Source organism: Xenopus laevis, chromosome 4S (genome assembly GCF_017654675.1).
Source record: "Xenopus laevis strain J_2021 chromosome 4S, Xenopus_laevis_v10.1, whole genome shotgun sequence".
Classification (NCBI taxonomy): Eukaryota; Metazoa; Chordata; class Amphibia; order Anura; family Pipidae; genus Xenopus; species Xenopus laevis.
In genome coordinates, this window is record NC_054378.1 from 13970146 (window position 1) to 14192393 (window position 222248).

Sequence of the window (222248 nt, forward strand, 5' to 3'; positions counted from 1 at the left end):
TCCTGCGCGGGTCCATATTTTGGAACCCGTACCCAACCCGTACCCGCAACCTGCAATCCGCAACCCAGACCCGCAACCTGCATTCTTACCAGCTTGTAAAAAAAACGCTATTGAGAAGACCCGCAGCCCGACCTGCGACCTGTAAACCCCAAGAACTGCCGACCCACGTCAATAACCCCGCACCCGGGTAACCTGCGGGTAATCGACCCGCTGCAGGACTCTATGCTGTTTCACAATCTTTCGGTTCTCCTCCGGGTTCCTACTGTTTTACCTACAATTTTTCAGAAGTCAGAACCAAGAGAGGATGTATAGAACCGGACGGATTCTGCTTTGCCTTGCCCAGGTTTGTCTTGGTCAGTACTAGCAGTAAATGCTCCGGATCAGTCACGGCCCAAGGGAAACTCCATACAGACAGTAGCAGGCAAGTTAAGAGCGCGGTCGCTGGGAACCATCTGTACCCATTAGTCTAAGATTAATGTGACTGTGTGATCCTGTAAGTAGAACATCCCAGGCAGGGAGCAGTTACACTGCGGCACACACTGCTCTACCTGCTCCCATTTATACTGAGGGATGGGACATTGAACATGCGCCCAATATTTATTTTGATCTCTCTCTCTAAGGGACAAACAGGAGGGAATGCATGAATAATATATCAATGCACCGGCAGCTTTATTAACCACTATACCGCTTGCCATACAGCGACCCCTGGTCAGTACAGGTATGGGATCCACTATCCAGAAACCCGCTATCCAGAAAGCTCCGAATTCCCGAAAGGCCGTCTGCCATAGTCTCCATTGTACTCAAATAATCCAATTTTTAAAATGATTTTTTTCTCTGTAATAATAAAACAGTAGCTTGTACTTGATCCCAACTAAGATATAATTAATCCTTATTGGAAGCAGAACCAGCCTATTGGGTTTATCATGATGTTCTGGAAGACTTAAAGGGATACTGTCATGGGAAAACCTGTTTTTTTTTCACAATCCATCAGTTAATAGTGCTGCTCCAGCAGAATTCTGCACTGAAATCCGTTTCACTGAAGAGCAAAAATATTTTTTTATATTTCATTTTGAAATCTGACATGGGGCTAGACATATTGTCAGTTTCCCAGCTTCCCCCAGTCATGTGACTTGTGCTCTGATAAACTTCAGTCACTTTTTACTGCTGTACTGAAAATTGGAGTGATATCCCCCCCCCCAGCAGCCTAACAACAGAACAATGTGAAGGTAACCAGATAGCAGCTCCCTGGTGGATCTAAGAACAGCACTTAATAGTAAAATCCAGGTCCCACTGCGACGCATTCAGTTACATTGAGTAGGAGAAACAACAGCCTGCCAGAAAGCAGTTCATTAGTGCAGTACTGGCTCTTTCTGAAAGCACATGACTAGGCAAAATAACCTGAGATGCACCTACACACCATTATAAATAAAAAAAAATACACTTGCTGCTTCAGGAATTACATTTTATATGGTAGAGTCAATTATTTGCAGTGTAAACAGTGTAATTTAGAAATAAAAACTACATCATAAAAATCATGACAGAATCCCTTTAAGGTATAAAGATCCAAATTATGGAAAGATCCATTATCCAGAAAACCCCAGGTCATGAGCATTCTGGATAACAAGTCCCATACCTGTATAAGGGAAGTATGATTGATAAAAAGCAGCCAGAATCCATTTGTAGCCGTACAGGGCATTTTTTTTGTTTTTTTAAGATGGGGTCAGTGACCACACCTCCGTTTTAAAGCTGGAAATTTCCAGCAGGATCAGCCTGACATCTTTATACACAGAGACTTGGCTACTTCTATATTAAGGGCACTTAGTACAATGAAGAGATACCTTGTTCTCCTGAAATTCCATATTCCCCTCGGCCGCTGCATGTTTTGTATAGGAATATCTTAACCTTTTCCACCATCACTAAAAATGTCTTTTTTTTTTTCCTGCCGGCTGTTTGGGCCAAGTACTGACCTTTACGTGGCAAGAGACACGTTGCCCTTTTGTGTAGAGTCTTAGAGATAATGGAGACAATAGGGGTTTAAATACAAGCTGAAGTCTGCACCGGGGAATAGGGCAGTTTACTAACACGCTGTCTCTTCTGATAACATTTCTAGTGAGTCATTTGGCAGCTGCTGCTCTGTGGCATTACAGGAGAAAACTGAATTCGATGTCACAATTGACCAACTATTGTGACATTAACCATAAGCTAGTGGGGCCCAGTGCAGTGACAAAATTAGATGGTGCCCCGCAGCAACATATTTTTGGAACTCCAAAACAATTGAGCTGTTTAAATACAAATATTGTATTTTTCAATTGGTGATAGTTCCACTGGACCCCTAAGGTGAGGCAAAGAGAAGGGAACACCCTGCAGGGACACCCTATACTATACATGGGATATTAATCAGGCGTAAAGTGTCAGCTCATATATGACCTCAACAGAATGGCAGTCTGCTGCCACAAGTCTGTTATCCAGAAACCCATTATCCGCAAAGTTCTGAATTACAGGAAGTTTGTCTCCCATTGGCTCTATTATAAGCAAATAATTAAAATAATAATAAAACAGTCCCTTGTACTTGATCCCAACTAAGATATAATGAATCCTTATTGGAAGCAAAACCAGCCTATTGGGTTTATTCAATGTTTACATGATTTTTTTAGTAGGCAAAAGGAGATCCAAATTACATAAAGATCCCTTATCAGGAAAATGCCAGGTCTTGAGCATTCTGGATAATAGGTCCAATACCTTTATAAAGATATACTGAACTACCTAGCAGTCAATGCCGCACCTGGACCACACCTGCATCAGGTCTGGTATCTGTGGAATAAACGCGAAAGGGTAGGATTTCTAGAAAAAGTTTCTGATTCCCTGGCTAAGTACAGGACCAGTCCTGCCATGAAGTGAGAACCTTGCCTCAGGTGACAGCGAGCGGCAGTTACAGAGGGTGGCAAACAGCTGCCTCTTGTAACTTTAAAGGAGAAGCAAACCCAAACGTTAAAAAAACCCTACATCCATACCCTACATAGACCCCCTCCCTCCTCCTCCCCAAGTGTTACCCCGGACAAATGCCCCTAAAGTTTTACTTACCCCTCAGTGCAGATTTAGGCATCGGAGTTCACGGGCGTCATCTTCAGCCGCTTTGGTAATCTTCGGAATGAGACTGGTGTAGCAATTTTCTGTTTCGCAACAACTGTGCAAGTGCCGAAATTGGCGGAAATTGCATTCTCTGCAGAGACGAAACTCACGAAAATTGCTGAAACGCCAGTCTCATTCCGAAGATTACAAAGAAGCGGCTGAAGAAGGCGCCGGTGAACTCTAGAGCCTGTATCTGCACCGAGGGGTAAGTAAAAAGTTAGGGGCATTTGCCCGGGGTAACACTTAGGCTGGGGGAAGGAGGGAGGGGGGTCTATGTAGGGTAGGGTTTTTTTAACGTTAGGGTTTGCTTCTCCTTTAAGAGAGAAGCAACTAGCAATGCAGCCCCCCTTTGACCCGCTCCAAAGCTGATGTTTTAAGCACGGAGCTGGAGAGGGGGGGCAGCAGAGGGGCCAGAGCACAATCTCCATCCTACCGCTCACTTCCCGTCCCGCCTCTGCCGCACCCACATCCATCTACTGCCATCTTGCCTCCACCCACTCCCGCCCCGAATTGCATCCCCCTTCCTCGGCGCAGTTAATGTTGGCCATAGACGCAAAGATCCGATCGTACATCATTTTTTGACCGTTCAGGTTAAAAGATTTCTGTCCACTGCCGATAGGGTTGCCACCTTTGTAAAAAATTTTCACCGGCCAGCGGCGGTGGGAACTAAAGGGGTGGGTGTCGTGATGCAAAAAGGGGCAGAGCCATGCCACAAAAGGGGCGGGCCACATTGCGCAAGGGCAAGATGAGGATAAAAAGGTACATTTCCACAGGAGGGCAAGGGCTTTTGTTAAGTGTATTACAAATTACCGGCACCTACATTGTCGGTAAATTTTTAATACCAGCCCTGGCAGGTGTTTTGCTAGCTAGGTTGGGGGGGCAACCCTACCTGCTGATAATATTTTTGCATGTATTGCCGATAGTACGATTTTCAGTGGGAGACTGTTCCACGGGCCCCCCTTTGACTGCGGGGTCTGCTTCCTCTGTAGTTACACCACTGATTGCAGCAGCCCCAGGGTCACCCCTGAGTGTGCGCACAGAAACCTGTCTGAGTACCTGGCATTGGTCCCACCCTCCCCTGGAGATATGGCTAATTTTCCCTTTTACCCAGTTGATCCAAGCTCCGGAGTGCTGTCACTTCCGCTGAACTTCTAGTTTCGCGTGTCCCAGGTTGGAAGGTAAGTTGATCTATTGTGGGCTGGATCAGGTAGCAGATCAATGGAGGCAAATTGCAGGTCTGGGTCTCAGAAAATGGACCAGTGCATGACTCTTCCACATGGCTTTATTTTGGTTTGGCACTGGCCAAGGATCAGAAAGTTTGCGTGCCCATTCAGTGCATAAACAGTGATCCCCAACCCCAGATTTTATGGTAGCAGTGGAAGAGGCTTTAAAGTAGGACTCAGATACCTATAAGGTAAATACATTTAAAAAAATGTGTTTACCTTATTGGTATCTGAGTTTCACACCCATAAAGCTGCTGCCCTAAGCATGGGCCCTCAAGTGCCTATATGATAAATATGCCATGGCAGTCACAGGGTCTGCTCTGTCTATAGGTAAGCCCCTGCCTATTATCATCATCATCATTTATTTATACAGCGCCGACAAGATACACAGTGCTTTGAAGGGTCCGCCTGGGCTGCTGGACTCTGGGGAAAAAACACAGTAGTCCCTAACTGACCCAAAGCCACTCCCTTCCTGACTCCCTGCCACTTTCCCAATCGCTGTTGCAATGATAAAGAACAAGGTACAAATTGAGGGGGGAACGGGTTTGCAGTGCCGGCATGTGGAAGACCCCACGACTGAGGTCTGGGAGCCCCAGGGGGTAAGTGAGGAGCCCCTGAGGTGGCAGTAGGGTTGCCACCTTTTCTGGAAAAAAATACCGGCCTTCCTATATATTTAGCTTTTTTCCCTATTAATAACAATTGGGATCAACCATCATTTTCACCGCCCAGGTCAGTAAAATACCGGCCAGGTGGCAACCCTAGGTGGCAGCTGTGGTGTTCATGCAAATGGCCTGTAGATGTCACTGTGCTCATTCTTATACTGTGCATACTTCCTGGTAGCTTAAAAGTGAAAGCTTACTGTTGTGTAATGGCTGCATGAGCCTGCTAATAAAGCACTGTTATACTCTCCTCGTCCCCGGCTACCCAAAACATAACAGCAGCCCTGGTGGGCCCCATGCTCCCCGCACTGGAGTGGCCTTCCAGAATAGCAGAGGATCCCCCCCCCCAGTAGATTCAGCTCTAATGGGCTCCACCCCAGGGCAATTTATGTATTGATATAGATTAGGCCCTGGCCATCAGGTTTTCTCTTAGATCCAGTGCTACTCTGCTGCCAATTATCCTATAAAACTTATGGAAGAAATCCCATTAGCTCCAAATATTCAACTACCATTCCCCTGTGCTGCTTGAGCAAAGGGGGGGATCTTTATAATGGGAACTGACAAGGTACACCTGAGGATAACAAGCTATTTCGGATAATTTGCAGATACTCGTCTCGCTAGAACTAGTTCAAAAATCGGAACTGATGGACCCTTTGTGTTTGGATCTTGCTTCAACGGGGGGAGTGAAAGCTGAACATTTTGGAAGATACCTGTCGCCGGGGAGAACATGAATGCTTCTGGTACGGTTAAAGGGAACTTAGATGAGAGCCAGCAGTGTCTTTTAAGCAGCTTAATGAATAGGAATTGCTTACACCTCTGTCAGAGACAGTACGGGGGCCCGTGTAGCTCTGTTGTCTCAGGAACAGAATTGGGTCCCATCTTTCAGATGTCTCATATTGATATGTTCCGAGAGGAACGGAAACGTCAGTGTGATTGTCACCAGCAGTCCCTGGCACAGTGTGCCGACGAGAAACTTGTACAGATATCCGCTGGGCTCAGCAAGTGTCAGCTCATTAATGATTGGGAGTCGGTGGCAGCTTATTAGTCACAGCTCGTGCATGATCACCCGAGTGTCAGCTCCCATCAGCCACCGTGATGCCTCAGCCTTGGTTTGAGCTAAAAAAATATAGAAGGACACGTTTATAGACAAACATCTGTCTTATTAGTCCAGGGACCTGCTGAGATCCCATGTACCGTTGCAACGCCAACAAATAAAAATAAGAGGCACAGGATGAAGGAGGACACTGCTGAAGAGCTTACAATCTAAGTGTACAAACATCTGCTAGGGTACAAAACCATTTAATAACACAGGTATGGTACATGTTATCAAGAATGCTCGAGCATGGGGCTTTTTGGGGCAATGGATCTTTCCATAATTTTGATCTTCATAGTTTAAGTCTACTAAAAACTAATTTAAATATTAAATAAACCCAATAGAATTGGGGTTGGCAGATAGATGCCTATAAGGATGGGGTACCTTGCAGCTACACATATGGAAGTGACATGCACCGAAATTGGCACACAACGGTCTGGTGCATAGGGCAGTGCCAGACCAAGATAAAGCCCTGGGGTCCAGGTAGGTAAGTAGTTTAATATATCTATATACAGGTATCGGACCTGTTATCCGGAATGCTTGGGACCTGGGCAGTGTCGGACTGGGATGCCAAGGGTCCACAAGGAAACCTTAGACTATGGGTCCATTCTCCAAGCTAATTTTCTTCCACTTCTCACTCAACCTTTTTATTTTCTTAGTACTTTTTCTTTACATTATATATTCTATTTTCCATTTATTTGGTGCATTTGTTCCATAAAGAAATAAAGAATGAACATGAAATTGTTACAAATGCTTAGACATCTGGGCCTGCCGGGAGTTTTCCTGGTATCCTGGAGGGATATTAGACCGGATAGAGGGTCTTTGCATTATCTGGATCTCCATACCTTACGTCTGCTAAAATAACATTCAAACATTAAATACACCCAATTGGATTGCTTTGCCTCTAATAAAGATTAATTGCTGTATATCTTATATGGGATCAAGTACAAGGTACCGTCTTCTTATTATATGGAAATCTGTTTAAAATGTGCATTATTTGATTAAAGTGGTTAAAGGGAGTCGGCCTTCTGGATAACGGGTTTCCGGATAACGGATCCCATACCTGTAATGTGTACGCTGGACATGCCTGAATTTCCATTTTCCCATGAAAAAAGCTAATGGATTTAAAGCTGAAGTGATATTTCTGGCGCTGTATAAATAAATGATGATGGTGGTGACACATACAAGGTAGAAATGTCAGCATTTAGCCTGAATGGGGCTGACATGTTTGTGACTGCGTATTGATTCTATATTTAATCCGTTTATTATTTTTGCTTGTGTTTGTTGCATTTTCATGCACTGTATGCAAGTGTGTCATCACCGATTAGGTTATACATTGGTCTCCATAGCTACCGTTTTAGGTGACATTTACATCAGAATGGCTTATAATAATACGAATCGCAATGAGGCAGTTTCTGAAAGAAGTTTATAGGCGAGGAGCTAAAATACAGTTTTATATGTTGGTTCTTTAGGGATGGGTTACCTTTAAATTAACTATTAATATGATGTAGAGTGAGACAATTTGCAATTGGTTTTCATTTTTTTATTATTGGTTATTTTGCTTTTTATTCAGCAGTTTCCAGTTTGCAATTTCAGCCATCTGGTTGCTAGGGTCCAAATTCCCCTAGCAACCATGCATTGATTGGAAAATGACACTGGAATAGGAATAGGAGAGGCTTGAATAGAAAGCAGAGTAATAAAAAGTAGCAATAGCAATCCATTTGTAGCCTTAAGGCAGCCATATACAATAAGATCTTTCCCCAATATGCCCACCGAACAGTGCGGCCGTGATCCAACGGGATTTTTTTACCCTGCCCGACTTTTGGCAAGATATTGATGGGGAAAGCCCGACGGAGGGCCTTACACAAGGGCTGATAAGCTGCCGACTCGGTCTGACAGCAGCTTTTATCGGCCTGTGTATGGAGGCCTTTAATCCGAATGTTCGGCCCTAGGACCAAATAATCGGATTATACGAAGGAAATTGGCGCAAGTAAATCGTAGGACAGCATCAACTATACAAGGCGTTCCTCGATCTCAGGAAAAATCAAACCTGCCCGTTCAATCTCAGGCTGATTTTTGGCCAGATATCGATTGGGGAGACCCGTCAGACGCCCCCACACAAGGGCAGATAAACTGTCGAATTGGTCTAAAGAACCGATATCAGCAACTTTAATCTGCCTGTCTATGGCCACCTTTACAGAGCGTTTGTTTTTTTAGATGGGGTCACTGAAAGAACTGAAAAGAATCAGAAGAATAACAGTGTCGGACTAGCCCACCGGGATACCAGGAAAAGTCCTGGTGGGCCCAGATGTCAGTGGGCCCTCCTGCTGCTAAACATTTGGCCTATTTCATGGTCATTCCCTATTTCTATGAGAACAAAGAGGCCAAATAGATTTAATAATAGATTATAGTATGTAAAGAAAAGAGACTAGGAGAATAGAGGTTGAGTGAGGAGAGGAAGAATAATAGTACTGAGAGTGGGCCCTGGGCTAAGGTTTTTGGGTGGGCCCCTGGTTTCCAGTCCGACACTTAGGGTTGCCACCTGGCCGGTATTTTACCGGCCTGGCTGGTTAAAATGATGGCAACTCTACCGACACAGGACCCAGGTAATTCTACCTTCTAAACTCTGCCCTTGATCTAAGCGGAGGTTTTTGGGTGGGCTCCTGGTATCCCAGTCCAACACTGGAAGAATAAGGCGAATCATTCAAAAAACTATAATAAAGAAAAAATGAAGGCCGATTGAAGAGTTGCTAAGAATTAGCCATTCTCTAACATACTAAAAGTTAACGTAATGGTGAACCGCCTCTTTAAAGAACAAAAGCGCAGAATGTGTCGGGTAAACTTTAAGTCATTCCGAGCTGCTCGGGGTCTCTCCTGGCTTCTGGTGTTTATTAAACTTCCCGCACTCACTTCCCTTCAGCCTTCAGCAGGTGAGCTTGTGTAATAGGCATCTATCATGGCGCCTGTCAGCTCACGGCTCCGAGGAACCCGCTCTCATCAGTCATCGTGACAAGACAGGTTTTCTCTGCAGGCCGCTTAATGAGGATACTGCCGGATGGCGTGCTACCCCTGCCAGCTCCCTCGGGCGCAGAGCAAGAGCTTTTCATATCAGCACTAACAGTGACACAAGGCCAGCTTCCATACTTACAGTGACTACTAAGGAGTGCAAGCTCTTGTCCACCCTATCCTGATTGTCTGTAAAACTCACAATCTTCACAATGTTGTACATTATGATTACTAATGGTTGTTTCCCTCCCCAGTTCTTAGCAAGTTGGTCCAGCCCATTTTGGGGGGGTGCCGCTGAAGTGGCAACCTCAGTGGATGGAATAAAGGAGTAGAACAATGGTATTTAGGGTGGATCGCAGAGATGTATTCTAAACAGAAAAGAGAGCTTAAAAGTGGCTGAACAAGAGGATGGTACGAATTAAGTATTTAAAGGAGAACTAAACCCTAAAAATGTTTATGGCTAGAAATGCCATATTTTATATATTAAACATACCACACCAGCCTAAAGATCCAGCAACTCTATAACAATAATGATCCAGGGCTTCACTATCGTCACTGGGGCTCCCCATATTGGATCTTGTTAGGAGTGTCTGCGACACACACTCACATGCTCAGTGGGCTCCGAGCAGCTTTTAAGAAGCTAAGTTTAGGGGTAGTTGCGAATTATCAAGCAAAAATAAAGCTGGTCTAGCCTATATGCTGATTCTACATGGTCGGTTATTCAATTTTTCATGCTAATTGCACTGGTTTCTGTGCTGCCATAGTAATTATCTGTATTAATTACTAATCAGCCTTATATTGTGACATTTCTATTCTATGTGTACTGTATATTGTGAGTGGGTCCCTAAGCTCAGTAAGTGACAGCAGCACAGAGCATGTGCAGTGAATCAGCAGAAAAGAAGATGGGGAGCTACTGGGGCATCTTTGGAGACACAGATCTTTACTGCTAAAGGGCTGTGGTTGCCTTGGTCTGGGACAGAAACCCAAAATATAATGTACAACATTTCTAGCTTCTTTAGTTAAGCTTTAGTTCTCCTTTAATGAATTAATCCAGTAAAATTCCAGGCAGGTGCAACCCTAGAGTCGAGTACAGCAAATCAATTAGCCTGATATGTCAACAACCAACCTCACTGTGCAACTTCACCTTTTTAGTACAAATGTGAGAACCAGGACTGTTCTGGGGGTGGGGGGTGGGGGGTGCATGGTACCATGGGGAAGGGGACATGTGCAGAAGCCCAATATTGGGTTTACTTCTCCTTTCCTCCTCCTATCATGTCTGAAAATAGCCAGTGTTATAATATTGGTGCCAACCTGTGGAAGCTGAGAGTTACAGTTAAGCTGCTGCAGAGACACGTCTCTGTTCCTGAGCAACCTCCGCCAGTTGCTGGTGCCTGTAAATCCCTCTCATTGGCAGTTCAGCAGCCAATTAGAGGATGTGCGCATTTCCATGGACTCAGTCTGCTGCTGTTTACTCACGTGTGAGTCCTGAGCGTGCACTCTCTGCGTGTCCTGCATGCATGACGGTGCGCTCGCATCTGTTTATCTGCTTTTTGCTTTTCCTTTCTCTGGGGACTCTGCTCACAGATATGCCTTGTATTCTCCCTTCTCTCATTTGTAAATTCTCCCCCACCCCCATTGATTGCTCTTCCCCAGACTGACCCAGACAGGCCCTCTTTAGATTTTACTCAACCCCTAGGGGCCAGTCAGGAATCCTCAGGAGCCACTGCCTGGAATGGGGAGAGTTGCATATATACTGTATGTGTTTGGGGGGGGGGGGCATAGGAAAAAGAGATGTTTCTATGGTAACCAGTGGAGTGGAAAAAGCAAAAGTGAAGCCTTAGTATGAGGAGTATTTAACTGTTTTAGTGCCTGGGACTCATGGTGGGAAGAAAAATCAACAGCATCGGGGGTAATACCAGTACTATAAGGCGGGCTATAAGGACCCATGATCTGTGGCACACAAATTGAGGGAACAGGCCAGAGTTCTATCAAGGGCCCAGTCAAATTCGTGAGTCTGGAGTAAACCAAAAAAAGGTGGAGTCAGCTTCGGATATTAGGGGCTTGCACCCCCCAGACCCCCCTTTGTTGCTTTCTCCTGCCAGTGCGTACCATCTTATAGTGGCGCACATTCTCAGGTGGCGGGCATGGGCTGGCGGGTCTCTCGAGGGCCTCCCTGACCCAGGCAGTGTTGGACTGGCCCACTGGGATACCAGGAAAAGTCCCTGTGGGCCCAGGTGTCAGTGACCCTCATGCTGCTAAATATTTGGCCTATTTCATGGCCATTCCCTATTTCTATCAGAACAAAGAGGCTAAATAGATGGAATAATAGATTATAGTATGTAAAGAAAAGAGACTAGCAGAATAGAGATTGAGTGAGAAGAGGAAGAATAACAGTACTGAGAGTGGGCCCCTGGTCTAACGTTTTTGGGTGGGCCCCTGGTGTCCCAGTCCGACACTTAGGGGCAGATTCACTAAGGGTCGAATTTCGAAGTTAAAAATACTCGAATTTAAATCCTTCGACTTCGAATATCGAAGTCGAAGGATTTAGCGCTAAACGTTCGATCGAACGATCGAAGGATTATTCCTTCGATCGAACGATTAAATCCTTCGAATCGAACGATTCGAAGGATTTTAATCCAACGATCGAAGGAAAATCCTTCGATCAAAAAAAGGTTAGCAAGCCTATGGGGACCTTCCCCATAGGCTAACATTGACTTCGGTAGCTTTTAGCTGCCGAAGTAGGGGGTCGAAGTTTTTTTTAAAGGGAAAGTACTTCGACTATAGAATGGTCGAATAGTCGAACGATTTTTACTTCGAATCGTTCGACTTCGTTCGAATTCGAACGAATTTAACCAATTCGATGGTCGAAGTACCCAAAAACTACTTCGAAATTCGAATTTTTTTCATTCGAATCCTTCACTCGAAGTTAGTGGATCTGCCCCTTAGGGTTGCCACCTGGCCGGTGTTTTACCTGGCCTGGCTGGTAAAAATGATGGTTGATCCCAATGTTATTAATAGGGAAAAAAGATAAATATATAGGAAGGCTGGTATTTTTTTCTGGAAAAGGTGGCAACCCTACCGACACTGGACCCAGGTAATTCTACCTTCTAAACTTTGATCTAAGCGGAGGTCTAAACTCCTTGGCGGAATTTAGAAGTTTCGACCTCCCCAGACCCAGGGTGCGGAATTTAGAAGGTAGAATTACATGGGTCCGGGTGTGGCCAGATGAGTACATGGGTTCCTATCATTCCAGGGAGCCGTTGTATGCAGAGGAAAATGAAGGCACTCTGATGTGGACGTAGTGAAGGAAAGTAATCTGTAAGTGTGGGAAGGTGTGTATAGTAAGGTAGGGTGGTTTGGGGATAAAAGCTGCCTTTTTACCCCCTTCTTGTTATGTGTGGGCCTTTCCAATCACAACATGCCTTTTATTAACACAGTGAGTTCCCCTTTAAATTGTATAGCCAAGGTACCAGCACCCACACCAGATTAGCATAACCAATGACTAAGCATCCCAGTGACACAAAACGCGTTACGCAAGAGGTCTTTACATAAATAAAAGTTTTAAATTTTTTGGAAAAATTGAAAACTTTCTGATCTATGCATGATCCACAAGACAGCATTTGTGAGTCTGCATCCCGATTAGCATAACAACTGGCAACAGTCATCTGGAAATATTCCATGCAGCCACGTGAAGTTTACCCAGTACTGCTGTGATTACCCCTAATCAGTCACTGAAGCTTTATCCCACTCTATTCATATCAGCCCTTTATTAGGCCATTGTGAATTAACCCCCCTCGGCTGGCTTGGGCCCTGCCCATAAACTTTGATGGATGGCGTCTCTCCCCGGCACTGGCAATGCTGGAAGTGGAGCTTCTGGTTCTGGAGTGACAGAAGAGGCTGCTGAGTGCTCTGCGTGGCTCTTCCAGCATATACATCATCCTGACATTCTATTCAGAGTCTGCACTGCCAGGCATTTATTATCCCCATAATGGTACTGATAGGATGGTTCTCACATCCATTGCCCCGTGCAGGGAAGCGACCATGAACTCAGGAGCTTCTCCCAGACAACCCTCTAACATGGAGAGAAATCTCACATTCCATTCGTTTTTGATTCTTTTCATTGGCACATAAACTGTGTTGCTTCTCTTAAAGTAGAAGGAAAGGTAGAATTAAGGCACCCCGGTGATTTTAGTTGCTTACCGACAAACCTGGGGTGGCCCCCGTCTTCTTCATAAAATGCACAGGCCTGGGGCACTTTACCTATGAACACCGCACCACCTTTTCTTCCATGTCCCAGGCAATCAGCAAAAAAGTTATTTAAATAGCAGGTGTGCCAGCCCAGGTTATGAGGTAGGCAACTAAAATCACTACAACTTGGCACCCAAAAAATCTTACACATGAGAGCTGTGGAATTACCCTGTTGCCAGCTTTATTTTCATTGTTTTATTTGCTCTACAATGGAGGCAAAACTTACCCTAAAATGCTCCCCTTTGCACCTCTTTGCTCGCCAGAGTAGGAAGCCTTAAGAAAGCAAGAGGACTGTCCATTGAAGAAGTTGACTGCCGAACCGGGGAATTTGTACAGCTGTCACCATTGCTGCTTTTATTGTTGGGGGGGGGCTTGAGTTGACCTTTAATGTTTAATTTTACATTATTCTCTGGTCTATTTTCCCATGACTGTAGATCATTGAACATCAACATCAAGCAGCAGTCTTCCATTCAACATTCACATCTCTTACTCAGTAATCAATGAGACGACCCTGGAGACTACTGATGGTTTGGTGGCAATAGGTTATAACACTGGTTTACTTTACTACTTCTTTTTTTGTGAATGAGGCCCCTAGAATTGTGAGACGTTCCATATTGTGCTTGAGATACAGTATATTATTAAGTATCTTGACCTCTCCCTAGAACTGACACATTTGAGTGCTCCTGTATTGTGGAAGCAAGTGGCACCTCCATACCCAAGTACCAGGCACACCGTTGAGCAGAAAGTGTCAGAAGTTTAGAAATCCTTCTACATTTTTGTCACCAGCAAAAAAAAAAAGGCAAATTGGTTAAATAAGTCTGCAGGCAGGTTGCCTAAATGACTCTCTAAGGGCATTGGAACAATGAAGGGCACTGGATGGTGACCTGTATATTATTACTTGACATACCATCAAATCCACAAGCTCTACAGGTGACCTTCTGCACCTCTCCTTCTGTCACAGCTGTCATATTCCCGATAACTGGACTTGTGTTCTACTGCCGTGGGAGGAATATGGCAGTTTAATAAGACACAATGGGAAAAGGGTTCTGTAAACATGTCAGGGGGAGAAAGTACAATGTCGATATGGAGTCTGAGACATCAGAGTATCTCCATTGCCCTTGCTGTATTGCAGTTCCAAACCAAGAGTGCATGGATATTATGCTTAGAGATTATTGTACAATTTAACACTAACCCACATGCTTTGTTATATGTTTTTTAAAGGGGTAATAGAGCCTGAAGTCAACATCCCTGGCCTATGTTTTAGTTGTAGAAACTTTAGCACCTGCCACCCTCCCCACTATTGGCCTTGCTACCCAGTCGCCTCCTACCTATAAATGATCTGGAGGGTCAAACTGGTGAGGGAACAGGAATATGAGGGGGAGAGTTCCTGTTGCAGATGCACGCTGGGCCCATCCAAAAATTTTTTGCTAAGGGTAGGTACACCACCTGAATAAACCTACTGACACTGGGCGACCCTAGAGTTTTCACCTCCCTGGACATGGTGGCAGCTCCAGTAGGATCCAACTAATTATGGATGGAAAATTATGGGTAAGAGCCATGACGATTTGCTCCTGAAATTGCGCTTTGCACTTGCATTTGTAAATGAACGGTGTTGTTATAGGGAATTATTATTATTATTATGGAATGAAGACTGTTGAGTGTTTCCCATTTAAAGGGGAAATATACCCTGATACACAACTGTGACCCAATTAATGGGTTTTAATTAAACTTTTAATGAACATAAAAATGTGTACTTCAGCAGAGCAACTGATTTTTGTTTACATTTCCTATTTTTCAGTGTCGGGATGACGGGGGGAATATTTAGGTAGCCTTCTAGTTAATTAAACTGTTTAATGAACTCCTTACTCATTATACCCGTGGAGGCAAGCAGGACAAAGTCATTATATAAAGAGATTTTTTCTGTCCATGGAAACATGCATTCCAGGGGGAGAGAGTATAAAAATAAACCATGACATATTTGCACTGTTTTATGGGGACAATATTGTCTAAATGACAGGAATAGCGAGCACAGTGTAATTTATTATTATGTTGGGCATGTATGTAACAATCAGATTGAAGACAATACTGGCATAATCTGCTCTATCATTTGGCTAATCCTACCACAATAGCCACCTGTATGTGCAATGCATTTATGGTGGATATTACTGCAAAATGGTGAAAATATGCAAAATGTATTGAAATCAATGGACAACACTTTACATCCTTTGAGATATCTTTATCTAAGCATGGTAGAAAAACCATTGAGCCACTGAACCTTAAAGAGGTTGTTCGGTTTTAAATTCAAATTTAGTATGATGTTGTAGAGGAGTTATTCCCAACCAACATTTTGCTAACAAACCCTTGGATATTGCTCCCAGTGGCCTCAAAGCAGGTGATTATTTTTGAATTCCAGGCTTGGTTGTATAAAAACCAGGTGTCCTGCCAAACAGAGCATCCTGTAGGCTGCTAGTCTTTATAGGGGCTACCAATAGCCAATCACAGCCCTTATTTGGCATCCCCAAAAACATTTTTCATGCTTATGTTGCTCCCCAACTCCTTTTACATCTGAATGTGGCTCAAAAAGGTAGGGGACGCTGATGTAGAAAGTGATCTTCTGAGACAATTTGTAATTGGGTTCATTTTTTATTATTTGTGGTTGTTCAGTTATTTAGCTTTTTATTCAGCAGCTCTCCAGTTTGCAATTTCAACAATCTAACCCACATTACCATAGCAACCATACATTGATTTACACGAGAGACTGGAATATGAATAGGTTGGGCCTGAAGAGAAAGATGACTAACAAAAAGTAGCAATAACAAAAATATTGTAGCCTTACAGAGCATTTGTTTTCAGATGGGGTCAGTGGAAAGATTGAGAAGAAAATGTCAAATAATTAAAAAAAACTATATAAAAAAAAAAAGAAAATTATGAAGGCCAATTGAAAAATTGCTTAGAATAAGTAATTCCATAGCATTCTAAACGTTAACTTATAGGTGACTACCCCTTTAAAGGCACTGATAGATGGCGTATTGTGTCAATCACCCTGAGGGCCAATGGTGAAAATAGTGTCATTTGGCATGGCATCAGCAAATCAAATCTATTTTTAAGGACACAACTGTGATCCAAGGATGGCCTGCAGGACTGTTAAAAGCTGGTATTCATGGGGCACAAGCAGGTCTCCCCACTCTTTTTGGAGACCCTTTTAGATTTCTTTGGAACCTTAGATTTCTAATGTCCCTTTTGACATAACAGTTCAGCTGCTCTAAGCTAAGACAGCTGGTCTAGTCTATATTTGTAGACTCTTGTGAGAAGGACCTCTCTATCATTTGCACCAGTTTGTATGTCATTATCTGTATTTGTTGTACTGATTACGGGAGAAGGCTTGCTGCTTTATAAATAAAGGCAAAGTATATGAGAAGAGTCAGCACTGTTTCATCTCCTCCTCCACCTCCTTTTCCACAGCTATTGATTTTCAATGGATTCCCTTCCTGGAACATCTCCAAGAACCAGTTTCTGCAATTAACATTCTACATGGATCCAATAATGACTAATAAAAAATGATCCTCTTCCATGTTCAGCTTTAACTGCTTGGACTCCTCTCTGAGTGGGAACACAGCGGCTGGCATTTAGGAACCGGACTCAGAAATTGGCTCTAAATGATCTAGGAGGCAATTATCAGGCTCCCTACCGGAAAGTAAATCAGGTCACTTTGTGTAGGGAATGCATTTGCTTTTTAGGTTTCACCACATTCTTAAACATTTCATAAAGGACAAACTTCTGTATCTCCTTTAGATACAGCCTAATATTTAAAGGGCACATCACATTTGAATGTACTTCTATTGAATAGAGTGTTCAGTATTCTAGAACTGACTTTGGCACTGCAAATTCACTCTTGTTTATGATGATTTGAGAAATTTCTACCACCTATTAGGGTGATTGCTCATTGAATGTTTTGTCACCCATGCTATATCACCTCCAGCACAGACTACAAAATATTTGAAAGTATGTTTCTATTGGTGCCCTTAGTTGTGTTGCCACCAGTTTTTCAATGTATGATAACATGCAGTGGTTTTACATGCATGGATGATCTAGTTTAGTGTTCCCCAACCAAAGAGCAACATGTTACTCAACAACCCCTTGGACGTTGCTCTTAATGGCCTCAAAGCAGGCTTATTGTTGGATTCCAGCCTTGGAGTCAAGTTTTATTTGCATGAAAACAAGTTGTAATGTCAAGTAGAGCCTCCTGTAGGCTCCAAGTTCACATAGGGTCTATCAAAAAAGAAGGCTTCAAAAAGAAGGGTAGAGGGTCCTTTGTCTGAGTATTAACGGGAAACGTGATACAGCAACAAATGACCCACATTTTGTCACGGTTGTAAGATGTTTTTAGAAAACCAACCAGTTCCTCCAACTGTTTTATTTCTCCGACCTGGAATTTAATGTGGTTCCCTGATTGTGTGGTTCCCTGAGGTCCTAGTAATCAGGAGGTGGGTTAGAAGGCAAGTTAATCTGTTTTCTATTTGTGTGTATGTTTGCATTGCTTTAAATTTGAGTTTTCATGGAGCTACCACCAGGTCCAGGATGGTGGCATCTCCAGGGTTCCCCAATGTCACCAGGTGCAAATGCATCAGAAAAGGCAGGATGGAAGCATTAAAAACCATGTGGAAATACAGGAGCATGTTTAGACACAATAACCTTAATGAAAAGTGTCAATAAAGGCTCTCTATTGTGCCCATTTAGAACACCTGCTATTGCAGGTGCATTTGTAAATTATGCATTTCAATAAGTTTGCCTGTATCTGGAAAGGGGGACGTAAACCCAGGAATAATGATAAGAGAAAATGTCAATTTAATCAACTTTCCAATGTACATTCATTAAAAACATTTCAAAGATGTTTTAAAGTTCTCTGTATAAGTAATTGCAATAGAAAGCCACATTTGCCAATCTCTTTCTGCACTGCTGGTTCTGACTCTTGAAACAGGAGTGCAGCAGAAGCCAAGACTCTTTTCCCCACAACATGCACAGCACAGGTCTGGGAATTAGCTGGCTTCTGCTACATTGATTAAATGGAATGATATATATGCAATATATAATGTTTGGGTTTACCACCCCTTCACCTATTATATCCCACTCCAGCCCCCGAAGAAAGGAAGAAAGGCAATGACACAATAAGCAGCCCATGTTACTCTTCAATGCATCCCTGTTTATAAACATTTATAAATAATACAACATGATCTGAAAAAACTTGTGCAAATTCCCACACCTGGTGTCCAACTGGGAGAGTAGACAGCTAATAACGTTATTATCCCAAAGAACAACATTTTTCTTTGTCTTGTGTTTTGGTTTCTGTAAACATTTAACACCCTCTGCAGCCCCACAGGGTCTCCGACTGACATTGTGCCAGAGAAACTAGCAACAGTGGGGACTTGGCAACCTGCTCGATAATGTGTCGGCGTTCCCACCCCTTGTTAGAGAACATCGTCTTCCCATTAAAATTGTCCTTCTGTTTAACCTGCTGTCGCTGTGAAGACATATACAATGCACTACCGCTAATGGTCCTTTCAACGTCTGTTATCTGGAGAGCTGTAGAAGAGTTTGTGGTTCCTCTAGCATCATGCGGGGCATTCATTCAGTGCTAGAGGTACTGGCAACGGCTTCAAGTTTCAAGATCAGAGGCGCAGTCTCCTCTTCTCTTTCCTATTAAATGTGCTTGATTACGTAACCCTCTGTTTAGTGCAACTTGTTCCCCAGAGAGGAAAAAGTGTAAGTGTAGGTGACACCTATCAAAAAAAATATATTGATTGTTCTCATCCAAGCTTCTTTCTGTTTTCCAACACCATTAACGAGTTCGGAGAAAGGAGATAAAACACATAAAGACATTACAAAAAAGGCGTAAAAGCTCTGTCTTCGATTAGGCTGAAGGTCATGTTTCTCAGTTCCTGAGATGAGCCAACAGTCTTGTACCCTAGTTGCGTTAGGACATCTCCACAGGCATTCTGGGTGAATTCGACAATGTCATAAGACAATGTTAGTCTCCAGCTTTCTGCTGTAGCTGCAGAATTTCGAACAGTTCCATACTTGTGTCTGGCCGACGACAGGTCGCCACGCGTATTATTCAGGATCCATCTCTCCACATTTCCATCTGACGGGATGCCTACAAAATCATAGATCTCTTCCATCTTTTTCATAGGATTACGGGCCACATCCTCATACCTTAGAAGCATATATCGTCCCTTCAGCCATGGGGGTCGGCTAAATCCAGTGGAGATAGAATTTATAAAGTCCTCACAAACCATGGTCAGTTGGCTAACATCTAAATTGTATGGTTTACGTCCAGTGGCCCTCCAGATCCTCCACAGTCTGTATGTGTCCCGGAAGGTCTCACTACGAGAAGCTAATATGCCTCGGGGGTCCCTTACTAGCTGGATTACCTTCAAATTTAGCCGGGGATCTTCTATCAAAGCTCGTAAGTCATTGACTTCAGGCACCCGAACTGTTTTGATAGCCATGTGTCCATGATCCTTGCAAGCTTCCGTAGCCAGTGTCAAATTCAAGCTGTTGCATTTCTTAGCACAATCACCTTCCTCTAAATAGATATCTGTAGGCCCTAATGCATCACAGACAGGATAGGAACAAAGAGCCTTGCTTGCTCCCCTCCTGAAAAGTTTATCAGTTGTGTGATTTACAGGCTGAGGTTTAATATAGTTTTCCAAAAAGAAGAGGTCACAATCATAAAGGCTCCTCAAAAGATCCCTACTGGCCCCCAACATAACTCGTCGATCAGAAGGGCTCTTATTCTGTGGCATTTTTGGGATCAGTGTATACTGAACGTGGTAGAGAGGCTCGAACAAATAGAAGACATCAGAATGCTGATTGAAGAGTTGACCTAAAAAGGAAGATCCACTGCGGGTGGTCGCCAAGATAAGAATATGTATCTTCCTGGAAAAATTGGAGGTCAGCAGTTGATTGTCCTCACACAATTTGTCTGGGGAGTCTGTGGGGTCTAAGCCAAGGCTACAGTTGGCCGGATTAGGAACTGGACACATGGGGAAGGATTTGCTAGTGAAAGTACGAATTGCTGTGTACTGGATAGCAATGGAGGCCAGGGCTAGTAAGATGATAGCCTTCCAAGAACATTGCATGGCTGGAAAAAAGTCATTGAGCCTTTTATTTTCTGTTGTTGGCTCTGTACCTGTAAATCAATCAAAGCAAAAAAACATTAAGTCTTAAATATGTTATATGTATTCTTCATTTAGAAGATTACACTGGAATAGTGGAGTGGTGAAATTGTTATGGTATGGCTTGTTGTTGTTAAGATGGAAGTGTTGGGCATAACAGGGCTAGAAAGCCAATATGACAATGGTAACACCCTTTACAAGTCTAGGGTGTTGTGTTGCCATTTAAAAACTGAAAGGCCATAGGACACAACACCTTTTGTCTAGACCCCACCACCACTAAAGTTAGATCTACAGTTATACTGCTGTGGCTGGGTCCTATTGCCCTGGTGGACCTTCCCTAGAACTATAAGACTAATAATATGCGTTTGTTATACCTTTAAAATGACCACATAAGGATACTCGTATCACTGATTTATTTTATGAAATGGTATGAAATGGTGTGACCTGCAGTAACACGCACAGCCCTCTCTTGATATGGCGACTAGACAAATGCAAAGGGAAAATACGTACTAAAAGTATATACACCTGTCCTAATCATGTGTTATAGTGATCTCAGTTGAATGACATTGGTGTAGAGCTTGAAAGGCCTGAAGGCAAAGGACACACACAGCCAAACATAAATCTACGGCAACGTGCCCAAAATACTACAATGTGCAATTCATGACAGTCATACATGTAGAAACAAATCATGCTTACCATAAGATGCAGTAATGTCACACCGCTTTCCAAGTTCTAACAGCAGGTCAGGTTTTCACTTTGGGCCCATTGTCCTAATCCTTGAGTGGGCATCTTCTACTTGTCACTGCAAGTAAAACAAACACTAGGTTAGTCTCATGGAAGTAGACCAGGTCTGCGGTGGTATTGGTGGATTGAAGAACACTATGAATGATACATTGTTTCTAGCGCTGGTAAGTTAGGAACGAAGGAGAAAAATAAGCAGAATTCAACCGGCCCTAATTTAGACAAATGGTTGCAGAAAGTGATGGATGGACAATGGTAGAGAAGGTCACTGAAGAAAGTATTTGAGGCAGAGGAGGCATCAACAGTTACAGAAGTCCCAGCCACACATGGTGTAGGAAACATTCCCTTGTATTTGCTGTTTAAACTCAAGAAAATCAAAGACCAATGCTGGGACCAGTGCGAGGGGCACTTATATAAAACTCATTTTTCACACCATGAAGGGACCTTCAGTTCAACACTTTCTTGATGACCTTTCAGCATAACCAACAGAGAGTTTATAGAAGAGTGACAGGGGTAAAAGCACATATTGCTCATATGTCAGAAACCACTAAAACAAAATTAATGTAAAAGTGCTGAGAGTACTACTCCAAGTACATGTATAGCAATTATTTTGGGGGGTGTAGATCCCCTTGCCTTTCTAAACTGTCTCCTAATGTGCTATTTGTTTAGTCACTGATCTTGGCCTACATCTCTACTATCAGGCCTCAATCATTTTTTGGTTAGTAAGGTTCTCTACACTGCTGGACCCCCAAAGCAGCCTTTTAGTCTCCTGCCGTTATTATTACTCCCTAGACCAAAGACCAAGTCATTAAAGATCCAACATGTATTAGGATAAACCCACTAGTATTATTTCTGGAAAGCATTTTCTCAGGCCCACAATGCATTTTTGTGTCCAATCGTCTATTTATTGGTTTATTAGCCATCGCATTCAATGTGACCCATTCTGCTTATTATTTCAGCGATACTTTCAGCGTGGCAGCTAAACATTCATGTACTGTGCAGACAAAGTGCCACATTGATTATATCATTCACACCATTAGGTCCCCGTTGCCATTCCATTCTGTATGCATTAATGATTTTTTTTTTTTTTTTTTTAAGCAGAAACAGCAGTTATACAACATGGTTGAAGCGAATTACAGCAAGTTCAATCTCATCTGGTACCTGAAGGGTCGCCGCCCGTCTTGCAACATCTCGGCTTGACCGGTCAAAAAGGACATGTGGTGCCAATAGAAAGAATAGGCAAGAAAAATAAAATATCAAAAGGCATGATCTTTATTTCTAGTAAAGGAAATTCCCTGGGTTCAAGGAACACAGTGACCAATCAGATTATGGTGCGTTCTTCTAAATACCCAAGTTTCAGAGGAACAAGTCAAGGCGGGCAATTAGCAGAAACAGGGTTTGATTAAGGAAAGGAAAATGGATGAGAAGAGACTTTCTGTTACACATGGGAAAGACATTCCCTTAAGGGCCACAGCTGTTCCAATAGAAAGGGGTCAACTTAAACGCAGGCCTTGGTGCTAAGTCGGCAAAATGCATGACTGTAGAGCTATTCAGGGATTGATGAAACATCACGGTGACTTGAAGGTCCCTAAGGGGACGTCTAATATCCTGATAACGATCGCAACAAAAAGAGGAATAAAGAATAAAAGGATAGGAGCGATGTGTTTATGTTTCGTGTTATAAGGCAGAATAACTGCTGGCATCTCCAGCCGCAATAAACCATTGCTGAGCGCATGGAACCCCCGGCTGAATATGTATGTTCTCCCTTATAAATGTCTCCAATTCATGAGTAGTTTTCCACATGGTTTGAAGCAGTTTAAATCTTTATTCCGGTATCCTGGCAACAGGAATAGCAATTACGGGCTACAATTGACTGCTTTTGGAGTAGGGGAATGTTTGTTTGCATTTTTTTTTTTTAGTTTCACAACTCCCTTCCTCCTTCCAATGCAGGGGTTTTAAGACTCAAGGCGCCCTTTATTGTCCAACATTTGTAACAGTCATTCTTATATAGGTTCAGGGGTACATAGGGTACAAATAAACAATCCCCCCCCAAATCTCCTCCTAATCACCTTCAAGCTTGGCCCCCTTAACTCATAACACAGTTGCAGATATATAGAAACATTGGGGTAACAGTCACCCTGCTATAGTTCCAGGGGTACCCAGGGCACAAATAAACACTCATCCCAAATCTCCCCCTAACTGGCCTTCAGGCTGGGCTCCCTTAGCTCATAACAAGGTTACAGATATATAGAAACATTGGGGTAACAGTCACCCTGCTATAGTTCCAGGGGTACTCAGGACACAAATAAAAACTTGCCCCAAATCAACCCCTAACTGGCCTTCAGGCTGGGCCCCCTTAGCTCATAACAAGGTTACAGATATATAGAAACATTGGGGTAACAGTCACCCTGATATAGTTCCAGGGGTACCCAGGGCACAAATAAGCACTCACCCCAAATCTCCCCCTAACTGGCCTTCAGGTTGGGCCCCTTAGCTCATAACAAGGTTACAGATATATAGAAACATTGGGGTAACAGTCACCCTGCTATAGTTCCAGGGGTACTCAGGGAACAAATAAGCACTCACCCCAAATCTCCCCCTAACTGACCTTCAGGCTGGGCCCCGTTAGCTCATAACAAGGTTACAGATATATAGAAACATTGGGGTAACAGTCACCCTGCTATAGTTCCAGGGGTACTCAGGGCACAAATAAACACTCACCCCAAATCTCCCCCTAACTGGTTACTCCCTTCCTCCTTCTAATGCAGGGGTTTTAAGACTCAAGGCGCTGTTTATTGTCCAACATTTGTAACAATCATTCTTATATAGGTTCAGGGGTAGCCAGGGTACAAATAAACAATCCCCCCAAATCTCCCCTTAACTCACCTTCAAGTTTGGCCCCCTTAACTCATAACACAGTTACAGGTATAGAGAAACATTGGGGTAACAGTCACCCTGCTATAGTTCCAGGGGTACTCAGGACACAAATAAGCACTCACCCCAAATCTCCCCCTAACTGGCCTTCAGACTGGGTCCCCTTAGCTCATAACAAGGTTACAGATATATAGAAACATTGGGGTAACAGTCACCCTGCTATAGTTCCAGGGGTACTCAGGGCACAAATAAGCACTCACCCCAAATCTCCCCCTAACTGGCCTTCAGGCTGGGCCCCCTTAGCTCATAACAAGGTTACAGATATATAGAAACATTGGGGTAACAGTCACCCTGCTATAGTTCCAGGGGTACCCAGGGCACAAATAAGCACTCACCCCAAATCTCCCCCTAACTGGCCTTCAGGCTGGGTCCCCTTAGCTCATGACAAGGTTACAGATATATAGAAACATTGGGGTAACAGTCACCCTGATATAGTGTATAGAGTGCAGTATTACATCCAGCACCAGTCGGTAACTATAACTCCTTGAGGAAAAACCGCATTTGGATTCCCAATCACATTCAGAATCAGACCCTGGCAATATCCAAAAATAGATCTATTTCTAGGACCAGAAAACAATAATTTATCCTTCTCACATAACAAGTGGGCGTTTGTGAGTATTCCCAAAGGTTGGCATGAGCCTTGGTCCTGGAAGGGGAGTGGCTTATAAAATGGGGAGGAGCATAGATAGACATGGCCTGAGCACACCCACCTTATAATCTAAAATGAAACTGGAAATGTCAGGGAGGGATAATAAAGCTCGGTGATCATCATATTTCATATTGGTTGGTGTGACATGATGCAAAACAGGTGCAGGGAACTGGCAGCGCAGCAGATGTTGTTGAACTGTATCTCCCAGCATCCCACTGACAGCTGAGCTCCATCTTTGCTCATCAGTGGCACGGAAGCCATTCTCCCCAGAGACAGAAGAATACATCGCCCCATAGCAGATGTGGATAATCCAAGCCGGTAGCTGAAAGAGGGCATCAATCCTTGTTGACAAGCCCATGAGTTATAGATGCAAAATTGCAGAATACGACGGGAAAAAATCTACATTGGTGGCAAAAAAAGCCAGGTTTGGCCATGAAACAAGAATCCTATTCATAATAAACACACCTGTGATGTCACCAGCTGGGGAGCATATTAGAAAACGATGGGTGTTCAGGATAGTGAGTTTTCCCACTGGAGAATAAATTGGGACTAATTACAGTATGTTTGAAGCACTAGGGGGCGCTAACAGGGGAGATTAAAGGGGTGGTTCACCTTTAAGTTAACTTTTGGTATGTTATAGAATGGCTTATTCTAAATAGATTTCCAGTTGGTCCTCATTATTTCTTTTTCATAGTTTTTGAATTATTTGCCTGCTTCTCCTCCTTCCAGCTTTCCAATTGGGGTCATTGAAACCGGCTAAAAAAACAAATGCTCTGTAAGGCTAAAAATGTGTTGTTATGGCTACTTTTTATTACTTATCTTTCTATTCAGACCTCTCCTACTCATAAGGGCAAATTCCCTTACCGGGAAAATTTGCCTGCGACGGCTTCGCAGCCATTGCAACATTTCGACAGGCGTAAAATTCGCTAGGACAACGCTAATTCACTAAAGTGCAAAGTTATGTCCAGGACGCCAAACGCTGGCCAATTTACGCTATCGGTGTTTCGGCAATCAAAGCGAAGATGCACTAGCGTTGTTCAATTTTCATACGGTGGGAAATGATAAAGTTACATGGACGTTTATGTTGCAGCAAATACATTACATTACACAAGTCCAGGGAACCTTAATAAATAAAATAGAGTTATTATAATGCCCTACACATGAGCCCAGTGTATTGTTAATGTCCCTTATGTTAGAAAATGGAGGGGGGAACCCGGTTACCCAAAAAAAATTTTACGGACCTTTGCAGGCTATCACTCAGAAAAAAGAAAAAGACACCAGCATTTTTTGGGACTAAAAATTGAGGAAGTCCTATGCACTCCATTGCACTTCACCTGGTCTGAGCTGGCAAAGGCAAGTCTAGCGAATGAGGTAATGTTCAGTAAAATCCACATTTTAGTGAATTCGCTAGAGTGATAATTCGCCTGGCGTTAGAGTGCGAAGCAACACTAGCGTCTATCTCCTTCGCTAGCGAAGTGACACCTGCACCCATTAGGAAATCGTCGAAGTCTCTGCGGGCGGTAACACTAGCGAATTAACGCTAGTGTTAGCTACTTCGCCCTTTAGGGAATCTGCCCCATAGTCCAGTCAAATCAGTGCATGGTTGCTAGGGTAATTTGGACCCTAGCAACCAGACTGCTGAAATTTGCAGCCTGGAGAGCTGCTGAATAAAAAACGAAATAACTCAAAAACCACAAATAATAAAAAATTAAAAACTAAATGCAAATTGTCTCAGAATATCCCTCTCTACATCATACTAAAAGTTCATTTTAAGGTGAACAACCCCTTTAAGGCAAGGTTTATGCATTATTTTAGATCTGCCCGTAAAATACAGGTATCCTGTTATCCAGAATGCTTGTGACCTGGGGGGTTTTCAGATAAGGAATCTTTCCTTAATTTGGATCTTCATACTTAAGATCATTTAATCATTAAATAAACCCAATAGGATGGCATTACCTTAGTTGGGATGAAATACAAGCCAAGGTACTTTTTTTTTATTATTACAGAGAAAAAGCAGAATCTTTTTTAAAAATTAGAATTATTTGATCAAAATGGAGTCTATGGGAGACGGCCTTCCCGGAGTTTGGAGTTTCTGGATAACTGATCCCATATCGCTACCAGTGCTATGATTTGCTTACACATTTACAGTGGATGTAAACAGCAAAGTGTGAGGTTCAAGTGTTTTTTTTTGTATATGGTAACAGTTCCCCTTTGAGTTGATAATGAATGCCTCCCCATAGGCCTTATTAGACTGTAAGCTCTTTAGCAGAGGGAGTTCCTCCATATGTCTCAGGCCAGTAATTAGTCCCTAGTTCTGCCAGCAGATTTACTTTGCGTACCTGTTAGCCATGCAATCTGCTGCGTCCCCCCGTGGCACAGTTAAAATAAACATACGCCTGCATTATATTCAGTGCCCCTCTTTATGGAGGGGGGGATAGAAATAAACTACTCTCTGTCTCTACTGTGTAATCAGCTCTGTAATGGTCTGTGGGTCTCTGACTCCAGGAGTCAATAAAGAATCTTGTTTAGTTCAGGTGGAGCTGGGCAAAAATTTTGTATTTAGTCTGCAAAGTCCTAACAGATCTGCTTGGTACATATTTCCAACAGGAACAGCCAGAAGGGACTGGGAAATTTCCACCTCCAGTGTTAGAATGACTGGAAGGGCCCCCCGCACTCCCCAACCCCAGCCAATCACAGCATGCAACACTAACTACACTTACACCCTGTATAGTGTACAGTGCTCACAATCACTCTTTGTAGGGGGGATTATTCAGGCAGACCCTGTGTGCCGTCTCATACTGAGCACCTACTACCTGGGTTTATGCTACTGGAAAACATCAATTACTTTCTCAGTCTCACTTATGGTCAGTGGTGTAAATACAGCAATCTGTGCCACAGTGCCCCAATGCTAAATTTACACCTGGGCCCCTAATGGCCTAGAACCCTCCTTCCTCTGAACATGCAAATATGTGACTGGCATGTTCCATTGTTGCACCACGGTGTCTACAGTGGCCCCAAGGGTGCAGTTAACACTCTTGCCCCCCAGTAGTCACACCACTGTTTAGAGTTGCATGTGCAAAGCACAAATGGATGGAAACTGAGCGCACATTGATACTTGCACCCAGAGTAGGATTGGGTCGGTGGGACACCAGGAAAAAATCCAGTGGGCCCAGGCCCTCGTGGACCCAGGGGCGATCCGGGGGCTTCTGCCGCCTGAGGCAGCAACCTCGATGCTGCCCCCCTTTCCCGCTCCGCGCTTAAAAGTTTAGCGTCTGAGCGGGTCAAAAGGGGCGGTATCGCTAGTGCAATGAGCGAGTACTACGCTTTCTGCACTAGCAGAGCCGAATTTCGGAAATTCGTCTCTTAAAGTTACAGGAGGCGGCTTTTTGCCGCCCCTTCTAACTGGCCGTTCACTGCCACCTGAGGCAAGGTGCTCACCTTGCCTCATGGCAGGAACGGCCCTGCGTGGGCCTCTTTGTCCCAGACCCACTCCCTGTGTGAAGCTTTTTCCACGGCTTCGGACCTCTCTCCCTGGCCCTCGGCACACCCACAAGAGGAAGAAGGTAGGTGGGGAGGGCAGAGAGTAGGGTCAGGGGCGATCCAATGAGGCGAGTTGAGAAACTCGCTTCAAGCAGCAGCGCCCCCCCCCCCCGGTTGCCAGAGGCGGCAAAAACGCCACTCCTGGTAACTACAAGAGCCTAATTTCCGTTTCTCAACTCGGAAATTTAACTCTTCTAGCGCGCTGGCACTGAAAAGGTCAATGAACCAATTGGGCAGAATTGCCCGGAGTAGGGTTGTCACCTGTCCGGATTTCACCCGGACAGTCGGGTTTTTGGAAGGGTTGTCGGGTGAAAACTGCCTATCCGGATTTCCAAATTAGAAAATCCGGACAGGACATTGATGTTATTGCCAATCGTTGATTGCCACATCATCAGTCTCACCACTGACATCATTTACACTTCTCCCAACATCATGAGACCCATCCCCCGACATCAACTCTCTGACATCATTCGCCCCACCCCCTGCCCAATTTACCGGAAATGAAAAGGTGGCAACCCTATCGGAGGGGGGTTGCATCTCAGGCTGGGGGGCTGCAGGGGGCTTTGTGTCTGGGGGAGTGGTGGCCCTCAGGCAGCAGCCCCGGTGGACCCAGGTCCCCCAGTCTGATGCTGAAAGTACCAATGTTGGACTGGGGTACACATAGGGTTGCTACCTTTCCCTGCTGGGAGATCCAGGCAGGGGCGGGCCAATAACGTATTCGGGCGGGGCAATCGCGTTGTGGATGTGGCAGTGATGTTGCATGGCTGGGTAGATGGGCGGAGCTATGACTTGGGGATTGGCCAATCGATGTGTCAATCTTAGGGAATCCTGCCCCGTTTTCTAAATTAGGAAGGCAGTTTTGACCCAGATTTTTGGGAGGTAAAATCTGGACAGGTGGCAGCCCTTGGTACACAGGGCACACCAGGTACCCGAGTCTAGGGGCCACTGCCCAACCTCCACCCTGAAATCTAGAGTTGCCATCTGTCCGGTTTTGAATCGGACAGCCTGGTATTTTGAAGGGCTGCCCGGGTCAAAACTTCCTGCCTGGTTTTCAAAATAAGGAAAACCGGGCAGGATTCCCCATGAATGACACGGTGATCGGCCAGTTGCCGATCACCGCGCCATAGCCCCACCCCTTAGCATCACAGCCCACCCTTATCCAAAATCTCCCTCTTTGCATGTGTTGTGGTGCAAGCAGAGGCTCTCTCATCCCATAATAATAATAAGAGTATCCTGCTCGCACTAATAGTTCGGGGAGTCGTTTAGCATTTCCCATACCCTCATAGGTGAGATTAGATTTTAAATGGCATTATTGGCATTTGAATTTATCTGGGGCTGCTTCGAATAACATACAGGCCTCTGTTTTTATTGATGGTAAGATCTATTTGATTAAAGTATGCAGTCAACGTACTCCAGAGAACACACATTCAATATAATAGGCCGGCAGTTTATTCAAGCGTTGTCGGCCTGGGTCTCCCAGAGCCCATCAGAAAACTAGGCCCCTAGTATCCACTCTATGCACCATTAGGCTGCTTAAAATTGTGACAGATTCTCAGACTGCATTTATCAGCTACGGGTGTAGGCACACAGAGCACCAAAAATAAATATTTGCGTTCTGTCCAAATCACCTATGTTAACGCGTTTTACATTAAAGGGGTAGTTCACCTTTAGTTAACTTTTAGCATGTTATATAATGTCTTATTCCTAACAATTCTGCCATTGGTCTCAGTTATTTAATATTTTATAGTTTTTCTAATTATTTGCCTTGCTCTTCTACATCTTTCCAGCTTTCAAATGGGGAGGTCGCTGACCACCTAGGCACGTGTTTCTTCTGCCTACCCCTAGTTTTGGCACTGACCCTAGCAACCAGACAACTGCTTAAATCATATCTCCCAACGTTTTTGGAAATAAAAAGAGGGACAAAAAAATATGGCGCATGTAGCTTGCGAATTTTTTTACCATGCCAATTTTTGAGGCCACACCCCCTAATTACCATGTTCATTTTACAAAATTTGGCAGGTTATAAAAGTTTGAACATATTTCTGTGTTTTTTTTCCAGTTATTACAGTCTTGCTAATGAGAGTCTAAACTGAGAGTCTAACTTTCCCCAAGGGACCTACTTATCTAAATTGTTACAATTACTTTGCTTATCACAAAATTGTTACAAAGTATCCTAGTTGCACCTGGTAGCTGTTCAGCTCTCTGCCAAAAGTCAATTAAGTTAGAAACGTTGTTTCTTTTTCTGGCTGTTCAGTGCAGAGTAAGTCGGGACTTTCCAGTAAAAACGCGGGACTGCGGGTTGAGCTGTCAAAAGCTGATGGGATTCACTGGGGCCCACCAGGACGTTCCCCAGTCTCCTATCAGGCCAGTCCGACTCCATATTCAAGGGGGGTTTACGTTTATTTTGGCTCCACACTGGCATTTCCGAAAAAAAATTGCAAATGAATTAATGAGGATCACAGCGTCCAAACCTTTCTCTCTTTAGTCATTCTCCTCATTATCCTCTTTAGTAAACGAACATGAGATCTATCACTTCTTCCCAGCTTAGCTTATATCAAGGTGCGGGGAAATCGCAGCCCATTAGGGCAAACGTTTTATCGGTTTTAATCACATTTTTCTGTTCTTGTGGCTTATCCGTGTTCCTGTAATGGATTGCGTAGTGTGTCGCTACAAAATGATTTTCCTTTTTTAACCGTGACAGGTTTTCCCACAAAACTACTTAACATTGTAAATGACTTATTCTAACCTGTCCCGGTGCTTTCTGCTTTATTAATATCATTATTGTTTCTTCCACTATTTATGAGCTTAAAGTGCATTTGGTGATTTCTCTTACTCTCAGTCCTACAAATCTTGTCATTTTTAACCAGATTGGATCACGGAATTTGTAGTTCATTTATTATTATATATCTTTCTACTTTTAAGATTTTTCTCTTTTTCTGCCTTTCACACCTTTTTCTTTGGCCAGATTATCTGAATTTTACCTTTAATTCTGTAAAAGAATTTTTATATACAGAGTCCTGCATGGTAATCCAGTGCCAGTTCCATATACAATGCCCCCTGAACACTTGGCATGATATATACAATGTCAGATTCATATGTATTTTGCCACCTGAATACACGGAAGTATAAATACAGTGCAAATTCCATATATAATACCCCCAGAACTCATGGCAGGATCAATACAGTGCAAATTCCATATATAATGCCTACAAAACACACGGCAGGCTTAATACTGTGCAAATTCCATATGTAATGCCCCCAGAACTCATGGAAAGATAAATAATGTGCCAATTCTATATATAGTGCCCCCAGAACACATGGTGGGTTAAACAGAGTGCCAGATCCATGGGTACTTTGCCTCTGAATACATGGTAGTATAAATGCATTGCTATTTCTATATATAATGCCCCCCAGAACTCATGGCAGGGTAAATACAGTGCCAGTTACATATATAATACCCCCAGACCACATGGCAGTATAAATACATTGCCATTTCTATATTTAATGCCCCCCAGAACTCATGGCAGCATAAATACAGTGCCAGTTCCAGATATAATGACCCCCATAATACATGGCAGGATAAATAAAGTGGCAGTTGCATATGTAATGTCTCTAGAACTCATGGAAGGGTGAAGACTGTTTCAATTCCATACATAATGCCCCCAGACCACATGGAAGGATAAATACAGTGCCAGATCCAACACACATCTATATATATATATATATATATAATACCCTCTGAACAAAAACAGTATAAATAAAGTGCCAGTATATATATATATATATATATATATATATATATATATATATATATATATATATAGATAGATAGATAGATAGATAGATAGATAGATAGATATAGATATATATATATAAATATATATATATATATATAGATATATATATATATATATATAGATATATAAAAACTCAAGGCATGTTAAAAGCAATAAAAGTTCCTATATTATGCCCCCAGAACACTCGGCAGGGTGAATATAGTGCCACTTTTATATACTGTAAATGGACCATATGTCAATTTTCCACCACACTTGTCCTTGTGGTTGTAAATAAGGCTTAATGCTGGCAACACGTTGCTGTAGAGCCTATTCGGTTAATGTTCTCTAGTGGCTCTTATTTCTAATGGATATTCATATACTTTCTCCAAAACACATTTAACAGATAATATCCTAAAAGATAATGTGGCTACAATAGAGTTCTCTGGGGATGGTGTTTCCCAAACCACTGCATATTATTATGCTTTATTTTACCAACATCTTCTTCATCAATTTACAGAGATTAAACATCATTCCCATCAATCCTTGCTCCAGTGGAGCTTACACTCTAAGGCCCCGAACACAGTAACACCCACAGGGACAGTTATATCAGGAGCCAACAAACCTGCCTGTATTTATTTGGAGTGTGGGAAGAAATCCATTCATATTGTTTCCCTGATTATGCTTTTCTGAAGGCTGATACAGGTATGGGACCTATTATCCAGAATGCTCGGGACCCAGGGCTTTCCAGATAACTGATCTTTCCATAATTTGGATCTTCATACCTTAAGTCTACTAGAAAATCATGTAAACACTAAATAAACCCAATAGGCTGGTCTGTTATAAACAAGGATTAATTATATTTTACCGGTAGTTGGGATCAAGTACAAGCTAATGTTTTATTATTACAGAGAAAAAGGAAATCATTTTTAAAAATTTGGATTATTTGGATAAAATGGAGTCTATGGGAGATGGCCTTTCCATAATTTGGAACTTTCACACTATTGTATTCAGTTTCTAAATCCCATGTGTGTCCATTCCCTTATACTGTAAGACTCCACATTGTTCTGAAAACAGGTGGGTAATTGAAGGGGTTTTGATACCAGGGTTTGATTGGGCTGGTGGGACATTGGGAAAAAAACTTCCCCTGGCCCCAATGGGGGCAGCAACAAGATAAGCAAAGGTACACATGGGGGGGGGGTTGTTGCGGCCCAGGGGTGCAGAGGTGGAGGGGGTTTTGCGGCTGGGGCAGGATGCCTGGGGGAGTGTGTGAGCCCCAATGAGCCCAGTCTGAGACTGTTGGAAACCCAAAAATTCAAATTTTGGAAAATATCATTATAAGCAACCTTCCCATATGTATGAATGACATTTTACGTTTTCTTTCACCAGGCATATTATGTTTAGGTTTACATCCCCTTTAAACAATCACAAACATATTTCAAAGTTGACAATGAATGATGGAAGGACTAAATATCAGAAACAAGGTGAATCCTGCTCATTTCTGCACAATTTCTGTAACACATGACAATTCTGCTCCAAGGGGTCTGTCTGCAGCCAAGTCAGTGACCCCCCACGAGGCAAATATCCACAACAATCCCATTAGTGTAGCAGCACCGTGGGTTGGCGTCAGTTCTTGTGACTCAGCGGGTGTCACTGGAGCATATTGCAAGTGTGGGTGGAAATCTGTCACCAAGGGAAATTACGGCTTTGTGGGGATGGAAGCTTTAACAAGCTTGTTGCAGCACTAGTAACGATGGTTCATCTTTTAGTTCTCCTCCTACAACAAGACATTCATATAATGTGCACTGACAATTCAATCGCTGGATATATCATTATACAAGTCGGAGCTGCCACAGTGTTTGCCTTGACAGGGGCTAAGCTTCAGTGCAAACAAACAATTGCTCATCTTACATTGTGCTTACATTACCAATATCTGTTATACAGAAACCCATTATCCAGAAAGCTCTGAATTACAGGAAGGCCATCTCCCATACACTCCCATTTTTATCAATTTAAATTTTTAATATTGTTTTCCTTTTCCTCTCTAATAATAAAACCGTAGCTTGTATTTGATCCCAACTTCTTCCAATCCTTATTGGAAGCAAAGCCAGCCTATTAGGTTTCATTAACTTTTTTTTTAAAATAGACTTAAAGGAGAACTAAACCCCCAAACCAATGAAAACCCCTCCCCTCCCCTCCATAGTCCCCCCTCCCTCTTCCCCCCGCACAGGTGTTAATACCTGTAAATGCCCCTAAGCCTTTAATTACCCCTTGATGCATATTCAGCACAGCGGAGCTCACGGACGCCATCTTCACCACTTCGGGAATCTTCGGGTCCCTTCAGCAATTTCTGTGGCTGTCGGCGCATGCACAGTTGTTCGGAACTGGAAAATTGCTACAACTGCGCATACGCCTATAAGTCGCTTACTTACTGAAGACTCCGGAAGCGGTAAAGATGGCGCCTGTGAGCTCCGTTGCGCTGACTCTGCATCGAGGGGTAATTAAAGACTTTGTTACCTTTACCGGTATGAACACCTGTGTGCGGGGAACAGGGAGGGGGGACACTGGAGTGTAGTGGGTAGGGGTTTTCATTTGTTTGGGGGTTTAGTTCTCCTTTGAGGTATGGAGATCTAAATTAGGTAAAGATCCCTTATCTGGAAAACCCCAGGACCCGAGCATTCTGGATAATAGGTCTCATACCTGTAGTAGATGCAGTACGCTGTTTGGCAGCTGAAGGCTGGCCATATGTGGCCAACAGTGGCTCCAGGTCGAGTCAGCAGCTTACTGGCTGGTTTATGGGGTCAAAATGATGGCCTGAAATATCTTGTTCAGGGCTGATAATTTAATTTAAATGTAATTTCTGGGTCATTATAAAACCTCCCTGCACCCATGCCCCCTGCCAGAGCCAGCCAAGCAGCATTGCCGCCCTAGGCAAAATTATTTGGCTTGGCCACCCCCAATGGACCACGCCCAGCCCAATTGCACCCACCACCTCCCACCCCAGTGTCGCTACCCTCCTCCCATCCCTGCTGTCACTCACTTCCCCTGGTCTATCTTTCCTCCACCTAATTTGCTCAGGACCCCCCTCAACTACTGCACTTGCCTACCCTTACCACCAGCCTGACCCCCTGCAGCTTCATATCTTCTCCTTCAGTTAGTACCAACTAGTCCAATTGTTGGCTTGGGGGCTACAAGTGATCTTATAAGCCTGAGTTGTCATGCCACTAGGGTGGATTCATGCTTGCATGCTGCTTTGCGCTTTAGAAATGAGTAATGTAAAGATATGTCAATTAACCCCATGTCGTTGGGGTGCTAATGATATATAAGATCTTATTTCATGTTTCCCTACATGGCAAAGAGATCCCAGACTAAATCATTATCACCCTAATGACTCGGGCGTAGTTGGAGTCCCTGTGTGTATGTGGCTTATTTAGTGATTATCGCACCTCCCTTCATATCAGGCTTAGTGAAATCTTCAGTAATTAACACCTTGGCCTTCACTGACGTTTTAGTGATTTCCTCTACTTCCCAATGGCACATTTTGCCCTGAAAGTCAATTATTCATGATGGATAAACAAATCTCTTGATCGTTCCTAGGAGGTGAGCTGGCCTGGAGGTAAGTGCTTTGAGCCTGAACCTTAAAGGACAATTATAGTATATTAACTAGGGATGCACCGAATCCAGGATTCGGTTCGGTATTCGGCCAGGATTTGGTCATTTTCAGCAGGATTCGGATTCAGACGAATCCTTGTGCCTGTCCGAAACCTGAATTCACAAAACAAGGAAGTAAAACATTTTTTGCCGCGCACTTAGTGTGCAGCTCTATTACTCCCCCGAATCTTCATTAATTCATTGGCATTTCCTGCAATAGGCAATAGTTTTGCATAATTGATCCTAAACCAACTGATGGGTCACAAAGCCCTGGGCACTCCTGATAGCTCTAGACCACATTTATAAACTGCCAAACAATACATCACCCCTGATCTGCCCTAACCACTCCAACCCAACTCCGTTCTTTTGCCAAGAGACTTCCGTGCAGAGAAACCTCGTCTCAGTCCAGTTGTCCATCAAAACTATCACGTGAAATGACTGAAACATGTTTTAGAAGAAACTTGTTTATAATCAATAAACATGCATAATCTCCCCTTAAATGGCCAAGAGTACTATACAATTTCCATCATTTTGAACAGTTCCCTCCATCTGGTTACACGGACCATGAGATTATTCACAACTCACTAGGAATCCTGTGTGTCTAAAACAGTGGCTGTCTGACTTTTTTGGTTCAATCTCCATCAAGGTTAGAGTGCTAGAAAAACATTGGTTCAACATAGTTCCAGGAACATCAAGGGCCACAAATTAGTTTTCAGTTGAAATCTGAATTTAATAGGCCTTCATGCTTGGCTTTGAAGGAGTATCTAGGAGAGCTCATAGTCCTTCTATACTAACAGTCTCGTAGGCAAAAAAAGCAAGATGAGGGTGTAGGTAAGACTGATCAACAGGGTGAGATGGCAGATGTAACACATAATATCAGGATGCCAAACCTCATTAAAGTTCTAACCTCAACACAAAAGAACAGGCAAAACCTTCAAGATCAGCAGAAGAGTTTGGTCCATAAATAACGGAGCCCACCAATAAATAAAGTCTTACAGCATCTATCAACAACTGCCAAGATGTCTAACAAGTAGGGAAACATTTAAGGTAGGACATGGTCTACACCACTTATCTCTCTGCACCAGTAGCAAGATTATTAGTACCAACATGTACAATAACCTCTACCTCTCTTTTCCTCGCTCTCTGCCTCATTGATTCCACAGTCTAAACAAAGGACCTCTTGTCTTTCTTAATCATAACTCAAGGAAGGCACCTGGGTTCTCTGTTTTCTCATGAGTGACTCCCGAATCAACAGCTCTTACAATAAAATCCACACTCTGTTCATTATTTTTCTGTAACAGCATTCTGCTTTCTAGAAACTTAACTAAATACTCACTTTAGCCAATACATCATCATTACTTTAGGACTTTAGGTCTCCGTCAGGGTCATTAGAGTAAATTATGCCTGTTAGCATAGAAATAATACCTTCATGGAGGGGACTGTGGCAGGTATAGCAGGTATAGTAGGGAGAGATGGTGTCTATAGTAACAGTGGGATAAAAGTCTCTGGGAAGGGAGTGTGACTGTGGGATAGCAGGTATAGTAGGGAGAGATGGTGCCTATAGTAACAGTGGGATAATAGTCTCTGGGAAGGGAGTGTGACTGTGGGATAGCAGGTATAGTAGGGAGAGATGGTGCCTATAGTAACAGTGGATAATAGTCTCTGGGAAGGGAGTGTGACTGTGGGATAGCAGGTATAGTAGGGAGAGATGGTGCCTATAGTAACAGTGGATAATAGTCTCTGGGAAGGGAGTGTGACTGTGGGATAGCAGGTATAGTAGGGAGAGATGGTGCCTATAGTAACAGTGGGATAATAGTCTCTGGTAAGGTAGTGTGACTGTGGGATAGCAGGTATAGTAGGGAGAGATGGTGCCTATAGTAACAGTGGGATAATAGTCTCTGGGAAGGGAGTGTGACTGTGGGATAGCAGGTATAGTAGGGAGAGATGGTGCCTATAGTAACAGTGGGATAATAGTCTCTGGGAAGGGAGTGTGACTGTGGGATAGCAGGTATAGTAGGGAGAGATGGTGTCTATAGTAACAGTGGGATAATAGTCTCTGGGAAGGGAGTGTGACTGTGGGATAGCAGGTATAGTAGGGAGAGATGGTGCCTATAGTAGTAGTGGGATAATGGTCTCTGGGAGGGGAGTGTGACTGTGGGATGCTAGGTATAGTAGGGAGAGAGGGTGCCTAGTAGCAGCGGGGATAAAATAACCCCCCATAGATCCAATAAATAGTCTGTGGCATCTTACAGCAGCCCCTTTGGCATTTGCCAGAATCCACAGATTCCCAGTCTGACCCTAATGATGAAGCCAAATGCATTAATGTCCCCTGATTGCTGATGCCTAATTGTAACATTCCTGCTGTGTATTCTATCTGCACTGGAGCTCACCCTACCAGATAGGGTGACACCATGCCACAGCAACCCATGTATCCTGAGTTTAAATCGTAACAAATTTGCTACTGTTAGAAACCCATACCGACCAACCAATAAGGCCTGTGTCCTCAAAATAGTGAGTGATTACATTCGTGCCCAGCTTAAGGCCTCAGCGATAGGCTGGAAAGGGAATAGCGGCCCCAGTAATGAAGGCTTAGTGATAAGGAAATACAGATGAAATGGGAATCCGTGAAGACAGATTTAATTAAGCATCCTGCAATGAATAAATGAAGATTCAAACTCCCAACCAATTACAAAAGGCATCACATTGAATCAGAGGTGATAAATGTTACCAAATTGGAATGGGGAGGGGGGGTTTTGCAGGCAAAAAGTGAAGCTCCTTGTGCCAATTCGTCCTGAAAATTGAGACGGCAACCTGGGGCTTGACTTTTCCTAAACATGGGGTTGGATGGGTAGAAAACTCAATGACAAGCCCTAGCATATTGGATATATATTTGTTTTACGTAAGCTATAATACACTGTACTCCAAATAACTGCAGCCAGCGAACACAAGGGCTTGAAGTCCTATTAGTACTTTGACCTCCTTTTGGGCTAGATAAGCTAAAGGCAATAAAATCCTGCCAAATAGAATATTGTCTGAGAGCAAAGAAGGGAAACTCTCGCTCTTTATTTTTCTATTTCCCAATTACAGTCGTTATAAAAGAGAGCATTTGGGGTTGCATTCGGCTGAAATAAGCTGACAAAAATCCTGAAGCATCATTGTTATTTTTTATGGCTGCGTTTATAAACATGGGTTGCTTGTTTTACACCAAAAAAAGCACAAGATTTTGTTCAAAATAGGACCAAGGTATACATTCTGTACAGGTATGGGATCCTTTTAGTGATGGGTGAATATATTCGCCAGGCGCAAATTCACATGAAATTCGTGAAATTCTCGCCGAAGCGAAACGGGACAAATTCGCCCATCACTAGATCCTTTATTCATAAACACGTAATCTGAATATCCATCTCCCATAGACTCCATCATTATTATATATAATTAGACTCCATTATAACCAAATAATCCAATTTTTTTAACGATTTCCTTTTTCTCTGTAATAATAAAACAGTTGCTTGTACTTGATCCCAACTAAGATTTTGGAAGCAAAACCAGCCTGTTGGATTTATTTCATGTTTACACGATGTTCTAGTAGACGTGAGGTATGAAGATCCATATTAAGGAAAGATCTGTTATCCGGAAATAAACCCCTAAGCATGCTAGATAACTGGTCTTATACCTGATTTCTTTTATATAAAAGTCAGAGATAGATAGATGATAGATAGATAGATAGATAGATAGATAGATAGATAGATAGATAGATAGATAGATAGATAGGTAGGTAGGTAGATAGATAGATAGATAGATAGATAGATAGATAGATAGATAGATAGATAGATAGATAGATAGATAGATAGATAGATAGATAGATAGATGGATGGAAAGAGAGACAGATAGATAGATAGATAGATAGATAGATAGATAGATAGATAGATAGATAGATAGATAGATAGATAGATAGATAGATAGATAGATAGATAGATAGATAGATAGATAGATAGGTAGGTAGGTAGGTAGATAGATAGATAGATAGATAGATAGATGATAGATAGATAGATAGATAGATAGATAGATAGATAGATAGATAGATAGATGATAGATAGATAGATGATAGATAGATAGATAGATGATAGATAGATAGATAGATAGATAGATAGATAGATAGATAGATAGATAGATAGATAGATAGATGATAGATAGATAGATAGATGGAAAGAGAGACAGATAGATAGATAGATAGATAGATAGATAGATAGATAGATAGATAGATAGATAGATAGTAGAAAGAAAGAAAGACACATAGATAGATGATAGATAGATAGATAGATAGATAGATAGATAGATAGATAGATAGATAGATAGATAGATAGATAGATAGACAGATGGATGGAAAGAGAGACAGATAGATAGATAGATAGATAGATAGATAGATAGATAGATAGATAGATAGATAGATAGATAGATAGATAGTACATAGAAAGAAAGAAAGACACATAGATAGATGATAGATAGATAGATAGATAGATAGATAGATAGATAGATAGATAGATAGATAATAGATAGATAGATAGATAGATAGATAGATAGATAGATAGATAGATAGATAGATAGATAGATAAATAGATAGATAGATAGATAGATAGATAGATAGATAGATAGATAGATAGATAGATAGATAGATAGATAGATAGATAGAGAGATAGATAGATAGATAGATAGATAGATAGATAGATAGATGATACATCGGTAGAGAAAGATGGAGAGACAGAAGATAGAAAACAGGTGACAGACAGATACAAACAGAACAGACAGCTAGATATTTGCAGGTCAGTCCCTAGTGGTTATGGGTCCTGGACCAAGCTAGCCAGTCTGGGGCCCCAATATTAAGGAGCCCACTCCCTTTTCCCAGTGTAGAGCAATAAGCAGGTTATTAGGAACACACTGATGCAGCAGTGATATATATATTTATGGGGCAAGAACTGGGCTCTGCACCTGTGAAAATGTGGTGTAAATCACTAAGGGAAACACATGGGCACTGTGCCTCGCTGCAATAAAAACAAATAATGTTGCCATCAGTGCAGGGGCCCCTCATTACTTCTCAAGTACGGGGCCCAGGGCAGCTGCCCCTACCTGCCACATACTGATGAATGAGGGGATTTCCGGCACTAGACCCCTCCCACTGGCAGAAACAACTCAAAGACCCTTTCATTATAACAAACAGTTCATCTGAAACTGTCCCGTCCTCCAGCAGGTGGTGCAGTTAACTTTGGCACTGCTACACTCAATAGACTGGTTCTAAGTTCTAAGCTATTCTAGACTCTGCGTAGCACTGGGGTGTCCAATCTGCAAGTTTTGTAGTTTAACAGTAACTAGAAGGGCCACAGGTTGGACATTCCAGGGAATGTAAATGCTTTTCAGGTAACTGTGAAATGGTCAGTAGGTGCCCATTTAGTCTTTCCTTTTAGCCTGTGCCTCCCCCATTGGATTTGGAGGGGCCAAAATTCTTTGGCAGAAAGTGGATCCCCCCTCCATGAAACTCCACTGTTTATCCATAAGAAGCCACATATAGATGCCAGGCACATATAGACGCCAGGCACATATACACACCAGGCACATATATACACACCAGGCACATATAAACACTAGGCACATATAGACGCCAGGCACATATACACGCCAGGCACATATACACACCAGGCACATATACATGCCAGGCACATATACATGCCAGGCACATATACACACCAGGCACATATATACACGCCAGGCACATATAAACACTAGGCACATATAGACGCCAGGCACATATACACACCAGGCACATATACACGCCAGGCACATATACACACCAGGCAATATAGACGCCAGGCACATATACACACCAGGCAATATAGACGCCAGGCACATTTACACACCAGGCAATATAGACGCCAGGCACATATACACACCAGGCAATATAGACGCCAGGCACATATACACACCAGGCAATATAGACGCCAGGCACATTTACACACCAGGCAATATAGACGCCAGGCACATATACACACCAGGCAATATAGACGCCAGGCACATATACACACCAGGCAATATAGATGCCAGGCACATATACACACCAGGCAATATAGATGCCAGGCACATATACACACCAGGCAAATAGACCAGGACAGATGGATATGGGGTACAGAGAGAGAGAGAGAGACGGACAAAGAATAGGAGAGAAAAGGGGAGAAGTGACAAGAGAGCAGCAGATATATAGAGGGGGAGAATGGACACAGAGGAGTCTCAAATAGAGAGACGTATAGAGAAGCATAGGACTACATAAAGGGGCAGAGAGAGGTGTGTAAGGGGGAGAGAAAGGACTGTATATAGGAGGGGAAAGACCTATGTATAGAGGGGGGCTGATGCAAAAAAGGGAGGCAGAGAGGGATGTATAGAGATGTGAGAGACGTATAGAGGGAGAGAATAATAAAGAGAAATAGAGTCATATAGAACAAGAGAGAGAAGATGTGAAAGGGGAAGTAACATATTAATAGAGAGAGAAAGATAAAGGGAAATAAGAGTTGTATAAAGGACAATATAGAGTGAGATGTGAGATGTGTGTAGAGAGAGAAAGTTGTAGATAAGGTGAAAGAAGTCATGTTTCAAGGGAGACTGGGAGAAATGTATAGAGAGGTAGAGATGAATGTATAGAGGGGGAGAGGGGAAAAAGAAATAGAGAGAGACACCAATGCATAGAAAAGGAGAATGTAGAAAGACGAGGAGATTTATATACAGGTATATATATATATATATATATATATATATATATATATATATATATATATATATATACACACACACATACAGAGAGAGAGAGATGTATACAGAGATACATATAACTATTATTTAGGGAAGAGGGAGAGTCAAATGTGTTTACAGGGAGAGAAGAGAAGGGGACGGGGAAGACAGACGCATGTAGAGAGAGAGAGAGAGAGACGGGTATAAAGGAAGGAAGAGACATATAGATATAAAAGATGTATAGAGAGAGAGAGAGAGAGAGAGAGAGAGAGAGAGAGAGAGAGGGAGAGAGGGAGAGAAGATGCAGAGAGTGAGAGACAGTTGTCGTGCCCACAACTTATTGACACAAGTGGCCGCTCAGAATGTGCCACCCCCTCCCTAAGGAAATAGCCATGTGCAGCCGACAGCGGCATCCAAACCCCTTATCTGGGCACATCATGCAAATACATGGGCATCTTGTGGCACCCACATCTCTGCTAAACCCACAAGAAGCCCACCACAACCAGATCCCTGGCCAGCCCTGTGCTGCCTCCAAGCCTGCCAAGCACCGCAGTCCACTTACCTCTCCGGTTTCTTGTTGGCGCAGAGGGACGGGGAGCAATGGATCCCTGGAGTGGGTGCAGCAGTCGCTTCTTCTGAACATCTTTACATAGACACCCCCTCCAGATCTGGCATCTCCCCCATCTAATCCTTAAATCGTTTGCTGGGGTTTCCCTGTCTCAGCCAAGTCTTGCAGTGTGCTTCTCTCTTCTGCTGGGGGAGAAAGCCTTGAAAGGAGGGGTAGGGGGTTCAAGCAAATGGGAAGCACCACACTGCAGTCTTCTTGCAAACGTCTGTGTGTCCTTCCAGGGCACTGAGATATTCTGCCTCCAGAGCTGGGAAGCTGGAGAAATAAAGCAGCAGAGGCAGGAGGGAGGAGAGCAGGGAGGGGGTACAGGGAGGGAGCAGAGGAGGCAGCAGGGAGGGGGAAAAAGAGGGAATAAGAGAGAGAAGGGGGGATGTGTGAAAGTGCGGCTCAGAAGGAGGGATGGGGAGCAGGGAAGAGGTGTGAGAGGCAGGGAACAGGATGAGCCCCCCCCCCATGAGAAACCTCAAAATCATGTTAAGCAGAGACTGACTCAGTGACACAATTGGTTTTACATACAGTCATATTTAAAACATGGGATCTGCCCCACCCCTCCCCCCTGCTGCTTTGGAACTGCAACTCCCAGTTCAAAGCTCTTTGCACTTACATGTGCCCACCCTGTCTTCTGCAGTTTTTTTACTTAAATGTTCCCATTTTGAAAGCTCAAAAAAATTAACTTTAATCCTGGAAAAAAAAAAACATGAATATTGATAAACCTGCCCAAAAGTGTCGCTGTCACCATATTACCCCACTTAAACTTGTTGTCTAACAATTACACTCCCTTCCCAGAGACTATTATCCCATTGTTACTATAGGCACCATCTCTCCCTACTATACCTGCTATCCCACAGTCACACTCCCTTGCCAGAGACTATTATCCACTGTTACTATAGGCACCATCTCTCCCTACTATACCTGCTATCCCACAGTCACACTCCCTTCCCAGAGACTATTATCCACTGTTACTATAGGCACCATCTCTCCCTACTATACCTGCTATCCTACAGTCACACTCCCTTCCCAGAAACTATTATCCCCACTGCTACTATAGGCACCATCTCTCCCTACTATACCTGCTATCCCACAGTCACACTCCCTTCCCAGAAACTATTATCCCCACTGCTACTATAGGCACAATCTTTCCCTACTACACCTGTTCTCCCACAGTCACACTCCCTTCCCAGACACTATTATCTCACTGTTACTATAGGCACCATCTCTCCCTACTATACCTGCTATCCCACAGTCACAGTCCCTTCCCAGAGACTATTATCTCACTGTTACTATAGGCACCATCTCTCCCTACTATACCTGCTGTATAATAAAATATGGAATTATTATTTTCCAGTCTTTGCCCATTGCCAAAACATTTATTTTTTTACACATATTTTTATTTGTACTGTTTTTACCTTTGCATAGACATACTGGATTTCCCCACTCAGCAGGAGGACCCAGTGCCGTTAGCAGTCTTCCTATAAAGCAGATGACAGTACTTGCTCTAATATTTGGTTCAGTAACTCTGTGGTCTCTGTTCTCTGGGCATATACTTGTACAATGTTCTATTTCTCTAAAATGGGAAACGGCTTCTTGCTCTCCCTTGTGCTTTAAGTTGCAGCAATGTCTGTTCATTTTGTCCATCTGTCAGTCTTATTGATGCTCCCACTGGCTAATGTCACCTCGTCTGCCTTGTACACTGTGCATTTGAGCAGCGAGGACATTGCAAAGGTAATTCTTCTTTACTGGGAACCTGCAACACAGAACTGTACTCACAACAAGTCCTTATGTAACAATGGCCCTAAGAGTCATTAGTAAGTAACTGCTTGGCAGCACCTGTACTTACACTTAAGATACACACGCTCCCTCATCCTTGCCCTAAGCACCCGATTCGTGCTGTTGAGGTGAGGAGTCAGGAGTTAGGACCTTAACCCCTTACGGTCAGATACAAAAGAAGATATCACAAGCAATCTGCCTGTAACCTGCATGTGAAAAATGGCACATTGTATAAATCTGACTTTGAAAAATGGAGGCCATAGCCCGGCTCTCTATATATAGCAGCATCATTTGCAGCTTTCACATCATCCTGACAGTTTTTCCTTTATTTTTTTCTGGGACTTATATACATCATGGCGGCAAAGCATCGAAACCAGTGCGATGTGAGGACAGGTCCCTTTGTGCCAGTTTGGGTCATACAGACCTGATAGACATACCTTCTGACATTGGAATCTGTTATTCGGAAACCCATTATACAGAAAGCTTCAAATTAAGGAATGGCCACATGCCACGTATCATAGACTCCAATTTAATCAAATAATCCCCATTTTTAAAAATGTTTCAATTCATCTCTGTAATAATAAAACAGTTCCTTGTACTTGATCCAAACTAAGATATCATCAGGGCCAGGCCAACCGGGCACCCTAGGCAACCCGGCCGGCCAGACCCCCCCTGGTGCGCATGAGCCTGACCCAGGAGGACCGAGGGGAGATCGACGGAGGAGAGGGGGGAGAGCAACAGAGGGGAGGGAGAGCAATGGAGGGGAGGGAGGGGAGAGAGACAGAGGGGAGGGTGACAGAGGGTGGGGAGAGAGACGGTGGGAGAGTGACCGGGGGGACATCGATGGAGGGTTGAGAAATGGATGGGAGGGAGGGGAGAGTGACAGAGGGGTGAGCAACGGATGGGATAGAGAGCAACCGAGGGGAGGTGTGAGTGGGGGAGGTGAGGGAGGGGTGAGTGGGGGAGGTGAAGGAGGGGTGAGTGGGGGAGAGGAGGGAGGGGTGAGCAACAGAGTGCCATCCCGCCGGCAATTTAAATTCTAGCGGTGGGAGGCAGTTCAGGGAGATTAGTCGCCACAAAGAAGAGGAGATTGGTCGCCAGAGCGTGTGCCCTGACCCTTAGGGGCAAATTTATCAAAGGTCGAAGTGAAAATTCTACTGAAAAAAATTCTAATTTCGAGTAAATTTTTGTGTACTTTGACTAGGGAATAGTCCAAATTCGATTTGAATTTGAAAAAAATTGTAATATCGAAATTTATCATCTACTGTCTCTTCTACTGCTGAATTGTTGTTTTAGCCTATGGAGGACCTCCTAGAACCTATTTGGAGTCAATTAGTGGACTTTGAAGAATGTATTTTTTTTTTTTAGGAAAAACTTTAAATCAAATTCGATTGAATGCGTTGTTATTTCGATTCACATGATTTGAATGCATAATATAGGAAAATAAGGCAAAGTTTGTTCTTTTGACGCCAAAACCAGGAGAACTGACAACCTGTATATCTCAGAAACCTGTTTTTAACAAGAAAATGATAATACATTTATTTTACTCTTATTCATACAGAGGCCACCCTGGCCTGTCATCATCAGCTTACCATACTTTTGAACCTTTCTTAACTCTTATGAAACCCACAGCAGCCAATCAGATGTTTAGTTTCATTATTCTAAATGCTCTAAACCAGGGATCCCCAACCTTTTTTACCCACGAGCCACATTCAAATGTAAAAAGAGTTGGGGAGCAACACAAGCATAAAAAAGTCCCTTGGGGTGCCAAATAAGGGCTGTGATTGGCTATTTGGTAGCTCCTATGTGGACTGGCAGCCTACAGGAGGCTCTACTTGGCAATGTACTTAGTTTTTATGCAATTAAAACTTCCAAGCCAGGAATTCAAAAATAATCGCCTACTTTGAGGACACTGGGAGCAACATGCAAGGGGTTGGAGAGCAACATGTTGCTCACGAGCTACTGGTTGGGGATCACTGCTCTAAACCAATAATCCTAACTGCTGATTGGCTGTTGTGGGTTACTGACTCTGAGCAAAATCAACAAGAACACACAACAACAAATAGTAACACAAACAGTGATAGTAATTGCGGCTTGTCTCTGGAGATGCAAATGCTGAGGGAATCAACCACTGAGGTCACATATCAGAGAACTATGTATATTCGCTGCCTTTATTGTGTTGCTGAAGGTTAAAAAAAGAGTCCTTTCTTCTTATCAAAAGGAACATACATTTCTATGAATTAAGAGTTCCTCTGTTTGTAATGGGATTTCACCTTCCGTTTCAGCATTCAAGCTTTTTAGCTTTTAACATTTCCTCCTTATCTTCTTTATTAATTTAGTTCTTTCTGTACTTTTCCAGCTCGTTAAAATGTATGTGGAGATGCCCTTGCCCTGCACACCCAAGGAGTCATTTATAAATATAAAGAGGCAAATTAGACTTATATCATTTTAGTCATTGCCACTTTTGGTATAAGGAAATGCTTTCATAGCTTTTGCAGATACCTACTGACTGGTGCAAACTCTGTTATCAGACCTGGGTTTGTGGAAAGGCCTAGGGCGGCAGAATTTTAGGGGCGACATGCCAATGATATAAGTCTTGTGCATGCACAAGGGGGGAGGCTGAAGAGGGAAATGGGGGCAACAAGAGGTCCCGGCTTAGGGGCGCCCTATGTATAAATCCGGACATGTCTGTTATCCTCACTATACCAAAATCTGTCTCTGCTATGTCCCTCGTACTTACATCTTATTGATATTTAAAATAATTTCCCATATGCTCCCCAGGCTACTAGACTATCCAAATCACCCCAGAACTTTAGTTCTTTTTAATCAGTTTATTTTTGTATCATTATTATTATTATTATTATTATGATTAAAGTGGACCTGTCACCCACACATAAAAAGCTGTATAATGAAAGCCCTTTGCAAATTAAACATGGAAACTAAATGATTTTCTGCATTAAAGCATCCATACCTGTTAAAAAGGTGTTTAAATATCTGAGCTGTCAATCAAATATTACCTGCCCCGCCTCTATGCCTGTGACATAGAGGCGGGGCAGTCAATTACTTTCACTTTCCATTCAGCACTTCCTAGATGTCACTGCCCTCCTCACATTCCCCCTTCCCTCCTCACACTCTATAACTGTATAGGGCACTGTGTATGGGCATTAGGTTCCCCATTCTGGTGCAAACAAAGTTGTCTTAATAACAGTGTCCACAAAATGGCTCCTGCCTGCTTGCTGTGATTGTGTAATTCCAAGACTGAAGGAAACAACATGTAAATAATAAATATAGTGTAAGTAAAGTTTATTTTGCCCAACTAACTTGATAGAAAATCATATGCAATTATTTCTTAGGGTAACAGGTCCCCTTTAATATCAACACAGATGCCAACATAAGTTTCAGTGACACCTAGAAGGTCATTCATGAATAATTTAAAAAGAAACAGCCCACGGACAGACCCCTGGGGTCCTCCAGCAACAGAGCAATGAATTATTCTAGGGGTAATTACGAGAGACGTCCACAGAGACATTTTAAAAAGAACAGATTCACCATACCAACTACTGATACCTTGAGACTACAAAGGATTCAACCTCTCTTTACTAAAGGTAAAAATGAGCTTTGGTGTCCAAACTACAAGTATTTTGCAGTAGAACAAGACAGTGACAGGATGGTGTCAGTGGTAATTTGGTGGTTATAACTTCTGTAATTGTATTAAAAATGCCTTCCCACCGTGATTAATGAAAAGGCAAAGCCCATTCTCTTATCCCACTGAGTGTTCTCTGAGGGGCATATGTTGTTCAGTGCAGAGGAAATCCCAAGTGATTCATTTGCAATCTCTTTATAGCTGTAAGCTTCAGAAGGAAGTAGCCTGGAGCACACCCTGGGTTATTGAACAAGGGGGGGGGGACAGTAGAGATGTAGAAATTTAATTTTGTCCCATATGTTCATGGAATATACAATAATTAGGTCTGTATTTAGGGTTTAGTCACAGGAGGCCTCTACTGTATTATGTGGTGTAGGCCAATTCACACCCAACTTGGGTTAGATCTTTGAGGAACATTTATTTGCTGCCCTAGATACACTGGATGGGTCTAAATGTCTGCTAAACAATTGTTTTCTTATATCTATAATAGGGATGCACCGAATCCACTATTTGGGATTTAGCCGAATCCCCGAATCCTTTGTGAAAGATTTGGCCGAATACCAATCCGAATCCTAATTTGCATATGCAAATTAGAGGCAGGAAAAGAAAAAGTGGAAAAGATTCCTTTTTTTGAGACGAAAAATATATGCAAATTTGGTTCGTCCACACACAGGGATTCAGCTGAATCTGAATCCTAGTGGAAAAGGCTGAATCCCGAACCGAATACTGGATTTGGTGCATCCCAAATCTGTAGGCTCATTAGGAACTCAGGGTTGACCAAAGGTTGGACCAAGAGAGTTATGGCAAGTTGTGACTCAACACAACCAACTGAAACTGAAGCAGCACAAGAACGTAAGTGGTCAACGTGCCTCAAAATGAAAGATGTTGGTGCTTCCATCTTGCTCACTCCTGGCAAAATCTTCCCTACAGTTAGGGAACCTCAGTTCCATTTTTATCCCCAGCACTTTTCTGAACAAGCTCCGACTAACTATAGCTAAAGTTTTATTCTCCCTTCCAACTTCCTTACATGCTTCTCCGTGTTCCTGTCAAGTGCTGAGCCTACATCCACATTACTGAGAGTACAGCTTGGCCTTGTGAATTAATTCTCCCTCGTCTCTCTGGATGAAAAGCGTCAGATAACATCACAAACCCCCGCTCAACTGCTAAGAGCTGTGAGACAGTGTCTGATGAGGGAATTGTAGTCTTGAGACCCAATTAGAGACATGAACGGAGCGGCAAGAAGACTAAAGGGCAACAAGGTTAGAGAAACCAAACTGTTCCTGGTTCCTGATGCACCGGAGAGCTGTCTGGATTTGATGTTGGACGATGAAACAGTTCTGATAAAAAATAAAATAAAACGTTATTTGTCTAACAAGTTCTTCTATTACCCAGGTGTCCTGTTTTCTACTGACGGTATGATTGCAAAGCTGAGCAAGAAACCAATGAACCAGACAACATAGACCCAGGGCATTCCAGCAGGTCATGAGGTGAGGTCTCTGAAGACAAATTTCAAAGCATGGCAACAGCCAATATCACTAACTTCTAGAAATTAAAATTTTAAAGGGCCACTGTGTATTAAACTTCTCCAGTTGATTTTTGCCTAGTAGCTAGTCCAGGATCTTTGAAGATATTTTTGTACAGACTATGTTATATGTATACTTATGGGACTATTGCTGAAGAAATGGCCTCCATTTCTATCATACCATTGTTTTATCTGATATCTCTATGGACAAGTTATATGTAGACTTGTTATGGAGGTGTCGGTTCCTACTCTGGCTGTTCTACACCCTCAATTGCTTTTTGTAAAGTGATCATAACATATGAGATGAGATATGGGATGTGCTCCTCAAGGTTTAAGGTTCTACAATAGTTTTATCTGATATCTCTATGGACAAGTTATATGTAGACTTGCTTATGGGGGGGATTGATTCCTGCTCTTGCTATTCCACACCCCCACTGGGATGTGCTCCTCAAGGTTCAATCTTCTACCATAGTTTTATAAGATATCTCTATGGACAAGATACATGTAGACTTTTTTATTGGGTTGGTTTCTGCTCCGGCTATTCCACACCTCCACTGGCTTCTTGTAAATTGACCATAACATTAGAGTTAATCTATGGGATGTGCTCCTCAAGGTACAATCCTCTACCATAGTTTTATAAGATATCTCATAGGTAAAGTTACATGTGGACTTTCTTATTGAGATGGTTTCTGCTCCGGCTATTCCACACCCCTACTGGCTTCTTGTAAATTGACCATAACATTAGAGTCGATCTATGGGATGTGCTCCTCAAGGTACAATCCTCTACCATAGTTTTATAAGATATCTCATAGGTAAAGTTACATGTGGACTTTCTTATTGAGATGGTTTCTGCTCCGGCTATTCCACACCCCTACTGGCTTATTGTAAATTGACCATAACAGTAGAGTTGATCTATGGGATGTGCTCCTCAAGGTTCAATCTTCTACCATAGTTTTATAAGATATCCCTATGGACAAGTTACATATAGACTTTCTTATTGGGTTGGTTTCTGCTCTGGCTATTCCACACCCCCACTGGCTTCTTGTAAAATGGCCATAACATTAGAGGTAAGCTATGGGGTTTGCTCCTCAAGGTTCTGGCTAGAGTGGCTAACACATTAATAACAATGTCATTAAAGGACATGTCAAACCAAAAAAATATTTTTTGCCTAATAAAAGAAGACACAATTAGAAGCAATTTTTCAATATAAATTTATGAAAAAACTGTTAGTGCTTTAAAAGTTATTTGTAAATGTAATTTCTATTGAAAGCAGCATTTGCTTAACTTCTGGTTGTTACTTTGTAAACAATGTTGCAAAAGCCATTCTCCTCCAGTAAGACAGGTCTGTCAATTCCTTGGCTTGTGTTTTACATTGTTTGAAAAGCCATAGAATATTTGAAGATGTTTTAACCTTCACAAAATATTGAGTTTTCGCGGTTTTTCCCGCAAAAACTCTTTTTTGCACGCCAATCCGAAAAAGGCGCAGTCTTTCCCGATCCGATTACTTTTTTATTGATACATAACACCAAATCTGGGATTCTAGTTTGGTCAGACATTTTTATTTAAAAAAATCAGAAAAATTTGGATTTTGATAAATAACCCCTAGAAACACAGTTAAAAAACACACATCATTTACTTTGTTTCCACTGGATATCTATCTCAAGAATGTTTGGGCATGATGTTCTATCTCAGAAAACAAAATTGCATCAAAATTCTTGCTGTGCTTTTCAACAGTTTTCTTCATCATCGTTAGAGCACAAGCATTGGGGAAGTTAATCCTATGTATCCCTTCTCTACCATATAAATAACAACCTTTTAACAGGAATTCAATGACATTTATAGAAGAGACAAACTCCATGCCACGTTTGTCTTGTCACTGAATAAATGCAGGAATATATATATATATATATATATATATAAGGTCAGTGTACATTACAAAAGAACAAAAAAATCTCCTTTGTGCAAGTAACCCAAAGGCAATTGCTCTGAAAGGTCTTGTTAGTAAGCAAATTACAATTTGATGATCAGTAGATCCACCCTCTGATAGAGCTCTTACTGTTCCCAGAAACAATGATCAATAAAGTGTAATGTGCTATACAGTATTTCATGGGACAAATATAGCCTAATAAAGGAAATTAGTATCCACTGAGAGGTTCTGTGAATAAAGACACAAGGCTGCAGGCTGAGTTATACAGGGAATTCTGAGTATCACTCATGTATTATAAGGGATAATGTACCCCCTACTGTAAATGATAAGGATATTAGAAGTCACTGAGGGGTTCTGTGACCATATAAAGGCACAAGGCTGCAGGCTGAGTTATACAGGGAATTCTGAGTATCACTCATGTATTATAAGGGATAATGTACCCCCTACTGTAAATGATAAGGATATTAGAAGTCACTAAGGGGTTATGTGACCATATAAAGGCACAAGGCTGCAGGCTGAGTTATACAGGGAATTCTGGGTATCACTCATGTATTATAAGGGTTAATGCACCTCCTACTGTAAATGATAAGGATATTAGAAGTCACTGAGGGGTTCTGGCATTCTGTGACCATATAAAGACACAAGGCTGCAGGCTGAGTTATACAGGGAACTCTGAGTATCACTCATGTATTATAAGGGATAATGTATTATACGGGATAATGTACCTCCTACTGTAAATGATAAGGATATTAGAAGTCACTGAGGGGTTATGTGACCATATAAAGGCACAAGGCTGCAGGCTGAGTTATACAGGGAACTCTGAGTATCACTCATGTATTATAAGGGATAATGTACCCCCTACTGTAAATTATAAGGATATTAGAAGTCACTGAGGGGTTATGTGACCATATAAAGGCACAAGGCTACAGGCTGAGTTATACAGGGAACTCTGAGTATCACTCATGTATTATAAGGGATATTGTACCCCTGCTGTAAATTATAAGGCTGAGTTATACAGGGAACTCTGAGTATCACTCATGTATTATAAGGGATAATGTACCCCCTACTGTAAATGATAAGGATATTAGAAGTCACTGAGGGGTTCTGTGACCATATAAAGGCACAAGGCTGCAGGCTGAGTTATACAGGGAACTCTGAGTATCACTCCTGTATTATAAGGGATAATGTACCCCCTATTGTAAATGATAAGGATATTAGAAGTCACTGAGGGGTTCTGTGACCATATAAAGGCACAAGGCTACAGGCTGAGTTATACAGAGAACTCTGAGTATCACTCATGAATGGGCTTCAGGGATTTGTCTAGCGTGAAAGGGTCTATAGCTATCAGATAATAAATATAATAAAGGCAGCACTAAAGTAAATCCAGATAATTTGGTTCTACTACAGGACTGAAAGTGTCCCCCCAAGTTACTGTTTAGAGCAGCTTTTATTTCGGCGCATTGTTTGGTATAATGGCTGCATTATTTTCCCTTATACTGAAACTACCCCACAGGTGGTCTTTCAGCCATGATTGGGTCATTTTTCTAAGTGACAGGCAGACGTCTCAGTGATTCCTTTATACTGTCACATGTTGGCCCCAACAGAGCACGGCTGGAAACAATGAACTCAGATTGTTCAGAAACTGCTCTTGCTCATAGACTATAATAAAAGAGGAAATAACCCATCCAGCCCACAGCCCTAACTACACAAGAGTCACATATAGGTGCTACAGGTATGGGATCCATTATCCAGAAACCCTTTCTGATTTACGGAAAGGTCATCTCCCATAGGGGCAAATTCCCTAACCTGCGAAAATTCGCCAGCAACACTTTGCCAGGTGAAAATTCGCTAAGACAATGCTAATTTACTAAAATGCGAAGTTGCGTCCAGGGCGCCGAACACTGGTGAATTTTCACTAGCGTTACGTCAGCAATCAAAGCGAAGATGCGCTAGCATTCAATTAATCCTTATTGGAAGCAAAACCAGTCTATTGGGTTTATTTAATGTTTTCATGATTTTCTAGTAGACTTAAGGTATGAAGATCCAAATTACAGAAACACCCCCTTATCCAGAAAACCCCAGGTCCAAAGAGTTCTTCACTGCATTGAAGATGCATCAAGTCTATCTTTTTGAGATTCACCCAAACAAAAATTCAACACCAAAGATTTGCCTGAATCAAAAGCTTTAAGCAGGGCTTAAAGGGGTTGTTCTCTTTTATTAACTTTTAGTATGATGTAGGGAGGGATATTCTGAGACAATTTGCAATTGGTTTTCATGTTTTATTATTTGTGGTTTTTGCGTTATTTAGCTTTTTATTCAGAAGCTCCATCTGCAATCTTGGCAGTCTGGTTGCTAGGGTCCAAATTACCCTAGCAACCATGCATGTGACCTTTTATCCAAAATGCATGGGACCTGGGGTTTTCCGGACAATGGATCTTTCGATAATTTTGATCTTAATACAGTAAAAAAAACTCTAATTTCGAGGTATTTTTGTGTACTTTGACTAAGGAATAGTCTAAATTCGATTTGAATTTGAAAAAAATTCGAAATTTATCATGTACTGTCTCTTTCAAACTTTGACTTAAACCATTCGCCATCTAAAACCTGCAGAATTGCTGTTTTAGCCTATGGGGACCTCCTAGAACCTACATGGAGTCAATTGGTGGACTTTGAAAAATCAAAGGTTTTTTTTGAAAATACTTTGAATCGAATTTGATCGAATTCGATCTTATTTTCATTTCAACGATCGAATACAGCCTATTCACCCTCAAAAAAAAAAAAAAAACGTATATTTTTTTAATAAATTTCAGTTTGTCTTTTTTCATTCTAATTTCGAAGTTATGGGAGTTAAAAAAAACTCCCAGTACTTCAAAATTCAACCCTTGATAAATCTGGCCCTAAGTCTACTAGAAAATCATGTAAACATTAAATAAACCCAACAGGCTGGTTGTGCTTCCAATAAGGATTAATTATACAGATATGGGAATTGTTTTTCAGAATGCTCGGAACCTGGGGCTTTCTGGATAACAGATCTTCCTGTAATTTGGATCTTCATACTTTTAAATCAACTAGAAAATCATGTAAACATTAAAGGAACCCAATTGCCTGGTTTTGCTTCCAATAAGGATTAATTATATCTTAGTTGGGATCAAGTACCAGCTACTTTTTTATTATTACAGAGAAAAAGGAAATCATTTTTTAAAATTTGGATTATTTGATTAAAATGGAATCTATGGGAGACAGCCTTCACTTAGGGTCAGCTTTATCAAGGGTCGAATTTCAAAGTACAAAAAACTTCAAAATTCGACCATCGAATTAAAAAACTTCGAATTTGAATATCGAATTCCATTTTTTTTCAATAAAATTGGCAATCCTGCGGTCGAATAAAAATCATTCGAACGATTTGAACGATTTTAGCGATCGATTGAAGGATTTTCCTTCGACCTCTAAAGACTTGGAAAATGGTTGTAGAAGGTCCCCATAGGCTAACATAGCACTTCGGCAGGTTGAAGTTGAAGTCGAAGTTTTTTTAAAGAGACAGTACTTCGATTATCTAATGATTTTTTTACTTCGAAAATTCCCTCGAATTCAGTTCGACCCTTGATAAATCTGCCCCTTAATTTAGCTTTCTGGATAACTGGTTTCTGGATAACGGATCCCATACCAGTATATAGTCATTAAAACAATATCCTAGGCATTTGTCAATGTTATTGCTGTTGAAAGTAATGTTTGTTTGTTCCTTTCTGTTTACTGGTTGTCGTTATCACATCTCATCAGTCAGAACCGGTAGATATAAACAACCGGAGAGATGCAGCAATTACATTTACAAATATTTTAAAATTTTCTTTAATTGCTCATTGTTTTGCATGATGGCAGCACCCTTACTTGCGCCACGAGAAAAAAAATCTATTTAATCAATTATTTCCCAGTTTCAGGATATTTATATTAAAATAAATGTTGGAAAGTACCCTGCCAAGTAAATACTTTCTTTTAGGTAATTTCAGTTCAAATCCAGACACTGCTCTGTCTGCAAGGAGTTGGCATGGGTTTCCTCCCACTCTCCAAAAAAAACATACAGGCAGGTTAATTCTATTAAAACTGCCCCCGGTGTGTTTGACTGTGGTAGGGTCCTTAGATTGTGAGCTCCACTGGTGCAGGGACTGATGGGAATGCTATATAAGTCTCTATTGTATTATGATAGACCCCCAAGCTATATCACTATGGCAGTGTTATTCCCACTGGGCTGTCCCACGTTTACCAAGGGGTATGGTGGGTGGGTGTTGCACTGCAGCGTTTGGTGCAGAGTGAGGGATAGAAGTAAAGTCTCAGCAATCACTGATCTTCAGCCCAGGCACTGCAGTCACATAAAATAAAGAATAGATGGCAGAAATCAATATGGGTGACTCATGACTGATGCAGGTTGCTGTTCCTTTCCGCCATCACTTATTCTATAAGGGAGAGTCACCTGGGCATCATGCAGAGCCAATGAACTGCTAGTAGAGATGGTCAGAAAATTTTGGGCCTAGCTTGGATGAATGGCCAGGAGATGTGGCCCAATATACAACCCTGCAAAGCCAAACATTTCATATTCATCCAAGTCTTTGTACCCCTTGGCCTGCTCTCTTCCCCTTTGCCAGGCGGGAGGGAAACAATCATTCTAGGGTTACCTTTTAGTATTTTACAGAATGGATCATTCTAACTAGCTTTTCAACTGGTCTTCATTTTCTTTTTTTTTTATAGTTTTTGTAATTATTTGCCTTCTTCTTCTGACTCCTTCCAGCTTTTCAATGGGGGTCGCTGACCCCATCTAAAAAATGCTCTGTAAGACTACAAATGTATTGCCACTGCTACTTTCTTATTACTCCTCTTTCTATTCATATCCCAGTCTCTTATTCAAATCAGTGTATGTTGCTAGGGTTATTTGGACCCTGGCAACCAGATTGCGGTAATTTTTCCAGATTTGCTAAAAAAACAAATACTCTGGAAGGTTACAAATTTATTGTTGCTGCTATTTTTTATTACTCGTCTTTCTATTCAGGCCTCTCCTATTCATATTCCAGTCTCTTATTCAAATCAATGCATGGTTGCTAGAGTTATTTGGACCCTAGCAATCAGACTGCTGAAACTGCAAACTGGGGAGCTGCTGAGTAAAAAGCTAAATAACTCAAAAACCACAAATAATAAGAAAAATTAAAACCAATTGCAAATTGTCTCAGAATATCCTTCTCTACATCATACTAAAAGTTAATTTATAGGTGAACAAACACTAATCCTTGGGGCACATTAACAGGACTACAAGGGGGATGGGCAGAGGTGATTCTGAACCCCTTTTCCAAAAGGGGAACTTTATCAGGTCAGGTACTGTTAGAATATTGAAAGCGATTGGTATCCGTTTAGATTGCAAGCTTTAATGAGCAGCGCTCATCCCTCTGCCAACCAGTTAACCCACATTTACCCCCTTACTGTATTTAATGTAAGGGGGCAAAAAGTCCATCTGCAGAGACACAAGGCACCACTGTCTGCTCCGAGTTCAGCCCCGCCAGGAAAGAGATCTGCTGCAGTGTCTTTGATTGGCCCTCCCGGAGTATGAATCAGCACAAACAGAAAGGTAATCTGTCTCCCCTTAGCAGACACAGCAACAGCCACAGTATACAGGGCATCTATTCATGTGCAATTGGCTTTGGAAAGCCCATAGACCGGGACTCGCTGGGAATGATGGGGGGTCACCGTCTGAGCACCTCTGCCCTATGCAGCTGTAAAGGGGAAGTGTACCCGCTCTAAGCAATGTGAAAATTTCATTTATATTCTCCTAACGGAGCAGTAACATGATGTATTGGTATTGACATTACAGTTATTCTTATCCTCTACTTGTTAAGTGATTCTTTTCAAGCTCGAGCCCAGATTTCTAATACAATGCCCCTGTTTTTCTCATGTGGTCCATTTTGTTTGGCCTGGAACTTTGGTCCTACCCTTGGCCGCCACTACCTTCTCAAAATTGGCCAAAGGATACATTTATATACTTACACCTGGGGGCATATTTATCAAGGGTCGAATTTCGAAATTCGAATTCAAAAAGACCAACCGAAATTAAGTCGAAGGTCAGTTTTCGATCAATAGTACGAATCGAATTAATAGCGAATTCGATCGAATTCGGATTGAAGTTTTTCCCCAAAAAAACGTTGATTTTTCCAAGTCCGCCAATGGACTCCAAATAGGTTCTAGGAGGTCCCACATAGGCTAAAACAGCAATTCGGCAGGTTTTAGATGACGAATGGTCGCAATACATGATAAATGGATAAATAAATGTATAGATAACATTTTTTAATTAGAAATTCACCTTGACATTTGATAAATCTGCCCCCTGATGTTAGGGATGATATAGAATGATGTGCCATCTTAGCACATCCAGATAGGGGCAGAGGGATAGGCAATGCAAAAAATTTTACCAGGGCTGGAAGTAGGCAGAAGAGGGGGTAGACAGAAGAGGCATGTGCCTAGGGGGGAAAGTTTGGGGGCACCAGGCTGCCTACTCCTAGTCTGGCTGAATGAGTCCTGCTTCACAATTTCAAAGCGCACCAAAATACATACCTCCCAACATTGTGGAAATAAAAAGAAAGACAAAACAGTTGCCGTGCGCAGTGCACACCCCCTAATTACCATGTTCATTTTACAAAATTTGGCAGGTTATGAAAGTTTGAACATATTTCTGTGTTTTTTTTTAGTTATTACAGTGTTGCTTATGAAGGTGAATTGTCCTTTAAGCTGTGAGTCTAATTTCTCCCAAGGGACCTGTTATCTTATATTGTTACAATTACTTATTTTCTTATCTCAAAGTTGTTACAAAAGTATCTTATCTGGAGCTGTGGCTGTTCTGGGTTCTCTGCCAAAAGCCAATTAAGTTGGAAACATTGTTTCTTTTTCTGGCTATTCAGTGCAGAGAAAATCTGGACTTTCCAGTACAAAAGAGGGTTGAGCTGTCAAAAGAGGGACTGTCCCTCTGAAAATGGGACAGTTGGGAGGTATGGTAAATAGTCTGATCACGCCCATTTTATGATTACACCCCTAATAACCATGTCCATTTTACAAAATTTGGCAGGTTATGGAAAGTCTGAACACATTTCTGGGAGAATGTTATGAGTTTTGCCAATGAAGGTGAAATTGCCCTTTAAGCCTCGAGTCTCAGTGCTCCCAAGAGACCTGCTAACTTATCTTAAATGGTTACAATTGCATCTTTTCTTTTCTAAAATTGTTACAAATGTATCTAAGTGCAGGAGTTTAGTGTTCTGGGCTGTCTGCCAAGAAGCCTCTTATTTGTATTCTTATTTTAATTAAGTTTCAGAAACGTTTTTTTAAGGATATATATATTATATATATATATATATATATATATATATATATATATATAGGATTTTATAAGGATATTGTAATTTACCGATGAGTTTCATGACCATATAAAAACACGAGGTCATGGAACTCTGAGGTGACTTCTAATATCCTCATATTTTGAAACTGGGGGTACTTTATTTATTATAATACACAAATTTTAGTGAGTCATGTCACAGAAATTACATCAGAACTCACCGTTTATAACTGATGACATCAGAACTCAATGTTTATAAGGATATCATTTACAAGATATTCATAGCTTTTGTGTATTTTAATGGTATAAAGCTGCCCATACATTGAGAGACCTGCTTTTTGCCCTGGGGTAGGGTTGCCACCTTTTCAGATCGAGGAAAGGGGCAGGCGGATAACGTCGGGGGGGGCGGACCAGTGACGTTAAGGGACAGGGCAGATGACATCAGGGGAGGGACTGATGACATGGCGATCAGTAATTGGCTGATCGCCATGTCATTAACATCAATGGCATTTCTGGATTTCCTAATTCGGAAATCCGGACAGGCACTTTTCACCCGGACAGCCCTTCCAAAAAACGGGCTGTCCTTGAGAAATCCAGACAGGTGGGAACCCTATCCTAGGGTCAATGATTTAATCATCTGGTCTACAGGGGGCTTGAAGATGTGATCCTCTTCTGAGAAAATGTTCAGACCTTCCCTGATGGATTGTCCTTGGTCTGGGGCCAGAGCTCACTAGGAGATCCTCCTGTAATATAGCTGACCCTGCCAGAAGTGACATGGGACAAGATCCGTCTTTATATTAAAAAATTCTGTATTTTGACCTTTATATCAAGTTCCCAATGATGCATTTGGGACAGGACTAGGTGTAATGGGGTGAAATATCAGCTTTGATGTAAATGTGTGACTAGAGTAGCCCTTTAAGGCAGCGCTGCCGGGCTGAGAGTGATTTGTTCCTACAGAAAGGTCAGGGGAGTCCTGAGGAACGATCTATTTAGGGTTTGTATTTTCTCAGGGTATAAATGAGTTCCGTCTCAGCAGGGGTCCTTCCATTAACATTATAGCTTCATGCATAGCCTCGGCAGGTCCAGGTTGGGCTGTGGACACACTTTTTATACAATGGACTCACACCGCTGCGATCTCCACGCTCCAATTCCCGCAATAGCCCAGCCAGGTATCCATGCTGAAATGTAGGCCCACGTCGCACAGCGCGGAGAAGAGAGATTGTTTTACCGAAATAGAAAAGGCCTGCTGTTATGCAGTGAAGCTTCCATACTTCATATATTTAGGGCTGCTTTTAGAGCAGGCCTGGGGCCCCAGCAGCGGAGGCGCCACAATATGGGGAAAATATCATTGTCAAATGTACAAAAAACATATGCATCAGGGATGTTCAAGCTGCAGCCCTCAAGTTATTGCTGAACTACTATTCCCAGCACCCTCTAGCACCCCCAAACCTAAGATAAGAGATAAGGGCACTAATGAGGTGTTGGGGTCTAATGTATCAACATCACATGTGCTGCATGCATCCCAAGCCCTCTATGGGTACCTCACATCCAAGAAGCAATAAAACAACTACTATTGGGGACGGCCATGGGGTCAAAATGAGGCAGCCAGTATAAAATAGCATTTGAATGCCCATATCCACATAACATACAGGTTACCAAGTTATCATTGTTAACATAAGGTCAGTCAAGACGAACCAATGGTCTTGAAGGCTTACTAATTTGTGTACCACCATTGCTGTGCCTGAAGGCTAGCGCTGCCCTGGAAGCTGTGCAGGGCCTACCAGGGCTACAACCTCAAGGGCCCCCTTGCTACATCAATGGCTCACCGTGCTTAGGATAGAACTACCATTATATTATGCTCTTATTAAACATATTAAACCTGCCCATGTAGAGCCAGCTTAATATCATGTTGCTCCTACCTGTTGGGCACCTCCCTGACCCATATATGCTCACCCAGATACTGAAGAGTGAGGCGAAAAAATCCCATTAAGGCCAAGCTTCTGTATATTTAAGGTCAAGAATGTCACAAAACAATCTCAATCCTTTGCCACCAGCTGGGAGGGCAATGCAGAATGTAGCGTTACCATGGCAACCCCGAAGTTGGCACTCGTTCAGAAAGGCACAATGCAACCGAAATTAGAATACGCAGCACAAAGCAGTGCGGGGACTTGTGTGCCTGTGTAGCAGCCCCTCTGGGATGTGGGTTTGAGGGGTAAGGAACAGAGAAAGGGCTGAATTGCAGCAGATGCAGTGGCTGCCCATGATTGGCCACTTGTCAGCAGAAAGTGCTGCGATTGTGCCAGAAGGCGTGTGATGCCCTGCAATTACTCAAAGCCCCCCCCTTCCAGCAACAAAATGAGTAGAAACACACATGTCAGCATCAACTGGATTTAGAGAATTAACAGAGAACCCCTGAAAATAACAGGGATTTGTATCATGGGCACGGGAATGATTGAGTACCACTATCATGGAAAGAAGGCGCCACCACAATGATAATAGAGTCAAAGGCACAGGTGCTTAAATAGTAGGAATCCCCGATTGTATAAACAATTATATACGTTAAAATGTTGCAGTAACTTTCCTAAAAATTGCCCAAGTCAAATGTGACCAAAAGGCTGCAGTAGTTCCGCTATCGATGGCGGCCCTGTAAGGGTCAGCGGCACCAATACCAACGGAGACAAAAAGCCAAATAAAGAAAGTGCTGGAAAATACTTGAAATAGGGATAAATAAACATGTTAGAAACAAGGCAGTTCCCCTTTAACCCAGGGCCAAACACAAGGTGCCACTGGGAGGCTTTAGGGAAACTGATCTATATAACGACCCCTGGGAAACGATGCTCCATTAAAACTGAAAAAATAAACTCTCAGAAACAAAAGTAGAGGCTCCTTATAATTGAAGAGCTCTGGAAATAGGTGACCTTCTTTCAGCCATTGTGTGGGAAAGTGAAGATCGATACCCAACAGCTTCGACCAAAGGGAAATTTTAAGCCTGGGACTGCGATGGGCACGACCTTGCTGAAGCTTCACCCTCATTGGAAGCCACTGACCCCGGAAAAGTTCTCTCTTTTTTTGCTGTTAATTTGATGCACTTAGTACAAGGTTTCACAATCAAGGAGAACACAGACCGTCTATGAGTGGAAAGTCTATCCTGTATTGATGGGGAAGAATAGGAGAAAAGTGCAGTCTCCTGGTAGGTATTGTCTCTGCCCTTGCACAGGCCATGCTTTTTGTGTTGGTGGCGGCTTATAGGGTTACCGACTGCTGAAAGCGTCTCCTGGTTGATAATGGGGCCGCAATTGTATTGGCTTTGTAGCTTCTCCATTAGTTCCTGTGCACTATGTCAGGGCAGCTGGAGGTTTTTGAGTTTTATCTGCTAGGTAAGAAAATATAGAATGTGAAAACTTTGTCGCCCCTCCTGTACTTGTGCCTTTAACCCCCAACCCTGTGTCCAAATCGAGTGGTGGTTATTTAAGGGGTTGTTCACCTTTAAATTAACTTTTAGTATAATGCAGAGAGCGATATTCTGAGACAATTTGCAATTGGTTTCGATTTTTTATTATTTGTAACCAAACTACCCTAGCGACCATGCACTGATTTGAATAAAAGACTGGAATATGAATAGGAGAGAGACTGAATAGAAAGATGAGTAATAAAAAGTAGCAATAATAATACGTGTGTAGCCTTACAGAGCATTTGATTTTTAGATGGGGTCAGTGACCCCCCATTTGAAAGCTGGAAAGAGTCAGAAGAAGAAGGCAAATAATTCAAAAACTATGAAAAATAAATATTGAAGGCCAATGGAAAAGTTGTTTAGAATTAGCCATTAGCATGTAGACAGCTGCTGCTTTGCAGGGCTATGAAGTTAAGGGTTTATGGACATGTAACAGAACTGAAGTCTACTAGATTCTGACCCCCATCTTGCCCGCAAGGTGGGCACCAGGCCCTGCAATCCTCTTAGCTGTGGGCAGCTCAGGTGTCAGCATTTATGAGCACTTCCCCCTTAATCTGTGATTAGCCGCATCAGATTGCTGCCTTAATGAAAGTGTGATGACAGCGACACTCGCATGCACTTCTTATTCCATGCCTGCCCATGCGAGTCATGCACGTAAATAATATATATCTATATAATATGACTATCCTTTAAATTATATCCTTATAAACTGTGCTTTGGTGATTTCATTTATTATAATTGGTGCTTAAGGATGATTCACTGAAACTTGTGTATAATAATAATAATAATAATAATAACAAGAATAATCATTAAAACTTAAGTACCCCTTGTTGTATTATATAAGGATATTAGAAGTCACCTCAAAGTTCCATATCCTGTATGAAAGCACTTGGCCTTGTGCCTGTATATGTACATGGAACACCTCTGTGACTTATAATATCCTCAGTGTCGGACTGGGCTGGCGGGATACCGGGAAAAAACCCGGTGGGCCCCAGGCTCTTGTGGGCCCCGCCGGCCCTGACCCTTTTCTTAGTGGCGCAACGCGACCCCACTTTGTTGGGAATCGTGGTAAAATTAATTTTGCGCATGCGCATTAGCACATCGCTATGCGCACAAGCAGATACGCAATGCAGCACGATGGAGCGGCAGGGGGGGCCGGACCGGAGGGGGGCCCTGGGTCAGTAGCCCCGATGGGCCCCAAGCCCACCAGTCCGACCCTGAATATCCTTACAGTATATTTTACAATAGGGGGACCATTATTCACGATATAAAGCTCTCTGCATCAATGCATACAAAAGGCAAGCTATGGGAGGGTGGCATAGTGGTCAGTGCTGCTTTCTTGTACCTTTGGAGACCTGGGATCAATTCCAACAGGGCTCTATGGCATCTCCTTTTCAGTGTTTGTGTGGTTTCCACCTTTTCTCGATAGATGTAGTGCCAATTACATGAATAATACCCCAGAACACATGGCAGGAGATATACAGTGCCAATTCCATATATATTGCCACAGAACACATGCCAGTATATATAAATTGCCTATTCCATACATAATACCCCAAAACACATGCCAGTATAAATACAGTGAAAATTCAATATATAATACCCCAGAACACACGCTAGTATAAATAAAGCGCTGTTTCTATATATAATGCCCTAGAACACACACCCGTATAAATACAGTGCAAATTCAATATATAATGCACCAGAACACACGCTAGTATAAATACAGAGCTGGTTCTATATATATTGCCCTAGAACACACACCCGTATAAATACAGTGCAAATTCCATATATAATGCCCCAGAACACACGCTAGTATAAATACAGAGCTGGTTCTATATATAATGCCCTAGAACACACACCAGTATAAATACAGTGCCAATTCCATATTTAATAACCCAGAACACATGCTAGTATAAATACAGCACCGTTTCCATATATAATGGCCCAGAACACACATCAGTATAAATAAAGTGCAAATTCTATATATAATACCCCAGAACACACGCTAGGATAAATACATCGCCATTTCCAGAACACACGGCAGTTTAAATACAGTAACAATTCCACACACGCTAGTATAAATACCGCACAGTTTCCATATTTAATGCCCCAGAACACATGACAGTATAAATACAGTGCCAATTCCATATATAATGCGCCAGAACACACACCAGTATAAATATAGTGCAGATTCCATTTATAATGCCCAAGAGCACATGCCAGTATATTTAGAGTGCCAATTCCATACATAATACTCCAGAACACATGCCAGTATATATACAATGCCGATTCCATTCATAGTTTAAATGCAGTGCAAATTCCATATATAATACCCCAGAACACACGCGAGTATAAATATAGCGCAGTTTCCATATATAATGCCCCTGAACATGCCAGTATATATAGAGTGCCAATTCAATACATAATACTCCAGAACACATGCCAGTATATACACAGTGCCAATTCCATATATAATGCCCCAGAACACACACCATTATAAATACAGTGCAGATTCCATTTATAATGCCCCAGAACACATGCCAGTATATATATATATATATATATATATATATATATATATATATATATATATATATATATATATATATACACAGTGGCGTTTTCGTATATAATACCCAAGAGCAAATGCCAGTATAAATACAGTATCAATTCCATATATAATGCCCCAGCACACATGCTAGTATAAATACAGTGCCAATTCCATATATAATACCCCAGAACATATGCCAATATAAATGCAGTGCTAATTCCATATATAATACCCCAAAACATATGTCAATATAAATGCAGTGCCAATTCCATATATAATACCCCAAAACACATGCCAGTATAAATAAAATGCCAATTTCATATATAATACTCGCTAGTATAAATACAGTGCCAATTCCATATATAATACCCCAGAACATATGCCAATATAAATGCAGTGCTAATTCCATATATAATATCCCAAAACACATGCCAGTATAAATACAATGCCAATTTCATATATAATACTCCAGAACACACAACAGATTAAATACGGTGCCAGTTCCATATATAATGCCCCCAGTGCAAGTAGGGAAGAATCTAATTGGGTGAAGCTTCCTGCTCAAGGAATGAATTCCTTGGTCACATGGCACTGTCGTCATCCTTCGTTGCAGGGTTGGACTGGCCCTCATGGGCCCTGAAAACCCAACCCTGCACCCGCCTGATACCCAGCGCTGCCCCAACTGGTGTGGGGGGCCTTGAGAGGGCTTGTAGCTGGGGCGGCGGTTTGGGGTGGAGGTGGGGGCCCCTGTGTAGGAAGCACCAGGCCAATGAAGCTGCAGGAGCAAAAGTGTGCAGGAGAGGAAAACTGGTGGGTAAAGTGATGGCAACAAAACACTGGGCATTCTGTGGAATGTTATAGTGGAGTCTTATTTCTAATGGCACGTGCCTCAATGGATTACAGGGGGGGATTTGTGAAAATAATCTGCAATTTTATGTCAATGGCCCCTTGTCTCAGCAAAAGTTCTTTTGAAAAACCCAAATATGTTCCACCAGCTTTAAAGTCAGTGCAAGGTAAATACTCACTGGGAAATGCTGACCCCTAGTGGCCAATACAAAGGTTTCACTCAAGGACAGAAATGTTGGGGCAAATTCACTAAGATGCGAAGTTGCGCCAGGCGCAACTTCGCCGCACTTCGCCGCACTTCGCCAGCGCTCCGCAAATTCACTAAAATCCGAAATTGCGCACAGGGGTAGCGTAAGGTTGCGAAGTTGCGCTAGCGTTGATTCGCTATATAAAGCGAAGTTACGCTAGCGAAGGCTAATTTGCATACGGCGCGAAATTCAAATTTCAATGGAGGAATACGTATCTGCACTACAAATGCCAAGAAAACCTTCAAATCTGCAAATAAAACTTTTATTTTGCCCTACACATGTGCCCACTGTCTAGGTAAGTTGCCATGAGTCAGGAAATGTAGGGGGGAAGGAGGGGAGCCCCAAAAAAATTTTCGATCTTTTTCAGCCTATCACCCATCATGTAGAAAACACGCCAGCGTTTTTTGGGACTTAGAAAAAAATTTTACTTTTTTGGAAACAATCCCTATCTACTCTATTGCGCTTCGCCAGGTCTGAGGTGGCGAAGGAAGTCTAGCGTAAAAGGTAGCGTTCAGTACACTGCGCAAGTTAGTGAATTTGCGTAGTTTCGTCGCTAGTGAAAATTCGCCTGGCGTAAGGGTGCGAAGTAACACTAGCGAAACAACGCCAGCGTTCGTTAGTAAATTTGCGCAGTAGCGAAAATGCCAAACGCTAGCGAATTAACGCTAGCGTTCGGCGCTTCGGCGCTTAGTGAATTTGCCCCGATTAGTTTTTACCTCTCTACATGGTTGGGTGACCCCTCTGCTTATTGGTCGAGACTCCTGGTACAACTGTATCTTCTACCAGCCCAATACTTTGCTTAGCCATAAGGGAGACCCAAATCCAGTGCTTCCCATTAACATCTTGATGTTTTTGTGGAAAGGAAAGGTGGAAAAGGGGTATAAAAAATGATAAAAACAGTAGGGGAAAAGAGAGGGAGCGGATAGAAGGAGGAAAGAGGGAGAGGGAGCTGATAGAAGGAGGAAAGAGTGATGAGGGGGTAAAGGAAAGGAGAAGAGGCTTGAAGTCATAGAGACAAACAAAGGATATGTGGAGTAAGCATGGATCTGTTCTACAAAGGGCTCACACCTTCAACCCCTTGAGTTAATCTATCCGGACAAAAACAATTAGTTACATCTTGACCCACTACCCGAGGGTGGAGCTGCCCCATAGGAACAGACCTGGTAGGCAGCTCAGCTTGCCAGTGCCCATCATTATCCTGCGCTGATGTGAATAGTGCCAGCTATGCCCAGCGTTTTGCATAGAGCCATGTGCCTGCTGCAGAACATCTGTTACGCAGCTCAATTGCTGAATGCTAATGATAGAACCCTATCTGCTGTTCCACGCAAAGTATAAGATCAGATCTGGGCTGTGAAGCGAAAGCACACTGTCTGTTTTTAATTATACTTTAACTATATTTGAGGGGTGAAGTTTTCTTTCTATTTGCTTGTTCTCAGGACCCTTCAGGGAACCTACTCAATCAGCAAAGCTTGGGTTTTTGTGAACTACCGAGCCAGGAATATTAAAACTGTTGCACCCTGCTGAGCTTGGTAGGCCCAAACATCTTGCTTCTTTTCCTGGTGAATCCAAATAGCTTAGCATGGTATGGTGCTTGGCCCGGTATTCCCACACCACTTACCCACCACTTGGGCTGATGGATCTCTAGGTTCAGTAACCTACTGAGTCAGGTGTACTCAAACTACTGAGCCAGGGGCATTCAAATTGAGCACCCAGCTTAGCTTGCTACACCCAAACTGCAAAACAATGAACCCTCCGATCGAGATGATATCGATCGGGAAAGCCCGTCTGATGGCCCCAATAAGCTGCCAGTAAGCTGCCAACTAGGGTTGCCACCTTTTCTGAAAAAAAAATGCCAGCCTTCGTATATATATGTATCTTCTTTCCCTATTAATAACATTGGGATCAACCATCATTTTCACCGGCCAGGTGGCAACCCTACTGCCGACTCGGTCTGTTGGCAGCTTTTATCGGCCTGTGTATGGGGGCCTTTAAATCTACCAGGCAGCTGTTATCTTGTGTTAGGGAGCTGCTATCTGGTTACCTTCCCATTGTTCTGTTGGCTTCTGGGGGCTTTTTTTTTTTATAGTTCTTGAATTATTTGACTTGTTCATCTGAGGGGTCACAGACCCTTTCTAAAAAAATGCTCTGAAAGGCTACACATTTATTGTTATTGCTACTTTTTATTACTTATCTTTCTATTCATGCCCTTTCCTATTCATATTCCAGTCTCAGTGCATGGCTGCTAGGGTAATTTGGACCATAGCAACCAGATTGCTGAACAAATTGAAGAGCTGCTGAATAAAAGGCAGAATAACTCGAAAACCACAAATAATAAAAAATTAAAACCAATTGCAAATTGTCTCAGAATCCCTCTCTACATCATACTAAAGGTTAATATAAAAGTGAATAAATTGAACCTGCTTTGTCTGCTGTGCCCAAACCATTTAGCCTGGTGCTTAGTCTGCGGCTTTCTTATCTAGAAAGAAATATGAAACCTCAGCCACTGTACAAGCAAAGTGCAGGAAATATAAAGACTAAAGCTCATTCCATTCAGCTTTGTTTATTACTTTTTATTTCAGAAAGGTATTTAAATATGAGCGTCTCTTATTGTGCCCTTAGTTCTGTGCATGTATTTTAAAGGGATACTGTCATGGGAAAACATGTTTTTTTCAAAACGCATCAGTTAATAGTGCTACTCCAGCAGAATTCTGCACTGAAATCCATTTCTCAAAAGAGCAAACAGATTTTTTTATATTCAATTTTGAAATCTGACAAGGGGCTAGACATTTTGTCAATTTCCCAGCTGCCCCTGGTCATGTGACTTGTGCCTGCACTTTAGGAGAGAAATGCTTTCTGGCAGGCTGCTGTTTTTCCTTCTCAATGTAACTGAATGTGTCTCAGTGAGACATGGGATTTTACTATTGAGTGTTGTTCTTAGATCTACCAGGCAGCTGTTATCTTGCATTAGGGAGCTGCTATCTGGTTACCTTCCCATTGTTCTTTTGTTTGGCTGCTGGGGGGAAAAGGGAGGGGGTGATATACAGTAACTCCAACTTGCAGTACAGCAGTAAAGAGTGATTGAAGTTTATGAGAGCACAAGTCACATGAGTTGGGGCAGCTGGGAAATTTACAATATGTCTAGCCCCATGGCAGATTTCAAAACTGAATATAAAAAAATCTGTTTGCTCTTTTGAGAAATGGATTTCAGTGCAGAATTCTGGTGGACCAGCACTATTAACTGATTCATTTTGAAAAAAATTTTTCCCGTGACAGTATCCCTTTAAAGCAATTGCTGGAGCTGGAGCCGTAGAATTCTAGGAGCGATTATGTGACATGAAAAGCAACATGGCGATATTTTATCAAGCTGATTGATAAACGCTGAACTTGTGAGCCGGAAGAATCCATTTTTTTCCATTTTGTCAGCTACAAAGGGAACACTGTGCCGTGCTCCCCTGGAAGGTTTAATAAAATTCAGGTGACTTATTCCAGCATCTTCCACATGATTTCATTTCACTCCATGTACCCAAGTCAGTGGGTAAAGCAAATTATAACAGATCTGAATTGGCTGAATTAGAGGCACTCAAGGAGGAGACGTACCGGCGGTTCGTTATTTGTAAGCTAAGATTTCTAGAAAATGTTCTCAGGAGATCACCCCTGATTGGTTGGTTAGCATAATTAACAATCATTAAGCAAACAATGGCACTATACCCTTTATAATTGTCAGTTTTCCTTGATTACGTAGAGAGAGCTGAATATACAGAGCCTCAGATAAGTTTCTTGGGTTTGGAAGGATGTAAAATAAATAAATGAGTGAGACCCGACAGTGAGTAGTCCAGTACCTACTGCAATTTTAGGATTAAGCATTTTGCACTTTGTGCAACTGAAACCACTAGCGTTGGCTGGGGGGTCTGGGATTCACTGGGTCCTGAGCCCCAGGCCCAACCACTACCCCTTTCGGGCCCCAGCACATACCTTTCTCTCCTCTGGCGGGAGGTCAGCTCCACATAGGGTTGCCACCTGCCCAGATTTCGCCCGGACAGCCCCCCGATATCACCGATCCTGCACTCGCCCTGCCTTAGATGTCATTCGGCCTGCCCCCCTGCCTGTTTTCTGGCAATCCTAGCTCCATGCAAAAATACGAAACAATGGGGAAAGTTATTGGTACTGGCCTCTTCCATTGCGAAAAAATAAAAAGCCAATACCTTATTGAAAAATGGGGTGCTCCCAAATTTATTGTTTGGTGCTCCAGACACGTGAGTCTCTAGTTCAGGGATCCCCAACCTTTAGAACCTGTGAGCAACATTCAGAAGTAAAAGGAGTTGGGGAGCAACACTAACCTGAATAATGTTATTGGGGCGCCAAATAAGTGCTGTGATTGGCCATTTTGCAGCCCCTATGTGGATTGTTAACCTACATTGAAGCTGTGTTTGGTTGTACACATGGATTTTATACAACCAGTACTTGCCTCCAAGCCAAGAATTCAAAAATAAGCACCTGCTTTGAGGCCACTGGGAGCAACATCCAAGGGGTTGGAGAGCAACATGATGCTCACGAGCTACTGGTTGGGTATCACTGCTCTAGTTCAACCCTAGCTCCACACATGGGGAGTGGGTCTGGGTCATCAGGGTGGGATAGGGCCCCCCCGGGTTTTTTACCGCTGGCCCGCTAGCCCAGTCCAACCCTGGAAACCACTGAGCACAGTGCACACTCAATTATTATGTCCTCCGGCTAGGGTTGCCACCTTTTCTGGAAAAAAATACCGGCCTTCCTATATATTTATCTTTTTTACCTATTAATAACATTGGGCTCACTTTTAAAAAAATTTTTTTTAAAAAATACCGGCCAGGTGGCAACCCAACCTCCGACAGAAGTGCAAGAGCACTAAGGGGCACAAAAGTTCACCCCTTAGCACTGCCAAAGACAGACAGCACTGTATTCACAAGGCACACGGGTTTTCTGAAACAGAGTTTAAAGACTGGCAGCAAATCTTCTATCCGCAGGTTTGGATTGCGCCCGTTATTTGCACTTTGCACCCAGCCCTGCATATAGTAAAAAAAAATATGATAAAACTATGGAATGTTATGCCCACAAATTACTGGACATGGTGCCCAAAAATACATTGCCTAGTGCAATATAACCCCTGATAATGGTGCACACAAACTGCTGCTGGGGTGCATCAACTACTGGGGTGCACAAACGACTAAGCTTGCATTCAGACCACTATGTGTGATGCACTGCATAAGGTGCACAAAAACTACAGAAAGTGGTGCATTAAAGTGGTGCCTTGCAATCCAAAGTACTGAATCTGATGTACATATATGACAAAGTCAAGAAAATGCACAGTACTGTATACTCCCACCAGTAACCTTGAACCCTAAAACTTTAACCCCCTGGTGAGTGGGGCAGACACAAACTGTTGTAGATTGCAACTACTGAGCAAATACTGCACCTTCAGACTATTGACTGTATGTACCCAAACGGCTGATTATGTGCTGACTATGGAGCAGTTATGGGACCTGTTATCCAGAATATTTGGGACCTGGGGCTTTCCAGATAACAGATCTTTCTTTAATTTGGTTCTTCATACATGGAATCTACTAGAAAATCATGTAAACATCAAATAGGCTGGTTTTGCCTCCAATAAGGATTAATTATATCTATGTTAGAATTAAGTACAATATACTGTTTTATTATTACAGAGAAAAGGGAACATTTCATTATTTGGATAAAATGGAGTCTATGGGAGATGGCTATTCAGTAATTCGGATCTTTCTGTATAAAGAGTTTCCAGATAATGGATCCCATACCTGTATAGACCTGCTACTGAATTTAGCCAATCTGTTTATACAGGCAGGGGAGCTTTAATCCAGAATGCTTGAGACCTGGGGTTTTCAGACAAGGGGGTCTTTCTGTAATTTGGATCTACTGAGTATTATTTAAACATTAAATATACCTATTAGTATTGGATAGTTTTGCCTCCAATAAGGATTCATCATATCTTAGAGAAAAAAAATGTGAATTATTGCATTAACATGGAGTCTGTGGGAGATTTGCCTTTCTGTAATTCCGAGCTTTCTGGATAACAGGTTTCCAAATAACAGATCATATACTGTACTTTTACTATTCTTTCTTATGCACTCAATCTACAGAGCCTGTTGGGCTCAAACTGCTGAACATGGTGGACATCATTTATTTATGGAAGTTATATATATCCATACATATAAATAAGAACCACTTATATAAGATCATACTGTTCCTTAAAAGCAGCAGGCCATTTTCAGGTTCATATATTTTATGTTAAACTTACTGCAGTTGCTATTAATGGAATCCCTGAACTCTCCCCTGCTGAGTTTCCACTTACAGTTATTACTCAGCCAGGCAACCACACAGTAAGTCATTGTAATTACTTTTTGTAGGCAATGGGGGTGACCCCCTAATTAGCAAAATAAACCAGCCCTGGTATTTCCAGCTCCCTCCCAGCAAGCTGGCCTGTATAATGAGCTTTATGCTCAACTCCTGATTCCCCCATCAGCACCCCTAATTATTCCATGCCAGGCACACATCTGCGATTGTACCTCAGTCCGTCCCAGCACTCCCCCCTGCTGTTCCTGATGCTCCCCTCCCATCTCAAAACCTTGGCAGGTTCATGATTAATGCCGTGCGACTCTAGAAATAATTGTAATTTATGGGGAATATCAAACAAGGATATCATGCATTATTCTAGAAATTAGCTTTTATTTGCATGTTCTATTTCGTTACATCTGGCTTCTCCAGCAAGGACAACACAGGGGACAAGATGTGATGGGGCGCATTAAAAAAAAAAAGAATAATAATGCACTTAAAGGAATAGCCAAGTTACCTTAGCAGCTGTTATGACTCAAAGCAGTAATATATTTCTAAAACATGGTGGCGCCATAAAAAAAAGGAAATTGCTGTTTAAATAGAATATGAAAGAAAGCACATGGTTGTATGTAAATGTAGGTTTAAATAACTGGAGGTGTTTAACATATATTAAGCCCCCAGGGCTGTTTTTCAGCAAACTGCAGTGAAGTGTTATGTACAGTTATGGGATCCATTATCCAAAATGCACGAGAGCTGAGGTTTTCCGGACATACTTCAAGTCTGCTAAAAAAAAAAACATTTAAACATTAAATAAATCCAATAAGACTGTTTTGAATCCTATAAGCAGGGTCGGACAGGCGCAGTCAGGGCCCACCGGGTCCTAAACCTCGTGGGCCCCCCGCGCGCATGCGCAATAAAACGGTGCGCCGTGTGCATGTACGCACCACACGCATGCATGAACTACAGGCTTACAGCGCGCATGCGTGAACGAAAGGCCAACCACGCACCTGCACTAATGGCAAGCACACTGCGCCGCACACATTTTTTTGTTTGGGGGCCAATCTAGGACCCGGTCTGGGCCAGGGCCCACCGGGTTTTTTCCCGGTTTCCCGCTGCCCCAGTCCGACACTGCCTATAATGATTAATAATATCTTAGTTAGGATCAAGTATAAGGTGCTGTTTTATTACATTATTATTACAGATCATTATTACAGAGAAAAGGGGACTCATTTTAAAATTGCAAGTTTGAGAAAGAGTCTATGGGAGTCTATGGGAGATGGCATTCCTGTAATTTGGAGCTTTCTGGATAATGGGTTTTCAGATAATGTATCCATATTAGCAGTTTGAAATGCCTGGTGATGAGGGGGTCTCTGATTAGAACATGTAAGAGCTTGTGTTCACCAATGTCCCCAGACAATTTAGGTAGGATGGCCTCACCTCATGGTTATTACCAGAAGCGTAACTAGAGGGGGGCGGGCCCTGGCCCAGGACGCGCAGCCGGGCCCCCGCCCCCCTCCGTACAGCCCGGAAAATGGCCGGGAATATGAGAAGCCCGCACCCCCTCAGGGCCCCCAGTGCGGGGGCCCTGAGGGGGTGCGGGTCCTGGCCTGCTCGCACCCCCTGCTCCCCCGGTAGTTCCGCCACTGGTTATTACGGTAATACTAACTATGTGTATTGTATATATATATATATATATATATATATATATATATATACACACACACACACACACACATAGAGGCGTAACTATAGAGAAAGAAGACCACGCGGTCACTGGGGTGCCTGGACCGCCTCCTCTATAGTATTAATAGCCCGACCCTCTTCTCCTTTAAATTTAAGAGCGTACACCTTTGCAAGCATGTGGCGGGAGAAACCAGAAGATTGGGGCCCTTTCAAATTTTCGGCGGGGGGCCCGGTGTGGTCTTGTTTTGCAATTGTATATACAGTATATATATATATATATATATATAGCAATTCCTGTTTCAGTAGAGGAAATGAATACAATATAGTGTAAAACCCTTCTAACATATTTCTCTTGTCTCTGTCTTTACATAAAAGGCACCTACTGTATCTAATGCTACCAATCCCTATTTCCGTATGGTGAATGAGAGCAGAGCAGGCAGTAACCGTTCCTAAGCTGTCCCCTTGTCTCTGTCCCTATATATTATATATACACCTATTTAGTACTACCAGTACCTATTTCTGTAGGGAAAAGACAATGCAGGAAATAATCCTCCAAAGCTTTCCCCTTGTCTTTTTATAAATTAGATACCGATCAAGTGGTACCAGTTCATGTGCAGGTGGGGGTCAAATTCATTCCATTCTGCCACAAACAGATGTTCTTTCAGAAATCAAAGGCAAGGAACCTGTCCTGAATTTGCCATCATCGAGTATGCTCTAAGTCACACTTTATAACATGAAATAATGAGCAGACGTATCTGTGGGTTCTCTCTGCAAGCGGTCTTCTTTTATATTGCTGACAGTCATTTTATGGCACGACTTCAGAGAATCCCTGCTAAAATATGCAAACTTTCTTAAAAACCCAGTAAGTCTTTTTAGAATCTGCTGACTGCGGCAACTAAAGGTTTTTCTTCCAGTTGAAGTGGAGATGACCCCTATGTTCTTCTCTTCCAGTCTTGCATTATTGTGGAACTATACAGAACACTGTATTTGTTGCCCCCAATTATTCATTTCCCCAAGTGTGTTTAGTGCAAACTTTTGGAACTTAGTATGTTTCACAGTGATGTCTCCCTGTTGTTTTGCCAAAACAAACTTTATCATGTATGCCTTTAGAGGTGGCAGGGGATATGGCACCTCATTGCACCCAAACCACAACCCAAGCACACCTGTTATATCCAACCATTTACCCCGGATATAATTACGGCAGCTTTAGAGTTGACAAAAAAACAGTTTCTAGTAACTTTAGGAGCTCTCTCAGTGATGCAGCACCCCATACACCCGCCATGGCGCTCCAAATGATATGCACCGGGTGCAAGGGGCGGTGGCACCAGAAAGGCCACCTAAGGGCAGCAAGGAGCCACGAAACGCCTCTGCTTGGCACGAGTAAATGCATCAGTGTAATTATCACCAAGAGTGGGCTGGTCGGTTGTTGCAAAAGATGACTAATAAGCTTGATCAGTAGCACTAGCTGGAAATAGTTTAGCCGACACCAACCATAAACCATCCCAAAAACACTTTTGGAACCCTCCCCCATTTGTACAGCTCTTATGACAGAACACAATTGTGTAATTATGCCAGGGAAGGGGTCCTGCCTAAGTTCTAGCTCTCCACCTACCTGCACATAACTATTGAGTGCCCCCTTTTTAATAAGAATATACTGTCCTATATTTAAAAAATTTTCCCGCATATTGACATCAGTGATCATTTTAACCAGAAACATAACATACAGTCATCAACTCAATTAGCAGCCAGTTATTGGTGGCTTTCCACTAGGGTTGCCACCTTTGCTGATGGCTATGGAAACCTGAACATGGGGGGCAGGGCAGGTAACATCGGGGTGAGGCAGTGATGTAGGAACAGGCATGATGACATCAGAGGTGGTTACAATGACATTGGTGGAGTTATGACACGTAATAATAATATTGCACTTAAATGCAACTGGCTCGATTTCTAATATTTTAAAGTGTTGATGCTCAGTTCAAAACCACACAGGTGGCAACCCTATATTCTGCTTGATGATTAAGCCCAATCCTTTAATTACAGGTATGAGATCTATTATACAGAAATCAATTATCCAGAAAGCTCTGAAATACAGCAATGCTAATTTAGAAAAAAACATTCTTATTTTTGATTGATTTGCTTTTTTTTTTTATCTGTAGTAATAAGAAAGATGAGTATCTTAGTATTTAAATACTTTTCGTGTACAGTATTGGGCAGATTATTGCTTGGTCCGGGGTTTTATAAGGCTGAAAACCGAACAGAAAGTTCAGACCCGAACAGGCCTTACAAAAACCGAACTGTTCGGGTCAAAACCGAACAGGTGGCAACCCTACTTTCCACAAACCATACCAGGGGCCCTCCAGTTACCTAATGTGGCAAAAAGCTGCTTCTGCTAACTCCGAGGGATGAAGTTCTGTTTTTTTCCAATCAGAATTATTGGCTCTTCTAGTGTACTGTGGCCCCCCTCGACCCTCTCCAATGCAAGAAAAATGGACAGGATTGGCGGCACTTGGTGCTGAATCTTCCCTGAGCCAAACTTGGGGAAACAAGTAATAGAGAGCACTCACCCCGAACTCGCTGAATGTCGACCTTGCCGTCTGTGCTGACACATGCACGCGTCTCCGGAAAAACACGCTGGGAACTGTATCCAATGAGTAACCAAATCATGGAGCACCAGGCAGCATTTAGGGTCATATAAAAAAAGTCCAAATTTATTAATAATGTATCATAAAACCATGTTAAGCAACAAAGTGAAACATCCCCACGCTTAACGCGTTTCGTGGCCTCACGCCACTTCCTCAGAAGTGCTTCTGAGGAAGTGGCGTGAGGCCACGAAACGCGTTAAGCGTGAGGCTGTTTCACTTTGTTGCTTAACATGGTTTTATGATACATTATTAATAAATTTGGACTTTTTTTATATGACCCTAAATGCTGCCTGGTGCTCCATGATTTGGTTACTCACTGAACCAAACTTGGGCATTGATTAGGCTGGGCTTGCAAGAAGGACCCTTTCCATCGACAAAGGTTGAACTGAGGTACTGGGGTAAAGCCTGAGGGGCCCCAGCCCTTGTTGGGCTTGACTGCCCCATCATGATATGTAGGCGGGAGACAGGCCTAGACTGGGACTTAAAATAGGCCATGGCATTTCATGTGCACAGACCCCACCAGCCCACAAAATAGTGACTGTCTAGTCTAGTGGCATCTTACAGCAGCCCCTCTGGCATTTGCCAGTATCCACAGATTGCCAGTCCGAGCCTATTGGGTGGTCGATGTTAGGGCTGGCGGGCAGAAATTGGTGACTGTAGGGGAGTAGTGTCTCTCAACTGAGGTCTTTCACTACTAAAGTTTCCCCCATTAGCCTGATAAAGACAAAGCTGTAGATTTTTCTCTTACTAAAATGGCTCCATAAAACAAGATGAGAAGCAAAACAAACAATTTTGTTGTGGATTTACGTCTCCCCCCCCTCCCAACAGGCCCCTCTCACACCTCCCTAAGTTCTGCCTCTCACAAACAAATCTCTTACTTTACACAGAATTGTTGTTGCCCAGAAAGTTATTTTTGAACCCCCCTACGCTAGTTGGCTTTATTAATCGTCATGGAAACAGCTTGCCTCACAGAAACTTGATCAGGACCGGCTTCCTGTTTATGAGCAGGCCGACACCCCCTTTCTACCTTTTCCTCAGACACGATCGCTCACTCTCTCCGTCCCTCATGACTGCCCTTCTTTATTCTTTTCTCTATTTACTCATTCTTCCCTCTCGCTGGGAGACAAGGGCGGATCTGCCAAATCAGCCCAAAAATATGAGACTGATCCGTAACTGGGTTTTTGTTTAGTCTTTTCTTGATCCACGTAAACCGTTTCCCCACCAGGTGTTTTTATTCAAGGGGAACCTTTCAGGGTAGCGTCGCTCAGGCCTGAATTTGTGGAGAGGCCACCAAGGCCCGGGCCTAGGGTGGCAGAATTTTAGGGGCGGCATGCTGCCCAACCACACCCATATTGGTTCAGAAACACTGGGGACGTGTAGGAGATACCATCGTTTTTTACGTTTCCCCTGTGCCAATCTCCATTGCTCCGGTCCAGATGACATTTAAACGAATAAAAGGGAGGGGATGGGGGGCGATGAACGACAGCGGGCCTAGGGGCTCGGCCTTGTCTTCGCTCCAAACAAATGAGCCCCCCAATATTCAAAACATGGCATGTTGGAAGCTGTCATCCAGTAACATCAGCACATTAATATTAATGAGGATTTTCTCTTTCCTGCATGGAGCCGGCTCCTTGTTTTTCGCTCAAGTGATTCTCGCAGGGGACGTCTGACGTATTTCTTTTGCTTTTCAGCACCTCAACAACACTATATCGCCCATTACGTTTAATTGCAGAGTAATCTCGCTATGATAACAGCTAAATGGCTGGCACTCAGGAATCGCAGGAAATTATGTAATTATGTTTGACTTTGGGAAGCTGTGGGGTGCAACTTTAACAAGGAAATATGTTCCATTTAACTGTCTGCCTGCAGTAGATTGTTCAGTCTATGGAACTAATATTTAGGGGCGTATTTCCTAAAATTTGCATTTCTATTTTTTTCCCCAAATCAAATTTGTGGATTTTTTTTTACTGCTCTAAAACTCTAAAAATTCAAGCTTTATTAAGGCTCAGATTTATCAAGGGTCGACGTGAAGTCGAAGTATTTCAATTCGATGGTCGAATTTCAAAGTATTTTTTACTTTGAAATTCGACCCTTGATATATCTGCCCCCTAAGTGTAAAAACCAGGAAAAAATTGAATACAGCTGTGGCGGTCCAATAGAAGTCAATGTTGGCGACACGGATCCTATCAGGCCATTTTTCAGCAATTCGGACTTTTGAAGGTTTTTTTGGGGGGTTTCTTCGCTAGTAGTCTTTAGGAAAATTTTTATTTTTAGAGCATCGTTAAACTGTTTATTTGCTTTTGTGTGTTTTTATATATTCTTTCAATACATTTCACGGCATTCATGGTTTTGGGAAAAAAAATAGTTTATTCAATTTATGGTTTTAAAAAAGCTCTAATGCAACTAAAATGAGACTGTTAATAAGTCTCTTCAGGGCAGATTTATAAAATGTCGAATTTCAAAGTTATGCAGATTTTTTTCAACTCTAATAAATTCGAATGTACTCACAATTCAAATGGGAGGTTATTTATGAAAAAAACTTGAACGTCTACTATTCAATCGAATACAAACGAACCGAAAATTCAAAGAGAATTCGAATTTGCCATTTGAACCTTTGTTAATATGCCCCTTAATGTCTCCAGTGCTAATTGCATGAACAAGTAAAGGCAGCCAGATTGGGCAAATTTGGCCACCCACCGCCGGGACAAGTTACATCGGCACACTCAGGCAACTGGCGTGCATCCCTGCCGCTTCTGTGTGTGAGAGTGTGGCAAAGAGGCAGTAGAGAGAACTGATAAAACTGGCAGCATTCGAGATCCTTCAGGGCATGAACTAGGGGAGCACAGGCAGAAGAGGTACGTGCCTAGTACCCCCACACCATTGCACCCTAGGCACATGTCTCTTCAGCTTACCCCTAGTTCCAGCCCCATGGTCACCCATATGCATTAGGACCTACAGAATCATCAACGTGTCAATGTAATACTCGTCAAAAGGAATTTTAAGCCTGCCAGAGTGATGTGCCAGATTTTATCCAAGGCATAGCGTGATAGGGGGTCTATGTTCTGACTGATGTCTACACTGTATGGTGGCAAAACAGTTCCGCTTCCTGAAATATTGGGTGATATAAAATGACATCACCGTCCAGTCCAGACACCCCCAGTTCTAACACCAATTACCAAGCAGCAGAGTGAAAAGCGACAACCCTTTATAATGGCTTGAACACTTGGATGAAAACATGACAACAAAGCCACCACAAAGAGGTTAATTTTTAAGAGTAATCCATAAGATTCAATTAAGTTCACCAGGCAATTAGACACACAGCGGCACAGTTTTAGTAATTACATCTTGCTGGTTATCGAGGGGGGAAAGTCCCTTCGCAATTCCCCCTGAACTTCTCTGTAACCAGGAAGTAGAAAGTAGAAAAATCAGCAGGTCTGGCTGAATTCAGTGCATGGGCACGACTTGACGCCAGAATGAGACACCCATTGGGTGCAGAGGTGCCTGGGGGAATACAGAGTGTTATCTAGAAAGAGCAAGGGGATAATTAAACAAATGGCAATAGGTGGTGAATACAAATAACTGAAAATAAAGGGAAAAGGACAGCCAATGATGTGTTACAAGATGGTGGTTGGATTTATTGCCCACTTTCTGTCTAGGTGCCCTGGGTGATGGGTCATGCCAACTAATTAAAATGGGACAAGACTATGGGGCAAATTTACTAAAGGGCGAAGTGACTTTGCCGATTTCATAACGGGCGCTGGCATAATTTCGCTAGCAAAGGAGATAGACTCTAGCGCTAATTCGCACTCTAACTCCAGGTGAATTTTCGCTCTGGCGAATGCACGTAACTACGCAAATTCACTAAGATGTGGATTTTAATGAACGTTACCTCTTGCACCAGACTTGTCTTCGCCACCTCAGACCAGGCGAAGTGAAATAGAGTTGATAGGAGTTCGTCAAAAAAAGTCCCAAAAAACGCTAGCGTCTTTTACTTTTTACAAGGTGATAGGCTGAAATAGATCGTAAATTTTCTTTTGGGTTCCCTCCTTCCCCCCTACATTTCCTAACATATGGCACCTAAACTATACAGTGGGCACATGTGTAGGGCAATATAACAACTCTATTTTATTTTATTAAGGTTCCCTGGCCTTGTGTAGTGTAATGTATACAACATATACGCCCATTTTACTTTTAACTTATAATGCCCCAGGCTTGTGAGTGCAAATAATGAGTGTTGAACAAGCAACTGCGGTGGTGGGTCACTTCACCAGCAGGGAAATAACGAGAAACGACATATTTTGCACATTTATAAACAAAACCTGAAGTGTGTTATGAGGTTATTCTCTATTTTTTATAAACCGAGAGAAAGACAGGGGGAGATGGAGTCGTCCTACAGCTCTGACAGATGATTAAAATGAGGCGCGAAAAGATATTTAATTTCCTACATCAATAATGCCTTGTCTACGGCACAAAGGGAAAGCACCGGTGCTGTTTTATTGCTGCCAGTCTTAAAAGAAATTTCTGGTTGGACGGCGGCACTGCAGTTCGCGGCGAGTGACAGGCAATCAAACCCATTTACAGCCGCAATAACTTTGAAATGGAGCAACTACCGGAAACAAAAGGCCCCTAATTTTTATCACCCTGGAAATCCTGATAAATATTTGTTTATTGGGGGGGGCTGGTATGAAAGATCAGGGCCGGATTTACATAGTGGGCACCCCTAGGCCCACTGTCGTTTGTCGCCCACGTCCCCTCCGTTTTATTTGCTCAAATTTTCATCATCCGGACCGGAGCAATGGGGATTGGAAAATGGGAAATTAAAAACTATTGTATCTCCTGCACATCCCCAGTGTTTCTGAATGTGGGTGTGGTTGGGCATCATGCCGCCCCCTAAAATCCTGCCGCCTTAGGCCCCGGCCTTGGTGACCTCTCCACAAATCCAGGCCTGTGAAAGATCATACCTACCAGTAATGTATCAGCCATCTGGCTGCTATGTAACATACGGAGATCAATGTGCAGCTTTGGCTTGCCAATATTACACCATAACTAAACATCAGGAGGGTCAGAGCAAGTGTACATGGAGCAGCATACCTCCCAACATTTTGGAAATAAAAAGAGGGGAAAAAAAGTTGGTGTGTGTCTAACTTCTCCCGAGAGACCTGTTATCTTATATTGTTACAATTACTTATTTGCTTATCTCGAATTTGTTACAAAAGTATCTTATCTGAAACTTGTGGCTGTTCTGGACTCTCTGCCAAAAGTTAGAAACATTGTTTCTTTTTCTAGCTGTTTAGTGCAGAGAAAAACGGGACTTTCCAGTACAACAAGGGACTGCGGGTAGAGCTGTCAAAAGAGGGACTGTTGGGAGGTATGGAGCAGGCATGGAGGATCCTTTAGCATTAAAGGGGTGGTTCACCTTTACATTACCTTTTAGTATGTTATAGAATGGGCAATTCTATAACTTTTCAAATACCCATCATTAATTATTTTGTATAGTTTTGTAATTATTCCACCTTTCCAATGGGGGGGTCACTGACCCCATCTAAAAAAAACAAATGCTCTATAAGGCTACACATTTAGGGGCCGATTCACTAACTTCGAGTGAAGGATTCGAAGTAAAAAAACTTCGAATTTCGAAGTGTTTTTTGGGCTACTTCGACCTTCGAATGGGCTTATACGACCTTCGACTACAACTTTGAATCGAACTATTCGAACTAAAAATCGTTCGACTATTCGACCATTCGATAGTCGAAGTACTGTCTCTTTAAGAAAAGATTCGACCCCCTAGTTCGCCATCTAAAAGCTACCGACTCAATGTTAGCCTATGGGGAAGGTCCCCATAGGCTTTCCTAAGTTTTTTTGATCGAAGGATATTCCTTTGATCGTTGGATTAAAATCCTTCGAATTGTTCGATTCAAAGGATTTTATCGTTCGATCAAAGGAATAATCGTTCGATCACACTATTTGCGCTAAAATCCTTCGACTTCGATATTCGAAGTCGAAGGATTTTATTTCCCAGTCGAATATCGAGGGTTAATTAGCCCTCGATATTTGACCCTTTGTGAATCGGCCCCTTATTGTTATTGCTACTTTTTATTGCTTATCTTTCTATCCAGGCCTCTTCTATTCAAATCAGCACGTGGTTGCTAGGGTAATTTGGATCAGAGAGCTGCTGAATAAAAAGCTAAATAACTCTAAAACCATAAAAAATTAAAACCAATTGCAAATTCTCTCAGAATTTCCCTCTCTGTATACAGAAAAAAACAAAACAAATGTAAAGGTGAACAACCCCTTTAAGGGTAATTAACCCATTACCCATGCCTAAGTGGGCATATTAAACATGACCAAAAGCACCATGGTTTTTTTACAGTGACACAGACACGGACTGGCAAGCAGGATACTTCTGTAAGAGAGCTAATTAAGATTATTCAAGTAATGATTAACAAACGAATGAAGCAATTCTGTGCCCTGGGACAACTCAGCTGTCTTTTAACTCTTGAGGCTGAGGTGCATGGCTTTGTGTATAAACTCAACAGACTTTGGGTGACTTCCCCTTTAATCAAGGGAATATTCTAAAGCTAAGGCACTGACAAAAGCTAATAAAGCAAAGTTGAGGTGATTTTGTCAACATTATGACCCTCAACCAAATATATAATAAACTAAGTTAAAGAAAGGACTAGCATTCAGGTAGGAGACATTGACATTTATTCTTGTGCTGTACCATTATAGAGGCCGAGAGCCAATCTTTGCAGAGGCCTGTGAATCTGACGCCGTGATAAAAATGGAAACTGAATAATACATTTTTTAATATCCTGTTCCTTTAGAAGTCGTCTTTAAGCATTCGTTCTTAGATGGCATCTCTAAAATATTATCCTAAAATTGCTTTCCTCTTATCAGCGCATATAACCCTTGTATTGTGCCAGGGTATCTATTGATAGGATTAGAGTGCCCCCTAGAGGCAACAACTCAATCTGATGGGACTAAGAAGTGATAGCTGTCTGGGCAAGGTATTCCAGGGCCTGGGGGCCCAATAAATATAAGAATTTCCTCCAATGAGAATTGTGCACAATCCGTTTTTATTTGTGATGAAGGAAAGGTTTACAATTCTTTTAATATCCTTTAAAGAGGTTGATCACCTTTAGTTAACTTTGGTATGATGTAGAGCAGTGATCCCCAACCAGTAGCTTGTGAGCAACATGTTGCTCTCCAACCCCTTGGATGGGGTGGCCTCAAAGCAGGTGTTTATTTTTGAATTCCAGGCTAGGAAGCAAGTTTTAATTGCATAAAAACTAAGTATAGTGAGAAGAAAAAGAGTCAGAAGAAAAAAATCAAATAGCTCAAAAATTATCAAAAAAAAATAATAACGAGGGCCAATTGAAATTAAAAAAGTTGCTTAGCATTAGCTATCCGACAACATACACAACTTAAAGGTCAACCACCCTTTAATAACTTCACATCCTATTTATATTTCGGTATTCCTGTACATGGCGATGTTTATTCACATATAAGGTATGCTTCTTGCGTATCTTGCCTTTCTTCGAAATTTGGCAAAAAATAAAATGCTCCCTTTTTCTTGTGCCAAAATGTGTTCCATTGCCCTTAAAAGAGCAGTGCACCCCGATTGTTCAAAATGAGTCCAATGAATCATACACGTTTTTGATAAACAGAGAAACTGAAACGGCATTCATTTTCCAACTTCCTGGTTCTTGTGAGCCATGGTGGGAGGATAAAGTTGCCAATCAGATTGCCAGCGGACAGATAAACACCCTGCATAATGGACGCCTCCTATCTGTAAGACAGACACAACAAAGCGAGGGGGAGGTGGTTGTTTATTGAGAGCTTGCTATCTCTGTTTTTATATATATATATTGAAACAGAGGGCCCTCCCCCTAGTCATGGACCCCATACTGTTGGACTTCCATCTGTATAACAAATAGTGCCACTTGCAGCCTCCTTTTCAGTTGGCCAAGCTCCCAGTAACAAGCAGTGGCATAACTAGATGTTACTGGGCCCCACAGCAAAATAATTTGAGGGGCTCTCCAGAGGTTGTCCTGTTTTGCCAATATACATTAAAATGAATCATTAATTAGGGTCTCGTTCCCCTATAGCTCCTGGGGCCCCCTGCAGTTGCAGGGTCGCCTTCCTTTGTAGTTATGCCCCTGGTAACAAGCCACACCCCTGGGCTCCTAAGCCCCCTTTTGCTTTCTCGTAATAGGATTATAAGAAAAATAGGAGCCCAGTGGGATATGATGGAGAAGGTAACCAGCCTGCCAAAAATATATTCGATTTCAAGCTGTTACTAAACTTATACTGAACTAAAATTGAGTTGTATAAGCAATGTTTCTGGGCTGCACATCTGTGTTGCATGGACTCCACCAACTTCCAACAACCTGTTCCAAAATTCTTCTGCATTTCTTGCTTTTACCAAACCAGAATTTTTTTAAGTGGAATACTATACTGTCAATCTCGTTGGTGTGGAACCAAGATGTTGCTGGTTTACTGGTGTGTTTGGGGTCATTGTCTTGTTGGAACCCTCATTTCAAGGTCATTTCCTCTTCGGCATAAGGCAACACGACCTCTTCAAGTATTTTGATCTATTGAAATTGATCCATGATCCCTGGTATGTGATAAATAGGCCCAACACCATAGTATAAGAAACATCCCCATATCATGATGCTTGTGCCACCGGCTTCACTCTGTACTGGGACTTGAATTCAGTGTTAGACAAACTGTGTTTGTCCCTAGAGCCAAAAAGAACAATCTTGTTTTCATCAGTCAACAAATTGTTGCCCCATTTCTGTTTAGGCCATATATATATATATATATATATATACGGTATATATATATATATACAGTCTGTTGAGTGAGCGCACTCTTACCGGATTTCAAACGAGGTGGGTGCGTTGGTCAAAGTATTCTTGTACACAGTAGTAAAAGGACCCGCACTCCAAGTTTTATGTGAAAAAAGTGTTGAATTTTATTCACACATGCATATCCAACGTTTCGGTCCACACTGGGAAAGGTCCTTGAGAAAGGTCCCAGTGTGGACCGAAACGTTGGATATGCATGTGTGAATAAAATTCAGCACTTTTTTCACATAAAACTTGGAGTGCGGGTCCTTTTACTACTGTATATATATATATATATATATATATATAAAAGTTGATAAAACAGTCTTATTGATCTCTCAATTGTTCTGTCAAGCATTAAGATGAGATAAAACAAGTTATTTGTTGGTTTTGTTATATTTACTGTTAACATAAAATGTGTATTTGCCTTTCTTTTTGTGGACTTTGTGGTCTAAGGGTCAAGGCACACAATCAGATTCGGAGAGATTAGTCAACCGACGACAAATCTCCTCTTCTTTAGGGCGACTAATCTTCCCAAACTGCCTCCCGCCGGCTAGAATGAAAATCGGCGCTGGGATGGCACTCGGAGCGTTCTGTTTTCTGAAGTCGCCCGAAGTTGCCTCACGAGGAAACATCCCGCCGCCGATTTACATTCTAGCCTCACGAGATTTACATTTCGTGAGGCAACTTTGCAAAACGAAGCGCTCCGAGTGCCATCCCGCCGCCGATTTACATTCTAGCTGGCGGGAGGCAGTTCGGGGAGATTGGTCGCCCGAAGAAGAAGAGATTTGTCGCGGGGCAACTAATCTTCTCGAATCCAACCGTGTGTTTCTGCCCTTAAGGTGATGGCATATGGGAGATAAGTCGCCAAGCAACAAATCGCCGGCCGGATGGCATACGTATCGCTTCCGTTTTCCGAACTTCGGGAGACTTCAATAAACCGAAGTGATACGTATGCCATCCTGCCAACGATTCACATTCTTGCCTGCGGGAAGGCATCGTCCGCGGCAGCGAAGATTTGTTGCTTGGTGACTAATCTCCCCGTGTGCCACCACCCTTAAGTTGTTTTCCGCAGCCAGGCGACTAATCTCTCCGAATCTGAGCGTGTGCCCTGACCCTTAAAGGGGAAGGAAACCTAGTCGGCGCAAAAACCCTCCCCCCCTCCCGTGTGTTGCCCACCCTCCCTCCTCCCCCCTGGCCTACCTGTCCCGCTGGGCAAATGCCCCTAACTTGTTACTTACCCTTCTGCTCGGGTCCAGTCCAGGGAGTTCACAGACGACATCTTCTTCCACGCGATCTTCTTCCTGCTTTGAACGGCGCATGCGCAGTAGGAGCATTTCGCCGGTACAATCTACTGCGCATGCGCCAAAAGTCACGGAAAACTTTGTGACTTTTGGCGCATGCGCAGTAGATCAGTACCAGCGAAATGCTCCTACTGCGCATGCGCCAAAACGCCGGTCAAAGCAGGAAGAAGTTCGTGTGGAAGAAGATGTCGTCTGTGAACTCCCTGGACTGGACCTGCGCAGAAGGGTAAGTAACAAGTTAGGGGCATTTGCCCAGCGGGACGGGTAGGCCAGGAGGGAGGCGGGAGGGTGGGCAACACACGGGAGGGGGGAGGGTTTTTGCGCCAACTAGGTTTCCTTTCCCTTTAAACTTCTGTCAAAAAGTCTGCAGGATTAATTATTCATTTCAATAAAGAGAATTTAAAAAGAAAAGAGCTGCAATCAGTTGCATGCAGTCGTAAGGAGACAATGGGGAGGGTGCAGTGGGAGACTCAGGGTGACTAGAAAGACCAGTTCCCCAGCCTGTGAGTAACAACATGACACATACAAGGAGTAGGTACGTAACTCCTCCCTGACGCCTGCTTCCTGGTGCTGACGGGGAAGTGCGCAGAGCAGGAAGAATATTGACTTGCAGTGGTTCCTGCAGCCCCAACTTTCAGATCACAGGTATGTGTGAAGGGAGTATTTGGGGTTACAGAACAGAAAGGTTACCATTGTGTTGGGGGGGGGGCTTAATGGAAGGAATATTTAGCAGCTGAGGTGGCACAGGTAGGGGAGCACCCATGCACATGAAGTCAGTGATTTGGCCGCCCATCTGATCAAGGCAAAAACATATATATATGGCTGATGTCCAACCTACCCTTCAGTTGTTGCACAACTGCAACTAACAGCAGCTAGAGGGCCGTATATTCTGCAAAGCTCTAACAGCTGCATCTTTGATGATTTTTAGAGAGGCTCACCTTATGCTGTTGATATTTGCAGCCCCTGTACTAGGGTAGAGAAATAGGGATGTACCTAAGCATTTGGGGGCTGTAACGTGAGGTTCTCTATAACTCCCTAATAAGAAACAGCAATATGGCAGCTCACACCCAGAAAGGACCATATCTGTCCTTTTTAAAACGGCCAATACAAGAGTCCTCTGCACTCAACCCATTATCAATATATTTAAGACAGAGACATTTTGTGCATACTGCTACTGAAAAATGCCTTACCCTTTAAACAAAACAGGGATAATGGGTTGAGTGCAGAGGACTCTTGTATTTGTCTATATGTATTTTGTGGTCACAGCCTCATTGCACCCCCGCCTAATGATTTTAAAAACTAGTGGTGAGCACAACTTTCCCTTGTTTGTTATAGTTCTACAAGAGCAGTGACCAGCTCCATGTTGTAGCTCCCACCCCCTCCAACTATAGTCAGGTGATCCCACTGGTGTCTAATAAAAGGGCAGCCAAGTTTGGGAGTTTTACTTTCGAAAGCAGCTAGTAAGTTGCAGGTAAAACGTATTCGTCCCTTTTGATAAAATGTATAATGAAACCATAGAATTCTTAATGAATCAGATGAAAATTGAGCATAGGACTGGCCAGATATGGGATGACTTTGACGTAGTTGGCCAGCTTAAATATATTGCAATATATGGACAAACAATCCCTGATTTGTTTAAAGGGTAAGGCATTTTTCAGTAGCAGTATGCACAAAATGTCGCTGTCTTAAATATATTGATAATGGGTTGAGTGCAGAGGACTCTTGTATTTGTCTATATGTATTTTGTGGTCACAGCCTCATTGCACCCCCGCCTAATGATTTTAAAAACTAGTGGTGAGCACAACTTTCCCTTGCTTTTTAAAACGGCACCATCTCAATTAGCAAAAGCAGCCACAAAGGGCGCTATAGGGGATACTGTTGCTGAATTTCAACTCTCTGCAACCCCTATCAGAGAGAGGAGGGACGAGTGACAGTCCCGTATGTAGTAATATCTCTGTGAGTTTAATAACCACTCACCCCTTAAGCCCTAAAATGACCCTGAGTTTTGACATTGTGCACGAGCCACATCACATGCCGAAATGGCAGTCACGGGCTACAGCATAAGAATGAATGGATTCTGTTAAAGGGGAAGTCCACCCAAAAGCTGTTTTTGCTCACTGCTATTGCCGCACACATAGCATTTGATCTGGTCTAGCCGCAGAGCTACTGCTCTTTGTACAGTTTGTATTCATTAAATGCTTTATGTGCAAGGGAATCTAGTTCTAAAAGGAGAACTAAGCCTTAAAAATGCCATATTTTATGTACTGAACGCCATTAGAAATCACGGAGCCCCGTACAACAACAACAAAAAATTTGGGGGCCCCGCCCACCCAGGCCCCACCCCAGATCCCACCCACTCCACACCACAGTTAAAAGACCATACAGACATCAGCGCTAAAAAATGTAACCCCCCCACACACAAGTTATAAAAGGCTATTGGTGGTCAGGGCCCCCCTACAAGTTTTAAAAAAAAAAAAAAACATTTGCGCCAGGTCCCCCATAAAAGTTTTTTTTACAAAAACTTTGGTGCCAGGGCCCCCCTTACAAGTTAATAAACATTGGGGCCCCAAGAATATTTTTTTAAAAAACCTTGGCGCCAGGGCGCACGTTACAAGTTAAAAAAAAGTTGGGGCCGCATAAAATATATTTTTTTAAAAATTGGTGGCAGGGGCCTCTAGAGTATTAAAATAAAACAATGGTGGCCAGGGGATTGAAAAAAACCCACATTGGTATCAGTAGAATTGAACTCGTGGCTTCAGGACTTCAATTATAGCTGTTTTTGTGACATCTGGACTTTTCGCCGCTTCAGGACTTCAGTGTCGGTTCCTTTCGTGACTTCGGGTCTTTCCACCACTTCAGGACTTCGTCTGTTCGGCACTTCCGCATTTGGCTGTTTGGGACTTCGATCGGGCGGCACGTCTTCGGAGCTACAAGGGGGGCCCAGCTCTTCGAAAAGTGCAGCACTGCCGGGCCCACTTTCAGGCCCGGGACACTTGTCCCCCCCCCGGCGGCCCTGACTGAACTTATTGCCCCAGCCTAAAGTTTGAGCTTGTCAATAGCAGCAATGATCCAGGACTTCAAACTTGTCACAGGGGGTCACCATCTTGGAAAGTGTCTGTGACACTCACATGCTCAGTGGGCTCTGATTGGCTGTTGAGAAGCTAAGCTTAGGGCTCGTCACTAATTATCCAGCAGAAAATGAGCTTCCCCTGTAATATAAGCTGATGCTACAGGTTTGCTGATTATTAAATTCTGATGCTAATTGCACTGGTTTCTGTGCTGCCATGTAGTAATTATCTGTATTAATTACTAATCAGCCTTATATTGTGACATTTCTATTCTATGTGTACTGTATATTGTGAGTGGGTCCCTAAGCTCAGTAAGTGACAGCAGCACAGAGCATGTGCAGTGAATCAGCAGAAAAGAAGATGGGGAGCTACTGGGGCATCTTTGGAGACACCGATCTTTACTGCTAAAGGGCTGTGGTTGCCTTGGGCTGGTACAGAAGCACAAAACATCATGTACAACATTTCTACCTACTTCTTTAGTTAGGCTTTAGTTCTCCTTTAAAGGGGTGGTTCATCTTTACATTAACTTTTAGTATATTCTAGAATGGCTGATTATAAGCAACTTTCCAATTGGTCTTTATTTTTTTATATAGTTTTTTATTTATTTGCCTTCTTGTCTGACTCTTTCCAGCTTTCAAATGGGGGCCACTGACCGGTGTAAAAAACAAATGCTCTGTAAGGCCACAAATGTGTTGTTAGTTACTGCTGCTCTTTATTACCTCTTTCTATTCAGACCCATTTCTGTTCATATTCCAGAACCTTATTCCAATCAAAGCATGGTTGCTAGGGTAACTGAAAGATCTTGCACCCCCTTGAAGCATTTTCATGCTTTTGCTGCTCCCCAACTTTTTTGTACATTTAAAAGTTTCTCATAGGTAAGAAAAAAAGTGGCCCAAAAATGTCATTGGCATCCTGCAGTAACCTCCCATACTCTGCCTCAATCGCCCTACAACTATTCAAATACATGTGGGCCCCAATATGACCGACCCAGAGGGACACAGACTATAACCCTGGACCCCTCACAACGCGAGTCTATCACCGTCCGTCACGCCAAACACTGAGCGCTGACCTATCCAGGGTAGGGACAGAAAACACGTGACTGTGACGCCACCGCGCTGCCTCCCGCGCTCTAGGAACTACCATAGAGGAATCAGCGTCACTGCGCAGTCCTGTCTAGGAATTAGCAGCTACCATAGAGACATGCTAAGGATGCTGGATTGTTATGAGTAGCAGTGAGGACGGATTTCCTATACTTGTTCAGCACCTCAGCTTCTCCTTGGCCTGACTGAGAATGTAGGGTGGCCTCGTCCGTGTCATTGGGTGTCTATAGGCTGCTTATTCCTCAGCAGGGCTTGCTTTGCTGTGGTGGAGATAACTGCACACTTCTGTCTCTCACCTGACAGCGAGTGTAGGATCTTCCAAGGACTGTGCGAGCTGCCCTTTTCCTTGCAGGAGGCTGCGGAGCTGCTCATTTCTCCTATTAGGTGCTGCCCCCTCAACTACCTGCCAGGAGCTGCCCCTCACCTGCCCCTCCCCCTCATCACCTGCCTGCCAGGAGCTGCCCCTCACCTGCCTGCCAGGAACTCCCCCTCACCTGCCTGCCAGGAGCTGCCTTCACCTACCTGCCAGGAGCCCTCCCCCTCACCTGCCTGTCTGCCTGCCAGGTGCTTCCCCCCTTACCTGCCTGCCAGGAGCCCTCCCCATCACCTACCTGCCAGGAGCTGCCCTTTTATTTGATTGGAGCTGTAATTTTAGCTCTAGCCTTAACCTGTGTTCAGCTGTAGTTACATTTTGATCCCACTGAAGTTGTAGCAAGTGACCTTTAACCCTTTAGAATGTCAAATTGCCCTTCTGTTCTAGGCCCTTTAGGCTTCCCTCACAGTCTTGTGTGTTAGATGGATTGTAGGCTCCCAGAGGATACAGCAAGCCTTCTGAGCTGGTTAACTTGCCAGCACAATTAAATATGATTGTAATGGAGAGATAGGAAAGGGTTAGGTGTTCTGAACTGCTGCCATTCTGCTTGTTGGGCCTGTGTGAGAAACACCCTCTTGCTTCTCTGCCTGCATATTTCTTAACTCTTCCAACTTTGTTCATGCAGTGCTGCCCTGACCTCCATTTTGTTTCCACTACTAACTATGAACAGGAACTTCAAGCACTCCAGCATCCTCAGGATGGCTCTCATGGGGGTCGGAGAAGGGGACCCAGAGAAGGTTTCCCGGGAGTCGTTCATGGTAAGAGCTGTGAAGATAGCGCTGGTGGTGATGCTCTACTGGTTCATCTCTATCACCATGGTGTTTCTCAACAAGTACTTACTGGACAGCCCTTCTCTAAAGCTGGATGCCCCACTCTTTGTCACCTTCTACCAGTGTGTGGTCACTGTTGTTCTCTGCAAATCTCTCAGTCTACTCACCCATGTCATTCCATCGCACACGGAGTTCCCCTCTCTGCGTTTTGATCTCAAAGTCCTCAGGACGGTCCTGCCGCTTTCTGTGGTTTTCATCGGCATGATCACCTTTAACAACCTGTGCCTCAAGTATCTCGGAGTGGCCTTTTATACGGTGGGCAGGTGCCTTAGTACTGTGTTTAATGTGCTGCTTTCCTACATCATGTTGAAGCAAACCACCTCCATGTATGCGCTCATGTCCTGCGGAATCATTTTAGGTAAGACTGGTGTCCAAATAAGAATTGCTCAAAATATGGAAGAAAAACTTTCGTTATAGGGAAACCATAACGAATATTCTTGTACCAAATTTTATTTTTCCTAACTTTGTTTTCCTTTTTCCATCACATCCCTGCAATCAATAATTCTGACGAAATAGGGATCATAGGGACTTTACTGTTGTTGCTGTAGAGCTTGTTCACAATGCACACGTCATTACATCTCGGCTGATTGGTCTGTAGTGAATATCTAGGTCCTTGGATTAGTACAGGTTCCCTCACATTCTTTGGCATTTGCTAAAGCATGAAGTGAGACGGTTAATATCATGTCAGGGTTTGATCTGAACCATTAGACACCAGTGTCACGGCCACTGTATTGATGAAAGCACTCTGATATATGATACAGGTGGTTAAAGGAAAAGTAAACCTTTAAAATAAGTGAATGTAAAGTGGATGAGGGTGCTATTCTAAGCACTTTTGTAATTTACATTCATTATTTATTTGTTATTCCAAGATATTAAGGAATACATGTACTGTTAATATAAATGAATTTGTTCCAACATCGCCGCCTGCTGGTCAGTTTCTGACCAGTCTGACCATCAAGTAGTCAAGGAAGTTGTCAGGAGAAAGAGGCTGCTCTGATGTTCTGGAAAGATTTTTAATTTTGTACATGTGCAAAAACACTTAGGGGCAGATTATTAAAGGGATACTGTCATGGGAAAACATGTTTTTTTCAAAACGCATCAGTTAATAGTGCTACTTCTGCACTGAAATCCAATTCTCAAAAGAGCAAACAGATTTTTTTTATATTCAATTTTGAAATCTGACATGGGGCTAGACATAATTGTCAGTTTCCCAGCTGCCCCAGTCATGTGACTTGTGCCTGCACTTTAGGATGGAACCACTTTCTGGCAGGCTGTTATTTCTCCTACTTTATGTAACTGAATCAGTCTCAGAGGGACTTGGCTTTTACTATTGAGTGTTGTTTTTAGATCTACCAGGGAGCTGTTATCTTGTGTTCGGGAGCTGTTACCTTCCCATTGTTCTTTTGTTAGGCTGCTGGGGGGGGGGAAGTGAAGGGAGGGGGTGATATCACTCCAATTTGCAGTACAGCAGTAAAGAGTGATTAAAGTTTATCAGAGTACAAGTCACATGACTGGGGGCAGCTGGGAAACTGACAATATGTGTAGCCACATGTCGATTTCAAAATTGAATGTAAAAAAATCTTTTTGCTCTTTTGAAAAATGGATTTCAGTGCAGAATTCTACTGGAGCAGCACTATTATCTGATGTGTTTTGAAAAAAACATGTTTTCCCATGACAGTATCCCTTTAAGGGTCAAATTGAAAATTCAAAGTCGAATTTTCTAAATTTTTTTTTTTTCTGGTCAAAACTTCCAAGTTTGAATTTTGAATAATCCAAACTCAATTAGAATTTTGAAATTTATCAAACCTTGCCCCTTTAAAAATTTGACTATTCGCCACCTAAAACCTGCAGAGTTCATGTATAAGTCAATGGGAGAGTTCCATCGACCAATTGGAAGATGTTACTAGCCTTTATGAAATTCAAAAAAATTGATTCAAGTTTAGTCGAGTTTGATTTGAGTTTTCGGGTCGGTAATATTAATTCGAGTTTTTGATATTACATTTTTTTATTAAATAACCCCCACAAAATGTGAATAAACAGGAAATGATTGTTCTGTACTTACAGGTGTATTTTGTTTTGCAGGAGGCTTCTGGCTGGGAATAGACCAAGAGGGAGCAGAGGGCACACTCTCCTGGGCTGGAATATTCTTTGGAGTGCTGGCCAGCCTGTGTGTGTCCCTAAATGCCATTTACACTAAAAAAGTCCTGCCGTCAGTAGACGGAAGCATCTGGCGCCTGACTTTCTACAATAATGTGAACGCTTGCTTCCTCTTCATCCCTCTGCTCTTAATTTGTGGAGAAGTCGGAACCCTGCTCACCTTTGATAAATTGTCTGCCTTTTCCTTTTGGGGCATGATGACACTGGGGGGAATCTTTGGCTTTGCTATCGGGTATGTGACAGGGCTGCAGATTCAGTTCACCAGCCCCCTGACCCACAACATCTCTGGGACAGCCAAAGCTTGTGCTCAGACGGTACTGGCTGTCATGTACTACCATCAGATCAAAAGCTTTTTGTGGTGGACCAGCAATATAATGGTACTGGGCGGTTCCTTCTCCTACACATGGGTGAAGGGACTAGAGATGAAGAAAATCCAGGGACAGACCAATCAGAGCCAGAGTAGTGGGGAGAAAAACTCTGTTGGGGTGTGAGACTGTCCAGCCACACAATGTTGGGCTTTAATGAACAAGAGGACGAGATGAAAATTAATCTGGTTATGGTCGGTTGAGGGTGGAAATCTCGAGAACTTTATTTGCAAAGTAAAGAATCCTAACTGCCATAACCCCGCTTGGATATACCTGCTGGAGAAACATTAGTGTCCTTACTCTTCTATTAATTACTGTGGGATTCCCAGGAAAACCATTAAGCCTTTAACAGTTCCACCAATATGGATACTGTTTAGTTTTGTATTATTAACTTAATGAGAGGAACCGCTGTGTCTCGTCCGTTATGTATGTGGATGAGATTTGATTCAACTACTAGTGTGGCAGCTCTTACCCTTATAAACAAAAACAAATGTGTTCATATAAAGTCCACAATGCAGGAAACATACAAATATATATATATATATATATATATATATATATATATATATATATATATATATATATATATATAACAAGGGAAAGTTGTGCTCACCACTATTTTTTAAAACAATTAGGCGGGGGTGCAATGAGGCTGTGACCACAAAATACATATAGTCAAATACAAGATTCCTCTGCACTCAACCCATTATCAATATATTTAGGACAGCGACATTTTGTACATACTGCTACTAAAAAATGCCTTACCCTTTAAACAACACAGGGATTGTTTGTCCATATATTGCAATATATTTAAGCTGGCCAACTACGTCATATCTGGCCAGTCCTACGCTTAATTTTCATCTGATTCATTAAGAATTCAATTGCTTAATTATACATTTTACAAAGGGACTAAGTTTTACCGGCAGCTTACTAGCTGCTTTCAAAGTAAACCTCCATACTTGGCTGCCCTTTTATTAGACACCAGTGGGATCATCTCTCTCTCTCTCTCTCTCTCTCTCTCTCTCTCTCTCTCTCTCTCTCTCTCTCTCTCTCTCTCTCTCTCTCTCTCTCTCTCTCTCTCTCTCTCTCTCTCTCTCTCTCTCTACATACATACATACATACATACATACATACATACATACATACATACATACATATATACATACACATACATACATACACATACATACATACATACACATACATACATACATACACATACATACATACATACACATACATACATACATACACATACATACATACATACACATACATACATACATACACATACATACATACATACATATACATACATACATATATACATACATACATACATATATACATACATATATATATATACATATACACATACATATAATATATTGGATCAAACATTTGCACAACCAGTCTTCTGATGATGAGGGTGCAGGGTCAAAACATTACGTATAGTTCAATAGAACCCACACTCCAAGATTAATGAACCATTGATTTTTATTTTTCAAACTTCTACATTCAATATTTCAGGCCCACATTTGGGCCGAAATAGAACACCACTTCCTCCTTTGCAGCTCTCTTGGTTTCCACTGATTGGTTACCAGGCAATAACCAGTAACTTAGTCACTGACTAACTCAGAGTTAGATCTGAAAAGCAGGAAGTAGTGTTCTGGCTATTATGTTAGACATCCAGTCACTCCAGCCGTTATACATTACATTTTTGGCTAACTAAATATTACAAAAATTTTTTGCACAGTGTTTATTTTTACACCGTGTCATGTCAGACATGTGTCATAATTGTATTTACAAGTGAAGAGTGTTCCTTTTGTCGTGTTTTCCAAGAATCAATCTATGGGAAGCAGAGATTATATTATTTATTTTGAAACTATACTAAATGTAAATGGAAAGACTTGATTGTTACATATTTTTATAATCCTCTTCGGCTTCAAGCACAAAGAGCACTGTTCTGTATCTGAACTGTGCCATTTTACATAAAATTCTTGCTTCTGATTGTTTTATTGGATGTTGTTCAGGGGTAGCACATGGGCTGTAGCTTCTGTTGGACCCAGTGGATTTGTAAATAAGGATCCAAGCCCTGTTCACAAGTGCTTACAATTTAAAGTCCAGAGATGACATTGACTGAGGCTGCACCGTTACCCAAAAGCCAGAACCATCGACTGACTCCAGTTAAATGTACTGGTGTTGGGAAACATTTCACCTTTACTACTAAGGCTGATGGTATAATAAACGTATTATTTCTCTATTTTATCTGCTGCATCAATATGTATAATAATGTATACAACCTGACGCATGCAATCAGTAGCCTATCAATATCCACACGGAAAGGATGAGATTTTCACAAAAAAAGTTTCATATTTTATACCCAAATTCAATTTATAAGCTGTATATTCTATCGCCTGCTTAGAGATGTCCGTTGTTTTACGTGTTAAACGGAATTTGGGTATTACATGAAATCAGGATTTCGTTATTTTAAAATATATGGGAAGCTAATGTCACCTAAGTTTCATGGCCTTAATAAAATACTATTATATGCCTTTATATGGTCACAGAACTCTTTGGTGACTTCTTATACACTTATCATTTACAGTAGGGGGTACATTATCCCTTATAATACATGAGTGATACTCAGAGTTCCCTGTATAACTCAGCCTGTAGCCTTGTGCCTTTATATGGTCACATAACCCCTCAGTGACTTCTAATATCCTTATCATTTACAGTAGGGGGTACATTATCCCTAATAATACATGAGTGATACTCAGAGTTCCCTGTATAACTCAGCCTGCAGCCTTGTGCCTCTATATGGTCACAGAACCCCTCAGTGACTTCTAATATCCTTATAATTTACAGTAGGGGTACATGATCCCTTATAATACATGAGTGATACTCAGAGTTCCCTGTATAACTCAGCCTGCAGTCTTGTGCCTTTATATGGTCACAGAACCCCTCAGTGACTTCAAATATCCTTATCATTTACAGTAGGGGTACATTATACCTTATAATACATGAGTGATACTCACCGTTCCCTGTATAACTCAGCCTGCAGCCTTGTGCCTTTATATGGTCACAGAACCCCTCCGTGACTTCTAATATCCTTATAATTTACAGTAGGGGTACATGATCCCTTATAATACATGAGTGATACTCAGAGTTCCCTGTATAACTCAGCCTGCAGCCTTGTGCCTTTATATGGTCACAGAACCCCTCAATGACTTCAAATATCCTTATCATTTACAGTAGGGGGTACATAATACCTTATAATACATGAGTGATACTCACCGTTCCCTGTATAACTCAGCCTGCAGCCTTGTGCCTTTATATGGTCAAAGAACCCCTCGGTGACTTCTAATATCCTTATCATTTACTGTAGTGGGTACATTATACCTTATAATACACGAGTGATACTCAGAGTTCCCTGTATAACTCAGCCTGCAGCCTTGTGCCTTTATATGGTCACAGAACCCCTCAATGACTTCAAATATCCTTATCATTTACAGTAGGGGGTACATTATCCCTTATAATACACGAGTGATACTCAGAGTTGCCTGTATAACTCAGCCTGGAGCCTTACTTGGCTAGATCTGTACTCAGTGCTGGCTCACTGTACAACCCGTGCTCACACTACGGGGCAGATTTATCAAAGTCAAAGTGAAAATTTGAATTTCAAGTTCTAAAAATTCAAATTTTCGAGTTTATTTTAGTGTAATTCGACTAGGGAATAGTTAAAATTCTATTCGAGTTTTTAAAAAATCAAAATTTTGAAATTTATCGTGTACTGGCCTTTTAAGAATTCAATTTCGACTGCCGAATTGCTGTTTTAGCCTATGGGGGATGTCCTTGAATCAATTTGAAGTTGCATTTTGACGGCATCCTAAAAAATCTAGGTTTTTTTTGGAGAAAAAACTTGAATCAAATTCGATTCGAGTTTGCGGGTCGATCCCATTCATCCGAATTTAAAACATTTTTTTTTTCTTTAATTTTAACTCGGAAATAGAATTTATGGGAGTTTTTATAAACTCTAAATTCGACCCTTGATAAATCTGTCAGCTTGTTGAGGGAAGGAAATTTATCTATCTGATTATACTATATCATTATTCCATTAGCCCTTTACATGCTGAGCCAGTAACCAGCAAGCGGATCACAAGGTGCCAGGTGACTGGCTATCGTGACTGTCATGGGTGCTGGGAGTTGTAATTTAAAGGGTTTGTTCATCTTAAAAATAACTTTTAGTATGACGTAGAGAGCCATATTCTGAGACAATTTGCATTCGGTTTTCATTTTTTATTACCTGTAGTTTTTAGTTATTTAATTGCAACTCTCCAGTTTGCAATTTCAGCCATCTGGTTGCTAGGGTGCAAATGATCCTAACAACCATGCACTGATTGGAATAAAAGACTGAAATATAAATAGGAGAGGGACCTAAATAGAAAAATGAGTAATAAAAAGTAGCAATAACAATAAATGTGTAGCCTTACAGGGCATTTGTTTTTTTTTGGATGGGGTCAGTGACCCCCATTTGAAAGCTGGAAAGATGAAGACAAATAATTGAAAAAAAAAGAAAGAAAAAAAAGTAAAAATGAAGGGCAATTGAACAGTTGCTTAGTATTAGCAATTCTATAACAAAGGTGAACGACCCCTTTAACATCTATTTCCTCCAGCATTTGGCAGAAACAGCATTTTTAACAGGATCCAGCAGAGGGCGCCAACATTCACACTATGCCCTGCAGCTGGGAATCCATTACAGCCTGCACACAGAGCACCCGCACCTTTGTGTTGTGCATTGGGGTCCTATAATTCTATATCTATGGACCCACCAGCAACTCCTAGTTACTCTTCAGTACCTCTCCCTGAAATAAGTATTTGCTGCCTCTCAGAGTTTGCCTGAATTGCTCAGGGCATGAGCCTCTCAGCAACTCCTAATTATATCAAATATTAAGGGAGTTTGGCTTCTGACTTTAAAAGGGGTTGTTCACCTTCAAATTAACTTGGGGGCCCTATTTATCAAAGTCCGAATTTATCTGATTTTTTTTATTTAAAAAAAAAAGTCTGACCAAACTAGAATTCAAAAATGGACCTTATTTATTATTTTTTAAAAAAAGCACAATTTAATTGGATCGGGGAGAAACACAACAAAATCGATTGAAAATCTAAATCTTGCGTTTTTCCCGAATCGCCTGATTTTTTGTTAAGCTTTTTTTTCTGAAAAGGCAGAATTTTTCAGATTTCTGCTTGAGAAATACGAAATAGTCGAATTTTTGGGCTAATTCTAACGCAGACCAAAGAAAATTTCAAATAGGATAGGGACTTCTCCCATTGACTTATATACAACCTTGGCAGGTCTGAGATGCCGGATATTCAGATTTGGACTTTTTCCATCATTGGGGTATAATAAATATTGACAAATTAGAGGTTTTTTTCCACCTGTTTGCCTGAATTGCTCAGTACATGATCCTCTGAGTAACTCCTAATTATATCAAATATTAAGTGAGTTTGGCTTCTGACTTTAAAGGGGTTGTTCACCTTCAAATTAACTTGGGGGCCTTATTTATCAAAGTCCGAATTTATCTGCGTTTTTTATTAAAAGTCAGACCAAACTAGAATCCACAATTGGACCTTATTTATCATTAAAAAAAAGCATGATTTAATTAGATTGGGTACAAACACAACAAAATCGATCGAAAATTCAAATCGTACGTTTTTTCCCAAATCGCTTGATTTTTTCAGGCTTTTTTATGAAAAGCTAGAATTTTTCTGATTTATGCTCGAGAAGTACAAAATAGTCGGATTTTTGGGTTAATTCTAGCGCAGACCACAGAAAATTCCAAATAGGATAAGGACTTCTCCCATTGACTTATATACAACCTTGGCAGGGCCGAGATGCTGGATTTCTATCCTCTGGGTTATTATAATAAATCTTGACAAATTAGAGTTTTTTTCCCACTAAAAATTCGGATTTTATAGTAAAAAAGTTTTTGGAATTCTACTTTAATAAATAACCCCCTTAGTATGGTGTAGAGAGGGATATTTTCAGATAATTTTCAATTGCTTTCCAATTGGTTTTCATTTTTTATTATTTGTGGTTTTCGAGTTATTTAGCTTTTTATTCAGCAGCGATTTCAGCAGTCTGGTTACTGGGGTCCAAATTCCCCTAGCAACCATGCATTACTTTGAATAAGAGACTGGAATATGAACAGGAGAGGCCTGAATAGAAAGACGAGGAATAAAAAGTAACAATAACAATACATTTGTAGCCTTAAAGAGCATTTGTTTTTTTAGATGGAGTCGGTGACCCCATTTGAAAGTGGGAAAGATTTGAAAGGAGGTGGCAAATAGCTAAAAAGCTATAGAAAAGAAAAAATGAAGGCCAATTGAAAAGTTGCTTAGAATTAGCCATTCTATAACATACTAAAAGTTAACGTAAAACTCACTGGGAGCAAGATGTTGGCAGTGATAATCTGGGATGATTTGCAATTGGTTTTAATATTTTTGGCATTTTTAGCTGGAGGGCCACCATGCTATTGGATAATAACAAGCAGAGTTCCTACAGGTGGCAGCTAGTTACAGCAGCACGTGATCATTATGGCAGAGGGCAGGAGATTGAGTCACTTTGGACTCCTCCCAAATCCTAGCGCTGGTTCCTATCCACAATGTAGGGATGGGCGGGGCTAATTCTGTATACTCCTCAAGCAGACACGCATGGTTTACGTGTGACAATTCCTAGTCCCCGCCTCCCCTTGAGCCTCCCACCAATAAGGAAGTCGCGTTTGGTGTGGGCGGGGTTAGAGAAGGTTCAGTCTCGTGTATGAGCTACAGGGGACAGCTGTCTGACCAGCGCGCCTCAGTGACAGTCAGTGTTGTGATATAAGGTGCGGCGGTACGTAGGTCGGAGAGTCGTGCCAGACTTGGGGGCACAGAACTAAAGAAACACAAACGGTACCAGGGTGGAGAGGAGCGGCCTGACATGGAGGGTAAACCCTCGGTGAGCTCGGTGCATTGGTTCCGGAAGGGACTGAGACTACACGATAACCCAGCCTTGTTAGCTGCCCTGCGCGGTGCTAACTCCGTGCGATGTGTCTACATCCTGGATCCTTGGTTTGCGGCCTCCTCCTCAGGGGGAGTCAATCGCTGGAGGTAAGAAGATACCCCCCTCTGCCTTCTACCACGGTGGTAGATTCCCATATGGGTGATGGGAGATGGGTCACTAAGTGTAGAAAGAAAGGGGGATCAGCCTGAATCAATTGACCCATAGCCACCCATTTACCCAGCTGGAGACTGGTCTGACTTCCCTGAATTAAACGTTTTCTCCTTTAGTTTGGGGTCTGATCCTTCTTATAGTCTTGGGTCCCCCGTAGCTCCATCTGCGCAGGTAAAAGCTGATGTTGAATATAAGACAAATAAGTGGGAGGCGGAGTAAAGACAAGTATAGGGAAATGGGTGCACACCTGGGTGCCATAACTGTACCTTACCTTTACCTTACCTTTACTTGTGTATGAGGCTTACAGATAAGGAGGAGTTTATTATACAGGGGGTTTATTGGTGGCATAGCTGTACCTGACATGGAAGTGGTGGTAAAATGGGAGTAGTTTCTGAGTGTTGATTGGCTTTACAGTGACTGCCCCTACTGTGACATCAGCTGCTGCTGAACTATAATTTTGCTTTTCACCATGGGATTTATTGGCTAATAATATACCCACCGGTGCCATCTTAAGTGGATAATAAATGTGTGACACCAGCCTGACTCACAGTCCTCCGACGGCTTCTGCCTGGTTCCTTGTGCCTGAGATGTGCCCGGCTCCCCTTATATAATCATTAAAGGGGTGGTTCACCTTCAGGTTAACTTCAGGTCTTCCTTTTTTTTTATTTACAGTGGTGTGAAAAACTATTTGCCCCCTTCCTGATTTCTTATTCTTTTGCATGTTTGTCACACAAAATGTTTCTGATCATCAAACACATGTAACTATTAGTCAAAGATAACACAAGTAAACACAAAATGCAGTTTTTAAATGAGGGTTTTTATTATTTAGGGAGAAAAGAAATCCAAACCTGTGTGAAAAAGTAATTGCCCCCTGAACCTAATAACTGGTTGGGCCACCCTTAGCAGCAATAACTGCAATCAAGCGTTTGCGATAACTTGCAACGAGTCTTTTACAGCGCTCTGGAGGAATTTTGGCCCACTCATCTTTGCAGAATTGTTGTAATTCAGCTTTATTTGAGGGTTTTCTAGCATGAACCGCCTTTTTATGGTCATGCCACAACATCTCAATAGGATTCAGGTCAGGACTTTGACTAGGCCACTCCAAAGTCTTCATTTTGTTTTTCTTCAGCCATTCAGAGGTGGATTTGCTGGTGTGATTTGGGTCATTGTCCTGCTGCAGCACCCAAGATCGCTTCAGCTTGAGTTGACGAACAGATGGCCGGACATTCTCCTTCAGGATTTTTTGGTAGACAGTAGAATTCATGGTTCCATCTATCACAGCAAGTCTTCCAGGTCCTGAAGCAGCAAAACAACCCCAGACCATCACACTACCACCACCATATTTTACTGTTGGTATGATGTTCTTTTCTGAAATGCTGTGTTACTTTTACGCCAGATGTAACGGGACACGCACCTTCCAAAAACTTCAACTTTTGTCTCGTCGGTCCACAAGGTATTTTCCCAAAAGTCTTGGCAATCATTGAGATGTTTTTTAGCAAAATTGAGACGAGCCTTAATGTTCTTTTTGCTTAAAAGTGGTTTGCGCCTTGGAAATCTGCCATGCAGGCCGTTTTTGCCCAGTCTCTTTCTTATGGTGGAGTCGTGAACACTGACCTTAATTGAGGCAAGTGAGGCCTGCAGTTCTTTAGATGTTGTCCTGGGGTCTTTTGTGGCCTCTCGGATGAGTTGTCTCTGTGCTCTTGGGGTAATTTTGGTCGGCCGGCCACTCCTGGGAAGGTTCACCACTGTTCCATGTTTTTGCCATTTGTGGATAATGGCTCTCACTGTGGTTCGCTGGAGTCCCAAAGCTTTAGAAATGGCTTTATAACCTTTGAAATTGAACTCAGGTGTGATAAACCACAGTTAAGTTATTTTTTAACAAGGGGGGCAATCACTTTTTCACACAGGCCCATGTAGATTTGGAGTTTTTTTTCTCCCTTAATAACGTAAACCTTCATTTAAAAACTGCATTTTGTGTTCAATTATGTTATCTTTGACTTATAGTTAACGGTTTTTGATGAGCAGAAACATTTAAGTGTGATAAACATGCAAAAGAATAAGAAATCAGGAAGGGGGCAAATAGTTTTTCACACCACTGTATATAGTTTATGAATTATTTGCCATCTTCTCCTGACTCTTTCCATCTTTCCAGTGGGGGTCGCTGACCCCATCTAAAAACAAATGCTCTGTCAAGCTACACATTTATGGTTACTGATGCTTTTTATTATTCCTCTTTCTGTTTCCGACCCTCCCCTGTTAATGTTCCATATTCTCGTTCAAATCCGTGCATGGTTGCTAGGGTAATTTGGAGCCTAGCAACCAGATTGCAGACCTTGTAAATTGGAGAGCTGCTGAATAAAAAGCGAAATAACTCAAAACCCCACAACTTATAAAAAAATGAAAACCAATTGCAAATTGTCTCAGAATATCGCTCCCTACATCATACTAAAACTTAACTCAAAGGTGAACAACCCCTTTAATCGGCTGCTCATTGCTTGCCATGCATGGGGCTTGTCCAGTGTGTGTGACCGGTGCCATCGCTCATACGGGAATATTCTGCCTGGGATTTAGGCCAATTCCTTTGCTGGAGCTCAGGGTTATGTCATGTGACTGGGGCGTCCGTTTATGGGGTAACAAACCAGTTTTTTCACTCCCCCCCCCACCGCAGTTAATCAGGAGAGTTTCTTTAACTAGAGATAGCGTATAATAATTAAAGGGATACTGTGATTGGAAAATTTTATTTATCAAAATGAATCAGTTAATAGTGCTGCTCCAGCAGAATTCTGCACTGAAATCCATTTCTCAAAAGAGCAAACAGTTTTTTTTTATATTCAATTTTGAAATCTAACATGGGGCTAGACATAGTGTCAATTTCCCAGCTGCCCCAAGTCATGTGACTTGTGCTCTGATAAACTTCAATCACTCTTTACTGCTGTACTGCAAGTTGTGAGTGATATCACCCCCTCCCTTCCTCCCCCAGCAGCCAAACAAAAGAACAATGGGAAGGTAACCAGATAACAGCTCCCTAACACAAGATAACAGCTGCCTGGTAGATCTAAGAACAACACTCAATAGTAAAAACCCATGTCCCACTGAGACTCCTTCAGTTACTTTGAGAAGGAAAAACAGCAGCCTGCCAGAAAGCATTTCTCTCCTAAAGTGCAGGCACAAGTCACATGACCAGGGGCACCCGGGAAATTGACAAAATGTCTAGCCCCGTGTCAGATTTCAAAATTGAATATAAAAAAAATCTGTTTGCTCTTTTGAGAAATGGATTCCAGTGCAGAATTCTGCTGGAGTAGCACTATTAACTGATGCGTTTTGAAAAAAACATGTTTTCCGATGACAGGATCCCTTTAAGCTTTATATATAACACTGACACACAAAGTACACAATAAGTTCTGTGTAAACAAGCCCCTCCTTTCCCTTACTGCAGCCTGCTTCAGCTAAAGGGCTCTTACACATGAGCGTTTTTACCTGCGCTCCCCTGCGTTCCGTTTTTTGGCGTTCAGCCGCAGGGGAGCGCAGGAATAGACGCATTTAATTATTTCAAATGGGGCTGTACTCACACAGGCGCATGTAGGCGCCGAACGCAGGTTGAGACGCAACATGCTGCATTTTTCCTGCGTTCAGCGCCTACATGCGCCTGTGTGAGTACAGCCCCATTTGAAATAATTAAATGCGTCTATTCCTGCGCTCCCTTCAATCACTCTTTACTGCTGTACTGCAAGTTGTGTGTGATATCACCCCCTCCCTTCCTCCCCCCAGCAGCCAAACAAAAGAACAATGGGAAGGTAACCAGATAACAGCTCCCTAACACAAGATAACAGCTGCCTGGTAGATCTAAGAACAACACTCAATAGTAAAAACCCATGTCCCACTGAGACTCCTTCAGTTACTTTGAGAAGGAAAAACAGCAGCCTGCCAGAAAGCATTTCTCTCCTAAAGTGCAGGCACAAGTCACATGACCAGGGGCACCCGGGAAATTGACAAAATGTCTAGCCCCATGTCAGATTTCAAAATTGAATATAAAAAAATCTGTTTGCTCTTTTGAGAAATGGATTTAAGTGCAGAATTCTGCTGGAGTAGCATTATTAACTGACGTGTTTTGAAAAAAAACTGAAAATCATATCATACTTACCGAGATTTTCGTTTCCTGGACTGAAACATGGCAGTGGGCACATAGGGTTAATCCCCCTGCCGGAAGGAAGGTACAGGAAGTGATGCAATAAAAGGGACTCCCCTTCGCCTTGGCGCCCATTCTTTCTGACTGAGTGAAAATACCCTTGGGACGGAAGCCCCTGCCCACTGCCATGTTTCAGTCCAGGAAACGAAAATCTCGGTAAGTATGATATGATTTTCAGTTTTCCTGTTCCTTCAACATGGCAGTGGGCACATAGGGATTTAACAAGCTTAACATAGGGAGGGAATAAGGAATAGAAACACCCCCATAAGTTAACAGAGCTTATTTATTTGTTAGAAGTTGCTGCTGCTAGGACCGAATGTCCAAATCCGGCTAGGCTTTTGGAATAAGTGTCAAACCTATAGTGTTTGGAAAAGGTACAAAGAGAAGACCATGTGGCTGCTTTGCAGATGTCTTCTGCGGATACCTGGGCTCGGAGTGCCCATGAAGCTGCTATCCCTCTAGTAGAGTGTGCTTTAGTTACTGGTTCAGGTGCTGCCTGTAATGAGTAGGCCATCTGGATACATTGTTTTATCCACCCCGCAATCGTGCTTTTCGAGGCTCTGTTTCCAGCTCCTTTGCCATTGGTTGTGACCAGTAGGTATTCTGTTTTCCTGAAGTCTGCCACCCTGTTGAGGTAAGTCTTGAGACATCTGACTATGTCTAAGGTGTGTAGCTTTTCTTCATGTTCATTCCTAGGTTCAGGGTGAAATGATGGCAATACCAAGTCCTGGCATTGGTGGAATTTGGATGTAATTTTAGGCAAGAACCCATCTGCTGTCTTCAATACCACTTTGTCTGCAAAGAAAGTCATTTTTGAAGTTTTGATGGATAGTGCATGTAACTCACTTACACGCCTTGCTGATGTTATGGCCAGTAAAAATACTGTTTTTAGACATAGAACCTTTAGGGGAACATTTTCTAGAGGCTCAAAAGGTTTATCCATTCGTGCATTCAGGACCAAGGATAAGTCCCAGGGAGGAACTTCTGATCTGATAATGGGCTTAAGCTTCTTTATGCCTAAAAGAAACTTTTTGACCAATTGATTGGATGCCCATTGCATGTTTGTGTAAGAGGAAATTGCCGTTATTTGCCCTTTTAGTGTGGAAAGGCATAATCCTCTATCAACTCCTGATTGTAAAAACTCTAGTAAGGTGATTTCTGAAGTCGTCACCGGATCAAGTTTTTTCTCATTACACCATTGTGTGAATGTATCCCAGGTTTTAGCGTACTTGATGTGTGTTTAGTTCTTTTTGGATGCTAACACCGTGGTGATTGTGGAGTCGGATAGTCCTAGCTGGCTTAGCCTGTTCCTTTCAATCTCCAGGCTGTTAGTGCCCAGCTGTCTGGTCTGGGTGTAGTACTGTCCCCTGGTGTAGGATTGATGGTAGAGTCGGGAGGTGAAATGGCTCCTCTTGTTTCAGTTGCATTAACATCGGGAACCAGGCTCTCCTGGGGCCACCAAGGGGTCACGATCACTACGTTCGCTTTGTCCGATCTGATTTTCTGTATAACCTTCGAGATGACTGCCAGCGGTGGAAAGATGTAGGCTGTTCGGAATTTCCATGGAAATGAGAACGCATCCCAGTATGTTGTTCGACTGTCTTTCTTCCAAGAACAGTATGTCTGGATTTTCTTGTTCTGAGCAGTTGCCATGAGGTCTATTGAAAATGGCCCCCACTTGTGGGATATCATTTTGAAGATCTCCTGGTTGAGTTCCCATTCCCCTATCGCTGGGAATTTTCTGCTTAGATGATCTGCTAGCGAGTTTTGGGCTCCTGGGATATATGTTGCTGATATGTCTTTCAGGTTCTTTTCTGCCCAAGCAAATATAGTTATGGTCGTGTTCAATAAAGCTTGACATTTTGTTCCTCCTTGTTTGTTGCTGTAATTGACTGTCGTGAGGTTGTCGGATCTTATTTGGACCTCTTTCCCTTGAATGAGTTTCTGAAATTTTGGCAGACTCCGTAGTACTGCATTCAGCTCCCTCCAGTTGGAGCTTCTTTTGCTTTCTTCCCAGGACCAAGTGTTCTGACATGTCAAGTTCTGACAATGCGCTCCCCATCCCAACCTGCTGGCATCCGTGGTGATGGTTACCCAAGCTCTGGGTTTTAAAGATATCGGGTTCTTTAAGTTCTGTTCCTTCAGCCACCAGGCTAGGGATTGTATCGTGCTCCTCGATAGAGTGATTTGTTGTGACTCTGAGTCCTGTATGTCTGGTATTTTTTCCTGAGGTAGGCTTAGATGTCCCTCTTTTGTGTTGATCATGGTTCCTAGAAAAAGGATTTCTTGAGTTGGTATCAGAATAGATTTTTTCTCGTTGATTAACCACCCCCAGTTTGACAGTGTGGATTCCACTGTTTTCAGATGGTTGATCAGTGTTTGGGGTGTGGTAGCCTTGACTAATAAGTCGTCCAGATAACCGAAGATCTGGATTCCTTTAATCCGGAGATGCTCTAAAAGAGGGGCAAGGACTTTGGTGAACACTCTGGGCCCCGTTGCAAGTCCAAAGGGTATGGCTCGATATTGGTAGTGTTTTCCCAGTATCATGAACCTTAGGAATTTCTTGTGTGGTTCCCATATGGGGATGTGGAAGTATGCATCTAGCAGATCGATCTTTGCCATCCAGTCTCCAGGGCAGATGTGCATTGCGATGGTTCTCATGGATTCCATCTTGAAAGTTTGAACTTCTAGGTGTTGGTTTAGGGTCTTTAGATTGAGAATAGCCCGAAATGTTCCCTTTTTCTTTTGTTTCAAGAATAGGTGGGAATATGTGCCTGAGAATTGTTCCAGTTTTGGAACCTCCTCTATGACATTCTTGTCCAGGAGGTCCGACAAGGTGGTTTTGATGTTTTCCGTTTCTTGATTTGGTCTTTTCTTGTCTGATGTCATGAAACTTCTTTTGGGGGTACTTTTTAATTGGAGAGTGTACCCTTTTGCAATAGTATTTAGGGCCCAGGCATCTGTTATGTGTTGAGCCCACACTGTCCCAAAGGCTTGTAGTCTGCCTACCTGGGTCAGGGGGGCTCACGCACCTTCATGCTGATTTCTTATCTGTTTTTTGTTCTCTTTTTTCCTGATTTTGAAATCTGGATCTCCAGGGTTGTCGAAAGGAGGGTTTCCCTGGTCTGTACTGTTTTGTGTCACGAAATGCAGGTTTCTGATCTCTGGCCCAGGTCCTGTATGGTTTTTTATCTTTTCTGTTTTGAGGCAGAAATGCTGACTTCCCAGCCGAAGCCTTGGAGATAATTTGGTCTAGTTTTTCTCCAAACAGAAGTTTCCCTTTGAATGGTAGGGAACATAGATTATGTTTGGATTGTGAATCCGCTTGCCAGTGACGCAGCCATAAAGCTCTTCTGGCCGCTACTGCCATCCCCATGGATTTTGCTGCCATTCGTGTTCCGTCAAGTGAAGCCTCTGCTGTGTAGTTGTTGGCTATTTTGATATCTTGTATGATGTCTAATATTTTCTCTTTGTCTTCTCCTGATTTTATGGCATTTTCAACTTCAGAGATCCATAAGTTGTTCGCTCTGGCCAGTGAGGTGGTGGCTACTGCAGTCTTGCACGACATTCCACCAATCAGGAACATTTTTTTCAATATGGCATCTTGCCTTCTCTCCATTGCGTCTTTTAAGGATACCCCTTCGTCTATGGGCAGAGTTGTTCTTCGAGCTATTCTGGTTATAGCGGCATCTACTTTGGGTGTGGACACCCAGTTTTTCACCTCTTGTTCCGAAAATGGATACATTCTTGTGAAGCGCTTGGATTCCCCTATCTTTTTGTCTGGGGCTTCCCATTCTGATTGAATGATTTTAGAGATGACCTCATGTACCGGGAATACTTGGTTCTTTTTAGAGCTGGATTTAAACATTTTATCTTGTTTTGGTAATGGGCCCTCTTCTTCTAGGTCCAAAGTAGCTCTCATGTGTTTTATCAGAGGTTCCATAAACTCAATGTTAAAAGTTGTGTCCTCTGTATCTTCAGTTTCTGTGTCAGAGAGGTGTATTTCTCCTTCTGAGTTACTTGAGTTGTCTGAATCCTCAGCCCTGACTGAAGATTGGCCTATGGATGGTGTAAGGCCTTGTTTGTTCAGGTTGTTCATAACTTTGCCTGTCACCTCATCCACCATTGTGGCCATGGACTGTTTGAAAGTGGATTGCATCCAGTCCATCATGTTTGCCATTTGATCTTGGCCTGGTTCACCTGCATCTATAAGGCATTTTTTGCATAGCCTTTTGTCTGGCAAGGCCGGATTGTCACAGGCCATGCATTGTTTCCTGGAGCTTTTGCTTCTGCTGGGCTCATCTCTGCGTGACGAGCTCCTGTAAAGTAAAAAAGGTGGATTTTACTTACTGTCTTGTAGCTTGTTTGTTAGTCCCATAATCACTCTCCTCCAATGCTTACCCTCTGGAGCTTGAATGTGATCGTCTGTTGCTCATTACAGACAGCCTGTAAAGATACACGCAAAACAGGTTACTTTGTTTAATCACCTGTGCTCCTAGCGTTAAGTTACTCCCATAGGCAACTACTTACACCTGGGAACAGTCATACAGTGTTTTCGCACACTTGGTCTTGTGCAAATAGTCACCAGCTATCTACTGATTTAATGTAGTAGCTGAGGGGATTTAAATAAAGTTTTTTTTTTTTTTTTTTTTTTTTTTTTTTGGCGCCATCCTGCCCCTTAAGCTTACCCGGAAGTTGCGCCTGCGCATTCGCGCCTCAGGATGGAGTAATGGGCGCTTCAGCGTCTTATTGCGTATGCGCCGCTACGCGAGCGGCATTGCGCTGACGGCAACGGTTGGCCGTGAGCCCGCTGGCTCGTCCTGTGCTCACATAAGATGAGGATATCTCGGCTCAGGATCATCAACAGAGGGAGAGGAGCTCTGTTAACTGAGAGGGTATTTTTCCTGACAGGAAGAAAAAGAATGGGCGCCAAGGCGAAGGGGAGTCCCTTTTATTGCATCACTTCCTGTACCTTCCTTCCGGCAGGGGGATTAACCCTATGTGCCCACTGCCATGTTGAAGGAACAGGAAACATGTTTTCCGATGACAGGATCCCTTTAAGCTTTATATATAACACTGACACACAAAGTACACAATAAGTTCTGTGTAAACAAGCCCCTCCTTTCCCTTACTGCAGCCTGCTTCAGCTTTACAGATAAGGAGGGGTTTATTGTTCAGCAGGTTTACTAGGGGACTGCTATTTCCCCTCCCACAATCACTTTGAGAAAAACAGGAAGCTGGAAAATTACAGAACTTTCGTTTTCACTGTTTGCCCTGCTTCTGAGTAGAAATAACCAAATGCCATAGAGAGGGGTGACAGCCCTGCAAGTTTAGGGTGAATATGTTTTGCACCCTCTTTATAAAGTGTAAGATATTATAATTATTTTATGGAGGGGGAGACATTGCCCTGGAACTGTCTTTGCTTGCCGGGAAATAGAAATATGTTTATCCCCTGACTCTATAAACAATGTAGCAAAGGTCAGTTCTTCTGCTCTTTTATTCAACCGGGTTCAGCTACATTGTTTCAGGAGTTCAGACTGACCGTGAAACCCCTCATTTTATCCCAATATATAGTTTACCTGATTTTTACACCATTTTTTTTTTTAGCCGTAAAACGTAAAGCCGTATACATAAAAGCATAAATGTATATTGCAACATTGTTTGGATTTATATTTTCACTCATTAGGCAACCACAGTTTTTGGGTTCAGTTCCCCTTTAAAGGGGTTGGTCACCTTTGATTTAACTTTTAGTATGCAACAAATTCACTATTTTGGATTCGGCCGAACCCCTGAATCCTTCTTGAAAGATTCCGCCGAGAACCAAATCCTAATTTACATATGCAAATTAGGGGTGGGAAGGGAAAATCATTTTTTACTTTCTTGTTTTGTGACAAAAAGGCATGCGATTGGGCCAAATCTGAATCCTGCTGAAAAAGGCCGAATCCTGGATTCAGTGCATCCCTAGTAGAGAGTGATATTCTGAGACAATTTGCAATTGGTTTTTATTTTTTGTTATTTGTGTTTTTTAGGTTATTTAGCTTTTTATTCAGCAGCTCTCCAGTTTGTAGTTTCAGCCATCTGGTTGCTAGGGTCCAACCATGCATTCCTATGCACTGATAGGCAAATTGGATTATTGCAAGAAGATGATGCCTTTGCAGTGCCAGTTAGTGTATAGGAATGTGCGATGTTGTGAGGTTGACAGTGAATGTGTGGGTTCTACGCAGCTTTCTCGTTACAGGCAGCAGCATCCACACTAAGCAAAGGCTGCCCGATGCATGAGTCAGATCTATGTTATTTATGGTTCGCAGAACTCTGAGATCATACAATATATTATAATATTAATTGCAGGGCTGCAACGAGTTTATTGGGTGATGTTCAGGCTACACCCATGAACCACATGAATACTGGCTGCTTCTCTATATAAGGGTCTGTGGGTGACATGGGAACCCCAGACCTTCTTGTGAAGGGGGTGGTCAAGACTATAGCAGCCCTGTCATGCTTAAATATGAGAGTGTGGGAACCCCAAAAGCACCCAGTAACTTTTAGTTAAATGACTGGGTGCATAATTTGGTGGAGCATTCGGTTGGCTTTCCCTTATTTTCTGTACTGGATACTCCTATAACTAGAGATGCGCCGAATCCAGGATTCGGTTTGGGATTCAGCCTTTTTCAGCAGAGTTCGGGTCTGGCCGAATCCTTGTGATTGTCTGAACCAAATCTGAATTTGCATATGTAAATTAGGGGCGGGTAGGGAAATCATGTGACTTTTTGTCACAAAAGATTTTTTTTACCTACTTTTACCTTCCCTGCCCCTAATTTGTATATGCAAAAAAAAAAAAAAACACAAAAAAAGGACATACAAAAAGCCTAACACGTTTGGGCATTTACTCATAGGCTATAGGTCTCCCCTTGGTACAATCCTTATAAAGGGGTATCAACCAATTAAAATGCAATACGTCACAGTTATATCACACGTCTTTACCAATGAGTGAGATGCTCAATGCAAAAATGACAGACCAATAGGAAAATAGTTTCTGACCAAAGAGTATTGGTCATATAGTTTTACGCTGTAGGATAGAAAATACCCCCCAAAAAATCCAAGAAATACCAAAAAATATGCATATGCAAATTAGGATTCGGTTCTTTCATCGGGGATTCGGCCGAATCCCAATAGTGGATTCGGTGTATTTGTGATATACGAATACAGGTAACCTGCGTATAGGGGGCAAGGTGTAAGTGCCAGTGAAAGGGCCTTTATATCTCCCATAAAACAGGAGAATACCTATGGCTTCCCAAACACTGTCCATGTACTGCCCAGTGGGGTCAGACCATGATTCCTTTGCTGCAAGGCCATGCATTTTGTTGTGCCATTGTAACACAATGGGAGGGCTATGTACAATCAGAAACACAATGGCAGCTTGGTCCAAACATAAAGTGAAAGGTGGCCCAGTAACCCCCTGGCAGAAAAAATTTGGAGGCATGAGTGCTTAGTCAGTGTGCTGTTAGTAGGCCATTGTTTTCATGCTGATTTCCCCTCTTCTTTATAGGTTTCTCTTGCAGTCCTTGGAGGATCTGGACAGCAGTTTAAGGAAGCTCAACTCTCGCCTGTTTGTAGTTCGAGGGCAACCGGCAGACGTCTTCCCCAAGCTGTTTAAGGTGAGTAACTGCCTATCTGGCTGGCTTGCAGGTATTGTCCTGTCTATATGTATTAAAGGACCAGTAACATCCATTTTTTTCTAAAAAAAAATTTTTTGTATATAACGGAAAAAAAAACACCAAGACAAATTTAACTTTATACAAAGTCTGTATTAAGAAATAACTTACCGTTTTTTTTTTTTTTTTTTTTTTAAATTGATGTTACGGGTCCTTTAAGTGCACCCAATTAACCCTTTCCCACAATAAATTCTGAAAGCTTGGCCACTGTTGCAAACCTGGCTGTTTTCCTTGGGCTGCACCGAGCAGCTTTTTTCCATTGGTTAGGCCCACGGCATACAAGGCATATTCTTGGCTGGCGTTACCCCCATTGGACACCAAAAAAATGTGGGGTGGGAATAAAAACCTATTGAAGAAAATAAACTATATAGAAGAAAATTAAAACTTTACAAAGAATCCGGCTAGGAACTGCTGCACACTATGTTTTGGTTTTCTGTTCCAGCCAAAGGTCTCCATATGCCTCTAGCAGTAAAGATCTTTACCCCTGAAGATGCCCCAGTAGCTCCCCATCTTCTTTTCTGTTGATTCCCAGCACATGCTCTGGGCTGCTGTCACTTAGGTAGACATGCATGTGTGTGCCTTTGTACTTAAAAAAATATATATATATCATTTAGAAATCAAAAGGAAAAAGAAACGGTAAAGTCAAAATGAATGGTTCCTCACCGAGACAGCCCCCAGTCCAAGGGTTGTCAAGCGATTGACTCAAAGTGGGGTGAGGTCCATTTGGTAATAAGTCAGTAGCTCAGGTTTAAGTAAAAGTAAAAAAGACTTTATTAGGACATACAAAAAACCTAATGCGTTTTGTGCCTTAATGGGCATGTACCCATAGGCTATAGGTCTCCCCTTGGTACAATCCTTATAAAGGGGTATCGACCAATTAAAGGCGTGGTTCACCTTGGAGATAACTTTTAGTATGATGTAGAGAGTGATACTTTGAGTCAGTTTACAATTGGTTTTAATTTTTTATTATTGAAGGTTTTTGATTTATTTAGCTTTTTATTCAGCAGCTCTCCAGTTTGCTTCTTAAGCAATCTGGTAACTAGGGTCCAGATTACCCTAGCAACCATGCATTGATTCGAATAAGAGACTGGATTATGAATAGGAGAGAGTATGAATAGAAGGATCAGTAATAAAAAGTAACAATAGGGGCGGAGAGGGAAATCGAGTGACCTTTTGTCTCAAAACAAGGAAGCAAATATTTTTTCCCCTTCCCACCCCTAATTTGCATATGCAAATTCGGATTTGGTTCGGTATTCAGCCGAATCTTTTGCAAAGGATTCGGGGGTTCGGCCGAATCCAAAATAGTATATAAATAATGAAAACCAATTGAAAAGTTGCTTAGATTTGGCCGTTCTACAACATAATAAAAGTTACCTTAAAGGTGAACTACCCCTTTAAAGTGCAATACATCACAGTTACATCACACTTATAGTCTTAACCAATGAGTGAAAGGCTCAATACAGACCAATAGGAAAATGGTTTCTGACCAATGAGCATAGGTCATATAGTGTTTTACCCTGTAGTATAGAAAATACCTAAAAAATCCCAAGAAAAAACAAAAAAGACCTGAAAAATGTACATCAAAAATTGTTGCTGCTGTCACTTACTGAGCTTAGGGACCCACAATATACAATATATAGGTCACAATACAAGGCTGATTAGCAATTAATTCTGAGTCACATGTCATGGCAGCTCAGAAATCAGTGCAGTCTGATGCTACAGTCTATGACAAATAAGCTGCTTGATGATTTCCCACGCTCCCTAAGCTCAGCTTCCCAACAGCAGCCCAGAGCCCACTGAGCATGTGCAGTGCCACTGACACACACAAGATGCCTAACAAGAGCCAAGCTGGGGAGCTGCTGGGGGCAGTTTGTGAGGGCTGGGTCATTACTGTTCTAGTGTTACTGAACCTCTGGGCTGGTGCAGTATATAAAATACAGCATTTAAATTTTTTTCTTTTTAGGCTTTCGTTTTGTTTTTTTAATGGGGAGAAATAAATCAATATCTGTGCAGCTGGATGCAACCGTATATCAATTCTAAAAAGAATTCTGATAAAGGCAGTTTATATTTATGTTCTTGTTAGACTCATGGAAAGTTACATGGCAGCCTATATGACTCGGCCGTATACTTGTAGACAATCGACCCACTTTCAGCCGGAGCTCTTGCTATGCTTTTTATCGGTGTGAATGGGTTTTCAACATCCCATCCCCTTATTCCCCTCGGACTGAAGGATTCCTATTTCTGTTGGGAGCTGATTAGCTCTGTAGCAGTACACTGCTGCTCATAAGTACCCCTATTGTAAAATATAACAATATTATAAATCACCGATCTTTTATACAGGTCATGGAACTCCGAGGTAACTTCTAATATCCTCATGTTTTACAACTGGGGGTACTTTATTTATTTAATACACAAATTTCAGTGAGTCATGTGACAGAAATGACACCAGAACTTACCGTTTATAACTGATGACCTCAGAACTCACCGTTTATAAGGATATAATTCATTTTATTGTACTGACGGCGTGTGAAGCTGCGTTGTGCATTTCGGATACCTCGATGTACTGTATGAAACAAGCCTGAATGAAAAGAAACCCAGGAAAAGCACAGCCATGGAAGGACTGAGCAATGAAAATATAGTGTAATGTTGTGCTGCACTGGTAAAACTGGTGTGTTTGTTTTAGAAACACTACTATAGTTTATATAAACAAGCTGCTGTGTAGCCATGGGGGCAGCCATTCAAGCACAGGATACACCGTAGATAACATAAGTACTACTATAGTTTATATAAACAAGCTGCTGTGTAGCCATAGGGGCAGCCATTCAAGCACAGGATACACCGTATATAACAAATAAGTACTACTATAGTTTATATAAACAAGCTGCTGTGTACCCATAGGGGCAGTTATTCAAGCACAGGATACACAGTAGATAACAAATAAGTACTACTATAGTTTATATAAACAAGCTGCTGTGTAGCCATAGGGGCAGCCATTCAAGCACAGGATACACAGTAGATAACAGATAAGTACTACTATAGTTTATATAAACAAGCTGATGTGTAGCCATGGGGACAGCCATTCAAGCACAGGATACACAGTAGATAACAGATAAGTACTACTATAGTTTATATAAACAAGCTGCTGTGTAGCCATGGGGGCAGCCATTCAAGCACAGGATACACAGTAGATAACAGATAAGTACGACTATAGTTTATATAAACAAGCTGCTGTGTAGCCATAGGGGCAGCCATTCAAGCACAGGATACACAGTAGATAACAGATAAGTACTACTATAGTTTATATAAACAAGCTGCTGTGTAGCCATAGGGGCAGCCATTCAAGCACAGGATACACAGTAGATGTTCCATGCTGTTTGTCATGTTGCTGTTATAAAGTCTCCTAATGCTGGCGGGGCCTGTAGAACTGATTAGGGGCCGGGTGCATAATCCGGCTGTATATGGGCAGCTCACGCTCTGGTGCAGTAAGAGCTTCAAAAGCTTCTCCAGTAAAACGTGACACTTCTCGTCACGATCCTGAATTAATGACCTTCCCCGGATCCCTGGGGCCAGACCGAGGCAAAGTCTTTCTTCCTGGCAGTCGTGATGTGAACGCATTCCCATTTATGTGACCCAATTGGTTTATTTGTTACCAGTCAGTATCTGGGCCACGTTCATATGCCAAGAGTCTGGATAAGATCAGATAAGTGGGGGAAGGAATAGGGCTCCCCTGTCATTGGGACATAATCTGACGAAGGGGCACGCCCCCGAAACGTTACATTTGACGCAATAAACACGCAGGGGTTATCCCCGCTTCACTAGCCATCGTGTGTCTGGTATCCTTGCTGCATTGGGACATAATTGTCATGTGTCCCTGGTAAATTCCTAAAATAAAATATGTACATCTATATAGTAAACCATAATATCATGGTTATTGTATGCACAGAATCTTCTTTCCTCTTTACATGTAAATATTTGGGCTGGAGCTGCCATACATCGTGATTGAAGCAGTATGTTAGCGATTGGATATTCACCGTGTATCTGTTTGCTCAGCTTCTTTCCTCTGTCTCTACCAGGAGTGGGGTGTCTCCCGCCTCACCTTCGAGTACGATTCGGAGCCTTTCGGGAAGGAGCGAGATGCGGTCATTATGAAGCTGGCGAAAGAAGCCGGAGTGGAGGTGATCGTGGAGAACTCACATACTCTGTATGACTTGGACAGGTCAGTTGGGATGGGGATCACCCTGTAATATAGTAGTGTATTCCTTTCCCTGCTGCCATGTTGGATTTACCTGTATTGCGCAGCTTTTACGACAACACTGCTGATGTAGAAATCCAAGATGGCAGCCACAAAGTTGCACTTAGCAGGTAAAGACAAAGGCCTCTTACGTGTCCAGTGATGCTGTAGTCATTTGGAAGGGAGCGGAGAAAACCTTGTAAAAAGTATGTTGCCTTCTCCTTTACAGGTCACCCACTCACCCTATATTTGTGCTGATGTATTTATTGTGATGCCCCTATGGGTACAATATCTCACAGGGGGGGTGCAACACAAAATATATCCCAAATCCAGTGACAGCCAATCCCTGGCCCTGCTGGGAGTTGCAGCCTGTCCTTAGGGTAAAGGCACACAGGCAGATTCGGGGAGATTAATCGCCTCTTTTTCGGGTGACAATCTCCCCGAACTGCCTTCCCTCCAGCTATAATGAAAGATCACCAGCGGGATCGCACTTGCGTCGCTTAGTTTTCCAGAGTCGCCCGAAGTTTCCTCGTGAGGCAGTTACAGGTGACTTCAAAAAACGAAGCTGTCAGAGTGCCTGCCCCCAGGCAATTTTCATTTTAGCCGGTGGAAGGCAGATCAGGGAGATTAGTCGCCCCGAAGAAGAGATTTGTCGCCTGGCGACTAATCTCCCCGAATCTGTCCATGTGCCCCGACCCTTATATCTGAGGCTGCAGTGAAAGGAGATACTTTGTTAGAAATATTAGACAAGCTTTTCCAGCTGATCTATGTACAGAATGCTGAGAAACATGTTCGATATCTGATATAGGTGCCATTGAGTTGCACCGGCCCAGAGCAGGGAACGTGGCTTGGTGAGAAAACCCCCTGGGGGGAAATTCAGAAGATGACTTTAGTAGTAATTCCCAGGAAAAAATGTACTTTTCATAGATTGGGAACCATTTTCACTTAAATAAATAAGGCAAATAAAAGGCAAAACTGATTTGAATATTTAGTACACCAGCCCCTATTTCTTTATAGACTGCACATTGATCCATGAGGCTCCCTGTTCCCCTAAGAAACAGCGCAGTGATCCGATTGGTTGGTCCAGCAGATAGCAATCAGATCTTGTGGAATAGAGCGCACCCATAATGCTGGGGTCCTGGTAGCCATGCTGCCCATATTGAGTGCAACTCTGGTAACAAGTGAAAGGGAATGACATAGGGCTGCTGTGCTGCATTTCTTAGCCAGTAGCGGTGTATCACGTAAAACAGAGCCCCTTGTTCTTCTCCTGGGGATTCCCCAACACAGGCAGACTCCTGGGCATCACGGTACTTAAATAGGTAGTTCACCTTTAAGAAAACTTTTATTATGACCCATTTGAATCAACTTTTCAATTAGTCTTCATTATTTTATTTTTTTTATAGTTTTTTTTTTTTGACTCCCGTCTAAAAACATAAGCTCTGTAAGGCTACAAATGTTTTGTTATTGGTACTACTCATCTTCAGGCCTGTCCTGTTCATATTCAAATCATTGCATAGTTGCTAGGGTAATATGGACTCTAGCAACTACGGCTGAAATTGCAAACTGGAGAGCTGCTGAATAAATAACTCAAAACCCGCAAATAATACAAAAATGAAAACCAATTGCAAGTGCTAAATGGGAGCAGAGTAGTGTGTGCATCAGCCCTGGTATAATGAAAGCATGAGCTGCGGGCAATAGCCTACGTGTAATTTGGAAAAAAAATGTTTTCCCATGATAGTATCACTTTAAGCCTCGGGTGCAACCCTGTTGTTGCCTATCCTGTTGGCAGCATAAAACTGATAAGATCATGAAAACGAAAGGAAATGGAAATTGTTAAATTTAAATTGCAAAAGTACCAGTTTTTATATTAGATTTTTTTTTTCGGGAGGGGAATTGAGCTTCCCTTTAATACCATTTGGACACGTATGACAGTTGTGACAGATGTTACTCCATGGAAAGGACATTGGCAAATCCAGGGGTGTATAGGGCCTCGGGTCAGAACTGATTGGTCAGACAGTGCTGATTGTCCATACATATGCATGGACAGATCAAACAATTTGATAAAGGGCAAGTTAGACTGCATATGGTTTATTTTTACCAGGCAACGTTCTGCATGATGACTGGGTTAATTTTTTATCATTCAGGGTTATTGAACTGAACGGACATAGCCCCCCTCTCACGTACAAGCGGTTCCAGGCCATCATCAGCCGCATGGAGCTTCCTCGTCGGCCGGCCCCTAGTGTCACCCGCCAGCAGATGGAGGCTTGCCGAGCAGAGATCAAGCGCAATCATGATGAAACATATGGGGTGCCATCTCTTGAGGAGTTGGGTGAGTAATGGTTATCTCCATAATGCGCAACCTGCAGCCCTCCAGACCTCTGCTGTTGGGGATGGTATTCAGTTTTACAACAGTTGGAGGGTTAAATGTTGTGCTTTTCATAGTACATATGGGTGATTCCACATTGCTAGCATGGGAAGTAATGGGTGAGTCCACATGGCTAGCGTGGGAAGTGATGGGTGAGTCCACATGGCTAGCGTGGGAAGTGATGGGTGAGTCCACATGGCTAGCGTGGGAAGTGATGGGTGAGTCCACATGGCTAGCGTGGGAAGTGATGGGTGAGTCCACATGGCTAGCGTGGGAAGTGATGGGTGAGTCCACATGGCTAGCGTGGGAAGTGATGGGTGAGTCCACATGGCTAGCGTGGGAAGTGATGGGTGAGTCCACATGGCTAGCGTGGGAAGTGGTGGGTGAGTCCACATGGCTAGCGTGGGAAGTGATGGGTGAGTCCACATGGCTAGCGTGGGAAGTGGTGGGTGAGTCCACATGGCTAGCGTGGGAAGTGATGGGTGAGTCCACATGGCTAGCGTGGGAAGTGATGGGTGAGTCCACATGGCTAACATGGAAAGTAATAGGTGAATCCACATGGCTAACGTGGGAAGTGATGGGCGAGTCCACATGGCTAGCATGGGAAGTGATGGACGAGTCCACATGGCTAGCATGGGAAGTGATGGGTGGTGTGACTAAATACCCCAAACTACAGGGGACAGAAGATGTTATAATGGTAATTGCCTCCCCCAGCCATGGGGAAATGAGCCATGTCAGATAACATATGGCGCCATCTTTGTACAGGCAAGGTTGGTGTGAGACACACCTATGACTAAGCGCCGGAGGGTGCGAAACGCGTAAGGTGGGATATGGGGGGTAGTATGTACCAGCTATAATTCTTTTAAAATGTACTTCAATAAATTAATATTTTTTACTTGAAGAAAGCTTTGGGACTTATATCAATTTTTGATATAAATTTTTCTATGGTGTGATAAAGAGGACTTGCTTTACAGGTAAAGGAATTCGTTTGGAAGTCAGGTTGTGTAGGTAGGGGTGCTATAAAGATGGAGGAATGTAACTCTCTTTGTACTACTCCAGGATTCCACAGTGAAAATAAGGGACCCGCTATTTGGCCAGGAGGAGAAACTGAAGCGCTGGCGCGTCTAGACAGACACCTGGAGCGTAAGGTACGTCAGCACAATAACTGATCATCTTATAGGGGGGAAAGTTGACTTAAGATGAAATTATTTAAGGATACAGATGTGCCCTTGTGTTCAGTAACGTGGCAGCCAATCAGCTGTTTGCATTCAGTGTTCTACGTTTAAAACCTATTGTACCTCCCTTTCCTATAGCTACCTGTATCTATTGTGACTTTGTTTTTCCCTTCTGCTCAGGCTTGGGTGGCAAACTACGAGAGGCCCAGAATGAGTGCCAACTCCCTGTTAGCAAGTCCTACGGGCCTCAGTCCTTACCTGCGATTCGGATGCTTGTCGTGTCGACTCTTCTATTACCGCCTACAAGAGTTATACCAGAAGGTACTGCAGTAGTGACTCTGCAAACTGAAGTTTGAAAATGTCCAGTGGTTGCTATGGAGAGTGACTTATAAGAGTGATTATAAGAGTAGATTTTTATTAGTACAGGTATGGGATCCGGAACCCATTATCCAGAAAGCTCCGAATTACGGAAAGGCCGGCTCCCATAGACTCCATTATAATGAAAGAATCCCAGTTTTTAAAAATAATTCCCTTTTTCTCTGTAATAATAAAAACAGTAGCTTGTACTTTATCCCAACTACGACATAATAAATCCTTATTGGAAGCAACAACCAGCCTATTGGGTTTATTTAATGTAGGGATGCACCAAATCCAGGATACAGTTCGGGATTCGGCCTTTTTCAGCAGGATTACGGATTCGGGCAAATTCTTTTGCCAGGCAGAATCGAATCTGAATCCTAATTTGCATATGCAAATTAGGGTAGGGGAGGGAAATCGCATGACTTTTTGTCACAAAACAAGGAAGTAAAAATGTTTTCCCCTTCCCACATCTAATTTGCATATGCAAATTAGGATTCGGTTCGGTATTCGGTCAAATTTTTCGCGAAGGATTCGGGGGTTCGGCCGAATCCAAAATAGTGGATTCGGTGCATCCCTAATTTAATGTTTACATGATTTTCTAGAAGATTTAGCAGATTTAAAATTACAGAAAGATACGTTAACCCGGAAAACACCAGGTCCCACGCATTCTGGATAACCGGTCCCATACCTGTATTGTGTTTGACTTACTCTTTTAAAAATAAATTTTGAAGGTTAGCTCCCCCTTTAATTTTTCTATCCGGAGATATAGATGAACTAGGACTTCTCTGATTTGGGGTATATGGCGGTCAATACTGGCTCACAAAAAAACAGTACAGGCTTTGCACGTAAACATATATTTAACCCTTAAAAGGGCACCCATTGGGCAAAAATATCCCCAATCATCCCTGTTTGAGAGTAACAGTTTTTCTCTGAGACTGATTCAGGAGAAATAACATCCTGCCAGAAAGTAGTTCCATCCTAAAGTGCAGGCGCAAGTCACATGACTGAGGCAGCTGGGAAATTGACTACATGTCTCGCCCCATGTCCGATTTCAAAATGGAATTTTAAAAAAATCAGTTTGCTCTTTTGAGAACTGGATTTCAGTGCAGAATTCTGCTGGAGCAGCACTATTAACTGATGCGTTTTAAAAAAAAAAAAAACATGTTTTCCTACGACAGCATCCCTTTTAACTCAAAGGTGGACAACCCCTTTAAATTTGAATTGCTTCCCCTGCAGGTGAAGAAAAACAGCCCTCCCCCATTATCCTTGTACGGGCAGCTGCTTTGGCGAGAGTTCTTCTACACGGCCGCCACTAACAACCCCAAATTTGACCAAATGGAAGGGAACCCAATCTGTGTGCAGATCCCCTGGGACAAGAACCCCAAGGCTCTGGCCAAGTGGACAGAAGGAAAGACGGGGTTCCCCTGGATCGACGCCATTATGACGCAGCTCAGGCAGGAGGGCTGGATACACCACTTGGCGAGGCACGCGGTTGCATGTTTCCTCACCCGGGGGGATCTGTGGAACAGCTGGGAGTGTGGCGTAAAGGTGAGTGTGCTGCTGTCATTCCTGATGAAGGGAGGGCGTACCCCCAAAACTTTGATACTGTTGGTAATATAATAAAAGGGGTAAGCTCCCCAACTGCAGATAATAGTGTGCGGATCCGTAAAAAAAATCTTGCTGTTGCTAAGGGACCTAGCTGGGTCAACGGAGGGCCAGCACCACCAATGCTGTAGAAGTAAATTACAAGAGTGTAGTGGATTCATCACATTAAAGGACAAGCAAAGTTATACTAGAAATATTGTACTTTATGTTTTGTGCTTCTGTACCAGCCCAAGGCAACCACAACCCTTTAGCAGTAAAGATCTGTGTCTCCAAAGATGCCCCAGTAGCTCCTCATCTTCTTTTCTGCTGATTCACGGCACATGCTCTGTGCTGCTGTCACTTACTGAGCTTAGGGACCCACTCACAATATACAGTACACATAGAATAGAAATGTCACAATATAAGGCTGATTAGTAATTAATACAGATAATTACTACATGGCAGCACAGAAACCAGTGCAATTAGCATCAGAATTGAATAATCAGCAAACCTGTAGCATCAGCTTATATTACAGGGGAAGCTCATTTTCTGCTGGATAATTAGTGACGAGCCCTAAGCTTAGCTTCTCAACAGCTGCTCAGAGCCCACTGAGCATGTGAGTGTCACAGACACTTTCCAAGATGGTGACCCCCTGTGACAAGTTTGAAGTCCTGGATCATTGCTGTTATTGACAAGCTGAAACTTTGGGCTGGTGCAATTTTTAGCCCTATTTATTTTTAGGGTTTCGTTCTCCTTTAATCTGCTTTCATTCATGCAATAGTGCTTTGCAATCAGATCCATGGCACCAGCTCTCTATGATAACATAATGTACTTTAGGTCAATCCCTTTAGAATATTTCCAAACGCTTTGCTGTTGCTCATCCTGTTCCCTTTCCTCACCCTCCAGGTCTTCGATGAATTGTTGCTGGACGCAGATTTTAGCGTGAACGCCGGCAGCTGGATGTGGCTCTCGTGCAGCGCCTTTTTCCAACAATTCTTCCACTGTTATTGCCCCGTGGGCTTTGGAAGGCGAACAGATCCAAGCGGGGACTATGTAAAGTGAGTATATATAAAGAAGTAAACCTAAAAAATTTTCTGCAGTGAATCAGAAGAAAAGAAGATGGGGAGCTACTGGGGCATCTTTGGAGACACAGATCTTTACTGCTAAAGGACTGTGGTTGCCTTGGGCTGGTACAGAAGCACAAAACATCATGTACAACATTTCTAGCTACTTCTTTAGTTACGCTTTAGTTCTCCTTTAAGTATAGATTATTGTATACACACAGCATTCCTTCTCTTTGTGTTTATGGGTATATTGGAAGTGCCATATTGCCTTTCTGGGCTGAGGCTTTCTCCATAAACCTAAATGGAATACATTGTCTAGCTTGGGTCAGATGTTGGCTTGTCAGGCAGGGATTGCTCAGTCTTTGCCCAGAGTCTTCTTGCTAAGCATTGCCCATGTTTTGCTCCCAGGCGGTATCTTCCCGTGCTGAAGGCGTTCCCATCCCGCTACATATATGAGCCTTGGAGTGCCCCAGAGTCTGTACAGAAAGAAGCCAAGTGCATTATTGGTATTGACTACCCAAAGCCCATCGTAAACCACGCCGAGGCGAGCCGGATGAATATAGAGCGCATGAAACAGACCTACCAGCAGCTGTCCCACTATAGAGGCCTCTGTGAGTATTACTGGTCCAGGATTGTGCTTCAGGCACCTTATTGTATTTATATAATAGAAGCCTAACAGTCTGACATGAAAACTAGAAAATACTTTGGAGCAGGCACTCTAATGAAGGCAGTCTTCCACCAGGTTGTTAAAGCACACAGCCTTATTGTGTCATAGGATATCCATACAGAACATACACAAGGTATTTAAACTAATGTGCACCAATCAAAGTGACCCATGAATTGCCTAAAAATCCAATCAACAAGCTTACCATATGAACCAATCCCTGTTCGCAATTTGAACAGGTGGAAGCTAGAACTACACCCATGTCTATTTTGGGTGCCATATTGGTGCTCCTTAACTAAATTAGCCAGAGCCATAATTATACACATGAAAACGAGGGTTAGTATGAATCAAGCTTCCACTGGGGCCAATGAGAATCATTCCTGCTCTATGGGGAATCGGATCATTGTTCTATACTTAGTTTGTGGCAACAAGGTGGCGCCAGATGTAGTAACAAGCCCTGGCTCTGTGTCTGTATGTGTAAATGGATTGGTTCCAAGTAGGGTTATGGGTTCCATCTTGGCTATACAGTTAGGTCCATAAATATTTGGACAGAACTTTTTTCTAATTTTGGTTCTGTACATTACCACAATGAATTTTAAACGAAACAACTCAGATGCAGTTGAACTGCAGACTTTCAGCTTTAATTCAGTGGGTTGAACAAAAAGATTGCATAAAAATGTGAGGAACTGAAGGCTTTTTTTAACACAATCACTTCATTTCAGGAGCTCAAAAGTAATTGGACCATTGACTCAAAGTCTATTTCATGGGCAGGTGTGGGCAATTCCTTTGTTATGATAAATACGAAGATATCCTTAATTATGACCCCGTCCAGGACTTAATACAATAAATTGATGTTCGATAGAAATTCCCTATTCCTGGGACACCACAAAGCCTGCCTTTCTTTTCTTTGTGGTGTCCCAGGGATATAAAAATATTAGGTAGAAAGTTTTGGGACAACTCCACCCCCTCTTATATCAATTTTCATTCCATTATATCTGGTTTGAGCTGTTGGAGAATTGATTTATCCTGATAATTAAGTTGGTTACTTATCAATTTCTATCGAACATCGATTAATTGTAATAAGTCCTGGACAAATGCTCTTGCACTTTACGTATTTTTAATTAATTTATTGAAACCTAACCCCAAGGCACTTTAGGGAGTCAATCACTTTTATTCAAATGTATGGTGATTTATTTAATGGTGGGCAGTTAATCAATTAGAATTGAATTATTTGTTTTATTACTTAATGAATTTGCACTGAAATTTATAAACCTTAATCATGGCATTCAATTAATAGTTTTAACTTAAAGGAGAAGGAAAGGTTAAAACTAAGTAAGCATTATCAGAAAGGTCCATCTAAATATACCAGTAAACCCCCAAATTAATGCTGCTCTGAGCCCCCTGTCAAAAGGAACACTGCATTTCTTTCCTTCTATTGTGTACTCATGGGCTTCTGTATCAGACTTCCTGCCTTCAGTTTAAACCTCATTGCCCTGGGCAAGAGCATGCTCAGTTTGCTCCTCTCCCCCTCCCTTCTCTGCTGTAATCTGAGCCCAGAGCAGGGAGAGACTCAGGCAGGAAGTGATGTCACACCATGTTAATACTGCAGCTCCTATTCTAAACAAACGGAGAGTTTCTAGAGCTTTTTACTCAGGTATGGTAAAACATTCTACAGAATAAATATAGCATTCTAGCTTGCACTATTGCAGCTAATCTATTGGCAATAAAATGCCTCCGTAGCTTTCCTTCTCCTTTAAAGGAAACTGTCATGGGAAAAAAAAAATTTTTTCAAAATGAATCGGTTAATAGTGCTGCTCCAGCAGAATTCTGCACTGAAATCCATTTCTCAAAAGAGCAAACAGATTTTTTTATATTCAATTTTGAAATCTGACATGGGGTAGACATATTGTCAGTTTCCCAGCTGCCCCAAGTCATGTGACTTGTGCTCTGATAAACTTCAATCACTCTTTACTGCTGTACTGCAAGTTGAAGTGATATCACCCCCCTCCCTTTTCCCAGCCAAACAAAAGAACAATGGGAAGGTAACCAGATAACAGCTCCCTAACACAAGATAACAGCTGCCTGGTAGATCTAAGAAATTGACAAAATGTCTAGACCCATGTCCAATTTCAAAATTGAATATGAAAAAATCTGTTTGAGAAATGGATTTCAGTGCAGAATGCTCCTGGAGTAGCACTATTAACTGATGCGTTTTGAAAAAAAACATGTTTTCCGATGACAGGATCCCTTTAATGAAATCAGCATTTGCACGAGTATAAATTCAGTGGTTGGAATATAGATCAATTTAAGTAGTATATTGAAGTTTGTTTGTTAAAGTTGAGAATTGTTTAATTGCAACAGACCATTAGGGTATCTGATAGAAGAGGGCTTCTTTTCTCCTTTTTCTTCTTTCTATTCCTTTGTTATGTCATTATCAATGAAGCGGATAAAAGCCCTGGAGTTGATTTGAGTGGGGGGGGTGTTTGTATGTGGAGGATTTTGCTGACAACATGCGGTCAAAGGAGCTCTCCATGCAGGTGAAACGAGCCGTCCTTAAGCTGCAAAAACAGAAAAACCCATCCGAGAAATCGCTACAATATTAGGAGTGGCAAAATCGACAGTTTGGTACATCCTGAGAAAGAAAATAAGCACTGGTGAACTCAGCAACGCAAAAAGATTTGGACATCCACAGAAGACAACAGTGGTGGATGATCCCAGAATCATTTCCATGGTGAAGAGAAACCCCTTTATAACAGCCAAACAAGTGAACAACCCTCTCCAGGAGGCAGGTGTATCGATATCCAAGTCTACCATAAAGAGAAGACTTCATGAAAGTAAATACAGAGGGTGCACTGCAAGGTACAAGCCACTCATAGGCATCAACAATACAAAGGCTAGATTGGACTTTGCTAAAAAAAACATCTAAAAAGCCAGCACAGTTCTGGAAAAACATTCTTTGGACAGATGAAACCAAGATCGATCTCTACCAGAATGATGGCAAGAAAAAGTATGGAGAAGGAGTGGAACAGCTCATGATCCAAAGCATAGCACATCATGTATAAAACATGGTGGAGGCGGTGTGATGGCTTGGGCATGCATGGCTGCCAGTGGCACTGGGACACTAGTGTTTATCCATCATGTGACACAGCTGAGCTGTTCAGAGACACTGTCTGCTCAAATCCAGCTAAATGCAGTCACATTGATTGGGAGGCGTTTATTAAAGCAAAGAAGTGGAATATTCTTGAATGGCCAAGTCAGTCACCTGATCTGAACCCAATTGAGCTGCATTTCACTTGCTGAAGACTAAACTTCAGACAGAAAGGCCACAAACAAACAGCAAGTGAAAGAGGCTGCAGTAAAGTCCTGGCAGAGCATTAAATGGAGGAAACCCAGAATCTGGTGATGTCCATGAGTTCAACACTTCAGGCTGTCATTGTCAGCAAAGCGTTTTCAACCAAGTATTAGAAATGAACATTTTATTTTCAGTTTTTTAATTTGTCTAAATACTTTTGAGCCCCTGAAATGAAGTGATTGTGTTAAAAAAAAAAAAGGTTTTAGTTCCTCACATTTTTATGCAATCTTTTTGTTCAACCCATTGAATTAAAGCTGTGAAAGTCTGCATTTCAACTGCATCTGAGTTATTTCGTTTAAAATTCATCGTGGTGATGTACTGAACCAAAGTTAGAAAAAAGTTGTCTCTGTCCAAAGATTTATGGGCCTAACTGGACGTGCAGTTGGGTGCACTGACTTTATACAAGGAAGAGTATCCCACCCGAGTTAGATTCTTTGCTGATGTTTGGCCACCATAATTGGGGATGGTGTGATCTATATGGTGTTTCAGCTACTTATATAAAGGATAATTGTCATTGCCAATGTCCCCATTGTGCCAGTAACAGCCTACCGCTCTTCTTTATTCCTCCCTTAAAGGGGTGGCTCACCGTCAAGTTAACTTTTAGTATGTTAGAGTATCCAATTCTAAGCAACTTTCCAATTGGTCATCATTATTTATTTTGTACTGTTTTTTAATTAGACTTTTTCGTAGGACACTTTCCAGCTTTCAAAGGGGGGTCATTGACCCCCATCTAAAAAGCAAATACATGTAGGGGCTGATTCACTATGGGTCGAATATCGAGGGTTAATTAACCCTCGATATTCGACTAGGAATTGAAATCATTCGACTTTGAATATCGAAATCGAAGGATTTAGCGCAAATACTGCGATCGTACGATCGAAGGATTATTCCTTCGCTCGAACGATTAAATCCTTTGAATCTAAGGATTTAAATCCAACGATCGAAGGAATATCCTTCGATCAAAAAAACTTAGGCAAGCCTATGGGGACCTTCCCCATAGGCTAACATTGACTTCGGTAGCTTTCAGAGTTTTTTTTAAAGAGACAGTACTTCGACTATCGAATGGTCGAATAGTCGAACGATTTTTACTTCGAATCCTTCGATTCAAAGTCGTTGTCGAAGGTCGAAGTAGCCCATTCGATGGTCGAAGTAGCCCAAAAAATACTTCGAATCCTTCACTCGAATTTAGTGAATCGGCCCCTTATTGTTATTGCTACTTTGTATTACTCCTCTTTCGATTCAGGCCTCTCCTGTTCATATTCCAGTCTCTTCTTCAAATAAGTGCATGGTTGCTAGGGTTATTTGGACCCTAGCAACCAGATGGTTGAGATTGCAAACTGGAGAGCTGCTGAACAAAAAGCTAAACCACAAATAATAAAAAATGAAAACCAATTGCAAATTGTCTCAGTATATCAATGTCTACATCATAATAAATGTTCAACTAAAGGTGAACAACCCCTTTAATATTCATGATCGCCATCTTTTCCTTCCAGGTATCTTGGCTTCTGTACCATCCTGTGTGGAAGACCTGGGAGGTCCCATAACAGACTCCAGCCACAACCCAGCGGAAGCAGGTAAGACGGCTCATACCTGTAGTAGAAACGGGCAGTTGGTAATCAGATGACATTTAGGGGCACATTTACTTAGCTCGAGTGAAGGATTAGAATGAAAAATACTTCGAATTTGAAGGTTTTTTTTGGCTACTTCGACCATCGAATTGGCACCTTCGACTAAGACTTCGAATCGAACGATTTGAACTAAAAGTCGTTCGACTATTCGAACATTCGATAGTCGAAGTACTGTCTCTTTAAAAAAAACTTCAACCACCTACTTCACCAACTAAAACCTACCGAGCACCAAGGACCGTCCCCATAAGCTTTCCTAGCAATTTCTGATTGGAGGAAAATAGTTAGATCGATGGATTAAAATCCTTTGAATCATTCGATCGAACTAAATGCGGTAAATTTTACTTCGATGGTCGAATATCGAGGGTTAATTAACCCTCAATATTCGACCCTTAGTAAATGTGCCCCTAAGTGCGCACAAAGGGATGTTGCTGTTATATTTCCAGACTTCTTAGAAAAAACATGGTCACACATACAGCAGTATGGCCTGTATCAGTTTTATGTTTTGCTGTATCTGTGGATGGGCAAACGTATCAATAGCTGATCCTTTAGGTCGGTGTCTGTCTCTCTCTCTCTCCCCTGTTTCCTCTTGTGCTTAATTCCCAGAAAGAAACCCTAGGGGGTTAATCCACCCAGATTAAGCCGATATCAATTTTTTTTCCCATGGTTTATTGCCCAAGGGCTGTTCCATTCTATAAAGGGATTCTGTCATGATTTTTATGTCGTTTTTATTTCTAAATGACACTATTTACACTGCAAATAATTCACTCTACAATATAAAATTAAATTCTACCAGGCAGCTGTTATATTGTGTTAGTGAGCTGCTATCTGGTTACCTTCCCATTGTTCTGTTGTTAGACTGCTGGGGGGGGTAGATCACTCCAACTTGCAGTAAAGAGTGACTGAAGTTTATCAGAGCACAAGTCACATGACTGGGGGCAGCTGGGAAACTGACAATATGTCTAGCCCCATGTCAGATTTCAAAATTAAATATAAAAAAAAATCTGTTTTCTCTTTCAAAAAATGGATTTCAGTGCAGAATTCTGCTGGAGCAGCACAATTAACTGATGCGTTTTGAAAAAAACATTTTTCCCATGACAGTATCCCTTTAATTAAGGTTCAACAATGTTACACAGTAGGAAAGAGAGATTTCTGTTTAGAGCTGGAGCTCCGTCTGACGCTTAGATAAGACAATGCAGCTACAAAGGAGAAATCGGTATGTCAGCATTCTGACAGCTGAGCAAACATTTCCCAAAATCTTTGTTAGGTTGCCCCTTAAAACATGGACTTACTATTACCAGAGGGCTTATATACAGGGCACAGAGGCCTGATAAAAAGAAAATCCTGCTGTTGTTTAAACCACATCCCTTTACCAATTCCCTCTTATAAATTTCAGCTGTTTGACCGACAAGCTGGGTTGGGTGCTGAAACTTTCAGCCCAAGCGGGTGCAAAAAGACACTGGGGCTCATTTATCAACACTGGGCAAATTTGCCCCTGGGCAGTTACCTGTAGCAACCAATCAGTGATTAGCTTTTTAAAAAGCCAGCTGCAAGCAGTACAATGAATGCAGCAATTCTGATTGGTTGCTATGGGTTACTGCCCATGGGCAAATTTGCCCAGTGTTGATAAATGAGCCCCACTGACTTCTCTGATGCAATTTGAGGTCTCGCTCATGAGAAGTCAGAATTCTCTAGTCTCTGCCTGGGATACTCCATCCCTGTAACATACAGAATTACTGCACTCTCTATAGAGCAATATGAAGCCTTCAAAAGTTAAATCATGTTGTTTACATGGTTTAGGTTTTCGCAATTGGCTGTAAAGCCCAGGATGCTAAAAGGCCCATGATAATGAAAGGCAATAAAGCCCACAAGTGCAGCAAGCGGCAGTTGGAACAGGCAATTTTTGTTGTTACAGTGATATTTTTCCCTCCCTCGGAGGGAGCCTTTAATCTTTGGCATGCAGAGAGACTACAAATCCCTAATGCACTTATGCCTTCACTCAATAAGGGGCAGCAGTAAATAAGGAATGGGGAGGAGGTGAGGTTATGTTCCGTTTAAGGGCAGGGGCACACGGTCCTGCAGCAGGTCGGGTACCCGCGGGTTACCCGCAAAAACCTGCGGTAACCTGCAGGTTGTGAGTAGAAGTTCCGAGTGCGGGTATAGACACGGGTCGTGTTTTTTACTCCTTTTTTCTGATCACGTCTACTTCCTATGATGTCACTTCCTGAAATGTGATGGTCAGCGGGTCGCTGGTCCGGGTTGCGGATAAGGTACTTGTGTGTCGTGTAGCGGGTCCAATCTGGTAAGAATGCAGGTCCGGGTTGCGGGTATGGGTCGGGTACGAATTACAAAAAAATGGACCCGCGCAGGAATCTAGCACAGGGGCAGATTCAGGGAGATTTAGTCGCCTGGCTACTAATCGCCTCTTCTTCGGGGCGACAATCTCCCCGAACTGCCTTCTGCTTGCTAAAATAAAAACATCGGCTGCACCAATGCACTCGCGGCGCTTTGATTTCCTAAGTCCAGCCGTAAGTGCCATTGCGCTGGCGTTTTCTCATTATAGCAGGGGGGAGGCAGTTTGTGGAGATTGTCGCCCCGAAGAAGAGGCGATTAGTCGACTAAATCTCCCCGAATCTGCCCATGTTCCCCTGCCTTAAATCATAACTGGCCGTCTCATGCAAGGAATAGTTATTTATAAGGATATCCAGTCATTCTCGGCATATAAATGGTTCATATTTATTGTATTCACTTCACTTCTTGTTGCAGCTCCTAAACAGTCTCTGTGCAATGCCGACTCCCCCAAACGCAAACTGGAGGGGTCAGAAGAAGCGTCGCACGTGAAGGTCAGGGTGCGGAGTGTCCCGGTGATGAGGAGGCCAGAGAACGACTTCTGAGTGTCGCATCTGGTCAGTAAACAATAACCATCGCAGCATGCCATAACAAAATCATCCGCTAGGGGTCTCTGTTGCTCTTAGAGAATTTAAAGGTATAGGGGGCACCCAAAAGTCAATGGTGCAGTAACGGGGCTGGGTGACTCTGTAACGGATCCTGCCTGGAATTCTAGTTTTACTTAATTGGTACATTTTGTGCCCAGAAATGAAGCAGGACTGGATGCCCTCTATCCCTGAGATGAGAAGGGTTGCTCTAAAAGGGCGGTTCATTTTTAAATTAACTTTTAGTATGTTTAGTATGCAATTCTAAGCAACTTTTCAGTTGGTCTTCATTATTCTTTATAGTTTTTTGCCTTCTTCTTCTGGCTCTTTCCAGCTTTCAACTGGGGCTCACTAAAAACAAATGCTCTGTAAGGCTACAAATGTATTGTTACTGCTGCTTTTTATTACTCATCTTTCTATTCAGGCCTCTCCTATTCATATCCCAGTCTCTTATTCAAATCAATGCATGGTTGCTAGGGGAATTTGGACACTAGAACCAGATTGCTGACATTGCAAACTGGAGAGCTGCTAAAAATAAAGATAAATAACTCAAAAACCAAAAATAATAGAAAAGAAATTAGAGACCTTTCTCGCATCTTTCCTAAGCAGAAGAACATCAGAGCAGCCTCTTTCTTTCTCCTGACAACTTCCTTGACTACTTGGTGGTCAGACTGGTCAGAAACTGACCAGCAGGTGGCGCTGTTGTAACAAAATTCATTCATATTAACAGTACATGTATCCCTTAATATCTTGGAATAAAAAATAAATAATGAATGTAAATGACAAAAGTGCTTATAATATCACTCTCATTCATTTTACATTCATTTATTTTCAAGGTTTACTTATCCTTGAAGCAGGAAATACAGTACTGGGTGGAATATAATAGTATTTGCTTCTGAGCGTGAGGCTGATCTTGTTTTTCCTCTCCCAACAGATGAGCTGCTGAAACAGAGAGAAACCTGCACCTGTAACAGCATTAGGACTAGTGGGAGGCTGCACTTCCTGACGATACCTGCGTTCCTAGAAGGGCCCCCTGAATATATTTAATCTCTTGGCTCCAAGACAAGCAACAATAGTATTATTACTGGCATCTCTGTCAGCCCTAGTTTTCTCCAACCTTTGGCTTGGTATTTAAACAAGTGTCTGCTCCTATATCTGTTTAAGAGGTGTAAATCAGGCTGCTGCGGAACTACAGCACGTCCCCTGAGGATGATGGGAGTTGTAGTTCCCCAAGCACTTTAGCGCTTCTGGCTGGAGAGCTCTGGTGTAGATGGTGGAGGATATTTCAACCCTAAACCCAGCGAATCCGCTCCGGTAGCAACCCTGGGCTGCATCTGACAATATAAAAAAAAAATATATATATCTATATATATATATATATATATATATATATATATATATATATATATATATATATATATCTATCTATATATATATCTACTAGAGGCTTACTCATTGACGGTGCAAGAGGAGCTCATACTCATTCTGCCTCGGCAGGGGAGGGGTTAATTTTGCATGTTTTAGCAGATAAAAAAGCTGCTGACGTGTCACCAGTCGTATGTGTACATTCTGCCCATGTATGTAAATACAGATGCTGTTTGTATAATAAATGTAATTTTAAATACTCTTCACCCAGTCTGTCTGTCTGTCTGTCTGTCGTGCTCATTAAGCTGGTAAATGGGTGTATCATATATGGATGCACCGAATACAGGATTCAGCCATTTTCAACAGGATTCGGATTTGGCCGAATCCTTCTGGCCAACCGAACCGAATCGCGTGACTTTTTGTTCACAAAACAAGGACGTAAAAAATGTTTTCTCCTTCCCAACCCTAATTTGCATATGCAAATTCGGATTCAGTTCAGAATCTTTCCCAAAGGATTCGGGGGTTCAGCCAAATCTAAAATAGTGGATTCAGTGCATCCCTAATATCAAAGGCTGTCAGGGGGTTGCTGGGAGTTGTAGCCCACTATATTTTTGGGGATATATGTCAGATCTGCATTGCATTGGGGGCACATCCTTAGTACAACTGTAAATATGGGACCAATGGCCCTTACACACCTGCATCGTCTTGGGGCCCCCCCAATATTGGGGCCTGGGGGGGGGGCCTAACTTTTTCCATTGCCTGTAGTTAAACTGTGTGTAAATGCGAAATCTGTGCACAATAAAAATACTGCTTTTTGTATAAATATAGGAATTATTTGAATCCCTGATCAGGCACAGAGATGGGGTTCTGCCGGGCTGCTCTCTTTCCCGTGGTCAAGCTGAGCGAACCCTTAGTAACCAATCGGCAGTTAGTTCATATGCCTCTGGGTGCCGTAAATGGGAAGAAAACATGTTGGTTACTAGAATAAGGAAAACTTCTGCCTAGGTCTGTAATGGACTTTGGGGGACCTTGATAAACCTCCAAATTAAGGACAACAGAGCATTGGTCAACGACTACCAGTGAAATCAAGAGCTGACCTATGGAGCAGCTGCCCTGGGCTCCTCGCTGGTTGTAGAAACTCCCATCAATATGGGTTCTAGCCAGGGGATAGCTGGTCACATGCCCCTGCCACCACAAATATGGTTTTCATTTAACCTTCCTACCACCTGTAAATCAGGAGAGCTTGTGTAAATAGATATGAGCTCTGTATAAACCAACCCGTCTCACCAGCTGCAGCCTGTCTCAGGCTTACAGATGCAGAATTATTTATACCAGAGGATCATCTGTGGGCTGATTATTTGATTAAAGGGCTTGTTCACCTTTAAATTAACTTTTAGTATGATGTAGAGAGAGATATTCTGAGACGGTTTTTGTGGCTTTTGAGTTATTTAGCTTTTTATTTAGCAGCTCACTTTGCAATTTCAGCCATCAGGTTGCTAGGGACCAGGTTACCCTAGCAGCCATACATTTATTGGAGTAGGAGAGGGCCTGAAAAATGTGGCCTTACAGAGTACTTTTGTTTTAGAGGTTTATTTAGATGGGGTCAGTGACCCTAATGTGAAAGCTGGAAAGAATCAGAAAAAGGAATAAAATATCCCAACAGCTATAAAAAAAAAATAGTGAAGGTCAACTTAGCAACTTTCTAGTCACACTCTCTTATAAACATTTAGTATGATGTTATGAGACAATTTGCAGTTTTTTTAAGGATTTAGCTTTTTGTTCAGCTGCCCTCCAGTTTGCGATTCCAGCAGCTATCTGGTTGCTAGGGTCCTATTTACCCTAGCAACCAGCCAGTGGTTCACTGTTCTTGTTAGGTCAGCAAAAGGCATTACAAGCCCCAGTATATTATATGGTTATGAGCCATTGAGATACAGGGTGATACTTTGAGTAAAACTGCCATAAAGCAAGACAAGCGTCAGACAGGAAATAGAATGTCAGGCGAGTACCAGGTAACGGCTTCCCCCATGCAAGGGGAAAATGTGCCCATAGCTCTTAAAGTAGCAAAGTAATGCGTCCGTTTCTAAAATGATACAAATAACAGGATTTCATTGGGTCTTTGTGGAAATATCTTGGTTGGCACCAATAAACAAATTATAGGATTTAACTTATTTTTCCATTTCACCTGGATTTCCATCACTCCCATCAGTGAAGACTTCTAAACGGGCATTTCCAACTGTTTTCGGAGAGGTGGGGGAGAATATGTATATTTTTTTAACTTATATTTGCATATTTCTAATTAAAAGATGTTTCTTTTATTATGCAACGTCATATCTAGCCAGCTCAAAACCCACCACCTGCTCCCTTGACCCCATACCCTCTCGCCTTCTCCACCCAATCTCTGATACACTCTCTCCTGCACTTACCCACCTATTCAATCTTTCACTCTCTACTGGTACCTTCCCATCATTATACAAACAAACACTAATCACTCCTATCCTCAAAAAACCTTCCCTTGATCCCAGCTCTCCCACTAACTATCGACCGGTCTCCCTTCTTCCATTCGCATCCAAATTACTAGAAAGGCTTGTTTACAAACGCCTGATCCAGCATCTCACTCACAACTCCCTTCTCGACCCCTTGCAATCTGGCTTCCGCCCAACACACTCGACTGAAACTGCACTCACCAAAGTAACCAATGATCTTCTACTGGCAAAGTCTAAAGGTCACTATTCCATACTAATCCTTCTAGATCTCTCTGCAGCCTTTAACACAGTTGACCACACACTCCTCCTTGACATTCTACACTCAGCTGGCATTCGGGACACTGCTCTTTCATGGTTTACATCTTATCTGTCTGACCGTTCCTTTAAAGTTTCCTTCTCTAACTCTACTTCTACTACTTTCCCACTCTCTGTTGGAGTTCCTCAAGGCTCTGTTCTTGGCCCCCTGCTGTTCTCGCTCTATACAACTTCGCTAGGAAAACTCATTCAGTCATTTGGACTTCAGTATCACCTTTATGCTGATGACACCCAACTCTACTTGTCTACTCCTGATCTTTCTAATTCTGTCCTTTCCCAAGTCACAGACTCTCTCTGCTGTCTCCTCCTGGATGTCACAGCTCTACCTGAAACTGAACCTTTCTAAAACAGAACTCATTATATTTCCTCCAAGATCTTCCCCTGTCCCTCAGATATCACTCACAGTAAACAACACCACCTTTCATTCCACCACACAGGCACGCTGCCTAGGAGTTATCTTAGACTCACATCTGTCTTTTTCACCACACAAACACTTGCAAAATCTTGCCGTATTCAACTGCGCAACATTGCCCGAATACGACCATATCTCAGTTCAGAATCAACTAAAACACTGATTCAGTCTCTCATCTCCCGCCTTGATTACTGCAACTTACTCCTCACAGGTATTCCAACAAGTCACATTTCACAACTCCAATCAGTTCTAAACGCGGCCGCTAGACTCATTCATTTATCTCAACACTCAACATCAGCTGCTCCCATATGTATGTCCCTTCACTGGCTCCCAATATCTTCTAGAATCAAATTCAAATTACTAACACTCAATTCAAGGCCCTTGATAATGAAGCCCGTCCCTATATTTCATCTCTAATCTCCAAATACTCTCCTTCACGAAACCTTCGCTCTGCTTCTGATCTTCGCCTCACTTCTCCTCTGATCACTTCTGCCCATTCTCGTCTACAAGACTTCTCTCGGGCTTCTGCTTTTCTCTGGAACTCTCTGCCACAAGCTGTCAGACTTTCTCCTTCTTTCCAAACTTTCAAGCGCTCCTTAAAGACCCATCTGTTTAAAGAGGCCTATTCGATTTACCTTAATTAATCATTGCTGTATCAAAAATGACAAAGTGTTTATACAATCCTAATGTCTCAATTGTACCCTAACCTTTTAGTTTGTAAACCCTATTGTACTCTGTAATCCTTGTCTGTTATCCACCATTTATTTCCTGTTTGCTATAACTGCAGTAAAGCACTGCGTATCTTGACAGCGCTATATAAATAAATGATGATGATGATTTTTGGATTTACTTCCCCTTTAACGTTCTGCAGCCACCATATCTGCATGGCCGGTTCTGACTCCTGAAACAATGTGGCTGGCTTCTGTTGCATTGTTTCAGGAGTCAGAACCGGCCATGCAGGGGCCAGATACTGCTTTCAATGGCAATAACAAATACATTGAAATATAAGGTACTATATGGTGGCTGCTGAACGTTAAAGGGGAAGTAAACCCAAATATGTCAGGATACTATTTTTAGTAGCACTTACCCTAACTTTAGTACCATAGTAAAATTACCAATATATTGCTTAGAATGGCATTGGGACCCTAGAAAATAAACAGCATCATTTTCTGGTTCTCTATTAAGTGTTGTGACACCAGCACACAAAGTCAGTGCAGGGGGTGGAATTGGGCAGAAAATAATTCCTCTGTTTATAATATAACATATATATCTACCTGTCACTGTCCTTGTTGAATGACCCCCTAAGATCCTGACTTGAAAATTAGAAATACCAGGCAGTGTGGGTCCCATTTTTTAAAGGAAAAAGGGCTGACAAGCTGAGGATTGTGGGAGCTGTAGTTGATAAAAACACATAATGCATTTATTTAAAGTGATACTGCACATCACACACCCTCCCAACAGATCATTCCCTTCCTGTGGGACACGTTGGCTTCCCTTCTGCACCCGGCTGCTGCTCTGTGTGGCCCCAGTCCTCCAGCTCTTGGGATTAACCAGTGTCATTGTATAAGGACACATGCTGAGCCCTGGGTATTGGATATAGAAATTAAACATTTATTGTCAGTACAGTTACATTGTATCACTCACACTTCCCTGCCTTCTCCCCACCTCTCACTGTCATCTTCCCTCTGCCTGATCCTTCCTGTTCCCAACCTGCCAGCAGCACCCGCTCCTCTAATTCTCTCACCTCCCCTCTCCCCTACCTGTCAGCAGCACCCACTCCTCTTCTTCTCCCCTCTCCCCTACCTGTCAGCAGCACCCGCTCCTCTTCTTCTTCCACCTCCCCTCTCCCCTACCTGCCAGCAGCACCCACTCCTCTTCTTCTCCCACCTCCCCTCTCCCCTACCTGTCAGCAGCACCCGCTCCTCTTCTTCTCCCACCTCCCCTCTCCCCTACCTGCCAGCAGCACCCACTCCTCTTCTTCTCCCACCTCCCCTCTCCCCTACCTGCCAGCAGCACCCGCTCCTCTTCTCCCCCCACCTCCCCTACCTGTCAGCAGCACCCGCTTCTCTTCTTCTCCCACCTCCACTCTCCCCTACCTGCCAGCAGCACCCACTCCTCTTCTTCTCCCACCTCCCCTCTCCCCTACCTGTCAGCAGCACCCACTCCTCTTCTTCTCCCCTCTCCCCTACCTGCCAGCAGCTCCCGCTCCTCTTCTTCTCCCACCTCTACTGTCCCCTACCTGCCAGCAGCACCCGCTCCTCTTCTCCCCCCACTTCCCCTACCTGTCAGCAGCACCCACTCCTCTTCTCCCCCTACCTCCACTCTCCCCTACCTGTCAGCAGCAGCAACACTCCCTCCCCTTCATATTCCTCTTCTTCCTCCCCCTCCCTCCTCCCCAGCCAGAGCTGTGAGTATCAGAGAGAGAGAGAATGGCGGAGAGAGAGAAAACAGCCACTACCCCGGCTGGCTCTTCTCCTTTCCTGGGGCTGCATCTGGCGTCTCCTCCACATTTCAGGTACCGTCTATTGCCCCTGACCCAATCCTGCCTGACCCCCTAAACCCAGTCCTGCTGCTCCCCTGCCTCCCCTCACAGCATGGATGTCTTTTTCATGGGCAACACACCTCCCATGCACCATCTTCCTGCACTGGCTCCTTATTCCCATGCTGTGTGTGTATATGCAGAATGGATATGTGACTGTATACATGTGTATATAATATGATGTTTATGCTCTATTCATATATTAATACCTACACTGTGTAATATGTGTTTGTGTATGTCATATGTATTATATGTGAGTGCATGTTATATTGCACTACTGTGTATTTTACTGTATTTACTGTATCTGCATACAAGCACCCAGCAATACAATGCCGGTATGTGTACTGTATATATATATATATATATATATATAGATATATATATAGATATATATATAGATATATATATAGATATATATATAGATATATATATAGATATATATATAGAGATATATATATATATATATTTATATATGTGTGTGTGTTTGTATCCTAAGGCTGTAAACACACACACACACACACACACAAGAGCATGGTACTAAGCTCGGCTGTGCTGCTGTTGCCTTGGGCTTTCTCAGTGCCGGTGACTGTATGGCAGGGTGTGGTGTAAATAAGGCTACAGATATTACCAGAGCCCTGCAGACTGTTGTCCTGGCACACAAAGGGTTAAAAGGTTCGCTGATGAAAAAAACTATATGGATTTTTTGGACCTGAAATGATTTACTGTGAGTTCATTTCCAATGCCCCCCTTATTAAATGGAGTAACAGGTGGGGGGGGTAGCAGACTGGAGGGCACCTTCCCTTCTGTGTGTGACTAATGAGGTGCTGAGGAGTGGGAATGTAAGAGTTAATCAGCCCTACACAGACAATTGGTGCACCTGGCAGGGCTGCATTTAAATTGGCAAGAAATAGGGATCCTTTTTTGTAATATGCCAGAGATCAGGGCTGGCATTCTTTGGGCTTCTCCATATCTGGCAAACAAACCGCAACCAGGGGACCACCACATAGACTGCAAAGGGCTGGCCGTAGGGGCTCACAATTGAATATGCAGCTGGTGAGGCTGGTGCCATGTGTATCACCCCCTGGGTTTGTATTGTGTTCTCTCCGACGGGGAGGCTTAGATAAATAGATGCAGAGAGAGGTACGAGTGATGGAGGCTCAGTTGGACAGACATGGCTGCAGCGGCGCCTCAGAATGAGAGATGTGCTCCTCCTCGTGATAAAGAGGCGCCTGCAGCCCTGGCCTGTCTCACTGGCTCTGCTCATTGTTTCTGTGCTGGGTGAGTGCATCTGTCTGTCAGTTATTGCACAAAACTGCCACAGCCAATGGAGGGTGTGATAGTGACCAGCAGCGCCAACGTGTGCTAGAGAGATGCATATCTGGGGGTCATGAAGAATTAGGGGGCTGGGTATGAGTGGGGTACAGGGGTACTGGAATACTAAATGTATATATATATATATATATATATATATATAAATATAAATATATATTGTCCCTTTGACTGTCTGTGGGTGCTGAGAGTTGTTGTCCACAGCTGCTTGCAGTATAAAGGGATAAATAAGGGCAAGATGCAGAAAGTACAAGATGGAATCAGTAGGGAAAGATGGAAATAGTAGGATAAGATGGAGACATTAGGTCAAGTTGGAGACAGAAGGGCAGGTGGGAGACAGTTGGACAAGATGGAGTCATTAGAGCAAGATGGAGACAGTAGGGCAAGATGGTGATAGTAGGGCAAGATGTACAAACTAAAACAAGATGGAGTCATTAGAGCAAGATGGAGGCAGTAGGGCAAGATGGCAATAGTAGGGCAAGATGTACAAACTAAAACAAGATGGAGTCATTAGGGCAAGATTGAGATAGTAGGACAAGATGGAGACAGAGGGGCAAGATGGAGACAGTAGGAAAAGATCGAGACCGAAGGGCAAGATGGAGACTTTAGGAAAAGATGGAGACAGAAGGGCAAGATGGAGACAGTAGGAAAAGATGGAGACAGAACGGCAAGATGGAGACATTAGGAAAAGATGGAGACAGAAGGGCAAAATGGAGACAGTAGGAAAAGATAGAGACCAAAGGGCAAGATGGAGACTTTAGGAAAAGATGGAGACAGAAGGGCAAGATGGAGACAGTAGGAAAAGATGGAGACCGAAAGGGCAAGATGGAGACATTAGGACAAGATGGAGACAGAAGGACAAGTTGGAGACAGTAAGGCAATATGGAGACAGTAGGACACGATGGAGACAGAAGGGTTAGTTGGAGACAGTAGGGCAATATGGAGTCAGAAGGACAAGATGTAGTAATTAGGGCAAGATGGATATAGTAGGACAAGATGGAGACAGTAGGGCAAGATGTAGAAAGTAGGATAAGATGTCCTTAGGGCATGATGGAGACAGTAGGGCAATATGGCAACAGTAGAACAATATGACAACAGTAGGGCTACATGGAGATAGACATAGCATTGTCCATTCAGCTCTTACTAGAAAAAAACCTCACAGATGTTTGATCTGCTACACTCATTAGGCCAATAGATAAAATTATATGTCTGTACTGCCGGCATTTCCAGCCTGTGGCCCCTCTGGTAACAGCAGGCCAGAGAATAAATGAGAGTATATGAGATACTGGCCATTACTGTAAGGGTTACTGCGTGATACGAAGTACAAAGCCCGCGCTCTGTTTTGGTGCTGATGCCATGTTGTCACGTGATGCCCATCTTCATTAACTCCATTACTCTCTCTCTGTGGTTTCCCATGTACCTAATTGCTTATGTGGGAAAGATCCGTGCGACTCCATATCCCTCCCCTGAGGCATCACAAACCATTTTCCTCATTTGCGCAAGTTTAACATTCGCTGTTATCCCATGCAACCCTGCAATAGGAAATGACAGGGCATTAAAGGGGCATTTCACCTTTAAATTAACTTTGAGTATGATGTAGAGAGTGATATTCTGAGACAATTTGCAATTGGTTTTCTTTTTTTATTATTCGTGGGTTTTGAGTTATTTAGCTTTTTATTCAGCAGCTCTCCAGTTTGCAGTTTCAGCCATCTGGTTGTTAGGGTCCAAATTACCCTAGCAACATGCACTGATTTGAATATAAGACTGGAATATGAATAGGAGAGGCTGAAAAGAAAGACGATGAATAAAAAGAAGCAATAATAATACATTTGTAGCCTTACAGAGCATTTGTTTTTGAGATGGGGTCAGTGACCCCCATTTGAAAGCTGGAAAGGTTCAGAAGAAGGCGGCAAATTGCTCAAAAGCTATAGAAAAGAAAAAATGAAGGCCAATTGAAAAGATTGGGATTAACCATTCTATAACATACTAAAAGTTGGTTAATTTAAAGGTGAACTACCCCTTTAAAGGAGAAGGAAAGGCTAAAATTAAGTAAGCTTTATCAGAAAGGTCTATATAAATACACCGGTAAACCCTCAAAGTAATACTGCTCTGAGTCCTCTGTCAAAAGAAACACAGCATTTCTTTCCTTCTATTGTGTACACATGGGCTTCTGTAACAGACTTCCTGTTTTCAGCTTAAACCTCCAGGGCTAGGGCTTGAGCATGCTCAGTTTGCTCCTCTATCCCTCTCCCCCTCCCTCCTCCCCTCCCTGCTGTAATCTGAGCCCAGAGCTATGAGTGAGCAGGGAAACTCAGGCCGGATGTGATGTCACACCAAGCTGATATGGCAACTGCTATCTTAAACAAACAGAGAGAGCTTCTAGAGCTGTTTACTCAGGTATGGTAAAGCATTTTACAGAATAAATAGTGTTATAGCTTGCACTATTGTGACTAACCTATTGACACCTTTCCTTCTCCTTTAAGGGGCAGATTAAATTGACCAATGGCATGTGGGACATAATCAGCACCAGCTTTTTTTTAGACGTTTGGAAAGCATCGAGCCTGTCCAGATGGATTTGGTGTAACTAAATGAGGCTTTTGCACCCACTGAGAATGTTCCCCCTGTTGCCCAGGCCTAATGCCATTCTACAATCAGCTGGATTTATAACAATACATTTATACCAATGTATAGGCAAGGGTAAAAGTTGGATGTAAAAAGAAGTGTCGGGTAGAAAAAAAACTGCAAAAAAATTTCCTTCACATATGAATTTTTCCTCTGGAGATTGGGCCGCCCATGGATTCTCCGGTGTACCGACAGGCCAGTCCCACCCTGGTGCCAGTATCCACATAAGGTCAACAATGGATAGAAACCATATTTGTATTGTCCTGTTCTTTCAACAATCCACATTCACTTCCTGTTGGCCAGTTAACAGATCAATTTTAGGGAAAGGTTTAGGTTCCCCTTTAAACAGCAGGAAACTTCATTTCCGTTATTGTCTGTTGCGTTTCTGTGGGCAGCTAAGCCCCTTTTGGTCACATGTTCCTCTCCCGCAGGAACTATTTTTGTACTTGATAACGGTGTAGTCGTCAGCAGTTTCTCTCTGTACCAATAAGCTTCTGTGGCGGCTTGTGGGGGCACTGCCTTATTGTACTTTAAAGGGGTGATTCACCTTTAAGTTAACTTTTAGTATGTTATGTTATGTTTTAAGCAACTTTTCAATTGGTCTTATTTTTATTTATTTTTTATAGTCTTTTTTTATTATTATTATTTTCCTCTTTCCAGATTTTCAAATGGGGTCACTGACCCCCATCTAAAAAACAAATGCTCTGTAAGGCTACAAATGTATTGTTATTGTTATTTTGTATTACTCATCTTTCTATTCAGGCCTCTCCTATTCATATTCCAGCAGAGCCGGGCCAACTCGGGCAGGCGCCCTAGGCAACCTGGCAGGCCACAGCACCAGCTCAGCAAAAGCACGCACTCCAGCATGCATGCGGGAAACTGCGCTACAATGCGCATGCGCAAAATGGCGTGCACGCATGCACATTCATGCAAAAGTTACCAGTGGCAGTCGGCGAGAGACGGGACCGGAAATGGGGTTGGCGACAGAGCCTACCCCTAGTTCCTGCCCTGTATTCCAGTCTCTTATTCAAATCAATGCATGGTTGCGGGGGTAATTTGGACCCTAGCAACCAGATGACTGAAACTGCAAACTGGAGAGCTCCTGAATAAAAAGCTAAATAACTCAAAACCCACAAATCATAAAAAATGAAAACCAATTGCAAATTGTCTCAGAATATCCCTCTCTGTATCATACTTCATTTAAAGGTGAACGACCCCTTTCATTTTTACTATCCTATAGTTCAAAAGATTAACAATTTGGCATTTTAGGTGTGACATGTAATCAAAGCACAAGGCATGCTGGGAGCTGTAGTCCAACAACATCAAGCATGGCTTCTCAAAGGCAGCAAATACAGTAGTGATTCATCAACTCCCTATAACCTGCCCAAGTAGCATGGAGGGCGAGATTTGTTGATTGGCGACTAATCTCCCGAATCTGCCTGTGTGGCCAGACCCTAAAAAGTTTCTTTATACTGTCTCCAAAACTGGCATTTATTTGTGCCTCCTAGTGGTCCAGAATAGGTAGTGCAACTTTAAAGGGGTGGTTCACCTTCAGGGCAGCGACACGCTCAGATTCGTGGAGATTAGTTGGGACTTCAGAAAACAAACCTCTCCAAGTGCCATCCCGCCGGAGATTTAGATTCTAGCCGGCGGGAGGCAGTTCGGGGAGATTAGTCGCCCCAAAGAAGAGGCTATTTATCGCCGGGCGGCTAAATCTATCTCCGAATCTGAGCATGTCTCTGCCCTTAATATGTTATAGACTGGCCAATTCTAAGCAACTTTTCAATTGGTCTTCATTATTTATTTTTTATAGTTTTTTTTAATTAGTTGCCTCTAAATGGAGGTCACCCACCCCATCTAAAAACAAATGCTCTGTAAAGCTATAAATTTATGGTTACTGATACTCTTTATTACTTATCTTTCTGTTCCCTCCCCTATTAATATTCCATATTCTCATTCAAATCAATGCATGGTTGCTAGGGTAATTTGGACCCTAGCAACCAGATTGCTGACGTAAATTGGAGAGCTGCTGAATAAAAAGCTAAATAACTCAAAAACCACAAATAATGAAAACCAATTGCAAATTTGTCTCAGAATATCGCTCCCTACATCATACTAACGGTGAACAACCCCTTTAATTAGAAACAACCATACTATCTCTACCTCAGGCATCTTTTTACTACTCAACCCGCAGTCCCTCGTTTGTACTGGAAAGTCCCGACTTTCTCTGCAGTGAACAGGCAGAAAAACAAACAATGTTTCTAACTTAATTGGCTTTTGGCAGAGAGCCCAGAACAGCCACATCTGCAGATAAGTGACATTTGTAACAATTTTAAGGTAAGAAAATAAATAATTGTAACAATATAAGATAACAGGTCTCTTGGGAGAGGTGAGACTCACAGTTTAAAGGGCAATTCACCTTCATTAGCAAAACTGTAATAACTGGAAAAAAAACACAGAAATATGTTCAAACTTTCATAACCTGCCAAATTTTGTAAAATGAACATGGTAATTAGGGGGTGGTAAAGAAATTTTCACTGCAATACGGACGGCAACTTTTTTGTCCCTCTTTTTGTTTCCAAAATGTTGGGAGGTACGTAGAGATAGTGCTGATGGGGGGATGTTTGGGCCTCTGTAGACTTGAAATGTCAGAGCCTACTTTGTATCCTTGGTAGGAACTGCAGGAGACCATAGAGCATTGATGTATCAATATGATTTCCATCAATGAGTCACAACTGGATCAATAATCTTTCTTATCCGGGATTCCGTCATTTTCCCTTTATACAGGGCCGAGCATGTTCCTATAATGCATCTGATTGGCTGAGGGCAGGTCCATATAAGGTATAATCACTGCTAAAAAACCCTCCACTGCTAAAAGTGGTTGGGCTTAAAGGGTTTGTTCATCTTTAAATGATCTTTTAGTATGTAAAGAGAGATATTCTGAGACAATTTGCAATTTTTATTATTTGTGGTTCTTTTTTAGTTATTTAGCTCTTTATTCAGCAGCTCTCCAGTTTGCAATTTCAGCCATTTGGTTGCTAGGGTCCAAATGGCCCTAGCAACCATGCATTGATTTGAATAAGAGACTGGAATATGAATAGGAGAGGTCTGAATAGAAAGATGAGTAATAAAAGTAGCAATAACAATACATTTGTAGCCTTACAGAGCATTTGGTTTTGAGATGGAGTCAGGGACCCTCATTTGAAAGCTGGAAAGTCAGAAGAAGAAGGCAAATAATTCAAAAACTATAAAAAAAAGAAGAAAAGAAAAAATGAAGACCAATTGAAAGGTTGCTTAGAATTAGCTATTCTATACCATACTAAAATGAATCATTAAATTAAATGGTCTGCTGCCTGTCCTACTCTTTCCTACCTACTCTTGGTCTGCCCCATACTGCCTATAGCTTCATATCTGGCACCCAAAGTCTCAGGGGTCACAAAGGGGCTCTAGGGACAATGTGAGGAGTTACTAAAGGGCCAACGTTTGGATACACGATGTCCTTTGTTCTTTTACTCTCCAGGTTGCTTAGGCCCCAGGACAAATGCCCTTTCTGCACCATCCCAAAACCAGGCCGGGCCTGAATGTCTCAGCTGAGCAATTGGAGACATAAGAAAGACTACAGCTGTACATTTAATACTGAGTTACTCTTTTGTGTAACATTGTTGTAACAGAGCACAAATATTACCACGGTGTTATGTGCTTTTGAGCAGCACCTGGATTGTCATGAGTTAGCTGTGTCACTGCCAAGGAAAGGGTGGTCTTTAATTAGGGTCACTCCGTGGGGCCCTGTTTTTTTCGGGGCTCATGGAGCAGCAACTTGTAGCCAGTTGGGAACAGTATAGAAAGTTCACTGCATCCGCATTATCTTTATTTTATTCTGGCATGTGATATAGAGAAGAATCAAAAACAGTTGTTCATCCGTTTGTATTTTGGCTGCAGAAGAACTGGCCAATAGAATGCTGACTCTCCTGTACTCAGTACGGCAGCGGCGCCCAGAATCCCCCATAAGAAACAATTGTTTGCTGCCAGTTTGCTCCCGCTCTGTGCTGTAAAGATGTTTTATTTAATCCCATGCTGGTTGTATAAGATTTGGAAGGGGAGGGATGGCACAGCTGAGGATGCTGGGAAATGTAGTTTTTGAATGGCCTGTTATTGCCGGTGAGGTCACAATGGCATTGTTTTTGCTACATCCTCATTCCATTGTTTACAGGGAGGGAAGGAGTGAATGGGAGGTGAAGTCATGCAGCAGGGTGCGTAGATAATGGGCTGACTCATGCCTTACTAGGAGCTCATTACTTCTCATTAGCCACAACATACAAGGCTACCAGAACTCCCAGCCACCCTCTCCCAGTTTAACTCCTTGCCCTCGGTGGATATAGGCCTCCTCCTCCTCTCTCACTCTCTCTCTCTGTCTCTCTCTCTCTCTGTCTCCCTGAGTTATTGCTTTAAATAGGATGAGTGCCTGGTGACACTAGGGAGGAGAGCAGCCATTACACAGGGACGTTACAATGGGCACTTATGGATTTTGCAGCCATTAATATTTTATTAGATTATTTTGTTTTCTTCTTTTTCTAAGCATATCTGGAGCTGTGTATAGTATTAACTGCCCCCAACCCCATGGGGGCTGGAAAACCCTTTCATTGCAAAATCATGCAGAGCCCCACAGAACAATATTAAAGGGAAAGCAAACAGTGTAACTTGATCGTCCATTACCCAATATATTGCTGAAACTCCCAGAATGCCCCAGCACTCCATAAGGGTAAACATGCTGTGAGTTGTAGCCAAGCAACCATTAGTGGTGAAAACTGTTTGATCAAACATTCCCCAGGGGCCACAGGGGCACTTACTACAAACGCATCCTCCAGTCTCATCCTACCTGTTCCCTATTCTTTGCTTATTTACAGACCTTACTATTTCAAACCCTTATTTACAGACCTTACTACATCAAACTCGTAAACATCACTGTTATTACAAACTGCACCACTATCTCCCTATGTTACTGTATCTAGAGAGAGTGGCCCCTAGGAGGTGGAGCTCATCATTGCACTACATCCCTCTTTGGAGCACATTTTGTAATGAAAAGACAGATGAATTAGATGTTGTGTTTAGTTTTACAACAAACAATACTGCTGAGTTAAAACTTAATTAAAGATGCGAGAGACTTGACCAATGGGAATGCTACTTGGCATCTTGCTGTTATCTGCATAGGGAGATTATTTTGGGTACATGACATGACACTAGAATGAAACATCAGGAGGGAAGACAAACTGCTGTTTAGTTGTTTGGTGATAGAGAAACGGGGTTTAAAACTTCCAGCTCCAGTTGCAGGAACATAGAACATGGAAGCAGAATGACATGGAGCAGCTGGGAATCTTATTGGGGGATTCCTTTGCATATTAATGGAGCTGCTGGCCCTGGAGATCTGGGAAGAGTTTTGCTTGTGCAATTAGAGCATTCCAGCTTTATGTGGCTGGACTACAGCTCCCAGCATGCTTTAACTATGCGAATCATGGAACAGATTTAGAGTTGTTGCACCAGGGTGACATTTGTTGCGTAGGGGTGTTGTGGACAGAAGCTGAGCCCTAGAAACTCTGTTCTAGAGAAACCACACCAGTCAGGTTTATATTTGTAGTAGGGTGATTAATAGAGGATTCTGGCAATTGTAGTAAAAGATAGATTATATGTATATATATATGATATACAGAGAGATAGATGACAGATAGAAAATAGACCATGGATAGATAGATAGATAGATAGATAGATAGATAGATAGATAGATAGATAGATAGATAGATAGATAGATAGATAGATAGATAGATAGATAGATAGATGATATATAAAAATATGATATACAGAGAGATATATAACAGATAGATAATAGATAGACGGACAGATAGAGAGCGAGTGAGAGAGAGAGAGAGAGAGAGAGAGAGAGAGAGAGATGATATATAAATAGATGATATACAGAGAGATAGATAATAGACAGACAGACAAACAGAGACAGACAGACAGACACACAGATGATGATAGATAGATAGATAGATAGATAGATAGATAGATAGATAGACAGATAGATAGATAGATAGATAGGACAGAGTCACGTGGTCCAATAGAACTGGGCAGATGAAATCCATTCTATTAGTGAGCGGTGGAGCCAAGGTTTGGACGCTGCCATACGCCAGGCAGATTGTGCTGCTGTCAGACACTTGCTGCCATCTATATTTAATGAGCCAGATGCTGAGCAGAGAGGGAGAGCTCTGCTTACACTACAGAAGGGGGAAAGGCAGAGGAGGCCCGAGTGGAGCTGATGGAGTCCAGCGATGATGAGGGCAGCTGGCTGGAGAACCAGTGGGAGAACTGGTAGGTTCCAGGGGCCACAAGAAGAAACTGGGCCTGGGGCAGGGATGGAAGGAGCAATGGGTGGGGGACGGGAGATGCAGATTCAGATGCAGTCGGTTGTTGGGATTTGGGGTGGGATTGGCAAATGGCAACTGAATACAGCAATTGTATTATGTCACCTTCATCATCATCACAATGGAAAGATGATGCCTCCAGAACTACATCACCCAGCGCCCTTCTGACCCAACCCTGCTCTAGAGGGTAGTGAGGGGTCTCCGACTTGAGAAATGCTTTTACTGAACTGCAACTCCCAGCACCCCCAGCAGTTGCTATTCTGCAGGCATCTGTGACATACACAGTATAGTGATGTGTATTACAATACAGATTATTTTATTATTGCAATGTCTGCTCATGGTGACGGCTGGGGGTCTAGGGGACCCTCTATCTGATTTGGAACCAGCCCTGAGGTGGGGCAGAAAGAGGCATCCCAATCCCATGATACCTCTGTATTAGTGCAATGTGTTGGTGAGGATGGGCAGGGGCGTAACTATAGAGGGAGCAGACCCAGCAGCTGCTTTGGGCCCAAAACGAAAAGGGGGCCCATAAAAAAATGTATAATCTCCAAAATTTAGAGGACCCTTAAATGATTTTGCTGTGTGGTTTCCATCTGTGCCTGGTGATGGGCACCTTGCCCTGCTGCCGTTGGTGTCGGACTGGGTTTAGAGTTGCCACCTTTTCTGGGAAAAAATACCGGCCTTCCTATATATTTATCTTTTTCCCTATTAATAACATTGGGATCAACCATCATTTTTACTGGCCAGGCTGGCAAAATACCGGCCAGGTGGCAACCCTAACTGGGACCCCACCTTTTCTTATATCCTTCATAAGCCTATAAAACACACAAGAGCCAGGAATAGCCTGTACTTAACATATGCTTATAAATGGTCCTTAGTGATGTCATCAGTTATCATCAGTGATGTCATTTCTGACACATGACTCACTGACACTTGTGTATTATAATAAATAATGTACCCCCCTTGTAAAATATGAGGATGTTAAAAGTCACCTTCACCCTTGTGCCTTTTTTTTTTTGATCATGGAACTCCTTGGCGATTTAATATCCTTATATTTTACAATAGGGGGTACTTTATTCACTACGTAACCTCTTGCTGTAAGAGTAGGCACATGTGCAGTTCTCTGTTGGCCTCTGGGGGCCCAGCCCAAAACATATTCTTGTTTTCCCTATAAGACTCGTCACTAGGGGGTGCTCAGTATTTGATTAACCCTTCTAGAGCCAGTTTGCCTGTAAGACTTTTGCTCGGTATTGGAAGGTTCTGCTGGAAGACTTGGGTTAAATTCTGGTTTCCAGAGCCAAATATTAATCCTAGGTTCCTTTTTTTCACTTGCAAACCTTTACTAGCATTTTTTAACCCCTCTAGAGCCAATTTCTGCTGTAAGACTTGGATTAATAATTATGGATGCACCAAATCCACTATTTTTGATTCGGCCGAACCCCCGAATCCTTCGCGAAAGATTCGGCCGAATACTGAACCGAATTGGAAGGGGAAAACATTTTTTACTTCCTTGTTTTGTGACAAAAAGTCACGCAATTTCCCTCCCGTCACTAATTTGCATATGCAAATTAGGATTCTGATTCGGTTCAGCTGGGCAGAAGCCTTCAGCCGAATCCGAATCCTGCTGAAAAAGGCCGAATCCGGTGCATCCCTATTTATAATAAAGCCCAACAATTCAAGTTTGGGTCTCTTCTCGTAAAACTGTAATTAGCATTTGTTTAACCCTTCCAATGCTGTTTTCAACTGCTCAGTATTGGTTTGACCCCTCTAAATCCAGTTTCTGCATTAAGACGGGTTAATATTGGGTTAACCCCTCGTGCTCTCTTCTTATGAGACTTTACATTATTTAACCCTATGAGAGCCTGTTTCACCTGTAAGACTTTAATCAGTATTGGGTAACCCCTCCTAGAGCCACTTTCTGCTGTTAGACTAGGGCAATTGTTGTGTTAACCCTTCTTGAACCACATTCTAGTGTAAGATGTCACAGTATATTAAAGTAACCCTTCTGGAGCCAGGTTCATCTGCCGAGGCATGCTCAGTATTGAGTTAAACAGTGCCAGATATTGTGTTACCCCTTGCTGAGCCATTTTATTCTGAAAAACTTGTTTTTGTTTTGTTTTTCAAATTTGGGTTAACCCTTCAAGTTCCAGGCCTTGCTTCTGCAGATCTCTAATTCAAATCATCTCTGGTTGTGTTGTTCAGGTTGTCCTATGACAGCTGGGGGCCCTGAAAATAAAAGGGGCCCAGTGGGACACTCATGTTTAAGTAAAAAAGGTCTTATCCTTTAAGTTTTGATGGGTCCTAAAATGATTTCCCAATGTTGGACATTGATTAACAAAATTGTATGAGACAAGTCCACAGAGAGTGATTGAATGATGCCGCTGCATTAGAATGGAGACATTTAAGCTCATTTGCATAAAGGGGAGGGCGCATCATTTGTTTATCTCATTAGTTCACAGAACAGGAACAAACAATCGTCTGCATAATCAAGAAAAGGAATTAGGGCAATGACACACAACGTCGCTCCAGCTCTTTGTCACCCAGTCAGGCAACGTCTCATTGGCAGGTCACATAATTCTCAGAAATTGATTTATTTCATTTATTCATAGAGTAATGTTTCCTATCTAAAATAGAGAGACCCCTGTGCTTTTATTGGCTCACTGATATGACTCCATAATCAACATCAGAAACATTGGATTACTGAGTTAAATCAGTGAGCCAATAAAAGCACCGGGGTCTCCCTATGTTTGAAGCAGCTGTTCTTTAGGTATATGCAAATTAGGCAGCTCCCATTGGAGGGACTTCTTAAAATGAGCAAATGAGAGCGGGCAATGTTTCTAGAAGACTTTGTGTCCCCTTTAGAAGGTTGCAGTATGTCCTCTGGTGCAGAACAAATGCTGACTGTCAGGTTGGCTCCAGTTGTCGTGGCACCAAGTGGCTTGGAACAGCCTGAGCAGCCGACTGGGCACCAAAGCTGCGGAGGAAAGAAGGAGGGTTAGGGTCAGGCCACACAGGCAGATTCGGGGATATTAGGGACATCTCCTCTTCTTCGGGGCGACTAATCTCCCCTGCCTTCCCACCGGCTAAAATGTAAATTACCGGCTTCATTTTCCGAAGTCGCCCGAAGCTGTCAGAACTGCAACTGGAGGACCACAGCCTAGACCTGTATAATAAAAAACTGTTAAAGGGGTGGTTCACCTTTCCGTTTAGTATGTTATAGAATGGCTAATTCTAAGCAACTTTTCAATTGGTCTTCATTAATTATTTTTTTTATAGTTTTTAATTCTTTGCCTTCATCTTTTGACTTTTTCCAGCTTTCAAATGGGGGGTCACTGACCCCATCTAAAAATCTCATGCTCTCATGTCTACACATTTATTGTTATTGTTACTTTTTATTCCTCATCTTTCCATTCAGTCCCTCTCCTATTCATATTCCAGTCTCATACTCAAATCAATGCGTGGTTGCTAGGGGAACTTGCACCCTAGCAACCAGATGGCTGAAACTGCAAACTGGAGAGCTGCTGGATAAAAAGCTAAATAACTGAAAAACCACAAATAATAAAACAAAAATGAAAACCAATTGCAAATTGTCTCAGAATATCACTCTCTACATCATACTAAAAGTTAACTCAAATATGAACAAACCCTTTAAGCGGTACATAATATCCTTTGTCTATTTCCCACTTTAATGCCAGGGGTACGGGATAAATTGCCCTACCCTTAAACTGACCCTGGCAACACAGGGGTTAAGGAATGCTACATTAGAACATGTCAAGGCAACTAAGTCCTGTGCTTAGCTTATTTTGCCCCTAGGGCCCTGGTATGAACGCTGACACCATCAGGGCACAGCAGGGATCGCGCCTGACAGTAAGTGGAGCTGACAGTCTTCCCATCTGGGCATCATTGTGCCCCATACGTTACCCACTGGTACTGAGATTTACTTGCAGCAAGTGGCTAAGGAACCAGGGATAGACATGCAGACTCACTTACTGCCATTAATCTTACATTATCCACTGTTTATTCAGTATTTATTCCCTTTATGTGTGAAGCTGGTGCATGCACTTTATTTACATGTTTCTCAGGGACCTGCCCTCTCACTATTGCATCTAAAATAATAGTGATTGGCCAGGTTGCATATAAGGCACCCGGAGAAATGTCATTGCTATTGAAAGTCTGGTTGTGACTCTTGAAACAATGTAGCAAGTTCTTCCAACTGCCCGCCCTTGCGCTGACTTCAGAAGTAGTGTTCCCCCCCCCTCGTTTAGCCACAAGCGTCTGGTGAAAGGCATTTTTATATACTGTTTATATACAAATAAATTAGGGATGCACCGAATCCAGGATTCGGTTAGTGATTCTGCCAGGATTCGGACTTTTTCAGCAGGATTCGGCCGAATCCTTCTGCCCGGACGAACTGAATCCGAACCTAATTTGCATATGCAAATTGGGGGCGGGTAGGGAAATCACATGACTTTTTGTCACAAAGTAAAACAGTAAAAAATGTTTTCGCATATCCAAATTAGGATTCCGTTCGGTATTCGGCCGAATCTATAGTAAAGGATTGGGGGGGGTTCGGCCGGATCCAAAATAGATTCGGTGCATCCCTAAAATAAATATACATGTACCCAAGGGACACTCCAAAGCTGCTGCCTTAGACACAGACCCTTGGCTGGCTAGATAGAACACGCATCTCTGCTTGTGGTTAAAAGACATGGTGATTTTAGAATTTTGCACTTGGCCCTATTTTAAACCTTTTTGGTTTCAAACTCCCTATGTCCATATGGTTTAATATCCACCTCCCACGTGACCTGCGGGTTATGTCAGTGCTGTTTCGGATTCCTGGCACAAAGCACCTGGGTATATGTTTGGGGTTCCTGGTGCAGAACACCTGGGTATATGTTACAGGTTCCCATTGGTACTTTTGTTTGTCCATCAGGAGATCTGCAGGGCCGGAATTGCATAGTGGGCGCCCCTAGGCCCGCTGACGTTCATAGCTCCCATCATCTCCCTTTTATTCGCGCAAATTTTCATCATCGGGACCACATGGGGATTGGCGCACAGGAAACTTTAAAAACGATTGCATCTCCTGCGCTTCCCAGTGTTTCTGAATCAATGTGGGTGTGTTTGGGCAGCATGACGCCCCCTCAAAATCCTGCTGCCCTAGGCCTGGGCCTTGGCGGCCTCTCCACAAATCCAGGCCTGGAAATCTGGTCCCAGAAGAGCTGCTGAGTGTTCTTATCGTTGAGCTATTACAGTGGTATCAATAATTCTCTTGTACTACAGGCGATTAATCTCACCCTGAACTCAGCCTCCCGCTGGCACCGTGTGTGTCGGCTTCTCACTAGCTCTCCCATTATTTATAGCTTCCGGCCCTGGAGGAATCAAAGTCTGGACAACGTGCTGAGTCCGACACCTTTAGCCTGGAAAGAATATACGGCTCCATCGCTCACATCAGCTCTAGTCTTTATACACCTTTATCACAGACAGGGCCACCATCAGGAACCTCTAATAAGTTAGCAGGGACCTCCGCTTCATGGGCCCCTAGGAGGAAGGCCCTGCCAACAAGCCTCACCCACATTCTAACCATTCCCCACCCACTATCATGTAAGTCCTGCCCCCTTCAGGGACTATAAATCAAAATTTAAAAGAGAGGTTTACCCCTGTGTGTAGGCCTACCCTTCTATTTGAAACCCTATGCAAAACTACAAGACTGTATGGCATTCAATTTTGCTTGTTAATATGTTTTGTTTGGTGTGAAGAGAGTTTACCTTTAAGGTAACTATTAATATGTTATAGAATGGTTAATTCTAAGCAACTTTTCAATTGGTCTTCATTGTTTTTTTTAATGATTTAATGGCTTCTTCTGACTCTTTCCACCTTTCAAATGGGAGTCACTGACCCCATTAAAAACAAATGCGCTATAAGGCTACAATTGTATTATTATTCAGGCCCGGATTTGTGCAGAGGCCATCAAGACCCGGGCCTAGGGTGGCAGGATTTCAGGGGGGCGACATGCTGCCCAAACACACCCACATTGGTTCAGAAACACTGGGGTTGCGCTGGAGATACTATAGTTTTTTAAATTTCCAGTGAACCAATCCCCATTGCTCCGGTCCCGATGATGAAAATTTAAGCAAATAAAAGGGAGAGGATGGGGGCAACGACCGACAGCTATGTAAATCCGGCCCTGCCTCTCCTGCTCCTATTCCAGTCTCCTATACAAAGCAATGCATGGTTGCTAGGGTAACCTGGACCCTAACAACCAGATTGCTGAAATTGCAAACCGGAGAGCTGCTGAATAAAAAGCTAAATAACTCAAAACCCACAAATAATAAAAAAATGAAAACCAGTTGCAAATTGTCCCAGACTATCCCTCTCTACATCATACTAAAAGTTAATTTAAAGATGAACAAACACTTTAAGATTTTTGGGGTCCCTGACTGCTGTACCCGTGTATCCCCTTGATGGCAGCCTTGATCACAGGGCCACACTGTAGGACACCTGTACATATTATCTATGACTTGTAAAGGGGAACTAATTTAGCGTGAGATTTTTTTTTAAAGGGGACATGAACCTATCATAGCACTTCTGCTCCATCAAGTTTTGCTGGACTAAACCAGTTTTGGACTGGGGAGCCAGGGGCCCACCCAAAAACCTTAGACCAGGGGCCCACTCTCAGTACTATTATTCTTCCTCTCCTCACTCAACCTCTATTCTCCTAGTCTCTTTTCTTTACATACTAATATCTATTATTCCATCTATTTAGCTTCTTTGTTCTCATAAAAATAGGGAAATAGGCCAAATGCTTAGCAGCATGAGGGCCCACTGACCCTTGGCCCTACCAGGACTTTTCCTGGTATCCCAATGGGCCAGTCTGACACTGACTACAACTGCCAGCATTCCAAATGTAATACCAAGGGCTAAAGCATGATGGAATCTGTAGTCCAGCATCTGTGCACATCTGTAACAGAGATTCGTTTTTGGGTATTAAGTCTAAATTCAGCAATATATTGCCATGGCTTGCTATGCTGCAAGGTGACATTTAGGTTGTCCACTTTCCATCGGCAGAAGGGCGGGTGGAGGTTTCGCCCCAGCGGCACAGCGAATATTTTATTGCAAAAGATGGATGGTCCCTTGAGCGGAGACTCATCCCCAGCTATTGATTTGTGCTCCCCAGGCTCACACACGATATCACGCTGGAGGAGTTTGAGGATGAAGATTTATCGGAAATCACGGAGATCACAGATGAATGTGGGATTAGTTTGCATTGTAATGACAGCCAGCGCTGCAAGGTGAGTCCTGCCTGGGGGAGGAATGTAACATAATATAAAGCTAGAAATGGTTTGTTCCTGTAAGTATCTGTGTATGTATATATATATATATATCTATATATATATATATATAGTCCATAGAGTAGCCAGCACTCATGAAAAATGTTTTAAATTTCCTGGGTGCAGTCTCAAACTTCAAATAATAACTAACAAAAGGATCCGCACTCTCAGGTCTTAAATATAGTAAAAAAAATGTTTTATTGTTCAATGCGAGACTGACGTTTCGGCCTCCTCTCACATTGAACAATAAAACATTTTTTATACTATATTTAAGACTTGAGAGTGCGGATCCTTTTTTTGGTTATATATATATATATAATATATATATATATGCAACTTTATATTATTATAATACACAAGAGCCATAAATATCTGGCAAATCATATCCTTATATAGCGCTTGGTGATGTCATTAGTTATAATCAGTGCTTAGTGATGTCATTTGTGTCACGTCACCCCCGGTTGTTCAATATGAGGATATTAGAAGTCGCCTCGGAGTCCCATGTCTTGTATAAAAGCACCCAGTGCAGGTGCGTGTCGTTTGCCATCTGCTCCAGATTGCTGGCTGTCGTCTCAGTGTAGGACACGGGGTCCCTGCGGGGAGCTGAGCTCATGTTTTTGGTACATCTGTCCGTCTCTGTTGTTCTTTCCCATTGTCTGGCGCTGCCCACGGCTTTGCAGTTAGGCCCTTTGCTTCTCATTGCTATTCTGCAGCAGTGCCAGTACCACACAGGGCCCCTGACATGGGTTGCCTTCTCCTTTCCACCAGTTGAACCCATGTGTCTGTCTCTTTATTTCTTCCATCTGCTCCCTCTCTCTGGGCAATGTCTCCCAGTCTCTCCCTCTCTGTGCTGCTACCCTCCAGCACATGATGTCACTTGTCCCTCTCTCCCTCCCTCTGGTCCCATGACTCTGTCTCCTGATCCCCCAGAGCCGACTGCGTTGTGAGCCTGGTCCAGCCCCAGGAGGAGGGGGAGCTGCCAGTAGGATCCAGGCGGAGATGCTGCAATTGGACTTAATCGATGCTGGTCAGATCCCCGAAGAGGAGACCGGTCCCCCTGCTGAGCCCCGACCTTTGGCCCCTCCATTGATGGACACCTACAGACCCAAGAGACCAACTACCCTCAATCTGTTCTCCCAGGCGGCGCCAAGGACCCAGGTACCAAACTTATATCCAGGAGGCCTCACAGCAAACAGACTGACCCTGACATTTGGAAACAGGTACAATGGTATTGTCCATGGGGTAACTCTGCCCTTATGTGTTTCCCTATGGTCTCTCCTACCTGAGGATTCTGCTTTCCATAACGCTCACGGGTGGAACCAACCCTGGCACCTCAGGGACAGGGACCCTGGATATTTATTGTTAAATACACTTAAAAAAAGGCAACACCAGGCTCAATCACTTTGTTCGGCCCCTAAGCCTGCCTTATGGGATATAATGTAAAGTTTTAATTTGAGTTCAAGAACTCCATTAGTGGAGTGAGTAGCTCCATGTCTCTGTGGAGGGGGCAGATAACTGGCAGCATTCTATATACACCCTAGAACCTACATATAACCAATATATACACCCTAGAACCTACATATAACCAATATATACACCCTAGAACCTACATATAACCAATATATACATGCCAGACCCTATATAGAACCAATATATATACCCCAGACCCTTTATAGAACCAATATATACCCCAGAACGTATATAGAACCAATATACACCCCAGAACCTATGTATAACCAATATATACACGCCAGACTGGTGCATAGCTTGAGTTGTGCTCACTACAATGTTCAGTAAGTGGGGTCAGGTGCAGATGAATAAAAGGCACATGTACGGGATGATCTTTATTCTGTATATACAGCGATTCATTTATTGTACTCTTCCTGTACATTGAACTACCATTCCCAGCATCCTTCAAAAGGCCAACCACAGTGATACATTCCTTCTGACTTAGTTTGACATGATATCTCAGGGCTTGCTATAGAACAGGTGGCAGTCGGAGAGACCCTTGGTGGTGGGTAACTTAATGCTTCATAAATCTGAGAGTTGTAGTTTAACAACAGGTTGTACAGCTCATATTAATTTTTGGCAAGGGCCTTTTGCTGCCAGGGGGTTCCTTTATAGCCAGGGCACCCTGGTGAAAAGTCTCATTGGCCCTTCCCTAAGAACAGCCCTACTCATAGTCAGACCCATGGGCAGGGACCCACTCATGTATAAACCTTCCTTTTCTCTTTATAGAATAAATATAGAGCTGATAGAGTGGGTGCATTGGCTCAGTGCAGGTTTTCCCGCTGACTGTCAGATATAATCCTGTGAGTGTCCCTGTGTCTCGGCTCTATAATCTCAGCTAATAGGAGTCTTTTAATCCAGCCAGTGGCTGCTAATGGGATGAGGGCAGGGAAATATCTTATCTCCCTATTTCTTTCCATAATCTCCCCCACCCCCACTCTATGGCCTTCCAATTGCCTTCTTATCTCTGACCCTTCCATTTGCCATCAGTCCCCCCCTCTTCTATTCACTCTGTTCCCATCGTCCTCTACTTGCACCCTTACATAGGTGGATGGGTGCAGGGCCTGTATTCCTGGCAACACTCTGCCTAATGTCTCTGTTAATGGGTAGTTGTAAAAGGGGCAGGTCACATGCTAAAGATAGTGATCATCATAGGGACAATTTGCAAATTAATTATAGAACAATTTCCTTTGCAGTTCTTCTTGTAATTAAGCTGTAATTTAATTGCTAATGTCCTTGTTGCTACATTTTTTTTGGGGGGGGCAAATTAACTTGCTGTGAGGCCCAGTAACATCTAGTTACCCAGCTTGGCACCTCTGTGTGCTGATTTCATTTTTGGGAAGGCAAATATATTTTTCTTCTCAAGCTCCTCATCTTCTTTCTTTATTTTCTTTCTTTTTCTTCTCAAGCTCCTCATCTTCTTTCTTTTTTTCTTCTCAAGATCCTCATCTTCTTTCTTTTTTTTCTTTCTTTCTTTTTCTTCTCAAGCTCCTCATCTTCTTTCTTTTTTTCTTTTTCTTCTCAAGATCCTCATCTTCTTTCTTTCTTTTTCTTCTCAGGAGCCTCATCTTCTTTCTTTCTTTCTTTCTTTCTTTTTCTTCTCAAGCTCCTTATATTCTTTTTCTTTCTTTCTTTTTCTTCTCAAGCTCCTCGTCTTCTTTCTTTCTTTTTCTTCTCAGGAGCCTCATCTTCTTTCTTTCTTTCTTTCTTTCTTTCTTTCTTTCTTTCTTTCTTTCTTTCTTTCTTTCTTTCTTTTTCTTCTCAAGCTCCTTATATTCTTTTTCTTTCTTTCTTTTTCTTCTCAAGCTCCTCGTCTTCTTTCTTTTTCTTCTCAGGAGCCTCATCTTCCTTCTTTCTTTTTCTTCTCAAGCTCCTTATATTTTTTTTCTTTCTTTCTTTTTCTTCTCAAGCTCCTCATCTTCTTTCTTTCTTTCTTTCTTTTTTTGTCTTCTCAAGCTCCTCATCTTTCTTTTTCTTTTTAAGCTCCTCATCTTCTTTCTTTCTTTTTCTTCTCAAGCTCCTTCTCTTCTTTCTTTCTTTTCTATTTCTTTACCCTCTAGTTCCTCATCTTTCTTTCTATTCCTTTTCTTCTTTGCCCTCAAGCTCCTGATATCTTCTTTCTTTGCTTCCATCCCTCCCTGCCTTTCACCCCCTCACTTTATCTCCACTCACTGGTTGCTATGGTTATGGCAGAGCTAGAAGGCTTCAAGTGGTCAGAGATCCCTCTTCCTGATACTGTCCGTCATGTTCCACCCTTTCTTTTTTTTTTTATGTTTATTGGCATTTTTTAATAAACAAAAAGAGTAAAAGCAGGACATTTTGCTCATCAAGACATTTGTAGATTTTGCAATGAAATAAATATTACAGAACAATTCATTTTGAACAAAACACAAAAGATTGACCTTAACAATATTCATCAAGAAAAATCAAAAATCAAATAAGATAAGTTAAAATAAAATCCTCCTCTCTACCAACCAGACAAACCAATATTTATTAAAATAATATACTAAATTATCACATCATCAGTTAATCCCAGAACTGCAATGGGTATAAAGAGAAGAATCTTCGTCAGAATTATACAGAAATTTATCTATATAGGCTTTATCATCAGACTCCAAAATTTGAAAATATGGAGACCAGAACTTAAGAAAATGTTCCGGTAAACTTACACTACCATACCTAAAGCCAATGGCCTCATCTATACATAAAGATCTAAGATATGATAAGATAACCTTCAAATCTGGGGAAGTATCTTGAATCCAATATAGAAAGATAGATTTCCGAGTGGCAGCAAAGGCTAAATGTATAAAATGTTTATAATTACTCCACATCTTTGTCATTGGAAAACTACTTGTAGACGACAGTACTTGAAAGTCAAGTAGTGCAAGTTCAGGAGACAATTTAAGATAAACATTCAACTTTTCACTTAGAAAATCTTCAAGCTTACTCCATAATTCAGAAATAAAAGGACACTCCCACATATAATGTAATAAAGAAACATTTTCTGATTTAAGACATTGGGAAAGTGTGATACCCTCTGAATTCTGAAAGTAAAGGGAGTTATAACTTAAATGTATCAACCTATAATGTTGAACTCGCCATCCTTCACATCTTATAAGTTTATTAAAGTTCTTAATAGAGGATAATAAATTCTGAGAAGTGATTGCAACTTTTAATAGGGATGACCACTTTTTCGCTAACATTTGTAGAGGATTAAGATTACTAGGAAAAGATCGAAGACAGAAGTCAGTAATGTATGAAATCTTATTAAAAGTAGGTTCATCAAAGATTTTTTGGATCCCTTTACAAAGAGGAAGTTTATCCATAGCCACACTAGTATTATTTGTGAGAAGGTCTAAACCACACAAACATCTCATATGAATTAGTCTGTCACACACATTCAGATCAAACTTAGATTTCAAATCATCCCACAATATTGGTAAACCAGAAACATTACCAACTAAGTGTGTAAGTTGGGAAATACCCTTTCCCCTCCAGTATGGAATTAAAGATTTTCTTTCTGCTTTAGTAAACATACATAAATCAAAGGGGGACAGAAAAGCTTGGTCCAGTTTCCTTACGTCAGAATGTTTCAAAAGAAGAGGAAGATTAAGTAACGGATATATGATAACTTTGGGAAAATAAACATTTAAAAAAAAGCAACTCTACCTATAAGATTTAGAGGTGAATTAAGCCATTTATCGCATAAGGTCTCAGTAAGTTCCACCCTTTCAATGCTGTTATAAATTATAAACCTCCTTAAATTTCCCAGGGGGCACTGATGTGCATTTATCTGAAACTCCCAGCACATGCAAAGGTTTCTGTGAGTTATAATGCAGCAACAGCCGGAGGGAAACATAATTTGGGGATCGCTACAGCTACAAAGATTTAGGACACAGAATATTTGTGTCATTGGGAAATATTGGATAATTAGATATCTATAGTTGAGTTGGGGGTCCTGCTTTTTGTTATGTGCTATCATGGGGGAATTTCCATAGCAGCTCTGATTGGTCTACGAGTACCAAAAACAGTGGCCTAGGAGGAATAGGCCTAGTAGCTAAACCAAATGGAACAGTTCCAGGGCACCCTCTGCTGGCTGTAAGTGGAATTGCAGGAGATGTGCTGCCCCTCTGCCTCACTATACTCATTACAAATGATAAGACCTGGGGCAGCTGTCCCAACATATACATCTTAAAGGTGTTTGTGCCTGGTTTGGGAAGGGGATTATAGACATATCTCAATTCAAATAGGCCCTGGCATTTTATGTATGTGCCTATGGCTTGATCTGGTGAGTATAACTCCAACCGCTTATTGAAGATAAATTTGTCTCTCAATGATTATGACTTTGGGTGCCATACATATGAGTAGGGGAGTGGGAATGGTTTACATTGGCTATGAGACATGTGATTTCTTCCCTTGTCCCGCAGGACACCCTAAATAATAACTCTTCTGCAAAGAAATATAGTTGGCAGGATCGTGTGTCCCGCTCCTCGTCTCCACTAAAGACAGGTAAACCGGCCAATTGTATCTGTTAGGGCCTTTGAGATGGCCTTTGTCATGATGAGCCCTATAACCTTATTCTGTTGCCTACAGGAGAGATCACTCCCTCCAATGAGCATGTGTGTCTGAGTGATGAGGGAAACCCACCTGCAGTTACGCAAGACAGAGGCACCTCTACAGATACTCCGTGCCGGCGTCACACCTCTACCCAAAACACCACAGACACTTCCAACCGTTCCTCCAGCAGATGTCGCCTGGATCCCCACCGAGACCGTATCCGTTATCAGACAGATGTTAGGCTGGAGCCCACAGAGGAGATTTTCCTGACTCCTGTGCAAAAGAGTTCAGACCCCCCAGAGTCTGAGAGACCCTTTGTCTCACAAGCTGGACCCTGCCGCATGTCAGTCAGCTCGGACGCAGACATTAATGTACGCACAACCAATGGGGGGCGTCAGCAGCTGTCTATTAGCGAGGAGGAGGAGGAAAGGGAGGATGGGGTGGGATACCTTGGGTGCCCAGGCAGGGGAACAGGTCCTCAGGTCTTTCAAAGGGCTTCAGTCAGCTCAGACACCAGTGGCCTATCTTATGACTCTGTGAAATACACCTTGGTGGTTGACGAAAATGTACAGTTGCAGTTGGTCAGCCTGAGGCAGTGCTATGGAGGCTACAGCGATGACAGTGACAGTGGCACCGTGTACGACAACTGTGTCTCCTCACCCTATGAGTCTGCCATTGGGGAGGAGTATGAAGAGGAGGAAGAGGAAGATCATGTTGGAGGGGCAGGGAGGGAATGTGACCGGGTTAGAAGGTCCATGTGCCTTTCGGAATCTTCAACTCCAGACGGTGACATCTCCTACTCCAAAAAATTTCTCAATGTCTTTATGAACGGGCGTATGCGGTGCACTGGTGAGTTCTTTTTGGAGATGTCTGTTGTGTATTTGGCTGAACATTCTATTAAGAATTTAATTTGATGCATATAGGAAGTGTGACATGTATTATCAGAGGTTCAATTATCTGCTATGGTATGGGGTTTAAGAAGTTCTCTCTAATGTATCTGTACTGTGTAAGGCCTTGTGTACAAGTTATTTCACTGGTCTCTCCCAGGCGCAGAATCCTTTGGGTTATTTTCGTGCCTGATAAACGGTGAGGAGAGGGAGCAGACACATCGAGCTGTATTCAGGTGACATGGCCAACCATCTGCATTTCTCTACTATTCTTCATTTTCATGATCTTCCACAATTGCTTTCCTCCTTGGCTGAAATTGTCCCCCCATCTATTGGTTTAGTCTCCTCCCTGTCTCTGATCCTTCCATTCCCTAACTGTACCCCGCACTCTACCCCCAATCTTCATTTAGGTTCATGCCCCGTCACCCTGATGAGCTTGAGCTGGAAGTTGAAGACCCCCTGTTGGTGGAGATTCAGGCGGAGGACTACTGGTATGAGGCGTATAACATGCGCACTGGGGAGCATGGAATCTTTCCTGCTTATTACGCTGTACAGGTGACCAAGGAGCCGGATTCCATTGCAGGTAACAAAGTGTATTGAACATTCAAAGGTCTGAATTTCAAACCCCTGGCTCTAATGGACCTAGATCACAGACTATAATGGGCACAGGTTCTAATGGGCCTAGAGCAATTTCCTGCACTAATCCTTATTTCCTAAGTAATGTCTACAGCCATGACACTACTATCATATGAGAATGGTCCTTCTCTGGTGGACCCAAGAGGACCAGTCCAACATCTCGCCTATCTTCCCTTGTGCACAGAGTACTCCATTTGCGCTTCTAAATGAGCCAAGTGGTCTTCTCCTACATATACCTTGAAACCAGAATAAGTATAGTTCTGGTCTGTTCTGGAGTGCTGGACTCTTCCTTGGGGTACTAAATCCAGAAAAACCTATTTAAACTCATCTGTTTAGAGAAATTGTGGGATTTTTACTGTGATCATGAAAATTCTGATGGTTTTTGTTTCCCCCCCCCTTCCTCCAGAAAGCAGAGCTCCTAATTGGGTGGATCAATTCTGGTTGAAGTTCCTGGGATCTGTGCAGGTTCCATATCACAAAGGGACGGATGTTCTCTGCACTGCTATGCAAAAGGTTAGTTGTCGCCTCCCTACCCTAGTGCAGGTGTGTCTTTAGGGCAAATGCTTCACTTATGTTACCCCCATGTTGCTGGAGGTGGTTTAGTAACTGTTGAAGGACCACCTGCTGGACTTCCCTAGATCAACACATGGGGAACTGAACTTCTCAGACTTCTAAGACTAATAGCTAGAAATCATCAGCTGAGCATTGACTGAATTAAAGGGTCAAGGGATTCCAGGAAATCCCTGTACCTTTGTCTTACCTAATTATGTAAGTTCTTCGCCATGACTCATGGTTAACTTGGAACTGAGTCAGGTGATAAGTGACATCACCCAGTACATATTCAAATCAATGACATCATTAAGTATCATGTACAAGGAGATGTTTATATAATTTATACTGATGGGTTTTTAATATTTGTTGACCTTTTGGGTTTCAGATCGCCGTTTCTCGTCGCCTCACGGTGCTGTCCAACCCCCCAGCAAATTGTATCCTAGAGATAAGCATGCGAGGAGTGAAAATTGCAGTGCAGGGAGAAGACCCCCTGGATCACAGCCAGGTATAATACCCCAAATTAATGTGTTACCCAGTAGCCTCTTGGGTTCCTTAACAATTTCGAGAAAAGGTTTTAAGATGACATCCCATAATGGTGGATGACATGTCACCCTTTAAAAACTAACCCAAGCACTTTTTAAATCAACATGTTGAAAAAGCAGTTCATTCACGGATACAGGTCATGATATGCAGGATCTATCTCTATTAGGTTTGATCAGTTGCTCTTCTGAGCACTTTTGCCATTTATAATCATTTCTTTTTGTACATTTTGAGATATATAATGAGTACAATTAAAATGATAATATAATGATTTTGAAACAACAGGGCCACCTGCTGGTCATTTTGGCTAACTGGATACGGTCAGCTGGTATTTCTCTGGTCAGTTCTAAGCAGAGCAACAATTACTTCGTAATCGTGCATTTGTAAGGCATCTGCATTCTAATATTCGCTTACAGAAAAAGTGTGATAAAAAAAGATGTGCAAATAATTCTTTGCTCAGCACTATGCATGAATATATCAGACATAAGAAACCATAGTGGTGCCTATAGTCATGCCCCATCCTTGCTGCACCATGCATGACTATAGCATTGATGTAGGGGGCCATAAGTGGTGCCCATAGCCAAGCTCCATCCTTACTGCATGACTATAGCATTGATGGAGGGGCCAAAGTGGTGCCCATAGCCGTGCCCCATCCTTGCTGCATGACTATAGCATAGATGCAGGGGCCATAGTGGTGCCCATAGCCAACCCCATTCTTGCTGCATGACAATAGCATTGATGCAGGGGCCATAGTGGTGCCCATAGCCAACCCCATTCTTGCTGCATGACTATAGCATTGATACAGGGGCCATAGTGGTGCCCATAGCCAACCCGATTCTTGCTGCATGACTATAGCATTGATACAGGGGCCATAGTGGTGCCCATAGCCAACCCCATTCTTGCTGCATGACTATAGCATTGATACAGGGGCCATAGTGGTGCCCATAGCCAACCCGATTCTTGCTGCATGACTATAGCATTGATACAGGGGCCATAGTGGTGCCCATAGCCAACCCTATTCTTGCTGCATGACTATAGCATTAATGCAGGGGCCAAAATGGTGCCCATAGCCAACTCCATCCTTGCTGCATGACTATAGCATTAATGCAGGGGCCAAAATGGTGCCCATAGCCAACTCCATCCTTGCTGCATGACTATAGCATTAATGCAGGGGCCAAATTGGTGCCCATAGCCAACTCTATCCTTGCTGCATTAATGCAGGGGACAAATTGGTGCCCATAGCCAACTCCATCCTTGCTGCATGACTATAGCATTAATGCAGGGGCCAAATTGGTGCCCATAGCCAACTCCATCCTTGCTGCATGACTATATGATGCAGGGGCCATAGTGCTGCCCATAGACAACTCCATCCTTGCTGCATGACTATAGCATTGATGCGGGGCCATAGTGGTGCCCAAATCCAAGCCCCATCCTTATGTCAAGAAGGTACTATATGATGTGAGCTAAAGAAGAATGCGCCTCCATAGAGGGTACCCTACAGGCACTGCATGAGCTTACCTCTGTGTCATGTGGCACCTTTAGTTTCCTTATAAATGTTAGGGACAATCATTCCTCTCTCTTACACAATATTAAATATGTATATTCTTTAAAAAAGGCATTGTGATTACCCAGAGTCCTTATTTCAGGTGCCCTCAAGTGTCCCTGTCCTAATCTAACCCCTCCCTGTCACTCAAACACCTTTCCTTTCGTTCCCTTCTTATTCTTCTTGTTTCCTCTTACAGGTAAACACATGCAGTCACTTCTTCCAGCTAAAGAATATTTCCTTCTGTGGCTATCACCCCAAGAATAGCAAGTGAGTGCATTCTCCTCTCCCTCCTCAAAGGGACAGTGCTGTGGGATGACCCATGTGTTTTCTGTGTGTGTATTAGTGCAAGAGGTGTAACATGTCCCCTTTTTCATCGTTGTGTTCTTAAAACCCCCTTCTCTTTCCTTGCTCAGATATTTTGGCTTTATCACCAAACACCCTTCAGATCATCGCTTCGCTTGCCATGTTTTCGTCTCAGAGGAATCTACTAAGCCCTTGGCAGAGTCTGTTGGGTAAGGAATGGCATTACTATACAACCCATGTCCATCCTGCATGATGCCCATTGTGTTGTTCTATTCCAGTAGATGTGGCATGAGGAGGATAGAGACCACCTAACACCCCTAATGGCTCATTATGATCGAAGAGATCGTTTCTTGCAAAGCCATTGACTGAAGACCAATTCTTTTTGTTTTGATCTAGCTGTTTCCTATATATTCCCTATATATCTCCTTATATATGGGCACTAGAATTCAGTGCAGGAATGGGCTTAGATCCAGGTTAAATTTTAGGGGTGCAGGTGACTTGAAGCTCCAGCTACCATGCCTTTCTTTTTTACCCTGCAGAAGAGCCTTCCAGCAGTTCTACAAAGAGTTTGTGGAGTATACATGTCCCACAGAAGACATCTATCTGGAATAACCACGCCGTGTACCAAGGAAATCTGTTCTGTGCATGGACATACTGCTCAAATGTGAGCGGCGGAGGGCAGGATTCTGCCAGGCTGAAGGAGGGTGAGAGGAGTGACAGGCCTTCGCTCCTCCTGTCTGTGCCTCCACCCTGTGGGACAGTTGATCCAAGGCGAGTGTGGATTGTGCCCACCTTTAACTTCTGCCAAGAACTCCCATTTCACCCACCTTCTCTGCCCCCTAACCCCACTCTCCCATTCTGTGTGAGCATGGGGACACCAGGAGAGGACTGCATTCTGATCCCCATGAACCTCCCTTTTTAAGGCTCCACCTGGGAAGCACAGGGAGGAGGAAAAGGCAGTGGAAAGCAGGATTTACAGGAGTATTAATAATGCAAGAGAGTGTGACTGTGTAAGTGAGTGAACGCTCAAGGTTTGGTTTCCAAATGTGTGAAGGGTGTGTTGCACACTCACAGAGACGCACACATTTGTAACAACTGGGATGGCTTCTGCAATTGAATAGGGAGTCCAGGCAGGTAGCACAGGGGAGTCCCATAGGGGGCAAGTGGCTTGGCCCTTCCAGACGGAGAAGCCATGTACGAGGGTCACATGAGCACAGAGCTAGATTTATTGTATATTTATACCCAGAAAAGTGAGGTTGTCTCAGGAGTTACAGAGTGTATTTTTTTTTCATCTGGGTGGCCATTGGTGCTAAGTTTCTCAGTGTATGGTCCTACGTGACCCCCCCCCCCACTTGTGAGCTCATTTAAAGATGCAGAAATGGTACTCGATGCAGAGGGTTGGGGCAAAGGGGCAGCTTTGAGGCTACTCAATAAAACTGACTGAGAATGATTTTGTTGCTGTGACTTCTGCACGTACCCCCAAGTGTGACTGGATGTGGCTAAACAGCTCCTATTGGTACAAAATGTATGAGATCACACAGTGCAGTGATGTTTTCGCCTCTCCACAAAACAAGGGCTTACGGCCTTTAATGGGACAATAGGAACCACATGCACCTGACAGGCCTACTGCTTGTTCAACCTGTGAAGTAACGAAGGAGGGGGGGCACCAGAAAGCCAAGATATTGCGGGCAGCCCTCAAGCAGGGGGGGGATCACTGACATTTCTGCACTGCTTTTCAGGCACACAAGGTGCTACATATGGCAGGTGGTAGGTAAAGGGCTTTGTTGCTTCTGGCAGAGCTCTGTACCTGCTATTAAATATGGTTGCAAAGTGCAATATCAGTGCTGGAAAGGTTAGAACAAGGTCTTTAAAGGGAAAGTAAAGTCTAAAATAGAATAAGGCTAGAAATGCTGTATTTTGTATACTAAATATAAACATGAACTTACTGCACCACAAGCCTAATCAAACAAATAATTTATGCTTTCAAAGTTGGCCACAGGGGGTCACCATCTTGTAACTTTGTTATACATCTTTGCAAGACCAAGACTGTGCACATGCTCAGTGTGGTCTGGGCTGCTTAGGGATCGTCATAAATTATCAAAACAGCACAAGTCAAATAATATCTGCCAGAAGCCGATACAGCAAGACTAATTAATAATCAGAATATACAGACTGCACTGGGTCCTGTGTTGTCATGTCATCTAATGTGGATTTTATCCTTTTTGAAATAGTGGCTACAGCAAAATAATCTTCCAAATAGAATACCAGTTTATCTGGTTTAAATCTGGATTCATGATCTTTGTCCCTGCAGCTGGATTTGGAAACAGTTAAGGGAATGATAAGGCAAAAATAAAATCCAATACAAATCTCTACACAGTCGCTGACTGCTCTACAGGGAAACAAACAAAGCTGCTTGAGTTCTGCATGGCTGGGAAGTAAGGCGGGGGCTCCCCCTGCTGTTAATAAGTATGATTGTTTCCCTGCAGAGCAGTTAGGGACCACCTGACAATTCCAATCCACAGCAGTAAATGAAGGGAGAATTCCACTGCATACAGTCAGGTTTCTAATAAAAACGGTACACATTTTATAATTAAAGTATATTGGTTACTTTTTCATTAAAGAAAGTAAAAATGTGATGCCGAATTTATAATAAAAGGTGCAATGTACACACCAAGACTCAAGAGAATAGAGATAGGAGTGTTTTCTCATTGTAACCCCTGAGATAACTCTCTTCCCATATAGGCAGCCACCAAAGGATGGTGAAATGCTCAATGGCTGCCACTACACTCAATATACCTTATTGCCAGGCCTACTACTAACACCCTGTCAATGCAAATACATTCTCATTGGCCTGAGCCTTTCTCTCCAAATAAACCAGACTGAAAGACAGTATAATCAGTTTATTGGTTTGTGTAACACAGTTAGAGATTCGACATGTGAGAAACGCTGCCGTGTATAACAGCTTAGCTATACATGGTACTGGCAAAACCTAAGCAGATATATGCCGGGCCTATAACTTTTAGCAACCAATCAGAATTAGCTTTTACTAATCTAGTGAAACTGTGTTGGGGCCACTAATAGTCTTGCTTGTTACAGTGTACATCTGTGTATATGGTTGCTCTATAATGCAGCTCAGCGTGTATTAGACGGACACTGGTGCATTTGCTGGCAGTTCTGTTGATTGGAACAAAGATTTATTAATCCACGGAAGTTCCAGTCACTTTGAGGTGGGTCAGAGAGGCACACTGGGCAGGCCTTAGTAAGAACACTGGGTCAGATTCAAAATGGAGACTCAGGGTCCTGTGAGTCATGCGGCCCAATGTAACCACTGAAATATTGTGTTCTGGAGAACCGGTAAACAAGATCTGTCCATTGTCCATACACATGGATTGCTCTCAGCCCCAGTTATAGAAATAGATCTTCTGCCAGACAGGTAGGTAGTCCATGAGTGGGCCTGGAAGGGAGTAAATAAAGGAGAATGTTACAATTGCTCCCCAAATAGTGACACGCGGAAGAGATTTTTCAATTTGATCAAAGCAAGGGGGTTCTTATTTAAATGAGATGCTTTATACAGACGATCTCCCGATCAGCGCAGAGAAGCAGGGATAGAGGGATGTAGTTTAACAATATTTCCTGATAGATAGGAGATCCATAAGGAAAGTCCAACCTTAAGGCCTCCAGCTGAGTGACATGCCCGACTTGCAACTTTCATACCCTAATGGTGGCCATACACGGGCAGATAAAGCTGCCGATATCGGTCGTTTGGACCAATTTGACAGCTTATCTGCCGTGTATGGGGGCTCCGACGGGTCTTCCCGATCGATATCTGGCCACGATATCGATCGGGAAGGTTGGATTTTTACCCGACCGACCCGTCGGAGCCCCTTGGCGTATCGTAATTTGATCGTTCGACCATATGGCCGAACATCGAATTACCCCCGATATAGCCATGCAGTTAGTGGCAAATCGGGGAAAGATCCGCTTGTTTGGCAATGTCGCCAAATGAGTGGATCTTTGAGTCTATGGCCACCTTAAGACAAGGTTTCCTGCTTTTTTTCTAACCCTGCCCTTGAAATACAGATTTAGTGGCACTCTTCTGTTATCACCTACAGGGCAAAAAAAAAAAATATTCAACCAAACAGGTGGGAAGTGGTCCTGCAAATGATTAAAAAGATTTTCCCTTGCGAGACTATTGTAAGGCTGACCCTATTTAGTTTGAACAGCATACCTATAGGGAATAGAATAAAATATGTATTTTATGTGGCAGAGCTTTCCCTTTAAGAGATAACACATGATTTCTAAGTGACAAAGATTTTCACTTACGTGCCACCAGCCCGAGCCCTGGTACATAGTCTCCCAGCAGGCGAAGCAGTAGGAGGAGACGTGTCCTGGGAAAACAACACAATGAATTATTAGAGCATATTTATGCAGCATGGGGATCTATGAGCCAAACTGCCATGTCTCTGAGTCAGACAAGAAAAGGAGAACTAAACCCTAATAATGAATATGGCTAAAAATTACATATTTTATATACTAAAATTTATTGCACCAGCTGAAAGTTTCAGCTTGTCAATAGCACCAATGATCCAGGACTTCAAACTTGTCACAGGGGGTCACCATCTTGGAAAGTGTCTGTGACACTCACATGCTCAGTGGGCTCTGATTGGCTGTTGAGAAGCTAAGCTTAGGGCTCGTCACTAATTATCCAGCAGAAAATGAGGTTGGTCTGTAATATAAGCTGATGCTACAGGTTTGCTGATTATTAAATTCTGATGCTAATTGCACTGGTTTCTGTGCTGCCATTTAGTAATTATCTGTATTAATTACTAATCAGCCTTATATTGTGACATTTCTATTCTATGTGTACTGTATATTGTGGGTGGGTCCCTAAGCTCAGTAAGTGACAGCAGCACAGAGCATGTGCAGTGAATCAGCAGAAAAGAAGATGGGGAGCTACTGGGGCATCTTTGGAGACACAGATCTTTACTGCTAAAGGGCTGTGGTTTCCTTGGGCTAGTACAGAAGCACAAAACAATGTACAACATTTCTAGCTACTTCTTTAGTTAGGCTTTAGTTCTCCTTTAAGGCATGGGGATATAAAGAAACACGATGGAACTGAAGCAGGTTAAGACTCTGGTTTCTCTTTTCTGGCTTACTTACTCAGTGTAATTGTTGTAGAAGGGGGATCGGAGTAGGTAATACAGTAAAAGAAACATTCGCCGTCTGAGTTCTATTCGCTCTCTGCGGCTCAAATTGCGGACGTCGCTGAGTAAAGATATGCTGTGGGAAAGAAAAGAGATTAATAAGATCTACTGCTGAACTCTAAAGCCTTGATTCCACCACTTCTGAAGGCCTTGTGCATTTCCATCATCATCTCCGTGTCACACAGAGGTAACTTGCAGGGGTCTGTTTTATACACAAGGCAACAGTCTTCCAGCACACGTTATGGCTATTCTTCTGAGGGGGTGCACGCAAATGTGTTCACCTTCAATTACCTTATATCTTAAAGTGGAGAAATGGCAACACTCCCATCTTATTGAAATAAAACCGCCTTTATTATTTTATACAGCAACTTCAGCAACGTTTCCAACCTTCCAGGTCCTTTTTCAAGCTGACAAAGTATCAATTCTGTACAATTACAGCTTCCTTATATACCCATATAACACACTGCCTCCTAGTGGTACAAATATATAGTGAATAAAGTACCCCCTATTGTAAAATATAAGGATATTATAAGTGACCGAGCAGTTCAATGACCATATAAAAGCATGAGGCCGAAGGTTACTTCTAATATCCTCATTTTAATATTTATAGTTTTATATTTGTACCACTAGGAGGCAATGGGTTATATGGGTATATAAGGAAGCTGTAATTGTTCAGAATTGATACTTTGTCAGCTTGAGGAAGGATCTGGAAGGTCTGAAACGTTGCAGAAGTTGCCATATGAAATAATAAAGGTGGTTTTATTTCTATAAGATGGGAGTGCTGCTATTTCTCCTATTTCTTTAATAGCAGAGCAGACACAGCAGTTGCCCTGGGCCCCTCATAGCAAAAGTGCCAATGGCTTATGACTGCTTTAGTTTTGGGGTTTCCAAACTGTGGTTACCACTTATAGGTAGAAAAATTCACTGGCACACGTGGCACATACAAGCAGGGTCAAGCCCTTTCAATTTATTAGTGAAAAAAGCAACATTTGCTTGACAAAGGGGTGTTAACCCGAAACGTTGCTTTTTTCACTAATAAATTGAAATGGCTTGACCCTGCTTGTATCTGCCATGTGTGCCAGTGAATTTTTCTACCTACTGGATTGGGAGGGTGCCGATCCCTCCATCATTGAGCACCAGGCTTATAGTAAACTGAAGGCCAGGGTGTGCGGGTTTGGATACATTTTGTTACCACTTATAGACTTGAGCCTACCTGGTAATATCCAGAGCAGCTGCCATCATCCATGGCTTCCAAGACTTCTGACCCCAGGCAGCCAGACTAAGCACTAAACAGGAGGTGCTAAGGAAAACAAGTTGGTGACAAAAGAGAGAGGGACCCTAACAAGGAGCTTTTGGGGCCCCGGTAGAGACTTGGGAGAAGTAGATAGATACAATTGAAGGATACAGTGTGTAATAGGGCGTAGAATGTGAATTGCTTCTGCCAAGGTGCCCAGTGTTCCCAGCTCGGAGCCTTCTTTATCGTTCTCGGTCTCTCCATTTTTCTGTTGCTTTCCCTCATGGATCTGGGGGCTCCTCCAAAAGCGCCTGTGGCTAGAGGCAGCTGCACAAAGAGTAGAGGTGGAGTTGTTTCTTTCCGCAAGCAAAATGTTCTAACCACCCCTACAAGCAGATGCCGTGACAAATAATGCCCCCAGTAGTCAAGGAGTAATCAGTTACAGGGCCCCACAGCTAAATGATCATCCCTAATCCTCAAAACATGGCAATCAGGATTGGAATTATGCATCGGGAAGAGTGATTATTGGGAACTGTACAATCCTGGGTCATAAAGTTGCAGCCACTGGGTCTGCAGGCTGCATTGTTACGTCTCTGCAAGTAAAAACAAAATGACAGCGAGCATGCTCCAGAATCCAACCAACAATACTCACAGTCATTCAGGGACCGTACAGCTCGGCTTGATCTCCTCCCCACAAAGCAAGAACTGCTGCTTTTGCTGTTGTCTTCTACAGTAAGAAAAGAACAACCTGAGATTAAATACCCGCAGTATTTACACCACAACCTAACATTTTTCTCCTCACCTTTCTTACTTAAAGTTGCGGTTCACCTTTAAATTAACTTTCAATATACTGTAGAATGGCTAATTCTAAGCAACTTTTCAACTGGTCTTTGTTTTATAGTTAAATAATGATGTGCCTTTTTCTTATGAATCTCTCCAACTTTCAAATGGGGGTCAGTGACCCCCTCTAATAAACAAATGCTCTGTAAGGCTACAAATGTATTGTTATTGCTGCATTTTATTGCTCATCTTTCTATTCGGGCCTTCTCCTATTCATACTCCAGTCTTTTACTTAAATAAATACATGGTTGCTAGGATAATTTGGACCGTAGCAACTAGACTGCTGCAATTGAAAACTGGAGAGCTGCTGAAAAAAGCTTTAAAACCTTTAATTTACAGTTGGGGCACAAAGTTGTAGCAAATGTTCCAACATCCAAATTCCTCTCTCATTTGCTGGAATACATTTTCTTAGAATGGCAGTCTATGAGAAGTACTTACTCGGGAGCAACCTATATATTGTCACAACTTAAAAGGTTTAGGTGGATACAATGACACTTCCCCTTTAACATAAGGCTGGGTGCAGGATATGAAATAGCTATGGCTCTTATAATATACATAGTATAATGCATAACAATTGTTGAAGGCTTCCCGTTGGGAATTTTGGATTCAGCCGAATCCCCGAATCCTTCACGAAGGACCAAACCGAATCCTAATTTGCATATGCAAATTAGGGGTGGGAAGGGGAAAACGTTTTTTACTTCCTTGTTTTGTGACAAAAAGTCACGCAATTTCCCTCTTGACCCCTAATTTGTATATGCAAATAAGGATTCAGATTTAATTCGGCTGGGCAGAAATCTGCCGAATCCCGAACTGAATCCTGGATTCGGTGCATCCCTACTGGATAGTACTGGGGGTTTCAGATACAAAAACTGTCAGGTTAGGAGCAGGTTGGGAAGTGGCAAGCGTAAGCTGAAAAAAAATTGTCGAATTACACCCACTACTGTTTGTAAGACAGCAGCCATACTTTGCACTCACCTGCCTGATTCAGGATGCCCTCCCGATCCAGTGGGGTCACAGGGGGGGAGCTCTGGATTCCAACTCTGTACCAGAACAGCAGTACTATTCGTAGACAGGCCCTGAATGGTACAAAGAGCAGAAAGACTGTAGGCTGACAAAGAAATACATGAACAAGTGAACAGTGTGCTGGGTTAATTGGTTAGAGGGGCACAAAATGATACAGCAGTGATATGCAGAGTGCAAATTTTTAAACAAAACCCACCTTAAAGTGTTTTAAAGTAATAAACATATAATGTAGTGTTGCCCTGCACTGGTAAAACTGGTGTGTTTGCTTCAGAAACACTACTATAGTTTATATAGACAAACTGCTGTGTAGCCATGGGGGCAGCCATTCAAGCACAGGATACACAGTAGATAACAGATAAGTACTACTATAGTTTGTATAAACAAGCTGCTGTGTAGCCATGGGGGCAGCCATTGAAGCACAGGATACACCGTAGATAACAGATAAGTACTACTATAGTTTATATAAACAAGCTGCTGTGTAGCCATGGGGGCAACCATTCAAGCACAGGATACACCGTAGATAACAGATAAGTACTAATATTGTTTATATAAATAAGCTGCTGTGTAGCAATGGGGGCAGCCATTCAAAGGAGAAAAGACTCAGGTTACACAGCAGATAAGCTCTGTAGAACATAATGGTGTTATCGGTTATCCACTATTTAACCTGTACCATATAGTCTCTTTTCAATTTCCACCATTGCTACACAGCAGCTTGATTATTTGAACTATAGGAGTGTTTCTGAAGCAAACACATCAGGTTTATCAGGAAAGATTCGGCCTAATCCTGAAACGAATCCAAATTTTTATATGCAAATTAGGGGTGGGAAGGGGAATTTTTTTTTTACTTCCTTGTTTTGTGACAAAAAGTCACGCAATTTCCCTCCCCGTCCCTAATTTGCATATGCAAATTAGGATTTAGTTCAGATGGGCAGAAGGATTCAACCAAATCCTGCTGAAAATGGCCGAATCCTGAACCGAATCCTGGATTTGGTGCATGGGGGGGCCTGTGTTGGATGACTTACTTCAGAAGCTGGATGATGAGGATGGCTGCCCACCTGCTCCTCTCACCCCATGCCCGTGCAGCCCCAATCTCAATAAAAACCTCCAGGCTTTCTAGGACCCCCAGCCAAGTGAGGAGGCGACGTCGAGAACCTTCCTATGCAAGAAAGAAAGGAAGTGGTAAATACATTGATGGGAGCAGAAAGTAAACATAGAGATGGCCGAAGGATGGCTAAAATGGAAACATTGAGTAAATATGGGCACCCACTCAGGTCCAGACTGGTATGATCAAGGTACTCACAGTAGGTGGTGGGGTTAGCAACTCCTTCCTCAGGATCCCATCATTGAGCAAAGCAAGTAAGTTGGAGGATGAATAAACTGAAGGAAAGGGGAAACAGAAGATTATATTCCATATTGTCATATTGTACACCCCAACAGCCTTCATCTTCCTTATGCTCCCGAGCTATTGCCTCTTCCTCCCTAACAGCATAGTCTTCATCACCTCTTCCATCCTTACAATATGGAGACTACCCTCCCTGAAGCCGCCAAACTGGCACATACATTACAGTTTCAGGAAAGGTTTGGCTCTCATTTAGGAAGGGATAGAACTGTTGCGAAAAGGAAAATTGAATACAAGCTTTAGCTATTGGCAATAAACTGCTTCGGAACTTTCCTTCTCCTTTAAAGGGAAACTATTGTGAACATGAAAACTTAATAGAAGCTTCAGCATTCTAGAAATAAGAAACTTTCTAAATACAATCAATTAAAAATTCTGTACTCTTTGTGAAATAATCAAGTTTATCTTCACTATCCCTCTCTCAGCATCTGTTTCTCTTCATTCTCTCTTCATGCAGCAGTTGGGTGTCAGATAGTCACTGACAGTTAGATCCAATATAACTTATAGGGGGGCTCCTTTTGCCTAGAAGATGTATTAGAGCTCACCAGACATCATGTCTCTCTACATGCAGGATTTGTGCAAAAGACAGTTATTTTGTTAGATTTTGTTTGTACTGGAATCAGTTATTTGGGTGAGCTCTAATTCATCTGCTAGGAAAGGAGCCCCCCTATAAGATATATTGGATCTAACTGTCAATGAATATCTGACACCCAACTGCTGCATGAAGAGAGAATGAAGAGAAACAGAAGCTGAGAGAGGGATAGTGAAGATAAACTTGATTATTTCAGAAATGGTTCGGAATATTTAATGGATTGTATTTAGAAAGTTTCTTATTTCTAGTATGCTGAAGCTTCTATTAAATGTTCATGTTCACGATAGTTTCCCTTTAAAGGAGAAGGAAAGTTCCAAAGCAGTTTATTGCCAATAGATTAACCACAATCATGCAAGCTTTAACACTATATTTATGCAGCAGAATGCTTTACCATACCTGATTAAACAGCTCTAGAAGCTCTCTCTATTTGTTTAGGATAGCAGCTGCCATATTCACTTGGTATGACATCACTTCCTGCCTGAGTCTCTCCCTTCTCACTTATAGCTCTGGGCTCAGATTACAGCAGAGAAGGGAGTTGGAAGATTAGCAAACTGAGCATGCTCAAGCCCTAGCCTTGGAGGTTTAAACTGAAAACAGGAAATCTGATGCAGAAGCTCATGAGTACACAATAGAAGGAATGAAACTATGTTTCTTTTGATAGAGGACTCAGAGCAGCATTACTTTAAGGGTTTATTGGTGTATTTATATAGACCTTTCTGATTAAGCTTACTTGATTCTAAATGGGGATGCACCGAATCCAGGATTCGGTTTGGGATTCGGACATTTTCAGATGGATTCGAACCCTTCTGCCCTGCCAAACCGAATCCGAATTTGCATATGCAAATTAGGGGTGGGGAGGGAAATCACGTGACTTTTTATCACAAAACAAGGAAGTAAAACATGTTTTCCCCTTCCCACCCCTAATTAGCATATGCAAATTAGGATTCGGTTCAGTATTCGGGCAAATCTTTCACAAAGGATTCGGGGGTTCGGCCGAATCCAAAATAGTGGATTCGGTGCATGCCTAGTTCTAAACCTTCCTTCTCCTTTAATGCAAGGATTCAGTATATAGTTGTTATCCTGGGATTTCTCTCTCAGGTACATTAGGTCAGAACTATTGGAACATGGTGCATTGCAGCTGCCCCTTCTCTCTCTCGGGTGCAAATTCCACCCCCACATAGTAAGTACTTAGCGCAATACATACCAAGTTCAGAAAGCTCATGGGAATCAGCAAACCGGCCTATAGAACAGAAAGGGAGAGGTTAATGGCCATAACCCATTCACTGCCCAAGCACCAGAAGTGTACCCTTTACACTGCGTTGTTGTTGTTGTATTAATTGCCAGATCATATACGGACAAGGCTGAAAGCCCCATGGCACGTTACAGGGCTACTGATTATTCGCCAATGTGCCCAACATACACAAAATATCTTTAGTACGTTCTCGTTCCTTGTGGCTCTGCAGGGCATCACGTGCCAAGTGTCTCTCTGAAGTGCATCCTGGGCAATCATCAGGGGGTACAGGACCCCAACATTACTAAGCTTCTGCATAGCAATATGTGGGTGGGGCGGGGGTTATATTGTTCAGGGCCCCAGAGAGCCAAGTCGTTTTCCTAAGGTGCATTGCCCACCCACAACTGCCCCTGTGCACAACAGTGTACTTTCTCTTATATGGAATGATGTTGCTGGAAACCCTAGTAACAGCCTAGTAACCCTACATGTCTGCAGAGAACTGTTTAACAGCAGGGCCACAAAGTGCTGCCCACGTGTAGATCTCGAGTCCCTCTGAGCTGTCACAAAAGTAAAAGTGAAAGAGAACAACTCATCTGGGTAGTCATCGAGGGCAAAGGTAACCCCCCCCCAAACACACTCTCTCCCACAATGCTTTGCAGCACCCAGGGGTCAGGGCCATGATTTATGCATCTGATAAAGGCAATTGCCCTGGGCCTACACTAAATAGCAGCACAAAGGGCATATTATATTGTGTAACTATGTTCCATACCAGAGAGATCCAGCTTGCAGCCCCCCCCCCAGCTGTGGTTGAACTTCAACTCTCACGCCTGCAACCAGAGGCTCCATTCTTCAGGCATCATTTAATAGTGTCTCCTATTTCTTAGCACAGGAGTTCTATTTCCTTTGCTCTAAACATGCGGCTGCTCGAGCCTTTGCAAGCATGCTGGGAGTTATAGTTTAGCGACAGCTGGAGGTTGCTCTATACATACTGTATAAAGAAGCACAAGGGCAGTCAAATGCTGGTGGGACAATATAAAATATACACATGGATAAATATAAATATATATACACTGGGGCCCCAGGAAATACCTGCAATGAGGTAGGAGAGCATGCGGACACCACTCTCCAGCTGTGTGGCCCCTGTGGGATTCTGGATGACATATTCCTTGTATTTCTGGCTCAGATCCCGTAGTTTGTCCCAGTACCGAGCTGCCATTCTCCTGCTCACTTCTTCCTGGTCTCAGCAGCCAAGCAAGCTCCACCCCCCCACAACTATTACTGCAGGCTCCACCCACCAGCATTGTCATAAGCTTAACTCCGTGTGTGCTGAATCATCCCAAGAGTGCTTAAAGGGCCAGGAACAACACAACAAACCTCCCTACCCATAATATGGGATAGAAAACAAAAGCAGCAATGGGGTTAAAAATAGCTGGCGTTTAAACGCTGACGTTCAGTCATTTCAATATAGCAGTGGCGGAACTAGATGTTCCTGGGGCCCCCAGCAAATTCATTGCTCGTTAATTAGAGCGTCATGGGGCCCCTATAAATCCTAGGCCCCCTGCAGCCGCAGGGTCTGCTTCCTCTGCAGTTACACCCCTGTATAATGTGGCAGAATAATTAGCTTAACCTTTTGTATTCCACGATCTTCCGATCTTTGCGGTTAAAGGGGTGGTTCATCGCTCAGTAAACTTTTAGTAGGTTAGGGAATGGCCAATTCCAAGCAACTTTTCAGTTGGTCTTCTTTATCTACTACAGTTTTTGAAGGATTTGCCTTCTTTTTCTGACTCTTTCCAGCTTTCCCATGTGGGTCACTGACCCCATCTAAGAACAAATGCTCTGTAAGGCTACACGTATATCGTTATTAGGGAGTCACCAAATCCAGAATTCGGTTCGGGATTCGGTGAAACCTTCTGCCCGGCCGAAGCGAAACTGCATATGCAAATTAACGGAGGGGAGGGAAATCACGTGACCTTTTGTCACAAAACAAGGAAGTAAAAAATGTTTTCCCTTCCCACCCTTAATTGGTATGTGGAAATTAGGATTTCGGCAGAATCTTTCGCGAAGGATTTGGGAGTTCGACTGAATCCAAAATAGTGGATTCAGTGAATCCCTAATTGTTATTACTTGTCTTTCTATTCAGGCCTCTCCTATTCATATTCCAGTCTCTGATTAAAATCACTGCATGGTTGCTAGGGGAATCTGGACCCTAGCAACCAGACTGCTGAAATTGCAAACTAGAATAAATAGCTAAATAAGTCAACCACCACAAATAATACGAAATGAAAACCAATTGCATATTGTGCATCAGTGAAAGAGTTAATTTAAAGGTGAACAACCCCTGAAAGCTGCTGCTTTGGTATTAAATGTTGATCCATTTTATTTAATGCACCAGTGTCACAGTCGTGCAGCACTCATTCCCATAGTAACCAGCTTTCATTTCTATTCTCTGCCGGCACTGGACTCATTGAAGGGCAGCTAAGCAGATAATAAATGTACTACAGATCCCAGCACACACAGAACAGCCAGGGAACACGCAAACATCCCGCCACAAGCGGCCACTGCCCTCCTCTCTCTCATCCATTCTCTCTCTCTCACACACACAAGCAGCACTTCCTATCTCCCGGACCGTCACGTGACACGCTGATGTCACGACTTCGCTAGGGCCATGCCAGGGTTGTGAAGGAAACACAATCGATCGCCGAGATCATCGAGGGAGTGTGTCCCAGGCAGGGAGATACAGGGCTGGTCTTTGGAGCGACTGGAGTCAAAATGTAGGGCTGCCAGGTGACTCTGATGCTGAACCAGAGGTAAGATATTCCCGTGCTTTATGGCGGTTCGTTGGAAAGCAAAAATCTGCAACATGTGGCTCATCGGCTACTTGTGTGCAACTGCAACTCTCAGCAGCTTCCAGAAGCCTTTGTTGTGGTTTAGTCCGTTCCCTGCACTGGAAGGCATTTAATATTATCAGCACAATAGAGGACAGTGGAGATATTGAGCCATATGATTGGGGCATTGGGGGTCAGTCAGTAGGGATAATATTGTTAGGCCACTGGGGCTTCATGGGAATTGGGTGCCCTAATCAGGGGTAATGATGGGTGCTATAGATCTAGAGTAATGATGGGTGCTATAGATCTAGAGTAATGATGGGTGCTATAGATCAGGGGTAGAGGGTTTTATTATAGGCAAGGTAATGATGGGTGCTATAGATTTAGGGTAATGATGGGTGCTATAGATTTAGGGTAATGATGGGTGCTATAGATCATGGGTAAAGGGTATCGGTTATAGGCAGAGTAATGATGGGTGCTACAGATCTAAGGTAATGATGGGTGCTATAGATCATGGGTAAAGGGTATCGGTTATAGGCAGGGTAATGATGGGTGCTATAGATCAGGAGTAAAGGGTTTTATTATAGGCAAGGTAATGATGGGTGCTATAGATCTAGGGTAATGATGGGTGCTATAGATCATGGGTAAAGGGTATCCGTTATAGGCAGGATAATGATGGGTGCTATAGATCTAGGGTAATGATGGGTGCTATAGATCAGGGGTTAAGGGTTTTATTATAGGCAAGGTAATGTTGGGTGCTATAGATCTAGGGTAAGGATGGGTGCTATAGATCATGGGTAAAGGGTATCGGTTATAGGCAGGATAATGATGGGTGCTATAGATCTAGGGTAATGATGGGTGCTATAGATCATGGGTAAAGGGTATCGGTTATAGGCAGGGTAATGATGGGTGCTATAGATCTAGGGTAATGGTGGGTGCTATAGATCAGGGGTAAAGGGTTTTGTTATAGGCAAGGTAATGATGGGTGCTATGGATCAGAGGTAAAGGGTTTTTGTTATAGGCAGGGTAATTATGGGTGCTATGGATCAGGGGTAAAGGGTTTTTGTTATAGGCAGGGTAATTATGGGTGCTATGGATCAGGGGTAAAGAATCACTGGGGTTAAGGTGGGGGTAGGTGGCAAAATATTATTGGGTACAGATGTAGGCACCAAAAGTTATAATGTTGGGTGCAGTTGGACACAGAGGACCTGGGTTGAGTTGGTGTCAAATTTATTGGGGTTCAGTTGGTGGAAGGGTAATGATGGGTGCTATAGATCAGGGGTAAAGAATCATTGTGGTTAAAGTGGAGGCAGGTGGCAAGGTGCTGTTGCACACAGATAAAGGTGGGTGCAGTTGGAGTCAAGGGTAGACCTCACTTGCGCTGATTGGGGTTCAGTTGGTGTCAGGGTAATGTTGGGTGCAAGTAATCAAGGTAAATAATCAGTTGGTGGCAGAGGTGTAGATGGTGCTACCGTGGGCTCAGGTGGTGGCAGGATACTGGTGGGCACCGATTGAGGTAGGGTAAAAGTGGGTACATTTGGAGAGAAATAAGTGGGTGTATTTGGAGGCAGGGTCAACCAGGTTTTCCCTGGTGTTATGTGGGTTCAGTGTCCGTAGTTGTGTGGATTGAGCTGTGGCAGAATTAGGGTTGGTGCTCTGTGCAGAAGGGTTAGTTCAGAGCAAGACAAATGCCCCGGGGTACAGTTGTGGCAGACTAGGCCCTGGCAGGCTGATAGAGTGAGGCAACAGCTGTGATTAGACTTCTATTAACAGAGTAGTGACGGGGATTCGTTTTATTCCTGCTCTCCAGCACATAGTCCAGGAATGGCTTGGCCAAGAGCTAACAATCCGCCGGACGCCTGTTGTGAGAGCGCTGTGTTATTTGCAGACACTTTGTGGTTTGTGTGACTGCTCTGCGCTGTCTGCACCTGCCCCTGTGGGAAGTCTGGGCCCTGAGTGATGCTCCACTGTGGTTTCCACAAACAGTTTCCTTGATACGTCCCCCTTAAAATAACACCAATCTGATTTCATCTTGGGCAGCAGCCTCCTGTCTCTCAGTTATCTGCTGCTTAAAATAACCCCCTACTCTTAAAGGAACAGTAACCAAAAATTAAAGTTTTTTTAAAGGACAGACAATATAATGTACTGTTTCCCTACACTGGTAAAACTGGTGTATTTGCTTCAGAAACTCGACTATAGTTTATATAAACAAGCTGCTGTGTAGCCATGGGGGCAGCCATTCAAGAACAGGATACACAGTAAATAACAGATAAGTACTACTATAGTTTATATAAACAAGCTGCTGTGTAGCCATGGGGCAGCCATTCAAAAACAGGATACACAGTAGATAACAGATAAGTACTACTATAGTTTATATAAACAAGCTGCTGTGTAGCCATGGGGCAGCCATTCAAGAACAGGATACACAGTAGATAACAGATAAGTACTACTATAGTTTATATAAACAAGCTGCTGTGTAGACATGGGGGAGCCATTCAAGCACAGGATACACAGTAGATAACAGATAAGTACTACTATAGTTTATATAAACAAGCTGCTGTGTAGCCATGGGGGCAGCCATTTAAGCACAGGATACACAGTAGATAACAGATAAGTACTACCTATAGTTTATATAAACAAGCTGCTGTGTAGATATGGGGGCAGCCATTTAAGCACAGGATACACAGTAGATAACAGATAAGCTCTGCAGAATCCCATTGTATACTATAGAGCTTTTCTGTTATCTGCTGTGTAACCTGTTTATATGAATTTCCTTTTGTTTACAGATGCCTAGCCTGCGCCCCTCCTGCTTTCTTAAAGAAACTGTAACATCAAAACATGAAAGTGTTTTAAAGTAATTTAAATATAATGCAGTGTTGTGCTGCACTGGTAAAACTGGTGTGTTTGCTTCAGAAACTCTATAGTTTATATAAATAAGCTGTTGTTTAGCCATGGGGGCAGCCATTCAAGCTGGAAAAAGGAGAAATGGCACAGGACACACAGCAGATAACAGATAAGCTTTGGAGTATACAATGGGATTCTTCAGAACATATCTGTTATTTACTGTGTATCCTGTGCTTGAATGGCTGCCCCCATGGCTACACAGCAGCTTGTTTATATAAACTATAGTGGTACTTATCTGTTATCTACTGTGTATCCTGTGCTTGAATGACTGCCCCATGGCTACACAGCAGCTTGTTTATATAAACTATAGTAGTACTTTAGTAGTACTTATCTGTTATCTACTGTGTATCCTGTGCTTGAATGACTGCCCCCATGGCTACACAGCAGCTTGTTTATATAACCTGTAGTAGTACTTATCTGGGATCTATGGTGTATCCGGTGCTTGAATGACTGCCCCCATGGCTACACAGCAGCTTGTTTATATAAATTATAGTAGTACTTATCTGTTATCTTCAGTGTATCCTGTGCTTGAATGGCTGCCCCCATGGCTACACAGCAGCTTGTTTATGTAAACTATAGTAGTACTTATCTGTGATCTACTGTGTATCCTGTGCTTGAATGACTGCCCCCATATCCACACAGCAGCTTGTTTATATAAACTATAGTAGTACTTATCTGTTATCTATGGTGTATCCTGTGCTTGAATGGCTGCCCCCATGGCTACACAGCAGCTTGTTTATATAAACTATAGTAGTACTTATCTGTTATCTACTGTGTATCCTGTGCTTGAATGGCTGCCCCCATGGCTACACAGCAGCTTGTTTATATAAACTATAGTAGTACTTATCTGTTATCTATGGTGTATCCTGTGCTTGAATAGCTGCCCCCATGGCTACACAGCAGCTTGTTTCTATAAACTATAGTAGAGTTTCTGAAGCAAACACACCTATTTTACCAGTGCAGGGAAACACTACATTATATTGTCATTCATTTAAAGGGTTTGTTCACCTGTTTGAACTTGAACTTTTAGTATGACGTAGAGGAATATTCTGAGACCATTTACAACTGTTTTTTTTTTTTTTTATTATTTGTGTTTTTTTAATTATTTATCTTTTTATTTAGCATCCCTCCAGTTTGCAGTTTCAGCAATTTGGTTGCTAGGGTTGAAATTACCCTAGCGACCATGTACTGATTTGAATAAGACTGGAATATGAATAGGGCGGGGACTGAATAGAAAGATGAGTAATAAAAAGTAGCAATAATAATAATACACGTGTAGCCTTACAGAGCATTTGATTTTTAGATGGGGGTCAGTGACCCCCCATTTGAATGCTGGAAAGAGACAGAAGAAGAAGAAGGCAAATAATTCAAAAACTATGAAAAATAAATAATGAAGGCCAAAGGAAAAGTTCTATAGCATACTAAAAGTTAACTTAAAGGTGAACCACACCTTTAAAACACATTTATTAATTTTTTTGGTGTTACTGTTCATTTGTTTCAATGGAGGATGTAATCACTGTCTATATAAACACCAGTGGGTAAGTCCAGTCGCCCAGTAATAAGTATCCCAGTACAGATCTCTGATTCTCTGTGTCTCCTACTCTTGAGCTGCTCTCTTTGTCATGTTAAAGCAAGAGGAAACCATCCTTGGGGTGTGTTGCCAATGCATCTCATTGGGCAAAATTGGTCAACAGAGCTTTGCCCGCTAGAGGGAGCATATACTGCTTTATACTGACTAGAATGAGCCAATTGGATCTAATAACTCAGGGATAGGTTCTTATTGGGAGCCATATTTCATCCCATTTAGATTAAAACTAGGGATTTGGATTCAGTTCAGGATTCGGCCTTTTTTTTAGCAGGATTCGGATTCGGACTAATCCTTCTGCCCAGCTGAACTAAATCCGAATCCTAATTTACATATGCAAATTAGGGGCATGGAGGGAAATTGCATGACTTTGTCACAAAACAAGAAAGTAAAAAATGTTTTTCCCTTCCCACCCCTAATTTGCCTATGCAAATTAGGATTTGGTACGGTATTCATCTTTCGCAAAAGATTCGGTGGTTCGGCCAAATCCGAAATAGTGGATTTGGTGCAACGATTTATGACCAAAAGTATGGGCACCCCTTCCTGTCCAACAACTCATTGCCAAACTAAAGGGGTTAATGTGAAGTTGCCTCTACCTTTGCGCCTGTATCGGCCCCTACTCTGTTGGGAAGGTGCCCACTAGATGTTGGAATACTAACGGTGGCATTTGCTTCATTTTAGTGATGTGCGAGTTTGGCTTTTCCCGACCTCCCTCCGCCCGAGCCTGCCCGAGCCCGACTTCCGGGTCTATAAAAGAGAGCGCCAACCCGCCCTGCTGATGACGTCACAAAAGGGGCGGGGCGAGAGGCGCGCGTCTACAAAAACTCCCGCAGGTATAGGGTCGGCCAGCACACTCTTCATTTATATGTAAGAGGTTGGGCACTGAGGTCAATTACGTACATGCCTATAAGGGCGACCATACATGTGTAGAGAGGAGGTGTCGCCCAATGAGCAGACCATTCCCAATATGGCCAACTTGAGTAGGTGATTTTGGGCTGATCCTATTGTAGACCCTAGGGTCCAATTCGGATCATTATCTTGGGAACTCAGGTGGTCGGTTCGACAGAATGCAACGGAATTTTTAGACCTGCCAGATTTTCAGCCGGATATTAGTTAGGGAAACGCGTCCAATACTTAACATAGGATCAGGTCAGATGTCGACCAATCCCCAAGTTACAAGCGTGAACTAGGGCACTCACTCACTGTGCCCCAACATGGCCGTCCATACTGGGAGCTCACACTTGGTGCAATTAAAAATAATAATTATATTTTTTCCCAGTTTCCGAGTATGGGTTCTGTTCGCCTATGTTTTTTTAAAATAACCCCCTTCTGTTCTTGCATCAGGGTTTAATTGGAACATAATTGCGGCTAACTGATTACTGAGTATTTATGAATACAGAGAACTAATGGATGTTCTGTCTCTTGCCTGGGCAATTGCTTATCATTAACTCGCAGGTAAATATTGCAGAACAGGGATAATGATTGTTCTTTGTGCTGGCTAATGCGGCTCATGCGTGGCTGTGGGCCATGGGCTGTAAGTGTATCCGGATGTTAGTAATGCGGGGGGGGGAGTGTTCTGGGAATCGGATGTAGAATAATACACAATAACAAAGAGTTCAATTCTGCGGCCAAGCACTGAGTTCTTATCTCCTGTTTCTCCTGGGATAATCTCCCTGTATTGGGCTCTATACTCCAGCCCCTCAGTTGGGTTATATACAAAGTACAAATGGGGTTTCGCTGGAGTGGAATTAACTGCATTGTGTAAGTGTATTATCTGATGTTTCCTAGCAACCTTTCTTTAAATCAGATTTTAGGGGCACTGGATCATATCTACCCCTATACCATTACCCTTATTTAAAGGAAGAGTAACACCAAAAAATGAAAGTGTTTTAAATGAATGACAATATAATATATTGTTGCCCTGCACTGGTAAAATTTCTGTGTTTGCTTTATAAACAGAACTATAGTTTATACAAACAAGCTGCTGTGTAGCCATGGGGGCAGCCATTCAAAGACCGGATACATAGTAGATAACAGATAAGTATAATACTGAGTTTATCTGTTATCTGCTATATATCCTGTAACTTTTCTCCTTTTTTAGCATTGAATGGCTGCCCCAAGACTAAAACAGCATCTTATTTATCTAAACTATAGCAGTCTTTCTGAAGCAAACACGCCAGTTTTACCAGTGCTTTGCTACACTAGGTTATATTTTCATTACTGTAAAACATGTTTACTTTTTGATGTTACTGCTCCTTTAAAAAGCTTCATGAAGGTACCGGAGTCAACCCCACCGAGCTGCTGTAGGCACCCACACATAAAGCCGACACCCTGCACTCACTGCAGACATTGAAGGGTGCTGCGCAGAACTTTGCAAGAGGCCTCACCAGCCTTATTTATATTAAGGCACCAGGAGGAGGGTGGGAAGCTTTTTTTTAAATTAGTCTTGTGTACGGCTTCCATGTGTGACAAATTGCACATAATTAATGTTGTAGAATACTAAACAATGATAGGGTTGAGACGATGATTTATTTTAGTCTACCTCAAAGATGCACATTTCCACCAGAGGGCAATGTTTTTATTAGAGCCAGTGGATGAGGTTACCACTATATGAAGAATAACAAATTATCTAGCATTTCTTGATCGTTTAAGTTTCACCCTCTAAAATACCAGAATCGGGGCTGATGTGGGAACTTAAAGGAACAGTAACCCCAACAAATCCAAGTGTTTTAAAGTCATGAAAAATAATGTAGTTTATATAAACAAGCTGCTGTGTAGCCATGGGGGCAGCCATTCAAAGCTGAAAAAATGGAAAAGGCATAGGAAACACCACAGATAACAAATAAGCACTTTAGTATATAATGGGATTCTTCAGAACTTATCTGTTATCTACTGTGTATCCTGTGCTTGAATGGATGCCCCCAAGGCTACACAGCAGCTTGTTTATATAAACTATAGTAGTACTTATCTGTTATCTACTGTGTATCCTGTGCTTGAATGGCTGCCCCCATGGCTACACAGCAGCTTGTTTATATAAACTATAGTAGTACTTATCTGTTATCTACGGTGTATCCTGTGCTTGAATGGCTGCCCCCATGGCTACACAGCAGCTTGTTTATATATAAACTATAGTAGTACTTATCTGTTATCTACTGTGTATCCTGTGCTTGAATGGCTGCCCCCATGGCTACACAGCAGCTTGTTTATATATAAACTATAGTAGTACTTATCTGTTATCTACTGTGTATCCTGTGCTTGAATGGCTGCCCCCATGGCTACACAGCAGCTTGTTTATATAAACTATAGTAGTACTTATCTGTTATCTACTGTGTATCCTGTGCTTGAATGGCTGCCCCCATGGCTACACAGCAGCTTGTTTATATAAAACTATAGTAGCGTTTATGAAGCAAAAACACCAGTTTCACCAGTGCAGGGCAACACTACATTATATTCTCATTTCTTTAAGCCACTTTAATTTTTTGGCGTTACTGTTCCTTTAATGACTGAGCTGAGAGACATATTTAGACATTCTTATTCTTGGCCCCTACACAACCAGGAACTGTAAACCGTTTCTCTCATCACCTTAATTACTGTTTTGATGGTTCCTGTGGGACACTATAAATACACACATAAGTGCGTGTGTCGCCTTTTAGGGTGTGTGTGACATTGCCTCTTCACTTCCCTCAAGTCATTAGCTAACTATGAATATCCATGGGTGCCATTTTGGAAGTCCTAGTATAGCGTTATGGGAGGAGCCAGCAGCTGCTATTGGCTGTCTCTTTGTTTAACTAACCAGCTGCTGATGTTGATAGTGTGACATCATGATCGGCGCTACTGATGATGGCATATCTTTAAGGCGATTCTTGTAGGGACTAATGGAAGGGGATCTATCGGGCCTGTGTGCAAAATAAATGCCTTAGTCTGACCCACATGTGATCCTATAAATCAGTGACTTTGTTTCAGCGTTATTGGTTAATGATCATTTGGAGGTGAGTTAATTTTCTGACCCGTAGGGCTGGGAAATCAGTGTTGAACCTCCGGGGCGTGAGAGAGGTCACCAACCCACCGATCTGTCTGGATCCCTGGCTGTTAAAAAAGAAAATGTCCCTCAGGGGACAAATCATCGCTTAAAAATGTCATTTTTTTTTTTCTTGTCTGCTGAAAGTTTGGTGCCTGGAATGGGGAAAGTGTAGAGATGAAAGGTTTGGGGATTTCATGGCCCCAGGCTGGGAGACAGCTGATGAATTTGCAACCTCAGGCAGATGCTGATTGGGTTTATTTAGAATTGCGTGTCCTTTCCCTTTTACTCTATGTAAATACTGAGGAAACTTGTTAGGGCATTGTTAAACATTTGCACAAGTGAAGGGGGGGGGGAGGCTGGGACCTTTGTAATTTTTTCATCATTCATAGGTATGTGTGGAAGCTGCCCTAGCGCTTGCCTTGACTGAGGCCTTCTAACAACATCCTTCTGGCCACTGGATTACAACTACGGTGTCCATTTTAGGACATCTTTCTTCTAAATTGAATACACTGCATACACTGTATAGCTCCACTTAGGCAATTACCATGGTGCCGCCTACTCGGCAGAGAAGAAATGTACTCTACACACAACACCACCTCATATTAATGCCCTTTTTTAGAGGACAAACAACCTTCTTGGCTTTTATGGCCATTCCTTGTAATGTTGCAGTTGCTTCTTACTTGTTTTCACACCTGCTGCTAGTTGCTCACCTTTAAATTAACTTTTAGTATAACGTAGAGAGTCGTATTCTGAGACAATTTGCAATTGGTTTTCCTTTATTTATTTGTAGTTTTTGAGTGATTTAGCTTTTTTTATTAAGCAGCTTTCAGTTTTAGCAGTCTGGTTGCTAGGGTCCAAATTCCCCTAGCAACCATGCATTGATTTGAATAAGAGACTGGAATATGAATAGGAGAGAAGCAATAATCGTAAATGAGTAGCCTTACAGAGCATTTGGTCTTTTTTATAGATGGGGTCAGTGACCCTCCCCCCTTTACCATTTGAAAGCAAGAAAGAATCAGAAGAAGAAGGCAAATAATTGAAAAACTATAAAAAAGAAAAAATGAAGATTAACTACTAAATGGCTTCATAATTGTGCCTTTGAGGACTATGAAAGAGGACGGAGGTATGCCTTTCCATGGACACAGTATTGTGTTTGGACTCCTTGTTTTTTAAGCATTCTCACATTTTCCTGTGACTTTCCTCAATTTTAGACAGTTTGACTGCAAAAATCTGCTGCCCGTCAAAATGTCTATAGGTTGACCTGTTTTACCAATATTTATTGAAATTGTATATGTATTGGGGCTTTATAGGACCCCTATACCTCACGGACCCCCCTGTGTATTTACACCCCTGGTGACAGGCGACAATTTTTTTTGAAAAAGGCGTATTTTCACATATATTCATTTATTTTTTTCACTGCACACATTGTGCTATTTTTGGGCTACTTTTAAAGTGCTTCTTGGCTAGTTTTGGGCTGGTTTTGTAGCTGGTTGTGAAAAATAGACCTGCTAATTCTGCTCCCGAGGATAATGGGCAAATGTATGTCAGCCATCTTTGTTCTCTGAGCTTGTTTCCCAGCATCCTTTAGTGCTGCTCCAATGTTTGCTGTGTGAGTGTGTGGCCCTTGTCCAAATAGCAGGGAGAGTGTGTGCAAGGGGGATATGTCTGCACATGTAAACGCCACATTCCTTCCGCTGATGAGCTCTTGTTCATGGAGCAGTTTGTTCACTGTTTTCTACTTACACTGTCTCACCTTCTCCTGGGCTTGATTCAGAGCCTTAGGGTTGTGCTGGTGACTCCCTGACTACAATAAGAGCCATGTTCCCTGTCTAGTTTTGCTTCTCCAGTGCTTCAGGCTGGTCAACCCTACTGGCGCCATCTTGTCCTACTGTTCCTATCAATAACACAGTCCGACCAATTTTCTGCCTCAAACAGCAGAACCTTAAGTTTTGTAGTTTGGTGGGAGGGGGGCTTCTGTGGGACCCAGGTACTAGATTCCGTTCCCATTCAGACCTTCAATTCTATACAGGTATGGTATCTGTTATCCAGAAAGCTCAGGAAGACCATCTCTCATAAGGGGAAATTTCGCTTCAGAAGGCTCCGCTACACTTAGAGTTGCCACCTGGCCGGTATTTTACCGGCCTGGCCGATAAAAAGAATAGTTGATCTCAATGTTATTAATAGGGATAAAAGATAAATATATAGGAAGGCAGGTATTTTTTTCCAGAAAAGGTGGTGACCCTAGCAACACTTCACACCACTTTGTTAGACGTTAATTCGCAGAGCATTTGCTAATTCATTAAAATGCAAAGTTACGTCTCGGCAGACGAACGCTGGCAAGGTTACGCCAGCGAAATTTCGTCAGCACAAGCATTTCATAGCGAACTTTCGCCATTGTTCATTTCTGGCTGGCGGAACTTCGTTAGTACTCTTACACTTAGTCAATTTGAATAGGGTTGGTACATAGATGTTGTATACAGTATACCTGTACGTCTTTATTAGAGATGTTGGTGCAAATGCTTGAAGTGGCCACTTATTATTATTACAATTGTCCAAGGAAGCAAAATAAAGATAAAAGAAATCCTCTAATGCTCTAGACATGAGCCCACCCTAAAACAAATGTTGCATGAGCTTGAAATGGTTAAAAATGTATGTTTAACAGTTACAACTTTTAAACATAAGCCCACTATAAAATATAAAAAAATGCCAGTGTTTTGACTTTTTTTATGACTTTCCGGCATACACGATGTGAGGTCACTGACATAAGATTGAGGAGGATGTAGCTTCATCTTATCAGTTCGCCAGGTATAAACTAGTTGCGAAAGGGGTAACGTAATGGAAAATTCGCACGAAAGGGGTAACGTAATGGACAATTTGCACTTTGGTGAATTTGGGAGTAACGGTCGTCCTCCTGAGCGAAAATTCGCCTGGCAAAAGGGTGTGAAACTTCGTTAGCACTGTTAGTAAATTTGCCTCAGTTTAATCAGAAAATGAAAAATTTTAAAAATTATTTCCCTTTTCTTTTTAATAATAAAACGGTACATTGTGCTTTACCCAAACGTAAGATATAATTCATCATTATTGGAAGCAAAACATTCCAGTTGGGTTTAGGTAAAGTTTAAAATATTTTTTAGTAGACTTAAGATCCAAATTACGGGAAAGATTCCCCATACAGAGAACATCAGGACACGTATTATGGATAACAGGTCCCATATTTATAGTAGAGAATAGTGTTTAGCCTTATGTGGCCTTCAATAGGGGAAGACCAACCTGTTGGCCTTATTCCTTCCAAACGTAATTAAATTTCAACTCCCAGCATCCCACTGATAGTTTGAGGCTACAGTTTCGTAGTCCAAAGTCTTAGGGTGGCGACACGCTAAGATTCGGGGAGGTTTGTAGCCAAGTGACAAATCGCCTCTTATTCGGGCGACTAATCTCCCCGAAAAGCTAGAATCTAAATTGCCGGAGGGATGGCACTCGGATCATTTTGTTTTCCGAATTTGCCTCACGAGGAAACTTCGGGCGACTTTGGAAAACTAAGCGATCTGAGTGCCATCCCGCTGGCGATTTTCCTTCTATCTGGCGGGAAGACAGTTTGGGGAGATTAGTCGCCCGAAGAAGAGGGGATTTGTCGCTGGGCGACTAAATGTCCCCGAATCTTAGCGTGTGTCACTAGCCGTAAGAGTTCCTGTACCAGTAACCATGGCAAACTGTGTAGCTGCACCCACAGGGTGCCCAGGTCTTGTTATTTCTCTTTAAAGGCACCTGTCGACTAAATATATTGTCCACCAGCACTAGGCCACCTGCACGGGGATGAAGCTCCCAGTACGAGCGGCCATGTCAGTCAGGCGCAATCGCATAACGAGCTTGTGGCATACACTCATTATGTACATCCGTGTGCCCCAAAATGGCTGGCAATAAAAAAACTTAAAAAAAACCTACTGTTACTCTTCCAACCAGATGAGTTTCTAAAATGAAATGCAAGATAAGGGATCTTTCTGTAATTTGGATATATACCTTAAGTCAAAGCCAAAAATTTATTTAAACATTATTTAAACCCAATAGGATTGTTTTGCCTCCAATGAGGATTTGAAAATTTTCAATTATTTGATTGAAATGGAGTCTATGGGAGACGGCCTTTCTCTAATTCGTAGCTTTCTGGATAATGGATTCCATGTTCGTAGTTAGAAAAAAAAAACCCTCAAAATTAGGAAATGATAAAGTTTTGCCCATGAGTGGCTTTGTTATCAAAGGGGAAGTTGGCCGTACACATCGTAATGACAGCTGAAAGGCAAGCTTTGTTTTATTTTTTTTGTTTTGTTTTTCATTTTTTCCAGTAATTACAGAAGATTAACTTTTTTGTGTGCTGTTTTGCCTTTAATTGTATTTTTTTTTTTATACATGATCTAGAGCCAAACTGCGGATAAAGCCGGATTTCCGCCCTGAGTGAATGTCAGAGTTTGTGGTGCTTTGTAGTGCAGGGGTTGGTGGGTGTGGGAAAGGTAATTGCCAAGGCGGGGTGGGGGGGGGGGGGCTATGGGGCCCCTGCAGGTGTGGGAGGGAGCGCTCAGTGTCCTTTCTCTTCTGTCTCCTTTTGTAACAGGAGAGTGAGTTTGGAGGATTAACCAGAGCTAAACCCTCCCCCAGTAATCAGGAGACTGCCAGAGACTGCACGGGTCTGAAGTTACCTGCAACTGCCAGCTGCGTATGCCCTTTATAAACTGCCGGCCTGGCCACCGCTGGATGGAAAGTTAGAGTTGGCATTGTGGTGCCTCTTTAAAGGTAAGTTCCTTGGGATCTGCATGAGATTTAACGTGCTAGGGGAAGGGTTATTCCATAATCGGAATTCCATAAAGTTCCAGTTTTTTATTCATTATATAATCAGAACACTGCACTAGGGTCTGGTGTAGAAAAACAGCATCACTTCTATCAGACAAGACAATTCCATTTTTTGTTGTGTAAAAAACCTGGGGCTACTGGGGGTAGGTGGGTTCTCAAGGAACGGCCTGCTAACTTTTTTACTTTTTCTCACCTTCTGGGTTCTGCAGTAAACTGTCGGCAAACTGTTACATTTACTCACGTCTAAACAAGATTTGTGCCCTGTGATGTGTGTTGTGTTGTGTACTCGCCAAAGTGTGTACCTTAGTGGAAGTGCGAACGACTTGTGTGCGAACTGTCGGGTTGTCAGTCCATTATTTGCTGACATGCAACAAGGCACAGTGATTGTAATTAGTAAAACATATGAGGCGGCAATAATTGTGTGTGTGGGAGCTGCCATGGTGCTAAGTTACACTGTCAGTATAATGTGATATATAGTTAAGGGCTCCAATCTGTGCTACGAGAACACTTGGGGTTCAGTTCACATGACCTTGAAACTTGCCTTTAATAAGTTAATGAGTTTCCCACAAAGAGACCGCTCTTCCGTCGTTCTGCCTCTTTCTTGACATTTTTAAATCAAATAATTTGATTTAAAAAGTTCGTCCAAACTGGAATCCACTATTGGACCTTATTTATTATATAAAAAAAAAACCATGATGTAATCGGATTGGGGACAAACCCTGAAAAAACTGAGTGAAAATCCGAATCGTACGAGTTTTTCCTTGAATCACGGGATTTTCGGATTTTTGCCCGTAATGGTCGGATTTTCCGGCTAATTCCAGCGCAGACCACAGACACTTCCAAATAGTATAGGGACCTCTCCCATTGACTCATATACAACCTCAGCAGATCTGAGACGGCGGATTTTCAGATTCTGACTTTTTCCATCCTCGGGGCATAATAAATCTCGAAAGATTAAAGTTGTTTTTTTTCCACTAAAAATTTGGATTATATATATATATATATATATATATATATATATATATATATATATATATATATATATATATATATATATATATATATATATATATATATATATATATATTCAATTTTTTTGAGTTTTTGCCATTTGAACTTTAATAAATAACCCCCTAAATTTATTTTTGTTCCAGTTTGTGACAATTAACGCATTTGTTGCCAAACAATCTGGCTGGGATTTCGCCTTGCCATGAGTCTGGCCGTGTGTACTTTATTCATTGGTTTATTGGGTTACTCATTCGTTGGTATCATGGGTGCTACTGAAGTAGGGACAGTTGGCCGGAGAGTAGGAGAACCCTGCTGTGACTGGTGCCTGGAGGCAGATTGAAAGTAAAAGCATATGGGGTCATTTTCAGACCTTGAACGCTGCTGACTCTTAGGCCTATGTTAAAGATACCGAGTCCCCGGATGTTGCAGGACTATAACTCCCATAGTCAACACAGAGAATGCTGGGAGTTGTAGTCCAACAACACATAGCCAGTCAAAGAAACGAGTGGCGGTAGATGGAGCTAGATTTTCCAAAATGCCTAATTTCCTGTCAGAACTGCTATAGGTTTCTAGCGGAGCAAGTTATCGGCTGCAGATTTGGAATATTTTGACTAAATGGCAACGACGAGGGCCAGATGTTCAGATGAACCCACTTTGGACCTCAGCCATGCGCTTTGTGTACAGTGTTTTGTGCCGAGAAAATTCCTTCTGATCTTATTTACATTTATTCATATGAATGGAACTGAGACTTTGTGTCTAGCAAATTCCTCGAGGCAACTGCCCTCCCGCGGGGCACAGCAGTGGGTGGGCAGGGCAGCCTGAAGCGGGGGTGAGTGTTTATTTGTGGGTACCCCTGGAACTATAGCAGGGTGACTGTTACCCCAATGTTTCTATATATCTGTAACCTTGTTATGAGCTAAGGGGGCCCAGACTGAAGGTCAGTTAGGAGGAGATTTGGGGTGAGTGCTTATTTGTGCCCTGGGTACCCCTTGAACTATAGCAGGGTGACTGTTACCCCAATGTCTCTATATATGTGTAACCTTGTTATGAGCTAACGGGGCACAGCCTGAAGGTCAGTTAGGGGGAGATTTGGGGTGAGTGCTTATTTGTGCGCTGGGTACCCCTGGAACTATAACAGGGTGACTGTTACCCCAATGTTTCTATATATCTGTAACCTTGTTATGAGCTAACGGGGCCCAGTCTGAAGGCCAGTTAGGGGGAGATTTGGGGTGAGTGTTTATTTGTGCCCTGGGTACCCCTGGAACTACTGGAAGTGCTCGGTGCATGTTTATGGTATTTATGGAGTGGAATGCTGGAGCGAGTGCAGGATTACTAGGTAGGCTGTGCCAGGCGGGTAAAGCGTTTCAGGAATTTGTAGAGTTCACAGATTTTCCCTTTATTTAATGTGAGTGGGGGATGGGGCACTCACTAAATCACAATCCTTTAAGGGGAAGTTTTATGTATTTTTTTTCCTGTTAACCTGAAGGTCGGCAAACATGAAATTCCAGCAGATACGAGCACCTCCATTATAAATATTCCAGCAAGGCGACACCCCCTTAAGGTGGCAGCATCTGGGCAATATTAAGACTTTGTGTTGGGATCAGAAATGGGATTATGATGCTCGTGTGGCCAAACCGAACTGTCAGGGGTCCCGTTGGTTTATTCAAAGATAAATCTGAAGGGCCTCCGGAAGTTTTCTATATTCTCCTCACTCTTTTAAACTGCCCGGCAAGTAAAACGTTTATCTTTACTTTCCTTATAGGACCTCGAACTCTACCTGATACAGTTCAAGGTTTTGGAAGGCCAAGGAAAGAAAATCTTCAAGGTGACAGTTACAGTAATTTACAGTTTTACAGTGAGTGGGCAGCAGGTTAGACCCCTGCCTTACATGGTATGATCTAATCAGTAGAACAAATAAACAGGGAGCCAATAAACTGGGTCTCACCTTGTAACACACTCAATCCTCATGGGTCCAATATCTCAGAAGGTGTTTGTGTTGGTACAAGGTGGTACTTTGAATCAGGGAGAAATACAATAGGAGGCCTCATAGTAGAGGGAACCCAGAGACATAAAAGTGTAAAGCTGGCCATACATAGAGAAACCTCGACAAACGAGTGGATCTCTTCCTGATACCCTGAGGTGGGTGTTATCAGGCTTATGCAATCGTTGGGCCCTTGGCACAGGGCGGTCAAATCGAGGACCGTATCAATGAACTAATGCGGTGCTTGATCCAACAGGTTTTTTAAACCTGCCCGATCGATATTTCCCCGACTTTCAGCCAGACATCGATCAGGGAAGCCCCTCGTAGGGCCCCCAATAAACTGCCGACAATCTGTCTACTACTTCTATCTGCTCGTGTGCAGGGACCTTAATTTCAAACTGGGTCTAGCAGGGTTTGGCATAATTGGGCATGAATGGAGTGGATTATGAATACAGTAGAACCCCCATTTAATGTGGGACCACAAAACAACAATCAGGGAAAACTCAAAATCAGGGGATGTAAAATTGAGGTTTCACCAAACTGCTTTTTTTTGTAGTTCCCAAACTGCTTTTCTTGGTTATGTCGAGTCCCCTGTATATAGGGTTGCCACCTTTTCTGGAAAAAAATACCGGCCTTCCTATATATTTATATTTTTTCCCTATTAAAAACATTGGGATCAACCATCATTTTTACCTGCCAGGCCGGAACAATACCGGCCAGGTGGCAACCCTACCTGTATACCTTGAGTAGCCATTCCCGGACCTCTCACCTCTTGTCCCCCCTACTGAATCTAATGGGGAAATATTTTAGGAATTCAATTTATGCAGATTCATAGGCAGGATTCCTGTTACTGCTGCTGCCACTTACTGCGAAGGTTGGTTGGCTTTTCCAGGGATTCCATTACTCCTGTTACAGTCTATCCCAGGGATTCTATTACTCCTGTTACAGTCTATCCCAGTAGTCCTGTTAGTAACTGTGGAATGTATAATGCAGCCCTGGGCAGGGGAATCTCCCTGATTTTACAAATGGTGGCGGATCTTCCTTGCATAGGTGAAGGGCCAAGGATAGGGACAGCAGACAAAAGGCAGAGGCTAAAATGTGTGGGGCTTGGCATTGCCCAACTCTGTGCTGGTGCCTATCCCATCATTTTCCTGATTTAATACAGTAATTGTCTCTGTGCCCATAGGGCTGGGCTGGGGCCACGCATCCCACTCGCTGCAGCCAGAACATGTCTGAATCTGCCCCTCTGCTGTGTGAAATGTTCTTTGTGCATATAATGTACCCCGGGATAGAGAGCGATAGAGAGATAGACATCTCTGAGAAGGTTCTCACGCATTCCTGAGCTTGATACACGTCTCCCACCTTGTTAGGAGTTGTGTTAGGGGTACAGTCCCAGAGGGGGACCCCGACTGATGCAATGGTCAAGTGTAACCACTCCTGGTCTTGCCTGGGATTGGCTGATGTTGGGGGGGGGGTGATCATTGGTTATAGGATATGGTCACAACAATTCAGGCTTAAGGTGGCCATAGACATAGAGGTTGCCAAACTAGTGGATCTCTCCCCGATATGCCCACAATTACGATCGGATCATAATGGGTCCGATACAGGCAGTCAGATCGCGGGGCCGCATACACGCATAGATGAGGCTGCGATCAGACACGATTTTTTAACCTGCCCGGTTGAGATCTGCCCGACTTTCGGCCAGATATCGATCGGGGAAGCCCGTCGGATGGCCACACACACGGGCCAATAAACTGCCGACTCGGTCTGTCGTCAGCTTTTATCGGCCCCTGTATGGGGCCCTTAGTCTATGTAAATGGGCATTTAATTAAAACTGGGGTCCTACGATACTTAATGGGATACTGTCATGATTTCTTGGTGTCGTTTTTATTTCTAAATGACACTGCAAATAATTCACTCTACCAAATAAAATTTCCTTCCCAACCCATTTTTTAGCTGTAATATTGGTGTAGGTGCCATCTTGTAACCGTAAAGACTCACATGACTGGGGGCAGCTGGGAAACGGTCAATATGTCTAGCCCCATGTCAAAATTAAATATAAAAAAAATCTGTTTGCTCTTTTAAAAAAAGGATTGCAGTGCAGTATTCTGCTTGAGCAGCACTATTAACTGATGTGTTTTGAAAAAACAAACATGTTTTCCCATGATCAGTAGGGCAAAACCTCCCCCCTTTGGATTGGATGGTAAGAATTTGGTTAACAAACTGGATCCCCAGTAGCAGGGAGGAGGTCCATGCCCCACAGAGCTTACAATCGTAGGAGGTAGTTGTTAGTTCTGTGGCCTGGTGTACAACAATCCATGCTCCATACATTATTATTATTATGTTACTGTGTATCTGATGGAAGTAAAGGTTGGGCTCATTATTCCTAGGGTATGTGATGAGATGCTTTTTCTGACGAGCCCAGCGGGGCAAATCCACATTGCTGCTGTTTCACAGCTGGAGCCGCTGGGCAATGCTGAATCAGCTGGCAGTTAGTACAGCTGCAGGGGTCACAATCTGACCCTCATCACATTTGTTTGCTAATTGCAGCCTGTGCTTCAGTTTCATCAGCAGCGATTGCCTTGTTATTGCATTACATGCGCCTTATTCACCTTTCTGTCTGTTTCACAGGTGATAGGATGTTGCCGGCAGTAATCCCAGACTTCCCTACTTGACAGAAAGTCGTCCGGGCTTGAGTGAACCCATCATGCTTTTCTCCTGCCGCAGTAAAGCCAAGTTGCTGGCCCTCACCTTATTGCTGCTGTCTGCTGCCACCTGGTTGTACCTGTCTGTGGGGGAGACAGAATGTGAGTACACCGCGGTATCTACGTAATAGTGTGTATATACCCTAAACCACCGCAGCAACTCCCAGAACCCTCCTTTGCAGACTTCAGCTGGTGGTGGGATGCTTGAAGTTATTTTTTTTTTTGCTCTGGAGGGCTGCTAGTCTGTGGCCCTGTGAGCTTACAATCTAAGGTGCCTATCATACCGTACAGACTATCTCTTTAATACAGCCGATTCTTATCAAAGTCACTGTCCAAACTCCACTGACAAGTCCATTTTATCCAGGTTACCCCCCTATTCTACCTGTACTAGAGCATGCCTTGCATTTATATCATGCACCCCCTTCTTGACTTTGACAGATGGCCAATCGCTGGGGCCGGTAGCCCCTCGTTTTTCAGCCACACCGTCGTTCCAGATGGAGTTGGAGATTCGTCTGCGGGAAGCCGAGGAGGAGAATAGGAGACTGCGCCAACAACTGGGGGAGGTTAGGAACGAGGAGCAAAGCACCGGAGGTGGGACTGAAGGGGACAATAGCAGCCATTGTGAGCACAGGAGCCTGACGGAGAAGTGTGAAGTGAGGAGATCTCCTTGATATCTTCATTATAATGGGGGGTTATAAGATAGGGGAGAGGATGTAAAGTGAATAATGTACCCCCTGTTAAAAGTATTTAAGGATATTGTAAGTCACTGAGGAGTAGGGATGCACTGAATCCACTCTTTTTGGATTCAGCCGAATCCTTCATGAAAGATTTTTCTGAATACCAAACCAAATCCAAACCCTAATTTACATCTGAAAATCATACAAAAAGTCACATTATTTTTAGGGGGGGGGGCTTATAAGAAAGGGGAGAGGATGTATAGTGAATAATGTACCCCCTGTTGTAAAAAAAGGATACTAGAAGTCGCCGAGGAGTAGGGATGCACTTAATCCACTCTTTTTGGATTCAGCCGAATCCTAAATCCTTCACTAAAGATTTGTCTGAATACCGAGCCAAATCCAACCCCTAATTTACATATTCAAATTAGGAGCATGCAGTGTGGCAAAAAGTCACGTGATTTTTAGGATTCGTTCCAAATTGTCTAAAACCAAATCCTGCTGAAAAAGGCTGAATCCTGAACCAAATCCTGGATTTGGTGCATCCCTTCCGAGGAATACCTGCCCGTGGGCACAGGATCTTGGAGTGCAACGACCTTTACTTTTTAGATGAATACATTGCTGCCTGCACAGAGTGGTGTTCATGAGGAGCCGGCTGGGGGAGGTGCGTAGGAGTCCCAAATCCTGGCAGCTACCAACCCGGCATCATTTAGATCCTGATGCCGGGTTGTAAAGACACGACTGCATGGACCCGTAGGGTTGCCACCTTTTCCTAAATTCTTTACCGGCTGGTGGTGAGCTGGAACAAAAAAAAGGCGTGGGCTGTGATGTAAAAGGTGTGGAGCCATGACGTAAAAGGGGGCGGGCCGCATCGCTGAGATCGCCAGAAGAAGGACAATCCACGGGATTGAGGGGGCCCAAGGGGTCTTGTTTAAGGGTATTACAAATCTACAGGCAGCTCAATTGCCGTTAAATTTGTAAATCCCGGCCATGGCAGGTGTTTTTTTATGGCTAGGCTGGTAAAATACTGGCCGGGTGGCAACCCTATGCACCCGCCAATGCTGTACTTTGCATTGGTTTATTAATCCAATACAAGGCATTGAAGTCCCATTTGCAGCAACAGCTTTAATCATTTTGGGGTAAATCTGTAGCGACTTTCCACACTTCTCATGGATGATTAAGCCCCATTCTTCCAGGCAGATTTGCTACATGTTGTTCAGGTTAGTCGGATGATGCCTGTGACCCCCCCACTCCACACTTACAATTTTTTACTATCACAGATGCTTCCAAGGATTGAGATGAGGGCTGTGAGTGGCCCATTGGAGGACATTCATATTGTCCTTGAGCCATTCCATTGTTACTGTGCTTTGGCTTTGGTATAATTGCCCATCCTTAAAGGAGAACTAAGCCCCCCTGCAGCTGGGGTCCCCCATTTGCCCCCCTCCATACTTCCTCCTCGCGTGGTGTTGCACTGGAATGGGTCTCCCCTCTGGCGACACTGACCTGTATATAACCGCGCAGCAGAGCATAGGGGAGTCATGTTCAATTCCTGAAGAGAGCACCGACGCGTTCACTTTTGGAGCATGCGCAGTTGGAGCTCTGTATAAACAGGTCAGTGTTGCCAGAGGGGAGACCAATTCCAGTGCAACACCATGTTAGGAGGAAGTAGGGAGGGGGGGGAGGGTTTAGTTCTCCTTTAAAGTTGAATGTCCCTATTTTGGCGCCATTCATTCAAGATGGCCAGTCCCATAAAGAACAGCCCCAGAGCATCATACACGTCTGTAGAAACGGAAGTGTTTTACCTGTTGCTAATGAACCTCCGCTTTGTGTCACCTGACCACAGAACCTTCTCTCATGTTATAACTGGCTCAGGTATGAACTACAGGTGCACTTTCTATTTCAGAAACTGCTTTTTTATACCTCTCCCCAATATATGTGCCAAGCTACCTACAGAGCACTATGGTGATGGGGGTATAGGAGTTCTCAGCCTGGTCTGACCGTATCTTCCTGACTATAAGATTAATACTTTCACTGCTTGTCGTGCTGAAACAGGGTTATGTTATCATGCCGATAGGAGGTACAGGTATGGGATCTATTATCCAGAAAGCTCCGAATTACAGAAAGGTTGTCTCCCAAATAAAACGATTTCTTTTTTTCTCAGTAATAATAAAACAGTACCTTGTTCAGGTATAGGATCCCTTATCCGGAAACCCGATATCCAGAAAGCTCCGAATTACGGAATGGCTGTCTCCCATAGACTCCATTTTATCCTAATAATCCAAATTTTTTTTAAATGATTTCCTTTTTCTCTGTAATAATAAAACAGTAGCTTGTACTTGATCCCAACTAATATATAATGAATCCTTATTGGAAGCAAAACCAGCCTATTGGGTTTATTTAATGTTTAAATGATTTTCTAGTAGACTTAAGGTATGAAGATCCAAATTATGGAAAGATCCATGATCTGGAAAGCCCAAGGTTCTGAGCATTCTGGATAACAGGTCCCATACCTGTAATGTGCTTAACTTGGCCCTTGGTGGGGAAATAACACGTGCGCTGACACATTTCAGAAATGCTAGTGGAAGGAGCAGAAACTGTCCAGAGAGGCTTCTTGTTGGACACGTCACCATCATAAAGGGTCTTTTGCTGAAATAGATATTTTTAATTTCTCTTGTCTAACTGTGTTTGTTTCCCCCACCCTCTGTCAGCTGATCCACGTGGCAATAGTCTGTGCTGGTCATAACAGTAGCCGAGATGTGGTGACCTTGGTGAAGTCCATCCTCTTCCACAGGTACTGAGTGGGGCTCATCCTATAGGACTGGGTTATGCACTTATTATACATTCACTGTAGTCACCACCCAATATATATATTTAGGAAGTTGATGAAGCAAGCAGCTGGAATTTGGGGGAAAAAACCGAAGGCCATAGTGGCTCCTACAGAAGCTCCTTTAGGGCAGAGACACACGGTCAGATTTGGGGAGATTAGTCGCCCGGTGACAAATCTCCTCTTCTTTGGGGCGACTAATCTCCCCGAACTGACACCCGCCGGCTAGAATGAGAATCGTCATCGGGATGTTTCCTCGTGAGGCAACTTCGGGCGATTTTGGGAAAACAAAGAGCTCCAAGTGCCATCCCACCGCTGATTTACATTCTAGCCTGCGGGAGGCAGTTCGGGGAGATTGGTCGCCCGAAGAAGAGGAGATTTGACTTATCTTCCCGAATCAGACCGTGTGTCTCTGCCCTTAAGGTGATGGCATGTGGGAGATAAGTCACCAAGCAACAAATCGTCGCTACTGCGGACGACTAATCTCCCCGAAATGCCTTCCCGATACTAATCGCCTGTGGGACGGCATATGTATCGCTTCAGTTTCCCGAACTTCGGGCGACTTCAATAAACCGAAGTGATAGGTATGCCATCCTGCCAGCGATTCACATTCTCGCCGGCGGGAAGGCATTTCGGGGATATTAGTCGCCCACAGTAGCGAAGATTTGTTGCTTGGTGACTAATCTCCCCATGTACCACCACCATTAAGTTCTAATTTTTATTTTGTTAACTGGAATGGGGTGTAGGAGATATTAAAGTGGTGGTTCACCTTTCAGTTAACTTTTAGTATGTCCTAAAATTCTAAGCAACTTTTCAATTAAGGTGGCCACACGGGCAGATAAAGCTGCCGATATGGGTCGTTTGGACCGATTTGACAGCTAATCTGCCCGTGTATGGGGGCTTCCGACGGGTCATCTCGATCGATATCTGGCCACGATATCGATCGGGAAGGTTGGATTTTTACCCGACCGACCCGTCGGAGCCGCTTGGCGGATCGTAATTCGATCGTTCGGCCTTATGGCCGAACGCTCGAATTACCCCCGATATAGCCACGCAGTTTAGTGGCATATCGGGGAAAGATCCGCTCGTTTGGCGATGTCGCCAAACGAGCGGATCTTTAAGTCTATGGCCACCTTTAGTTTTCATTATTTTTTTTATAGTTTTTGAATTATTTGCCCTCTTATGGTTTCCAGTTTTGAAATTGGGGTCACTGACCCCATCTAAAAATAGATATTCTGTAAGGCTACACATTTTATTGTTATTGCTACTTTTTATTACTCATCTTTCTATTCAGACCTCTCCTATTCATATTCCAGTCTCTTATTCAAATCAGTGCATGGTTGCTAGGGGAATTTGGTCCCTAGCATCCAGATTGCTGAAATTGGAGAGCTGCTGAATAAAAAGCTAAATAAGTCAAAAACCACAAATAATAAAAAATTAAAACCAATTGCTAATTGGCTCACAATATCGCTCTCTACGTCATACTAAAATTGAATTTAAAGGTGAACAACCCCTCTAACTCATCCATTGCCAAAGCTCCTTCATTTGCTGCATCCCCTGTTTTTCTTTTCTACTCTGCTGCATTGGGGCACGTGATGTCTCGCTAGTCAGAAGGTCTCATCCCCTGTCTCTTTGCAGGAGAAACCCGTTACATCTGCACCTGATCACGGATGACGTGGCTCTGCGTGTGCTGGGGAACCTGTTCAACACCTGGATGGTGCCGTCCCTGCAGATCAGCTTCTATAATGCGAGTGAGCTGAAGGTAAGGGGACATGGCTCCAGGTGATGTATTATTCATTATAATAAAGTCACTATCCAATGGAAATGCATGGCTACCTGCTCTGCTTCCTGGGCTGGTCCAATCTCAAGTCTCCAGAGCTGAACAGGCAGTGGCCATTAGTAGTGACTGATTAGTGCAATGATTTTCTGTCCTTCTCTCTGAACTTTCAGCCGGACGTCGCATGGATCCCAAACAAACACTACTCCGGAATATACGGCTTGCTGAAGCTCACACTGACCAAGGCGCTACCCTCCGACCTCTCCAAGGTCATCGTCCTGGACACGGACATCACGTTTGCCACCGACATCGCCGAGCTCTGGGCAATCTTTAAGAAATTCACAGGTACTTTGGTTCTGTCAGGTCTAGTAACCCTTAGCAACTGATCAGCAGGAACTAGTTCTCTCAAAGTAATTTACTTCCTGTTTGTGGGCTGAGCCCTGGCCAATGTTCACTACAACTCTTATTTTCCTTACAGGTGAGCAGGTTCTGGGTCTAGTGGAGAATCAGAGTGACTGGTACTTGGGTAACCTCTGGAAGAACCACAAGCCGTGGCCTGCCTTAGGCCGAGGATTCAACACAGGTACCTTGAACGTCATGTTGTTTTCTATGTTGGGCAGGGTTAAACTACATTTCTGAGCTTGGGTCCCGATGTTATCAGACAGGATTTATAGTTTGCAGCAGTTGAGGGTCCAAGATAGCCAAAACTAAGCTAAGGATGTTATGGGCTTAAGGAGCTAACCCCTGATGCTTTCGGCAGGGGTCATTCTGCTGCTTTTGGACAAGCTGCGTCTGATTGGATGGGAGGAGATGTGGCGGCTGACGGCAGAGAGGGAGCTGATGAATATGCTGAGCACTTCGCTGGCTGACCAGGTGAGTAAAGGCAGAAAGGAAGGTTAATGGGAGGGAATGGGAGTTCATGTTTCATACCAGGATTCTTCTTTCCTCCCTCTCTCAGGATATATTTAATGCAGTTATCAAGAGTTCCCCTACTCTGGTGTATCAGCTGCCCTGTTACTGGAACGTGCAGCTCTCCGACCACACGCGCTCCGAGCAGTGTTACAGTGAACTGGCCGATCTCAAGGTGAGACCCTTTTCTGACCACTTGCCACACAACCCCTCAGTGACTTCTAATATCCTTATCATTTACAGTAGGGGGTACATGATCCCTTATAATACATGAGTGATACTCAGAGTTCCCTGTATAACTCAGCCTGCAGCCTTGTGCCTTTATATGGTCACAGAACCCCTCAGTGACTTCTAACATCCTTATCATTTACAGTAGGGGGTACATGATCCCTTATAATACATGAGTGATATTCAGAGTTCCCTGTATAACTCAGCCTGCAGCCTTGTGTCTTTATATGGTCACAGAACCCCTCAGTGACTTCTAATATCCTTATCATTTACAGTAGGGGGTACATTATCACTTATAATACATGAGTGATACTCAGAGTTCCCTGTATAACTCAGCCTGCAGCCTTGTGCCTTTATATGGTCATAGAACAAACCCTCAGTGACTTCTAATATCCTTATCATTTACAGTAGGGGGTACATTATCCCTTATAATACATGAGTGATACTCAGAGTTCCCTGTATAACTCAGCCTGCAGCCTTGTGTCTTTATATGGTCACAGAACCCCTCAGTGACTTCTAATATCCTTATCATTTACAGTAGGGGGGTATATTATCCCTTATAATACATGAGTGATACTCAGAGTTCCTTGTATTACATATCCAGGTGCAATATTAGAAGAAACGTGAGCCAATGTGCAGGCAATGGCACAAAATCACAATTAAGCAATTAAATTGCCTTGGCGCAGATAACAATAAGCAGATGTGGGACTACACGGTGGGACAGGATTAGAGAACATGTTGGTACAGGCCAACTGTATAATCAAACCAAATTAAAGGTACAGGCCCCCCTCCCCCATTTTTACTGACAGCCCCTTCCTGTTCTCAGGTCATTCACTGGAATTCCCCCCACAAGCTCCGAGTCAAGAACAAACACGTTGAACTTTTCCGCACCCTGTACCTCACTTTCCTAGAGTACGACGGGAGCCTCTTGCGCCGGGAGCTGATTGGCTGCCCGAGTGAAGGGGAACAGCAGGGGGGCAGCCAGGTGAGTCGGGTGCGCGAGTGGCTGAAAAATGTATAAAGGCTACACTAGCCCTTTATGAGTCTGAATACTTCTGCACATGGTGCTGCTAAATGAGCCTTACAGGTTGCAAATTAGGGATGCACCGAATCCAGGATTCGTTCGGGATTCAGCCTTTTTCAGCAGGATTTGGATTCGGCCGAATCCTTCTGCCCAGCCAAACCAAATTGGAATCCTAATTTGCATATGCATTGTCACAAAATAAGGAAATAAAAATAGTTTTTCCCTTCCCACCCCTAATATGCATATGCAAATTAGGATTCGTTGCGGTATTCAGACAAATCTTTCGCAAAGGATTCGGGGGTTCGGTCGAATCCAAAATAGTGGATTGGGTGCATCCCTGGTGCAAATAGGGTGCAGCTGCCTCTCCCATCGACATGGTCCCTTTGCACTTCCAGGCGCTTCCCATTCAGGCCGGATATTAAAGTGCTCCAGTCCCTCCCACTGACCCGCGCTGTACAGAACCCAGGAGTAAGCGTAATGCAAATAATTACTGTACCTACCGAATCCTTCGCGAAAAATTCTGCCGAATACTGTACCTAATCCTGATTTGCATTTGCAAATTAGGGGTGGGAAGGTGGAAAACATTTTTTACTTTCTTGTTTTGAGACAATAAGTCACGCGATTTCCCTCCCCGCCCCCTAATTTGCATATGCAAATTTGAATTCGGTTCAGCCGGGGTGAGGAATATAGCCAAATCCGGCTGAAAAAGGCTGAATCCTGAACCGAATCCTGGATTCGGTGCATCCCTAATTGTCCTGGTACCTCCCTGTTTTTCTTTTATATTCTTTTAACCCTTTCACTGCCAGTGGCTTTTGATCTGTTTGTGCTGCCAGCAAATATATGGCACAGACCAACAACCCCCCTGAAACCCCAGCAACCTGTACCCCAAGTCCCGGAGCATCCGTCCTGATTTGGATCACCCTGTGCTTCTCATAGGACGTAACTCTCTCTGCCCTGGGCACGTATCTGCCATGTCTCATACCCCTGCTGGTACCTATGTTGCAGGCTACTTTGTCTCAGTTGGATGAGGAAGATCCATGCTATGATTTCCGACGGGAGAGTGTTGCGTCCCACCGCGTCCACTTGTCCTTCCTCCCGCATCTGACTCCTCCCCCAGACCCCTACGATGTCACACTGGTTGCACAGCTCTCTATGGACCGGTGAGTGGCAGGAACAATGACCAATATTGTTATAACAGTCCATGAAAGCACTCACAGCAGCCGCCATAAAGCGTATATCAGCCGCCATAAAGCGTATATCAGCTAGTCTTTATTTGTGCATAGTGTATCGACGCTCACCTGGAGCCGTCGTCAGGCTCCAGGTGAGCCGAAACGCGTTGATACACTATGCACACACACACACACACGTGTGTGTGTGTGTGTGAAGTACCCCCTATTGTAAATATAAGGATATTATAAGTCACCAAGGAGTTCCATGACCTTGCTTATATACAGGTTATGGAACTCCGAGGGTACTTCTAATATCCTCATATTTTCCAACAAGGGGTACTTTATTTATTATAAAACACTAGTTGTAGTGAGTGTGACAAAAATGACATTGCTACTCACCGTTTATAATTTACAAGGTATTCATGGCTTTTGTGTATTATATATATATATAATTATTGCAGACAGAGCAAATGAATAAATGAAGGTAAAGTTAGCCTTTAGGCGTAGCAGGAAGTAACCCTTCTTATCTGACAGGCTGCAGATGTTGGAGTTGATTTGTCGGCACTGGGAAGGCCCAATGAGCCTGGCCTTGTATCTGTCAGACGCAGAAGCCCAGCAGTTCCTACGTTATGCCCAAGCCTCGGAGGTGCTTCAGTCTCGCACCAACATTGGGTACCATGTGGTATATAAGGAGGGGCAGCTGTACCCCGTTAACCTCCTGCGCAACGTGGCCCTAAAGAACTCGCACACCCCCTATGTCTTTCTGTCCGATATCGATTTCCTGCCTATGTACGGCCTCTACGAGTATCTAAGGTAAGTCTTGTCTGTATTATGTGCCCTAAAAGCTGCTCCTGGGGGACTAACGGATCTTTGCAGCTGTGCAAAATAATGTCTGTGCAGCAGTTAGTGAGCTGCTGTGTAATGGAGCAGCCCCAGGGTTCCGTGCCTTTAAAAAAAAAAATGCATGTTTATACATTTGACTTGGAGCTGCCATACTGCTTGCCTTGGCTGAGCCATTGTCTCTAGTTCATAAAGGGACAGAGCCGCCTTCAATAAGCCTAAAGTAACTTTCAAAATGTCAGGACTTGACCATTTCTCCCTGCAGGCAGTTGTATTTATTTATTTGCTCCTGTTTGATGAGGCTGTTCTGATTAGGGATGCACCCAATCCACTATTTTGGATTCGGCCGAATGCTTCGTGAAAGATTCAGCCGAATACCGAACCAAATTCTAATTTGCATATGTAAATTAGGGATGGGAAGTGGGAAACATTTTTTACTTCTTTTTGTAAAAAAAATTACGCAATTTCCCTCCCCACCCCTAATTTGCATATGCGAATTAAGATTACGTTCAAATCCTGGATTCGGTGCATCCCTCGTTCTGTTCACTCATTCATAGGCATTTATTATATTCTTATAATTGCAGATTTTATATAAGAAACAAACCTTCGTTATATAACGTAGGACATTGGTTATAAAGAACAAATTCATTTGCAGGTGCTGCATAAACTGTATATAGTGGTACTGCTCCTTTAAGAAGTGAATAGAGCTTGTTTCTGTCCCGTAGGAAATCCATAGCACAACAGGACCCCGCTGGCTCCCCCCGGGCTCTTATAGTTCCTGCGTTTGAGACTCTCCGTTATCGTCTTTCTTTCCCCAAGTCCAAGGCTGATCTGCTCTCCATGCTGGATACAGGGGCTCTCTACACCTTCAGGTAACCCCCCGGCTGTGTCCCTATATAACTTATAGCAGGTCAGTGTCAGACCCCCAGAAAGCTACTCGTATACATTACATCTTATATCTCACATCTTTATCTGCATATGAAACCAGAGTGGGAGCTGCCATATTAGTTGCACTAGAAGTTAAAGGGGATGTTCACCTTTAAACTAACTGTTAGTATGATGTAGACAAGGATATTCTGAGACAATTTGCAATTGGTTTTCATTTTTTATTAATTGTGGTTTTATTCAGCAGCTCTCCAGTTTGTAAGTTCAGCCATCTTGTTGCTAGGGTCCAAATTCCCCTAGCGACCATGCATTGATTTGAATAAGAGACTGGAATATGTATAGACGAGGACCTTACTGATAAAAAGTAGCTATAACAATACATTTGTAGCCTTACAGAGCATTTTGTTTTTTATATGGGGTCAGTGAAAGCTGGAAAGAGTCAGACGAAGAAGGCAAATAAAAACTATAGAAAAAATATTAAGACCAACTGGAAAGCTGCTTAGAATTAGCCATTCTATAACATACTAAAAGTTAACTTAAAGTGAACCATCCCTTTAACAGCGTTGTACAGGAGCTTAAAAATGAAAAAAATGGCAGTTAGGGTTTACTTACCCTTTGATTATATTTACTGTTACACAAACAGCAGATGCAGAGGAAGTTTAAGGGTTAGGCCACACAAGGCGTTTTGGGGAGATTTGGTCGCCTGGCGACTAATCGCCTCGTTTTTGCGGCGACCAATCTCCCCAAACGCCTTCCCTGAATCTGCACCGCTAAAAAGAAAAAACGCCTGCGCTTATCACACGCGGCGATTCCGAAGTCGCCTGAACTTTCCTCGTTAGGCAAAACGCCCTGTGTGGACTTACCCTAAAACCTGTGCCCACCCAGTCTATAGATGATGGTCCATTGGTGATACAGGGAATGTTGATTGGCTGTACCTTTTATTAGATACCACGTGTGGGAGAAAGGCCACGCCCCCACTGATTATGCAAAGTGGAGGACTGAAACCACCCCGTACCGGGTGGAGTGGGCGCCAGACTTCGAGCCATACGTGGTGGTGAGACGGGACTGCCCCGAGTATGACCAGCGCTTCCTTGGCTTTGGCTGGAACAAAGTGTCGCACATCATGGAGCTGGACGCCCAGGTATTGTTACATCTCCCTCCACTGTCAGTTCAGACTCGGGATATTGTAAAAGGGATTTAAGGGCATATTTACTAACATTGGAGAGATTTCCAGAGATGTTGCCCATAGCAATTAGATTTAAACAGCCGCCTATAAAGGTGCCAATACACGTAGAGATGCGCTCGTTTGGAAGAACCCTCCCCAAAATCAGGACGAATGGATCGTGGGCCCTAGGGCCCAATGATTGGATCATAATGAAAGGAATACGGGCGGTCGGATTGCAGGACCACATCAACGAACAGATGCGATCCGACTGGATTTTTAGCCCTGCCAGATCAATAATCGGCAGCCTGTGTATGATCACCTTAAAGGAGAACCAAACCCTAAAAATAAATATGGCTAAAAATGGCATTTTATATACAGAACTTATTGGACCAGCCTAAAGTTTCAGCTTGTCAATAGCAGCAATGATCCAGGACTTCAAACTTGTCACAGGGGGTCACCATCTTGGAAAGTGTCTGTGACACTCACATGCTCAGTGGGCTCTGATTGGCTGTTGAGAAGCTAAGCTTAGGGCTCGTCACTAATTATCCAGCAGAAAATGAGCTTCCCCTGTAATATAAGCTGATGCTACAGGTTTGCTGATTATTAAATTCTGATGCTAATTGCACTGGTTTCTGTGCTGCCATGTAGTAATTATCTGTATTAATTACTAATCAGCCTTATATTGTGACATTTCTATTCTATGTGTACTGTATATTGTGAGTGGGTCCCTAAGCTCAGTAAGTGACAGCAGCACAGAGCATGTGCAGTGAATCAGCAGAAAAGAAGATGGGGAGCTACTGGGGCATCTTTGGAGACACAGATCTTTACTGCTAAAGGGCTGTGGTTGCCTTGGGCTGGTACAGAAGCACAAAACATAATGTACAACATTTCTAGCTACTTCTTTAGTTAGGCTTTAGTTCTCCTTTTTAGATCTCCAAAAAGCTCTACCGATATTTAACTCTAATGTAAGTAAACCTGCCCTTAAAGTTTACTCTCACGGTCTTTTCAGGAATATGAACTGGTGGTTCTCCCCAACGCCTTCATCGTCCACATGCCTCACGCTCCCAGCTTCGACATCTCCAAGTTCCGGTCCAGCGAAAATTACCGCCTGTGCGTCCAGGCCCTTAAGGAAGAGTTTCACCAAGACTTGTCCCGGCGCTACGGATCTGCCGCCCTAAAATACCTCACGGCTGAGCGGAACCGATGAAGCTTTTTGGTGCAAAGACTCTGCCATGAAACACTACAGGGGTTTAAGGACAATGGACTCTTCCTGTGCCTCTGCTCTTAAACATACCTGCCTTATCATGAACCTTCATTACAGGAGGTGCCTGGCCCTTTAATAGGAACACGCCAGTTTCGTGTGCGGACAAACGAGCAATCGGCTCCAGTTCCATGGCCAACGGGGACGCGACTGCAATCGCGATCACTGGACGGAGACCGTCTCTCCTGGCGCATTTCAATCTCTCTCTTTATTTATAATTATTTATGTTGATAATTCAGATGAAATTAAAAACTGACAGGGCAGGATTCCTGATTCTATTTTTAAAAAATATATATTCAAGTTTCTTTTTGCAATAAAATGCTGCAAAATTTTCAGTATTTATTTTACTGGCCCTTTAAGGTGGGGGGAAGGGTTGGTTACAGTGAGAGCCTGCGGTTAGACTGGCAGATATATTAGATGGCTTCAAGGAAGGGACGGATGCAGTTTTAGTGCTAAGAAACAAAAGGCTGCGGATTAGTGATGCACGGGCCTGCCACTGGCGCCTGCCTGAGCACGACTTCCGAATTCCCTTTATAGACCCATGATGTCACAAAAGGGGCGGGGCAGGTCTGTAAATGCTCAAGTCAGAAGCCGGCCTTTGGAAGGTCGTGGGCAGGTGCGGGTTGAGCTCTTCTGACTGCGTTCCCTGCCCGCAACCTATAAGTCTATAAAAGGAACTCGGAAGTCGTGCTCGGGCGGGCGCAGGTGGTGGTGGGAGGGCGGGTGTCGTGCCGGCACATCACTAATCCACAGCCATTTGCGGGTATCGGGCCGGCACATCACTACTGCGGATACCGATATTCTTAGCAATAGGCTGATCCAGGGACTGGTCCAGTTGCCCTTTAGAAGTCCGGAAGAAAGACAAGGGCAGCAAATGATTTCAACTGGGTAATTTTACTACAGGTATGGGACCTGTTATACAGAATGCTCAACGGATCTTTCCATAATTTGGATATCCTAACCTTAAGGGCAGAGACACACGCTCAGATATTGGGGAGATTAGTCGCCCAGCGACAAATCTCATCTTCTTCGGGGCGACTAATCTCCCCGAACTGCCTCCCACCAGCTAGAATGAAAATCACCGGCGGGATGGAACTCTGAGCGATTCGTTTTTTCGAAGTCGCCCGAAGTTTCCTAATGAGGCAACTTCAGAATACAAATCGCTCAGAGTTCCATCCTGCCGCCGGTGATTTACATTCTATCTGGTGGGAGGCAGTTCGGGGAGTTTAGTCGCCCGAAGAAGAGGAGATTAATCGCCCTGAATCTGAGCGTCTGTCTCTGCCCTAAATCTACTAGAAAATCCTGTAACCATTAAATAAACCCAATAGGCTGGTTTTGCTTCCAATAAGGATTAATTATATCTTAGTTGGGATCAAGTACAAGCTACTGTTTTATTATTACAGAGAAAAAGGAAATCATTTTTAAAAATCTGAATTATTTGGATAAAATGGAGTCTATGGGAGACGGCCTTTCTGTAATTTGGAACTTTCTGGATTACGGGTTTCCGGATAACTGATTCCCATAGCGGTACATTAAAAATGCCTCCTGTGGTTTTTAATGTTTTTTTCAGAAAAGAGAATCTGCAAACATCAAGTTTTTCATTCAGTTTTGTTTAATAAAAATGTTAAAATAAATAGATACAAATTGATCAGACGCTCTGTGTCCCCCCCTCACCCAACCCCCCCTCCCCCCATAATTTCCCTAAACTCTAAGCACAGCTTTACCAAAACTGAAAACACAGACTTCCAATTGTACATAGAAGGCAGAGTATTTGCAATTCACTACCATCGGGCTTGGAACAAAAAAATAGAATGTATATTTAAAAAAAACAAAAACCCTGAAATAATAAAAAAAAGTTCCCGGTACAATAGATAACGTACGATTCTCTCTCTCGATTCCATCCGAAAACTTAATTATACAACTTTTTTTTGTTTTTTTTCTATAGAAAAAAAAAAAAAAGGTATGTTACAATATTCTTAGTTCTGATATTGATATTATACCCGAAAATGCAGCAGAAGAGATGTGAGCGGAGGGAGGGCACTGGCTGTGGAAGTCTTGTGTATATTGTTTACAAGTATTGCTCCGAGGCTGAGAACGCAGGGAATACCGCAACGGAAACAAAGGGGAAGTAAAACGATGGGAGGGAGAAAAAGATACTGCCATTCCAGATACTGCTTAGCGGTACGGTAACAAGGAGGGGACATAATACCCTGGGCCTATGACATCAGGGAGGTGTGGCTGCTTTCATTCAGCCAATAGCCATGCACAGGGAACATGGGAAATCATTTAGAACTATATATATATATGGGTTCAAGCCTTGATTGGGTTTTACTGTACTAGGACCTACCCCACCCAGAATAACAGGACTCGTCCCTTTAACAACTCCTTGCGATGGAGTCTGAGGCTGCAGTTCCCAGTAGAACCACAGGAGGGAGTATGATATGCTCAGATGGGTGGCACAGACCCCCAAATGCAAATGGAACGTCTAAGGAGAACATTGGGCCAATGGCAACTGCCTTTGTTCCTAGGGTTGGATCCCCCGGGTGGTTTGATGAGAGGGGTTGGGGTGAGAGGTGGTTGCACTAGAATACCAGAGGGTGGGCCGAGCCAGTCTCTCTCTACAGTCACGTCAATCACACTTAAATTGTAGTGAAAATGCCTCTTAAAAGCTTTGTTCACCTTTAAATTAACTGTTCGTATGATGTAGAGAGGAATATTCTGAGACAATTTGCAATTGGTTTTCATTTTTTATTATTTGTGGTTTTTGAGTTATTTGGATTTTTATTCAGCGGCTCTCCAGTTGGCATCTTAACCAATCTGGTAACTAGGGTCCAAATGACCCTAGCAACCATGCATTGATTTGAATAAGAGACAGGAATATGAATAGGAGAGGCCTGAATAGACAGAGGAGTAATAAAAAGTAGCAATAACGATAAATGTGTAGCCTTACAGAGCATTTGTTTTGTTTTTTAGATGGGGTCAGTTACGCCCATTTGAAAGCTGCAAAGAGTCAGAAGAAAAAGGCAAATAACTATAAAAAAATAAATAATTAGGGATGCACCGAATCCAGGATTCTGTTCGGGATTTGACCTTTTTCAGCAGGATTCAGCCGAATCCTTGTGCCTGGCCGAACTGAATTCGAATCCTAATTTGCATATGTAAATTAGGGGCAGGGAGGGAAATCCCGTGACTAGTCGTCAGAAAATATTTTTTTCCACTTTTTCCTTCCCTGACCCTAATTTGCATATGCAAATTAGGATCCGGATTCTGTATTATATCTTTCATCAAGGATTCGGCTGAATCCCAAATAGTGGATTCGGTGCATCCTTATAATTAATGAAAACCAATCAAAAAGAGGCTGAGAATTGGCCGTTCGAGAACATAATAAAAGTTACCTTAAAGGCGAACCACCCCTTTAAAGTGACACCAACGCTTCCCAATGGTCTCTGTTCCCTATTGCAGCTTGGCCACCCACTGGGGTGATATTTATAATGGAGACCAGCAGAACAGGAGCACAAACACTCACACACGTGTCTGACACAGGTATGGACGTCACACAGGGGTACCAGGTCCAGATCTTATAGAGGGGCTGCTATAAGTTGTCATAGACAGTCGCTATTTATTGGGCTGCTTGGGCCTCTGTCTACCTGAAATCCCAGGGTCTATTTTGATTCCCAGTCCAGACATGGGGCCCACCCTTAGTTGTGGATAGAGAACAGCAGAGTCTCCATTAGCCTGGACATTTCATATTTTTACTGTGGGCATTATCAGCAGTCTGGGCATTGGTGTCACTTTAAAGGAGAACTAAACCCTAAAAAGGAATGTGGCTAAAGATGACTTTTTATATAGTGAACTTATTGCACAAGGCTAAAGTTTGAGCTTGTCAATAGCAGCAATGATCCAGGACTTCAGACTTGTCACAGGGGGTCACCATCTTGGAAAGTGTCTGTGACACTCACATGCTCAGTGGGCTCTGATTGGCTGTTGAGAAGCTAAGCTTAGGGCTCGTCACTAATTATCCAGCAGAAAATGAGCTTCCCCTGTAATATAAGCTGATGCTACAGGTTTGCTGATTATTAAATTCTGATGCTAATTGCACTGGTTTCTGTGCTGCCATGTAGTAATTATCCGTATTAATTACTAATCAGCCTTATATTGTGACATTTCTATTCTATGTGTACTGTATATTGTGAGTGGGTCCCTAAGCTCAGTAAGTGACAGCAGCACAGAGCATGTGCAGTGAATCAGCAGAAAAGAAGATGGGGAGCTACTGGGGCATCTTTGGAGACACAGATCTTTACTGCTAAAGGGCTGTGGTTGCCTTGGGCTGGTACAGAAGACTAAAACATAATGTACGACATTTCTAGCTACTTCTTTAGTTAGGCTTTAGTTCTCCTTTAAGGGTGTGGGAACACAGAGCAGCAGCTTCTGCAATGAGAGCTTAATGCAATAAGGCACTTCATCGTCGTGCTCACTGCATCCATCCCCTCTATCTCTTTCCTACCCCGTGGGCATCTTGTAGCCTTAGGTATCACACGCCTTAGCCACGTGATTGGCGGATTTATATCGGTAAATTGACTTCCGTATATTTGTTGAAACCCCTCTGGATTTAGAGGCGACCTTTCCAGAGGTGAGGACAGAATACTGAAATACTTTATGCGACGCTCTGTGCATTACAAGTGTATTGGTTTGATCACTTTGATGTTCAGGAATATAATACAACAGCTAAATTCCCCTTTAATCCAAAACCCAGAGAACTTTTTAATAGAACCAGGGATAGAAATAGGTTAGACGTGTTTAAAGCTGAAAGGGAGGGGGCGCTGCAATCTGTATAATTTGCAAACTAACTGCACCCTTTAGTAACATGCTTATTTTTAAGAATAGCCCTATTGATTTAAAGGGATAGTTCACCTTTAAATGGCCTTTGAGTAAGATGTAGATGTTCTGAGGCAATTTCCAAATGGTTTTAGAAATGACTTCTTTTTTTTGTTCAGCAGCTCTCGGGTTTGTAATTCCAGTAACTAGCTAGTTGCTAGGGACTGATTTACCCCAGCAACCAGGCAGCGGTGTGAATGAGAGACAGGAAGATGAATAGAAAGATAAGGGGGAAAAAAGGGCAGAGACACATGGTCAGATTTGGGGAGATTAGTCACTCGGCGACAAATCTCTTCTTCTTCGGGGCAACTAATCTAGAGTCCTGCAGAGGGTCGGGTAACCGCGGTTTACCTGTAAAAAAAGGGTCACCCTGCAGAATGAGGGGAGGATTTTCAGGTGCGGGAATACTCGTAGGTCTGTGGGTCTCATCTAAATTTCTTATCTTATGTAATATTGTCTATATTTTATATATAGTTTCTGTCCCCACCCACTTTTGATGATGTCACTTCTGGTTAGCAGCACTGTCACTTCTTGTTTGATGATGGTCGGCGGGCTGCAGGTTGGGTTGCGGATCAAAGTGGGTAAATATGCGGGTTGTGGTTCGGGTCGCGGGCTGCGGGTTTGGGTCGGGTCCAGGTCTTAGATATTGCTTCCGCGCAGGACTCTAGACTATTCTCTCTGAACTGCCTCCCGTTGGCTGTAATGTAAATCGCCAACGGGAAGGCAATCGTGGAAACTTCAGAAAATGAAGCGCTCCAAGTGCCATCCCGTTAGTGATAGGGATGCACCGAATCCAGGATTCGGTTCGGGATTCGGCCTTTATCAGTAGGATTCGGGCAAATCCTTCTGCCCAGGCGACCCGAATTCAAATTCTAGTTTGCATATGCAAATTAGGGGCGGGGAGGGAAAACGCGTGACTTTTTGTCAGAAAACAAGGAAGTAAAAAATATTTTCCCCCTTCCCACCCCGAATTTGCATATGTAAATTAGGGTTCGGATTCGGTTTGGTATTCGGCCTAATCTTTCACGAAGGATTCGGGGGTTCGGCCGAATCCAAAATAGTGGATTCGGGGGATCCCTAGTTAGTGATTTACATTCTAGCCGGCGGGGAGATTGGGGAGCGGGGAGATTAGTCGCCCCGAAAGAAGAGGAGATTTGTCGTCGGGCGACTAATCTCCCCCTATCTGCCCTAACAATGAAACAGTAGCTTCACAGAACAATTGTTTTTTGGCTGCTGGGGCCAGTGACCCCCACTGGAAAGCGGCAGAAGAGGAAGGGAAATAATAGAAAAATCATAAACTAACAAAGACCAACTGCAAAGCTGCTAAGACTAGGCCACTCTAGAATATACCAAAGGGGAACTTAAAGCTGAACTGCCCTTTTGATTCTGCATCAGGAATATGGCAAGTGATTTCCGACTCACAGGCAACGCGGAGGCGCAGTGTCGCTTTAAACCAGCAATGAATTTAATGGGGGTCCCATTTGCAGCCACACTGAGAAGTAAAAGGTTTCCCTCTCGTCCCAATCGTTATACGAGGAAGACATTTCATTTCTGGGATATTTTGTACCTGGGCCGCGTCACATTAGAACACTAACAAAAAAATATGTTTCATTCTACAAAGTGCCCCCCAAACAAACAAACCAACCAAAGTGACTCCCGCAGTTTCCCTCGCACAGGAGAGGGGAAGTTCTGCACTTGTGTCGCCTGCACTGGAGACGGTACATTTGGCATCTGTACTGAGGGGACAGTGAGGGACAAACACTGAGGGAATTGGGCAGAGGCTACAGATGACAAACTGATTTCCAGCCTATCAGTGGGGAGGATTCACATCAGAACTGGGGGTTCCCTGCATTAGGCCCGCCCCCATATACGTTGTATTTCATTCTGATTAGACACAACGTTCTGAAGAGACTTTCTAACACTTTCCAACTGATTGGCATTTCCATTCCAGTTTCACTGTCTCGAGGAGAGGCTGACGCAAACAAACACACACACGCAAATACACAAACACACGCTTACACAAACACTTACACAAATACACAGGCACACGCTTACACAAACACTTACACACACATGCACGCTCTTACACACACACTCTTACACATATGCACTTACACAAACACACAGTCGCTTACACAAACGCTTACACACATGCACTTACATAAACACGCACGCTCT

The 222248-nt window shown here is 42.8% G+C and overlaps 6 protein-coding genes across 19 annotated transcripts; 4 read left to right on the top strand and 2 right to left on the bottom strand.

Moving 5' to 3' along the window:
• Window positions 1–18180: 18180 nt before the first annotated feature.
• chst1.S (carbohydrate (keratan sulfate Gal-6) sulfotransferase 1 S homeolog) lies at window positions 18181–43636 on the bottom strand. The gene is made up of 3 exons (XM_018260203.2): window positions 43155–43636; window positions 21230–21335; window positions 18181–20547 (listed from the first exon to the last, which is right to left on the bottom strand). Exon 3 carries the CDS (start codon window positions 20495–20497, stop codon window positions 19235–19237), a length of 1263 nt encoding a protein of 420 aa, XP_018115692.1. The 5' UTR covers window positions 20498–20547; window positions 21230–21335; window positions 43155–43636; the 3' UTR covers window positions 18181–19234.
• A 44231-nt stretch (window positions 43637–87867) lies between these two features.
• Window positions 87868–95775, top strand: slc35c1.S (solute carrier family 35 member C1 S homeolog). 4 transcript variants are annotated; one of them, XM_018260207.2, is made up of 3 exons: window positions 87868–88003; window positions 92570–93087; window positions 94812–95775. In XM_018260207.2, exons 2-3 carry the CDS (start codon window positions 92598–92600, stop codon window positions 95375–95377), a joined length of 1056 nt encoding a protein of 351 aa, XP_018115696.1. In that variant the 5' UTR covers window positions 87868–88003; window positions 92570–92597; the 3' UTR covers window positions 95378–95775. The 4 variants fall into 4 exon arrangements, with proteins under 4 accessions (XP_018115696.1, XP_018115695.1, XP_018115694.1 ...); XM_018260206.2 differs by lacking the exon at window positions 87868–88003 and adding an exon at window positions 91081–91910; XM_018260205.2 differs by lacking the exon at window positions 87868–88003 and adding an exon at window positions 91081–91719.
• A 6350-nt stretch (window positions 95776–102125) lies between these two features.
• On the top strand, window positions 102126–135334 carry cry2.S (cryptochrome circadian regulator 2 S homeolog). Its single transcript, NM_001090467.1, is given in 12 exon segments — window positions 102126–102400; window positions 114197–114305; window positions 118436–118578; window positions 120738–120922; window positions 122018–122106; window positions 122314–122454; window positions 123730–124041; window positions 124984–125135; window positions 125550–125752; window positions 130651–130731; window positions 133549–133688; window positions 134650–135334. Coding segments are annotated over 11 exon segments (1713 nt in total). The 5' UTR covers window positions 102126–102230; the 3' UTR covers window positions 133677–133688; window positions 134650–135334.
• A 4753-nt stretch (window positions 135335–140087) lies between these two features.
• LOC108714940 (C-Jun-amino-terminal kinase-interacting protein 1) lies at window positions 140088–170501 on the top strand. Of its 2 annotated transcripts, none has more exons than XM_041560948.1 (12): window positions 140088–140805; window positions 158368–158482; window positions 159452–159679; window positions 164458–164539; window positions 164624–165436; window positions 165635–165710; window positions 165885–166057; window positions 166517–166623; window positions 167048–167167; window positions 168945–169015; window positions 169162–169260; window positions 169591–170501. In XM_041560948.1, the coding sequence occupies exons 1-12, from the start codon at window positions 140720–140722 to the stop codon at window positions 169661–169663; spliced, it is 2043 nt and encodes a 680-aa protein (XP_041416882.1). In that variant the 5' UTR covers window positions 140088–140719; the 3' UTR covers window positions 169664–170501. The 2 variants fall into 2 exon arrangements, with proteins under 2 accessions (XP_041416882.1, XP_041416883.1); XM_041560949.1 differs by lacking the exon at window positions 140088–140805 and adding an exon at window positions 150997–151140.
• A 1435-nt stretch (window positions 170502–171936) lies between these two features.
• On the bottom strand, window positions 171937–181792 carry pex16.S (peroxisomal biogenesis factor 16 S homeolog). The gene is given in 11 exon segments (NM_001091728.1): window positions 171937–172505; window positions 173375–173439; window positions 174212–174331; window positions 175469–175541; window positions 175661–175816; window positions 176142–176216; window positions 177305–177405; window positions 178375–178508; window positions 178653–178729; window positions 180545–180580; window positions 181661–181792. Coding segments are annotated over 11 exon segments (1023 nt in total). The 5' UTR covers window positions 181788–181792; the 3' UTR covers window positions 171937–172446.
• Window positions 181793–183152: 1360 nt separating this feature from the next.
• large2.S (LARGE xylosyl- and glucuronyltransferase 2 S homeolog) lies at window positions 183153–215526 on the top strand. Of its 10 annotated transcripts, none has more exons than XM_041591252.1 (18): window positions 183153–183378; window positions 192874–193029; window positions 196510–196688; window positions 199516–199608; window positions 202366–202541; window positions 202878–203092; window positions 205822–205904; window positions 207576–207699; window positions 207888–208059; window positions 208193–208297; window positions 208475–208587; window positions 208673–208798; window positions 209678–209845; window positions 210881–211035; window positions 211579–211857; window positions 212610–212756; window positions 213715–213910; window positions 214944–215526. In XM_041591252.1, the coding sequence occupies exons 5-18, from the start codon at window positions 202442–202444 to the stop codon at window positions 215139–215141; spliced, it is 2181 nt and encodes a 726-aa protein (XP_041447186.1). In that variant the 5' UTR covers window positions 183153–183378; window positions 192874–193029; window positions 196510–196688; window positions 199516–199608; window positions 202366–202441; the 3' UTR covers window positions 215142–215526.
• The last annotated feature ends 6722 nt before the right edge of the window (window positions 215527–222248 follow it).

Coding starts and splice junctions, on each gene's coding strand:
- chst1.S (XM_018260203.2), bottom strand. CDS start 20,497: ATGCAATGTTCTTGGAAGGCTATCATCTTACTAGCCCTGGCCTCCATT.
- slc35c1.S (XM_018260204.2), top strand. CDS start 92,562: ATGAACAGGAACTTCAAGCACTCCAGCATCCTCAGGATGGCTCTCATG. Junction 93,088..94,811: donor GTCCTGCGGAATCATTTTAG/GTAAGACTGGTG, acceptor TTTGTTTTGCAG/GAGGCTTCTGGCTGGGAATA.
- LOC108714940 (XM_041560948.1), top strand. CDS start 140,720: ATGGCGGAGAGAGAGAAAACAGCCACTACCCCGGCTGGCTCTTCTCCT. Junction 164,540..164,623: donor CTCGTCTCCACTAAAGACAG/GTAAACCGGCCA, acceptor TGTTGCCTACAG/GAGAGATCACTCCCTCCAAT. Junction 166,624..167,047: donor TCTGCACTGCTATGCAAAAG/GTTAGTTGTCGC, acceptor TTTGGGTTTCAG/ATCGCCGTTTCTCGTCGCCT.
- large2.S (XM_041591252.1), top strand. CDS start 202,442: ATGCTTTTCTCCTGCCGCAGTAAAGCCAAGTTGCTGGCCCTCACCTTA. Junction 208,588..208,672: donor GCACTTCGCTGGCTGACCAG/GTGAGTAAAGGC, acceptor TCCCTCTCTCAG/GATATATTTAATGCAGTTAT. Junction 208,799..209,677: donor GTGAACTGGCCGATCTCAAG/GTGAGACCCTTT, acceptor TCCTGTTCTCAG/GTCATTCACTGGAATTCCCC.